Below are 243,793 nucleotides of genomic sequence, written 5' to 3'. Positions count from 1 at the left end.
TGCAACTACAATGGGAAAGGTATAGAGGAGCCACCCTCACTCACTGACAGGAGAAACATAAATTGTCTATTTTAGACCCTGAAATTCTTTGTCTTTTTAGGGCTGCACCCATGGCATATGGAAATTCCCAGGCTAGGGGTCAAATTGGAGCTGTAGCCACCAGCCTACACCACAGCCAAGCAACGCCAGATCCGAGCTTCATCTGCAACCTACACCACAGCTCACAGCAGAGGCAGGGGATGGAGGAAGGCAGTCAAAAGGCATAAACTTCTCATTGTAAGTACTATGGATGTAGTGTACAACATGATAAATATAAGTCACACTGCTGTATTTTACATAGGAAAGTTGTTAAGAGGGTAAATCCTGGAGTTTCCGCTCCCTGGCCTGGCACACTGGGTTAAAAGAACAGATGTTGCCACTGGGAACTCCACATGGCGTGGGGAGGTCAAAAAAAGAAAAAAAAAAGGGAGAGAGAGAGAGAGAGAGTAAATCCTAAGAGTTCTCTGTAAGAAAAAGATCTTTTTCTATTTCTTTAATTTCATATCTATATGAGATGATTTCACTAAACTTAACTGTGATAATCACTTCATAATGTACAGAAACCAAATAATTATGCTGTACTCTTTAAATTTATACAGTGCCATATGTCAATACTATCTCAATAAAACTCAAAGAAAAAGTAAAGTATGCAAGAGGATATGTGTAGGTTAATGCAAACACTATGCCATTTTATATAAGAGACTTCAGCACCTGCATATTTTGGTGCCCAAGGGGTCCCTGAACGAATCCTCCTTGGATACCAAGGGATGATTGTACTGAAACTAATAAAATAACAAAAGTAAAATAAATATGACAAGATATTTTAAAACGATGGCTCTGACAAAACTTTGGCAATTCACCAAAACAAAGTATTTTGTTTTTTTGGGTTTTTTTTTTTTTTTTTGCTTTTTAGGGCTGCACCTGCGGCATATGGACAACAAGGATGTTTTTATCATTCATCAGGAAATCCAACTCAATATTACATGCAGTTTATTTTGGAATAGCTATCTCTACTTGACACTCAATGCTCAAATGGCACCAAATTATTAACTAAAATTTTTTATTAAATGTGTATATATGAAAAAAGTAACATACTGAGCAAATTATAAAGAATAGTCTCAGGCTTATGTAAAATCATGGATGCTTTCAACAATTACTAAACTCTCCTTTCAAAGAAAATCTTCATATTAATGTATGTTTGCCCATTTATATTGACTGAAGATAGCCACAAATTTGGCATTCTCTATATGGAACTACTCAATGTAATGCTGCAATTAACTTATTTCCTTTAAAATTTCACTAAATAATTCTAAGGAGTGCAACAAAATATTAAAAAGCTCTCATTGTTTATCCTAAGAATTACGCAGTCTTCTTTGATTTTTTCTTCTCTGCTTCTTCCTTTTCCTTTTCTATTTCATTTACTTGTAATTCAATTTCTTTGGCACTAAACATCTGAAAAGAGAAAAAACTTTAAAAAGCAAATTTCAATTACAGCAGTAATTTCTGAATACTTATAATATGAAGGGAACTAATTATATCTTATACATTTTAACTTTCTATTTATAACTTTATATTCTATGACTTCAAATATATAATGAAATACTTCAGATGGTTCAAAAGCAACATACTTGTAACAATTATGAACAAAACCAGAACTCTATGATATTTCCATTATGATTGTGCTAAGACAGAAAGCAGGACAATACTGCATCACATATCCTATATATAATACGTATATAATTGAAAAAAATTTTAATGCAAGGATTACTCTATTCATGAGCAAATAACTCATTACTGAGCTCCTACCCCACTCTGACTCTGTGATTCTTTTTTCTTTTTTGTCCTTTTAGGGCCACACCTACCGCATGTGGAGGTTCCCAGGCTAGGGTTGAATCTAAGCTGTAGTTGCCAGCCTACAGCAGAGCCACAGCAATCCCAGATCCGAGCCACATCTGTGACTTACACCACAGCTCACAGCAATGCTGGATCCTTAGCCCAATGAGCAAGGCCAGGGATTGGACCTGCATCCTCATGGATGCTAGTGAGATTCATTTCTGCTAAGCCATGACGGGAACTCCTATTTTGTGATACTTTATAGGGTTTGTCTATTTTAACAGCTCATAGACTAGCTAAAGAGGTAGGAAACAGGAAACAGTCTATTCTGAAATATTATGTAGAAGAATAGTGTAACTTTGCTGCCAGTACACATACCATCCTACCACTCATAAGTCAAAGTATATGTATATATATAAGTGTGTGTGTGTACATCCAGGTGTGTACATATGTATGTGAAGAGGCTGGGGAGGTGACTTTGGACTTACGGTTCTGTGTCCCTGTGGTGCTGGCCATCTGCCCCTGAGCCCTTGGCAGCAGGGGTGACAACCTAACCCAGTTCCTATCTCCATACTCTGTGCTCAGCACCCTGGTTATTTATGTGGAGCTGTGAAGGGGCAGACCCAACCACCGTGTCCTCATGTCTCTTGTTCTTTGAAACTTTGCTCCTGCCCTATTATTGCATCCCCATCCAAAGGTGTCAAGACAATAACAACAAACTGCCAAATAAACACAAAACCCAAAACTCCATTGCTCCCACAGCACTGATTTTACCACTATTTCTCCCTGAAATATTTTCTTTAAAACAAGAGAAAAGGGGAGTTCACATCATGGCTCAGTGGTTAACAAATCTGACTAGGAACCATGAGGTTGTGGGTTCGATCCCTGGCCTCTCTCAGTGGGTTAAGGATCCGGCGTTGCCGTGAGCTGTGGTGTAGGTTGAAGACGGGGCTTGGATCCTGCGTTGCTGTGGCTCTGGCATAGGCTGGCAGCTACAGCTGCGATTGGACCCCTAGCCTAGGAACCTCCATGTGCCACGGGAGTGGTCCAAGAAATGGCAAAAAGACAAAAAAAAAAAAAGAGAGAAAAGGTATGTGTAAAATGATCCTTTTTAGCACACTTATATAGTTTCCCATACAAGTGCTTTTGTATACTTTCAGCTAAAGAAGAGGTAGTTGGCAAACTATACTGTGAAGTTCTACCTAATGAACAAAAATGAACACATTTCAAATGCTCTTTAGCCAGTCAGTCTTCCATCACAATATTTGGAATAATTTATCTCATTGTTCTGGACAACTTTTTTTGTGGTCCAGCAATTTTGACTCACTGTGGCTGAGAAAAGGTGTACAAATAATAATGCAAGACTTGCTATAAAGAAATGTGGAAAGATTATCTCACTAGACATTAAAATGTAAATCTTACCGAAGTGCAGAGTAGAGAAAACAGATTAAAAAAAAAAAAAAACAGTAGGCAATCTAGAAGGGGTGGGTTTTGATGTAATGAAGGAGAACATTACATTGGAAGTCCCGAGGGCCAACAATTATATAAATAGCAGCTGAATGACACTTGCTGGAAGCTACTTGATTTCAGAAGATCTAAAAAGACAGGAAGTGTAACTGTTCTCTACATGGTGCCAAGAATGAATTGTCCACGGGGAATATGCTATACTGACCCTACACAGGACTGTCTCAGTAGGGGTTCCTACTTGTAAGAACATATACTAAATGGGGTAGGCCTATATATGAATATTCCTGCACCTCCAGGTATTCACCAAAGACTAGGGATAGATAACTCCCTGCAATAAGTTATAATTAGTAAATAGTAGCCTACAGAAACAAAACAGAAGTCATCACAGAGTCGATGGATGCTAATGGATGTTTCAGGCTTATAATAAAGATTCACAGATGTCAACAACATATTAACTTTTGTCAAAATACCTATACTACAGATATTCTTTCCTCTTAGGTTAATGACTTACTTTCAAAGGTTGGTTTCTTCTTATTATAGCAAGTTCGATGTTTTTTCCACCAGACTGGACAACCTAATGTAAAATAAGTGCAACTTTAGAATTATGTCAGGAAATTCTGTGTTTTAATGAACAAATGAATGAGGGGAAAAAAACATGCTTTTCTGAATATGCTTTATTATTTACTAGATCACTCACTTCCAGCAATGCTCTTATTGCTAATTTGATAGCTTCATTGTCGTTGGCTATAGCATCTTCTGTGTAATTCTTTTCTAGAAATTCTCGGACAGTTTTAGCACTTCGACCTATTGCATTTGCCTTTAAAAACAGAAGGTAATTATTCATATCACCACAATATGAATTAACTTATGGTTACTAAGTAAAGTTTAGAGGTTTAGAGTTTAATATTTCTTAGCATAGTTACTAAATGAAAATAGTAGGTTCAAAAATTTAGCAAACATTTCAACACCTCATTTGATTACTACATGAATAATGTGTGATAATGGCACAATTTATTTTCAAATATATTAATGCTTTGTCTTGCCCAAAGCTTTCTATTTCTTTAATGGCTTCCAAGTCCTTGGTAGTCAGAAAAGTTTCAAGAGTTGAAACTTGAAAAGATGTGAAGAAAAAAGAAGCTACAACTTTGTAATATGATTCAAAAAGAAGGAATAAGAGGCCATTAATATGACAAAAAGTTTTTTATGTGAATAGGACTGTGCATTATTTTCTTAGAATTTAGAATAAATATGCCAATTATTGATTCATTACATTATCTTGACTATAAGCAAGGGCTTCTTCTGTTCCATTCCTGATTTTTCTTTGTTCTTTGAAAATTTTCATCAGATGAAGGGAGGAGGCAAATATATTTCCCTGGCTGCATGGCTATAGGTGATATATAGTATATTCTTTTTTCTATTTATAATAAATGAAAAAATTTATTCATCTTTGTAAATAACAGGCACTCAAATGTTTGTTAATGATCAATCATTATCCTGGAACAAAAAGAGGCTTGCTTTCAATAATGCAGAAGCAAAAATCCTTCAACTTTTACATGAAAACACAAACTAAAAATTGCTTCAGATAAGAGAAGGGAACCATTTTTCAAGTGGTAGTTTTGGCTTTCTTACAGCCTAGCAAAACACACCCTAGACCATCTCAAAAGAGGAAAAAAGCCCTCACAGCCTTCTGAGAGCTCTAGTTATTTATATGGCACCATCCACGAAGGAACATCTGGGAACATCTCTTCCACCCAAATCCTACCAGTAGACTAAAATTTAATATAGTTAAATACTATAAATGTGGTCGTCCATTTCATTTTGCTTATTATTAGCTTCGAGGTGATATGTCAAAGTGACAAAATACACTATTGTGTAAGAAAGCTTTATTTTGTTTGTTTATTTCTTTCTTTATTTATTTAAGGGCTGCACCCATGGCATAAGGAGATTCCCAGGCTAGAGTTTGAATCAGAGCTATAGCTGCTGACCTACACCACAGCCACAGCAATGCCAGACCCTTAACCACTGAATGAGGCCAGGGATTGAACCTGTGTCCTCATGAATACTAGTCAGATTTGTTTCCACTGAACCGCAATGGGAACTCCCAGAAATATTTATTTTAAAATATACTCCCCCCCCCAAATCTAAGTAGTAACTGCTCAAGTTTTCAAGTTGGTAAAAGTTTTAAAGTTAATATTTAATTATAATCTTTAAATCAATGAGTTCATTTCCTTACATTAAAAATTATACTTGGAGTTCCTGTCGTGGCGCAGTGGTTAACGAATCTGACTAGGAACCATAAGGTTGCGGGTTTGGTCCCTGGCCTTGCTCAGTGGGTTAAGGATCCGGCATTGCTGTGAGCTGTGGTGCAGGTTGCAGACGGCTTGGATCCCACGTTGCTATGGCTCTGGTGTAGGCTGGTGGCTACAGCTCTGATTAGAACCCTAGCCTGGGAACCTCCATATGCCACAGGAGCAGCCCAAGAAATGGCAAAAAGACAAAAAAAAAATTATACTGGAGTTCCCATTGTGGCTCTGTGGTAATGAACCCGGCTAGTATCTATGAGGACATGAGTTTGACACCTGGTCTTGCTCAGTGGGTTAAGGAACTGGCATTGCTGTGAGCTGTGGTGTAGGCTAGCAACTGTAGCTCTGATTTGACCCCTGGTCTGGGAACTTTCACATGCCATGAGTGAGGAGGCATGTTCCTTTTTTTTTTTTTTTGTCTTTTTGCCTTTTCTAGGGCCGCTCCCTCAGCATATGGAGGTTCCCAGGCTAGGGATCGAATTGGAGCTGTAGCCTACGCCACAGCCACAGCAACACGGGATCCATGCCGCATCTGTGACCTACACCACAGTTCACGGCAACGCCGGATCCTTAACCCACTGAGCAAGGCCAGGGACCGAACCCACAACCTCATGGTTCCTAGTCGGATTCGTTAACCACTGAGCCACGATGGGAACTCCGGAGGCATGTTCTTTTAATTCAGCCTAAATATCCAGACTAGTACTAGCGATAATAATGATGATAATAGTAATTTATATTAACAAAGCACTTAATGTGCCAGGGACTCTATTAAGCATTTTACATGGATTATCTAATTTTTTTTTTTCTTCTTCTTAGGGCCAGACCTATGGCATATGGAGGTTCCCAGGCTAGGGGTCTAATCAGAGCTGTTGCTGCCGGCCTATGCCAGAGCCACAGCAACGCCAGATCTGAGCTGCCTCTGCGACCTACACCACAGCTCATGGCAATGTCGAATCCTTAACCCACTGAGTGAGGCCAGGGATCAAACCCTAAACCTCATGGTTCCTGGTCAGACTCATTTCCACCACGCCTGGATTATCTAATTTTAACCATCAAAAAAACAATTAAATAGGTACTATTACTGACTCCGATTCATGGATGAAGAAATGAAGGGTGGGAAGGTAAAAATGAGCCTTCTCAACATAAGCACTATTGACATTTTGGCTGTATAATTCTTCGCTGTTGTGGAGGGCTGTCCCGTGCATTGTAGGATGTCTAGCACCTTCTATCCACTAGATGCCAGTAGCACCCCTACCTCAGTTGTGAAAGCCACACCTGTCTCTAGATACTGCCAAATGTCTCTTGGGAGGAACAAAATCACCCCTATTTGTGAAACACTGGCTTAAGTAATCTTGTCCAAGATCACTTAGAGGGTAAGTAAAAGACCTGAGCTTTGAAACCAAGTAGACTGGATCAAGGATCCAAGCTTTGAACTTTATACATCATGCTGCCACATGCCCCTTTGCTTCGATGTCTCTAAAGAGTGGAAGGAACCTGCAGAAAGGCCCATCCTTTCACTGAAGGATGCTGGCATGAAATGGGGAATGTCTCAGTTCTAACTGGTAGGTATTATGATTACTGAGAAGAGATCTCAGAGGAGATTTTTTTTAGGACGTGAGTATGAAAATACACCCTTTGTACTATGTAAGTATATAGTTCTGATACTTTATAGAACTTTTTTGATACCTTTAAATTTCAGAAGATTAAATAGCTGTGAAATTTTAAATTAGATTTTGTGGACTTGAAATTTCACTAAGATCAAAGATAAAGCTTTCAGCCTGGTACAACTTTGGAGTTTATTAGTTTCTAGTTTGCTTTGAGTAACTAACTGGTTGCTGCTCAGAGAGGAAGTACATAAGGTAGTGGTTTATCTAAAAACCTCAGAGCCTCTAAAAATCACCCTGTAAATTCCTGGTGACTTTCCTGTCCGCTTCTCCCGGTTGCTGATGTCAAAATTCTTTAATTCTTAACCTATGTGACTGGTTTCCTAAAATCTAGCTGCTTCCTGCTACACTCATAGCCCGACCCTTTCTCCAACCCCATAGGCTGCTCCAGCTCATCTCAATAGACTCTGATGGTTTTGCAGTGTTTTTCCTGACTGCCTATCCAGATTAATGATGATTTTCTGTGGCAAAGAATATTAGCTGCCAACCCCAATATCCATTCTTCCTTTGTGACAGAACTCTAGGCAATGTGCCTGCTGAAAGATGTCATATCCTAGCCTTTTTTACCAATAAGAATATACAAGTGGAAGCAACTGGGTGGAACTTCTAGGAATCTTTGCTGCCTGTAATGCAGACACGCTGGCTGGAGGTCTAGTAACCACTGGGAGAGCATGGATAAGACTAAGATAACAAAGAGGCAAATACCAGTAACTGCCTGCTTCAACCTTCTCATTATGTTGGGAAAGTAAGTCTTAATGTATTAAGAATCATCACATCTCTGTTGTTAGGAGCCAAGAACAATACCTTACAAGTACACCTATGAGTGGGTCCCGTGACACTCACTGCCCATCCCACCTTCAGAAATGAAAGCTTGACTGATCCCTACAGCTGTCGAAAGTGCCAGTGGTACATAACCCTCAGCTCTTAACTTTGAGAGATGCCTTTGTTAATCAGAACTGCCTCATCTAATGTCACGTACTGTCCGGGGGGGGGGGGGGGGGGGGGGCAAATCCAACGACTGACTGATAAAGAGCTATTAATGTCCAGTCCTCTCATCCCAACTTGGAAGAGCCACCCCAGTTACAGGGCTTCCCATGGGGTTGATGAGGGCTTTACTGAGATTGCAATGCAGTCCAGCTTTTCCCTTGGACTAACCTTGTTCCCTGCCCCTCAACAAATGCTGATCCCAATAGCACTTCCTGATATATGTCCTAAACATGATGGTTAAACAACCTTTATAGTATTTTCCAAAGAACATCAGAGTGAAGAGAGGATCTAAGATAAAATGATTCCAAATTCAAGTAATCTTGGGGACCACTAATTTAACTGCTTCTAGAATATTTACGACACTTTTTAGAAGATGCAGAACTTGGAGTTCCTTTGTGGTGCAGTGGGTTAATTAAGGATCTGCACTGTCACTGCAGTAGCACAGGTCGGTGTTGTGGCACGGGTTTGATCCCTGGCCTGGGAACTTCTGCATGCTGTGGGTGCAGCCAAAAAACAACAACAACAAAAAAACAACAAAAAAACCAAAAAACGGATATGAAGAACCTAACCAAGTTTAATCAATTTCTTTAGAAAAACATCTCCCAAAATCAATTAGAGAACTTTTTTAACTTACATCTATTAACATCGAAATGTGGCGCAGTTGGCTAAGAATCCAACTGCAGTGACTTGGATTGCTGCAGAGGCATGGTTTGATTCCTGGCCCCATGCAGTGGGTTAAAGAATCTGGTGTTGCTGCAGCTGTGGCTCGGGTCAATTCCTAACCCAGGAAGTTCCACATGCCACAAGTATAGCCATTAAAAAAAAGAAAGAAAAAGAAATACACTTTGGGAGTTCCTGTTGTGGCTCAGAGGTTAATGAACCTGACTAGCATCCATGAGGATGCAAGTTTGATCCCTGGCCTTGATCAGTGGGTTAAGGATCTGGTGTTGCCGTGAGCTTGTGGTGTAGGTCACAGATGTGGCTTGGATCTGGCGTTGCTATGGCTGTGTTGCAGGCCAGTGGCTACAGCCCTGATTGGACCCCTAGCCTGGGAACCTCCATATGATGCAGGTATGGCCCTAAAAGACAAAAAAAAAAGGCAAAAAAAATACACTTTGAGAAACATGGCTCTGAAGTACACAGCATATTAACTGTACACAGCATATTAACTTTGTTCCTTTTCTTTTTCTTTTTTAGGGCCACACCTCCCAAATTAAAATTTGTAATTTATATTAACAAAGCACTTAATGTGCCAGGGATATTAAGCATATTACATGGATTCTAATTTTTTTTTTCTTTTTAGGGCTGCACCTACGGCATATGGAGGTTCCCAGGCTAGAGGTTGAATCGGAGCTGTTGCTGCTGGCCTACGCCAGAGCCACAGCAATGCCAGATCTGAGCTGAATCTGTGACCTACCCCACAGCTCACAGCAACGCTGGATCCTTACCCCACTGAGCGAGGCTGGGAATCAAATCCACAACCTCATGGTTCCTAGTCGGATTCGTTTCTGCTGCACCATGATAGGAACTCCACTGTTAGTTTTGTAATATCTAGCTTTGGTCATTTGAAAACACTGTTTCACTAAAGTATGTAGATCTTTCAAATGTTGAGTCATTTGATTTCTGATACATCAAATAATATGCTCATTAATTTCACCACCAATATCATCAGGTAAGCTTTTAAGTACTAAGAAATTGTCAAGCTCACTGTGGCAAATATAGGTTTTCTAAAATTTTAATTTTGCTTAAAAGCTTGAAATCTTATCACTGGAAACAAATACTGTCAGTTGTTTCCTTAAAGTATTAGACCTGGATCACTCATTTTCTTGAGAAGATGTCCTGACAGATCTTCAAATCTGAATAATCATAGTCATTCTGTCCATCGTTCTATCAAGCAAAAATGAAGTTCCATAAAAATGGGCTTGAATTTCAGCTTGTAACTCAAACAGCTGCTTAACTGTTTTTCCTCAAAGCAACCAATATACCCACAGTCCAAGTGCTTCCATAAAGCATGCTTCCATTTCATCCAGAATATTAAAAGGTGTATGTATGAGTCATATTTTTAAATAATATTCTTTAAAACTGAGATATAGAAGTTCCCTTGCAGCTTAGCAGGTTAACCTGTGGCACAGGTTCAATCCCTGGCTAGAGAACTTCCACATGCCGTGGGCAAGGCTACTTTCTCAGAGAATCACTTCCTCTACACACAATCCAAAGCAGCTCTGTCTTACACTCTAGGACATTACGCAGCAGCTTGGTTTCATCATTGCACTTATCTCTACTGAATGTCAAACTAACAAATAAAATTACAAGTTGTAAAATAATATACATAACATGATACCAATTATATTAAAATTTTAAAATGCAAAATAGTTCCTATTATTTATGGATACTTCCATATGCAGTAAAAGTGTAAAGTTACACACAGAAAAATTAAACATCAAATTTAGGATACTGGTTTCCCAAAGCAGGTAGAAGGAGATGCTGTAGGAGGGGGAGGAGATGAGAAGGATACACAAGAAGCTTCTATGACATTCAAGCTGACTGGTGATTAAATAGGCATTTTTACTATTATTTTCATTAGTCTGAAATATTTTACTTTCAAAGGTGTTTTGAAGCAAATATAATAAAACAACATCTATTTAAACTTAATGAATACATGCATGTATTTATATTGTTTGCATTCTTTTGTATATGTTTGAAATGTTCCATTAAAAACAATTATTTCTTTTAAATATAAAACTTAAAAAAACAGTTCATGCTTCTACCTGACCACTTTCACACTGGGTTCCATGCACTTGTACCTAGTTGTCTTTACTCTTACAAATGGTCCTACTTTACATTGTCAAATTTTCCCTCTCTACTACATCTTTTTCATAAATTTATAAAAATTGCAAAATATTTTAGTCATTTGTACTCCTTCCTTTCACTCCTTAAATCCAATAAAGTCTTATACTATTCCTCATCCTGCAAAATAAATCCAAAATCTAACCACTTTTCACCATTTCCAGCACTACTACCAGGCTAGTATTTACTGGTCCCCTTTCCCCCTCAAAACTTTTTTCATAGCAGGTGGAAGGGTGCTTTTAAAAAGTTACTTCCTGTCTGTTTTGCTAACAAATTTCCAGTGTCCTCTTGTCTTGCTAAGAGGAAAATTCATAACCTTAAAATGGAGCCTAAGGCCCTCCATGATTCCCTCTGTTCCACAGACCCCTCTCATGCCCTACCACTCCCCATCTCACTCATCCTCTTCCTATCCTCTGCCACATAAAGAAGCCACACTTCAGAGTATTTGCATCTAAAGTTCCCTCTGTCCAGAATGTGCTTCCCCAGATACATTCATACTTTGCTCCCTTCACTTCTTTCAGATCTCCATTCAAATACTCTTCTTCTGTGACCACTTTCTATAAAACTGCAACCTTTGCCCTTCCCATCCCCTTTACCTGACTTGATATATCTCTAGAGTAATATTTCTCAAATTTTTAAAGTTCTATGGTGACCTTGTTAAAACAGATTCAGAAGGTCTGGTGGGACCTGATAGTCTGCATGTCTAATAAGCTCCCAGGTAATGCTGATGCTGCTGGTTCTTGACCCACCCCTTGAGTGGCACGTGTTACTCTCACCATCTAACAGAACCATGTACTTAGTTTTCTATCCCCTCTCTCTAGAATGCACATTCTTAGGGTAGAGATTTTGTTTTCGTCTCTCCTATCCCCGGTGTCCAGAAGTAAGCTTATCACACAGTAAAAGCTTAATACTACTGTCGAGTGAATGAATCCTATATAGTATTATTAATCTTAAAGAAAAGTCCTTTTTTGGAGTTCCCACTGTGGTGCAGCGGAAACAAATCCGACTGGCATCCATGAGCACACACGTTCAATCCCTGGCCTCCCTCAGTGGCTTAAAGGATCTGGCATTGCCATGAGCTGTGGTGTAAGTCACAGCCATGGCTCAGATCCTGAGTTCATGTGGCTGTGGTGTAGGCCGGCAGTTGTAGCTCAGATTTGACCCCTGGCCTGGGAACCTCCTTATGCCAAGGGTGTGGCCCTAAAAAAGACCTAAAAAAAAAAAATCCTTTCTTGAACCCATATTCTCCTCTATCTACTATTCCATTTCTCTGCTCCCCTTTATAGCTAAACTTCTTAAGGTAACTAACTTCACTTCCTTCCTATTTCCTCTTTTACTTTCTATTTTGAACATTTTCAAAACTTTGAAAAGCTGAGAGTACAACTGACAGCTTTTTATTGTAACTTAGATTCATGAAATCTTAACATTTTGAGATTTTTTTTTATCTGTCTCCATTTAAACACACACACACACGAAGTTCCTGATGGCTCAGCAGGTTAAGGATCTAGTGTGTCACTGCTGTGGCTCTGGTTACTGCTGTGGCTAAGGTTTGATCCCTGAACCAGGAACTTCTGCACGCAGCCAAAACACACACACACACACACACACACACACACACACACACACACTTTTTTTTTTTTTTTTTTGCTATTTCTTGGGCCGCTCCCGCGGCATATGGAGGTTCCCAGGCTAGGGGTCGAATCGGAGCTGCAGCCACCGGTCTATGCCAGAGCCACAGCAACGCTGGATCCGAGCCTTGTCTGCAACCTACACCACAGCTCACAGCAACGCCGGATCCTTAACCCACTGAGCAAGGGCAGGGACCGAACCCGCAACCTCATGGTTCCTAGTCGAATTCGTTAACCACTGCGCCACGACAGGAACTCCTCACACACTTTTTAATGTTGCAAGTTTCCCCATCCCTAAATACCTCAGCATCTCTCCCCTTACAAGAATGTTCTCTTATCCAAGAAATTTAAAACTGATAAAATACTACTAACATATACCTCACATTTAATAGCTCTGATTGCTCCCAAAATGTCTTTTGTGAGTGCTTTTCCCCCATCCAGGATCCAATCAAAGACTATGCTTGCATGTCTCTTTAGTGTCTCTCATTTTATTTTATTTTTTTTGGCCATGGCATGCAGTGGCTTGATGTGGGAATCTCAGTTCCCAGACCAAGGACTGAGCTCAGGCCCCTGCGGTGAAAGCACCGAATCTTTTAGACCACTAGGGAACTCCTAGTCTCTTTTAAACCAGAAAAAATCTCTCTGCTTTTATTTTGTCATTCAACATCACTACTAATTATTTATTTGTTTTGTCTTTTGTCTTTTTAGGGCGATTCCAATTATAAGTGATGCTAAATTTGATATTTATGGTAGTGACCACCAAATCTCTCCACTGAAAAGATATCTCTTCTCCTTTGTGATTAATAGGTAATATGTGGAACCGGACAAATATCCTTTTCCCTAGCCATGCTTTACCTGATTACTTTAGTGTTCCTAGATGAATTTTTTTTTTAGGGCCACATCCGCAGCACATGGAGGTTCCCAGGCTAGGGGTCTAATCAGAGTTATAGCTGCCGGCCTAAGCCACAGCCACAGCAATGCTACATCTGAGCTGTGTCTGTGACCCACACCACAGCTCACGGCAACACTGGGTCCTTAACCCACTGAATGGGACCAGGGATCGAACCTGCAACCTCATGGTTCCTAGTTGGATTCGTTTCCACTGTGCCATGATAGGAACTCCCCTAGATGATTTTTTTCCCCTGATTTTTAGGGCCACACCTTCGGCATATGGAAGTTCCCAGGCTAGGAGTCAAATCGGAGCTGCAGCTGCTGGCGTATGCCACAGCCACAGCAATGCCAGATTCGAGCCAGATCATGACCTACACCGCAGCTCACAGCAACACCAGATCCTTAATCCACTGATCAGGGCTAGGGGTCGAATCCGTGTCCTCATAGATAGTCAGGTTCATAACCCACTGAGCCACAACGGGAACTCCCTGGATGATTCTTAATCTTTCCTCCCTACCTCTTTTAAATCCACTCCAATCAGGCTCTCATCACCACCACTCCATCCAAGCTGGTTTTATTACCAAGGTCACCAATGACTTGCATGTTGCCAAATTTAATTATTTCATAGTCTTCTTACCTGATCCATCAGTGGAATTGACTTAGCTGATCAACTCTTCTTGGAATATTGTTTTCACTTGGGATACAGGATATTGCTCTTTGGGTTCTCTTCCTTTATAGAATTTATGCTGGGTTCTTCCTCACTTTTTACTGGTCCAGTGCTCCTGATCTAAATCTGGTCTTGCCTGAATTATTGGTCAGAGCCCCCCAACTAGTTTGCCTGCTTCTACCCTTAAAATCTATTCTCAATATAGCAGCCAGAGAGATACTTTTAGAATATAAAGCAGATCATGCTACTCTAATATGCAAAAATCTCTACTACCCATTTCACATGTCCTCTATCTGCATCTTGTAATGTAGAATCTAGCACCTAGCATTGCAAAGTGTTGTCATCACAAGGTACCACAGCTATGTTCTCCGTATCACTGTACCATTTTATTAGGCTATGTGGTATAGTAGGTCAAAATGAAAAAATTAAAGATAGAAATGAACAAAAAAGAAAAAACTTGATCTCATGGTTAAAGTGCTATAGTCCCCCCACACACACACACAATAAAAATAAAACCAGAAGATTTTACTCTACCTTTAAAGACTGTCTATTGGATTTTATGTAACATGTACTTAGAATCATTTGGCTTAAGGGAGGTAGCATGATATAGTGGACAGAACACTGGACTAACAAGCAGAAGACCTTGGGTTCCAACTCCAGGTGTTTTGTTTTGCTTTTTAGGGCCACACTCATAGTATACTGAAGTTCCCAGGCTAGGGGTTGAATCAGTGCTATAGCTGCTGGCCTACACCACAGCCAGAACAATGTGGAATCCGAGCCACATTTACGACCTATACCACGGCTCAGGGAAATGCCAGATCCTTAACCCACTAAGCAAGGCCAGGGATCAAACCTACATTCTCATGGATACTAGTCAGTTTGTTTCTGCTGAGCCACAAAAGGAACTCCCTAATTCCAGTTTTGCTATTAACTAGTCTTGTGAATATGAAAAAAAAAAAAATCACTGAAGTCCTAAGTCTCACCTACCAAATATACTAAATTAAAAAGCTTTCAAACGTTTTTTGTTAGAAATTTTTTTTTTTTTTTGTCTTTTTGGGGCCGCACCTGTGACATATGCAGAGTCCCAGGTTAGGGGTCAAATTGGAGCTGCAGCCGCTGGCCTACACCACAGCCACAGAAACATGAGATCCGAGCTACATCTGTGACCTACACCACAGCTCATGGCAATGCCAAGATCTTTAGCCCACTGAGCAAGGCCAGGGATCTTGATCTCATGGTTAAAGTGCTATAGTCCCCCCCATGTCCACATGGATGCTAGTCAGATTTGTTTTCACTGGGCCACGATGGGAACTCCAGAAATTATTTTTAAAAGCTGCATAATACTTCCTTCAGCCAAAATCTTATGAGAAAGAGTAATGTATAAAATCTGTAAAATGATAATGGGGTGTACATTATCATGCCCAGGGACTGAACCCTGGCCCCAGGCGTGAAAGTGTCAAATCCTCCCCTCCACCACACTGCCTTACAACACCAGAGCAAAGCATAGTTTCAGACCTACATAAGAAGTGATATCCCCAACGATTAAAAAAATTCCTAATTTTCCAAAATAATTGACTTTGAAATACAATAAAAATGCTTTTCTATATAACCCCCAGAGAGCAAACAAATTAAAATGGAAAATTATGTAAACTTGGAAACTGTGTTATGATATTGAAATTGAAGGTTATGATGTAATGATAAATGTAAACAGAAGATGGCAGACTTCAAAATATTTAGAGAAAGATTGAGTGTAATAACTTGTTTTATTTAGGGCATAGATTTGGGAAGCATAAGAAATCTAGTACCTATAAAAGATTTTCAACTGGCAGAAAAAAAGTCTGGTATTTGCCTCGGGTAAATTCATAGCTTCTGGTTATCAAGTAGATTCTTTAGGTAGCTTTTAAAGATGTGCAGCTAAAAACACAATATATTCAGATTTTTGAGGCAAGAACATAATCCACTGTTTTACTGGCCAGGTTAACTGGTATATAAAACAGCATCTTATGAGTACTATCAGCTCAAATCAAATCCTCTAGTTAATATGTGCTTAAAGACCAAAGGAGTAAACTCTTTATAAAATTATTTAAAGCCTGAGCATTTAGTAGTTCCCACTGTGGCACAGTGGGTTAAGAATCACATTGCAGCAGCTCAGGTCACTGCAGAGGCAGGGGTTAAATCCCCAGCCCTGGGCGGGGGTTAAAGGATCGGGCATGGCAGCAGCTGTGGCATGGGGTGCAGCTGTGGCTCGTAATCAATCCCTGGCCCTGGGAACTTCCATATCACACAGGTGTGGCCATAAAAATAAATTTACAAAAGCCTAAGCATTTAAACTTTTAATAAAAACAAAGTCACTTAGATTCGATTTGATTCTATTTGATTCTGTAGTGTACAGTCTAGTCTTATTCTTACATATGAGAATATACAAACATTTACTTCTGGAAACTGCTACTAGTTTCCCTAGGCCCCAGACTTTGTATTAGATTTGAGTGTATCATTAAACAAAGTTAGCACTTGGATACTAAAACAAGAATGACAACTTATTCAGAAAACAAACTATATCCCAGGAATTATGTGGATACAACTGCACTGTACTGAACCTAAGTGTAGATTCATAGTTGGGATGTTTTGACAGTTCTAGAATAGAGGGTGCATTAAAGATTTCAGTATAGGCTTTAAAAGCTCATTTAATTCTTGGAGTTCCCATCCTGGCTCAGTGGTTAATGAATCCAACTAGGAACCATGAGGTTGTGGGTTCGATCCCTGGCCTTGCTCAGTGGGTTAAGGATCTGGCATTGCCTTGAGCTGTGGTGTAGGTTGCAGACAAGGCTTGGATCCTGAGTTGCTGTGGCTTTGGTGTAGGCCAGCGGCTACAGCTTCAATTAAACCCCTAGCCTGGGAACCTCCATGTGCCGCGGAAGCGGCCCAAGAAATAGCAAAAACACACATACACACACACACACAAAAAGCTCATTTAATTCTTTATTAAAAGCAAAAAAGGCTTTCTACTCAAGCAAGCATTCATATGATACAATACTAGTTTGGAAAAATGAATGATGAATAGAAACTGGATATTTATCTCACTTTGCCACTTATATACATTTAGGTTTGTCAAATTTTTCAAAAGTAAGGAAAAGATCTTATGACTAAGAAACCAAAACCAAAGTGTTTCTCTATCCATCAAAACCCACATCATAGTTTCTGACTAGCTAAATGCTTACATAAAGTTTATACTATCTATCTATCTATCTATCTACCTATCTATCTATCTATCTATCTTTTGGCTTTTTAGGGCTGCACCCGTGGCATATGGAGGTTCCCAGGCGAGGGGTCCAATCGGAGCTACAGCTGCCGGCCAACACCACAGCCACAGCAACGCAGAATCCGAGTCACATCTGCTACCTACACCCCAGCTCATGGGAGCGCCGAATCCTTAACCCACTAAGCGAGGCCAGGGAATGAACCCGAATCCTCATGGTTCCTAGTTGGATTTGTCTCCACTGCACCACAACAGGAACTCCAATATTTTAATACAAAATAATTTTGTGTCATGTCCCTGAAAGTAATAAAGCATTTACAGTGAATATGTTTACTCAAATTCTAAAATATATTCAAAAATTCAAGACTCACCTTCCAAGCATGATAAGTACCAGAGGGATCAGTCTGATATAATCTTGGGATACCATCATCATCAAAACCTACAATTAAGGCAGAAATACCAAAAGGTCTTCGTCCATTGCTCTGAGTATATTTCTGAAAAATAAAATGTTTTCATAACTACTTTCTGTATGAGGTCAAAAAATGGACAAAATTATTACTTGTCAAATAAAAAATTCTAGTGGTAAATAAAGTATTCCTAGCAAAATGATTTTATTAATTCCTATTCTGTATAATTTCAAGATTCTCTTCCTGTCCTTTTCTGTACTAACCTCAATCCATAATGAAAATTTTAAGAAGTTAATGTACATAATCTGTAAAATAAAATCTTAGCTTGTTTATGTATAGTCTTAGGTTTGTACTTTTGTTGCCTTATAGGTTCGGTAACATAACTAGATTGTAATATTTTACTATTGTGGAGAACTGTGCATTTGCACCATTTTGGTTCCCAGTAAAGCTGACTTCAATGAGCTGTACTTTAGAAGCATGTCCTTGGTTTATTTTGAGGGACACTTTGTTATTATTATCAAATATTCTTATTTGACACTATTATTATCAAGTATATTCTGTTTACTACATACCAAGTTATCGCTACATAAAAATCCAACTAAGACATTTCTTTCAGTCCCAAGACAAGGAAACCTTTGTTTTTCTTGAAGAAAAAGTATGCTTTCTCCTAACAATGGGGCACTAGAAACCATTTATATTTCTTTTTACTTTAGTGTCAGGAACTCCCTGGATTTGTGCCCTAGGGAGTAGAATTCACACTAATTCTGAGACTGACACCCCTAGAAGTTGTGCAAAGAGGCAGCTCTGGCAGAAAACTCAGGACTGCATTAATAGGCAACTATAGGATGTGTATATATATCTCTGCAGCTTGAGATAGCTTTGTACTAGGTTTCTTCTTGGATTTGTCTACATATCTCTTTTTCCATTATATGTATTTTTACAAGCCACTTTAAATATTGAATGCAAATAGTTGAGTTACAGAATAGAATTTTTCTAAACTCTTACAGAATAGAATTTTTCTTTTTTTTTTTTCTGTATTTCCTAATGTTCCTAGTTCACACCTAGGTAAAAAGTAGATGTTCTGTAAATAAACCTTGGAGGAGAGAAATTTTTACTTTAGTGGCTTAAGCAACCACTTGTTTAATGAAAAAGTAATGTTGTATGCACAGGGTTAAAATCATTTCAAAGAACAAAAGATGCATATGAAGGATAACTCTCTTTTGTCCCAGAGCCCTAGGCCCCTCTTCACTTGATCTTAGCCAAAAGGCCAAGAAGCGATCTTAGGTCCCTCTTCAGTGGTAACCCCACTGTTACAGATTTACAGTGTATATTTCTACAAAGGTTCTATGCCTTCATACTCCTAAAAGAAAACCAAAAAACACAACTAGGAACCTTCTATACACAATATTCTGTACCTTGTTTTTTGGTGGGTAATTTTTTACTGGGAAAATCAAAGCAAATAAAAAAGTAGAATATAAAAACGCTGAACCTCCTTGCAACATAAATTAAATTAAAAAAAAGGACAATTTGTTATAAGTATGTAATCTAAACATTTAATATCCAGAATATATAGCATCTACGAATAAAATCTCTACCTAGGCAAATGGTAAAATCCATTCCAGGAAGTATTCTAAATGCTTTCCATGCACTAAATCATTTAATCTATACTGCAACTCAAAAACACTATTGTAATATTCATTTTATAAATAAGAAAATTGAGTCAAAAGAGGCTAGTTTGCCCAAAGCATTAACTAGAAAATACCAAAGCCAAATTCAAAGCCCAAAATTCTGGCTCCTGGGAGCACATTCTTAATCACTAGAGTGCCTGTCAAAAGGAAAGATGGTTTATACCAGGAGAAATGAAAATAACCAACATGTGGAAAAAAAAAATCGACCTTGCTAATTATAAAATACAAATTAAAACACCTATTACAGTATTATGTTAATTTATTTGCAAAATAAAAGAAAAATGAAAAACCCAATGCTGATGATTCTTCAGGGATATATTTGTGCTTTGCTGGTGGTACAATAAAAATTAATTCAATCTTTTTAGAAAGCAATTTAGCCACATATAACAAGAGTCTTAAAACTAATTACAATATCTAATCTAGTAATCCCACACTGAAAATTAATTTAAAAATATAATTTAAAAAAGAAAAATAAAAGCTGTGACAAAGATAATGCTATTACAGTAGCAAACTGAGAGACAGAGAGAAAAGGAAAAAAAAGAAAATGGTAACAACCTAGATAATTACCAGATAGCAACTAGAAGTAGTAAGATACAGTCAGTAAGAATAGTAAGCATAAGAACTATGTTGACATATATAAAGAACAAAGGAAATGATAATAAATGAAAAAATACCTGTTTGCATCATGATTACACTTAATGTCAAATCATGTATCTACACATGGATTCAGAAGTTGTATCTAAGCCTGATTAGTTCTGTTTAGCTTTGTAGGTGAAAGAATCATAAGGATCATAGGTATTTATATGGAAAACTATGAAAAATGTCTCTCATTACTACATCTCTAGAACTGTAGAAATCTCTTTAAAAGGTCCCTTTTTTTTTTTTTTTGTCTTTTTAGGGCCGCACCCATGGCATATGGAGGTTCCCAGGCTAGGGGTCCAATCAGAGCTATAGCTGCCAGCCTTCGCCAGAACCACAGAAATGCCAGATCCGAGCTGTGTTGCAACCTACACCACAGCTCATGGCAATACGGGATCCTTAACCCACTGAGCAAGTCCAGGGATTGAACCTGCAACCTCATGGTTCCTAGTCAAATTTGTTTCCGCTGCGCTATTCCGAGAACTCCCAAAAGGTTACTTCTTTAAAATTTAACATAATTCCCAGAATTGATACTGATTAAGATTTCTAGTGATCAAATCAATCCACTCCACTGGAATAAGAATGTATGAAGTTAAGAGTTTTCCGTTGCGGCTCAGCAGAAATGAACCTGACTAGGATCCATGAGGATGTGGGTTCAATCCCTGACCTCACTCAGTGGCTTAAGGATCTAGCTTTGCCATGAGCTGTGGTGCAGGTTGCAGATGCAGCTCAGATGCTGCATTGCTGTGGCTGTGGTATAGGCCGGCAGCTGCAGCTCCAATTTGATCCCTAGCCTGGGAACTTCCACATGCCATAGGTATGGCCCTAAAAAAAAAAGTACAAAGTTAAGTGTGAGAGAGAATAAGAATTTTAGTACATATTAATAGACTAAACGGTTAGAGTGATTGTAGTATTCCTACGACAGGACTCATAATGATGGAAAAGGAAAAAATGAAGTAATCTGTTGGAAAACTGTAAATCAACTACATTTCAATTAAAAATAAACAAATAATGGAGGAGTTCCCATCGTGGCACAGTGGTTATCGAATCCAACTAGGAACCATGAGGTTGCGGGTTCGGTCCCTGCCCTTGCTCAGTGGGTTAAGGATCCGGCGTTGCCGTGAGCTGTGGTGTAGGTTGCAGACGCGGCTCGAATCCCGCGTTGCTGTGGCTCTGGCATAGGCCGGTGGCTACAGCTCCGATTCAACCCCTAGCCTGGGAACCTCCACATGCCGCGGGAGCGGCCCAAGAAATAGCAACAACAACAACAACAACAACAACAACAAAAGACAAAAGACAAAAAAAAAATAAATAAATAAACAAATAATAAAAAGATCATGAGAAAAAAAAGAAGTCTGTTGGAATACTGGCTTACCTGCTTTAAGGTTGCTATGAAGCGAGTTATATATTCTACAGTGACTGGGTCCTCAACAGTAAGCTTATGACTCTGGCACTCCACACGGGCCCTATTTATTACTACTCTTGCATCAGCAGTCAGTCCTATAAAAGTAGTCAATATGTTACAAAAAAGAATGACTTTTTTTCCTTGTCAAAAGGGTTTTGGCCACCATTATATTTTTCTTATAAAATCTTCTGTTTATTTTCAATATATGTCCATGATAAAGAATTTGTAAAATAGAGCATCACTCATCATAAATTGACTGACTTCCTTCATTTAATCCATTCTTTCTTACTTTTTAAGGAAACTTGTTTTAGAGAATAATGTTTTTTTAAATTATTATTACTATTTTGCTTTTTAGGGCCACACCCATGGCATATGGAGGTTCCCAGGCCAGGGGTCTAACTGGAACTACAGCTGCCTGCCTACACCACAGCTCACAGCAATGCCAGATCCTTAACCCAGTTGGCAAGGCCAGGGATCTAACTCACCACCTCATGGTTCCTAGTCAGATTCATTTCCGCTGTGCCACAATGGGAAATCCTAGAGAATGTTTAAATACTAATATTAAGTAATCTATCACCCAAAGATCAAAATAGCTTAATTCACTATAGCTGGTTTGATTATTAGGTTTTATTTAATTTTCTAAAAAATCTCTTCAGTCATACTTTTAAAAACTTTTTTTGAGAAGATATCAATGGCAGACTGTTCAAAGGTTGACATTCTATCCTGATTCCAGAATCAATATACTTATTACCTAAACCATGAAGTAAGCTGGATTTCTTATGAAAACAATTAAGTATTACCTCATTACCAAATACTGAATTCAATGTGCATTCCATTTAACCGTGATATGTCACTCAGCTTTTTCTCTAAGATTAAGGGTTTGAAAATCAAGAATGTTAAAACAGAAAAAGCAAAAAACTTCCTCTTATTTTTGTCATACCAAACATAATGTCATTAATTCTCAACACTTCTATAAGGGGACAGAACTTGTTTTTTGCAAATGAAAAACAAACTGACAAAACTTAAATAGACTGCCACAGTTACAAACATTTCTATTAAAGAAACTTCTTCGGCATTTGACCTTTCTATCACTATTTTTTTTTCCCTTTCTCCACTCTCTTAATACCACATTGGCCAAAAAATTCATTTACAAGTCTCTGAAAAAGGGAGTTCCCATCGTGGCACAGTGGTTAACGAATCCGACTAGGAACAATGAGGTTGCGGTTCGATCCCTGGCATTGTCGTGAGCTGTGGTGTAGCCTGCAGATATGGCTCGGATCCTGCATTGCAGTGGCTCTGGTGTAGGCCAGCGGCTACAGCTCTGATTAGACATGGAGCCTGGGGACCTCCATATGCCGTGGAAGCGGCCCTAGAAATGGCAAAAAGACAAAAAGACAAAAAAAAAAGTCTCTGAAACAGCCATTTCTCACATAACCATTAGTCCTTTGCAGTCACAAACTCTTGTTCCCCTTCCACACCATTCCAAAATGTGTTTCTACAAACCTGGAAGAACTGTCAGCTACTGAACACAGTTAACTAACCAACAATGAAGAATTTGTCAGAATATGCCAGTGTTAGGGATCACTCTAACATTTGTGAGTAGGGTGCAAATTATAAACAGCTAATTAAAGGAAGAGGAACTGATTCTCTTTGCAAATGTTATCTGAGAGAAAGAAATGGGAAGTGGTTGATTTAGCCAACCCTATAGACTAAAAGCTTCACTTATTGAAAAATATGATCAGGGAACTCCCTTGTGGTGCAGCAGGTTAAGGATCACTGAAGCAGCTCAGGTAGCTGCTGGGGTGAGAACTGGATCCCTGACTGGGGAACTTCCACATGCTGCAGGTATGGCAAAAAACAAAAAAACAAAAAATCAGAAAATATATTTCTACATACAGTATATCCCCTTTACAATGTAAATATGGTCCAAAATTATAGAAAATAAAAGTATCATACTTACAAAGTAGTAATATAACTACTTCAAGGAAAAATATTACTGATCAACTTGTCAAATCATATGAATAGCATAATAATGTGTTTGTGTCTGTTTTTAACATGAGAAGTATGAATCAATACCAAGTGGTAGGAAAGAGAGAACAAATTGTATTTAAAGATACATTGAAAATTGCAATTTCAATTTATAAATAAGCAATCTATGGAAAAAAAGGAGTTGGTGTACTGCTTTTAAATGTATATAACTTTAACTTAAAAATACTACCACAATGTAAAATTTCTAATATCACAAGTGAAGTTAAAATTATTTTTTGCTTTTTTTTTTTCAGGGCTGCATGTGCAGCACATGGAAGTTCCCAGGGTAGAGGTAGAATTGGAGCTGCAGCTGCCAGCCTATGCCACAGCCACAGCAATGGTGGAACCAAGCTGAATCTGTGACTTACACATCAATGCCAGATCCTTAACTCAGTGAGGGAAATCAGGGATCAAACCCACATCACAGATACCACATCAGGTTCTTAACCTACTGAGCCACAATGGGAACTCCCAGACTGTTCTTTTTCAAGACTGCTTTTGCTATTCAGTGTCCCTTGAGATTCCATATGAATTTTAGAATGGATTTTTCTATTCTTGCAAAACAAGTAATTGGGATTTTTAATGGGATTGCATTAAATCTATAGATTGCTTTGGATAGTACTGATGTCTTGATATTAAATTTTCTAATCCATGGCAGGGGAGGTCTTTCCATTTACCTTTAATTTCTTTCAGCCATGTTTTATAGTTTTCAGGGTACAAGTCTTTCCTGTTCCTTGTTTCCCTTAATTAACTTTTTAGATTGTTCAGTATAAAAACACAACTAATTTTTGTGTTCTGATTTTGTTTTATGCAACTTTAAATTGATTATTACCTCTAACAGTTTTGTATGTGTGAAATCTTTAGGATTTTCTACATACAAGATCATGTTGTCTGTGAACACATATAATTTTACTTCTTTTCTCTCTGTTTTTTCTTTCTGGCCATAACCACAGCATGCAGGAGTCCCAGGGTAAGGAATAACTCCACAGCAGCAACCTGAGCCACCGCAGTGACAATGCCAGATTAATTTACTGAGCCACAAGAGAATTCCTCTTCCTTTTCGATTTGGATACTTTTTTTCTTATTCTTGTCTAATTGTTCTGGCTAGGACTTTCATTACTACCTTAAATAGAAATGGAAAAGCACGGAGCTCCCGTCGTGGCGCAGTGGTTAACGAATCCGACTAGGAACCATGAGGTTGCTCAGTGGGTTAAGGATCTCGCGTTGCTGTGAGCTGTGGTGTAGGTTGCAGATGCGGCTCAGATCCTGCATTGCTGTGGCTCTGGTGTAGGCTGGCAGCTACAGCTCCCGATTCGACCCCTAGCCTGGGAACCTCCATATGCTGTGGGAGCGGCCCGAGAAATGGCAAAAAAAAAAAAAAAAAAGCAATGGGGAGTTCCTGCTGTGGCACAACAGGATTGGCAGCATCTTGGAATGCTGGTATGCAACCTCAATCCCTGGCCCGGGACAGTGGGTTAGGGATCTTGTGTTGCCGCAGTTGTAGCATGAGTTGGCAGCTGTGGCTCAGATCTGATCCCTGGCCCGGGAACTTCATGTAACATGGGGCAGCCAAAAAAGAAAAAAAAAAGGGAAAAGCGATGGACTAATGATACATGCAATAACTTAGATGGACTACAAGGGAGTTATGCCGAACAAGAAAAGCCCATATGAAAAGATCATATACCACGATTCTATTCATACAACAACATTCTCATGCAAAATTACAGAGATGGAGAATAGATTAGTAGAAGGAGAAATAGCATGTTATAGCCCTGTGGTGACAAAAAGCTATATATCTTTTTTTGTTTTTGGCCATGCCTACTCCATGTGAAAGTTCCTGAGCTAGGGACTGAACCTATGCCATGGCAGTAACCGGAGCCACGGCAGATGCTTAACCTGCTGAGCCACCAGGGAACTTCCTGTGTATCTTAATTTTTTTGTGATGGCTACATGAATGTACATATTATAAGTCTACTAAACCTACACACACACACACACACACACATGCATGCATACATGCAAGTGAATGCATGGAGAACTAATGAAATCTAAATAAACTCTTACCAAGGTCAATTTATTAGTTTTAAAGATGTTACTATTGGAGGAAACTGGGTAAAGGGGATGTCCCAGTGTTTTTTTTTTTTTTTAACTTCCTGAATATAATTCTTTCAAAGTAAAAAGTTTAGGAGTTCCTGTCATGTCACAGCAGAAATGAATCTGACTAAAAACCATGAGGTTGCAGGTTTGATCCTTGGCCTCGCTCAGTGAGTTAAGGATCTGGTGTTGCTGTGGGCTGTGGTGTAGTCGCAGACATGGCTTGGATCTGACATTGCTGTGGCTGTGGTGTAGGCTGGCAGCTGTAGCTCCGATTAGACCCCTGGTCTGGCAATCTCCATATGCCGCAGGTGTGGCCCTAAAAAGCAAAAAAACAAGTGAAAAGTTTAAGAAGAAAATAGCTACCCAATGTTACAGTTAAGGTATTAATACCTTTTAACATTTATGTTTTATTAAAGTTCATTATCAGAAATCCTGGTTTACAGAGTTGTGATTTCCCAGAAAATATAAGGCATACTGTTTATGTTTAATAAGAAGTGGAATAGAGCTCTTTATGTTGTATTAATATAGCATAACAGCTATAGTAGGGTCAACTGTGTTACCCTATTACACCAAGGTGCTCTGTATCATTACAGTAAGTCCCTAAGTACCTGCAAAAGCCATGCAGACATGGTCATCAAGGGCACAAATTTTTCTCACAGTTCTTTCATCTTGAAGCTTGGCAACGGATTTTTTTTCAACCCCGAGCACAACTATATCAGTACCTCGAATTGCAACCTGTTGAGTATTTAAAACACATAATGACTTCTAAGTTTTAATATTAAAATCAAAATACTCTAACATATGACTTATATAGGAAAAGACTTTTCCTTAAATGTTCAATAAAAATGAGAACAGTAGCCGTCTAAGAAAATGGGTTCATGGGTACAGGCTTACTGGAAGTCCATTTCCCAAACTGAAAGCAAGGAGGACAAATAGGTGTAAACTAGAAGAATATACCACCAATGCTGAAACTAAATGAGTGTCCTAATCTCATACAATACACCTATAGAAGTACCATCTAAATATTGAACAATTTTAACCAAAATGAAAGAAGATGCTGGGAATACATGTGAATCCCTTAAAGAATGGGCAGTACCAGTACTGGTGATAGCAGAAGTAGTATAGAAAGCCAAGTAGATAAAATCCTGAAAGCTCTCCCATATATCTCACAATTTGGAGGGATAACGACTAGAGGCCATAAACAGCCAAGAGAAAGACCAAATTTCCCCCACACTAGATTAGTGATAAACAAAACCTCAATGCAAACATGAATGGAGCAAGAAGAACCACTCCTGCTCCTCTCTTCCTCCACTCTTTCCCTAGGGAAGGAAGTACACCAAAGTCTAAAGAACAATGTACAAGGGTACTTGTAAGTGAATCAGTACTAACAAAACAATCAAATAGTAAAAATAAAAAGTAAAAAATAAGAACACAGGTGATAAAGTTCAATGTCTATGTCTAAATTAAAAATAACAACACTAGAAAAGCAGGAAGATTATTTGTGAAGACTATTTCTTAACTTGTTAAAAGTATCACAAACCAGCAGCCAGAATCATCTCAAAATATGAATTGCCATCCATTTAAATCTTCAAGCCAAAAACCTGGTTATCATCCTTTAATCACTCCTTTCCCACACTATCCACTTGTAGTCAATTACCAAGTTTCTGTCCATTTCACCTGTAAAAGCTACCCACTTCTTCCTATCATCACTCCAGGAAAAGAAACCATCATTTCTTGCCTGGACTATGCACTACTGCATATCCTTGTAGGTTTTCCAGTTTCTTCCCTTGCTCCCCACCTCTCCACATCCTCCTCCCTACTTCCTCCCCCATTTAAAAACATCAATACTCTCCAGTTGAATATTTCTCCACTGTACTAGCTACTTTTCAAACTCGTTAGTCTTGCCTAGAGGGCTGGGCATGATCTGACCCCTGTATACTTCTCCAATAATACGTCATTGTTAACCAAGCAAAAGCTACACTACTTTCAAGACTTTCTCCAACATAAATATTTCCCTCCTTTCAGCCTTCACATGTGGTGTTACATCCCCTCTGCCTGGAAAACTTCTTTTACTTCAGGTTCTAACTTAAATCTCACCTCAAGGAGTCCTTCTCTATTATTCTCTAAATAATCTGTCTGTTCCTGCAATCAACACATTTATAATTGTTTATTTATTCATACTTATCTATTAAAATTGTTAAATCTATAGGGGCAAAAAAACAGGCAAATCTAGACATGGGGACACTTCTGAACAATAACCCAGTCTCTTCAAGAAGTCCAAGGCATGGAGTTCTCTTGTGGCACAGAGGGTTAAGGGTCTGGTGTTGTCACTGCAGTGGCTCAGGCTCAATCCCTGGCCCAGAATCTTCCACATGTCAAAGCCGCAGCCAAAAAAAAAACCAACCCCCCCCCCCCCAAAAAAACAAACAAACAAAACAAACAAACAAAAACCAAGGCGTGACAATAAGGGGAGGATGCTGTTCAAGAATAAGAGATATCGGAGTTCCCGTCATGGCGCAGTGGTTAACGAATCCGACTAGGAACCATGAGGTTGCGGGTTCGATCCCTGCCCTTGCTCAGTGGGTTAACGATCCGGCGTTGCCGTGAGCTGTGGTGTAGGCTGCAGACGCGGCTCGGATCCCGCGTTGCTGTGGCTCTGGCGTAGGCCGGTGGCTACAGCTCCGATTCAACCCCTAGCCTGGGAACCTCCATATGCCGTGGGAGGGGCCCAAGAAATAGCAACAACAACAACAACAACAAAAAAGACAAAAAGACAAAAAAAAAAGAATAAGAGATATCTAACAGCTTGCTGCGATGCATGGATTTTAGATTCAGACTCCAAACAACTATAAAAAGATATTTTGTAAGCAATGAGGAAGATTTAGAATGTAGATGAATGTAGATTATTACAAACTATTTAGGAGTTTTTGTTCAATAGTAGTAATAATGGTCTTAAGAAACATGTCTTTTTGTTTGTTTTTTTTTTTGCCAGGGGTCAAATTGGAACTGCAGTTGGGGCTTATGCCACAGCTTGTAGCAACACCAGATTCTTAACCCACTGAGCAAGGCCAAGGATCAAGCCTGTTTCGTCACAGAGACAATGTTGGGTCCTTAACCTGCTGAGTCACAATGGGAACTCTGAGAAACATCTTTTAAAATAGAGATGCATACTGAAATATTAATAGATTTAAATACCATAATATCTGGGGTTTATTTTAAAATACTCCATTGAAAAATGAATTTTGATGTAAGCCTCACATCATATAAAAAAATCAACTCAATATGAATCACAGACTTAAATGCAAAGCTATAAACTTTTAGGAAAAAAAAGGAAAATTTTTTGGATCTAGGCAAAGATGGTACCAAATGAAAAGGAAAAAATTGTTTTTTGGACCTCATCAAAATTACAAACTTTTGTTCTATGAAAGTCCAGGTGAAGAGGATAGAAAGACAAGTTACAAAGTTAGAGAAAATATTTGCAAACCATTTATCTGACAAAGTACCAGAATCTAGAATACATAAAGAACTATCAAAGCTCAGTCTATAGATGCTAGAAAATGAACAAAAGACATGAATGACATTTCACCAAAGATAAGCAAAAATAAGCACATGAAAATATGCTCAACATTATTAGCCATTAGTGGCTAATTTAATTAAAACCACAATTATGTATCACTACATACTTACCAGAATGGCTAAAATTAAAAATAGTAACACCAGGGAGTTCCCGTCGTGGCGCAGTGGTTAACAAATCCGACTAGAAACCATGAGGTTGCCAGTTTGACCCCTGCCCTTGCTCAGTGGGTTAACGATCCGACGTTGCCGTGAGCTGTGGTGTAGGTCGCAGACGCGGCTTGGATCCCGCATTGCTGTGGCTCTGGCATAGGCTGGTGGCTACAGCTCCGATTAGACCCCTAGCCTGGGAACCTCCATATGCCGAGGGAGCAGTCCTAGAAATGGCAAAAAGACAAAAAAAAAAAAGTAACACCAAATGCTGGCAAGGATGTCTAGAAACTGCATCACTGGACACTACTAGCATTAATGTAAAATGGTACAGCCATTCTATGAAACAATTTGGTAGCTTCTAATAAAACATGAAATTACATACAATCTAATAATTGCACATTTAGGGATTTATATCAGAGAAATAAAAACTTATGTTCACACAAAACCTGCTATGAATGCAGCTTTATTCATAATAACTCCAAACTGGAAACAGCTCAAATGTTCTCCAACACGTGAATAGTTAAACACTGTGGTACATCCATACTATGGAACACTACTCACAATAAAATGCTGATACATACAGCAACTTGGGATGAATCATAAGAAGAAAGAAAATCTCAAAAGGTTTCATACTGTATGATACCAATGAAACAACATTTGAAATTACAAAATTTTAGAAATTCAGGACAGATGAATATTTCCAGGAACTAGGGCTATGAATAGAAGGATGTAGGGGGTAGGCAAGAAGGTAGGTGTGGTTAAATAAGAGCAACATATGGAATTGTTGTAGAGTTGGAAATGTTCAGTATCTTGACTGGATACACGAATGTGCATAAGCAGTAAAATTTGATGGAATTAAATATACATATAAACAAGTACAAGTAAAACTGGAGAAATCTGGATAAAATAGGTGGCCTAAATCAGTATCAATATCTTGGTTGTGATATCATACTATAGTTTTGCAAAATGTTACTATTGGCAGAAAATGGAGTACATATATGAGGGATCCCTATGTTTTATTTCCTACAACTGCATGTGAATATACAATTATCTCAATAAAAATTTCAATTGAAATTACTCCATTGAAAATAGGAAAAAGTCATGAAAGATTAAACAGACTGATAAAATGTTGATAATTACTACAACTGGGTAATGGGTATACAGAAGTTCATTATGCTATTTCCTTTCTATCTTTGTATGTTTAAAATATTCCATAATAAAACATTTAAAATAAATCAAATAAACCTAAAGACAAATAAACCTCAACTTTCTCTACAGTTTTTCTCACCAACATTTAAACATATGCTCAAGTCTATCTTAAACTCTTAAAAACCACTTCATTTTCATCCTGCTTCTCTCTCTCAACCTCTTTAAGGCCAAATATCATCATCAATCCTCAGCTTACAGCAACTACTTTTCTACTCCACTCCTCCCAGTGTTTAGCCAGAGCAGACTACACATAGGTGGTGAAGGTCCCTTAAGTTGTCTATTCTCTACATAGTCTATAAAGTCTATATTTTGCCTTCTCAAGTGGAAAATAGTACTCAAGAATATTCATTTACTTGACCTTCAAGTAGGTTAGGTTTAAACAAGTGGGAGAAAGGATACACTTCAAAATTATTATCTCCAGCCCAGGTCAATCTCCTGAGTTCCAAACATGTATATATTCAGCTTCCTCATGGTCTCTGTGGGTCACGAATCTTGACATAGTTTAGCTAACTTCTCTGGCTCAGCATCTCTCACAAGGCTGCACTCGTCTCAAGGCTCAGAGGAAAGAATCCATTTATAAGAGAGAGATCTTTAAAAAACAAAACTATAAAGAAAAGTGAAAAGAAAATCTGAATGTGGCAGTTCTCTACTTAAAACTTCTATTAGTAGGGAACATATCTCACTAGGCGAGCCAAGATAACACAGGATTTAGGAACTATAATATTTGCTTCTGCACATTGGCTTTCTGCTCTTAATCAGACAGGCTTTTATCTGTACAGAAAAAAATATGGCCACTGACAACCTTGACCTCAATCAATCCCAACAATTCTCCCAGAGGGAAAAAGCTACTACTATTTGTGGCTAGAAAAGTTCTGAGAGGAGTTCCCGTCGTGGCGCAGTGGTTAACGAATCCGACTAGGAACCATGAGGTTGCAGGTTCGGTCCCTGCCCTTGCTCAGTGGGTTAACGATCCAGCGTTGCCGTGAGCTGTGGTGTAGGTTGCAGATGCGGCTCGGATCCCGCGTTGCTGTGGCTCTAGTGTAGGCCGGTGGCTACAGCTCCGATTAGACCCCTAGCCTGGCAACCTCCATATGCCGTGGGAGCAGCCCAAAGAGATAGCAAAAAAAAAAAGACAAAAAAAGACAAAAAAAAAAGAAAAGTTCTGAGGATGGACTTATTATTGGCTAGATTTGAGTCACATGCTCATTGCTGTGTCCAGGAGGACAGAAACTATGAATGATTCTGCTCAGGTCTCGTGTGTTCCTTTGTGGTGGGTCAAATGCGGTCTGATACTAGAAAGACAGAACAGCAATAGCCACACCAAAACTCTTCAAGGCCCCTTATTCCCTTAAAAGCATTCCATAATCTGGTTCCCGTTTCTAGTTTCATCTCTTCCCATTTTTCCATTGCTTCAGCAATCCTGAATGCCCTCAAGATTTGTAAATCATAGTTGTCCTTGTCTGCATGATCTTTCCACATGCTACTTCCCTTTCTCTAAAATACTCTTCTTTTTAGCATTTCACTTTTTCACCTGGCTATTTTTCATCTTTCAGATGTCTACTTAAATATTACATACTTCCTCATGGGGACCTCCCTAATACCTAAAGTTCCCACAATGCCCCACATTCTTCCATTATAATACTCAGATAAGCCTTGTTAGGACTATTTACTCACTGTCATCTAACGTTCCTGTTAGAAGGAAGCTTTCTAAGGCCAGAGACTGAGTTATTTTGTGTGTGGGCTCTAGGACCCAGCACTAGGTTAGGCAGATGTAAGTGTTTAACAAAAATGTCTTAAAATAACAAATAAAAGTGCTTGAAGAACTACAGACAAAACTGAAGGAAAAAGGGAAAACAAAGGGATAGCAAATAATAGCTACCATGTATTAGGCACTTGCCGTGAACCAGATTTTTGCAAGATGCTGAATGTGTATTGCCTCATTCACATCAACACTAGCAGGCACTATTTTGATGTCTATTTTACTATTTAAAAAACTGAAGCTTAGTTGTTTTGCTGTGGTCAGTGGGTTAAGAACCTGGCATTGTCTCTGCAGTAGCCAGGTTCAATCCCAGGCCCAGTGCAGTGGGTTAAGGATTCATCTTTGCTACAGCTGTGGTGTAGTTCTCAGGTGAGGCTTGGATTAGAGCCCCGGGCTGGGGTTGTCCATATCCTGTGGGTGTGACCAAAAACTCACAAAAACCAAAAACTGAAGCTTTGGAGTTTCCGTCGTGGCTCAGTGCTTAACGAATCCGACTAGGAACCACAAGGTTGCGGGTTCAATCCCTGGCCTCGATCAGTGGGTTAAGGATCCAGCGTTGCCGTGAGCTGTGGTGTAGGTTGCAGACGTGGCTCGAATCCCGAGTTGCTGTGGCTCTGGCGTAGGCCGGCAGCTACAGCTCCGATTCGACCCCTAGCCTGGGAACCTCCATGTGCTGTGGGAGTGGCCCAAGAAATGGCAAAACAAAACAAAACGAAACAAAAAAAACCCTGAAGCTTAGAGAAGTTAATTGCTTTACATGATACATACCTGGCTTCCACATTCATGATGATGACAGATAGTTAACATACAAATATTTATGGAATAAAGTGCATGGTGCAGTGCAAAGAGCGGAGGCTTTGGAACTAAAAAAACTTAAGTGAGAATATGGACTCTATCACTTTCTAGATAGGTGCCTTCACCAAGCTATGAAAGCTTCTGAATCACAGCTTCCACATACATAAAAAAGGAGATTAGGAATTCCTGTCCTGGCTCAGTGATTAGCAAATCCGACTAGGAACCATGAGGTTGCAGGTTCGATCCCTGGCCTCGCTCAGTAGGTTAAGGATCCAGCATTGCCATGAGCTGTGGTGTAGGTTGCAGATGAGGCTCAGATCTGGCGTTGCTGTGGCTATGGCATGTGCTGGCGGCTGCAGCTCCAATTCGACCCCTAGCCTGGGATCCTCCAATGTGCTGTGGATGGGGCCCTAGAAAAGACCAAAAAAAAGGGGGGGGGATTAATTTCCCTTGGCATATGGAAGTTCCCAGGCTAGGGGTCTAATCAGAGCTACAGCTACACCACAGGCACAGCAATGTGGGATCTGATCCACATCTATGACCTACACCACAATTCACAGCAACACCAGATCCTTAACCCACTGAGTGAGGCCAGGGATTAAACCCGCATCCTCATGGATCCTAGGCCGGTATGTTAACCATTGAGCCACGAAAGGAACTCCCTAAATACTGTTCTTAACATTAGAAAACATATATGAAATATGTGGTACAAAATAGGTATTACTGGAAGTCCCAATGTGGCATAGTAAGTTAAGAATCCAACTGCAGCAGCTTGGGTCCCTGAGGAGGCCCAGGTTCCATCCTCAGCCTGGTGCAGTGGGTTAAAGGATCTGGCATTGCTGCAACTGCCATGTAGGCTGCGGCTGTGGCTTAGATTCAATCCCTGGCACCTGGGACTTCTATGTGCTGCAGGTATGGCTGTTAAAAAAAAAAAGTATTACTTAATGATAGTTTATTTCATTCCAAGCTCCTCCACCATATATCCTGCAGAAGTATAAAAGGAATTACATCATCTAGATTCTCAAAGATCTTACTGTCTCAGTTGGAGTGAGAAGACCATTAAGAATACCTAAAGTTAGGAGTTCCCATCGTGGCGCAGTGGTTAACGAATCCGACTAGGAACCATGAGGTTGTGGGTTCGGTCCCTGCCCTTGCTCAGTGGGTTAACGATCTGGCGTTGCCGTGAGCTGTGGTGTAGGTTGCAGACGTGGCTCGAATCCCGCGTTGCTGTGGCTCTGGCGTAGGCCGGCAGCTACAGCTCCAATTTGACCCCTAGCCTGGGAACCTCCATATGCCGCGGGAGCGGCCCAAAGAAATAGCAAAAAGGCAAAAAAATACCTAAAGTTAAAGAGAATATAAGGCCAAATAGTAAATACTATACACTGATACTATACACTGATCTCTGGTACAGATGATAAATTCAGAAGAAGGCATCCATGACTGGGGTGGATCAAAGATGGCTCCAAAAAGGAGAGAAACATGCAGAAACTCTTAGAGGATAAATAAGATGGAGAGTGATAGAAAGTTGTTTCCTCCTCTCTCCACCTACAAGAGCAGAAGCATATATTGGGAAAACCATGAAGCTTCCCTCTTAATTAAACAAGGTGAATGTGGGTCATAGAAGACTTTGATGGCCAGACTGTGGAGCTGAGATATGATAAAGCAGGAAAATGGAGCTAATAACATTTTGGGGTCAGGGAAAGGACAGAAGGAGGAATGGTAATAAATCTTTTCTTTTTCATGGGAATATTGTGAAGGGTTCATTTTTTTCTTCCTTAAAAAGAAAGGTATTACCTCTCCGAAATGTTATTCAAACATATTTTTCATCGATATAAAAGGGAACTAAAACAAAAAGAAAGCAGGCCTCTCGCCTCACTTCATGCTGTAAGATAATCATCAAAAATGAAGCAGAACCCAAAGACTCTAATTGTGGCTCATATAACTTTCTGTATTACTAAATAATATCACATCTACATACTGGTCAAAATTGGCCATCTTTGGCTTATTTATAACTCCTCATATCAACTGTCACTTATAAATAGAATATTTTGTGACATACCTTAATAAACAAGTGCCATTATAAACTTTATCCCACATAAAAGGTCATAGCACCCTCAAGGAAATACAATGAATAACTCCATACAAAAATGCAAATTATAATTTCAGAATCCTGAGACAAAACTGTCTCATCCTTCCAATGTATCTTTAAAAAGGCCCACTATAGGTATTTTTATATCCTTACCCTTTTACGGCTCATTACAAAGGAACTATCAATCAGTTCTATAGCATTCCTAAAACATTTTAAATAGCCAATGTGGTTTCTTATTACACCTCAATCTTCTCCCATTACTCCCTTTATTTTAGGCTCTAAAACTTGGGCATTATTTTCTAGCCATATGCTTCATGCCATGCTGGGGATTATATAACTTTTTGTTTTTATCAAAATGGTACCCTTTTGGTTTAAGCTACATCAGGCTTTTCTTAAATTTACAATTCTAAAAAAATTACTTGCAAAACAGAAGTAAAACTAGAGGGCCCAATTAAATAGAAAAATACTTTTTAAATGATATGATTCTTTCTAGTGTTATTTTTTTTACCACTTCACATTTGATAGATTTATAACAAAAGTGAATTATTTCCTACCATAACTAAGTTGGTATGGAAAGTGGGAGAATATACCGATATTGCTAGACTTAGACATGCACTGGGTATTCTCATAGCTAGTGTCTCAATTTCCAGGATACACAACAAACATGCTCATGCAATTTGAAAGATTTTTAAAAATCAGATTCTCCTGAATTCTAAGGCCAGGATTTGGAAGATGTGAGGTAACAGATCTTTGGTCACTAGGGCACTTTTGTCCTTTTTAATTGTTATAAATCACTAAGATTATTAAATATAATTAAAACTTGGCAGGAGCATTACTGCTACCCTGAGCATTTTAAAGATTTTCAGAAAATTGGATATATCAATTTAAAGGAGGGCATAATCTCTCAAGGAATTCCAGTGTTATTTAAAAACCAAACCAAAAGAAGTGGTAAATGACAAGAGTGGAGATCTGGGGGCTTGAAGTCTCTAGGAGTAGCAAATTTTTGGCAGTTATTTTAAACAGGTGAAAGTGTTTGAGCAGATTGGCATTTTCAACTGTTTTCTCAACAAAGGTTTTATTTTACATCTGTTTAGGCCATATTTCAGACAGCCATGATCAATTTCCGATTTTTAGTGTAGTTGTTATTAAACAGCAGCTCGTGAAGAAACTTTTCCATGTTTCTGCCAAATCCGGAAGAAATGGGCAGTGTGCATTCAGGTAGGCTGTTACAGGTTAAAAGAAATCTTTTCTTTCCTACTGCAAGGCTCAGTGTTAATATCTCTTCTACAGTTAAGGCTATCACATACACACACCCTACACACACAAACCCTAGTTACGCATCTATGGCTACTGCTAAACAAAGTCAGCTGCACAATGGAAACCTATGAAATCTACTGATTTTTTTTAACTCTGCCCCTTCCAGCCCAAATTTCAAAAACAGCATCTCCCTCAATCCGGGAATGAAGCGATTTTCAAGCAGGAGACTCTCCCTGTCCCCCTATTCCAAGGGCTGGGCCAGGACAGCGGGGTAAAGAAGGCCTGACACGGGGCAGGGGTTGGTGGTCAATAAGTTGCTCGCTCACCGCTGTGGACCCTTTCTTCACGGCTTCCTGGGCATATTCCACTTGGAACAGGTGTCCATCAGGGGAGAAGACTGTGATCGCCCGGTCATAGCGAGACGCCATCGCGCTGTAGTACAGAAATCCCTGCGGAGTATCCCACGTTACCTCGCTCGAGGCCGGCAGATAAGCTGTGCCTGTAACCACGTGCTACCTGGAAGCGCATGCGCATGGCAGCCAAGCTCCGCCGGAAGTGCTTGTGCTCAGCTTTCCCTGCGGCTGAGGAGTCCGCTTGTCGGCTCCTGGGTGAGGCTTCCTGCGTCTTCCTGGTGCGTGTGTCGCAGTTTTTCCACCCTGGTGTCGAACCAAGGGTAGGGTTATAAAGATGGCTTTCAAGATTAAGGATTAACAGTGAGAATTTAAAAGACCTGGCGTTTTTGTTTTTGCAAACCTGCTAGAGAACCAGCGGTTAAGTTAATTTTCAATCTCTTCTTTTTGGCTTCAAATTCGAAATTTCTTTCTCCCTCTCCCTCCCTTATGTTATTTTAACCCAAGGAGAGAAATATAATTTCCAAATGTTCATTTTTCCTTCCTATCTTCTATATACATACATAAAACATTATTGTCCATTTCTGCCTTGTGATCAAAATAGAGCAAAGGAGCAACTAGTCCATTGTATAGAGCAAATTGTCCATCAGACTAATGCTAATGATAGAAGTTAAGATGATACTATTTTAACTAAAGAAGTTTTTTAAAAGCCCAACTCTTGCCACTTGGAAGATATTTGCAAATTTAACTATGCTAGAAAGTCTGTAGAACCTGGTACATTACTACCTGTGAAGCAGCTCGTCTTTTTTGTCCTCATCAATAAATGGGAATATTCAAAAATGTGTAGCAAAGTGTTGTTCTGAGGTTTAATGTGTTTATAGGTATAAAGGACTTAAAATGGTGCCTAGTGGATAGTGATAGCCAGATAAGTTTAACTGTTATCATTACTTCACATGTGTTGTTGTTTTCCATTGGGGAGGATATTAAACTTGGTGAAACCAACTTTAACTAAAAAAAGAAAAGAGGGAGTTCCCATAGTGGCTCAGTGGAAATGAATCTGACTAGTATTCATGAGGACGCAGGTTCGACCCCTGGCCTCGCTCAGAGCAGAGAGTTAAGGATCCAGCATTGCCCTAAGCTGTGGTGTAGGACACAGATGTGGCTCAGCTCTGCTGTTGCTGTTGCTGTGACTGTGGCTTAGGCCAGCGGCTATAGCTCTGATTCCACCCCTAGGAACCTGGGAACCTCAGTATTTGGCCAATGCAGCCCTAAAAAGACCAAAAAAAAAAAAAAAAAAAAAAAAAAGAAGAAAGAAAAGAGATCCCTGGTCCTGGGAAACTTCTGCATGCCACAGGTGCAGCCAAAACAAAACTAAAAGAGAGTATCTGCAAAAGAGGAGAACTCTATATACCCTCAACTCCAAATACTTAATTCAGAATTTTAGTTGACTACTAAAAGCAATTTGTATTTAGTTCTCACAGCCCCATCTTTTTTTTTTTTTTTTTAACATTGGAGAACCTTGAAAAGTCTGGTTTTATTGGGGAAAAAAAGTAATTACTAACCAAACTCTTAACTTTTCAGGAGTTTCTAAATTTTACAATGTTATGGTAAACCATCATCTGCAAGCAGCTATTAAGTGTGGGAGTTCCCATTGTGGCGCAGCGGAAAGGAATCTGACTAGGAACCATGAGGTTGCAGGTTCTATCCCTGGCCTTGCTCAGTGGATTAAGGATCTGGCATTGCCATGAGCTGTGGTGTAGGTGGCAGACTTGGCTTGGATTCTGTGTTGCTGTGGCTGTGGCGCAGGCAAGCAGCTGTAGTTCCAATTTGACCCCTAGCCTGGGAGCCTCCATATGCCACAGGTGCAGCCCTAAAAAGCAAAAAAAGAAGTGTCTTGGGGAGTTCTAGTGGCTCAGTGGCCTAAGGATATGGCATTGTCACTACTGTGGCTCTGGTTACTGTGGTAGTTCAGGTTAGATCCCTAGCCTAGGAACTTCTGGATGCCAGAAGTGACATGATATCCTTGTTAAATATTATGGTTTTTTTCTTTATCTTTTAAAATAATTATAGATCGTGGGAAATTTCAAAAGTAGTGCAAAAAGGTCCCCTGTACCCTTTATCCAGCTTCTCTTAATGGTAATATTTTAACAGCGCTATAGTCCAATAACAAAATAAAAAAAAATGACACTGGTACAACTTTATTCAGATATTAGCATTTTTACGTATACTCATTTGTGTATATGTGCATAGTTCTATGCAATTTATCATGTGTAGATTGGTATACCCAATGCCAGAATCAAATATACAACTATTCCATGACCACAGATGTCCCCAGTGCTATCCACTTGCAGTCATACCCATCTCTATTCCCCTCCCCAATCTCTGGAAACCATTCATTTGTTCTCCATCATTATAATTCTATCATTTCAAAAATTTTCCATAGAATCATACAGTATGTAACTTTTTGTGTTTTTTAAAAAGATTAATTATTGATCCACAGAAAGTTATGATGATAATATAGAGTGGTCTCTTGGACCCTTTACTTAATTTACCCAACATGTTACGTCTTATGTAACTATAGTACAATATCAGAACCAGGAAATTGACCTTGGTAGAAAATATGTATATAGGAGTTCCCATCGTGGCTCAGCAGAAATGAATCTGACTAGCATCCATGAGGACGCAGGGTGGATCCCTGGCCTCACTCAGTGGGTTGGGGATCCAGCGTTGCTGTGAGCTGTCGTATAGGTTGCAGACAGGGCTTGAATCCACAGCATTGTTATGGCTCTGGTGTAGGCTGGCGGCTGTAGCTTTGATTCACCTCCTAGCCTGGGAACCTCCATATGCCATGGGTGTGGCCCTAAAAAGACCAAAAAAAGAAAAAGAAAATGAACAACCCAATTAACAAACGAGCCAAAGACTTGAACAGACACATCACCAAAGAAGACATAAAGATGGCAAACAAGGATATGGAAAGATATCTACATCATATGTCACTGGGGAAATGCAAAATAAAAGAACGCACCCATGGAACATTGAGGTTCTCAGGCTAGGAGTCTAATCGGAGCTGTAGCCGCCAGCCTATGCCAGAGCCACAGCAATGCGGGATCTGAGCCATGTCTGCCACCTACGCCACAGCTCATGGCAACGCCGGATCCTTAACCCACTGAGCAAGGCCAGGGTTCGAACCTGAGTCCTCATGGATGCTAGGTTGGGTTTGTTAGCCACTGAGCCATGATGGAAACTCCCCACAGTCTGTTTCAAGATAAGTTTTATGTCTATGTAAGGAAAAGATGAAAGTTCATTTTTAAAAATATGGATAAAACATAGATTGTTGTTCTAAAACAATCTTTTCTCCATTGAATTATCTTGACATTTATATTAGTTTCCTATGGCTGCCATAATAAATTACAACAAACCTGGTGGCTTAAAATAACAGAAATTTATTCTCTCACAATTCTGGAGGCCAGAAGGCTGAAATCATTGTGTCTACATGACTACATTATAATATTATGCTGTAATTTTATTTTATTTTATTTTATCTTTTTTTTCATTTTATTTTATTTTATTTTTTGTCTTTTTGCCTTTTCTAGGGCTACTCCCACAGCACACGGAGGTTCCCAGGCTAGGGGTCTATCGGAGCTGTAGCCACTGGCCTACACCAGAGCCACAGCAACACGGGATCCGAGCCGCGTCTGAGACCTACACCACAGCTCACGGCAACGCCGGATCCATAATCCTCGGAGCAAGGTCAGGGATCGAACCTGCAACCTCATGGTTCTTAGTTGGATTCGTTAACCACTGAGCCACGACGGGAACTCCGATAAGCTATTATTTTTATTTTAAAGAAAATATACCATAAATGTGATTTAACTTAGTATATAATTGAGACAATAGTTTGTAACATTGAATAACATCACTATTTTAGTGCACATTGCATAATCATAAATGTTAGCTGGGGGAAAAACATTATATTTGTTTCCTATCATTGCTTGAACAAATCATCACAAAGTTATAGCTTTAAACAACACAAATTACTTTACAGTTTTAGAGGTCAGATGTCCAAAATGGGCCTCTTTGGGCTACGGTTAAGGTGTTAGCCGGGTTTTGTTCCTCCTGAAGGCCCGAAAGGAGAATCTGCTTCCTTGCCTTTTCTAGCATCTCCAGGCCACCCACAATCCTTGGCTCATGACTTTCTTCTACCTTAAAAGCCAGCAATGGCTGGTCAAGTCTTTCTGAAGATGCAATCTCTCTGATTATGATTCTTCAACTTTCCTTTTCTCCATTTAGGGATATTTTTGATTCCACTGGCCTCACTCATATAATCCAGATTAATCTTTGTATTAATTACAGAGATCATGGCATGGGTACAAAGATTAATCTGGATTATAAAGGAGTTCCTGTTTTGGCACAGTGGAAATGAATCTGACTAGCATCCATGAGAATTCGGGGCTTGATCCCTGGCTTCGCTCAGTGGCTTGGGGATCCAGCATTGCCCTGAGCTGTGGTGTAATCTTTGTATTTTGAGATCAGCTGGTTAACCAGTTTAATTCCATCTGGAACCTTAATTCCATGTTGCCTGTAAGCGATCATATTCACAGATGCTGAGGACTGAGTCATCTTTACTTTGTGAGGATGAAATTATTGTGCCTACCATACCCATTCATAGGGAACTTAATTCATAGGGAGCTTAGTTCTCTATAAATTGTGAAGCAGTTCAAGAACAGTTATTATAGGGAGTTCTTGTTGTGGTGCAGCAGAAATGAATCTGACTAGGAACCATGAGGTTTCGGGTTCAATCCCTGGCCTCGCTCAGTGGGTTAAGGACCTGGAGTTTTCATTAGCTGTGGTGTAGGTCACAGATATGGCTCAGATCCTGCATTGCAGTGGCTGTGGCGTAGGTCGGGAGCTGCAGCTCCAATTCGACCCCTAGCCTAGGAACCTCCATATGCCGTGGGTGCGGCCCTAAGTATAAATAAAAAGAACAGTTATTATATTCTTTTATTAGAGGTAAAATGACTGCACATCATGTACAAGATCAGAAAACATGTTAAACAAGAAAAAAAAAATCATATGATCTCTAAATTATGGCCAGAAAATATACCAAGGGTAGGCTGCACTATCAAGTATGCTGGACCATTTCTAGTCTTGAAGCATGTATTTTTCTCCTTAGTATTAAGTACAAATCATATCCTTGTTAAGTAATTTACAATACCCGAAAGTGTTTTTGCATATTTTACCTGTTCAAATAGACACATTCTTAAAGAATCTAATGTAAGACTATTGCTTAGCACAGTGGCTGTGCATAATAAATGCTAACTAAATAATTAAACATCTTATTATTTCTAATAGCCTTTTAGAAAGGTAAGTGAAATACAGAAATATCCAGTCCAGTATCATGCCATAGGTGGAAGAAATGGGAACTCTGAACTTTTGCATTTTTCACAGTGAGTTAAGATTGCATAGAGCTTCACATAAAAACTAATTTTTAAGCAATATTTTTTTGTAAAATTAACCCCCCAGATATAACTCATTCAGCTCCCCCCCTTTAATTTATTCAATGTTTCATACTGTAAGAAGGGATGGAAATGTGCTAGAGAGGCTAAGTTATAGTCTACTTTGAAATCTTCTGGAGTATTGAAAATAAAGTCTTATGGAGAATTGGGAAAGGTGATTTGTTCTTATCTAGAATAATGATTACATATATTGATGTATACTATTCTCCTTATAGACTTGAAATCTGTGGAAGCCACAACTCAAAATGACTCATCAAATGCCATGGTGACAGTGAGCCGAAATATTTTGAAAGATATTACCTGAGGGGTTTTGCTCTGAGCCCAATTACAAGCAGACAGACTTGGTCTATGCCTTCCCTATGTATTATAAGAATTTATGGCAGCACAGGGGCTTAAAATATCAGGTAATTTGATAGTACAGAGATTCTACTAATTATAAAAAAAATAAGTATTAAAGAAATGCATGTATGAAAGTAATCTCTATTAACTGCAAACACATGTTTTTTGTGGATTAAGATATAATTTTAATGCCATGATTATATAGTATCACTAATTTTTTGCCTTTTTTTTGCTTTTTTAGGACTGCACTCACAGCATATGGAAATTCCCAGGCTGGGGGTCAAAATTGAAGCTACAGCTGCTGGCCTGCGCCACAGCCGCAGCAATGCAGGAGCCCATGCACGTCCGTGACCTACACTACAGCTCATGGCAACACTGGATCCTTAACCAACTGAGCAAGGCCAGGGGTGGAACCCACATCTTCACAGATACTGGCTGGATTTGTTTCCACAGTGCCACAAGGGAAACTCCCTTCATTAAATATTGAGCATATTTCTAGAGCACTTAACTTTATCAGTTTGGAGAAATACATTTAAAGAATCCAAATTCAGGGAATTCCTGTCGTGGTGCAGCAGAAACAAATCCGACTAGGAACCATGAGGTTGAGGGTTCGATCCCTGGCCTTGCTCAGTGAGTTACGGATCCGGCATTGCCGTGAGCTGTGGTGTAGGTTGCAGACTCGGCTCAGATCTGGCATTGCTGTGGCTGTGGTGTAGGCCTGCAGCAACAGCTTTGATTCGACCCCTAGCCTGGGAACCTCCATATGCAGCGGGTGTGGCCCTAAAAAGACAATAAAGAAAGAAAGAAAGAAAATACAAATTCATGTAAAACATAAAAATTGAAACATTTGTAAATCAAGCATGGGCAACTTATTACTATTGTTAAGTGTATCTGCATTCATTAGTGTGAATAGTCAAGACTTGTTCATGCAGATATTTTATTCTGAGCTACTGTGTATTCTAAAAAAAACTTTCACCTCTTCGTTATGTAATCTCAGTTCCTTTTTTAGATGTCTCAATTCAAGAGCAGTTGAAATAATGGGACTGATTTTCTAGTTTGGGAGATGGTTGCCTGGGTAGCTAATTTTTAAGTTTCCAGAATCATTTCTCAAACTTGGGCCAACTGCCTGTATTCATTCTGTTTTCTCTCTCAGTGTTGGAGACTCTATTCTTTTCCTCCCAGCTCTGCTACCACTCAGTCTGAACCTTGAGGTACAGAGCTCCCTGGTGACTCGGCAGGTTAAGGATCCAGCATTGTCACTGTTGTGGCTTAGGTTGCTGCCGAGGTGCAGGTTCGATCCCTGGCTTGGGATCACTTGCTGTGAGCATGGCCAAAAAAAAAAAAAAGTCTGTACCTTGAGATTCTTCTCTTTTAATTAATGGTGAAGTGAGACAGGATTTACTAGATGCACCTATCTTTGTCCTAACTCAGGGCTCTAAGATTTTAAGAAAGTTCCTCCAGGCTACACCCTTCCTTACTATGTTCTGAATTTTTCTATTTTTCCAGGTCAAAGCTGATTGATTGGATTTGCAGTGGGCACTTAAGAGTAAGATAAGGTCCCTTTAAAGTGTGTTCTCTTGGAAAAATCATTTGTATTTTTGGATGGACCTTTACACGAATGCTTCCCAACTGATTTCGTGTGATAGACACATAGAAAATGCTGGGTTTTTTGTTTGTTTGCTTGTTTTTTGTTTTTGTTTGTCTTTTTGCCATTTCTTGGGCCGCTCCCCCGGCTAGGGGTCGAATCAGAGCCATAGCCGCTGGCCTACGCCAGCGCCACAGCAACGCCAGATCCGAGCTGCGTCTGCAACCTACACCACAGCTCACGGCAACGCCGGATCCTTAATCCAATGAGCAAGGCCAGGGATCGAACCCACAACCTCATTGTTCCTAGTTGGATTCTTTAACCACTGAGCCATGAAGGGAACTCCAGAAAATGCTGGTATTTTGATGGCATACGTGGTATCAGAAAAAAGACTGGTTATCCATGTGTAGAAGCTGTAGGTGCCCTAAACCCTCCCCTGCTACTCTATAGGAATAAACACCTTGAGCAAATCTTACCTATTCTCAATTGATTTCCTTTCCTGCTGTTGGGAAACTGTAACTTAGACAAAAAAAGGATACCTATCTCTGGGTACCTGCTTGGAATAGCAGTCCCCTTGGCACATTATTTTATTTTCCCCTGGGATGTAGGAATACAGATAGTGTTTCTACTGGTTCATGTCATTCTTTTAAGATTTCTGTGCTATCTGACCAGCAGATAGAACTGAAGCAGTAAGACCATTTTTTATTTCTCCTACTAAAATATTGTTCTTAACTACTAAGGCCCATTTGTGTAAACATCAAGACACAATGATGGAAGCCAGGCCAAGACTTAGTTTCTGTTGTGAATTCTATAGGTTTTCTAAATTGATGTGATTACATTATGTCCAAATATAGTAGAGTATAGCAGAGTATTCTTTTTCAACACTTAGGATAGTGAAAGACAATTAAATTCCTAAGAACTACTATTTGTAGGAGTACAAATCATCTTCCCTTTATTCTTAGGATGCTTTGAGTCTTTTCATCCTTTAGGTCTCAATTTAAATATAACCAAGAGGACTTCCCACCCTAACCCTCTGTCACTTTCTTTCAGACCCCAGTTTGCTAGTCTTTCTAAGAACTTTACATATGTACAGGTTTGTTTGTTTCTGGTCTTTCAACCCTATAGGAATATAAGCTCTTTGAGAGCAAGCAGCTTGTTCAGTTGTGTCCTAGCTGCTTAGCATAAAGCCTGGGGCATAAAATGCACCCAAATTTGCTTCATTAACGAAACTCATGACCTTTTTGTGAAGAGCATTTATTTGAAATGTGAAATTTTAAATATGCATTTTCCCTTTATTTTCCCAGTTTATACATAAACTGAGGAATTGGCTTTTGAGCCTCACTGATGTTGGGCGACATTTTATAAAAAACTTTTCCTAAAACAAAATTTTTCCTTTGTGTTACATGGATGTCTAAATTTACAGGACAATATTGAACCCCACACCAACATATTATGCCCATGTCCCCTACATAATTTGAAAGCTTTGCCTTTTTTCCTCACACTGACTGGAAGTCTGGTAGCTTGGGCCTAAAATTTACAAGCCACTAAATATGCAACTGCAAAGGAACAAAAAGCGAGGTGCCCTAATTCGAAACTTTTACTCCAAAAATGCAAGTCAGATGAAATTGACCCACATCTCAGCCAAGGCCTTATCCTAAGAGGCAAACTCCTCAACTTGCAAGCTCCAGCCAAGTTGGCTAACTGTCTCTGAGTATGGCACACAGCCTTTATTTCTCGATTTTGGGCCGCGCTTACTTTCCGATTGTTAGGCACGACTGCACGTGAGCACGAGACGGTGGGCTCGGAGGTGCGCACTTGGGGCGTAGCCGAGCCATTCAAACGCGCGAATCCGCGTTCCCCTAGTCCTCCCACTTCTGCCACCTCTCGGCAGATGCTCCACGGGTTTGCACGAACTCCCGCCTCCTGACCTTCCTCCTCCCCTCTGCGGGGTGCCCGGACAGCTCGTGGCTGCCACTGCATCCCAGGAAGAGGTGAGGACGAAGTTGGAAAAACTGAATGCGCTCTAGAGCAGAACGCCGAGACGCGGCCGGAGCAACGCTCCAGCACGCGGAAAGGGAGGTAAGTGGCCCCGCGCGAAAGGGGCGGGCCGGCTCGGGCGCTCGCATTTCCTGTGACAGGGGCTGCCCTAGCCGCTCCCTCTCCCGCGGCGGCGGGACCATTTCCTGAACCGCTGAAGCGAAGGGAGGGCTGGGGCGCGGCCCTACCACGAGCGCAGAGGGCCGGGGGTGGCGGGGAAGGAAAGGCCGAGGGAGGAGAGGGCGGTCAAGAACAGGGAAGTTCTGCTGGGACTGTGGTTCCCAAGGACCGTGCAGACACTGGACCTGTACGAGCCGGAGATCCTCCTCCAAGCCCGGCGGGCCGTCCGTCCGTCGGGGCTGGAGCATCCCCCCTCCCCGCGTTCGCGACGTGGTTCGGCCCGAGAGGCCGGCGTCTATCCCCCAGTTTGCCGTTCACCCGGAGCGCTCGGGACTTGCCGATAGTGCTGACGGCGCCAACATGTCCGTGGCTTTCGCGGCCCCGAGGCAGCGAGGCAAGGGGGAGATCACTCCCGCTGCGATTCAGAAGGTGAAACCGTGTGGGGTCAGGGATGCCAGACCCGGCCCGTGTTTGGGAGGGACCCGGGGGCCGAGCCAGGAGTCGGCCGGGCCGGGGGGGCGGAGGTGGGCCTGCTGGGAGGCCGGCGGGTGTGGGAACCCGAGCCGCGGGCTGCGCCCGAGTGGGTGGCGGAAGAGGACGAAGCGGTTCTGTCGCGGAATCCTTCGCGCGCTCGTGTTCCTTCCAACAGACACAAAAGCCCGAGTAACCGCCGCTGGATTGCTCCAGGGCTGGGGCGGCGTTTGGGCGGCCGGGCGCGTGCGTCCAGCGGCGGCGGCCGCTCGGGGAAAGGCTGTTCTCCGCGGCCGGCGCCCCCCGGGGCCCCGCGCGTCTCTCAGAGTTACTTTGGTATCGCCCCGCCCCGTGTGCCGAGGGGCGGCTCAGGTCGCTGGGGCCACGGGGTAGTGGGAGCTTTGCTAGCTCCTCACGTCGCGCTACAAACTCCGGAGGAGTTGGGGAGCTCTCAGCAGAACTTGGGGGACGCCGCAGGGAACCCTAGTCGAGGCTCAGGACGGGCGAGGAAAAACCCTTTGGACTTCGGGGTCACTCTCAGGGTCCCTTCTTCCTTCCCGATCCACCCCTTACCTATTTGTATACTCTGCGAATATTCATTGGGCGCCTAGAGTACGCGCCGAGGCTGCAGTGCTGAGGTCCCTGCCTTCATGGAGCTTACTGTCGAGTGGTGGACACAATCTTATCCTCGTGACGAATTGCAGAAGTCGTGGTAAACACAGGGAGCTGCGCTGTCCCTGCTGTTACTTCCCAGTTGGGGACACAAAGGTTCTTTATTGTCCTCTACCCCTTGTTGCCTATGAGCAAGGCGGCATTCTCAGTTTTAATCAGACTTTGAAAAGTGACTTGCTAAATTTCGCAGTTTACCTTAAGTTTTTCTGTTTTGTTTCATACATTGGAACTAAGATGAATAAAGAAAAGTCAACTTTTAGTACCACTCAGGACATCATATTATGCCCAGTAGGTGATGCTAATCGGCTTCTGTTGACTCTCAAGTTCTTTGTAATGTGGCATTTGACATTTGCCAACTGTTGCTTTATTTTATGAACAAACCGGCTTGGCAATGCCTGAAAATGCAATGCTTTTCGTATAGCGTTCTGGGCTAAGTCTACAGTCTGGCAAACAGCTCAAGTACAAATAGGCAAAATGTTTCTGGAAGGGTTTACTTTTTTATTTTTGGATTGAGAAAAAAGTTCAGAATTTTTCTTTTTTTCTTTAAAGAGTTTTTGTTACATACATCTTAAACTATTTATCATGGGTGATTAATTCAGAAGGTGCTGATCAATTAAAATTTTCATTCTCAGCTGAGAAGAGAAAATGGATTCCAAATTTAGTGCTTCATTCAGTGGTGTGAGAGATTGATGTTCCATATGAGACATGTATTCCAATAATGAAGTTTGTTAGGTTGAGGAGTCTACTGAGACGATATGTTGTGACATCATTACATTGGAGAGTGTGTTAATGAATTTTATGTAAATTTTGGGGGGCATCTAATTTTGTATAAGAAAAAACTGCACTGTTTAGAAAGGAATGTTCATATTTTTTTCCACCGAATGAAGATTATGATTTATATGCAGAAAAAAGTCACAGTATTAAATGGATCTTCGTGTTCAATAAAAAGAATTATATTAACTGAAGTATTGAGAAAGAGTGGTTATGTTATATTTGGTGCTTTCATTGAATCCTGGAGGGTGGGGCAATTTCAGGAGGAACATTCTTGTTCCCTGATAAATCTGAACCCCTGAAATCTTCAGTGGTTTGCACAGGATTGCAAGGCTGGCACTAAAACTAACTGGCCTTTTAACCGCTACATCAGTGCTCTTTTCTCAGTGCCACTTTACTTAAATGAGTTATTTAACCCTAAAATCAGTTTTGATTTGAATTGTTAAAAGATGATAGTATGATAAATTGATATGCTTCTTGTTTTTAAACTTTTGGGACAACTTAATTATAAGGTAATCTATAATAAATATTATAGTACTTAACATAGAAATTATTATAATTAATGCATAATTTGGAAAATCATAATACTATGCTGAGGCTTATCTCCTTAAGCCTTATAAGCTGAAGTTTTCATGTGTTTATTCTGGGTAAGGACAGAATTTTTTTTCACTAAGACAAAGCATTACAATGATACAAAGCCAACTTGGACTTTTTTTTTTTTTTTTTGGCACTATGGTGGCATGTGGAAGTTCCCGCACCAGGGATTGAACTTGAGCTGCCATTGCTGCCTGAGCCACACAGCTGCAGATACCTTAACCCACTGTGCCACAAGGGAACTTACAGGAATCTTAACTTTCAATCTTAACAGGCTAAAGCTTATATTTCAGATAATAGAAGTAATTAAATATTTGAATAGAAAAGAAACTCCAAATTTTCTGTGCTGGGCTTCAGGTAATAATTCACAGAGAGAATAATTGAAGTAGAGGTATTGAAAAGCATGTTGATTGGAGTTCCCATTGTGGCTCAGCAGTAACAAACCTGACTAGCATCCATGTGGCCTCACTCAGTGGGTTGGGGATCTGGCATTACTGTGGGCTGCAGTGTAGGTCACAGATATGGCTTGGATCTGACGTTGCTGTGGATGTGGTATAGGCCAGCAGCTACAGCTCTGATTCGATCCCTAACCTTGGAACTTCCGTATGCTACAGGTGTGGCTGTATAAACGAAAAAGAAAAGAAAAGAGAAAATGTTGATTAAACATGATTACATTCCAAAGGTATAAGATCTTTTGTGTTGAGCTTATATAGAATGTAAAAAAAGACCTGTGTGGATTTGGGTCCTGTATAGATAAATGTTTCTAGAAATCTGAATTTTTATTAATTTTACTTGAATCACTAGATTTACAATAAACTTTTTCTAATTTTATTTCAGATGTTGGATGAAAATAACCATCTTATTCAGTGTATAATGGACTATCAGAATAAAGGAAAGACTTCAGAGTGTTCTCAGTAAGATTCATATGAAGGTTTTTTTGTGTCTTTTTCTGTGGTTAATTTACATGTCATATAACTCACCTATTTTAAAGTGTACAATTCAAGGGTTTTTAGTACATTCATAGAGTTGTACTACCATTGCTTTAATAAGTTTTAGAACATTTTCCTCATTCCTTCCAAAAAAATCCTATCCCATTAGCAGTCACTTTCCCTTCTCACCTCCTAGTCCTATACCTCCTGATAACCATGGATTTACTTTCGGTCTGTGGACATTTGTTTATTGCAAACGCTGCATATAAATGGATTCATACAGTTATCTTTTTTGACCGACTGCTTTCCCTTAGCTCAATGTTTTCAAGTTTCACCCATGTTGAAGCTTATTCCAGTATTTCCTTCTTTTTTATTGCCAAATGTTTCATGCTTATATACCACATTTTATTTATCCATTAGTGATAGACATTTGCAGTGTTTCCAGTTCTTGGCTTTAATGAATTGTGTTGCTGTGAGCATCTGTATACAATTTTTTGTGTGACTTTTTTTTTTTTTGGTCTTTTGTCTTTTTAGGGCTGCACCCATGGCATATGGAGGTTCCCAGACTAGGGGTCTAATTGGAGCTATAGCTGCTGACCTACACCACAGCCACAGCAACACGAGATCCTAGCTGAGTCTGCGACCTACACCACAGCTCACAGCCAATGCCGGATCCTTAACCCACTGAGTGAGGCCAGGAATCGAACCCTCAACCTCATGGTTCCTAGTCGGATTTGTTTCCACTGTGCCACAGCGGGAACTCCTAATTCTTGATTTTTATAAAAGAAAAAATTTGTTGTTTAAATGGAGCGAATATCATTTTTTTCTTATACTTCTTACCCTGAATTATAAAATAATGACTTCAAATTTGTATAGACTCATTTGTGGAAAAGTTAGATCTTCTGATGTACAGGATAGATATATCTGTGTCCAGTTGACTCTTGAACAACTAAAACAGTTATTACCGTGGTGGTTGCCAGTGGTAACTAAATCCGTCTTTCCTCTGTAGTTTTTTGGAATTCTACCGTAAGGAAGAAATTTCCCAATCCCTGCTCCCATTCGTTCATTCATTGATTTATACCTGTATGGACTTAAGGATTTTTATTCTCTGGGTTATAATTTGTTAGTCTATTATTTATTTTCTTTTTTAAATTGTCCCATGTGCTGGCCACTGGGAGCTGGCTTCTCCATTATTTTTTGAGCATTTTCTTATTTTCTTGCATGACAAAATGTTCCAGGCTCATCTTGTACTTTTTTCCTCAGTCTGGAATCATCCATTTCTCTAAGGCCTAGTTCATTTTTTGGAGAATAATATTTAGAAATTAAGATCTGAATGCTAGGATATCTTTTTTTATAGTCACTTCTACATTTTACATTTTCTGTGACTATTGCCTTTTCTTTTATATATATTTCCTTTGATGAATCTTGTCAGTTTATGTGAAAATATTTAAAAAAAAATTAACTAGTTGATCTACTTCCTTAGCTTAATTGGATAATCATCAGTGGTAAGGAGATCCCACCACCCTACGTCAGCCATACAACTGAGAAGTAGTGACTAGAGTTATTTTTTTACCTGTGGCTTTTTATTTATTTTCTTTTTACTGCCTTCAACTCCATCTCTCCCCACCCCCCTGCCATTGGTAACCACAAATCTGATCTCTTTTTCTGTGACTTTGTTTGTTTGTGTTTGAAGTGTAATTGACCTACAACACTCTGTTAGTTCCTGGTGTACATCATAGTGATTTGATATTTCTATATGTTACAAGATGACCATCACACCTATGGCTTTTTAAAATGCTGGGTAGAGCCAAGGGACATAGGACCGGTTAAATTACCTATAGGCGCTAGCAGTACATGATGTGGAAAGGACACAGTCCAATATAGAACTCATTTTTCTGGGAACTTCTATATGCCACAGCAAAAAAAAAAAAAAAAAAAGATCCCATTTTTCCAACTGTCAGCAAAAGTTTATTTTTTTATTCTTTATATTCTCAGCTTTTTTTTTTTGTATATATGATCTTTTCCCACTTTCTCTGCATACTGGCATAGACTTTATTTGCTTACATATATGTATTTGATATAAATGGGACTTAACTTGAATACGGAGACTCTTAAATTCTGCCCTTTCTGTTGTATTTAATTTCATTGTTAGAGCTCTTCAGATATTCTTTCTTAAGTTGTCAGAATTGGTTTGTGAGTTAAAAGAAAAAATTCTTCCTTTCAACCTTAGTAAGTGTTCTTATTTCTCATAGGAGGAGAAGTGAAAGGAAAATAAAGACATCGATGATAGTCATCTAGGAATTGATAATTCAGTTTTAATTAAACAATTTCTTAAGATAACTGCCTGAAGCAGTGGTTTGTAAAATTGAAAATAACTTTATTTATATGAAAGCAGTATAAACATTGTAGAAAATTAGAAAACACAGATATATAAAATTCAGAGAATGAACACCATAACCTTACCATGCAAAGATTTTTTGCTGGTGTCATCTTTGTATATATTGCTCTATCCTTATCTACACACACACACTCTTATACTCACACACTCACACTCTCGCTCACTCTCACAGTCATTTAAGTCAGTGAGTCACTTGTAGAGCTCATATGCCCAGATCCCCTTCAAATTCTGACCACGTACATGTAAGAATGTATTATTGTTCTCTTGTGGTGTTTGGTTTGAGCATTTTCTAAATCATCCTGTGTATTTGTTTAAATCAGCCCTATTTTTTGTATTTCATGGTGAGTGCAACTATTTCAGAGTGTGCTATAAATAGTTCTAAAGAAAAAAATTTGTATTCATAATATAAAGGGGTTGGTTTTAAATTACTACTTAGGAAGATAACTTTTATAAGTTGTGTTTCTGTTGACCTATAAATACATGCTTCGTAGCTTCTAGGTAATGTTTTCTTTTTTTTCTTTTTCTTTTTGCCATTTCTTGGGCCGTTCCCGCAGCATATGGGAGGTTCCCAGGCTAGGGGTCGAATCGGAGCTGTAGCTGCCAGCCTACGCCAGAGCCACAGCAATGCCAGATCCGAGCCACCTCTGAGACTTACACCACAGCTCACGGCAACGCCAGATCCTTAACCCACTGAGCAAGGCCAGGGATCGAACCCGCAACGTCATGGTTCCTAGTCGGATTCGTTAATCACTGCGCCACGACGGGAACTCCTAGGTAATGGTTTCTTGTTAAAATGAAATCCGACTTGTTGGGATTCATTTTGTAATAATATCGATAAATTTAATAGTGGTTATTTTACTTTATTCAAGGTAATTGATATAGTGACTTGTAGTAGAATCTTTGCATGGAATCTTTGCGAAGTGAACTGCCTCTTATTTAATAGGTTACTAATTAAGGATATTTAGAAACATTTGCCAGTGTTTATTAGGAAATTACATCATCGATACAAATGTTGAATATGTTTTGTATCTGTCCTTCACTTATATACTAGGTTTTATTAATGTGTACTATTTTAGAAGTAATAAGCATTTACATTAAAATTACTTAGTTTGCTTCAGTGACAATAGTATTTATAGAATAAAAAAATAAAAAGATTCTCAGGAAAAATGTTTTTTTAATATTTGTAGAAGAATCTTAGAATGACCTTATTTGATCAATGGTGTAAAAAGAATGCAGTTTTATGAAAAACAAACCTCCTAAAGTTACAGAAGACCGATTAAAAAAATGATCATTTTTACCTTCCCCCTTACATTAGGTAAAAAAAAATTGGGGACTATTTGGACAGTTCTAGAAATTTGAATGAGTTCTGTGAATTAGATGGTAATACATTGTCAGTGTTAATTCCATGTTATGATAGTTGTACTGTGGTTATAGATAGGGGAATGTCCTTGTTTTGGGGAGACTGACACTGAAGTATTAGGAATAATGGGATATTATGTGGTAACTAACTCTCAGATAGTTTTGGGTAAAGGGGTGTGTGTGTGTGTGAGAGAGAGAGAGAGAGAGAGAGAGAGAGAGAGAGAGAGAATGGGTATGTTGAAGTATATGTTTAGAGACAAACATAGGTTGCCGACAGTTGGGAAGTGTGGGAGAAAGATATTTGGGAGTTCTTTATGCTATTCTTAACTGTAAATTTGAGATTATTTCAAGATTAAATGTTAAGGTTTGATAGTTTGGAAAATGTCTTAAAATTAAAGTACTTCATAAAATTTGCTGTATAATTATAGATATTTAGAACGGCAGGGACTTTAGAGACCTCCAACTGCTATTATTTTATAAATGAGGCCTCAAGACTGCAGCAGATTAGATTTAACAGCATTTTTACACTGACTTACTGAGTAGTAATAAGCATAAATAACATTTTTCTTAAAAGGTTAGGAGCCTCCTAGTAGAGTTGGTATTTTTATTTTTATTTTTATTTGTCTTTTTAAGGCCACACCTGCAACATAGGGAGGTTCCCAGGCTAGGGGTCGAATTAGAGCATAGCTACTGGCCCTCACCACAGCCATAGCAACACCAGATCCGAGCCACGTCTGGGACCTACACCACAGCTCACGGCAATGCCGGATCCTTAACCCACTGAGTGAGGCTAGGGATCGAACCTGCATCCTCTTGGATGCTAGTCAGATTTGTCTCCACTGAACCATGATGGGAACTCCAAGGTATTTTTATTTTTGATAGGGCAGTCAGCAAATCTCATACCTGCATACATGTGATAGAACAATAATAATACTCAGGAAAAAAAAGGAAAGCTTGAAGGAGTAACCTTTGAAATAGGTTAATGTTCTACTCAAAAATGGTTGATTGGTTTTTAAAAAATGGCAAGATTATAGAATCCTGTCTTTTAAAGTCCATTCATAATCTCTATGGAGTAATGAAGTAATTCCAGCTATTGGTGCCTACTAGAGCTGTTTGAAGAGTTGCAGCAACATAATTAACCACTATGAATAATTCAGTACAAAATAATAATTCTTGGTCCTTGTTATTACAATATACCATGTATGATTGAGCAACATAGTGTATGGATGTGGAGGATCATTAAGAACATAGACTTATGTCTATACTTCAGTTGTGGCACAGCAGGAAACAAATCCGACTAGTATCCACGAGGATGCAGGTTTGATCCCTGGCCTTGCTTAGTAGGTTAAGGATCTGGCGTTGCCATGAGCTGTGGTGTGGGTTGCAGATGTGGCTTCGGATCTGGTGTTGCTGTGGTGTAGGCCAGCAGCTGCAGCTCCCATTCAGCTCCTAGCCTGGGAACTTCCATATGCTTCGTGTTAGGCCCTAAGAAGCAACCCCCCTCCCCCCAAAAAAACAAACAAAAAAAGAACATAGACTTGGTTTTAAACAACAAAAACCAAAAACAAGGGGAAACAAGGAAACCTTGGGAAGTGCTGGATATGTCAGTTACCTTGATGGTGGTTATGCTTTTGCTGGTTTTTGTGTATGTCCAAACTTGTCAAATTGTACACATTAGATATGTAAAGTTCTTTATATCAGTTATACCTCAATAAATCTGTAAAAACCAAACAAGCAAACTGAAAAACATTATTTTGTTAGTGAAGAAACTTTAATAAGTTCAGTGAAGAATAAAGGATTTTTCCCTAACAATAAGAAAAAAGTAGTGAAACCAATTTTTCTAACACACACAAAAAAATAATGCAGCAAAGAATTTATTAGGATTCCTTTTATGGTGTCTCTTGAGAAATTACTTCATTTGAGATCTGTGTTAGAAAACTTTGCTTGGCCAAATAAAGTTCTTGTGACTTATTTTTATTATTTTACTTTGTATTCATTATTTATTGGTGAATGAAATTCTGAAAGCTGAACAAGTAGATACAAGTTTTAAGTTTGTATTTTGTGGGTACAAACATTAGTGATGATTGGATTACTGCTAATTTTAATCTAGTTTCATCTGAGTTAATTTTTATTTTTTGTTTTTTCATTTTATTTTATTTTTTTGCTTTTTAGAGCCTCACCCATGGCATATGGAAGTTTCCAGGGTAGGGGTCATATCGGAGCCTACACCACAGCCACAGCAACTCGGGATCTGTGCAGCATCTACACCCTACACTATAGCTCATGGCAATGCTGGATCCCTGACCCAAGTGAGGCCAGGGATCAAACCCACATCCTCATGGACAATAGTCTGATTCCATTTCCACTGCACTACAATGGGAATTCCTGAGTTAATTTTTAAAATTATGGAGACAAGCTTAGCAAAATTAAATTATAGGTAAATAAGATCACAATAAACATGTTTAACCACTTTACTCCTATGAGAATTTGCTGTATTTTTTATTTTCCTTTTTTTTTTTTTTTTTAGGGCTGCACCTGTGGCATATGGAGCTTCCCAGGCTAGGGTCTAATCAGAGCTTCAGCTGCTGGCCTGTGCCACAACCACAGCAACGCCAGAACCAAGCCGTGGCTTTGACCTACACCACAGCTCACAGCAATGGAATGCCAGATCCTTAACCCACTTATCAAGGCCAGGGATTGAACCTGCAATCTAATGGATCCTAGTCGGATTCCACTGTGCCATGATGGGAACTCCAACAATTGCTTTATTTTTTAAAGATGATTAGTAATGCTCCTAAGATTTCCTCCATCTCTATGCTTTAGCATATATTTTTACTTCTTTTGTAATTGAAGATACCTATTGTTCTCTTTATATACCAAGTCCTGATAGATGGGCAGCATAGCCACAGCAGCCATAAATTTTTGATCACTGCTGCAAGAATGAGATGGAAAAAAATGTGTGATTTCCACCTTTCTGACATTTTAGCATAGTATGTTGATTGTACTTGGGTTGAGGTTTTTGGCGACATGAAAATGGCAGAGGGAAGGGAATAAATATATTGGTTTTGTTGAATTCCTTTCATTCTAGATCGCTTTCAAAAAAGCAAATGTAGTACCTATGGAGCCGTTACCTTTCTCATTTATTCCGTTTACTAAGGCATACACTCTTACACAATTTGTTTGCCTTTCTAAACCTCAGTCTCTTCATCTGTGAAATAGAGAAAATAAGAACCTTTCCTCATATTGTTGATTTGAGAATTAACTGAGATGTGTAAGTATTTAAAACAGCTATAGCAATATCTAGCACATGGTAAGAGCTGTTTATTTTTGTCTTTGAATGTACTTATTATTTGGAATTATTTTGCAGAGGAACTAGGAAAAAATTGAAGTGCTATTGATGTTCAGGTAACAAATCTTTTATTACCCTTGAGAAATGGAATGCTGTATGTATGTAAACAGGAAGAACATTATTTTTTAATGTGGATATTTGTTTTGTTTTAATAGGTACCAGCAGATGTTGCATACAAACTTGGTCTACCTTGCTACAATAGCAGATTCTAATCAAAATATGCAGTCTCTTTTACCAGCAGTAAGTACCTTTAAAATAGTGTGATTTGGATAATTTTCAGAGTTCTGTTGAGAATAACACATTTTTGTTTAATGATTCTGAATTTTATTTAGTGAATTTTGCCCTTTTCTGAGAACGTGAAGGTATTCTCTGTGACCTAAAAGCTTTATTGTTTTGTCTTTATATTTAATTTGAATTAGTTCACCTAGAATCGATTCCCTCCACAAGAAAGTTATATCCATCCATCAGTTCACTCACCCACTCATCTAGTCACTTATTTATTTAAATTGATAATTACACAAATTTTTAGGAGTAAATTTCATATTTTAAAGCAAATCCTCAAACATCATCTGTGTAATTTAATAAACATCTTTAGCAGATAAGGACTGTTATCCCTCACAATGAAATTAGCCAAAATCTCTTAATGTCTTATGATACCTAGGATGTTTTCAGTTTTCACCAATTTTCAAAAGAAAAAACAACCCTCAAACATCTTAATGGTTGTTTGCCACAGGATCCAAACATGGTCCACCTGTTGCATTGGTTGATATGTGTCTTGACTCTTTTTTAATCTCTATCAGGATGTTTATCTCTTTTATTCCCCATTTATTTGTTGAAGAACCTGGATCATATATTTTGTAGAATTTCTCACATTCTGGATTTGGTGGATTGTATCCTCATGGCCCTTTAACATGTTCCTCCATCTCATCTCTCTTACTTCCTCTAAACTGATAATATATATAGGTAGAGAGGCTCCATTAGAATTAGGTTTAGTTCTGTGTGTTTCATCGGTAGCGCTGTGTATTGCTTATTGTAACTTGTCAGGAGGAACGTATTTGTTTGTCCCATTTTTTAGTGGTGTTATTATTGATCAGTGCACACTGACCACTCTGGTCATTCCATTATCACATGCCCCATCTACCTTTCAATTAAGGGTTTTAGCAGTCATGTGTGCTTGTTGACCAGGTGTTGTTTCATTTTGGGATCTCAGAACCATGGGTTTCTAAATTTTACAGTTCCTCCTGCATTGATTAATTGTACTTGTTTTAAAAAGGAAAATTTCCTTTCATCAAATATTTGGTTATCCTGAAGTAGAAAATCCCTATAGGAAAGTCATGATAAAGGCTTGATTCTATTCCTTTATCAATTATCAGAAGAAGTCGGTCTCTAGCAACCTGCGAAGGATGACCAAGGATTTTAACTTTGTTTTTGTTATCATCTGAACTTACATATATATCTCCTCTTTGGTGGGAACCTCTTCATTTGGCTCCTGTGTCATGATACGATTCCAGGGTTCTTGTGTAGCTTCTTTGTTTCAGAATTTTAGAGAGAGATCAGGCCGATTATGTTTTCTGCCCCAGAACTTATTCTGCTCCAATTATTTTTTCAACTACTCTTTTTTCAAAGGGGATTGATATAGAGAGAACAATTTGGATGTTTGAGGGATTCTTTATTACTGAGTTTCCATTTTTTGAATTTTTAGTGGACAGGGGTAGTAAACACACTTTTTCAAAAAGGAAAGAAAATAGTGAATTAGTGATATTTCCACTTCAGGAAAGGTTTTTGTAACTTAGCTTTGATTTTATGAATTAATATCTCTTCTGTCTTACTCTAAAAATGTTGGTACCTTTATGACATTATTATAGGTGCTTGTTTGCTTTATACTACTGTATATGTAACAGTTTCAGTGTAACAATGCCAGGATTGCCACTAACAGTAATATGCTTGTCTTTAGATATACTTCAGTAGGGCTATGTAATTAATAAGTTCGATTTTGAATCTGAAAGAACGCTGCTGTGATTTTTGCCATGAACCTGATTATCTGCAAATATGAAGAATAGTTTCAATTTTATTTGTTTCCATGTAGATAGTTCTTCCCAGCACTATCAGAAAAACAAAACAAAATATCTTTTTCTCTGTGTTGTCATGTCACCTGTATCATATATCAAGTGTCCATATATGTATGGGTCTGTGTTTAATCTTTCTATTCTGTTCCACTGGCCAGTTTTTATAATTTCCACTATCTTGTCACACTTGTCATAGTCTAACAAGTCTTGATGTTGTATTAGAGAAGGTCTTGACTTACATTTTTTTCAAGAATGTCTTGACTACTGGTCCTTAGCATTTCCATGTACATTTAAACATCAACATGTCCATGATCTGCTTGTGATTTTGGTTTTCATTGAGATGACCTTGATTATAGATCAATACAGGTAGCGAGAAGGGATATCTCTGCAATATTGAGTCTTTCAAATCATGGTCATTGCATGTGTTTTGATTTATTTAGTCCTTTATTATTTGTCAGTGGAGTTTATGATTTTTTTTTCCCACAGAGGGTTTGTAAATCTCTTATTGGACTTATCACTAGGTACCTTGTTTTTTTTTGTTTTTTTTTTTGAGGCAATTTAAAATGGAGTCTTTGTTTTTTAAGTTTTAATTTTGTAACTGAGGTTGCTGTTTACATAGTAATACAGTTAATTTTGAATCTCACAGTCTTGTTCAACTCTTATTTTTAACAGTTTTTCTATAGATACTTTCAGTTTTCTATATTCACATATCTGTCATTTGCGAATAATGAGTTCTGTTCTTTTCCTGCCAATCCTTACACCTTTTGTTTCTTTCTCTTGCCTTACTTCTCTGGCTAGGACCTCCAGTACATTCCTGAATAGAAGTGATGATAGACGACATCTTATCTTGCTCCTGATCACAAAGGGAAAACTTTCACTGTTTGACCATTACGTATGCTATTTGCTGTAGTTTTTTTTTTTTTTTTTGGTAGATGTCTTTTATCCAATTAAGGCAGTTCCCTCCTGTTTCTGTTGTGCGAAGAATTTATATATTGAATGGATGTTAAATTTTATTAAATACTTTTATTACATCTTATGAGAGGATCATAGATTTTTCTTAATCTGTTAATGTGGTGAATTACATTGATTTACTTCTTAATGCTCAGTCTCGCGTTCTTGTAATTAACCTGTTTTTTTCATGACCCACTTAGTCATGGTCTTTTAAAAAATTGCTGTGTTCAGTTTGTTAAAATTTTGATCAAGATTTTTATGTCTTTGTTCAAGAATATAATTGACTTTTAGTTTTCCTTTCTTATAATGTATTTATCTGTTTTTTTTTTTTATTTGAAGTTATGCTGGCTTCATAAAATGAGCTGCAGAATTTTCCCACTTTTCCCTGTCTGAAAGAATTTGCATAACATAGCTATTTCTTAAACGATTGGTATAATTCTTCAGTACAGTCATCTGGATCTGGAATTTTCTTTTTGAGAAGGCTTTTATTTACTTACTCAATTCCTTTATGGTTGTAGGACATTTTATATACATTTTATATTTTATGAGTTGCCCATTTTGGTAAATTGTGCTTTTTAGCATTTTATCTAAATTTTCAAACTTATTGACATAAAGTTTGTGAAATAATCTCTTTTTTCTAATGTCTCTAGGACCTGTAGTGGTATTTTCTTTTTTCCTTGTTTTTTTTTTTTTTTTTGTCTTTTAGGGCTGCACCCACAGCATATGGAAGTTTACACGCTAGGGGTGAAATCAGAGTCGTAGTTGCTGGCCACAGCCACAGCCATAGCAACACCAGATCTAAGGCGTGTCTGCAACCTACACCACAGCTCATGGCAACATCAGATCCTTAACCCATTGAGTGAGGCCAAGGATCAAACTCCCGTCCTCCTGGATACTAGCTGGGTTCAGTGCTGCCTAGCCACAATGGGAACGCCCCCTTTTTTCATTCTTCTTCTTCTTTTTTTTAAGGGCTGCACCCAAGTCATGTGAAGGTTCCCAGGCTAGGGGTCAAATGGAAGCTGTAGTTACTGGCCTATACCACAGCCACAGCAACTTGGTATCCGAGCCACAGCCACAGCAACTTGGTATCCAAGCCACATCTGTGACCTACACCACAATTCACAGCAACATCAGATCCTTAACATGCTGGGTGAGACCAGGGATCGAACCTGCATCCTCATGGATTATAGTCTGATTTTTTCTGCTGAGCCACTATGGGAATTTCTGCTCTTTTTTCATTCTTTTTTGTCTTTTTGCCATTTCTTGGGCCGCTCTCGCGGCATATGGAGGTTCCAAGCTAGGGGTCGAATTGGAGCCATAGCCTCCAGCCTATGCCAGAGCCACAGCAACACCAGTTCTGAGCTGCATCTGCGACCTACACCACAGCTCACCACAATGCCGGATCCTTAACCCACTGAGCAAGGCCAGGGATCAAACCTGCAACCTCATGGTTCCTAGTCGGATTTGTTAACCGCTGAGCCACGATGGTAACTCCTCTTTTTTTCATTCTTAATGTAGTACATATATATACTTTCTTGTTAAAAATTTTTTTTTTGTTTACTATTGCCAAGTGTTCATTATATTTTTTTCTTTTAGTTCTAATTAAGGAATCAATTTTTGGCTTTGATCTTTCTCAACAGCATTTCTCAAACTTTTTGTTCTTAGAACCTCATTACACTTAAACATTAAGTACTCCGGGGAGCTTTATGTGGGTTATATATATGTATTGGTGTATTTATTTATTGTATTTATTACCTTACTTATTATATTAATTATTCATTTAAAGTAAGCAATAATAAACCCATTACATGTTAATATAAATACCGTTCTTTAAAGGAAAAAATAACTATATATTTTTTTTTTTTTTTGCTTTTTAGGGCTGCGTCCATGGCATATGGAGGTTCCCAGGCTAGGGGTCCAATTGGAGCTGCTGGCCTACGCCATGCGTGCCGCATCTTCGACGTACACCACAGCTCATGGCAACGCCAGATCCTTAACCCACAAGCAAGGCCAGGGATCGAACTTGCAACCTCATGGTTCCCAGTTGGATTCATTTCTGGCGCACCACAACGGGAACTCCTGAAAAAATAACTATCTTTGCAGACAAATTTAGTGTTTAATGATTTTGCAAATTTCTTTTAAATGTTTAGCGTAATAGAAACGTGTATTCTCATCTATTTCTGAGTTCACTCTAGCATAATATATTTTGGTTGAAATAGAAGAAAATCCAGTCCCACACAGATAAGGAGTTTTAGAAGGGAAGATATTTTAATAATAGCCTTTTCAGATTGTTAAGGATAATCTTTGATAGTATAGCAGATCTCAACAAGTATACTTTTAAAGGTTAGTTGCCATGTGAAGCCTGAAGTTATATCAGTACATTTTTCTTATTCTGGTACATTAAAGTTCATTGGTCTGTTTTGAAACTAGGGTGGGTCTTTTACTCATGCATAATTTTGTAACATCATGCGGTGGTCATTTGGGAAATAGATGTTCACTTAGTTATGCACAAATATTGATATATTTCATTATATGATACCAAAAACTGTATTTGTTGAAATGGTCACCAATATAATCAGAAAAGTCTCTAAGTATTGGGATGCTGTCAGGCTCAAGACAGTAGAGAGAGAGATAGATATATATATGTTTGCCAAATTCCAGTTCTTCTTGAAAAGTTGAATCTGATCATTGGCAGCCAGTGCTGTCATTTGTTTTCCCAGGCTCACTGTGTTGAGTTTTGAGGAAATGTCTGCCAAATACCTAAGCTTGGATCAGTATAATTTGTCTAGAAATTGTTCTTTCAAGTAAAATTGGTGTGCCATGAAAACAGTGCCTAAAATCAGCAAGTAGCTCAATCACGAAGTGTTTTTTTTTTTTTTACTTTGATTTGCATCGGATATATTTATTTTCTCATTTTGTCACACAGAATGTTTAACTGACATGGAGAATTTAATAAATCAGTAATTTTTATTGCTTCATCAAGGACATTCTTAAGTAAAAATGACTCTTTTTTTAACTGCTAGTCTGTGGCAGTCAGTAATATGATTTATGGTAGAGCTTGATACCTTGATGTATGCCAGAGCTCCATCAATTACATCCACTTTTGATTCGCATGATGATATTGTAAATATCAAAACAACCTGAAAGGCAAATGTAGTATTGTTATGGAAACAGTTTTGACTTTTTGGATTCCCTAAAAGAATCTTGAGAGCTGCACTTTGTGAACCATTGCTCTTTTTTATGTTTTTGTATATGAGTAATTTCTGATCTTAGTTTTATTATTTCATTTTATTTTCTTCCAGTGTATTTTGCTGTTCTTTTTGTGAGTTTTGAGATAAATCGCTGCTTCATCAGTTTTCATTCTTCTGTACTATTATATGCATTTAGGGGCATAAATTTCCATCTGATTAGTTCTGTTACATAGTATATTCATATTTATTCAGTTCCAGATATTTTCTAATTTCTACTGTTATTTCTTCTTTATACATGGGTTGATAAATATATATATATATATATATATTTTTTTTTTTGTCTTTTTTGGGCCGCACCCATGGCATATGGTGGTTCCCAGGCTAGGGGTCGAATCAGAGCTTCAGGTGCTGTGCCCTGCTGGCCTACACCACAGCAACAGCAATGTGGGATCTGAGCTGCATCTGTGACCTACACCACAGCTCATGGCAACGCTAGATCCTTAACCCACTGAGCGAGGCCAGGGATTAAACCCTCATCCTCATGAATATTAGTTAGGTTCATTACTACTGAGCCACAATGGTAACTCCAGATAAATATGTTTCTTAGTTTGTAAATGTAGGGAGATTTTTTTGTTTTCTTTTTCTTAATAATTTGTGACTTCATTATACTGTAGTTAGGTAACACTTTGTATGATTTCAGTTCTTGGGACTTCCTGGAGATTTGATTTATGGTCTAGTATATGATCAGTTTTTATAAATATTCCATGTATTCTTAGCCCCTGAGTACAAGGGCTATCTTATATTCTGTATAGTCTTACTGATTTTTTTTTTTAAATTCTTCGTGTAATCTTAAACTAGGAATAAATGGAGAAAGACCTCAAAGGAGAAAAATATCTTCCAAAGTCAGTAATAGGTATTTACTTCTTAGTTTAGGCCCTGGGTATTCTTTTCTTATTTCAAAGGCACTTTAGGTTGTAACAGAAACTATTCTTAATCGTCTACATGTTTTAAGAGGTTTGCTTTTTCAATTTTAAGCCCATAGCCAAGAGGCAGCAAATCACATAACAGAACTTGGTGAGTGTATTCTTTAGGCCGGCATACTTAGAAACAGCTCAGGTGGCATTGAAAGAGACTGCATATTTTTATACAAAGCTGACATAACTCAAAATGTATACTATTCTGACTCCATTCAGTGTAGGTATATAGGGTCTTATCTAACTTGGTAAATGTTGGAGGCATCATTGCAATATTGGTTTTCTGCATTGGTATTTACTTTCTGAACATCATAAACTATTGACATAATTATTTTCATCATATGAACTAGGAACAATATTACCAGTAGAAAATATAACTACATTATGTGTAACTCCTCTCTGCAAACATACATTGAAGTAATTGCATTTCTCGGTTTTTGACTAATATTAGTTATTATTAATTTATTTTTGTCATCTGCTAGTATTATGAAGAGATATGCCCCCATGGATTTAGGCAAAGAATTATGAGAGAAGAATTTAAATCAATAAAATCTTTTATCGATTGATTTAATTTTTCTTTGGGAAACACTTGGGAAGAAAATAGTCTTTTTATTGTAGTAAATAAAATCATTTCAAAATCCTATAGTCTGGAAATATTTCTATAGAATTAAAAATTTTAGAGCTGGAAGGAACCTGGCTAATTGCAGTCTAGAGTTTCTTTACCTTGGCTGCACATTTTTAAAGTATTTCAAGTAATTCTATTGTGTAACTAGGAATTGAGGATCTTATATTGCCATGCTTTTCAAATGGAATATCCTGTGATTTTTGAGAATATATAAAACTTTGGGAAAATATGATTACTGTTTCTATAGTATTAGCTTCACTTGATGTTGTGTACCATGAACATTTTTTACAAAATGAGAAAGATAATTCATATTTACAATATTATTACAAGGATTAAATGTCCAGTATGTAGGAGGTACTTCGTAAATATTGATGATGGAAGTTGAAAGTTTACACAATTGGACCATATAAAGGGGAAAGAGAAGTGAGGTTTAGGAGTATTTGAAAGGTCAGCGGGATTGAATTACTGAATACAGTTGAAAGAGAAAGAGTTTGGATGCTCCACTGATAGTGATGCCATTCAGTAAGATTGAGTGTCCAAGCATGTCTTAATTTTACTTATTTATTTTTATTTATTGTTGTCTTTTTAGGGGACGCTTCACTGATAGTGATGCCGTTCAGTAAGATTGAGTGTCCAAGCATGTCTTAATTTTACTTATTTTTATTTATTTTTGTCTTTTTAGGGCCGCACCTACAGCACATGGAGGTTCCCAGGCTAGGGGTCCAATCAGAGCTACAGCTGCTGGCCTATACACAGTCACAGCAAGGCCAGATCCTTAACCCACGGAGCGAGGCCAGGGATCAAACCTGTAACCTCATGGTTCCTAATTGGATTCGTTTCCACTGCGCCATGATGGGAACTCCTGGTTTTTCATATTCTTGATTTCAGGTTCCCCCTCTTTACGTTCTTGGCTTGCATGAGTGAATCTAGCCTCCATTAGAAATAACCAGTATGGATATTTCACAGGCCTTTCAACACAGTGTGGGCAAAACTTTTTCTCAGTTCTTTCTCTGTTTCCTGCTGTTAAAGGAAAAAAATAAAGATGCACAGCTTACATTTTCACATCTCCTGTCTCAAGTGAGTATTATAAACACAGAGTTCATTTAGTTAGAAAAGTGGTGATCATCTCGGACCACTCCCCTTTCTCTCCCCTACCACACTGTCTTCTTTCTCTTGTACTGATATAGTGATACACAGTAAAAAACATCTAATTAAGATATTGTGGTATTAAAAACAAGCAAGACTACGTGTGAAGTGGACTTCTGAAATGTATTTATAGGGGATTTAGTGTAAATTAAGGCATCGATATTTATTTAATCTTGAGGCAAGAGTAAAAGCAAAGGAAAACTATAGAGAAGATACTGACTTTAAAAATGTAAAATGAAACCTTTTATTTGCCAAGATGTTCTATTAATGAAATTAAAAGACACCAGATAGTAATTCTGCAGTGTAATTATATGCTGTTTTGGAACTATGTATATTTAATGTACATTTGAAATATGGTAAAAGTGAGTAGTTCAGCTATTGAGAAATAGGGAAGGTTTCACAAAGGAGGTAACCCTATATTTCATAGAGAATTGATTTATGGGGGGGGTATTTCTCATAGATTAATATATTATAGGGAACACTTTGCCAACATTGTTGCCTAGTTGCCTTTTCCGAATCCTAGGAAAAATTGTGTTACCTATTTGCTGGCATATGTAAAATTCAGAAGACTGTCTAATTGAGTCCAAATATGTAAAGATATTGGCTATGTCTTAACTGCCAGAAATGTGTGTGTGTGTGTGTGTGTGTGTGTGTAATTTTTTTGTGTGTGTGTTTGGGACGATATTAGTGAAAGAAGCTTACAAATGTACTTAGGAAACTAAAAGTTGTCCTTATGTTATTGAGAATAAATGTATCTAGCTTACCTCTATTCTCAGAGAGCAGAATTTCTTTGCCATATAGCTAAGGAAGAAAAAGAACCTGAATGTTGGAAATTAAGTATTTTACCCTTATTTGCCTAGAATAATTACAGGAAAGTATTTGTACAAGGCAGTTTAAGCATTATTTTTATTAGCAAAAGTAAAAAATAAAAACAAAACCAGAGGAGTTCCCATCATGGCGCAGTGGTTAACGAATCTGACTGGGAACCATGAGGTTGCAGGTTTGGTCCCTGCCCTTGCTCAGCAGGTTGACGATCCGGTGTTGTCGTGAGCTGTGGTATAGGTCGCAGACGCGGCTCGGATCCCGTGTTGCTGTGGCTCTGGCGTAGGCCGGTGGCTACAGCTCCGATTCAACCCCTAACCTGGGAACCTCCATATGCCGCAAGAGCGGCCCAAAGAAATAGCAAAAAAAGACAAAAAACAAAACAAAACAAAAAAAACAAACAAAACTAGAAAAAAACTATTAGTAATGAGGATGGCAGTTCTATACTTTTAAATGAGATTGAATTGTATACTGATATAGAATAATACCTACAGTGGGATTAATCACATGATAGTGACTAAATGTGAAGTTTTAAAAAGTTTCTGCATGGAGTTCCTGTCGTGGCTCAGTGGTTAGCGAACCTGACTAGTGTTCACGAGGACGCCTTGTTCCCTGGCCTTGCTCTGTGTTGGGGATCTGGCATTGCGGTGGGCTGTGGTGTAGGTCACAGATGCAGCTTGGATCCTGTGCTGCTCTGGCGTAGGCTGGCGGCTTCAGATCTGATTAGATTCCTAGCCTGGGACCCTCCATATGCTGCTGGTGTGGTCTTAGAGACAAAAAAAAAGTTTCTGGAGATATGCAGACCAAGCTTTTATCAGTAATCTTCATCTGTATTGTTTCTATTTTTATAATGACTACATATTACTCTTATAATTTAGCCAGATTGGTGTAGATATAAAAATGATATTAAAAAAATCCAAGGTCAAGAAAATATATCTTTCTTATTATGGGGTGTATTATTACAACTTTGAAAAAGGCTTAAAATCCTATCTCCCAATATTTCAGGAATGGATTAGTTTATTTTCTTTTGGAAGTATATCCTAGAGAATTCTTCTTGTCTGGGAAGAAAAGGGCATTTACTTTTTGTTCTTGAGATTATATGGTTCTGGAGTGACTGTTTAGTAATTAACATCATCAGGGTCTAATGTTGAATTTGTGATGATGGGCATGTTTTCTCTTTCATAAAATGGAGAAAGATTCACTCAATAAAACTGAGGTGAGAATTGTCAGTAGACCAGGTATTCTGGCCTTAACTCTTAGGAAATTTGGAGAATCATGATGCTGTGAAAATAACTGGGAAATATTAGTTATGAAAGTTAAACTGGTCAGATTTTATAAGAGGACTGAATTCTATATTAACTTTTTTGGGGGGCCAAGATGCCATGATGACAATTTCTGAGATTATTAAATTGAAGAAATCAATTGATGAGATTGAAAGCCTGCCTCAGTTCAAGGCTATCTGTGCTGGCATCCTGAAATTTCTTGTGGGCCTGAGTGAGGAATCCAGGACACCTTAACTGTTTACATGTGGAACTCATTTAGGAGACTGATTTAGGACTAAGGAGTAAGGCAAATATGATATTGTTGGGGCTTTAGGATCCAGTCTTTGTTGGCTAATTAAAACTCTTGTGTATGGGAGTCATCTCTTTATCAGTCTTTGAAAGTATTTATGTTTGTGTGTGTGTGTATATATATATGTGTATGTATATATAAATATATATATGTATATATTTATGCACACACAGATGTATACATATACTATTTTGAGTAATAATTTATTTTTAAATCATTAAATTTTTAAATCTTCTGTTTCTGTGAGTCATTTTAGTGCCCCCTTTGGGGAACTATTTTAATGATAGTTACACAGATGAAGGATTATTTTTTTTTCAGATGAAGGATGACTAAAATAAAATTTGTATTTTGCAGTGATAGTTTTATATGCTAAAGAAATAGTTATAATTTTATAGTCAGTTATTTTTAGATTTATAATAAATTATTTAAATTTGATAGTTGAATTTTTTACTAAGTATTAAGTGCCTGTTGTGTCAGGCAATAGTTACTTTTTGAAACATCAGTGAACAAAAACACAGATGTGTTGCTTGGGTTTTATATTCTAGCAAGCAAGCCAGGCGTAATTAATAATTAAATCACATAGCCTATTAGAAGATGGAAAAAGCTAAGGGAAAGGAAAACAAATAGGACAGGGAGAGGTGTACTGGGAATGCTGGAGGCAAGGATGGCATTTGCAATGTGAAATAGAGTGGTCAGGGTAAGCCTCATTGAAAAGGTGACTGACATCTGAGCTAAGACTTGAAGAAGAGTGTTTTAGGCAAAGGAAAGAAGCAGTGGGAGTTCTCGCTGTGGCTCAGTGGAAATGAATCTGACTAGGAACCATGAGGTTTTGGGTTTGATCCCTGGCTTCGCTCAGTGGGTTAAGGATCTGGTGTTGCCGTGAGCTGTGGTGTAGGTCACGGATGCGGCTCGGATCTGGCATTGCTTGTGGCTGTGGCTAGGCCGGTGTCTACAGCTCCGATTTGACCCCTAGCCTGGGAACCTCCCATATGCTGCAGGTACGGCCCTGGAAAAGGCAAAAAGACCAAAAAAAAAAAAAAAAAAAGCAGTGGAAAGGTCCTGAAGTGAAACTATGCCTGGCTTGTTCAAGGAACATTATGAAGGTGCTTGTGGCTAGGACAGGATAAGGTAGCCAAGTTGTATGAACATTGTTAAGTACTTAGTTTTTTTACACTGAAATCGGAAGCTCTTGGAGGAATTTGAGCCGAAGAGTGAATGGATGGATTTTAACAAGCTCATGTGGTTACTGTGTGGAGAATTTATGGTGGAGGAGCATGGTGGATTGAATGTAGCAGGGAGGCTCTTGAAGTAATCATTGTGAGGGAGGTGATGGTGACTTGTACGAGGGTGATAGTGGAGGAGGGAGTGGTAGATGTGGTCAAATTGTGGGTATATTTTAAAGGCAGAGCCCAAAGGATGTGTTGAAAATCGGCTGTAGAGGACAGAGTGTAAGAAGGGAGGTGTCAAGGATCACCCCATAGTTTTCAGCAGAGCAGCTGGAAGGATGGAATCACCATCAGCTGATATTATTGAGTAAAGGGATTTGAGGCCGAGGGATTCAGTGTTGTAGACTTGAAATTTGAGAGGTATGATAGTCTTCTAAATAGAGATGTGGAGGTAGAATGGGCAGTTTTGACAAATGAAAAAGCACTATGAAAGGAGTTTCCTATAGAGGCTTAGTGGGTTAAGGATCCAGCCTTGTCACTGCTGTGGTACACTTTCAGTCTTTGGCCCAAGGAACCTCTGCATGCTGCAAGGCCAACCAAAAAAAAAATTATGAAACTTACCACAAGATATTGGCCCCTAATTTAATTTTGAAATGCTGCCTGTATTTTAAAAACATATTCTCATTTAACAAATATTTATTGAGTACCTCTGTTTGACTCTAGATGACTGGGGGCTCTAGTACTAAGCGATTATAATTATGGACCCCGCCCTCACTGAAATTAACATACAGTATGGTAGGAGTTCCTATTGCAGCTCACCCTACTAGTATCCATGAAGACGCAGGTTTGATCCCTGGCCTCACTTTGGGTTAAGGATCTGGTGTTGATGCAAGCTGTAGGTCACAGATGAAGCTTGGATCTGGCGTTGCCATGGCTGTGGTGTAGGCCTGCAGCGGCAGCTCCAATTCGACCCCTAGCCTGGGGATTGGATCCCTGACCTGGGAACTTTCATGTGACGCAGGTGTAGCTCCATAGGGAAAAAACCAAAAACATATAGTGTGGTAGATTAAATTAATTAAATAATTACACAGACATTTTAAGTGACGGTTGTGAATGCGATGAAGAAAGCATCTGGGATTGTGTGAGCAGATAATGGGGCCTAATGATTCTGTGGTCAGGAAAGGTTTTCCTGAGGAAATGACATTTGAGGTATAATTTTTAAAAATTCATTCATTTTAATTGTATAGATGGATGAATATTGACCAATCCATGTAAGCACCATTACAATCAGGATATAGAACAGTGCTGTTACTCTGAAAAATTTTCTGATGCCTGTGTCCCCCCCCCCACCTTTTTTTAGGCCACACCCAAGCCACATGGAAGTTTCTGGGCCAGGAATCAAATCTATGCTGCAGTTGTGACTTGTACCACAGCTGCAGCAATGCTGGATTCCTTAATCCACTGCACCACAAGGGAGCTCTTATTGGCCCATTTTTTAATTGGGTTGTCTTTTTTTTTTTTAGGGCCATACTTGTGGCATATGGAGTATTGCACATCTCTCGTTAGATTTATTCCCAGCTATTCAGTTTTTTGGAATGCTATTATACATGATATTTTTGAAAATTTAATTTTCTAATTGGAAATATATAGAAGTACAGTTGATTTTTGTATATTGATCTTTTTCTCTAGTTACCTTATTGATTCTAATATTTGTTAAAGATTCTCTTGGGTTTTTAATGCATTCAGTCATGTCATCTATGAATAATTACATGTCTTTTACAGTCTTTCTTTTTTCCCACTATTTTATTTCTATTCTTTTTTAATACTATGGATTTATTATGAATAGACTTGGTGTTAATGGATATTTTTGTCTTGTTCCTGAGTTCTTGTTTTGTATCCTGAAAGTTCAATATCTCATCAGTAAGGTAATACTGAGTATACATGTTTTGTAAATGAGATTTGTTTGATTAAGGATGCTTCTATTCTTACTTTTTAAAGGTCTTTATTATGAGTGGGTGTTAAATTTAATCAGGTAATTTTCCATCATTGAGATGATTATATGTGTTTTGGTAATTTAGTGAATTATAATGATTATTTCCAAAAGTTAAAGCAACCTGTATTCCTGGAATAAATTCCTTTGGTTATATAATGCATTGTCTTTTTTAGTATAGTCTAGATTTTATTTGCTAAAATTTTGGTTAGGATTTTTCTATCTGTTCATGAGAAATACTGGCCTGTAAATTTCCTCTTTGTAATGTCATTGTTGGGTTTTGGTATCAGGATTTGGTGACCTTATAAAGAATTGGGAATTGTCCCCCATTTTTGTGTTCTCTGAAAGATTGCATATGGTTCACTGAGTTCTGTACTTATCTATTTTATTTCTTTCATTATACTACATTGGGTTTAATTGCTGTCTTTTCCTTATTGTTGCAGATGGAAGCTTATGTATTAATTTTTTCAACTTTTTTTAAATAGGCATTTTATTTTTTTTTAATTTTTTAATTAAAAAAATTTTTTTTGGTCTTTTTGTCTTTTCTAGGGCCACGCTTGTGGCCTATGGAGGTTCCCAGGCTAGGGGTCTAATCAGATCTGTAGCCACCAGCCTTTGTCAGAGCCACAGCAACACGGGATCTGAGCCATGTCTGCAACCTACACCACAGCTCATGGCAACACCAGATCCTTAACCCACTGGGCGAGGCCAGGGATTGAACCTGCAACCTCATGGTTCCAAGTCAGATTTGTTAACCACTGCACTATGACGGGAACTCCTAGATAGGCATTTTAAAGCTATAAATTGTCCTTTTAACATAGCTGTAGCTACATGTCACAAAGTTTGATGTTGCATTTTCATTATCATTCAGTTAATCATGTGTTCTAATTTCTATTGTTATTTCTTCATTGACTGACAGTTTATTGGTTTTCTGTTGTTGATTTCTAGTTTAATTCCACTGCTCAGAAACATGCAACGTGTGATTTCAGTCATTTGTTGTTGGCTTGCTCTTTGGCCCAGTATATATGTGGTCTAGTTTGGTCTATGTTCCTTGAGTACTTGAGAAGAATGTATATTATGCATATGTTGTGTATAGTAGTCGATGCATCGAATTCTTAATAGTGATGTCAAATCTTTTATATTCTTGGGTTTTTAAAAAAATTTTTATTTTTTTTGTTACTTTGGTCTCTCTGTTCTTTCAGTTACTGGAAGAAGTGTATTAAAATCTCCAACCATTATTATGGATTATCCTGTTTTTCCTTTCAGTTCTGTCAGCTTTTGCTTTATGGATTTTGAAGCTGTGATATGAAGAAATACGTGTACATTTATGATTCTTATATTCCTGTTGAATTGATCCTTTTATCATAATAAAGTGTCCCTCTAGTATTTCTAGTACTATTTATTAAGTCAGTCATCTGATACAGTGACATCAATATACTTTGATTAGTATTTGCATATTATTCTTTTTCTTTTAACACATATGTGTCTTTAAGTTTAAAGTGGATCTCTTCCTGGAGTTCCCATCATGGCTCAGTGGAAATGAATACGACTAGGAGCCATAAGGTTTTGGGTTCCATCCCTGGCCTCACTCCGTGGGTTAAGGATCCAGTGTTGCCATGAGCTGTGGTGTAGGTCGGAGACACAGCTTGGATCCTTCATTGCTGTGGCTGTGGCGTAGGGCAGCAGCTGTAGCTCCAATTAGACCCCTAGCCTGGGAATCTCCATGTGCTATGGGTGCAGCCCTCAAAAGACAAAAAAACAAGTAAATAAATAAAGTGCATCTCTTTTAAACAGAATATAGTTGGTTTTAAAAATACAGTCTAATAATATTTTTTATTTTACTGATTTGAGGGGTCCATATATATACATTTAACATAGAACATGCTGTCGTAGGATTTGAGTCTGTTATCCTGATACTAGTTTCTTATTTGTCTGTTTCTAGTCCTTCTTTGAATTAATCAAGCATTTGTTCCTCTCAACTAATTTTTTTAGCAATACATTTTTTTATATGTGTATGCATTTTTAAGTAGTTGCCTAAGATATCACAGTGTGCACCCATGAGTTATTAGATTCCAGTCTAAATTTACTTTTTTTTTTTTGCTTTTTAGGGCCACACCCTCAGCATAGGGAAGTTCCCAGGCCAGGGGCTGAATTGGAGCTACAGCTGCTGGCCTATGCCACAGCCACAACAACTCTGGATCTGAGTCACGTCTGTGACCTACATCACAACCCAGACATGGACCCACTGAGCGAGGCCAGGGATCAAACCTGTATCTTCATGGATACTAGTCAGGTTCGTTTCTGATAGGACACAACGGGAACTCCCGCAGCACCAGATCCTTCACCCACTGAGAGGCTAGGGAGTGAACCCTCATTCTCATGGATACTAGTCAGGTTCTTTACCGCTGAGCCACATTGGGAATTCCTAAATTTGAAAAATATAAGAAATTTACAACAATTTAACTTTGTGTATCCTGCTGTCCTTTATGTTAGTCTTGTCATACTTTATACTTCTACATATGTTTAAGCTATACAAATCATTGTTACTGTTATTTTAAATGTTAATATTTTTATTTACCTACATATTTATCTTTCCATTCCTCTCTATTAATTCCATTGGTTCTGTGCTTCCGTCTGGGGTTATTTTAGGTTGATGAATTCTCTTCACTCATAATGCATTATTTCAGCTTTGTTCATATGAAACTATTATTCATCTTTTTTTTTTGGAGGACACTTTCTCCTGGTATAGATAACTAGGTTGGTTCGTTTATTTTCTTATTTTCTTTTTCTGTTTTAGCACTTTAAAGATGTCACTTTTTTTTTTTTGGATTTTTGCCTTTTCTAGGGCCGTTCCCGCGGCATATGGAGGTTCCTTCCCAGGCTAGGGGTTGAATCGGAGCTGTAGCTTCTGGCCTACACCAGAGCCACAACAATGCAGGATCAAAGCCACGTCTGCGACCTACACCACAGCTCAGGGCAATGCCAGATCCTTAACCCACTGAGCAAGGCCAGGGATCGAACCTACAACCTCATGGTGCCTAGTCGGATTTGTTAACCACTGAGCCATGACGGGAACTCCTAAAGATGTCACTTTTTTTGGTCTTTTATTTCTATTGTTTCTGATAAAAAAGGGGGGGTTTTGGTCTAATTGTCATTCCTCTGAAGCAGTCATTTTTCCTGCCTACTTTTAAGATTTTTTACTTCAACTTTTGTTGTTAGGGCTTTGCTGTATCTAGTTGTGGTTTTCTTCATATCCTGCTGAGGTTTGTAGAGCTTTGTACATTTGCTGGAGACTCATGTCTTTTGTTAGGTTTGGAAAATTCCTTTTTTTTTTTTTTTTGTCTTTTTGCTATTTCTTGGGCCGCTCCCGCAGCATATGGAGGTTCCCAGGCTAGGGGTTGAATCGGAGCTGTAGCCACCGGCCTACACCAGAGCCACAGCAATGCGGGATCCGAGCCTTGTCTGCAACCTACACCACAGCTCACGGCAACGCTGGATCGTTAACCCACTGAGCAAGGGCAGGGATCATACCCGCAACCTCATGGTTCCTAGTCGGATTCGTTAACCACTGTGCCACGATGGGAACTCCGGAAAATTCTTGATTAGCATTCTTTTTTTTTTTTTTAAGGGCCACACCTGCAGCATTTGAGCATTGTCAGGCTAGGTTGAATTGGAGCTTCAGCTGCTGGCCACAGCCACAGCAATGTGGGATCTGAGCCGAGTCTGCAACCTACACCACAGCTCACGGCAATGCCGGATCATGGACCCACTGAGCGAAGCCAGGAATCGAACCAGTATCCTCATGGATACTAGTCAAATTCGTTACTGCTGAGCCATGATGGGAACTCCTTGACTAGCATTCTTATTGCTATGTATTCTTTTTTTGGTCTCTTCTTTTAAGGGCCACACCCTCGGCATATGGATGTTCCCAGTCTAGGAGTTGATTCAGATTTAGGTTGATTTTAGTTTTTTTTCTAGTTTTTGGCTATTATGAATAGCACTGCTGTGGGCAGCATGTACAGGTTTTGTGTAAATGAGTGTCTTCAGTTCTTGGGTCTATACCAGGAGTGGAATTGCTATGTAACTCTGTGTTTAACTTTTTGAGAATCAACCAAATTGGTCTCCACAACAGCTGCACCATTTTACAGTCTGATCAGTATGTATGAGAGTTATTTTCTCTGAATTCTTGCTAACATTTATTACTTTTTCTAGTTGGGGTTTGGTTTTTTTTTTTTTTTTTTTTTTGACTTTTGTCCTTTTAGGGCTGCAACCGTGACATATGGAGGTTCCCAGGCTAGAGGTTGAATTGGAGCTATTGCTGCTGGCCTAAGTATGCCACAGCCACAGCCAAGCTGTGTCTGCAACCTACACCACAGCTCACAGCAAAGCTGGGTCCTAAACCCACTGAGTGAGGCCAGGGATCGAACCCACAACTTCATGGTTCTGGTCGGATTCGTTTCTGCTGCTCCATGATGGGAGCTCCCCTTTTTTTTTTTTTTTTTTTTTTTAATTATTATAGCTATCCTAATGGGTGTTGGCCATTTATTCTTATTTCTTAGAATACCTTGTAACTTTTTAGTTGAGGTTTTATAGATTTCTTAGGGCTGATCTATTTCAGTTTTGACCTTAATCCAAGGAGAGATTTTTTTTTGAAGTCTCATCAGAGAACTTGAGTTGTTTATGAAGGCCCTTCTGATTTGATGGGGCCTATACACCAGTTCTTCTCTCCCTTTGAACTGGGTAAAACCTGAAGTCTCTGCTCAGCTCTTTTGCTTCCTAACTGCTGTTTTCTGCTAGTTTTCTTGAATTTCCCCCTCTTTGTAGTTTTCCCTCTCTGGGACTTGGTTTTTTTGTTTCCAGCTCTCTGGTAGCCAAAAGCTCTATCTCTATCTCAAGTCCAGTAGGACTACCACTTTCTACTTAGGCTCCATTTTCCTGTTACACAGCAAAGTCAGGGAAAAGCTAAGGTGATTGTGAAGCTGATTTTTCCATTTTCCTCCTTTCAGGAGTTGTAGCCTGTCCTGTTCCTCTCTGTGTACATTATTTTTCAGTGCCTTCAAATGGTCTCCACATTTGTCTGGATTTTTATAACGAAATTAGTAAGAGGGTTAGTTTGATGCAAACTATTCTATTATGATGGGAACTGTGAATACTGACTTATGAATGCATCTTAAAAAAATGAAAAACTGATACCTATTGAGAGTGATAGTAAAATTTCAGCAGAAAACCTTGGATAAGAATATAGAAGGAATTTTATTTTCAAACAAGAGGATCAAGGTAGCCACATTGAAAAGATGATTAAAAAGTGAGGTATGTGATACTGAATTGATGTTTAGTAATTTTTTTGAAAATGGAACAAAGTCATTAAGCGTTTAAAGACTGCAAATTAGAAAAAGAATTTAAGATAATTAAAGAGAAAATATTTAATAAGAAGCAATTACTGGATTGGATTTAGTAGTGAAAAAATTAAAGTTATGAATTTGAAATGGGCCCTGTTAGAGTAGCATGTGGTTAATTTTATAAGTGTTAGTGGTTATGAGATGGTTGGAGATTGGAGTGTTTACATGTGATGTCTGAAGAACAGTGTATATCCGGTGAGTGTGCCAGGGAGGATTGTGTTTGCAAAATCTGGGTGGTACAGACCCAGTAAATGTGGGAAGAAGGGTATGACAGGTTATAGGAATGGACACTCTGTTTAGAATGTAGCCAAGTGGAGAAAGAAGGCAGTAATTGATTTGTAATGCAGTTTCCTTTGAGGCTCTGTGGGTTGCTAACCCAACTAGTATTCATGAGGTACGGATTCAATCTCTGGCCTATTCAGGGGGTTAAGGATCTGGTGCTGCCGTGAGCTGTTGTACAGGTCAGGTCACATATGTGACTCGGATCCTGTGTTTATGGTGTAGGCCAGCAGCTACAGCTTCAATTCGACCCCTAGCCTGGCAACTTCCATAGCAGCATGGTCCAAAAAAGAAAAAAGAAAATGATTTCTAAAGAACAGTCCTCCCCTATCCTCTTGCACACTTAAAAAATGGAGGTTTGGAAAGAAATAAGCTGTGTGCTCTCTCTACACAAGTATCCCCAAGAAGGGGAGCCAGGTGTTGAAGAGCCCCTTGTATCTGTGTTTTTCCTTTCGCCCTTTTGTGAACTCTCAAGGTTAGTCAGTGATTTTCTTCACACTTTCATTAGGAAATTTGCCAAAGGCATCCTTTTGAGGCAGCTGTCTCTGTACCCTTGGAGGCCATCAGTAATGTTTCCGATCTATAGGAATAGTCGGCACAAAAATGTTTGGCTGAATCTTTGTGGTTTTAAAACATTGCCTTTCCAACCCCCCCATAACAGTGCAAAATAAATCATATTTTGAACCTTCTGGTCCTTTTGTAGGTTTTTGTTACTGTATCTTTTCAGGTGAAATCCGTCATTAATAGTAAATATATCCAAATATATTAATAATGAAAGGAGCCTTAATTTTTTTAAACATAATTTAAATAACAATAGGAGGTACATAAGAAATCCTTATATATAAATAGTTTTTGTATAGAATGTTAAAACTTTTAATTTCCACTGTAAAGTAAAATATACTTTGTGCTGTTCTTTTGGTCTAAGGTGGTCAGATGATATATTCATACTAATGATCCTGTCAAGTTTTTGGAGCATTTTAAACATGATGTTAATAAGGCCATGATTAAAACGCATTGGGATAAGTTGACATGCATATGTGTTTTTGTTCCTGTTCAACAGAATAATATAGGCAACTGTTATACCGTATGCATCTTTAATATATTAGTCTAACTGTTTTTCTTGTTTTCCTAAACTGTCTTCTTTCAGCCACCCACACAGAATATGCCTATGGGTCCTGGAGGGATGAATCAGAGCGGCCCTCCCCCACCCCCACGCTCTCACAACATGCCTTCAGATGGAATGGTAGGTGGGGGTCCTCCTGCACCACACATGCAGAACCAGATGAACGGCCAGATGCCTGGTAAGTTTTTCTCCTCTAAGACATTAACACCAGAGTTGCTTAGCAACTGAAACGACATGGGGGCTCAAGGGATACTAGATTGTTGATGACAAAACTGCTTTGAATGCCCCCGAGTACAAGCTCTCTTAGAGTTTGTTAGCTACAGAGCTACGTGACCTGTATTCAGTGTTTATCAGGCTGCCCTTGGGCTTTGATGTAGCTGACACACAGCATTCCTCTGATGAACAGAACTGGCTAAATTTAGTCTGTCTGAAACTATGCAATACAGCTGACTTTAGAAGCTTTTGGGGGAAAAAAGGCATTGTGCCATGGTTTAAGAATTAAAATCTATTTATAAAAATGTATTATAACATTTCCCTGAGTTTTGTATTTACTTAAAAATTTATTGATCTCAGACGTAGTATTGCTGGAAAAAACACATGGGGGAGGAAACAAAACAGTTCTAAAAGTGCTAATGTATTTAATATTTCCTCGTTGATCTACTGAAACTGAGTATGGATTTTTATGAATACCTATGTTTATAGCATAATATAAACACGGAAATTGATATTGAAGCAAAATTAAAAGCTGAGCTGTATCAGCTTTCTTATATAATGAACCATTTACTATTTATCCTTTTTAAATTTAGAGCCACTTAAAATGTCTTTCAGACCATTGGATGTTTACTTAGTTACCTTTGGCTGGTTTGAATTTTTTAATCTGAAAAGTAGTTAAACTATTTTGTTTTTGTAATGTCAACCACAACCTGTGCTCATAATTTTTGGAGGGGCATTTTCTACATTTGTATAAGAATATTTTTACTTTCTAAAGGCAAAGGTTATTTTCATTAGCAAAAAGAAAGTATTATACAAATAGCGACAGTGTGAGTAAATTAAAGTAACAGATCAATTTCTTTTGAAAATTAGTAATTACCACCCTTAGGGTAGTGTTATCTTTGCTGATTGTGATTGTTGGTAGCATTGTTGTCCAGGGACTATGGGTGTAGAAAATGAAGCAGAAGAGAGCACAGAGTAAAAGAAGCCAAGGTAGCCTGGTATGTAGGAGATTGATGTGTGATTGGTTCTGTAAGAGGGTTGTGGTATTTTGGTGGCAGTCTTCTATTTCCTGCCGGGGTTTCCATAGGTGAAGGCCTATGCGCCCCTCACTCCACGTAGGGGTAGGGATGAAGACATAACTGCTTGTCAGATTGTAGTCAGAAGGAAGCTTCTTGCTCAGTCTACACTGAGCTCATCAGGACACATTATTTTTAAAACTGGTAGGGTAGTGCTAATGCAGGTAGGAAGTTAGGGGAGTCTTGTGACTTTCTGTGGTGGTACCTTTAATTAGGATTTTGACTCATCTTTTCCAGGTAACATTCAAGCCTAAAGCTGAGGAAGGCATTGAGCAGAAATATAATTAATGTTAACATTACGTTTAGGCTTTTGTGTAAGGCCATCTGGAGTGAGTTGTAGTCTTTATGAGCCAGAAATTTTCAACCCATTATGACCTAGAATACTGTACTGGATTCTACAGAATTCTGTTGTCCAGAATACTGTTGAGCATCTAAAACAATTTATAGTTAGAGAGTTTACAATTAGGTGTAGGAGAAGTTGGAAGTCCAGTTACTTATATTGTTTTTTGTTTTTTGTTTTGTCTTTTTGCGATTTCTTGGGTCGCTCCCACGGCATATGGAGGTTCCCAGGCTAGGGGTCCAACTGGAGCTGCAGCTGCCGCCCTACGCCAGAGCCACACACAGCAACTCGGGATCTGAGCTTTGTCTGCAACCTACACCACAGCTCAACGTGGATTGGCAACGCTGGATTGTTAACCCACTGAGCAAGGGCAGGGATCGAACCCACAACCTCATGGTTCCTAGTCGGATTCGTTAACCACTGTGCCACGACGGGAACTCCTAAATTGTTTTTATTTAATAAGTTTCTTGCTATATTTAGCCAACATTTTTATACACACAACTTTGTTGTGAGCCACACGGAAAGCCTGATATACACACAACTTTGTTTCTAGGATTTGATTTCTGATTTTAGTTTTGTTTTTAATATTTTATAACTTAAGCTGTAGTGTTACTTTTGTGCTGTTTGATCTTGGTCAAATATCCTGTCAGTCTCAGGTTCCTTTCAAAAAATTTTTAACTGATTAAAAATTAAATAATATGGTAGCAAAATCAAAAGATATGAAAAGGCATATAGCCCCTACCTACCTAGACTCTTTGTTCTAGATAGTCATTGGTCTCTAGTTATCCTTAAAACATGCATGTATACATTGCTTTTTCTTCTAGTTTTTTTATAAAACAAATGGTAGCATACATTAGGTAGTGTTACATGTCTTTTTTTTTTTTTTAGCCTTTAAAGGTAAAGGATTTATCTTAGAGACCATGAGGATATAAAGATTTATTTTGGAGACCAACCAGTATGCTTCATTCTTTTTGGTTACTGTATTACATTCTTTCTTTCTTTTTTTTTTTTTTTCTCTATATGGCTGCACCTGGAGCACATGGAAGTTCCTGGGCTAGGGGTCAAATCAGAGCTGCAGCTGGGGCCTACACCACAACCATGGCAACACCCGATCGGAGCCACATGTGCAGCCTACGCTGCAATTTGCAGCAATGCCAGATCCTTAAGACACTGAGGGAGGCCAGGTATTGAACCTGCATCCTTACAGAGATGATGTTGGATCCTTAACCCACTGAGCCACAATGGGAACTCCAGCACTCTAATTTATTTGTCCAGATTTCTTATAATGGAAGTATAAGTTATTTCTAGTCTTTTGTTATTAAAAATTATGCTATTTTGAATATGTCTATAAAATATAAATAAGTAAATAAATAAACTTTGCATCCATATACGTATGTACACAAAAATTTATGTATTTATAAGATAAATTCCTGGAACTGAAATTGGCTAGGTTAAAGGTATAAGCATTTTAAAATAATGGTAGTTCTTGTCACATTGGTCTGTCTAGAAATAATACTTATTTATACATTTATATTGTCTCAACAAAGTATAAAAGTGCTTTTTTCTTTATACTATATTTGGAACAAACTTGATTTTTTCAAATCTGAAGGATGAAAAATGGGTCTCATATATATATTTTTTTTTTCTTTTTTTTTTTTGGCTTTTTAGGGCTGCACCCGCAGCATATGGAGGTTCTCAGGCTTGGAGTCTGATTGGAGCTACAGCTGCCAGCCATAGCCACAGCCACAGCCACAGCCATGCCAGATCCGAGCCACATCTGTGACCTACACCACAGCTCATGGCAATGCCAGGTCCTTTAGACACCGAGCAAGGCCAGGAATCGAACCCACAGCCTCATGGTTGCTAGTCGGATTCATTTCCTCTGCGCCACAATGGGAAATCCAGGGTCTCATAGTTTTATTTATTTATTTATTTTTGGCTTTTTAGGGCTGCACTTGGGGCACATGGAGGTTCCCAGGTTAGGGGTCCAGTCAGAGCTGTAGCTGCTGGCCTACACCACAGCAACAAGAAGTTGGGACCCAAGCCATGTCTGCCTCCTACACCACAGCTCACAGCATCACCAGGTCCTTTACCCACTGAGCAAGACCAGGGATCGAACCGGCGTCCTCATGGGTGCCAGTCAGATTTGTTTCCACTGAGCCACGACAGGAACTCCTGTGCCATAGTTTGAGATCTTTTATGGTTCTTGGTTTTTTGGCACACTTAAGAACCCCATTCCATTCAAAGATTATTTTAAAAATTCCCCATTTTGAAGTATTCTTTTATGGTTCTTTGCTTTTTCTTTCTTCTTTTTTTTAAGGTTTAGGTTTTTTATCATGTTTAGGTTTTTTATCATCTGGATTTATTTGTGGTAGAAGGAATGTGGTAGGGATCCACGCTGTATTTTTCTGGATGTCTACTCCATTGTCACAGCATCATTTCTTGAATTATCTTTTACCCACTGATACTTAATATCATTGCCATATCATTTACCAAATTATGCATTTGGGTCAGTTTTCAGACTGTGCTCTGGGATTATTGATCTCTTAATCAACTCATTTTTGTGTTAGTCCTACAATTGTTTAATTAGTCCAGATTTATATGTTTTGGTGTCTTAAAAAGCAAGTCTTCCTTCATTATTCTTTTTTTTTTTCCCAGAATGTTCCTAGCTTTTCACAAGTATCAGTTTCTTAATCTGTAAAACGAGAATAATAATGTCTACCTCACAGTGTTTGCTGTCATTCATATAAAGTATTTACTTTATGTGCTATTGATTAAATACTGAAGTAATTGTTTGGCATTATTACTATATTAATGCGAAAACTATGTAAAAGCTTTTTAAGGTATTTTCGTATAGATCATCTGTTTAACCTTCATGTTTTGCTTCTGATCATTTTTCTTCAAAGGGCCTAACCATATGCCTATGCAGGGACCTGGACCCAATCAACTCAATATGACAAACAGTTCCATGAACATGCCTTCAAGTAGCCATGGATCCATGGGAGGTTACAACCATTCTGTGCCATCATCACAGAGCATGCCAGTACAGAACCAGATGACAATGAGTCAAGGGCAGCCAATGGGAAACTATGGCCCAAGACCAAATATGAATATGCAACCAAACCAAGGTAAGTAAGCTTTATATAATTTTTGACTAGAATTCTATATTAGCCTTTGAAAATCAGACAATTTTTTCAAAATGTTTGCTGATTTACATAAGTTTGAAGTAACAATCATATCCCTAGAAAAGGAACTTTGAGTTTGAAACCAGCTTAACCTTTTTTCAACTTATTTGTTTTTAGGTCTTTTGGACAGTTTATTTGAGATTCTATATATTTTTTATTTATTTCTTTATTATTTTTTATTTTTTATTTTTGTCTTAGGGCCGTACCTGCGGCACATGGAGGTTCTCAGGCTAGGGGTTGAATCAAAGCTGTAGCCTCTGTCCTATACCACAGCCACAGCAACGCCAGATCCGAGCCACGTCTGCAACCTACACCACAGTTCAATGCCGGATCCTTCACCCACTGAGTGAGGCCAGGAACCTCACGGTTCCTAGTTGGATTTGTTTCCACTGCGCCATGATGGGAACTCCTGATTTTGATTTTTTATTTTATTTTATTTATTTTATTGTCTTTTTTGCCTTTTCTGTGGCCACTTCCACAGCATATGGAGGTTCCCAGGCTAGGGGTCCAATTGGAGCCATAGCCGCCGGCCTATGTCACAGCCACAGCAACCCGAGATCCGAGCCGCCTCCCAACCCATACCACAGCTCACGGCAACACCGGATCCCCAACCCACCAAGCAAGGCCAGGGATCGAACCTGAAACCCCATGGCTCCTAGTCGGATTCATTAACCACTGAGCCACAATGGGAACTCCTGATTTTGATTTATTTATTTTTATTTATTTTTTATTTTTTTTTAAAGCTAATCAATGAGTACCCAAACTTTTGGTTAGAACTAGAAAATTGAGAAAATATAATTTTATCTTTGTATGTACACTCCTGATAAAATATCTAGGCTTTGGCTCATTTTGCTTGTGAGGGATATTTTAACTTCTAAGAATTTCCCTTTGTTGTTTTCTGATGCTGTGTCTCAGCATTAATGGTAATTTTAACATAATTTGTTAGGAGAATGTTCAGTGAAGGTGCTGCTATGTTCTTTTATTCTTAGAGTGGTGTGAAGTCTATTAATGTTTATTACCAGTCTCAGAAAATGAAATTGTTATCATGTTTCTCTTTTTAAGTATTCTTGTGAATACTTAAATGATTAATGATTCCATATTTTTACACATTATGGAATGATCAGCATGATAAGTCCAGTTAATAATAACTAAAAACCAGTAAGTGGCGCTCTGTTCTGCTAATTGCCTGTTAAAACATTTGGCCTGTTGCCAGCCTAAAGCTATTTCAGTTACAAAATGTGGTGAGGTTAAGAGTATAAGATAGAATTAAATGTATTTGCAGTTAAATTTTCTAGATTTTTGCTTATGACAAACAAATCACCAAAGTACACCCAAGTAAAGGAAGTTGATATTAATCTGTTGATGGTTATTTTTTATGAAATAATATATTTTAATTTTAAAATATTAATACAGATATTTTCTATAATTTTGATAAAATACACCAGAAGCAAAGAGAGATAACAGAACAAAAGGTCAATGAATATAGTTTCACAAAACTGGCACTTGCTTCATGTTTTCACCCCGAACTTTGTTTAGTGCTGATGATGGAAAAATTTTTTCTTTATTATGTCAATTAAAGGTTCAAAACAACAAAAAAATTCCAGTTAGTGGTAGATTAGAAGGGGGTTCAGATGTTTCTTCATAGTTTGGTTACCAGGAAAGAAAGCAAGAAAATTGATAATGATGCTTACTGCAACTACATTAATGATGGTACACTTCTTAGAAACTGTAGTTAAAGAAAGACAGGATGTGTGCAAAAATGGGTCTTGTCACAGCATGGTTTGATATGACATCATAAGATTTGAAAGAGAAAAAAAATACATGCAGCCAAGTGCATGTAGAAAATAGTTTCTGTTTTTGGAGAAAGGAGTTGAAGTATTTATAGGAATTTTTTGTTCAGAACAGAGGGACCAATTATTCTTTTTATGGTTTTAACTAAAATTTCTTTTGAGTTGTAATTGACATACAATATTAGTTTCAGGTATACAGCATAATGATTCTGTGTTTTTACACATTATGAAGTAATCACCATGATTAGTCCAGTTACTGTTTGTCAGCGAACAAAATTGTTAAATACCATTGACTGTTCACTCTGTGTATATTATATTCCCGTAACTTATTTTATAGCTGGCAAAAGTTTGTACCTCTTAATCTATTTTACCTATTTCATCATCTTCCCCAAACTGCCCCAATTGTTCTTTTTAGAAATATGTTTTGTTAATGTACAGTCTTTCCTTATACTATAGAAGTTATACTACTTTTTGCTTTGTTCTCATAAGAAAATAGTATATAAAAATGACTGTGGAGTTCCCGTCGTGGTGCAGTGGTTAACAAATCCGACTAGGAACCATGAGGTTGCGGGTTTGATCCCTGCCCTTGCTCAGTGGGTTGGGGATTCCGGCGTTGCTGTGGGCTGTGGTGTGGGTCGCAGATGCGGCTTGGATCCCGAGTTGCTGTGGCTGTGGTGTAGGCCGGTGGCTGCAGCTCCGATTGGACCCCTAGCCTGGGAACCTCCGTATGCTGCGGGAGTGACCCTAGAAAAGGCAAAAAGATAAAAAAAAAAAAAAAAAGACTGTGTAGTAATTACCACAGAAAAAATGAGAAATTTATATGAGGTTATAGTAGTACTTGCTTAAGTTTTAATATTCATTTTATTATAAAATATTTCCTTAGGTAGTTTTATAAAAATAATTACATATTTTTAGTTTTTTTCTGTTTTGATAATAGAAAAAAGTTGGAGACTACATTTTAAATAGTTTTTCTTAAAGAAAAGCTTGAAAAATACCAAAATTCTATAAAAAGAAACATTTTTGACTTTTAAAAATTTCTGTTAATGTTTGTTGAGATATTAGAAGTTCTTTGAGTTAATTTAGTTTTCAGGATATTGAAATCTTTTGGCTATCCCCATATTTCTATATACATATATCTGTGTCAAGATATTAGAAAAAAATGTTAATAGTCACTTGTGATTTTTTTAATAATGGAATTTATTAGTCAAGGAAAAGAAATATGTGAGATTTCTTTCTTTTTTTTTAACTTATTTTTTATTGTTATTTCCACCAACAGACTTTTGAGATTTCTTAGATTAAACCTCTGTCAGGAGTTCCCATTGTGGTACAGTGGGTTAAGAATCCAGCTGCAGGACTGCAGCAACTTAGGTCCCTGTGGAGGCCCAGGTTCCATCCCTGGCCCAGTGGCAAAGTGGGTTGAGGATCCAGCATTGCTGTAGCTGCAGTGTAGGTTGCTGCAGCTGTGTGTAGGTCTCAGCTGTGGCTGGGATTCAATCTCTGGTCCAGGAACTTCCATATGCCAGGGTGCAGCTATAAAAAACAAAGCCTCTGTCAACTGACCAAAAACAAGAGGAAAAAAAAAAATCCAGAGAATTTTTGTTTATTTTTAAAATTATTTGTTTGTTTATTTATTTTTTGTCTTTTTGCCTTTTCTAGGGCCAGTCCCACGGCATAGGGAGGTTCCCAGGCTAGGGGTCTAATCCAAACTGTAGCCACCAGCCTACGCCAGAGCCTCAGCAGCACAGGATCCAAGCGGTATCTGCGACCTACACCACAGCTCATGGCAACACTGGATCCTTAACCCACAGAGCAAGGCCAGGGATTGAACCCGCAACCTCATGGTTCCTAGTCAGATTTGTTAACCACTGTGCCACAACGGGAACTCCCAGAGAATTTTTTTTAAATGGAACAATTAAGTGGCAATTATTTAATCATATTGTCACATTAGTAATTATTAATTATTTAACTGACATATTTGGGAATTTGATTTGATGATGTCATAGTAATTTTCTAAACAAAACATTGCAGGTCAAGATTTAGATATTTTATTCTGGCAGTTTTGAAGTGGCTTTGTTTTTTGCCCTCTTCCTTTCTTCTTTCTCTCTCAGCTCTGAGAATGAAATTAAAGGGAAAAGAAGTATCTTGTCTAAAAATCTTGTCATTGTAATTTGAGAGTCTAACTGAAATTAATCTTAAGAATAGATATCTCATACACTTACAATTTATCATTTTGATTATTTAAAAAGGAAGAAGTATGGTGCTAATTTATACTCACAGTTCCAAAATAAAAAGGCATATTGTGTACTAGGGTTATAGTTTAAAAAAATAGAATTGATGCAAAGATTAATATAACAAAAACATGTAGACCTACTACACAAAATATGTCATTTCAGAAAGTTGGCCCCAGGTGCTCCCATTGCAGCTCAGTGGTTAATGAACCCAACCAGCATCCATGAGGATGCAGGTTCGATCCCTGGCCTTGCTCAGTGGGTTAAGGATCCTGTGTTACCGTGAGCTGTGGTGTAGGTCGCAGATGTGGCTCAGATCCCATGTTGCTGTGGCTCTGGTGTAGGCCAGCGGCTACAGCTCCGATGGGACCCCTAGCCTGGGAACCTCCATATGCCGCGGGTGTGGCCCTAAAAAGGCACACACACACTCAAAAAAGGGGGGCTATACAAAAAGTTAGCCCCATTACATTTACCGAATAATATTACTCTGTTTATGGTCATTAAAAAATATTTAAGTTACTATTTTTTTCTTTAAAAAAATGAGCTTATATAACAATGGCTTTGTAATTGGTGCCTACTTTTAGTTGTACATGTTTTATCCCTATCTGTGAATTGAAAAGACAAAAACTAATTTTTTTTTTTTTTTTGCTTTTTAGGGCCACTTCTGAGGCATATGGAAGTTCGCAGACTAGAGGTCAAATCAGAGCTATAGCTGCCAACCTTCGCCACAGCAACTCGGGATCCCAGACTTGTCTATGATCTATACCACAGCTCATGGCAATGCCAGATCTGCGACTAGCTGAGCAAGGTCAGGAATTGAACCTACATCATCATGAATACTAGTCAGATTCATTTCTGCTTTGCCACAAAGGGGAACTCCCCAAAGTGTTTTTTGGGTTTGTTTATTTTTTGTGTTTTTGTCTTTTTAGGGCCTCACCTGTGGCCTATGGAGGTTCCCAGGGTAGGGGTCCAGTCAGAGCTACTACAGCTGCTGGCCTACACCACAGCCACAGCAACACCAGATCTGAGCCGCATCTGCTGCCTATACCACAGCTTACGGCAATGCCGGCTTCTTAACCCACTCAGTGAGGACAGGGATCGAACCCACAACTTCATGGATCCTAGTCAGATTCATTTCCACTGCGCCACGACAGGAACTCCTCTGTTTTCTCTTATGAGGACTACTGCTTTTAGATTAAAGGTTTGACGAGTTTTTAATATTAATTTCTTTCTTAAATTGCTAGCAAAATGTAAACAGTCAACCCAGCAAACTTTCCATTCATTTTCACTATTATCCAGATTAAGTTCATTGATGATCAGTTTGAACTGTAAGACTGTTCAGATTTGTTGCCATCTTATGTGTTGGATCTGCTCATTCATATAGAGAGCATCAACTACACTAGAATTCAAAAAGCTCCAGAAAGGAAGAAGTTGGCCTCTTTTGTTCACACTGTTTTGTTCTGGTGCTTAGAACAAATCCTGAGGGTAGGCATACAAGTCTGTTTCTTCAGTGAATATGATTTGAAAACAAATGTTAAAGGATAACCTGGAAAGATAGAGTTAGTTCTTAAAGATATCGCTTTAAGAGTCAAATTAGAATAGTAAGGCTTAATTGGCACAACACTGTAAATCAACTATAATTAAAAAAAAAAAGAATAGTAAGGCTTTTTGGAGCATAGTAAGGCTTTCTGGAGTAACAGTTAAATTTGATAGAATCAGTATGTTTTTCACTCCCAGGCATTAGTTATTATAGCATTCCTCATTTAACACCATTTTATGTATTATGTGTTTAGATATAAAGATTTTCACAAATTCTTATATTTGTGTTAAAGCATGTATTTCACAAATTCCAGGTATGTTTTATAATTCTTCAGAGCTAGATCCAAGACTTGGCCCCATAGATTATTGTGTGTGGGATCTTTGACTAAATTACTTAATTTGATGCATATAAAAATCCTAATTCAGCGGTTTGCATAGTTTATCAGTTGGGGAATTCCTGTCGTGGCTCAGTGGAAACAAATCTGAGTAGCATCTATGTGGGTGCAGTCTTGATCCCCGGCCTTGCGCAGTGGGTTAAGGGTCTGGCATTGCTGTGAGCCATGGTGTAGGTCACAGACGCAGCTCAGATCCCAGGTTGCTGTGGCTGTGGTGCAGGCCAGCAGCTGTAGCTCTGATTCAACCCCTAGCCTGGGAACCTCCATATGCCGTGGGTATGGCCCTTAAAAAAAAAAAAGACAAAAACCCAGTTGGTCAGAATATATGAGAGTTTTTTGGTAATAACAAAAATTTTGAGATTGGTTTGTTGGCTATTGCTTTTTTCTTTTTTTTTTTTTGTCTTTTTGCCATTTCTTGGGCCGCTCCCGCGGCATATGGAGGTTCCCAGGCTAGGGGTCGAATCGGAGCTGTAGCCACCGGCCTACGCCAGAGCCACAGCAACGTGGGATCCGAGCCGCGTCTGCAACCTACACCACAGCTCACGGCAACGCCGGATCCTTAACCCACTTAGCAAGGGCAGGGACCGAACCCACAACCTCATGGTTCCTAGTCGGATTCGTTAACCACTGTGCCACGACGGGAATTCCGGCTATTGCTTTTTTAACTGCAATATCTAATTTATTTCTGGTCTTATTTTGTTTGACTACTGTTAATAAAATCCTGATTCATTCATCTGATGAGTTGCCGATGATAATAATATGATCTAGAGGCTTGACATTAGCGGGAAATTTTTCTTTTAGTACTTTTTTTTTTTTTTTTTTGCTTTTTAGGGCTGCACCCACGGCATATGGAGGTGCCCAGGCTAGAGGTCCAGTTGGAGCTACAGCTGCCGGCCTATGCCATAGCCACAGCAATGCAGGATCTGAGCCGCGTCTGTGACCTACACCACAGCTCATGGCAGTGCCAGATCTTTAACCTACTGAGCGAAGCCAGGGATGGAACCTGCAACCTCTGGTTCCTAGTTGGATTCGTTTCTGCTGTGGCACGACTGGAATTCCTCTTTTAGTGCTTTTATTACGTAAATAGAAAGGGCAAAGGATATACATTTTTATATCTAGGACTGTTATATTTACTCTTAATGTTATACAGTGGTTTGTTATCTGATCCAAGCTATACCACGCAGATGTGCCTGGGATAAGCCTTGCCTTCAGTTGCACATATGTATTGTAGTAATGTATTTCCTTGTGTCTCTTTGTTATCAGTATGAGATCTCCCTCATTCTTTATGATGCCTGTGTAGGCTACCTCATTTTTAAAATAATAGCATTTATTATATGAATATAGCATAATTTATTTAACAAAACCATATCCCCCTTTGATAGGTGTTTCTTGTCTTTTACTAATGCAAATACTTCTGGAGCAAACATCTTTGTATATATATCTTTGCATATTTGAGCTAAGATTTTGTAGAATCAATTGTAGAAATAAAATTGTTAGGTAAAATATATGAATACTTACATAGCTTTACACAAAAGTTGCATAACATCACATCCTTAAAGGATATGAGAGTTCTTATTTTACTACATACCCAGTGGCAGCTGATCTTCTTCATCTTTGCTAAAGGAAAATTTTGAAGGAAAGATAGGAAAGACGTAATCTTGTCTAAATTTATATATTTTCATTTGTGAGGTTGAGTAACTTCATATGTTTATTTAACGTCTTATCCCTTTGGACTCCTAGACAAAATATAACAGACTGGCTTTTAAATAACAGAAATCTGTTTCTCACAGTGTTGGAGGCTAGAAGTGTGAGGCAGGGTACCTGCATGGTTGGATGAGGGCCCTCTTCCTGGTCTCAGGCTTCTCATGTTCTATGAGGTAGAAGGGGCAAGAGAGTTCTCCTACGCCTCTTTTATGAGGACTTTAACCCCACAGTCACTTCTAAAGACCTTACCTCCTCCCTCATACCTTCACTTTGGGCATTAGGATTTTGTCATATAATTTGGGGGAGACACATTCAGACTGTAGCACTTGCTGTTTGCATTTTGTCTTTGAAGTCCCTCTTTGTGTCCTTTATTCTGGGGTTTGTCTGTTACTAATTTGAAGGAGATCTTTATAGATTGAAGCTATGTACCTTTACTTAGCACACGTGGAAACATTTGGTAAGTTTTACATAGGACTTTAAATTTTTAAAATGGTTTGTTCTCAGAATTTTGAAATGGTAATGTTACTCTTATGAAAGTATAGGTATTTCAAATATAGTTATATCAGGCCTTTGGTCCAACATTTGGTATATTAGGGTCCAGATAGACTTCTGTAATAATTACTCATAAAGTACTTTGGAGGACTCAGCATGTTTCTTACTGGTGTCTTAAAAGGTCTGAGACGTCTTCCCATCCCCTTTCCTTCCCTCCTCTCCCCTTCTCTCATATTACTTTATCAAAAATATGAACTAAGAGTTCCCGTCGTGGCGCAGTGGTTAACGAATCTGACTAGGAACCATGAGGTTGCGGGTTTGGTCCCTGCCCTTGCTCAGTGGGTTAAGGATCCGGCGTTGCTGTGAGCTGTGGTGTAGGTTGCAGACGCGGCTCGGATCCCGCGTTGCTGTGGCTCTGGCGTAGGCCGGTGGCTACAGCTCCGATTCGACCCCTAGCCTGGGAACCTCCATATGCCGCGGGAGCGGCCCAAGAAATAGCAACAACAACAACAACAAAAAAGACAAAAGACAAAAAAAAAAAAAGAACTAATTTTCAGTGAGTGCTCTTTAGTGCCATGTACTGTGATGAAGTGTGCTTTATAGATCTTTTTTAAAAAAATTTTATTATAGTTGATTTACTGTATTATATTAATTTCTGCTATACAGCATAGTGATTCAGGTATACATACATGTATATACATTCTTTATCATCTTCTTTCCCATATGGTTTATCACAGGATATTGAATATAGTTCCCTGTGCTACACAGTAGGACCTTGTTGTTTATCCATTCTGTGTATAACAGTTTACATCCCAAACTCCCCACTCATCCCTCTACATGTCTTTAATTTAATCCCCACAACATTTTTAGTAGCTACTATTATTGTCCTTATTCTGTATATGAGGAAACACATCCTATGGAAATACAGGCAGGCGGGGTATTGCGCAGTTCTAATATGTATGAATGTGTTACAGTTTAGTTAAATAATACCTGTTTTCCAGCAACATGGTTCACAGTTCACGAACTATGGTATATTAACGGTGAGTAGTAGTTCATGTGCTCTGGTATGTTAACTGTGAATACTTGCATAAAGTACAAACTTGGCTGCTGTCTCTTCAGTCCACAAATCACTACATTTATGAGTGTCACCATTGATGACCATTCATGTGACTTTCAGATTCTGTCAGTGGTTGATCCCTGTGAATCCATCAGTTATGCAGATACAACAAAGCATGTAGTTGTGCAGCTTTCTTGGCTCCCAGCAGTACATGTTATTTTACAAAGTTAGCTAATTCAAAGAAGGATGTGGCCAACAAAGATAAAAGTCTACTAGAGAAATGAAAAGTCATACTATTGGAAATAAAATCCAAGAAATGAAACACTAGTTCTCTATATTTCTAATGTTTTATATTATAGCGTACTAAATAAATATTAGTGTTTTTATACTATTTTTTTGTAACATCAGTAGAGTTTTTAAAGTTTTGACGGAGAATTTTATTTATTTACTTATTTTTATTTATTTATTTTTTGTCTTTTTGCCATTTCTTGGGCTGCTCCTGCGGCATACGGAGGTTCCCAGGCTAGGGGTAGAATCAGAGCTGTAGCTGCCGGCCTACGCCAGAGCCACAGCAACTCGGGATCCGAGCCTCGTCTGCAACCTACACCACAGCTCATAGCAACGCCGGATCCTTAACCCACTGAGCAAGGCCAGGGATCGAACCCGCAACGTCATGGTTCCTAAGTCGGATTCGTTAACCACTGAGCCATGACGGGAACTCCATGGTGGAGAATTTTAAAACCATGGAACAATTTTATTTTCCCCATTGATTATTAAGATCATGTTGCATAATTTTGGCTGGCAAGGTCATTTGTATAGCCCATATTGCTATACAAAGTGAGGACTATAAAGTTTTATAGAGTATACTTTGTGAAATGCTATTAAGCTGCTAACTTTATATAAAAATTGTTAGGTGAAGAAGAGCTTCCTATTCTTTGTAAAGACTAATATATAAGATTGAAATGGGACAGATAATGGTAAGTGCTATAAAGATAAATAAGCTAAGTGAAGGGAAGGAGAAAGTTGAGGTTTTATGTGCTATTTTAGGGTGCTATTTTCACTGGTGAGCTGACACTGGGAAGAGCATTGCATAGGCAGAAGGAACAGCAGTCAGGAGGCTGGAGCACACTTGCTGCGTTTGAGGAATAGCAAGGTGCAATAGCTGAGGGTAAGTGAGTGAGTGGAGATAGGGAGAAGATATAAGATAGAGTAGGAAACCAGGCCATCAGAGACCTTGTGTTGTAGTCCATTAGGATTTTAGATTTTATTCTGGGAGAGTGACTATACTGCTGGAAAGTTTTGAGCAATGGAATAAAATGATTTATATGTATGTTTTAAAAAGATACTGTTGGCTACAATGGAAAATAGACTGTAGTTGGACAAATGTGGGAGCAGGAGACTTTTTAAAAAGCTCTTGCTGTATTTGAAGAGTTCACTTTGTGGCTCAGTGGGTGTAAGAAACTGAAATAGTTTCCCTGAGGATGTGGGTTTGATCCCTGGCCTTGATCAGTGGGTTAAGGATCTGGCATTGCTGCAGGCTGCAGCATGGGTCACAGACACAGCTTGGATCTAATGTTGCTGTGGCTGTGGTGTAGGCCAGCAGCTGCAGCTCTGATTCGACCCCTAGCCTAGGAACTTCCATATGCCTCAGGTGCGGCCATAAAAAAAAAAAACCCAAAAACCAGAAAAGGCTTTTGCTGTATTTGAGTAAGAAGTGATGATGATTTTGAGTAGGGTCCTAATGTGGAAGAAATGAGAAAAAATTGGTATTTTCCATGTATTTTGAAGATAGAGTTGCCATGATTTGCTAGGATTTATTAATGGCTGGTATGTGGAGTTCATGAGGACAGAGTAAAGCATAACTTCATGGTCAGTAATTGAGCATTGCCATTCATTAAGATTGAGAGACAGGGAGAATAGCAGATTTAGGGGAATAAAGACTTTAGTTTGGCACATGTTAAATTTGAGTGACCTATTGAGTGGATATAATAGCAGTTGGAGATATTAGTCTAGAGTTGAGGGGAGAGGTTAGGTAATTAAAAGCCATGGGATTAGATGGGATCATTTAAAAAAATGAATAAAAGCAGGGAAGAGAAGAGGTCTGAGGATTCAGTCCCTGAGCACTCCAACATTTTCACATTAGGAAGATGATGGATTCCTTCCAGGACTCAGAACATTGAGCACAAGTAGTCAGTGAGGTGGGAGCAGAGCCAAGAGAGTTAGTATCTCAGAAGCTACGTGAAAAAGTTTAAAGAGGGGGAATCATTAAACATGTCTAATTCTGCTAATAGGTCAAGTAAGATGAGGACTGAAAACTAACCATTGGATTTTATGACTGGTGAGCAATTTTGGTGGAGGAATGGATGGAGGCAAAAGCCTTATTGCATTGCGTTCAAGAGAAAATGGGAAGAGAAGTAACAGTGAGTAAAGACAGGTTTTTTTTTTTTTTTTTCCCAGTACTTTTTGACATAGGAGAGCAAAAATGGATTCAAAGCTGGAAGAAGATGTAATAGGTTAAGGATTTTTTTTTTTTTTAAAGATGAAAAAAAAATAAAGATGGGAAGATTTTAAATCATGTTTGTGTTACTGATAGAAATGATCCATTGGAGAGGGGGTCATTGATGCTGCAAGAGAGGGGAAAGAAAGGGATCATTGCAGGAGTGACGTGTTTGAATGGCTGCTGCGAGGATCTGAGGGCACAGTCCCCAAGACTCCTCTCCTCTGAATCTCACCAACTGCAGAGTTGCCCAGATGGTCCTCAAGATTGGCCTCACATCTGACACCAATAACAAGTTCTAGGTTCCCAGAACCACTCTCAGGCTCAGTGATTTGCTGGAAAACTCATAGAACTCACTGAAAGCTGTTATACTCAGTTATTACCGTGAAGAGAACGTATTAGTATCAGCCAAAGGAAAAATCTACAAGATGTATGAATGTGGTTTCTCTCCCTATGCAGTCAGGATGAGTTGCTTTTTTGGTCCTGATGTGTGACAACACACACAGAGTCTTGCTAACCTGGGGAGTTCACCCTAGCCCCTGGTGTTGAGAGTTTATATTGGGGCTCCATTATGCAGATGTGACTGGTTGATGGATTGCTTACATATCTCAGTCTTCAGTCTCTAGTCCTTCTGGGCATGATCCAAAGCCCCTCCACCCCCATTCCCCCTGGCTTAGGAGCTTCAGGAATCCTCAATTTAGTAAATTTAGTAAACCTTCAATATTAAAAAATACTGTGATATTACACTGAATTTTTCTCCTTTAAAGTATAAATAGAAAAATTTAAAAGAATTATTTCAAGTATTTTATTCCATAGATATGTCATGTTGACCCCTGTAGTGGATTTGAATGAGTAAGAATTATGTATACATTCGTCTCTCTTCACTGTTAAAATTGGTAAATCTATAAAATATTGCTAATATTTCAGGTTTGTTTTTGTTAGGTATATACAGCCATTGCATTGTAGTTTAGACTAGATGTTTTACTTATTCTTGATCATTATTGCTATTTTGGATGAGTTTTTCAAGGTTGTAATTTCTTTCCCAATGATGACATTTTTCTGGTAATAAAAATATTTAATGTGAAAAATATGGGGGGGTAGGGAAGACAAGCATAGAATATAAAATAAAAATCACCTCTAATCTTCCTAAGTTTTAAATTACTTCACAAGACAGGATACAATCCTCTTGTGGGTAGTTAGTAGCCTGTACTTAAGCTCTTCATAGCAGCAGGTGTTTTTTTTTGTTGTTGTTGTTTTTTTTTAGGGCCACACCCACGACATATGGAGGTTCCCAGGCTAGGGGTCAGTTTGAGTAGTTGTAATTAGATAATTATTTGTAAATATCTGTTTAATTATTTTTCCCTAGACTCTTAAGTTCTATGAAGTTAGGAACTGTGTCATGTTTTGCTGTTTTATCCTATTTGTTGACTGATTGATTAGCTAGATTTCCTGCTGCGGAAACGAATTAGAAAACTAGCAGTCTTCTCTGTGGTATTGTTGTCCGTTGCCTGCCATTCAGTCACTGTCAGATAAAACAGATGATTTTCAGTTATACCAAAGCCTTTCAGGTTTGTGAGGTAGAATCCAGATGCATTTCTGTTCAACAGATTATAAACAGTTTCATTAGGACTCATTTTTAAACACTTTTTATTTTGTAGTAATCATAGGTTTACAGAAAGTTGCACAGGTGATATGCAGAGGTCCTGTGTCCTCCCTGCAGCCATCTTTACCCTGGCAACCACTGTTACTCTTTTCTTTTTGTCATTTTCACAATACTACATAAATGGAATCAATATGGTATGCAGACTTTTGAGGTGGGCTTTTTTTATTCAGTATGACTAACATTTATTCAATTTGTTGCATGTATCAGAGATCCATACCTTTTTGTTGCTGTATTCCATGGTATGGATGTACCACAGTTTGTTTAGTTATTCAACTATTGAGGGACATTTTGTTGCTCTGAACAATTGTGTACATGATTGTGTTTTTATTTGAACGTAAGTGTTCATTTCTCTGGGATAAATAACTGATAAGTACCCAGGAGTGCTATTGCTGGGTCATATGATAAGTATATATTCGGTTTTTTAAGAAACTGCCCAAACTGATTGCCAAGATAGCTGTGCCATTTTCCCTTCTCACTAGCAATGCATGAGAGATCTGCTTTCTCCAAATCCTTGCCAACATTTGGTATTGTCAAAGTATTTTTTATCTTAGCTATTCTAAAAATGTGTAGTAATGTCTCATTATGGTCTTAATTTGCATCTCCCTAATAGCAACTGATACTGAACAACTTTTCCTGTGCCTATTTGCCATCTGTATAGCTCTTCACTGAAATGTCTTTTGCTCATTTTCTGGTTGATTTTTTTTTTCTTTACTGTTGAGTTTTGAGAAATCTTTATATATTCTTCTAGGATTAATTTAAAAATGTTCTTCCAATTTTTTAATATAAAATTTCAAACTTACAGAAAACTTGAAGGCATTTGTTACTATATAATTGCCTTTTATATTCTAGTTAATATTTTACTAAATTTATTTATCATCCATCTCTTCTACACATCCATTAATGGCATCTTTTTTTCCAAAATGCATTTCAGAGTAATTCGAAGATATTAGTACACTTTACTCATGAACACTTAGCCTACTTATCATTAGAGCCCACTGTTTGATTTTTTTAATAGTTTTTTCCTTTAGGTAACATTTACATACAATGAAATGCACAAATCTTAAAGTGTATCATCCACTGGGTATTAATGTAACACATATTCCTTAGGATTGATTTTATAGCTAACATCCTAGGTGCCCTTATGGGATGCATTTCTACTCTAGCTTAAACATTTTGTATGAACCATATTCTTTTATGCTGGAAGGGGACAATGGGTATTGGTTACTCTTTCCCTTAGAACTCTATCTCAGTGTGTGAACCTGACTACTAGAATCAGAATCATGTGGGGGTACTTGTTAAAACAAGATTTGTCTGCTCCACCCCATACTGACTAAAGCAGAATTTCTTTTTTTTTTTTTGTCTTTTTGCTATTTCTTGGGCCGCTCCCACGGCATATGGAGGTTCCCAGACTAGGGGTCTAATCGGAGCTGTGGCCACCGGCCTACGCCAGAGCCACAGCAACACGGGATCTGAGCCGCGTCTGCAACCTACACCACAGCTCACGGCAACGCCAGATCGTTAACCCACTGAGCAAGGGCAGGGACCGAACCCGCAACCTCATGGTTCCTAGTCAGATTCGTTAACCACTGCGCCATGACAGGAACTCCTAAAGCAGAATTTCTAGGGGTACGTTTTAGAAATTGTATTTTATAAATATTCCAAGTCATACCTATTTATAGTCCACTCCCTCAGAAGTTTTTCTGGCAGGATAATCTCTTCTGTACTTGATGATTCGTAACTTTTCAGCTCTCATGGTAAGTGACACAAAGCCATGTGTTCTAACATAGCCCATCTCCATGGCTTTCTGCTTGGGCAAGATAGGATCTTAACTCTCACAACAGATTGTCCCTTGTATCCCATAAATCTAGAGCTTTTGGGATTCCTCTAGTAGATGTTCAGTAGTGACTTTGTTTTTATTTAATATTACTTTTTAATGTTATTATATAGTATAGTTGAAACTGTGTAAGAGGGGTTTACTAAGAAATTGCCTAGCTTTTTACTTTGCTGGATTTATTAAGCCACAATATATCCGTTTTCTAATTTTCTCTCACCAGAAAACTGAATACATAATCCCATTCTTAGACTAGTTTGTAGGGATGCCTATGATTTAGAATAATGCCTTTGAGAATCCGGAGTTTCTTAACTCAGCACTACTGACATTATGAATTGACTAACTTCTTGTTGTGGGGGGCCTGTCCTGTGCTGAGATATTCAGCAGTACTTTTATCCTTTATCCACTAGGTGGCAGTAGCAACCCCCCCCCACACCAGTTAGGACCACCAAAAATGTCTCCAAGCTTTACTGAATGCCCCCTAGGGACAAAATCCCCCACAGTTGAAAATCACAGCTTTAAGATATGATTATTGTAAGGAATAATGTGCAAGGATGGCCTGTGTTGCTGAAGAAGCAAATGACAATAAGTTATTGATACTGTTATGTTTTAATACTTTTTAATACCTTTATGATAATTTCTTACTTCATGATGTGAAAAGTATCTCTTAGTTAACTATTCTTTTTAACTAGATAAAATCTACCATGGTTCTTCTATTCCTTCATTGGTTGCTAGTAAACTCAGCTAAGTTTGTACTAGTTACAGTTACTTTACTAAACTTCTGGAACTTCCTTAGTTACTTGGCTCTTGTTCTTTTATCCTTGGTATTATATCTAAAGGTCTTACTATGAAATACTTAAAATTCTTGATGAGGGCAGATGTACATTTTAGCTAAGTAAAGAATTTTTCCTTAAATGGCTATTTATTAAGTAGAGGACTAGTTTATTGAATTTACTGGAAATCAGGGATTTTTTTTTTTTTTGCAAATAAACCATAAGTAATATATTGAAATGCGAGCTATAAATGGTTTAATTTGAGATTGGGTGGTTAAGGAACAAGTAGTAAAACATGGGCAGTAGATGAAATATGAATAAGAAAATAGACTTGGGGGTGGGTATTATCTACTTGGTTTCACAATCAGTCTTACAACAAAGAGATAATAGGTGAGGTGAAGAAACCTCATTTTCTAGGATTTTATTGATAGTGTTACGTAGAAGAGTTTTCCTGGGAGATGTTCCATGGGAGAGGTATGGTTTGACATGCAAGTACACACAATGGTTAAGAGCATAGGTTTAGAGTTCTCACCATTTCCTAACTGAGCAACTTTGGGTGAGACTCTTAATGCTGTATGCCTTAAATGCTCTTATTTGTAAAGTGAGGTTGGTAACAATACTACTAGAGTTTGGGAAGTATAAATAATAGTCACAAAGCTCTTCGCTTAGTGTCTGGCCCATAATAAATGCTCATTAACTGTTAGCTATCATTTTTAACCTTCACTTAAAGTAATTCATAGATTTAATGATAGGATTTATAGTTTTAGTATATTGGTTTGCACCTGAAGATGTGAATATATATATACACATATGTATGTATTTATATGTATATAGTTTTAAAAATTCTACAATTATAAATTCTTCACAGATTATTTAAAACTTATCTTTATAGCTGAGTCTTTAAAAAAATTCTTCTTTTTAAACCATATCATGACATAAAACTAGTATTAACTGTCTTATTGGAGCAAAAAATTCCAATAATGTAAAATATGGTGATTTGGGGATATTCTACATCTGTTTAAGACATCATTTCCATAGGATGTCTGTTAGGGCATAAAACTCAAGATGGAAAGCAATAATGTGGTGAGAGGTACATTTGTTATATGTCCTTTACAAACACAGAAGCATATTCTAGATAAGACATTAGGAGAATATTTATGTATATAAGATCACAATTGGTAGTGCATCTTAGCATCAAGATGATTTATTAAGAGATAAAGTATAACCTTTAAGCATATAGTGTAAAGCGTGATGCCACTCTTGATAGAAAATGGTTATAATAGACTCATTTTGTAATCTTCACTCTGTAGTACAAAATTTTTAGAACTTACTTTGGTGTAAACTTTTGAGATTTAGCTCTCATTTCCATTAGCATCTCAAGGGATAATACACATTTATTTGCCAGTGTAGCATATTTCATTATCATAAGAAAAATAATATGCTTCCTAAACAGTCTGAATTGAAGTCATAATTTTTTTAATGGATAAGGCTTCAAGGAAGAAGATGAAAAGCCCTATGATTTAGCAGTGCTCTCCTCCTCCATTCTCTGCGGTTTTAGGCTTGATCCTGAATGATGTTGAGGATCCTTAGAGGGAGAGAAGTGACAGAGAATAAAAGGAGGGTGGTAATTGAGCTCTTTGGGATTGAAACTGCTGACAGTCCCAAAAGATAAAGCGCAAGTGGCATGGTCTTTTCTGTCTAGGGCTTAAACTAGAATTACTTTTCTCCTTTATAGCAAAGCTTAGAATTTTGTTGTTATTGTATCCTTTTGGATTTTCCCCCTGGCTGTTATGTTTTTCCTTTCTTTCTCCTTTATTTTTAATCTTGGTTCCAGTGCATATTATATGCTTTAGTTTTATAGTTATCTTCTGTTAAAACAAGAGGTTTTTAATCAGTGTTGGAGAAGAAAGACAAGGCAAAACCTTCATTTACTGAAAATGAATTCTATAAATGGCAAGTCATGCTCCCTGTTACATAATGAACACTCATATTCAACACTTTATTATATACAAGATATATTTTAAAAATTATAACCTCAATTAAACTATTGGAACTTTTTTATTGCATAATTTGATCTGAAGTACTAAATTTGCTATGGCTTGAGTAGAGGCCGGGAAGAATAGTGGAATAAATTGCTTTGAAATCAAACTTGGGGAGTTCCCGTCGTGGCGCAGTGGTTAACGAATCCGACTAGGAACCATGAGGTTGCGGGTTCGGTCCCTGCCCTTGCTCAGTGGGTTAACGATCCGGCGTTGCCGTGAGCTGTGGTGTAGGTTGCAGACGCGGCTCGGATCCTGCGTTGCTGTGGCTCTGGCATAGGCCGGTGGCTACAGCTCCGATTCAACCCCTAGCCTGGGAATCTCCATATGCCACGGGAGCGGCCCAAGAAATAGCAAAAAGACAAAAAAAAAATGAAATCAAACTTGGTTTTGTATGATTCCCAGTTAATATCTATGAGCTTCTATAATGTTATCTTTGGATTCCTTGGCTAAAAACTTGAAAATTAGGATCCTTACCTCTGTTAAGTGTTAGTGGTTTACATGAAATAATGGTTTACATGAAATTAATGTGAAAGCATGTGTGGTAAAGTTAGGTGCCTTCTGTGTCAAGTTCTCCCTCCTCTCCCTGCCACCCCTGCTCCACTGAGCCACCTTATTTATCCCTCCTGTTAAGAGTTTATTTCATTGTTGAAAAAGAAGTCCCAGAGTAACCTTTGAAATGATTATATTTATGATAAAGTTAGAAGGAAAAAAATTGGAAAAGAAGAAGGTAAAGAGGAAAAAAGTTAGCTCTGATAACTAAAGCTAACTTTATCTAAAGTAACATCTTTAGATAACTAGTTCTTCAAATTGGGAAAGTGACTTCTTTCTGCTTACATTGCTGCTGCTATTATAGGTCAGTAATATTAAAGAGTTGGGGTGTTTTGTTTTGAATTTTTATATAAATAAATGATGAGCTTTTGGCTCATCAGGGCAGTTTTGCCTGTAAAACTTTTCTAGTTTCTTTGCCTTTTGTACTCTCTTCTTAAATTTTCCCCAAGTCAGTAAAAGTGGGGATGTATAGCTGTTTACGCAGTGAACTGGGAGAGGACTCATACATACTTCTCAGACAGTAATGGTTGTAATGGCAGAAAGAGAAGCTCCCCATACTGTAACTTAGCCCAGCGAACCTCTGAGGAGCTGCTTACTTTGGTAGATGGCAACACAGAACTTTATGGCCATTGTTGATTATATTGTGATATATTTTTCCTGTTGCCAATTGATGTCGTAGTAGTAGTTTGACTGCCTCAATATTGCTTACTTTGGAAGCTTCATGGTTCTGATATCTAAGTCTATGGCTTGTTGTATGTAGTCCTCTGCCTAGGTGTTTATGATTGTGTATGTGCATTAGAGCATATAAGAAGCACTTGTATAGCCCTTTGATTTCAAGAAGACCGTTTTAGTTTATAAATCCTAAAGTTGGAAAAAGGGAGGACCCTTCAATTTTTGTTTTAAAATTAAGTTTATGAAATTTTACTGATATAAATAGTATAATCTACCATGATATAATGAGTGGGCATTGAAAAAGGGGAAAAAAAATAGATATCCAGAAATTAGATTTCTTTCTCTTAGTTTGCTGATCTGCTTTGTGATTTTGTGCTTTACTCTGTTTGGCATATTTTCTTACATAGCATAAAGAGTCTGTTTTTTCCTAGAAAGATTATATAGATAAATATTATATAGTACCAATGAAAACTATATACATTCAGGATATTCATATATTGTATTCATTGTTTTTTTTAGAAATTGCTAGAATATTCCTCCAATAGAATTCAAATCAACTATGATGAATTTGAATTAGTTGTTTTCCCTTGTTTGCAGATTATAGCAGACATGTGAACTGTATTCAAAGATTTGTTTTTATTACTTGAAGTCAGTTTATATTGCAATAAATTACATAGTTTAGGTATTACATGATCATAAAAGATTTCTGTATTTCTCTTCAGATGTTAAAATTATATGCAAAAAGCATGTGCATAATATTTTATCTGTTTTCAGGGCCAATGATGCATCAGCAACCTCCCTCTCAACAGTACAATATGCCACAGGGAGGTGGACAGCATTACCAAGGCCAGCAGCCGCCTATGGGAATGATGGGTCAAGTTAACCAAGGCAATCATATGATGGGTCAGAGACAGATTCCTCCCTATAGACCACCTCAACAGGGTAAGACTACATTTGGAAAAGATTTAAGAGTAGTTGAAAGGCTTTACATTTTAATGAACTTTTAATCAAGGCAAAGCCAGAGCTTTTTGTTTCTGGATATTTAAAGTTATATTTTATCATTTTTCTTAAAAGATAGTGCAGTTAGTGGGTACAGAGGATCACAAAGTGGATATGAACTTCCTGGTTTATAGCTTTCTTTTATTCTTCTCTGGGAAAAGATAACATTGTAAAATTTTAGCAAAAGCTTATAATTTACAGCAGAAAATACACTTTTATTTTTAAGAAGTTTCTAAATATATGATCAGAAACAAACCCTAATTTAGTTCAAGCTGCTCTACTATCAAAATAAAAGGAAAATTAATTTTCTACCATTTTGAATCCATTTTTAAGAAGTTAGTGTTTGGGAGTTCCCTGTTGGCTTAGTGGATTAAGACTCTGGTGTCACTGCTGTGGCTCGGGTTGCTGCTGTGGCACAGGTTTGATTCCTGGTCCAGGAACTGCCATATGTTGCAGGTGTGCCTCCCCCCCCCCCCCAAGAAGCTAGTGTTTGTTTGTTTTTTTTTGAGTTGATATCATTTGATATTGCATGTATGGTCTTACCATTAATTTTTGTGACATGTGGCATGTGTTGTTGCTGTGTATTTGTGTGTGTGTATAAAAGAAGGTCAAAAGTATCTGAAATGCTGAAGCATGGGAAGGGAATTTACAGCTGAAATAAATAATCTCAACATCTGGTTAGAAAGAAAGCCTTTGATGACATAGAGAACAAACTATTTACATCTTGACTGGTTGTGGTTTTTCAGGCCCACCACAGCAGTACTCAGGCCAGGAAGACTATTATGGGGACCAGTACAGTCATGGTGGACAAGGTCCTCCAGAAGGCATGAACCAGCAATATTACCCTGATGGTAATCTCTCCTAATGTTAACTTTCCCATTTTCTATCCCTGCCCAGTATTCCTGTAGATAGCTACTCCAAACATCTTAATGAGAATGAAGAAACTAACAATCCGTTTCTTCCGTATTTAGAAAATCTCAAGCATCAATGGTAGCCTTAGTTTATAATCTATTTTAAAGTATATTTTGTTTAGATATTCCATATTAGTACCATCAGGAATCATGTTCTGTCATTGGAATCCTTTCTTATATTAAAAGAGGATCCTTTTATATTTGGAATTGTTCGTTTGAACCAAAGCAAGTGTTACTGATTTTTTTTTTAATAACAGCTTTATTGAGGTAATTCATATACCATAAAGTTCACCTGTTGGTTTACTTTTATGAATTGTGTAAATACAAAGTATTCTTCCAAGTTTCACTATGTTGGTCATTGTTGCATATGTCTCAAAGAACTGTGGTTAGATATGTTAGCATTTGCATTTGAGAAGGATTTTGGAGGCTAAATTATATCCAAAATACAGCTGTTTGTTTATATGGTTAGTAGAATAGAAAGGCATTTGGAAACCACATTTTAATCTTCGTTATTTAGGTTAATGGTATTTTTATTTTTTAGTTGGAAGGTGGTTTTTGAAAAAGTGCACAAAGTGTACTGTGCTTAGTTTTAATCCAAGCATGCAAGTGGACTTTCACCGTATAGTTTGTTTTCCTGAATGTTCGAAAATGTTATGATATAACGTTAAAGAATATATAAGCCAAACAAATAAAACTGATCAACTAGAGGTTGATCGTATGGTAAAATTATTTATCTCATTTGGAAGGATTTGCCAAAATCTTCATTTATATTAAGCTCCCTTCACATATTTAAGGTAAACTACTTAAACTTGGGGAAAACTAAGAACTTCAAGCTAAAGCATTTAGGACCATTTGACCAGAAGTTAATGTAATCTACAGGAAGGTTTTTTTTTGGTCAGTGGGTAAAGCATAAGTAATATAAGGACATAGGTGTTTTCTGCAGAGATTCTGCTTATACAGGCAGAGCAAACACCTGTAGAATTTTGCACACAAAATGTTCATTAGTGGCAGTGATATATATGGATAATTCTGGTTAGAAAAAAGTGTATTATTAAAATCTGTTTTACTTACCCTGAATTAATTTAGACTGTTGTTTTTTTTTCTTTGTCCTTTCACATGTAGACATTATTTTTTTAGTTTTTTTAATGAAAAACTTCATATGTAGATTATAGCTATTTCAAAGCAATGAAATCTAGTTTGTTAAATGTTATACATTAGGAAGTCTGCTGAAAATAAATGATCGATTTGTTTAATTTTTAATAGATTTTAAGGAATTGAGTTGAATTTAACACTTATTTTGGTCCTAAATATTTCCTGAAGTATGAAATTTGTATTGTTATAAATATGAACTTTCTATTCAAAATAGATCTTATTTTTGTAAATAGCAGAACTTTGAAGTTGCTATAAGTAATTTATTTTATTACATAATGGAATTTTAAAATTTAAATGGTATCATTTTTGCATAGATGTGTATCAATAATATTTGTCTGACATGTACATAGAGTATTCATTTATAACAATTTTCTTAAACAGCATTGGATATTTTCTTATGTTCAGATACTTATGCCAGTAAATATGTAGACGAGGGGATGGCAAACTTTTTCTCTATAACCGGCCAGGGAGTAAATAATTTTAGTCTTTGCAAGTCATATGGTCTTGGTCTCAAGTACTGAACTCCTGTGGTAGCATGAAAACAGCTATAGAAAATATGAATGAATATGACTGTTCCAGTGAAGCAAAACAGGCCACTGGTTGTATTTAGACTGTAGGTCATAGTTTGCCAATCCATAATGTAGACTTTGCTGAGGTGGCTTGGGAACATTGGAATACTGGAGCAATGAATATTACATTTATTCTTAAGTATATTCCTCCTTCCTTAATTAGCTATTCTCCTAAAATTTAGTTCAGGTTTTAGCTAATTGAAAGGATATTTCCTGCAATTTCTTTGGGCACCTTAGTTAAAAGGACTAGAGTATTGATTTCATGAAAGCCCAGTCATCTTGGTGGTATAATTTATCATGCCTTAAAATAAAAGGTGTACTCTAGTACTTAACACAGTGTTAATCTTATGAAGTTTATGATACTCTAGAAATATTTTCTAAAGGCTCCTAAATGGCAGCATTAAGCAATATATTTTTTCATCTGAAAATACTTTGAGATACAAATACTTTAGGCAAGTGAATAGAAAATGTGAAAAAATTGCTTCAGTTTCTTTCAGGGGAAAAAAACTTATGGAGCTCTTCTATATTTTGCATTGTTTTAGCATATGCTGTGGATTGGCGACCAGCAGAACAGGTGTTTGACAAAATATGATAATTGCTTCCTTTGTTCATTCTAATTTAATTCAAGTTATTTACATGTGAAAGGCCTAAATGCTTTCATTCTCTCTCTTTTTTTAATGGAAGATAAAGTTTTTTCCCTCCTTGATTGAGGATTATCAGAGTTAAGACTAAGTGTAATGTTTCTAAAACTGTTTTTTTTGCTTAAAAAAATACTTGCACGTTATCTCATATGAAAACAATCACATTTGGTAAATATTTGGCTAATGCAATTGCAATTAGTTTTTATGTCTTTCCATTTCTTTTTTTTTTTTTTTCAGTTTTATCTGAAAGTTGAAATATATTTAGGGTTTTCACTCAGTGGCCATTAACGTTTCTTCCTGTCTCTTGTCGAATTGATGTAGGTCATAATGATTACGGTTATCAGCAACCGTCGTATCCTGAACAAGGCTACGATAGGCCTTATGAGGATTCCTCACAACATTACTACGAAGGAGGTATCTATATACCTTCACACACATACACATATATATCCCCTTCTACAGGAACCAAAATTCTTGCATAAGACAACTTCTACCCATGCAAAGCTCTTGTAGAATACTAGTTGCTGGCTATCTTAAAAGTTACAGGGAGCCTAGAGCAATCAAAATAATTTCCTTACAAATATTTCAAATGTATAACCATGACTTGCCATTTCTAACAACAATAAAAAGACTAAAACATTTTAAAATAATTTTTTCCTCAGTGGAAACTTTCTATTTGAACATAAATCCATTCAGTCCAATTTTTTTTTTCTTGTGTGTGTTTACATATGTATAATTTTACATATAAGTATAGTGCCTTTAGGAAACAGCTTGCTGATCTTGTGTAGCTAGTGTGTGCTCTTGTAGCTGTCTTTAATTTTGTCTTTTTTATTTTATTTAGCATAGTCATGATCTTATGACTGTGATGTTCCAGTAAATGTAATGCTCGTATGGCAGAGACGCTGAAAATGCTGCAGTTCAACCTTGCAAAATTGGCTTTAACTGCAGTTTGTTTGGCCGAAATCCTTCTGTTTGGTTTGAGTTTTTTCTTTGTTTTGTTAACTTTTAAGAATCAATATGGCATTTCATTTTGTTCTTGTGTCGTTGGCTAAGCATCTTAGAGGAAAAAAGTTAATTAAGCAAACCTCTCAGTTTTTTCTTCCTTTTCTCCAATTATCCTGTAGGAAACTCACAGTACGGCCAACAGCAGGATGCTTACCAAGGACCACCTCCCCAGCAGGGCTATCCACCCCAGCAGCAGCAGTACCCAGGGCAGCAGGGCTACCCAGGACAGCAGCAGGGCTACGGTAATAGCTCACTGCAGTTTATTTCTTTCACCCAAAAATGTGATGAGTACTCTCTTCAGATATGGAAATGGGGAGTCCCCCCCCCCCCATTGCGGCTTAGTGGGTTAAGAACCTGATGTTGTCTCTGTGAGGATGTGGGTTTGATCCCTGGCCTCGCTCAATTGGTTGAGGATCTAGTGTTACGACAGGCTGCAGCATGAGCCACAGATGCAGCTCCAGTCCTATGTTGCTGTGGCTCTGGTGTTAGGCCTGCAGCTGTGGCTCCAATTCGACCCCTAGCCCTGAAACTTCCATACGTCACAGGTGCAGCCATAAAATGAAAGAGAAAAAAATGTAGGAGTTCCTGTTGTGGCTCAGTGGGTTAAGAACCTGACTAGTATCCTTGAGGGTGTGGGTTTGATTCCTGGACCCACTCAGAAGGTTAAGGATCCAGCCTTGCTATGAACTGCCCCTTAGGTCACAGATGTGGCTTGGCTCCTGTGTTTCTGTGGCTGTGGTGTAGGCTGGCAGCTGCAGCTTTGATTTAACCCCTAGCCTAGAAACTTCCATATGCCACAGATGTGGCCCTAAAAAGAAAAAAAATAATATGGAAGTGGGTATTTAATGTTTATTTTTCTAAGAATTAACATTTTTAAAAATTTACAATTTTAGCTTAGTCAATTACTAGAATGTTTATTTAGAATGTTGTTCTTAAACTAGTGATCCATTTAAAAAGAAACAGAAGCTAGAGATGGTTCATTGATCAAAGGTAAGGTATGTAGTCATTTTAAATGAATTCTTTTTTTTTTTTTTTGTCCTTTTAGGGCCGCACCTGCAGCATATGGTGGTTCCCAGGCTAGGGGTTGAATCGGAGCTAGAGCTGCCAGCCTACACCACAGCTCATGGCAATGCCGGATCCTTAACCCACTGAGTGAGGCCAGAGATCAAACATACGTCCTCATGGATGCTTGTCAGATTCATTTCCTCTGAGCCATGATGGGAACTCCTAAAATGAACTCTTAAATGAATTCTTAAACCTGTTTGGGGTTCATGATCAGCCAGTAGCTTTGTATGTGCTACTTGGAAAACTGATGAGTTGAGTGGTTATTAAAGATTTCTACATAATCTACTTGGCAGGTATGTTTTTAAAACTAATGACTATCTCCATGAATAGTAACATTGATCTTTTAGGGTACAAATGAGATCTATTTGGAATGCATAAAGAATATGTTTTTCTCATTCACAATTTAAATAGCAGTATACACATCCACAGGGCTATATTTATTGCAGGTATGTATCTTACAGAGTTTGGAGGAAGTGTAGCCATCTTTTCTTATGACATACTCACTATAATATATACTAATTGGCTATCTGACTGTTAGATAGGGAGTGAGGAATGATAAAGACCTGATATCTCAGTCTTAAATTTCAGGCTTCTATAACTGCTTTAAGTGGAGGAACATATGGTTCCCACAATAGGAGAAGTAGCTGCTTAATCTGACATTATCTTTTGCTGACATGGTCTCTTTTTTTAAGATCAGTAATGTCTTGTTATTTTTATTCACTGGTTTAAGCTGTGCTATTACTATGGGCACCTCTCTCCATCTGTGATAGCAAATCTAAGATCTAGAATCAAGCTGAAATTCTCTTACCCCTTCAACATAAGCATTGAAATTCAGAGTCAGGCATTTTTTTCCCCAAAATGATGAGTCCTGGTTCCCTAGTTCCAGATATAACATTAGAAATATTCCATGGCTTTCTTGTCTTTACAAAGTTACTTTCATGCTCCTTTTAAATGGCATTTCTATTTCACAACTGTTGCCTATTTGAATAGAGTAGTCTGGTTTTATTGTTATTGCATGAAAATGAATATGATCAATTAGGTAAGTGTATTGATGTAAAAAAAATATTATTTTCTGTGGAAAGAGAGTAAAACGAATTTAGTAATTTTCAAAAAAGAAAAAAATTTAATGCTTTTGGGTTTAAGTAGTTAATTCCTTTCTTCCTTCCTTCCTTCCTTTCTTTCTTTTCTTTCTTTTCTTTCTTTCCTTCTTTCTCTTTCTTTCCTGTTATGCCCACGGCATGTGGAAGTTCCTGGGCCAGGGTTCATATCTGTGCCACAGTAGTGGCAACACCAGATGCTTAACTACTAGGCCACCAGGGAACTCCAGTATTTAAATGCTATTTTGTCAGACATTGGGCACCCTAAAGGAGACATCCCTGTTTTGCTTTTCTATAAGGTTTCAGTTGTCACATTTACTTCTAATAGAAAATTTAAGAATTTTAATAATTGGATGTATAATAATTAAATAAATAGTAGATAGATGGAATTTATTTAAGCTTGAAAATTTATTGTTCTCTTTGACACCTTCCTATGAAGTCAGTGTTTTTTATGACAGGTTTTGAATGGCTCTGATAGAAAACATTTAAGCATCAAAGCATCAACTTATGGTTTATAAAGCATTCTTGACAATAGACAATAGTAGAGTTTATTAAATAGACATTTGTTTGGCAAGCCAAATTAGTCCCTTGCCACCTCTGGAATTTGAAATCATTCATTTATATGGGTTAAATATTAAAGGTGATGAGTACACAGAGTACAACTTTTGAATCAGGTTTTTTCACTTTCAGCCTGTGGTTTTTCAAATCTTTTTTAGTTTTCGTTTGAAAATACTGTGGGGTTTTTTTTTGTTTTTTTTTTGTCTTTTGTCTTTTTTGTCTTTTTGTCTGTTGTTGTTGTTGTTGCTATTTCTTGGGCCGCTCCCGTGGCATATGGAGATTCCCAGGCTAGGGGTTGAATCGGAGCTGTAGCCACCGGCCTACGCCAGAGCCACAGCAACGCAGGATCCGAGCCGCGTCTGCAACCTACACCACAGCTCACGGCAACGCCGGATCGCCAACCCACTGAGCAAGGGCAGGGACTGAACCTGCAACCTCATGGTTCCTAGTCGGATTCGTTAACCACTGTGCCACGACGGGAACTCCTGTTTTTTTGTTTTTTGTCAGTGCAAAGCATGAAACATTCTTTTGGTGATTGTGAATATAAATCTAGAATTTACACATAAAATCATTCTTTGTGATTCCTTTAGTGATTACAAGTATAAATCGTAGAGCTATCCAGCTGTAACTATCACAGATTTCTAAACTTTATTCAGAAATTACTTCAGTATGTTAATTTGAGTCTGCTTCTTGCTTTTTCGTTTACCTTTTGCTTATACTGGTTAACTTTCTAATAGAGGTATAGGTGAATTTCCTTAACATCATGGAGTTAATCTGTGTTCCAACTCCTGAGTTTCTTTTTTTTGTCTTTTTGCTATTTCTTGGGCTGCTCCCTCGGCATATGGAGGTTCCCAGGCTAGGGGTCCAATCGGAGCTGTAGCCACCGGCCTACGCCAGAGCCACAGCAACGCAGGATCCGAGCCGCGTCTGCAGCCTACACCACAGCTCACGGCAACGCCGGATCGCCAACCCACTGAGCAAGGGCAGGGACTGAACCCGCAACCTCATGGTTCCTAGTTAGATTCGTTAACCACTGCTCCATGATGGGAACTCCCTGATTTTCTTTGACTCATTTTGACATGTGAAATTTTAATGGCTAACACATAGCACAGTAGTTACACTGAATCAAAGCATCTTGGTACATGGTGGTCTCCTTGCTTTTTTTTTTTTTTACTTACTGTAACTTTTGGATTTTACTTCAAAAGCCATTTGAGGAAAATCAAGTTATAAAACTATTCTTTTTAGTTTAAAAATGAGAGTATAGGAGTTCCCCTCGTGGCTCAGTGATTAACGAACCTGACTAGTATCCATGAGGATGCAGGTTCGATCCCTTGCCTCGATCAGTGGGTTAAGGATCTGGCGTTGCCGTGAGCTGTGGTGTAGGTTGCAGACGAGGCTAGGATCTGGTGTTGCTGTGGTTGTGGCTGTGGTGTAGGCCGGTGGGCTGCAGCTCTGATTGGACTCCTAGCCTGGGAACTTCCATATGTTGTTGTGGGTGTGACCCTAAAGAAAAAAGGAAAAAAAAAAAGAGAGTATAATAACATCTCATGCTGAATCCTTTCTAAGAATTCAAGGGACTTACTATATATTTTTCTGGGCTTTTGTTTGTGTAAATTATTTTGCAGGTCCTTCACAGGGTGGTCCAGGTCCTCAGTATCCTAACTATCCACAGGGACAAGGTCAGCAGTATGGGGGTTACAGACCAACACAGCCTGGACCACCACAGCCACCACAGCAGAGGCCTTACGGATATGACCAGGTATGTTATTTGGCCAGCTGTATGACTTGCCGCATTGTTTGCTCACTCTTGATTAGGTTAAACATTTTTCACTTGAAGACTCATTTTTCCCTCCTCTTATTTGTACTACATGTACTCTTGAGTCTTTTTCAGGGCATGCTGGTACAGTCAATCATAGTTACTATAACATGTTAAACATCTTATTCTTAGGCACCAATGATCATTCATACTCATTCATTCATAGTCTCTTTCTGGTCTTTATCCCCCAGGCATACTCACGTAGCTATTTCAAACGTTATTCCATGTTCTAAAGCCTCTGATTTCCTTCATGTTCATTGCTCAGAACTACCCATGACCCACTGCTGTGTGGAGTCCATCTGAGTCAGTGCTGTCATAGTGCTCATCTTCTGTTCAGCATATTCACCACACTTCCTTCGCACCTATGATATCCCTTCTTTCTAAATTCATATTTACCACCTCTCTCTATTGCCTCCTTCCATCACATTTCCATTATCCCAGATATTAATCATCTTTCTCCTCTGTTAATCTTTCCTTTTACTACCTTCAAGTATGTAGAAGTGTATCTCATCCTAAGATGCCTGTATTCTCTTGAACCAACATCAGTAAATTTCTCAGACTTAATTATCTATGCCATAGTTATTGCTTTATGAATCTTCTTATAATCCTCTCAATTATTATTAGAATGATTTATTATGTTGGCAGGTTTTTTTGGATTGATTTCAGGTTTGTCTGACTTTTCTTCTAGTGAAAGCTAAAGCTTAAGCTACCTAAAATAGGTTTATTTTTTTTTAATAAAGTAGGGTTCAAGGACCAGTGTATATAATCTGGTTTGAAGAACAATTCACATTCAGAGCTGATTAGAATCTGAGGCATGACCAGCAGTTTCATCAGTGATCTCAAGCCTATGAACAACCTCAAGCCTATGAACAACCTCCTTGTACTGACACTTTCCAGTCAAGAGATACAAGAGACTTTAAAAGCGTATGGACAAATGAGTGACAAAATATATATATATATATTTTTTTTAAATACACTAGAACTATATCAAAGGATTAGGCAGAAGTTTTATCTAAACTTTAAAAGTAAAATAAGTGTTGACTAGTGTGTATTTAAGGACAAAACACCTGAGCAGATAAAATTTAGGCTCATTCTGATCCACAAGTGAACTCTTGAAAGGTGGTCTTTTACTCCCTAATTTAACAAATATTGTTGATTTTCTGTGTGTTCTGGACTCCGTGGTAGCACCTGGATAAGTAAAACAGACCTGGTCCTTATGGCTCGTGGAGCAACTGCCTTGATCTTCCTTGACTTCACTTTAGCATTTGACAGTGTTCCTATTTTCATTATGTGGTCCTCTTTAGCTTCTATGTTACCATCCTATTTTGTTCCTCTTGCATTTTCAGTGACTCCTTCTTTATTTTTTACTTATCACTCATGTTTTTTTACCCAAACACCAACCCTTGGCTTAGTGATTTTCTCAGTCTCTGTATTCACCCTGTCTTACATTTTCAGTATCTGTAGCTCCCCTTCTCAACCCAACTTCAGCTCCATTTTTCCAACTGTGTGTAGAACATCTCTCTTTGGGTGTCTTGACATTTTCTTCAGCTTCATCATTTTATCTCTAAATCAACATATTTCTAAATCCCCAGAACTTGGGGGTTCCCATTTTGGCAAAGTGGAAACGAATCTGACTGGTATTCATGAGGACGCAGGTTTGATCCCTGGCCTTGCTCAGTAGAGTAAGGATCCGGTGTTGCCGTGAGCTGTGGTATAGGTCACAGATCCAGCTTGGCATTGCTGTGGCTGTGGTGTAGTCCAGCAGCTACAGCTCCAATCTGACTCCTAGCCTGGGAACCTCCATATGCTGTGCGTACGGCTCAAAAAAGACTAAATAAATAAATAAATCCCCCAAACTTAACATCATTCATTAAACAAATGTTTCTTGAGCAATATTTATATGCCAGGTACCTAAGATGGGGATATATTGGAGAACAGGATTAGCAAGGACTCTGGCTTTGTGCACGTTAGGTGACGTACAGACAAGCAAGCAGACGATGTAATATAGTGTGAGAAATACTTATATAAGGAAAGGTGGAATTTTTTTGACGGAGAACTCCTAACCCAGGTATGTGGAACTGTTCCTTGGGAAGTATTAGACAAGTGCAAGAGCTCAAGAGTAAGTAGTGTATTAGCCAGCTGATTATAAAGGGTAGAAGGGTCTTCGGTCAGAAAGAAGTACATTTACAAAGGACTAGTGTTAAGATGTGTGGCTCAGTCTCCCTAAAACTGAGTTCCTGTGCCGAGGTTATGATTAACATCTCCACCCCAAACATTCCATTTCTTGCCCAATACCTGTTCTCATGATTGAGGAGGGGGGAAAATGTAACCAAGCCAGGTCTTGTGAGCCTCCTGGGCACATGGGCCTTTCTGTGTCCTCCATTTCTTGTTTTTGGGAAATAAGCCTCAACCTCCATGACCCTCCCTGAGTTCCAAAGGGTGGGTTCAAACAGTTGCTAATCAGGGAGGGGAGGGGATGCAGAGACCAGGGAGGAGCAGTCAAGAGGCAACAGTACAGCCTTGGGCAGGGTCCTGGTTCATCCTCAAGGAATATACCTAACAACATCTTTGAGTCTTTCTGTAGAAATAAAACCCCTAACAAATTGAAGAACTACTTGATGAAGCATTCTTCATTCTGAGGAGGAGGAGGACCACCAGAACTGGTCCTGGGACCACTAAACACCAGTTTTGAAAAACAAATGCAAGCCTGCCTTTACCCTGATCCGTATCTGTGGCCCTGTTTTCCACTCCCCAAACTATAAAACCACCTCCTAATCTCTCCACAGGGGGGCACAGTCTTGAAGGCATTAGCTGGCTGTGACCCCCTCTGCCTTGCAAAGCAGTAAAAGTATCTTTTTCTTCTCCACCCCCACCCCCCAAAAGGTGTGGCTCAGTAAAGAAGAGGTGGAGGTGGAGCAGTGAATTGGGGCCAGATTAGGGGGCTCTTCTGAGCCATATTGGGGAACTTGAGCTTTATCCTGATAATGATGTGGAGCCTTTTAAGTGTTTTAAGTTATAAAGTATCTAGCAGTGTCTGGCACTTGATAAACATGATATATGATATAAATGATAGATATATAATATGCATCTTTTTTTTTTCTTTTTTGGGGGGTCTTTTTTATCTTTTGAGGGCCGTACCCACGGCATATGGAAGTTCCCAGGCTAGGGGTCTAATCGGAGCTACAGCTGCCGGCCTACACCAGAGCCACAGCAATGTCAGATCCGAGCTGCATCTGTGACCTACACCACAGCTCATGGCAACACGGGATTCTTAACCCACTGAGTGAGGCCAGGGATCAAACCTGCAATCTTATGGTTCCTAGTTGGATTCATTTCCACTGTGCTGTGACGGGAACTCCCGTATCTTCTTTTATAATTATTCTACCCCTTAAAATTCTCAGGAATTTGGGGGCTGTACTGTAGAAAAGGACCCATGTTGTTGGGTAGTTGCCCACCACATCTTCCTCACTAGAAATGAGGGGACCATTTTAGCTATTCTAGTGTTAGTAGTCTCCCCACATCTATCTCATGTTTTACTTTATTTGTATCTCCCAACCCAAACACCTCTTGTTCTCGTCATTTTAGGAAAAGTAAAATGGAGATAGTTAAGGTAATGGAAAACCAATGCAGAATCTTAATCCCAGTAGAATTCTAGTTATACTGGTGGTTTAGGCAGGTGCCTCTTGTAGCAGTGTGCAGGATGCATTAAAAGAGGGAGCACTGAGAGAGAGCTTTGTGAGGGGTTGCTGCCCCTCTGTCAGTCTTTCCCATCTCGATGAACAGCACCTTGATTCTTCCACTTCCTCAGGCGGAACACCTGGAGTCATCCTTGACTCAGTTCTTTTTAAAATCAAACATCTAGTCAATCAGCAAATCTTATTATCTCTACCTTGAAAATACACACAGTATCTAGCCATGTCTCACAGCCTCCTGCTCTTGCCCAGGTCATACTCGCAATGCTCACTCTTCTGGATCATTGTGCTATCCTCCTTCCTGGTGTCCTGTTTCCATCCTGGCTTCTCTCTAGGATATGTTCCTCATAGGACCAGGAGTGATCTATTAAATATATTAGTCACTTCAGGGGAGTTCCCATCATAGCTCAGCAGTAACGACCCAACTAAGATCCATGAGGATTCAGGTTCGATCCCTGGCCTGGCTTAGTAGGTTAAGGATCCAGTGTGGCTGTAGATCACAGACTCAGCTCAGATCTGGCATTGCTGTGGCTGTGGTGTAGGCCAGCAGTTACAGCTCCTATTCAACCCTTAGCTTGGGAACTTCCCTATGCTGAGTGCAACCCTAAAAGACCTAAAAAATTAGTTTAGGCCACCACTTTGTTCCTAACCCTGTAGTGACTTCACTTCCACTCAGAGTAATATAATGGCCTACAAGACCCTGTATGGCTTGTGTCCCCACCACCCCACTTGTATTTATAGCTTCCCTCATTCACTCTGCTTCAGTCACATTGGCCTGTTTGCTGTTCCTCATACACATCAAGCGTGTTTCTACCTAAGCCTTTGCATTTTTTTTTTCCTTCTTCTGCCTGAAACTCTTCCTGATACCTGAAATGCTTGCTTCCTCACTTTCTTCAGATCTCTGATCTGGCATGTCACTGTGTCATTTCAAGGAGTCTTTCACTGTCTACCTGTCCTTTCGATTTTTAATGTTTTTATTTTTTAACACATTTGTGTTTTGTTTAAATTGTGTTTTATGAAGGCAGCATATACTTAGGACTTGTTTGGTTTTTTGCTTTTTTTTTTTTTTTTTTTTTTTTTTTTACCCAATCTGACAGTCTCTGCCTTTTAATGGAGGGGGTTTGAATGATATGTTTAATATGATTATGGATAATGGTTAAGTCTGTCATCTTTGTATTTTTTTCTGTTTGTGCCTTCTGTTCTTTGTTCCCTTTCCTCATTTTCTGTTTTATTTTTCTGAATTTTTTTTCTATTCTTAAAAAATCATTTTTATTAAGATGTAATTCACATACCATTTAATTTACCATTTTAAGATGTACTATTCAGTGGGTTTGTTTTTTGTTTTTAGTACATTTATTTCCCTCCAAACACCTAGGCCCAGGAAATAGCTGCTTTCTCTGTATGGATTTTCCTAATCTAAATACTTAAATATAGTGTTTTGTGATTGACTACTTTCATTTAATATAACGTATTTAGAGTTCATCCATGTTGTATCATGTATCAGTACCTTTAAATGATATTATAGCACTTCATATAGTATAAGGAACTTTCTTTCTTTTTTTTTTTTTGTCTTTTTGCCTTTTCTAGGCCGCTCCTACTGCATATGGAGGTTTCCAGGCTAGGGGTCTAATCAGAGCTGTAGCCACCGTCCTACACCAGAGCCACAGCAACTCGGGATCAGAGCCGCGTCTGCGACCCACACCACAGCTCACAGCAACACTGGATCCTTAACCCGCTGAGCAAGGCCAGGGATCGAACCTGCAACTTCATAGTTCTTAGTTGGATTCGTTAACCACTGAGCCATGACAGGAACTCCAGGAACTTTCAATAGTTTACTTTCATTTCTTCTCAATCTTTGTGTTGTTATAATTTCTACTTCTACATATGTTATAAACCCCCATAATACATGGAATTAATTTTGTTTAAAATATCAATTATCCTTTAAAGATATTTAAATAATAAGAGTCATATATTTACTCAAGTAGTTAAACTGTTTCTGGTGCTTTTCATTCCTATGGTAGATCCGCATTTACATCTGTTATCATTTTTCCTTTGCCTAAAGGACTTCCTTTTAACATTGTAGTGTAGGGCTTCTGGTGATAAATTCTGTCAGCCATTGTGTGTCTGAAAAAGTGTTAATTTTTCATTTTGAAAAAAAAAATTTTTTTCTGGGTATAAAATTCTAGGTTGATAGTTTCTTTCCTTTCAGCACTTTATAGATGTGTCTCCACTGTCTTCTTGCTTACACTCTTTCCAAGGAGGCATCTGCTGTTACTCTTATATTTCTCCTATGGTAGTCTATCTTATTTTCTGTTTTTAAGGTTTTACCTTTATCAAATTATTTGACTGTTTTCTTATGCTTGGTGTTTGTATAGTTTCTTGAATTTGTGGCTCTATGGTTTTCGTCAGATTTGGAAAAATTCTGACCAAATGTTTTTCCTATCTCTACACCTATACCCCTTTCTCTCTTGCCCAGTCTCCAATTATGTGTATATTTGACTGCTTAGAGTTGTACCATAATTTAATGATCCTCTGTTTTATTTAATTTTTAATTTTTTTCTCTGTTTTATTTTGGGTAGTTTCTATAGCTGTGTTTTAAAGTTTAGTAGTCTTTTCTTGTTCATTGTCTTAGCAGCTTTTAATCCACTCCCAGGTGTGTTTCATTTCAGACATTGTATTTAATCTTTGATTAGATGCCAGAAATTGCACATATTACTTTTATATGTTGAGCGATGGATATATTTGTTTTCCTAGAGATATTCTTGAGCTTGTTTTGGAGGATGAAGTTAAGTAATTTAAAAACAGCTTGATCTTTTGGGGATTGCTTTTAAGATTTGTTAGGCAGAACCAGACAGGGTTAGTCTTGGGCTAAATATACCTACTAGTAAGGTAAGACCCTTTTGAGTACTCCACCCAATTCCCTTGAATTATGAGGTTTTTCACTCTGGCTGGTGGGAATAAACACTATTTCTGTTTCTCTGTGAGCTCAGGTATTGTTTCCTCTAATCCTTTCGATTGTTCTTCCTCAGACTTGAGTATTTTCCTTGCATGCATTTGCATATCAGTACTATGCTGAATACTGCAGAGATTTCCTCTGCAGATCTTTCCTTTCTGATACTATGTCTTATGAACTCTAGCTCCTTTTTTCTCTTCAGACTCTAAGCTTTATCTCCTTAATTCAGACTCAGCCTCACTTCCCCTCCATACTCTTCAGCACAGAAACTCTCAGTGCACTAAGATGTGATTAACTGGGGCACTCACCTCATTTGTTTCCCATATCTCATATGTTACTATTCTTTCTTACCTTCTGCCCTGTGTCCTAAATGTGAATATTTCATAAATTTTGTGTAGTTTTTTTTTTTTCAGGCTGGAATATAAATTCATCTTGACTGGAAACATAATTTCTTTTTAGATAGTATTTTTTTTTCAGCAGTTTTAGGTTCACAGCAAAATTGAGAAGTATAGAGAGTTCCCATTTACTCCCTACCCCCACACATGCACAGCCTACTCCATTATCAACATTTCACACCAAAATGGTACACTGACAGATCATTTTCACACCAGGTCCATAATTTATGTTATGGTTCACTCTTGGTGTTGTACAGTCTATGGGTTTTGATAACTGTATAATGACATGTACCCACCATGATAATACCATCCAAAATATTTCATTGCCTTAAAAATCTTCTGTGTTCCTCTTATTCTCCCCTCTTTCCTCCCTAGCTCCTGGTAACTACTAATCTATACAGGCTGCCCTTTCCAGAATGTCATGTACTTGGAATCATGTAGCATGCTAGCCATTTCAGATTGGCTTTTCACTTAATATGCATTTAAAGTTTTCTCATGGCTTGATATTTGTATTTCTTCTTAGTACTGAATAGTAGCCCATTGTCTGGATATAGCATTCATTAATTGAAAGACATCTTGATTGCTTCCAAGTTTTGGCAGTTATGACTAAAACTGCTATAAACTTCCATGTGTAGGTTTTTCTGTAAGCATAAATTTTCAACTCATTTGGATAAATGCCAAGGAGTGAGCATGATATTGGATTATATGGTAATAATATGTTTAGTTTTGTAAGAAACTGCCAAACTATCTTTCGTAGTTTCTGTACCATTTTGCATTCTCACCAGCAATGAATGAGAGTTCCTGTCACTCCACATCATCATCAACATTTGATGTCAGTGTTGAGAATTTTGGTCATAAGAGTAGGTGTTTGGTGGTATCTTGTTCTTTTATTTTGCATTTCCCCAGTAACATATGATATAGACATCTTTTCATATCCTTGTTTACCATCCTTATGCCTTCTTTGGTAAGGTGTCTGTTCAAGTCTTTGGCTCATTTGTTAATTGGGTTGTTCATTTTCTTTTTCTTTTTTTTTTTGTTTTTTTCATCTGTTTAGGGCCACACCCACAGCATATGGAGGTTCTCAGGCTAGGAGCTGAATCAGAGCTACAGCTGCTGGCCTACACCACAGCCACAGCAACACTGTGGATCCGAGCCTTGTCTGCGACCTACACCACAGCTCACAGCAACACCAGATCCATAACCCACTGAGTGAGGCCAGGGATCAAACCTGAATCCTCATGGATGCTAGTCAGATTCATTTCCACTGAGCCATGACAGGAACTCTGGGTTGTTCATTTTCATATTGTTGAATTTTAAGAATCTTGGTATAGTTAGATAACAATCCTTATCAGGCATGTCTTCATGTCTTTTGCAAACACTGCCTTGTGTTCTTGGTTTGTTTTCTTTCTCAGAGTAGAAAATTTTAATTTTTTTTTTTTTTTTTTTGGCCATACCCATGGCACATGGAAGTTCCCAGGCCAGGGATCAAACCCATGCCACAGCAGCAACCTGAGCCACTGCAGTGACAACACTGAATCCTTAACCTGCTGTGCTACAAGCAAATTCCAAAAATTTAAATTTTAATGAAATCCAGTTTATCAGTTAATCTCATTCATAGATCATGCGTTTGTTGTATCCATAAAGTCATTGCAAAAGCTTATCTACATTTTCTCTTATGTTATCTTCTAGGAGTTTTATAGTTTTGTATTTTATATTTAGGTCAAGATTCTATTTGAGTCAGTTTTCTGAATTAAAAAAAATCTTTATTGTTAAGATTTGTGTCTAGATTCCTTCTTTTGTATATGGACGTCCAGTTGTTCTAGCACCATTTGTTGAACAGGCTGTGTTTTGCACTGCTATGTTACCTTTGCTCCTTTGCCGAAGATTAGTTGACTATATTTATGTGGGTCTATTTCTGAGCTCTCTGTTCTGTTCCATTGATGTGTTTTTCTCTTCTTTTACCAGTTACACTGTCTTGATTGCTGTAGCTTTATAGGAAGTCCTGAAGTTGGATATTGTCAACTTTGTTGTTCTTCTCTAATATTGTATGGCTCTCCTGGTTCTTCTATCTCTCCATATAAATTTTAGAATTATTTTGTTGATATCCCCAAATAATTTGCTGGGATTTTGATTGGGGTTGTGTTGAACCTTTAGTCAAGTTGGGAAGAACTGACTTCTTAACAATATTGATTTTCCTATTCATGAACATAGAACATCTCTACCTTTATATAGTACTTTGGTTTATTCCATTAGTTTTTTACTTTTCCTCATATAGATCTGTATACATTAGATTTATACCTAAATATTTAATTTATAGGATGCTTATGTAGATGGTAGTGCATTTTTAATTTCAAATTCCACTTGTCCATTGCTGGTGTATTAATGAAAATGATTGAATTTTTGTCTGTTAACCTTTTATCCTTGCAACCTCGTTTATTAGTTTCGGGAGGTTTTTTTGTTGATTCTTTGATTTTTTTCTACCTAGATAAAATGTCATCTGTAAAAGTTTTTACTTCTTCATTCCCAATCTATTTAACTCTATTTCCTTTCCTTACTGCATAAACTAGGAATTTCACTATGGTGTTGAAAAAGTTTCTAACCATAGCAGGAAAGTTTAGTTCAATATAATGTTAGATGCTTTTATTTTTCAACATAGCATTTATCTCCATGTGATGGATTAGGTAGTTATTATTTATTATCATACTGTGTTTCCCCCTAGAATGCCAGTTCTTTAAAAACCTCACAGTATCTGTTTTTTATCACCTGGTAGAACACATTAAGTAGTTAGTAAGTATTAGGGAGTGAATATACAAGGCCTTCACTTCCTAAATTTGAACAGTAATCTTAAAAATGGAGAAATAGAAGCTCCTGTTGTGGTGCAGTGGAAACGAATCTGACTAGGAACCATGAGGTTGCAGGTTCGATCCCTGGCCTCAGTTCAGTTAGGTTAAAGATCCGGTGTCACCATGAGCTGTGGTGTAGGTCTCAAACTCGGCTGGTATCCCATGTTGCTGTGGCTTTGGTGTAGGCCGGCAGCTATAGCTCCGATTAGACCCCTAGCCTAGGAACCTCCATGTGCCGCAAGTGCGGCCCTTAAAAAAAAAAAAAAAAAAAGAATAGAGAAATAAATCCCTAAAAGCATTGTGACAGAATAATTTAAAATTTTTATATGATTAGATGAATGAAAGAAAGGAATTTAAAGATGGTATTGCTCAGGTTTCTAGTCTAGGGACTCTTACTGTACTCTCCCTAGACAGTCTTGCTTATGAAATAATTAATGTAACTTAGAGGGGGATATTTAGCCAAAGGAAATAATTAGCTGATTGTGTGCTTCCAGTGAGTGCTGTTTTTGAAAAATAAGTGCTTTTTTTTTTCTTTTTTGCCTTTTCTAGGGCCGCTCCCACGGCATATGGAGGTTCCCAGGCTAGGGGTCCAATCGGAGCTGCAGCCACCGACCTACACCACAGCAATGTGGGATTCTAGCCGCGTCTGCAACCCACACCACAGCTCACGGCAGCACCAGATCCTCAACCCACTGAGCAAGGCCAGGGACCGAACCTACAACCTCATGGTTCCTAGTCGGATTCCTTAACCACTACGCCACAATGGGAACTCCAAAAAATAAGTGTTTTATGAGCATCTATTGTAAACACATTTAAGACATTTTTGTTAAAATATATTTTTTTCTAGTGTCCCTTTTTTTCTCTTGACGAAAAGATGTTCCTTTCTTCTCCAAAAGCTAGCCTTGACAGTTGTATACTGGACATTATTTGCCACCCTTCTAGAATTTTGCTACTTCATTCATTACCTCTTTTATATCTGTACTTTATTTTCTTTCCCTGTCAGCCTGTAGGCCCTTCAAGTCTATCTTATTTAAAGCAGCACAAACAAAACAATCTTTCTTTGATTTTATGTAGCAGCTTGCCTGTCTGAATACTACCTCTGCTGATAACTTCACTGGCCTCAGGGAAAGGCCCAGATACTATATTGTGGGCTAGAAGGTTGTTTTTCCTTTATCTCCCAGATCCCTTTCCATCCTTACTACATATCCCAAATACCCTCGGTGTTTTCACTAGTCATTATGCTAATCTAAACAGTTACAAATTTGTTACGCTGGTGCATAATTTATACACTAATATACACCATGCCAGAGTTTAGAATGAGAACTTCTCATTTATTCTTGATTAATTCAGTTCAACAAACTTCACCAAATATTTAAATTCTCACTCCGTGATAGATGCTGTTCCAGGCTCTAAGACTTTGAAATCTATTTGCTGTTGAATGTAATATTAGAAGAAATTGCAGAGATACTGTGTACCTAAATATATATAACAATATTTGATTGATGTAGATGTAGTTACTTCTGTAGTATGCCATTGTTAAGATTGATTTGTAGTTCTCTGTGCCAAACTATTTGGTCAAATGATGATCTAATTATATTTTGAAATTTATCTTTTAGGGACAGTATGGGAATTACCAGCAGTGAAAAGTACTTACATTCCAATAGCCAGTATCTATTAGCAGCCATATTGTCACCTCAGCACTGTGGACACCTCCCTGTGAAGAGACCCTTCCATTCCATCTAGTTTTTGGAAAAACCTTGTGGATAAGTGGCTGTTTTATCAGTAAGCAGCCTTTTGTGGCTTAGTTATAAAAGGCTTTAGTAGCTCAAAAATACTCTTGATTTCACATTTCTACTCTAGATGGCAACATTGGACAGAAAATACAATGACATAACCGATTTGCAGTGATTTCAGAACTGTGTTTGAAATGGACTGTTACAGACTGGAAGGTGTGAACAGCTTTGTATGTTTATGAAGGTTAAGGGAATTTAATACTTTTCCACAGATTCTTTTGTAAGGGGAAGAGGGAAATGTACACTTTTTACAGCAGCAATATTTTGTATATTATGTTTATTTCATGTGGTGAATATGCAAGGCAGTACACTACGCACTGGACAGAATCAGAAATTCTCCATTCCTGGGGATCGGAGCATGGTGGATGCTTGATTGTGTTGGTCTCAGAATGGTGTTCTCTGCAGACGAAGTGAGGGAGAAGACAAAGCACCATATGTCCACTGTTACGTTCTTTAGAGGAGATTCAGATCCCTTTTATCTGTTAGATAATCAAGGGCACTGTGATACAGTTTTGAGTAAAACATTTTTTTAAAGCTTTCCAGTTTTGTGGATTAAAACCTTTTTATAAATATCATTTATAATACACTTTTAAAATGTGAGGCAATAAGAATTACTTCATGTTGGATCTGAAGAATCTTGGTAACAGTTTCATGTAAATGAAGTGGTAATCCTTTCCTAAAATAGCAATAACTGAAAATGAAAGTGTTAATTTTACTTTGTTTGAATAATCAGGGAACTTAGGAATATCAAAACATTTTATAAATGGTATCCAAGAAGAGTCAACATTGATTCAGTAATTTTACTTTTTAACATTAGAAGGATAATTCGTTTATATGATAATGCAGGAGACTTACAAACGTTTATTTCAACTTTCTCTACTGGAAATAATGCCATTTATAAAGAAACACTTTTAAGTTTTTCCCCTTTTTTGTTTAATATAACAGATGTTTAAGAAAATGCTTATTGATGAGGTTTATTCTGATCTGTATTAAAAGCAGAGAGGTTGCATTTCAGATCACTTTGTTATTAGGTTGGCATATTTAATCATATTTGAGACTGTCCTCTGCCTGATTATTTTAGCTAATTTCAGGGATATTGCATTGGGCAGGAAATCATGCATTGAGAAGTATATAACCACAATTATTTAAGCATAATCTGAAAACATCTAGCCTAAAGGTAAGTTGCTATTTTCATCACAGTTGCCTATGCCCAGGGAATAAGAATATTCTTTATAATTGAATTGTTTTTTCCCCACTTCTAACTGGAAACAAAACAGAAGGGGTTCCATAAATTTGAATAAGCAAAACATACTGTTTTCAACGTACTGTAATCAAAAGGAGAAATGTCAGTGTGTCTTTGTGTGTGTATGAAAGAGAGTGTGTGTGTTTTAAGGTCAGAATAGGGTGTTTTTCAACATGGTCAGTAGAAAATGGACATCGAGTTTGAGCAGATAAAGCATGGACAGCCTTATTGTGATTGAAATGCTTATAGGTTCTGTGCCAACTTTCCACCACTGTGTACTTTGTTGCTATTTAAAACTGTATCAACTCTAACGGAAGAATAAATTATTTGTGATTTTAATTTCTCATTTGTTTCTTTAAATTAGATCGCTTTGACTCTCTTGTTTTGTCTGGAGACCATGCTGTGGGTTTTTTATATAAGTTCGTCTTGTATAAGCAGACTATATTTGTATTCTAGGACTTTATCAAAATTCTCTTGTCATGCCCAAGTTAATTAGAATTAACTGTTCAGTAATCAGCATGTTGTGTGGGCTGTTTGTTACAGAATTCTTTCTCTGAAAATGAAGTCCATGAGGCTATAATCAAGATGACGGAATTAGATAAATGAGTTGAGGAGACAAAATTGTACTGAACCCAACCTGGTGTAGATATGTTATCTCATTTGAAATAAGCTCAACTGACATTAAGAAATAATTTGTCTTGCCAGCCCATCTTCTGTTGTCTTATTCTCCTTTTAATGGAAACTAAAATTGCAATTTTAATAAGCAGAATTTCCTCCAGGACTTTCTTCCTGGAGACTAGTGCATTTGCAAGGTTTAATTGTTTTATAACAGTCCTATTTTGTAAAAGTTTTTAATTGGTGGTGACAAAAATTACCTTACTCCTTTGATACCTAGTAAGAAGAATAACTTTACCAGTAGCTTTCTACCAAGTTTGACATTGCCATATAGATTATATATTCAAAAACTGAAATTTTTATTTTATCAACATACATTTTTATGAAGTATCATACCATCCCATGCAATTCCAGAAGCAAAATATTCTAAAAAGAGAGCAGGGTGATTATTGATGAACATGTTAAAATATTTGGAATTCCCTTGTGGCATAGTGGGTTGACCCCATCTGGTGTTGTCATTGCTACAGCTTGGGTCACTACTATGTTGTGAGTTCGATCCCTGGCCTGGGAACTTCCACATGCCACAGGCATGGCCAAAAAGATAAAAATTAAAATTAAAAAAATAAAAATATTTTACTGTGCTCGTTTAATTGTTTGAGAATATGTTATTATTCCCTGGAGTTATGGTGGCAAATCGTTTTTTGGTTTTGTTTTTAATTTTTTAATGGAATTTTCAAAAATACACCAAAGTGGAGAGAATGTGTAATGATCCCTATGTAGCAGAAACCACTTAGCAACTCACGACCAATCTTGTGTCGTCTGTACACCCACCCACAAATTGAAGCAAACCCTATGTCCTTTCATTGTTTCAATAAGTATCTCTAAATATAAGGACTCTTTTAAATAACACCTTGATGCCAGGACTCTTCCTGCTCTTGAAATTTTGTATTTTCAGTGTTAACAGTGAATTATAAACCAGAATTTGTATCACTAAATTGCTCTCTTTCATTTAAAAAAGTCGTTTTGTTAAATAATTAAAATATTAGCAAAAACAAAAGCAGTTTGGAGTTCTCTAGTGGCTCAGTGGAAACCAATCTGACTAGCATCCATGAGGATGTAGGTTTGATCCCTGGCTTTGCTCTCTGGGTTAAGGATCCACCATTGGTCGTGAGCTGTGGTGTAAGTTGTGGTGTTGTTGTGGCTGTGGCATAGGCCTGCAGCTATAGTTGTGATTCGACCCTCTAGCCTGAGAACCTCCATATGCCACTGGTGAGGCCCTAAAAAGACAAAAGCCAAAAAAAAAAAAAAAGAATATTAGCAAATATAGATTATATAGTAAGTGAACATTCGCCATAATTTTACTGTCAAAAGTAATACTTATTAATACATTTCTTCCAGCTTGATTTTACATACATAAGCCAACATATTATTCTTTTGTCTTTTGAAATGAAATAGAAATCATACTAGCCATATTGTTTTGCAACTTTTTTTAAGTTAAAAAAAACCTTGAATGCTCCTTATTCCTGTATTCTTCCTAATTTTTTAAAACTATTGCAAAACAAATCTTTCATAACATATCTGGCAAGGTTTTTTGTTTTTGTATGATAGTTGGGGTATTTCTATATACCGTAAATGTTTACACAGTAAATTCCTAATACATTAGGTGTAAAGCTATATGCATTTTTGTCTTCCTAAAAGATAATACTTGTTAACACTAGATTATTAGCCTTGTTATTTTTGCAATTCTTGTAGGCTTAAAAAAAAAAAAAAAACACTACCTCAGAATTTAATCTGAATTACATTTGGTTTATTTGTAAGTTTGGACATCTTTTCACATATTTAAAGACTATTATTTTTTGCTGTGAAATACCTTGTAATGTTTGTCGATTTTGCTTTTGGCATGTTTGTTGTGTAAGAGAGAAAGGAAATAATAAAAATACACAAATATATAAAATTATAATGGTTCTTTCTAAATGCAAATGTTAATTCTCTGTCTCTACATATTGTACATCTCTACAGTCTGTTCTTTATTCTTTATCTTTCACTGTATTAAAGTTTTAAGACTTTATATATTTAATTTCATAGCTTCTTATCAATCTCCCTGATTCCCAGATTTATAAAAATATTCCCTATCCTTGTTTTCACCTATTAAAATTTATTGTTCATGGTGTGCTTTAGAGCATTAACTTTTTTTCTATATGGGTAACCACTTGTTTCAACATCATTTATTGAATAAACCAACTGATTTAAGATGTCACCTTATTTTGTTTATATAAAACATTACTTATAATTAAGGCATGTTTGGTTTATGCCATTTCAAAGACTAGTTATGTTTATTTAGGTATAACTTAATTGGCATAAAGATGTTAATTTTCCCCCATCACAAGGGCTTTTTTTTAAATTGGAAAAGAGTTAACTAAAATGGTATAAATAATGAGAGGCTTCTTAATAATAGGAGAATTACTGAAATGTGTTTTTATAGAGAACGAATAGAGACTTAAGAGATTTTTGCTTGCTGATGTTTTCAAGTTCTGGAACTTTTTGTACCCTAATAAATTATCCCCATGTATCTCAGTTTGATTACTACCAAAAAAATTTTAAAATCAGAACCTTTTTTATTGTTTGAAATTCCCAGTCTTAGAAATAGACAATGTGATAGAATTTTCGTCAAGTCAGTAGACCTATAAATAGGGTGATCATTTAATTTATTTTTTAATCTGGGAAACTTCTGATTATGAAAGGGGATATTGTACACACCCATGTACATATGTGTGTGTGTTTAAAATTTTCATATATGTGGACAAATGTGTATATATATTCTTTATCTTTTTCCTGATCTATAAAGAAGTTAGGTATGTGAGTGATACATTTGTGTTTAGGCTATAATCTTTAAATGTGATAACATACTGAGAGGTTTTTCCCGAGACAGTACATTATATTATTTTTTTGATCCTTTGTCTTTTTAGGGCCACACCCATGGCATATAGAGGCTCCTAGGCTAGAGGTGGAATCGGAGCTACAACTGCTGGCCTACACCACAGCCGTAGCAACACAAGATCCAAGCCTTGTCTGTGACCTACACCACAGCTCACGGCAACACCAGATCCTTAACCCACTGAGCGAGGCAAGGGATTGAACCTGCATCCTCGTGGGCTCTAGTCGGGTTCGGTAACTGCTGAGCCACGACAGGAACTCCTTGACCGTATTTTAAAAAGTATGCTCCATTTTCTCTTTTCCATTCCACAAATGCTGGCATTTGAGTATTACTGGGGAGCTTTGGCCTTAAGAAATTAGAGAATACTCTAGAGAATGGCAGTGCAAGTACATAGAATGAAATCTCTGGAGGGCCTCATGAATCCCATTCCTCTGTTGCCTGTCTGCTTGGCTGATGATGACATGAGAGAAGTGACAGCTGAAGTCATAGTTTTTAGGAATGACAAGTTAATAGTATTGCATATGTAGTATACTTCATAGTCATTCAGTTCATATTCTTGACTAATGAGTAGGATAAAATTCATTGTACTTTAGGATCATCCTCTGCTTTCCATCACTTAAGTAAATGCTATTTAATAACAACAGACTTAGTTAATTTTAAAGTATTGATAAAATATGCTTAATATTTATCATCTTTTTTGCATCTTTGTTATAAATTTTATAAATAGCATGTTCTCTTAAGTACTTATTTTGAGAATTATTTTAGGACTTTATAAACTCTCTTAGGTTTTTTACTTTATTTTGGCTTCATTGCTTTAATTTGTTCTTTGGACTTTTTTCTGTAATGCTTTCTTGCTATTTCCTTAGTTTTTTGATTTTCACTATATGAAGTGTGTACTTTGATTCTAGTTTTCCTGCCAACTTTTCTTTTGGAAAAAGAAAAAAGGATGTACTAAAACTATTCTGATTTTACACCTATGGTAGCTCTTATTATTTAGCTTTGGTTGAAAATGTAAAGAATTTAGTATCTACAGGAGGTGTGACTATATTAGCTATGGAAGGATATTTTGAATAATGATCATTTTTCATACACATCACCAGATTTTTTAAAAAACTTTCGGGACTCTTGACATCATGGATCAAAATACTGTTTATAGCTATTAAGGATTTTATCTAATATACCTGACTACACTAGGTAATTATTTCTGTTAATGTTTAGTAAATTAAGAGTAAGGGAAGTGTGGCTGTGGCTCTCCTTGCAGTACTAATATTATTCTATCCATAGAAATCCTATTTCCTATTCATTAATTTCAGTATTCCATTCTTTCCCAAGATCTTGCTTCACAGCAAGCTTTCATACTTCAAGCTCAACATGTTAGTGCTCAGTCCTCATTCCCACATAAACACAACCATTTTGAAAACATGAACTGATATTAATTACCCCCTTGGCACCAAAAAGTCAGGATTTCCTGATGCGGCACGCTAATGTAAAATGCATTAGTGCAAACGCTGGCTCCAAGGGGTAATACTCTCTAAATAAACACAGCAATGTTTTTCTTTATTCACGACTCTCAGGCTATTCTGAAAGTCATTCATCCTCCATACCCCCCCCAAAATAAGCATTTTGAGTTTTAATAAGTTATAACTGGATTTTCATAAGAAGAAATTGAATTCCAAGCTGCAAATCACTGGCACTTAACTCTTTGGTTCTTTGAAATAAAATCTGCCTAAATGTTCCCATGATTAAATGGCTCTGAACCATAATTTACACTAGTCTTTTGGAAGGTAACAGTTTATGTTTAGTCATTGGTATCACTAAAAATGTCAACTGACTTAAAAATTTCTTTCAAAATAGAAAATGAACAAGATTGGTCCCACAAGGCCAGAAATATGTGTATGGGTTGGTTTTTGTTGGGTTGGTTGTTGGTTTTGGTGTGTGTTTGAAAATTCCATGTAGACTTCTGATCAGGTAGGCCTAGTTGGAGTTCCCACTGTGGCTCACCAGGTTAAGAATCCAACTAGTATCCACCGGGATGCGTGTTCGACTCCTGGCCCCACTCAGTGCACTAAGGATCCAATATTGCTGTGAGCTGTGGTGTAGTTGCAGACTTGGCTCAAATCCTGTGTTGCTGTGGTGTAGGCCAGCAGCTGCAGCTCCATTGGACCCCTAGCCTGGGAACTTTCATATGCCACGTGTGTGGCCCTAAATAGCAAATAATAATAATAGGCATAGTTCATGCTTTGATGCACTATCTCTGCACATATAACACATACTTTTACTACTGTTAGATAAAACAACAACAAAAATGAACCAAAACAAAGATAGCCAGTCTCAAACAAACTAAGCATCTCTGTGGAACAAAAATAGAGTTTAAAGAAAAAAAAAAAGGTAAATTGGTGAGTGAGGCTGAAACCATGAGCCACCTAGGTTCTGTGTCTGGAAGTAGGGCGTGCTTAAGAAGTCAGCTCCTATGAAGTAATAGAAACTAACAATATTACACAAGATTGGATGCTGGAGTCAAGTTTACTGTTTGACATCAGAGGCAGCTGGGATGTAACTCTCCCCAACTGTTCTCACAAATAAAAGGAGGGTTTTAAAAAAATTAAAACAACAACAACAACAAAAACTTGCTGCTGCTGACCACTCCCTTGAGCCTTCTTTTGAGGAAGCTGAGTATAGTGATGTAGAAAATACATATTTAGCATCTTAATCTGGAGCAGAGCCAAGGTATTCTGAAGCTTAGTAATCAGGTCTTAAAATACTCTAAAATAATCATTGTATGGAAGGAAGTTCTCAAAGATTTGGTTCGGGACTTCCTGCAGGGGGTCCAGGAGTACAACTGGAAGTACAGAAGGAAGAAGGAAGGGTGAGGAAGAGAGAAAAGTAAAATACGAGTATAACCTACTTTAAATAAGCTCATGAACTAAAATCTCAAAATATGTCAAATCTCTTGGCAGAATGTATTCCTGCCATGTGAAATTAATTTTATAGGACAGTCTGACATTTTAAAATATGAACATTTAAGATGCTCAAGGAAGTATATTCATTCACATCATCAAATGGATTTGAAATTACAAAACAAAAACATGGAGAAATAAAATATACATGTAAAAATGATTTAGAAATCTTACTAGTTAAAAAATAAAATCATTGAAACAAGCTTAACTGGCATAAACTAGGCTAGACACAAGCGAAGAAGACATATATCAATTAGGTTGTAGTGTGAGAAATTGTCACACTACAAACAAAAAAGTTAAAATATATATGAACGAAGAAACACTGAAGAGATATGGAAGTGAATGCAGAGTTTTAATAAGGTAGTTCCAAAAGAAGAAAATAAGAGGGATTGGTGGAAAAGCTATTTATGTATATAAATAAAAGCTGACAGTTTTCCACAATTCAATCTGTTAATACTCAGATTATAACTTTCCCTTAAATCTAATCACGGCAAAGAAAAATGAATCCATATTTAGATAAATTATGATGGTGTTCAGAAAGAAAAATGTAAACTGCCTGAGAGAGAAGACATTACCTATAAAATAAAATTTAGACAAGAGAATTCTCTGCAACAATTAAAAGATAGAAGAAGAGTCCTGTGCTGAGATTAAATAAGTCGGCCTAAATGTTACTTCCAGCTAAACTAGCATTCTTTAATGAGGGCAAAAGAGAAAAAATTTCCGACTTAGAAACACCAAGAGAGTTTATCATCCGTGGAATGTGTATTTCAGCAAAGTAATAATCCAGAAGAAGGTGTAAAATGCAAAAACAAAACAAAAAAACCCCAAAAAAACCATAAAATTTGTCAATTGTAATTATTCATAGGAAACACACCATTTCTTTTTGGGATGGAAAGAAAAGATAAAGCTAAATGAGATTGATTAGTTGCATTTATGATCTCAGTGCTTTATCTCTGAATTCATGCACCTTTGCTATGTGATTTGGTTTCTCTCATTGAAGAGGCAGAGTTAATTTTCCTGCTCCTTGATTCTGAGTTTGGCTATGTGACTTGATTTGGTTAGCAGATGTGACTTGTGTGTAGAGTCTTATAAAAGCACTGGTGCAGTTCTGCTTCCCCTCTGTACCTCTGCCTTTGCCACAGAAATCTGACTGCTAGCCCACTTAAGGAATGTGAGAGATATACGAGGCAAACCCAAATCAACTCAGCCAACACCAGCCAAGATCAGCAGAGCCACTCATCTACCAGCCAGCTGACCAGAGATGCAAGTCTAGCTCAGATCAGCCAGACACTGCAGGATCTTAAGCTAGGTAGAAGTATTTTTTAAATTTATTATTATTATGCTTTTTAAGGCCACACTTGTGGCATATGGAAGTTCCCAGGCTAGGGATTGAACTGGAACTGCAGCTGCTGGTCTGTGCCACAACAACGCAGGATCTGAGCTGCATCTGCAAACTACACCATAGCTCATGGCAACGCCAGATCCCCAAAGCACTGAGAAAGGCCAAGGATCGAACCTGCATACTCATGGATACTAAGACTCATTACCACTGAGCTACAATGGGAACTTCCTGAATTTTGTTGTACCCCACTGATTGTGTGTCTGTTTCTTTGTTATGCAGCATTATTGCAGCAATAGATAGCTGATAGAAAAACAAGGTACATGAAGGTTTTCATGTTTAGAATAGAAAGACTAAAAATCTTTAGACTTTGTTGGAAAATTTTAAGGTAAATTATAAGAATAAATGTTAAGACTAGAAAAGAGGGAGGAAGAGGAAAAAAGGAGAAGTAGAAATATAGGAAATTCTGAGTTAATCTAGTAGAAAGAAGGAATGAAGAGAAAAAGTGGCAAAAAGTCATGAAAGAGTATCAGAATTAGACCAGTCACAATAAGTATGAACAGATTAAGCTTGTTTATTGAAAGACATTAAATTGGGAAACCTAACTATACTATTCTTACTAAGATATTATTAAAACAAAATATAACAAAGGTAGAAAAAAAACAGGTATATTGTTATCAAGGTAGAATTTAAAGCAAAAGCAGCAATAGGGATAAGAGAATCTGAAGTAATTAAGCAGGAAAATCATTTATGATGGAGTTCCCGCTGTTGCACATGGGTTAAGGATCTGACTGAAATGGCTCAGATTGCAGCAGGGGCATGGGTTTGGATGCCTGGCTGGGTGCAGTGGGTTAAGCAACTGACATTGCCACAGCTGTGGCATAGGTTGCAGCTGTGCCTCGGATTTGATTCCTAGTGTGGGAATTTCCATATGCCGCAAGTGTGGCCAAAAAAAAAAAAGTGAAAAAGAAAAACCACTTCGATATAGTAACTTTGGAATATATAAAGCAAAAACCAAGAATTACAAGCAAAAATATAAAACTCCAAAACCATAGTGGAAGGATTTTAATCTAGCAGAAACTTGGCTCAAACAGACAAGGATAGAGAACAATTCTAACAAATGTAATGCCAGCTCCATATGTAATTAACATATTTTTTCCTAGTAGCTATATTTAAAACTATGGTAGAAACAGGCAAAACTTCTAATAATATATTTGATGTAATTCAATGTACCACAAATGCTATTTCAAGATATAAAATTCATGAGCTGATTCACATTCTTTTTTTTCATAGTAAGTCTTAGAAACCTAGCTTGTTATTTCATACTTACATCACCTGTCACATTTCAAGTGCTCAGTAGCCCCATCTGGTTAATGGCTACCATACTGGGTAGCCTTGGTGCAAAAAAATCTAATAGGTAAATATGGAATCCTATACCTGCTGGAGCATAAATTTTTTTCAAGTACATGTAATATTTATAAAAATTGACCTTATGCTAATTTACAAAAGAAGCCTGATCAAATTTTAAAGAATCAATATTATATAAGTCACTGTCTGACAACAGTATGTGTGCTAGGAACTTTGAAAATTTATTAATAATAAATACCTTTAGTTAAAGAGAAAATTACAGTGGCAAATTAAAACATTTAGAATTAAGCTAATAAAAGTTGTCATTATCAAAACTTGTGAGGTGTTAATGCCAGAGTTCTTAGAAGTTAAATGATAGCCTTAAATGCCTTTATGTAAGAACAAAAAAGATGGAAAATAAATTCAACTCAGGAATATAGATGGGGAAGCTAAAACTAAATGCAGATAAAACCACATACTATAAGAATTCTGAAGAGAATGATAAAAGAAGAGATCATAAAATGAAATAAGACCAAAAAAAAAAAAAAAAGGAGGCTTATCAAAAAGAACCAAATCTGTGTTTTTGAAAATAAAGCTAAAAACTGAAAAAAAATATTAAGGCACAAGTAAGCAGTTTTAGAAAAAGAATGACTGCAAGTGTGCTATATATTCCATGTATTTTCTAAAACTATACTAAAGGGCTGTATAACAAGCCTGATTATGAACTTTTTACACTTGGCATTCACATTACAATATATAATAGGTGTGGGAGTTCCTATCATGGCTCAGTGATTAACAAACCTGACTAGCATCCATGAGGATGTGGGTTTGACCCATGGCCTCGCTCAGTGGGTTAATGATCCAGTGTTGCCGTGAGCTGTGGTGTAGGTCGCAGATGTGGCTCGGATGCCTCTTTGCTGTTGTGGTGTAGGCCGGCGGCTACAGCTCTGATTAGACCCCTAGCCTGGGAACTTCCATGTGCTGCAGGTGTGGCCCTAAAAAGCAAAAAAAAAAAAAAAGTGTGTGTGTGATGTAGGATGTGGTCTCTGGCCTCTTTAGGAACTGTGACTAGATTTAGGAATCAAAATGAATTATTTAATCATTTATAACTCATTTATGAATTTTCCTATTGCCCAAAGGGAGTCATTGTCAGCTCCCAGAAGGCAGGAATTTAGTTTTTGTTTACTGCTAGTCACTCAGTTCCTAGAATAATACCTAATATGTAATGGGAGTTCCAAAAATATTAGTTGAAAGAGTATCAGGAGTGTTGGTTATAAATTAGGGTGTATGCAGAAATTTAGGAATCATATATTAGAAATGAATTAATACAACAGATGTGTTAATATAAATGTCAGGTTTTTAACACAGGTCTACAAATGCCCTAATCCTGACCTATCCTGAGGTCACCTGACTGCAAAACCTGGCCTGACCTATGGTGAGATTATTTATAGTCTGTCTTTGATGCAGATTCCCCTTGAGGTGCCATGTAAGATATTTTATATGCATATATCTTGTCCTAGGAGTTTCAGATAAGGGATTGTGAACATGTGTGTCTGTGCTTAAGCTGTGTAATAGAAGGATACATTTCATTTTTAAGTAGTCTAGGGGTAATTGCCTGGTTATACTGGTGATTTATTAATGAATTCTATAGCATTGCAATAATTTTGTAGTTATAAAATGGTAAGCATAGCTAACTTTGTCCTATATCCTCTTGTGAATAAAAATTCTCCTTGGAGTATATTTTCATAGGAAGAATGATGACATTGATGACAACATTCCTGTCTTTACTTTGGTCTCTGTTACTCTCTGTTCTGTGCCCAGAGCTAAACCATCAGGATTCTACAGCTTGCTAGGAAAACATTTGCCATTTTACTCCTTCACCAATATAGCCAACCATACGATACCGGTAATGATCTTACCATCAAGACCTTCCTTCCGCCTCTCTGCTTCACATCTCTTTTGCAGCCTTGGCTGCATGCTCATTTCCCCCTTAACAATGCTCCTTCCACTTCCTAGTCCTTCTCCCTCACACCCTGATATTTCCATCCCCAAACATTCTGTTACATTCCAAGCGGCTTTCCTTACTGCATAATATTCACTCAACCATGTTCAATCAAATTGCCTGTTAAGTCTGTTTCCTTTATTAACATTTTATGGCTTTGAAGCATTTCCGAGTTCCTCTAGTAGACAGCTCCCCTACATGAGGGGAGATGGGCTTCTGACCTGGCGTGTATAGTTATTACTAATAATTTGTCTTCCATGAAAATTAGACAGCAGGAGCTCCTGGGTAAGCACGTATAGGATCCGAACACTCAGATTTGGGCCGACACATCAGTAACAGCGAAAGGACAAGCAGTATTATATCACTTCATTTTGGAAACTCCCATCTAAAATGAGTCTTAGATGAAATATAGTATATTCAGCTCAAAGTAGGAAGTATTTCTGAAGATGATTTCATGAAGGAGTCTCAGGAGTATAAGGAACAATGAACTAAAGACACAAGCTGGTGGAGGCAGTGGGTGGATGAGGAGGATTAGTAAGACTGAGAAATCAGGAGATAGGAGAACTGGGAGAAATTAGGTCACAGAAACTAAGGAATGAAGATTTTATACAAAATGAGTAGCTGTGATCTCTGCATCCAAACATACACCTCCAGGCTTTCTGCAGAGACCGCACAGCCCTCTGGCTGAACCCTCAGCATACTTCCAAAGGCGCTGGGGTTCTTACTGGAGGCGGGACAACAGCCTCCTGCTCTGTGGCTGTGGATCACCACAGCCAGCCTCCGTGAATACGCTTTTTCCTGGAGTGAGTCAGCCTCCAGGCTGCTACATCCCCAAACATCAGGAACCAAACCAGTTCTGACCGGCATCCTGGGCTTTAAGTGAAGAGAGTAAAAGCATATAAGCTAAAACTCTTTAGAGAACTTTTCATTCTTTTACTAACTTTACTTCTACGCCCTTCTGGTGAGTATTGGGGAAAAAAGTCTCAGCTGCCTTCTCAAAACCGTACCGAAACTGTATCTGGGGGGCTGGCCCCTTATTTGGAGTGTGCTTTGGTTCTCAACCTCAAGTAAGCTAACAAGTTCTGCTTTAATGTATGAGATTTCCAAGCACCCCAGCATGCTCAGCAGAAATGAATTCTCAACCAGTGTTGAAAGAACAAATTATCCTGTGAATGAATAGATAATTTTCATTTCTCAGGATCGCTCCTTGGCGTCATTCCACACTGTTGACCCCTCATTCTTTCTTCCATTCCTCCTCTCTCTCGCTGCATCCCCACCGCCCTGTGCTGCCTCCACTTCCGCTCCTTCATTGGCTATTTCTCTTCTCCTCCCCATGCTTTTTAATGCTTGCCTTTAAATGGGTTCCTCCAGGGTTTCATTCTCACTTCCTTCTCTTACCATCTTATTAAATTGACTCGCCCTGAGGGAATTTCATCCATACCCCTGGTTTGCCTACCACCTATACACTTAGTGTCTCAGCCCAGACCTCTCTACTTCACTTTAAGCCAGTGTTGTACTGTAGCCAGCTTGTACCAGCTCACAAGAGCCAGCTGTAATGTTTCAGGGATTTTGCAAGCCAGTTACTAAACCCAGCCATTATTATAAACTTACACTTAAATAAATTATATTAAAAACAAAGGTAATAAATACTTAAAACTCATTACTTCCTAACAGTTCTGCTACATTTTCAAACTGTTAATGATCATGAGGTTTTGCATGCCGTGTGCATTTGCATCTTGAAAGGACTCAATGTTGGTGTATTATTGCATGTTTCCCAACTCACATTCAGCAATGTCATGTTGGTAACTTGGTAAATGATGTCATGTTGATCCACTGCCACAGTGGGAGTATTTATGTCATGGAAATCAGGAAATGCTTCAAATCAGGGCTTAATTTATTGTTTTATTGATTGTCTAGGCTTAGGAAGGTGATTGAGAATGTTAATAATGTAGATTAAATTTAATATTGTGTATCATGTCCATACCTGTAACACTGTAACACCCAAAATTGAGGAAATATTTTCATATTCAAAATTATTGTCCAGTTCAGCAAAGAAACTGCTATTATTGATGAACAAGGGACATTCTGACCCATGTCTTCATTGTTTCACTTTCTCTTACTTCTTTACATAAATACCAACCACATTCACATCACAACTGCACCCATTCATCAACTGCACTTATAGGTTGGCTGTGGATACAAGGAGTTGGCAAAAGTCAACAAAAAACATTTTGTGAGGATTGGTGATATGGAACTTACAATAAAGAGTGTCAAATACTTTATTATTTGTAAATTGGACAGTACCTTTCATATCAGTAAAATGTATACAAACTTATATACATATATATGCATGCATTCCCCCCACCGCCCCCAGAGCTGGTCAGATATTTACCAGCACATCACTTCCTGAAACCTTCAATGTCATTTGCCTACTAGACATTTCAAGTTTAATATGAAAGGCATTTCAGATTTAACATGTCAAAAACAGAATTTTTCTCCTAAAATCTTTTCCTCTTCTGATACTACTATGTAACTTCTCTATAGGCTAGGGAAGAAAGCTAAGCAAGAGTGTGATCTTGACTGGATATTAATGCCAGTCTGATGGTGGAAGGAGGGGTGCATCACAAGGTTATCCACCTTGAGACAGAGGACTGGCCTTTCCCCCTGTTCTGATTACTCATTGGTTAAGGCTTGTCCACCAGGGGAATAGGTCAGAGCCTTCCAGACTAGGTGGGTCCTGTTGGTCCGAGGGCAATTCTCCAGGAAAGGCAGTAGCTGTGAATTTTATTTTATTTTTTTGTCTTCTTAGGGCTGCACCCATGGCATATGGTGGTTCCCAGGCTAGGGGTCGAATTGGAGCTACAGCAGCCAGCCTACACCACAGCTCACAGCAACGCCAGATCCTTAATCCACTGAGCGAGGCCAGGGATCAAACCTTTGTCCTCAAGGATGCTAGTCAGATTCGTTTTTTCTCTGCCACAACAGGAACTCCTGTATCTGTGAATTTTAAATAACAAGCTCTCAGAGCAGTTGAGGGACCAAAGCACCTGCCAGTAAAGGGGATCTAGGAACTAGCAGCATCTTCTGTAGTGTGGATACACACATAGATATATGTTGAGGGGAGGTGGAAAGGGAGCAGAGATTGGGACAGTTGTGAGGAATGGGCTCTCCCACTCTGCCAAAGAGCAATCCAAATTAACTGCTAAGGGTAGGCAGGCTCCTGGTGGGGGCAGAGAGCTTGACCAGGGTGGGAAGCTTTGGAGCAGCTGCCGCATGTAGGCAGTAGGAGAGAGGCTGCCCTGGGCAGTGTCAGGGTCCAGTTACTGTTAGAGACGGTGGTGGGTAAGGACAGCACTTTGCATCGCTATTTAATCATTCTCCAGCAGTCTCTGTGTAGGGGCACAAAGGCAGGTGGTTGGTTTCACACAGTGCTAAGATCTTGCTCGTAAGTGTAGTGCAAGCAGAAAAGGGTGAGGCATGAGGATGATGGTGAGAGTTACTGAAAGCTCTTACTACATTTCGTGAAGGCAGAAATGTACACAGTACATTCCAGGGCAAGACAGTGTGTTCTCAGTGAAATGATGTGAGTACAAAGTAGTGGGTAAGATTAGAGGAAAGAGCAAAGAATTTTCTCAGAATTAAAGATGGATATTTTTATGGCTTCACATAAAGAGGCTGCATTTGAACTGCCTCTTGAAGGGCCAGTGGGGGCAGGAGGGGGGTAGTGGAAATCTCCAAGGGAAAATGAAAAGGGGATGGTGTAGGGAAAGCATGGAGAAGAAAATGTGTGAATGCAGTCTGGTTAGAGATCTGCGATTTAGAAGTATGGGAAAGCCTGCAACAAGATAGTCATAGTAAGTAAAATCAGATCGGGTGGTTGGCATTGGCTCCTGTCCTTACTCAGCCCCAGATTCATAAAGGGGCATAACCTCTTTTACTGGGGCAAGAGGGTGGCAGTGGGTTGGGATGGAGACCTGGCTAGGGGAGTGGCAGGTAACTTCATCTTTGGAAGTGGGGAGGCAAAAAGAATATGCTGCCATTCCCAGTAGTCTCTTAAGACTTATTTCCATGGCTGTGAAATGGATACCACTTAACCAGGAGATAACTGGGGTTGTTGGCACTGCCTTTGAAATCCTAGCCAGACATGAGCCCAGAATTGTAGCTAATGACAGTTAAACAAAGAGTAGACCCTGCCTAGACTAGTAGACAAAACAGACTTCAACCAAACCACATTTAGATCCAGCACCTGACCCAGAACTACTAAGTATGTTAGTTGTACAGGCTCCCTGGACCTTTCACGGACTTTAAAATAACACATTTTACTCAACTGAATATTTTGGTTTCTGCACATGCGGGAATTTGGCAGAGGCCAGATAAAGTTAAATCATTGAAAAGTCATTTTTGAGGCCACTGAAAGTGAAAATAGTTGAAAAGCGTTTTTTGTTGATGTTGAAAAAAGCTATATGGGAGTTCCCATCATGTCTCAGTGGTTAACAAACCTGACTAGTAGTGGATTTGATCCCCGGCCTTGCTCAGGGGGTTAAGGATCCAGCGTTGCTGTCAGCTTGGGTGTAGGTCACAGACTCGGCTTGGATCTGGCGTTGCTGCGGTGTGGTGTAGGCTGGCAGCTGTAGCTCTGATTCAACCCCTAGCCTGGGAACCTCCATATGCGGTGCGTGTGGCCCTAAAAAGCAAAAATAAATAAATAAAGTGTCTTTAGCAGTTAACTTTTTTGAGAGCCTGTTGTAAGTTTTATTGAGTTGATGAAGATGGTATAGAAATTCTAAATGCCAAACAAAAATACCATTTTAAAAGAGGTGTATATATATATTTTTTCTCTTAGAATGTAAGCTCTTCAAGAGCAGGGACAATGTTTTCTGTATGTTCTATTGTGCCTAGTATACTGTAAATGCTCAATAAATACTGATGATGGGGAAAAGAAAAGAAAAGAAAAAAAATTCTAGGGCTGCCACCTCCCACTCCTCACGACTCCAATATGCTTCCAAAATTTGTGGAGATGGAATTCACCTCTATGGTTGAAGACCAGATCTTGGTGTTAAATTGTAACATACACAAATGACACTATCAAAATGTTTCAGTACATGGGGAATACTTCTCAAGAAAAACCTAAGCTCTCTATATTATAGAGTCATAAATCTTTATTTTTTTTATTTTTTTGTCTTTTTAGAGCTGCACCCGCAGCATATGGAAGTTCCCAGGCTAGGGGCTGAATAAAAGCTGCAGCTGTCAGCCTACCCCACAGCCACAGCAATGCAAGATCTGAGCTGCATCTGTGACCTACACCACAGCTCATGGTAACACAGGATCCCTAACCCACCAAGCAAGGCCAGGGATCGAACCCACATCCTCATGGATACTAGTCAGATTCTTTAACCACTGAGCCACGATGGGAACTCCAAGTTCTTTAAATTTAAAAAGAAAAATGTCTGATACTTTTTTTTAATCAGTAAGAAGAGAATAGTTTCATGTCAGCCATTGGAACTCAATGCACAAGTGAAAATGTACACATAGATGGAAAAGAAATTAAAGACATCATTTCATAAATATTTTGTTGAAAGTTGTATTTCTGTTTCTCAGGTCTATCTGTCTCTGGACTATTTGTTTCTAGAGCTTTTTGATATATAACTTTGGAACAAAATTCTATTTGAATTCTTGGGGTCAGTTCTTCACCCTTCCTTGCATTTACATCCTGGATCCTCATGACATGGAGAGGGGGTACTTCTTTGCTTCTTGCGCCTTTGGGCTTGGCAATGTTCTGTGCCTAGGCTGACAGAATAGAGTTGAAGTTTTAGTGTTGAGTCTGGAACCACAAGGTGAACATGCCCTAGCTAGCCTACTGGTTAATGAGGGTGAGATACATGTGGACTAGTCCAGCCTCAGAAGTGAAACAGAACTAGCCCAAGTGATCCAAAGAACCATGAGAACCAGTTATTGTGGTTGTTTGTCATGCAGCACTATTTTGCCAAATAGCGAACTGATACATAACATCTTTTAAAAGTTCTTAGTGTTCTTATAATGTTTTAACTGATTTTTTTTTTTTTTTTTTTTAGGGCCGCATCTGTGGCATATGGAAGTTCCCTGGCTAGGGGTCAAATTGGAGCTGCAGCTGCTGGCCTACACCACAGCCACAGCAGCTCAGGAAGCGAGCCACAGACTCCACCTACAGCTCACAGCAATGCAGGATCCTCAACCCACTGAGCGAGGCCAGGGACTGAACCCTCATCCTCATGGATACTAGTCGGATTCGTTTCCACTGTACCACAATGGGAACTCCTCCACTGATGTTTTAATTTGGCATTCTTGCCTCTAATATGTTTTGTATTTGATGCTTATGGTCTTTATTTCCTACAGGGATTTCTCAAATCATAGTCCAAGAGAAAACTCACCCACCTTTGTTCTCTCATATATACTGGTTAATATAAAAAACATAGCTGAATTTTATTTTCCTCAAATCTGTATTTAGTTGTAAATAAACTTTGTAAATAAACTTTTTCTGTCCTTTAAGAAATCTTTGCTCAGGTCATGACAATGAGAAATGGATATGGAAGATCTTAAAATGTTTCCTTTTTGCATTCAGTTTTCAGAATTCTCTTCCTGTCATGCAGGTCTGAAAGGTTTAAAATAACTGTACGTCCAGAGACTTCTTCTTGGGCTGTATTCTTCTTTGGGAATCTCTAAGCTTTTCCCACCCAAACTGGGTCATCATCCTTGTCTAGTTTAAAAATCTCGCAGATCCAATACTCTACAAAAATCAGTAAGATCTTTCCCACCAGATAATCCCAGCAGCCACATATTATAGTCTCTGGTCTGATTCTGCATGAGTTTGATTTTATATACTCTATTGTAATAATTTATTAACCTGATAAAATCTGCTGACTCCTCATGGAAAATACTCTGTTTATATTTTATATTTCCTGCAGCTTTCTTTCCGTAGCCTTTATTATTGAGTATTTACATGAGAATAGGGCCTTTGTTTTTTAAAAGTTCATCTGAGCCTGCTGTTTATTGTCTCCCCTGAAGTCACAGCCCTCTGTTTGTGACATACATCGTGCTTTTCATATTTAAAGCACTCAATGAACCCTGAGTAATTAATCTTCCCATCATGTCTGTGAGTTATCTGGGTGAGCTGAATTAGCCCCATTTTATAGGCAGGGCAACACAGAGAGAAGAGAAGGAAGGCAGTCCTTGAGGATGTCTGAGTTCAAGTATACAGCCCTGGCATCTCTTGTGCTAGATGAAGCCTGCTCCTTGGTTACAGTTAGTTCTGCTGGGTTACCATCTTGTATATTACATTACGCTTGCTTTTACTCTGCACATTTCTGATGGAATGATATATCCGTGGGAAAAGAAAGAGAAACACCGGGTGATGAAACTTCACAAACTGTCACTTCAAATAATTCTCAAGGGAGCGGTGCTGCATCATCTGTTGGTAAATTTGAGGCAGTGGCTGTATGCACCTATATGTCTGCACGGACTGGGAGTCAAGTTCTGAGCTTTCCTTACATTTTGTCTATTCCTGGACCCCAACTTTGGGGTCAACTGGCAAATAAAGTGCATCATGAAGCAATGATCCAGTATATTTACATTAGTCATTAAATTAGCTTGATTTATTCAGGTTCTTTTGATGTTATGCCCAGAACCCATTAAGAATTTACGTACTCATTTGCTTGGTGATCAACAGAAGCAGATGATTAAAACAGCAAAATTTAAAAATCAGTGGAACAGTTTTAATACTCAATTTCATTTTTCAGGAAAGGATAAATTCATGCAGTTCTCATAGACTAATGTTCTAGCCCATGCACAGTGGGGCAGAAGTATACTATGCTTTCCTGCCCTCTGAGATGTCCCCGCAACTTTGTATTCTTCTCCTTCCCCCAACAAATTCCTTTTTCTTTCTTTTCTTTTCTTTTTTTTTTTTTTTCTGCCTTTTAGGCGGCACTTGCAGCAGCATGTGGAGGTTCCCAGGCTAGGGGTCAAATCAGAGCTACAGCTGCCAGCCTACGCCCCAGCCAGAGCAACGCCAGATCCGAGCTGCATCTGCCACCTACACCACAGCTCACAGCAACAGAGGATCCTTAACCCACTGAGCGAGGCCAGGGATTGAACCCGAAACCTCATGGTTTCTAGTCAGATTCGTTTCCGCTGTGCCATGATGGGAACTCCCCCTTGACATATGCTTGATAAAACCCGTCAAGAACCTTCTCACATGCAACAATCTCTATCTTTCGATGCATATTTTTCATTTGAATCTGTGTTATATTCAATTGAAGCTCTCTTATGTAAGGCTAGTCTCTCATCTTCCTGCTGGATTATAAACTTCTTGGGGGCAGGGACTATAATGATTTCATCTTCATATTCTCTGAAGGCCTAAGATTCCAATGGATATTCTTTTTCTTCCCCCCCTTTGGCCACACCTGGGGCATGCAAAAGTTCCTGGGCCAGAGATTGAACGCACACCACAGCAGTGACCTGAGCCACAGCAGTGACAACATCAGATTCCCTTAACCATTATGCTACCAGGGAACTCCCAGTGGATATTCTTATATTCTTACTATTTGAATAGCATTCAATTTAATGCTAAACTAATGAAATGAAATGCTTAAAAACTTATTCACACACACACACACACACCCTTGTCCCATAGTTGGGTTAGACCTGAATAGAGAATGTAGTCTCAGAGCAAACTCCATGGGAAAAACCAAACTTTAACAAACAGTTTGATATAATAGTTCTGTTATTAGGAGCATATCTAAACCAAACCCAGGATCACAGGTATTTTGTTTTGTTTAACTTTTTTTTTTTTTGGAACTGGTTTTTATAGCAATCATGTAATAGAAACTCCAAAACTTTTTCCTTCAAATTTTTAAAAAGATCAGGTTACCTTGGTAAGAAATCAGGGACTGTGATTGAGGCTCTGATGTGTGTCATCTCTAAGAAAAAAAAACACAATGGGATATAAGCAGGGGGAGAACATGTTCTCATATGTACTCAAGAATTAATTCCACTGCTATTCACCAACCTTTAGGAATCTGGAAATAATATGCCTGTTGGCTATTTTGTTAGAACAGATGTAAAATTAATCGGTCAAGCTAACAGTACCAGATCTGCCTTGGCCAGTGAAAGATTTTAAAACAGTTCTCCCAAAACAGGGAGCATAAAAAAAATCCTCCAAGTCACATCATTAGAGGGCCCAAATATTGTCATTGTGTCATATTTACTCATGTTTCCCCTCATTTTTACCTTCTTCCAGGAAACACAGGGTCATTTCTCTCCATACCTCACCCTTCCTGGAAGGCAGTTTTCTTGCCCATCGCATCAGTGCCTTCTTGGAAGGCGTGTTGAAAACAACACAGTTGACCTTGACAGCTAGCCCTTCAGCTGCTCCTTAGAACTAGACTAGGCAGTAAGGGATGGCCCTGTTGAATTTCACAGAATACAAGGTGCCCCTGTTAGCCATGGTATTTGAAGCTCTATACCCCTTAATTCTCTTCTTCTTCCTCTACCTTTTGCTGCTAACACGAGCATGGAGATAAATTACTTTAGTAAATATTCTTGATTCCTCATCATCTTTCAAGATTGAGCTACCCAAGGAAGTTATTAATTAAGCTGTTAGATGAGAATGACATCTACAATCCATAAAATGGATTAAGGAAACCAAGAGCTCTATGTCGTAAAAAACAATGTTCATAGCATTTGATTTTGAGGAAGAAGACCTCAACTTGAGTCCTAGTCTCAACGTTTGCAGATCAAGCCCACTCAACGGCCAGTAAATATAAATCTTGGATATGTGAACAGCTCTGTTGTTCTGTGACAATTATCCAGGGCCCCTCCTTACTTGGTTTACATGTCCATGTGCTTTCAAACATTCTATTTTGCTACCTTCCCCTCATCCCAAACTCCAAGCATTCTTTAGAAGCTAGATTCAAACTCACTTTAATCTTAGCCTTTTAAAACTAAGTTATCTAGTCCTAGCACCCACCCTTGGTGACTTAGTTCCTTAGTTCCTTGGTGACTCTAGCTTACCCAAGACTCTGATGGGAGTTACACATAACTTCTCAGAGCCTAAAGTTTCCTCCTGGAGAATGGAGCTGATCATCTATCTTACCTGGTTTTGTGACATTAAAGTACCCTGAGAACTCCATTTTATTCACCAAACTTAGCACTTCTCCTGGCAGTAGGTTCCACAGATGAATAAATGACAGATTTCTGGTAAAGACAAACAGAAGTCAAGGCTTGTGGAGAATAGAGAGGAAATTATAGGAGAAGGGGGATTGCTCAGTGGAGTATCTGTTTATCAGCTTGGGTAGGAAAGAAAGTAGGTGCCTCTATAAAGGCTTCCAAGGGAGTCACATGTGAGCTGAATTTCTAAGTACTTCCTGAAGTTAAGCTGAAAAAACAGGGTAAGAACCTTTTAGGAAAGGGAGTAAAGTGGTGTTAAGAAGCATTGGTCAGACTCAAGAGACCTGGTCTGTGATCTTTTCCAAGTGGCTTACCATCTGTGCCAAAATCATTAAAAAAAAAAAAAAAAAAAGAGGTGTGGCATTATGATCCTTGGGTTGTCATTGGGGGTTAATTTCTTAGTTATTGTGCTCCCTTTCTCGTTATAACTGTATGCTACTTTTGCTTTGGAGAAAACACCTATCTTTTATCCTTGACTCATGAGGCAGAGTTCACTCCCAGAGGCATGTGTTGTGGGCCTGGGCTACTTGGTGCCTGGTGTTCTCCCATTGGCATTGGCTCAGGAATGGGCACCTGAGGGCCAGCAAGACTCAATCTTGAGATTTCTGTTCGAGTTCACTCTTTTTTCTGAGGAGGCTTAAACCCAGAATTATATTGGGCTAGAACTTTTTTTTTTTTAATGGCTGCACCTGCGGTATATGGACGCTCCCAGGCTAGGGGTTGAATTGGAGCCGCATCTGTCAGCCTAAGCTACAGCACAGCTATACCAGATCTGAGGCGCATCTGCAACCTATGCCACAGCTCATGGCAACACTGGGTCCTTAACCCACTGAGTGAGGCCAGGGATGGAACCCGCATCCTCATGGATACTATGTCAGGTCTTTAACCCACTGAGCCATGGTTGGAACTCCAGGGCTAAAACCTCTATAGCCATCTGACTCCTACAGAAATGTCAATATAAGGAAAACAGCCTAGAAGTGAGTAAAGGAAAACTGGGTGTCAAGGTTCTTGCTGTCACCCCCAGTGAGGCCAAGACTGATACCTGTTTTACTTCTGCACTCTACTATTATGAATCAAATCTCCCTTATGCATGGGCCAGTTTCTGTGAGGGTTTTTGTTCCTTACCCTAAAACAAAAGTTTCTAAGATAGACTGTTTTGAGGACTGTATGAGATAGTACATGAAAAGCACCTGATAGCATGTTTGACTCGTAATAGGCTTGAGAAATGGCTACAAAAATGTCAGATTCTGTTATAAGCAAAGAAGCAGGGAGCTGTGAGCATGCAGTGCAATGCGGGGGGGCTGGGGGGATTTTTGGTGATTTGCCAGGGAGGGGATGAATTTCACGCACAAAGTGGCAGACATGAGAAGTTAAAGCCACATGTTATACCTTAAGCAGTTTCAGGGGTAGTGAGAACCAGAATGAAGAAATGCAAGCACTATGCAAACCTCTGACCTGGGCACTCAACCCAGTCAGTAGGACGAGGAAAAGCTTTCTTAAGCACGTGACATTTCAGTTCAGACCTGAAGGATGAGTAAAGAGCTGGGAATATCCTTCTGACATTATTATTGTGGAAAATAGTGAGGTAAGACCCACTAGCATGTAACCTCCATGATGGAGGCCACTTAGTCTCCACGAGAGAGAGAGACACACACACACAAAAGTGAAAACCTGTCCACTTGGACTTAATGATCACGTGGGAAGAATTTCAGGGTTTTGTGGTGGGGACACAATTCAGCATTTGGGAGTTGAAGAGGGAGTCTGGGAAGAAATAGAGGCATAGACTAGTCATTTAAGAAGCTACAGACTAATCATTTAAGAAGCTCAACTAATTACTTCCAGTAAAGTGCAGCGTTTAGGAAATGCATTTTCTCTCACTTCAAAACTTTCTATAGAGATGAAAGTAGGTTAAAAGGAATATCAGGTACAGACTTATTCCTAATAAGACAAAGTCTAGGGGAAAAGTGAATATTGTAATGTGGACTTTATACAGATAATGCGATCAAGAGTGTGTGCATATGTGTGTTATCTATGGGCTTATATTCTTTTGTTTATTGGACAAATATTTATTGAGTGTTTCTCCTATGCTAGGCACTATTCTAGGAACTGGGGATACAGGAGTGACCAAAAAAACCCAAATTCCTTTCCTCATGGCACCTAAATCCTAGTAATATTTGTGTGTGTGTATCTGTCTGTCTGTCTGTCTGTCTGTCTCTGTGTGCATGTGTCTGTGAGCACAGTGGCTCTGGAGAAAAATCACAGAGAAGTTAAGGGTTTGGGGGTAGAGGGGTTGCAATGCAAAATAGGTGGTCAGGGAAGTCCTCCTTAAGAAGGTGGCAATCAAGTGACCTGAGAGAGGTGAGAGAGTGAGCCATGGTGTCAATGCTTGAAGAGGATTTTAGGCAGAGGGGACATAATCATATGAATAGCCCAAAAATTACTTTTACATTTCTTCCTGAGTCACTCTGTGGAACCAATGCACCCTGGTGAGTATGAAGCACTCTAAAAAGAAATAGTTTTACTGAGAGGAACTTGTCACTGGGGCTGCTTAGTCATTGCTTCCTCTAGTCAAGTATAGGACCCTGTGGGATTCTGAGCATGAGAGTGACCAAACAAGAGAGGCCTAGTCACCCTGAGGAGGTTCGGAGAGCAACTGTAGAGATGGTGAGATTCAAAATATCAATCTTCCCAGCAACTTTTATGTGTAAATTTACAATTATGTTCCATCAAGTATAAATGAGTTCATTTTGCCTTTGCCCAGAACCAGTTTGTGAGAGAAATGTTACAAATCATCCTTTTGTATTTGCTAAATCTGGACCTAATTCCATTTTTCAAGAAATCATGTTTGCAGAAATAAGGCCACATGGAAATGAACAAATAATGAAAAATGGAATATAACAAATCCCTGAAGTCCTAGAGAATTAAAACTATGCCAGAATTATTTATAAAATGTGCACCAGTATCCAAAAGTATTTACAGTCTGCTCTCTGGCTTATAAAATCTGGTGCCATCTAAACATACTTGGTAGTTCCGGGAGACCCAAAACATGTTTCTGAAATCCTGTGACGAAGTCCAGTGCAAAGCAAAGAGCCCCATATGGTGGGATCATCATCCTGACATGAAAATTCTTGATAACTAGAGACATTTAGTGTCATTCAGAAAAGAAGCTGAATTCCGTATATAATTCTGGGTTACTGTCTAGTAAGTCTATAAATGTAGCTGGATATCCATTTTCCTTGACTCAGTGAAGCTGGAGCAAGATAGTCAAGAATTCTGAAAATGTTGTTGGTGGGGTGGGGGGTGAAGAGGTTGGAGTGCACAAAAATCAACATGGAGAAGAGTGAATAAAGATCATAAGGCCCTTTAAATATAAACGGGTGTCTCAACACTAAGTAGTCAAGTGATTTATTAATGTTTGAGCCATGCAGAATCAGAGCAAGCTTTAAAAGTTCCCCAGTATACAGCAATGTTGGGAGGGACCCTGCACCAAGGGGTTTCAATCCAGTCCTCCATCACACATCCCTTGCTCCCAAGACCCATTTAGATGGTGGAAACACAATGCCATCCATCTGTACCTCTTTGAAACAAGAATCTCACACTCAAGCGTCCCTTTTAAATGGTGGAATCAAGAGCCAACTCTTGCTGCTAGCACAAGGTCTCACAAGGCTGTTAATCATCAAGTACTGATAGCTACTGTTCCGCGTTGGATGAATACCAATTAGAGAGATGGGGCGACCTGAGGACTGGAGAGGAGAGAGCAGCAGGGGACCGGCTTTGTTGTTTTGGGGAGGGGTTGCCAAAAAAATATTACCTGGGGCGCCAGAGCTCTTCTCACCAACCCTGAGGGGCAACTGATGAGAATGGCAGACTAATTTACAAAGTATAAAGTAGGGAATGTATCAGAAGCATCATATTATTATTCATAGGGTTTGTTTTTCTAGGTAGTGATGGCTGACTCTTATTTGTTTTTAGTTTTAGAATCAGGAAGCATTTGCTTCAACTTTATAATTCTGTTTGCCTTTTCTCTTATGGTATCTCCTAAAAGAGGTTGTGCGAAGCTCCAGGGAAGCTGAGAAGGAAAGGCCTTGGATACAAAAAAACTTACTGTATGTGAAAGAGAAGGATTTACCAGGGAATGTTTAGGAAAATAGAATGAAGAGTTCTCCCAGGTTAAAGAACATCTCAACTAGAAAACAGTCCAAATTGGAGCAGGTAGCTGAAACCAGCAGGGCTTTCAACCAAATGAGATTTTATTTGTTCATGTACCTCTCCTCTATCAATGATGTACAAATCCAGCATCCAGTGTGGAGACTTGCTCTCCCGAGTTTCCCCTCCCTGGCCTTGTGCAAGCCCCCATCTGCTGTCAGAAGTCTCTTAGCACCTTTGGATGCATCCCAGGGGCAGTGATTCTCAATATGATCATACGGTTTTATGCGTGGCGACTGCATCAGAAGCAAAGTTGTTGAGAGCCAACTGCATACTTGGAAATAGGCAAAGAAAAACATATTTCCCCCAGTTTAATTCGGAGTTGTCTTCCATTGTCCCAGAGTGCTGAGAGCACAGCATGCAGCTGCTTAGAAAACCTGATTAGGTCCCACAGTGCTAAGCACATAGAGTTTCAAGAGGCTGGGAAATTGTTACCATTGGAAGTAGTATGAAAAATGGTGCATGTGGGGGGAGGACAAAAATTAAACTGAGATGACTAAGAAACATATTAACTAAAATTATGTTTGATTTGCCATCAAGAGCTCTCTCTTCTCGATGCTTGGGAAAGTGCCTCCATGGGGAGTTGAAAAGTGTTCAAGGCCTCTTCTGAATTGATAGTGCTCCCGGGGTTGATGTGAACAGTTTAGGAGTAGGGAGAACCACGGAGACCTTTCAATTAGCTAGGAGGCCCTTTTGATGTATTTGAGAAGAACAGGCATGAAGAAATAAGAAAAAAAAAAAATCTCTTAGCTGTAAGAGTTGTTCCTTTGTTCTTTTGTTTCTTGCATCTAGTAGGCACTGAATAGATATTGACTGGATAAAAGAATGTTTATTCTAACATATTAAAATAGTGTGCACTTTGAAACGAAGTTGTGGATCTGGCCAGATGTTGTTTCTCAGATTATTATCCCATGACAAGAAACACTTCACTTTGTGTGAAAAGAGAGTTAAAAGACAGCTTTGTAGACATTTCCTTTGGATTTGCGTGTATTGGCTTGTTATTTGCTCAAGTGATTCATGATTTTGAGATTGAAGTCATAGCAAAACTGAAATTGCCAAGTAAATATAAAAGCAAGCCCTATGTAGCAAAATCTTGGATTGAACATAGTCATGGAGGCAGCTAACAAGCCAGTACATTTTGAGGAGGAGGAGAATCTACAGAGGCTGCCTAAAGTACAAAGCAGACCTGGTCTTTTGGTTGATATATTAGTTACCATAGTGATTGACTGAACTTTGCCATAGTTAAATCTTTTTGTACCTGTATGAACATCATGCATGGACCTCATATAGCTAGGTTTGTATTTTTGTTTCCTTTTTCTTAAAGTTCATTAGAGAGTATAAATCCTCAAGTATTGATATCATTGCTGTTTTCCAAAAAAAAAAAAAAAAAATCACAGAATGGAATACTGCTCCACCTCTGTTGATAGGGTAAGTGAAAAAGTGGGAGCCTGAGAAGGTCATGGAAGAAGGGCTTTGAAATCATTCTAGGGCAGACACATTCCTGACTGGCCATGTCTATAAAGGAAAAATGTCACTCTTATGAAGAGTTTCCTTTTGTATAAAGTCTATCAGATCAAAACCAGACAAATGAAGAAGAAAAGCAGGGTAATATCTATCGAAGGAAAACTGGAAGAAGAATGGAAAACTTGATAAACTTAGGCTGCCAAGTTGCAACAGATTGTTAGATCAGGGGAGGCATATGTCAGGTATGGGGAGAAAAGCAATCTATCCTAACAACAGTTCAGGTGCAAGAAGATCAGTCTGAGGACTAAATTGAAAATGTATAGCATCAATATCTTGTCAGCATTTCTGTGAGGAGCTCAGTAAAAGCAGCTCTACTGAAAAGAAGAGGGGAGGTCCAATCCTCTAGAAGGATGGTATTTGTACAGTATTCTTGGACTTTTGGGAGATCAGCCATATAGTGAGTCAGGGAAGTGACTGACAAGGGGAAAGTAGAAAAAGGATGCACCTGTCCTGTGACTAAAAGGCTTTGTGAATTTGGGCTGACCTGGGTGCCTGAAAACAGGTAGGAAGCCAAGGGTATACATCAATGCTTCTCTAACTTAAATATGTGACTGAATCATCTGGGATCTTGTTAAAATGTAGATTCAGATTTAGCAGGACTTGGATGGGGCTAAGATTCTGCATTTCCAACAAGCTCCTAGACTGTACTCATATATTGTTTCATAGACCATACCCTGAGTAGCAAGAGGCTATTTCCAAAAACCATACTTTGAGTAGCAAGGGGCTGGACCTTTATTCTTAGTCAACTTAAATTGCTGTCCAAGAGGAATTTAGTGTGGTGCCATGTTCAAATTTATCTAGTTTAACTTTACTAGATAATTATTACCACGTTTTAAGTGTTAATATTCTACATTTATCAAATTATAGGTTGTTCAGGCTGCCTTTGGTGACAATTGTATCAATGTTCTCTTCACTTTTCTGACAATTTGTATTTTAGCTTGTTGGGATTTGATCGTCTCTTTCCAGATGGTATTATGTAGGGAAAACTCCAAGAATGACATTACCTTTATCTAATTCTAACTGCAATAGGATGTATTAGGATTCCTTTCTTTCCCGTTCTTTCTCTTGATTTCTTTCTCTCTTTTTTTAAAACCACCACTGTGTTCATGGATCTCAGCCAAAGCCCTGGAAATAATCCAGACCTACACATTTCTCTTGCCCATTACAACGGAAACAGTCGTAGCAAAATAGAAATAGCTCTATTTACAAAAACATTTCCCCCCTACAATTTAAGATTACAACTGGCATGCCAAATCAATATTAGGGACATGTTTAATACACTTAGGTATTTTGGAGGTGGGGAATAGAAATCACACCTTTTATTTCAGAATCAATTTGAAGGGAGCTGACTTCAGACACTGAATAGAGATCTCAGCCCATAATCTTGGGTTCCTGAGCACACAGCACCAGTTTAGTTTCTAATTTACTCTCGGGTGACTTAATGGTATTGCTTAATTATAACAGTTGCAAATTCCATCCTCCAAAATATATCACAGGCAGCCAAACATCTGCAGGGTTTTGTTGTAGGGAGGATGCCAAAATGAAATGCTCATTTTTTGTCTTATTTTGCTTTTATTAGTTTTTAATACATATATGTAATAAACAAGATGAGCAAGACAACGTTTAAATATGCACCGATGGTAATCAAATGTAAGATATTAAGTTGCAAAAATGCCCATTCGATGGAAAGGAATATGCTCCTCTGGAGAATCTAGGCTGTGACTGGGGACATTTTAAAATAACATGAACTTTTCAGTGATAGAAAAGAAGTAGGAAGACTCCTCTACATGGGAAGTGCAGAGGAGAACTAGGAAAACAACCCTGCAGAATGTACTGAATACCAGCAAAAACAAAACAAAACAAAAAACAAACAAAAACACATTTTTCTGGGATGAGGAGGGCCAACTTAACGAAACTCCTCCAGTACTCAACACTGAGTCTTCAAGATGGGTTCTGCAAAGGCAAAGTGGTGTCAACAACTCAGAAAGTTAGAAATGAGATTAGCTCTGGTTTTTCTCAAGCTTGCGACTGACAAAGAATAAAGTAATCTGAGTTCTTTTTTTCAATAGAAGAAAAGATGTTTTCAAGATAAGCACAAAATACATAACTATCATTTCTAGAAATAAAAACTACATCTTATTTGGCAAAGTAATGAATGATGCAATTTTACATATAGCATAGTTTGGGAAGTCATTTTAGAGCTGGTTTTTCTTAATTTTGTTAGACAAGGATATTCCCCACCATTAAAAAAATGTATATATATTTCCAAATTGTATGCGTCTTAAAAAGAGAAGAATATTCTTTATCATAATGCCTTAAAAAGATCCTAACAAAACTTCAAACTTCTCCCATGACTCATCTCCCTTGTGCAATAGTATTTGCTTAAATTTTAAAAAAAGAAAGAAAAGTACAAAATATAAAAAAAATAGCCAATTAAAAAAATTGCTTCTGTGTATGCTCAGCAGGGAACTGGTAAAAATTAAGCTGGGGCTAATGAAACTCCAAGCCCCTGCATAACGCCACAGAGGGAGGAAGATTGGATATTGCCTGCTACGAGGCAAACTGCTTAAGGAGCTTTGTGAAAGTCTCACTGAAACCAGCTTAGCGAACGCTCCTGTCCCCCAGCCTTTATGAAGATCATCTCCAATCAGATAATATTGCCACCGTGGCAGAGCTGGGTGTAACTCCAGTGCATGCTTACCGCTTAGTCACCTCAGTGAGGTGTTACCATGAAAGTCAAGGGAGCCAGGGAAGTGGGTCTTATTAAACAATCCAGGACTCCAGGCTCTGGTGGATGCCCAGGCGGGTGCTAAGCATAGAGATGGCTCATTAGAAGGCTCACCCATTCCCTGGGCTGAACCCAGCTTTTATTTCTTTTTCAAACCAGGCAGCTTCCAGCAAAAGTCTTTTGTGCCCTGCTTTTTCTGTGCCTCATGACCACATACAGGCCCTTCTTAAAGGATGTTTAGAATTCCCCACACTAGGAGCCCCCAAAGCCTGGTGTTTCTGAATCTGAAACTCATGAGGAAGCTCTACTTCCAGATTTATGCCTGTGCTCTATTCCTTCTAAGTCTTTTCTGAAGAGTGTGCTAATTTCAGATAGACCTCTCAAAGCATGGTGCTTGCATCAGCAGCATCTAGACACCTGAGAGCTTGTTTGAGATGTAGAAGCTCAGGGATCACCCCAAGAGGACTGAATCAGAAGCTGTTTTGTAAAGAGAGTCCAAGATAAAGGCTATGAACAGACAATTTTCTGAATCACTGTTCTAATTCATTTTGATAATGACTGAATGAATTACTCTATCCAGGAGCATTTATATTAGAAAAAGGGACTTCTGGTGATGCAAAATTTTGTACTGAAAGAATGAGAGTCAGTGGTAAACAGGAAGCTCTTAAAAAAAGACTTGGAAATTGGGTCTTCTTGGGTGTGACCATAACCACTCCTCTCTTACGTTGCACCACCTAGGGCACCCTCTGTCCCATCTCAGTTCAAAGCTAAGTCTTGGGAAAAGCCATGACAAACCATGACTCTGCTGATGGAGTGGAATATCTTTTCCTGGAACTGTGCATCTATTTTTCCATGCAGCAGATTAGTGCAATTATTCAGCAAGTATTTATTACACATACGACCCTAAGAACTATAAGCAATGTGACAATGGCAGGCATAGCTCTGGGCTGGGAATCTGGAGATGTTGGTTTCAGTCCTCACTTAGCACTGAGCAGCTGTGTTGTCTTGGGCAAGTGACTTAATTCCAACATTTACTGATCAAGACGGTGAGGGCAGTAAGACGGTGAAGGCCATTTAGTGGTTTTTGTAAATAAGCATACCGCTTTTGAGCAGGGTTTTGTTTCCCAGATACAAAACATTTTGTGGAAGCCTAATCATGAAATGTTAAATTTAACCTGTTCTGTTTAAAGCTGAAGTGGAAAGTCCTGAAGTGAAAAGTGAAAGTTCTGATTGGGAACTGGAGGCATTTCTTTGGAATTCCATATTTCCAAAGTTTGAAAAGAATTGAACTTGATATTTATAGTCACCTCTGACTCTGCCAACTTTAACATTCCCCACCTGTCTACGTGTCTGGCCACTGAAACTGAGTCTCCCAAAAACCAAGTTTCCCTGCTGACTTGATATGAACCTCTCCATCCAAAACTTTATTCCCTCTCCTGGCCTGCCCCTGTTCCCCTCAGGATTGAGGAGTATCAAAGTAAAGTGGGGGACTGAAACTGAGCAGCACCCTGGGGCGCCTTCCTGGGTCTAAGAGCCTTCCTTGTCCACCATTTCTTGTTTGTCGGAAAAAGGCTTTAGGAGTTCCCATTGTGGTGCAGCAAAAACGAACCCGACTACTATCCACGATGATGCGGGTTTAATCCCTGGCCTTGCTCAGTGGGTTAAGGACCCAGCACTGCTGTGAGCTGCAACAGGGGTTGCAGACGCGGCTTGGATCTGGCCTTGCTGTGGCTGAAGCTCCGATTCGGCCCCTAAGAACTTCCACATGCTGTAGGTGCGGCCCTAAAAAAAGCAAAAAAAAAAAAAAAAAAAGCTGTAGTCTCCTAAGCCTTTCCTGACATCCGAAGAACAAGCACAGGCACTTACTAGTCAGGGAAGTGAGGGAATGCAGAAAGAAAGGAAACGCTGTTAAGAAACATATTCAGTGGATAAAACAGAGACCTAGTTCCACCTCTGGGGATGTACAGAAGAACAGGACACATACCTTTGAGTGGTTCTGCAGGAACCAAGATCCCCACCTTGTAGAGGATGGTGACTGCGGCTGAGCACAAGTGAGAAGACCTTGGACAGGTTGGAACCAGAAGGCTGATGATTAAAATTATCCAGCTTTTGACAAGATAAAGTTCTGTAGGATAACATCTCCTGGCAGGAGGTAGCATTCGATTCAGAAGCAAAAGAAAAAAACCTCATTCTTTAATCAAAGAATGGAGACATGCAAACTCTGCTGGGGCGCAGACTCTCTTAGGCACCGGTGGGGCTGCTTTATAGGGATCTCGTGGTGGGGGGAGGGGCGCGGCTGTGCAGCTCCTGGCTCCAGACTGCAGGGCGGGGAGCAGCGCGTCAGCACGCAGGCCCTGCCGCCATCTTGGCGTGAGGTGTCGCGTGCGTGCGCAGTCTCTGCACGCTGCCCGCTGGCCTAAGGAGGCAGCACTGCCCTTTCCCTGAGGAGACTCGGCCAGGTGCCAGCCTCTGCACGTGGCACCCTGTGAGCGGGTGAAACTAGATTGAGCGCAAAGAGGGAAAAATAAGGTTAGACTTTATTTTATTGTCCAGGTTCTATTTCTCTTCCCCAGGATTTGCTGGGGGCAAATCCCTCCTCTGCCTTTTGTCCTGCTCCTGGTTCTTGAGAGGGGTTGAGGGGCGTGGGTGCGGCTTCCTGCTGATGTTGGGCGTGGTCAGAATGGGGGTGGGGAGTGGGGAAGAGCAGAACTTCACCCCTTCAGATGTGTTTGGTGGTCACCAGGTCTCCGCCCTGACTTGTCTCCCTGAGCAGCCACCATTTGTCCAAACTTTTGGAGACAAAGGACACCAGACAATTAAGGCTGAATGGCCCAAATGTTAGCAAGAGAATAATGGTCATGTGTCAAATTTTTCCTGAAAATGAAAGTATCAAAGTCTTTTGCTTGAAGGCAAGTGTGTTCTGATAAGAGGCCTCACCGCCAGGGCCTGATTATCCCTGGTGTTGTTAGAAGAGAAGCTTCAGGTAAATCTAAATCGGATACCAGGTCCTGGTGGCCAGTAGGTGGGGACGGCTGGATGTACATCCTTGGGGGCTTCACTAACTGCCCTAAGGTCCTGTGCCATCTGGTACCCCTCATTTGGGCTTCTTTACAGGGAGAATTGGGGGATTACTGGCTGATCGGCCTGGTCTAATAAGGCCCTGGTCAATGAGACCTGCATGGCAGGGGCAGTGCCCAGCAAGGCTGCTGAAAAAGGGGGTACCGGTCTCTGTTGGGCCATGTATGTTTTAGGTGGACTATCACCAGACTGGATCCTGCACCTTGTCCTGTCCACCGGGGCCCAGACCTTGGGGTTCATTCCAGGGAGATGGATTTGCTCTGCCCAGGGAGGTTTGCCCTCAGCCATTAACATTATCATCTTGTGCCCTTTGTCTAAGGGGATGTCACCCTCCAATTTGTACATCCAGGAAGGAAAGACATTCTACTAGCTCTATGAATGCCTATTCCTAGGCCTTCACTGATACACTCATAATTTTCCAACCCTTGTGACTGAATTTGCCTGATTTGGTGTTAAGAACTGAGTAAGTGGTACCAGTTTTGACTAAGAACTTGACAGCCTTTCCCCTTGCCCAGTGTCAGTGGGGGCTCCTTGGGGGTCATTTGGAGTGCCAGCTTAGGAGCTCCTATCCCCGTCATTCTTCATCTATCTGGACCATCTGGATTCAAGGGTAGTGGCTTGATCTGTCATTTCCACCTCCCTTTGGGCATGGCAAGGGCATTCTCTTTCCCAGTGTCCTTCTTCCTTCTTGTTTATACATGATGCACTGATTGGGTTGGGTCCTAGTTTTGTTGGCTTTCTATCCCTTGGTGGGGCTAGGGGAGATTGCTCACCAGAGATGAGAATCTCTGGGTCGTTGGTCCAGATTCTCATGCTGACTGGTTGATGCTGGAGGGCAGCAGCCAGTAGATGGGCTTGCTTCTGGGCTTTTTTATCCTTCTCTGTATCTCGTTATTAAACAGCTGGTAGGCAGCCTTGACCAGGTGAGAGGTAGGAAGTTTATGCCTAATGTCAGGGGCACTTTGGGAAATGAAATATGACCTCAGAATTGCAGTCCCTTACGATGACTCAGGGTCAGTGTTAGGCATTCCCTCAGGTGCTGTGGGAATGCCGAAGGATTTTCTGTTGGCTCATGATTGATTTCATTTATCTAGTTCCAGTTGACAGTTTCTTTCCTGCTGCCTAGATTCCCTTTGAGAATCATATTTTTATAATGGGTCAGCTTCTGTCTTCTACCCCCTTCTCCATTGTCTCAGTGGTCCCAGTTGCATTCATTACCTGAGACCACTTGATACCTTGGTCTGAAAATAGCAGGATGCTCTGGATGTATTGTCCCTCATCCCTTCCTATGACTTTCTCAGCAGCACAAACCTGGATAAGCCCTCCTTCTCCACTTAGAACATCAAAGGGAGTACTTCTCCTGACAAGTTATTGGATCTTGGCTGGTAATTAGTAGCTCCATTGACAGGCCAAGTTTCCCCATCTTCCAGCCGATATTGGGGCCTTGCTATGTTACATAGGAAGATGAAATGTTTTGGGGTCAGGAAATGATACCTGAAAAACTTCCAGTTGTGCAGGATGCTCCCTATGGGCTGTCCTTCAGTAGAGTGGACGTTTGGTGCTCTGTACTTTAGATGTTCTGTTTTGCATTTGTTTCCAGCTACGGGGAGGGTGCTTGGAATGATTTGTTGGCAGGCAAATACCACAAGGTTTGACTCAAATAAGATTTCCCATTTGTGAAAATTGGCACCATCACCAAACTGTTAATGGCTTCCTCAGGAGAACCAAATGGATGTGGGCTCTGATAGAGCTGGGAATTTCCCTTGAATTTATAAAGGCCTGTACTTCCTCAGTCAGGATGTCCCACAGGAGGGTAGATGGGACCACCTCTGGCTTGAGCAGCTTAGACAAGTTAGTTCTCAACTAACTTGGTCTGTTAAGGGGTGGCACAGCTGTTCAAGGAAGGGGCCTTCTCTTTTCACCTTTTGGCAAAAAAGGAGGCATTTTCAGACTTCTGCCAGGCAAGAGCTAAACGCCTGAAGGATTCTTCAGAGTACTCACCAGATCTCTGGGGAAGCTGGTATTCTGTGCTGATTCCAGGAAGAGAGCCTGTGGAATCTTGGTTGATAAAGAGGTACCCTTGTTTCACCCCCCAAGCAGAGGAGGGAGAAGAGGTGGGGTGATGAGTGTTTCCTGTTCTTGCCTGCAGCTCATGTGCCTTCTTGATAATGGGGTTCCTGGGATTGCAAGGGGCTCACAGGACTTCCCAGCCCATCTCAGAGAAACTAGTGCTGACCAAAAGAGGTTAAGTCACTAGTCATGTCCCTAAATTTGGACCCTTTCATTCTTGGGGATCCTCTGGTGCCTTTTGTTGAACTTGGATTGAGTGTCCTCATTCTGTTTTGTCAGGCAGCCCTCATTACCTGGGCTTATCCCTTGGCTCACGAGGCTGGTCACTTTCCTTTACCAAACCCAAAGTGACAATGGAGAATGCTACTGCTGACCCCTGAAGTTTGGCAAGGAAGGCCAGCTGTGCCACTGCTACTGATGCCACTGCTACTGCCTTCTACAGGGGTCAAGAAGACGGCATTACCACTGAGACAGTGGGCAGGTCTGCATGGCTCCCTCTCCTCCACAGATCCTGCCATCCCTGGGTGTCAGTACCTGGAGAAGGCCAGCTGGAGGCAGTGGGAAGATGTGCATATTTCGGTCTCTGATCCCCAACAATGCCACAATGTAATCCCCTCCAGCGGGTGCATCCAGATTACACTGGGGACTACACTGTGTGTGTTCCACACTTGAGTATCAGGTTGTTGGTAGAATACTACATGGTGATGGTGATTAAAAATGAGGTAAGGAGTGTCCGTTGTGGCTCAGTGGGTTACAAACCAAATAGTATCCATGAGGATGTGAATTCAGTCCCTGGCCTCACTCAGTGGGTTAAGGATCTGGCATTGCTGTGAGCTGTGACTTGGATCCTGTATTGCTGTGGCTGCAGCTCTGATTAGACCCCTAGCCTGGGAACCTCCATATGCTGCAGGTGCAGCCCTAAAAAACAACAAAAGAGGCAATGTATTAGGCTGAATGAATATCCCCCAAAGATATCAAGTCCTCATCCTCATCATTGAGAGTGGAAATTGTAAATATTACCTAAAATGGAAAAAGGGTCTTGATAGATTTGATTACATTAAGGGTTTTGAGATGGAGAGTTTGTCCTTGATTATCCCAAGTATAATCCTTATACATGTGTCCTTTTAAGGGAAAGGCAGAGGGGGATTTTGCACAGGAGAGGGAGAGGCTCTCTAACCATGGAGACAGGTATTAGAGTGCTGTGGCTACAAGGTAAGCAATGCTGGCATCCACCAGAAGCTGAAATTGGCAAGGAACAGATTCTCCTAGAACCTGGGAGGGAGTACAGACCTGCCAGCACCTAGATTTTGGTCCAGTGATACTGATTTTGGCCTCCAGAAGTGTGAGAGAAAAAAATTTCTTTTGTTTCAAGCCTTGGAGTTTGTGGTAATTTGTTACTGCAACCATAGGAAAGCATGGTTGTGCATGTAGTTTGGAATGAATTACTCCCAAAGTGTGTTTTGTGTTAAAAGTGATTGGAGTTCCCATTGTGGCTTATTGGGTTAAGAACCCTACTAGTATCCATGAGGATGTTGGTTCGATCCCTGGCCTCACTCAGTGACTTAAAGATCCAGTGTTGCTATAAGCTGCAGTGTAGTTTGCAGATGCAGCTTGGATCCTGCATTGCTGTGGCTGTAGTGTAGGCTAGCAGCCACAGCTCTGATTCGACCCCTAGCCTGGGAACTTCCATATGCTGCAGGTGTGGCTGTAAAAAGAAAAAAAAAATTTAAAAATAGAAGTGTAAGAATCATACAGTTTACTTTTGAAGTGGAGAGACATTAAGGGATGAATAGGAGTAGTTTGGCTACTCTTATTGTATGTTCTTTCTTTGAAAGTAGAAATGAAAGAGATTAAATATTACAAATCCAAAATTATCTATGGAAGGGAACAAATAGCATTATATTAACTTATGTTAGAACCAAATTGTGCTTTGTTATTAAGATTAATTTTATAGCCAACTTTTTGTAGGTACTTGTAGACCACATTTAGCTATGTCTTGACAAATTGGAGAAGGGTGAGAATAAACATAAAGAGAGTGGTTTTCAGAATATACTTTGGAGTTCTGTGCTAATTCCCTGAATCTTTGGTGACAAGGAAATTCTTTATTTGGTACCATGTTGGGGCCTGTGAATTCTTATGAAGTGGTCTTATGGAGTTATGTGGAGGAGCATGAATGCATTTGGTCCTGGGATATTTGTAGGTGGAAGTCATACACCTCGATGTGCCATTTTAACAGTTTCACCAGAATTTTGTGTTATGATAGGAACTTGCAGGTACATTATTGGTGTACAAATGTAACATGTATGCTCCCCTCCTTTTAGATTTACTTGAATGTGTAATATTGGATCTAAAAATATTGTTTTAAAACAGTATAAATTGAATGCTTACAACCAAATTTTCCAGTCCTGGCTTTTTTACATTCTAATGTGTTTTAATTATCTCAGCAGGTATTGAGAAAGTATTATGAACACGATGTTAAAAAATGTGATCAGTTCTGGCTCAGGTCCTAAGACAGTGGGTACCAACCAAATTCCAGACCACCAAGGTGGGAATTGTAAAGAGGTTGTCTGAGAACTGATGTGGTAACCTCAGCTGATCACCCATGTTGAACCTGTATGAGTTGTTGAAGAGACTAAGAAGAGAGTTGTAAATAAAAAAGGAAATTTAGGAAAACTTAGGAAATATTCTTCAGTTACAAGGGGGAGAAGAAGGCATCTCATGCCTAGGGAATGGTACTGCCTTAGGGCTGATGCTGGTTGCTTGGTTTGGCAGAAGAGGAGATACTGGTTACTGGGTAGGGGACAGGCTGCATACTCAGGATTTATGGAGAAACAAATGGCAATGGTTTCTCTAAAACCAGTGTGGGATTCAAAAGAGAGATAACTGATATAGGAGTGTCCAAGATCTGCCCCAAAGGCCCAGCTGGAGGGGTGAGGAGACCTTAGCAGGAAGATTCTGGAGGAGTATAGACAGAGGGCAGTTGAGGGAGGAGGTATAAGCTCCCAACCTTAGATGATACCTTTTCAGGATGTGGGGGTTGCAGGTAAGAGGTCCTCTACTGCCCATGAACCCACTGAAGAGCCCAGAAGGGGAAGTGAGCCATACAAGTCTTTCAGAAGACAGTGCCACACCATGTTGTTGCTCTTACCCCTGCTCCTCTCCCACTCCCGTCCATCCCTGAGAGGTCTGAGGGCCCAGGTAGAGCTAAGTTGGGGATGATGAGCAGGAAAAGAGTAATACTGGTCCAGTAAGTAAATAAACCAATCATGCTCATCTTTGTCACTGTCAGTGTCCAGCCTGAATCAAGCCCAGCTGTAGAAGAGAAGAACACATAACTTTAAGCATGGTTGAAAAATTTATTGAACACTTTATTAATGAGCTGAGATTCTTTGGGAGACCAGAGTTACCAGGGGAATTTTCTTACCAAAAAGTAACCAGAAAAGCTCTTGAACCTGCCCTAATTTTCATCCAAAGAAGTAGGAGAAACTAGCTTCAGACAGGGCTGATTTGAAGGACAATGGCAGACAAATATAGTTGCTTGATGCCTATCAGTCCTATATGTTCAAGTGAACAGTTTCACTTAAAACATTAATTTATCAATCCATTAATAACCCCCCTTTTACATCTAAAAAAAGTATTACAAAAGCAAGTAAAAATAATTGTGTTAAATTCTTAAACCTTGTGAGTTTAAGACTTTGTAAGTTGAATAAATGGTTGTATATGTTACTACAACACATGTAATCAAGGCAATTGGAGAACTTGTTTGGCTGCCCCCAAATAAGCCACAAATGGCATTGATTATTTTGAATTAAAGTCACCTAAGAAATAGCCAATGCAAGAGGGACACTCTGATCCTTCTCTCTGTCTCCCTGAAATTAGGAAATAAATCTCTCATGAGAAAAGTTTACTCCCTGCATCTGGAGGTAGAAGGACACCCTTTTTTTTTGTTGTTTGTTTTTAACCAGATACAGAGAGTTTGGGCTGAGAAGCCTAAATAAACAGACCTTATTACTGTAATTCACTACCCCAAGCCCAGACTTTGTTTAGATTCTTTACTAATTGAGCACTCAAAGCCAAAGTTTCTTTGTCCTGTTATTTCCTCACAAATTTATTGTTTCTTTAAATACAATTAATATTATATATTTAATAATAATATAACATTCTTTATTTTATACTAAAAAGTATAAAAGATGCCTGCTTTGGCCACTTCTTAAATCCAATTTCTGTGAGCACTCTATGCACATGAATTAAAATTTGTTCCTTTTTCTCCTGTCATCTGTCTTGTGTCAGTTTTATTATCAGTCTAGTCACAAGAGCTCAACAGGAGTAGAAGGGGAAATTTCCCCCTCCCTGACACATGCTACTGAAAAATCTCATTTTGGGTTATGGATTACATTTTCTTAGGATAAAACTTTCCAAACCAACAAGTATGTGAGTCTTTTTAAAGCTTCCACTGGGTCACTTTAGCCATATTTGAGTCATGTGAGGGTGAAAAACACACTTTCTTCTCTAAAAAAGTGCTCTGACCTTTTGGGGCTTATATAACTCAAAGAGCTGAAGCTATAAACTTCAAACTGAATGTGAGTAGCGTTCTCATTGAGCAAAGAAAATGAAGTCATATTAGAAGAGAGATGGTTCATATTTCTTTAGAAGGGAATATTACATATTTAAACCTGTGTCCAGACATGTAGATAATTTGCGATAATTCACATGACTTCTTAGAGATACTCAGGTAAGGCTAAAACAAAACACTATTCACATTAACTTTTAACTTTGTTTTCTGCTTAGGAGGTTTTTTTTATTTGCTTGTTTGATTTGGTTTGTTTTTGCGTTTCAGGGCTGCATCTGTGGCATATAGACGTTTCCCTGGCTAGGGGTCGAACTGGAGCTACAGTTGCCAGCCTACACCACAGCCACAGCAACACCGGATCTGAGATCCAGCTGTGACCTATGTTGCAGCTCATGGCAACACCACCTCCTTAACCCACTGAGCGAGGCCAGGGATTGAACCCTCATCCTCGTGGATATGCTAGTTGGGCTTGTTTGCTAAGTGAGCCACAACGCGAACTTCCCTGCTCAGTAGTTTTCACATTCATAAAATTAATTGCAAGTATATATTAATGTTTAGATTGGAATATGAAATACTTTGGTTTGAAATTTTACTGAAATTAAAAAAAATAATTAGTAGTGCAGCCAAATTATTCATATTTTAAGATGAATTCCTCTTATTTTAGCCTTTAGAACTTTTTCTAAAGGGTTTAGGAGAGCTGTACATTCTCCTAGACATTAATCTAAAATCTAGGGACATTTGAAAAAGTCATTAAGTTTCTGACCAAACTGCTAATATTGAGTATATTAAACATAATGCAGGAGGTATATATACTCGTCTTGGTTTTGCCACTGGATTTTGCAGACTACCTAGGGCCATTGCTTGACTTCTTTGTTCCAGCTATATTTCATGTGCACTGATATTTTTCTCTGCATCGGATGAAATAAAAGAGAGAGTGAATCTCATCCTTGAGAAAGAGGTATATGTACTATTGATTGGTGTAAAGGAGGTTGAAGAACTCTGACATGATCATAGAAAACCATTTGTTAAGGCAATCACCAAGTGAACTCAAGCCTAGAATCCAGGTTAGGGTGTTTTGTGTGGGAACTTTTATCAGTGGTAGCTATTACTACTTCTGATTCCATCAATTTCCTCTCCCTAAACTTCTAATACATTTATCATAGTGGGGAGTGGGGAGAAATCTTGCTCTTTTAAAAGGTACTGATCTTTGGGGGGGATAATTATTTCCTTTGGGAAAAAAATATATTTTCTGTTTCTGAAATAAGTAAGCCTCTGCTTTTATTTTGCTTTATTTTTGAAAAATTTTTGGCTGCCCTGTGACATACGGAGTTCCTGGACCGGGGATCAGATCCGGGCCACAGTTGAGATTTAAGCCACAGTTGTGGCAACACTGGATTCTTTAACCAGGGGATCAAACCTGTGTCCTGGTGCTGCAGAGACACTGAGGGTCCCACTGCACCACAGTGAGAACTCCAAGCCTCAGCTTTTAAAATATACTTCTTGTTAACCTATAAGAAAACTGTCTTCATTCTAAAGTCTCCTTCCAGAGATATAAGGCTGTGAATGTAATGATCCCTTTTTGTTTTTTAACTTACTGTTAGATATTTCCCTCTTGAAATAGTGATCTCTAATACATATTTTTTAGGATAAAACATGCTAGTAGGAGTCTAGACCCCTTAATGTGTTTCTCGTTTAAAATACTGGTCAAGGTTATTTAAGAGTGCATGTAGTAAAAAATTTAACCTTATAAATTTTTACTTAAAAATACTTTTATTTGCTCTTCATTTTGACACAGTTTCAGTAGTTTCAGATTTCCGGAGACCTTGCAAGCATAGTACAAAGAATTCTTATATATCCTTTAGTCTCCAGATTTTTATACTACACTGCATTTGCTTTATTTATACTGCCCCTATTCTGTGTGTATAATGTGTATATACACACATATATGCATTTATTAGGTTTTTCTGAGCTGTATTTTGAAGAGTAGGTTGTAGACATGATATACCCCTACTCTTAAATACTTGTATACTTCCTAAAGTAAGGACATTCTCTTATAGAATTAGCATTGATAAAATACCATTGCCTAATCTACCTTATTCAAATTGCTGGTTTTCCCAATAATTTCCTTTAAGCAAAAGAAAACCCCAGAAGATGCATTGCATTCAACTGTCAAGTCTCTTTAGTCTCCTTCAATTTGAAACAGTTTCCAGTTTATCTTTGTCATGACCTTGACATTTTTGAAGAGTACAAATCAGTTATTTTGTAGAATGTCTCTCAGTTTGAGTTTGCTTATATATTTTTAAAAGTATGAAATATTCACTGTGAAGGAGTTGGAGAATTCTTGTTGCTCTAGAAACCCATAGCTTCAAAGTTTATTGACTTATGTGAGCTCAGTGTGAAACACTAATGGGATTTAATCTCTGAATTTACACATATTGTTCCTGAGCCATTTGCACATGTGTGTACATTCTTCAGACTCTATGTACTTTGTTCTTAAATAAAAATAGTAAATAGCCAAAGTCCAGATTTGAAAAATTTATAAATCATTTTTAAGGAAAAAACTTCTAAGCTTTGAATTTCAATAAGCATTACTATAGTTTTTTTTTTTAATTTTTTTAATTTTTTTTAGCTATCTGTCTCACTTTATCTTAAGTAACAGAGAGGAGCGAAAAAGTTGCTAGTGAAAGGTTCAGGAGAGGTTTAGAAGATATCGAACTAGTTTACAGAAGAAATCCAAAAATCTGTGCCATTAACTGAAGGCTTTTTTGAGAGACAACTTAGCTCATCGCTATCCAGGGATTCTTTGTCTCTTTATTCTCAGACTTCACTTCTCCAGTTTTGTCTTTGTTTTGGTGACTGTATGAATTCAGACCTGTTAGATAAACATGGCTTTCCACATACAACATTGTAGGATTTTTAAACGAAGCCTGTTGTTGATGGAGTATAATCTTAGTGGTATGTTTTTGTGATACTATTTTTCACCAGATAAAGCATGACTATAGGAAATATAATTAATAGCTATAGTAGGATCCACAAAGATTTTGGAACTGAGATCTAAGAAATGTAGGATTTTTAAAAAAATTGTTGTTTCACCAATACTGTTTTTTTTTTTTTTTCCCTACTGTACAGCATGGTGACCCAGTTACACATACATGTATACATTTTTTTTCTCACATTATCATGCTCCATCATAAGTGACTAGACATAGTTCCCAGTGCTACACAGCAGGATCTCATTGCTAATCCATTCCAAAGGCAATAGTTTGCATCTATTAACCCCAAGCTCCCAGTCCACCCTACTCCCTCCCCCTCCCCTTTGGCGACCACAAGTCTATTCTCCAAGTCCATGATTTTCTTTTCTGTGGAAAGGTTCATTTGTGCCATATATTAGATTCAAGATTTAAGTGATATATGGTGTTTGTCTTTCTCTTTCTGACTTACTTCACTCAGTATGAGAGTCTCTAGTTCCATCCATGTTGCTGCAAATGGCATTATTTTGTTCTTTTTTATGGCCGAGTAGTATTCCATTGTGTATATATACTACACCTTCCTAATCCAATCATCTGTTGATGGACATTTGGGTTGTTTCCATGTCTTGGCTATTGTGAATAGAGCTGCAATGAACATCTGGGTGCATATGTCTTTTTTGAGGAAAGTTTTGTCTGGATATATGCCCAAGAGTAGGATTGCTGGGTCTTATGGTAGTTCTATGTATAGATTTCCAAGGTATCTGCATACTGATCTCTGTAGTGATTGTATCAGCTTACATTCCCACCAACAGTGCAGGAGGGTTCCCTTTCTCCACACCCTTGCCAGCATTTGTTATTTGTGGACTTATTAATGATGGCCATTCTGACTGGTGTGAGGTAATATCTCATGGTAGTTTTGATTTGCATTTCTCTAATAATCAGGGATGTTAAGCATTTTTTCATGTGCTTATGGGCCATCTCTACATCTTCCTTGGAAAAATGTCTGTTCAGATCTTTTGCCTATTTTTCCATTGGATTGTTGGCTTTTTTGCTGTTCAGTTGTATAAGTTGTTTGTATAGTTTAAGAGAGTCAGCCCTTGTCCGTTGCATCATTTGAAACTGCTTTCTCCCATTCTGTAAGTTGTCTTTTTGTTTTCTTTTGGGTTTCCTTTGCTGTGCAAAAGCTTGTCAGTTTGATTAGGTCCCATTGGTTTATTTTTGTTTTTATTTCTGTTGCTTTGGGAGACTGACCTGAGAAAACATTTGTAAGGCTGATGTCAGAGAATGTTTTACCTGTGTTCTCTTCCAGGAGTTTTGATGGTGTCTTGTCTTATATTTAGGTCTTTCAGCCATTTTGAGTTTATTTGTGTGCATGGTGTGAGGGTGTGTTCTAGTTTCATTGATTTGCATGTAGCTGCAGAGGTTTCCCAGCAATGCTTGCTGAATAGACTGTCTTTTTCCCATTTTATGTTCATGCCTCCTTTGTCAAAGATTAATTGACCATAGGTGTTGGGGTTTATTTCTGCATTCTCTCTTCTGTTCCATTGGTCTGTCTGTCTGTTTTGGTACCAGTATCACACTGTCTTGATGACTGTGGCTTTGTAATATTGCTTGAGGTCTGGGAGAGTTATGCCTCCTGCTTGGTTTTTGTTCCTCAGGATTGCTTTGGCAATTCTGGGTCTTTTGTGGTTCCATATAAATGTTTGGATTGTTTGTTCTAGTTCTGTGAAAAATGTCCTGGGTAATTTGATAGGGATTGCATTGAATTTGTAGATTGCTTTGGGTAGTATGGCCATTTTTACAATATTAATTTTTCCAACCCAGAAGCATGGAATATCTTTCTGTGATGCCACCATCGCCGTAATTCCAAAACCAGATAAAGCTACCACCAAAAAAGAAAACTATAGGCCAATATCTTTGATGAATATAGACTCAAAAATTCTCAACAAAATTTTAGCCAGCCGAATCCTGTAACATATAAAAAAGATCATACACCATGACCAGGTGGGATTCATCCCAGGCTCACAAGGATTGTTCAACATACACAGAGCAATCAACATCATACACCACATTAACCAAAGAAAAGTCAAAAACCACACGATCATCTCAATAGATGCAGAGAAAGCATTTGACAAGTCCAATATCCATTCATGATCAAAACTCTTACCAAAGTGGGTATAGAGGGAACATACCTTAACATAATAAAAGCCATTTAAGACAAAGCCACCGCAAATGTACTCAGTGGAGAAAAGCTGAAAGCCTTCCCTCTGAAATCTGGAACAAGACTAGTATTTCCACTCTCACCACTGTTATTCAGCGTAGTACTGGGAGTCCTAGCCACAGCAATCAGACAAACAAAAGAAATAAAAGGTATCCAAATAGGAAGAGAAGAGGTAAACTGTGACTGTATGCAGATGACATAATACTATATATAGAAAACCCTAAGGACTCAACCCCAAAACTACTTGAATTTATCATCAAATTCAGCAAAGTAGCAGGATAGAAGATTAACATTCAGAAATCATTCGCATTTCTGTATACTAACAATGAAATATTAGAAAAGGAATAAAAAAATACAATACCCTTTAAAATTGTACTCCAAAAAATCAAATACCTGAATTTTTTTTTTTAATCATCAAATGAAGTTTTGGAATCTCGAGACCCCCTCAGAAGTGCAATGAAAGCTTGAGGGATCAACATTCATTCGCCTTCAGTGCAATAAATTAAACTGAAGCATGACGACTATCTCAGGAATCATGTCTCTCCTTGAACAATAGATTTTTGTTGTAGAGATGAGGAGGCTGCTGGGGTAACACAAATGTTGTTATTGTTAAGAAAAAATGAGCATAAAGCTCTTTTCCCCTGAGGTTGAAATTTATCTCCCAGGATACAAAAAGTCGATTTTTTTTGTTCCTGTTTTTTTTGAATTTTTTTTTCAGAAAGGCAAAAAGGAATGACAAATAAATTTTAGAAACATAAATCGCAAATTATATTCAAGCCCCTGATGGCTGTTGACTTTGATAGAATTGTCAACTGGACGTAAGGAGCATTTTATGTTGGAACTTCTGCAGGTCTTGTGTCTCTATGGCCATCAATTCCCTCTCTCAAAAGATTTTCTCTGTAACAGCAAACAGTATAAGAATTATTGAATAAATGTCTTGGAAAAACAATTGTAGCTGTCTTTGCCATTAAAAAAATGTGATTGGACTCTTAGAATGCTGTACTTCTGATTAAAAAAAACAATAACCTATTGTATACACCTTTCCTGTGGATTTATTCTTTACAAGTGAAGTGATTAATATTAGAATTCTTTTAATTGAGCTCAAACATTGCAGTGTTTCTCTCCAGAAAAATCAATGCAAAACAACAACAACAACAACGCCAAAAACCAAGCAACAACAACCAAAAAACCCCCAGCACCCTTTGTTCTCCTATTAATTGCTACCTTCTCAAGGCACTTGAACTATTTTTTTCAGTGATCTTCATACCTGGTTTTGAGCAACAGTAGTTCAGCTTGGCTCTTACTTTTTGCCTCCTAATATCATCCCAAATTTTCTTGCTCAATCAACCTTTTGAGCTCTCAACTTTCTTTTCAATCGTCTCACCTCTCTTGCTGATCTGTCAGGCCTAGGGATTCAGCTTTGTTGCACCAACGCATGCTTCAAAGATGTTTCAGAATTAGCACTTCAAAATTAAAATATACATTTTCTTTTCAGTGACTGAGCCATGAAACACAATCACATGGGATAAGGAAGTGGTAGAGTAGAACAGAAAAAAAAAAAAACTGAAAAACTATAACACAGAAGCAAGCACTTCCTGGGGAATTCACTTTCTCAAACATGTGTTTCCCAGAGCTCAGAAAACACTAATTTCTGTGTTGTTGGTATTGTTTCTTTGTTCTACTCTGCCACTTCCTTATCCCACATGATTCCATTTCACGCCTCAGTCACCAAGTAAGAAAATATATATTTTAGGTTCAATTTTAACTTTAAGCACATTTTTGAAGTGAGACCCCAGTACTAAGAATGTTAGCACTTGGGGTATTAATTGGAAACTGGATGATAGGACCTGAAAGACTCCTCAAAATCCAAAACACATAGGTGAGTATGGCGTCTGGAGACAGAAATGATTGCTCCCTCCTCAAGCCATAGATCATTTCACTAGAGTCCTGTAGGAACCAAAGGGATCTCAACCCCTGAGTTGCCTGATGTTGAATGGGGGAAGGTTCTGTATTTCAGAACTTTGCACAGTTATAAGGCTAAAGCAATAGATGGGCATTTTGTAACCATTAAGAGATTACAACAGACATTATCATGCTGTAGGTTATTGCATGGGCTCTATGGGACTCTCTTCTAAATGTTAGACTGAGGCCAAGGGACTCTGGGTGGTATTTGCATTCTTCTTCCTTGAATGGCAAACAGAAACTTGTCTTTGGGACTTTCCTCTCGAAAATAAATTTTCATCTGGTTATTTGTTTCTAGTTTTCTATTTATACAAAACTATCTTCTCCTCTGGAAGCAATTGTCTTTGAGGACAGGGGCTGTTTCTCAGTCATGCCCCCCACTCCCACCCCTGCACTGCTTTGGCACCAGCTCAGGTTTGAGCACAAAACAAACATAAAATCAAAGTTGACTCTGTGAATGAATGAATGGATGACTGTCTTTGATAAGACAGCACATTCATTGGAGGAAGATCTTACCCCTGACGTTTCTTTTTTGCCTTAGAAAAGATGCACTGCACACAGAGAACACAATGGACAGTGACTGACGAAAACAGAGGATACACCTGAGTCAGTGAGCAAAGCATCATTTTATGAGGTTGGCAAGTAGATTTAGTTGCGGCTGTCACTATCACTACCAATCAGGTAGCTGCTCAGGCAGATCCTGGCTAGGAGGGAAGAGCCAAAGCATGCAGTGATGGAAGAATCAGAAAGATGTGGTGGAGGATTTCCTGTCAGATGACAGAAATAAGGGAGCTGAAGATGATGCCAAAATTATGAGCAGTTTTGTGGGAGGGTAGTAAGGCTATACCTGGAGACTGTGGAAGATGACAGGAAGAAAATTTGGGGAGACAAGTAAAATCATATGTGGATGGTTGTGCAGAGGTTGTCAGAAGTCCAGTTTCCTTAAGCTTTCCTAGGTGTGGCCCTTGTTTGTGTGGTCCCACATGGCTGCCGGTGTTCTGCCTGTCATGGTGGAGTCAGACATGAGAGTGGAGTAAGGGCCAGAAGGGGTATGACAAAGACCATGGGTGAAGGCTAGATTTAAAAGTTTTCTTAAATTAACTCTACTACAACTGAATATATGAACTCTAAATTGTGGAAGCAGAATAGGGGGCTGGGAGATGCCCAAGGCTTTATAGTCAATGCCCTGGCTCAACCACGTAGTTATCTTGGACATACCATATAATTTCATTGAATCCCTGTCTCTAAGTTGGTAAAATAATTTTTTGGACAAAATTACCTCTGAATTTCTATCAGCTAAAATAGTTTAAGATTTAAAAAGTTATGGTAAGCGGTCCCCTTGTGGCTCAGCCGTACCAAACCTGACTAGTACCCATGAGGACGCAGGTTCAATCCCTGGCCTCACTCAGTGGATTAAGGATCCAGCATTGCCCTGGGCTGTGGTGTAGGTTGCAGACTTGGCTTAGATCCTGTGTTGCTGTGGCTGTGGTGGAGGCTGGCAGCTGCAGTTCCAATTCATCTCCTAGCCTGGGAACTTCCATATGCCACAGGTTTGGCCGTAAAAAGACCAAAAAAAAAAGGTTATGGTAGTTAAGAGTGAGTGAATGATTGGACACATCAAAGGAATCTATGTAGTTATTTCTTGGACAGTCATTCTTGTTTGAGATTTATAATGGAGCCTCATGATTAGGCTGGATTACAAACACCTTTTCTCAGAGATGATTTGCCCAAATAAAGTCTAAAGTGGTGCCTACTCAACAATTATGTTTCCCTTGTCAACAGGATCCCAATTTTATTTGAATATTGGTCAGAAATCCTGTGTGATATGTCAAAGATGATATAAAAAATGGCTGGCATGAATTCTCCCTTCCCTATGCATGAATGCCTCTCCCCCATTGAGAATTGAAGTCTCTAGAATCTGGGCTGGCCTGGCTTGTCCCATAGAATTTGGCAGAAAAATATGATGTAATAGAATGCAGCCAGTTCCAGACTTAGCATTAAAAAGGGCTGGCAGTTTCTGCTTCCTGTCTTTTATGGCTGCCATGGAAGAAGTTTAGGCTATTCTGCTAGAGAGAGGTCATGTGGAAGAGTCCTGAAGGACCAGATGTATGAGCAAGGAAGTGGTCTTGGAGAACATCCAGCCTAGTTGTGCCTTCAGAAGACTCCAGCCCCAATCATTATCTGACTGCAGCCACCTGAGAGCCCACAGAAATGTCCAGCTCATTCCAGTCAACTCATAAAACCATGAGAGATGAATTATTTTAAGCCAGTAAGTTTTTGGATGGTTTATCCTATAATAATAGATAACTCTTAGAACAAACGTGCTCAGAAAATGGCCCTTCTCAGTCCCAGGAGGTGAATCGTGATTGGTTTAAGCCAATTTTGGTAATTCATTTCTTTTGCCACAGTATTTTAGGGGGATACATTTGACTAGTTCTGGTCAATGAAATGCTGGATGGCATTTCCTTCCAGATAAAAGAGACTTATGGGAGGAAATGTATGCATTTTTCAGTTTGACATTAATCACGTATGCATTTGACTTCTGGAACTATATTGTGACTATGAGGAGCGAGCTCTAAAGACCAAGCTGGTCAACTGGGGAGGACAGAGCAAACAAGAGATGAGGTTGTGTCCTTGAAATCAATTCCCAATCCTTCCAAACCCTAGAATCTTGTTACATGATATCATAGACCCCTTTGGTTTAAATCAGTTTGAGTTGGGTTTTCTATTACTTATATCAGAAATCATCCTAATTGATCCAGTGGGAAAAGGAATCTCTATATGACTCCCTTCCACTGACGGGGAAAGAAAGACTTGAAATTACAAACTTTCTTCTTCTTTTATGCAACTGTGGATCCCTGAGTAGATGGTCTTTCTAGAGTCTTGGATTTGCAAAGCTAGCAACTGGGGTGTGGGTGAGACCTAAGTTGCTTTGCATAATGAAATGAAAGGAATTCTGTTTTGAGAGAGGTGGCCTGGGTATAGAGAATCAGCGGGGAGGGGTGGGGAAGAAGGAGAGTCTTGAGCCTGGATGTGAGCACATATGTGTTTGTTTCTGTGTGTAAATGGGGGCATGAGAAATAGAAGGGGGAGCTGGATTTCAGGAAGAGTAGCATGAAGCCTTTCACTGAGGTGAGGATGAGGTAGGCCCTAATCATGGGCTCCAGGTTCAGTCTTGAGGGGAGCAGAGGAGATGCAGTGCAAATGAAGTGGAGAGTTAGAGAAAGTCAGAGCCACGGGCAGCTTGAGGGAAAGTGAAACTTAAGAATTCATAGGGATCGAGGAGATAGAGGACAAGATGGCAGAGGAGTAGGGGGACATGCTCGCCCTCTCCCACAAACACAACAAAAAAAGCACATCTATAGAATAAATGACTCGCACAGAACAGCAACCAATCGCTGGCAGAAGAACCTAAACTCCAATAACGGCAAGAACTTCGTGACATTACTGGGCAGAAAGGGAGAAAAGAGGAGAGTGAGAGAAGGTGAATCTGAGTGGGACGGGCGCTCCTGAAAGGGAACTGCGGAGGAGAAAGGGATCCCGCACCCTGGAAAGTCACCTACACGGGGGAAAGATCAAACGAACCGGAGGAATCTCCAGATGCAGAGAAGAGTGTAGCAGTAAGTTGGAGTACGGAAAAGCCGATCAAGAACCGAACGGACCATCTGAACTAGGGGCACAGTCACCAAAAAATTGAGACGCCTGGGTGGGGGCTGGGCACTGAATCCTCGGCTCCAGAGGTTAGTCCCCGAGAAAGGGACGGGGGACGCCTGGATGGGGGCTGGGCACCGAGACCTCGGCTCCAGAGGTTAGTCCCCGGGAAAGGGACGGGGGACGCCTGGATGGGGGCTGGGCACCGAGACCTCGGCTCCAGAGGTTAGACCCCGAGAATGGGCTGGGGGGGCGGGGCGGAGCGGAAACTGCTTGGGAGGTCTAGAAACCATTTGATGGGGCAGAGACTGCCTGGGAGACTAGAAAACAAAGCTGTCGCAGAGGAAGGGAGCAATACTCTAGGGGCGGGGAAGTGGAAAGCCGCATCAGAGGGAACCTGGGAGAAGAGCCTGGTCTGCGCCCGTGCTGGGGAGGGGAGAGGAGAAGGGGTGGGTCCCTGTAGAATACCCCCCACGCCACAGCAAGCTTACAGGCCCACTAGCTGGCTGAAAGCTGTGCTTCCCAGTGCATCCCCTCCCCCACCCCCGCCACCCCCGCCACCCCCTACGCTCTCGCCAAACCTGGGGCTGCCTGCCATCCGGGAGGGCTGGCCTCAACAATTGCCTGAAGCCTACCCCCTCAGGGGCAGTCCCTGCACAGGCCTGCTTGCCCTTTGTAGGGGCTACACTTCCGCAGAGCAGCACCAAACACCACCAGCCCCCGAGAAAAGGCCTGCAGCCCAGAAAAGCTAGAACAAGCCTAGCCAGGCCGTGAATAGATCTGCCTAATTCTCGGATGGTTTTTCTGAGTCGGGCTGCCCCAGGGAGGAGCCTCTTGGATTTCCAATGGCCCTGCTACCCGCCCAAGCCCCCAGGGGGTGCCCTAGTGGATCAGCTGCATAGGACTGCCAGCTCCAGGCAGAACCCCCTGCAGCCCAGAAAAGCTGCAACAAGCCTGGCCGAATCGGGAAAAGATCTCAGACGGTTTTTCTGAGTCAGGCTGCCCCGGGGAGGAGCCTCTTGGGTCTCCAACGGCCCTGCTACCTGCCCAAGCCCCCAGGGGGTGCCGAGACCTAGTGGACCAGCTGCATAGGACTGCCAGCTCCAGGCAGGACCCCCTGCAGCCCAGAAAAGCTGCAACAAGCTTGGCCAGACTGTGAAAAGATCCGCCTACATTCTCAGGCCGTCCTTCTGAGTTGGGCTGCCCTAGGGAAGAGCCTCTTAGGTTCTCAGTGACCCAGATAGCTGCTTCATCCCCTAGGGGGTGCTGCACTCCTGAAGAACAGCTGCCCAACACCGCCAACCCCCTGCAAGAACCCCACAGCCTAAAAACACCAGAGCAAGCTCTGCATGACCAAGTGAAATCTGCTACCATCGTGGTGTGGACCTCCCAGTCCTGTCTGCCCTCAGGAAGCCCTCCTTTGCTTCAAAGAAACACTGTTAGCCCCATCAACACTCCAGAAAAGCCACACTGCCTCAAAAAAGATTGACCAACAATGCCAGCCCTCAGGGAATATTCCACGGTAGTGATAAGGCAAACACTGCCCGATAACGGAGAGTACAACTCCCTCAGGAGAAAGAAAACAACAAGCAAGATGAAGAAGCTGAGAAACCACCCCCAGTCAAACCAACAGGAGAACTCAGCTAAAACAGTCAACAATGAAACAGATCCCTGCAGTCAGACAGACCTGGAGTTCAAAAGAGAAATAGTGAAAATACTGAAGGAATTAAAAGAAGATATGAACAGTAATGCAGATACCCTCAGAAAGGAACTAGAAAATATAAGGAGGAGCCAAGAAAAACTAGAACATTCATTTGCAGAGATGCAAACTGAACTAAGGGCAGTAAAAACCAGAATGAATAATGCAGAAGAACGAATCAGTGATATGGAAGATAGAATAATGGAAATCACTCAATCTGGTCAACAGACAGATAACCGAGTCAAAAAACTGGAAAGCAATATAAGAGACCTATGGGATAATATAAAGTGGCCAATCTATGCATAATAGGAATTCCAGAAGGAGTAGAAAAAGATAAGGGGATGGAAAATATATTTGAAGAAATTATCACTGGAAACTTCCCAAATCTAAAGGATACTGGGTTCAAGATACAAGAAGCACAGAGGGCCCCAAACAAACTGAACCCAAACAGACCCACACCAAGTCACATCATAATAAAAATGGCAAAAGTTAGTGATAAAGAGAGGATCCTAAAGGCAGCAAGAGAAAAACAGAATGTTACCTACGAGGGAACCCCCATAAGAATATCAGCTGACTTCTCTACAGAAACACTACAGGCCAGGAGGGAATGGCAAGAGATATTTAAAGTGCTAAAAGGAAAAAATATGCAACCTAGAATACTCTATCTAGCAAGAATATCATTTAAAATAGAAGGGGAAATAAAAATTTTTTCCAACAAACAAAAACTTAAAGAATACTGCAATACAAAACCCAGGTTAAAGGAAATATTGAAAGAGCATCTCTAAACCAAAAAGAAAGGAAGGAAAGGGGAGAAAAAAGAAAAAAAAAAGAAGAAGAAGAGGAAGAACTAGGACTGAAGAAACCGCAATCAGAGAGCAGTCACTCAAATAAGCCAGCATACAGATTTAATCATGAACAGGCCTCAAACAAAATAAAATTAAAAAGAAAAAAATAAAAAAGAGTCATCAAAACCATAAAATGTGGGCAAGGGATGTTAGGAAGTAAATAACCCTTTTTGTTTGTATGTTTCTCTTCTCAGTTTTAATATAGTAATGAAGTGTTTGAACTTACAGGACCATCAGGCTAAAACACACAATTATGGGAAGGGGTTAGCATACTTAAAAAACAGGGCAACCACAAGCCAAAACCAAATATTGCATTTGCAAAAAATGGGGAAAAAAAATACACTCAAGCAGATAATAACAGGAGACCATCCAACCAAAAAAAAAAAAAAAGAAAGGAAGAATGGAGAACCATAGAATCAACTGGAACACGAGGTTCAAATGGCAATAAATAATCATCTATCAATTATCACCTTAAATGTCAATGGACTGAACGCCCCAATCAAAAGACACAGAGTGGCTGAGTGGATAAAAAGGCAAAAACCTTCAATATGCTGCCTACAAGAAACTCACCTTAGGACAAAAGATACATATAGATTGAAAGTGAAAGGGTGGGGAAAAATATTTCACGCCAATAGACATGACAGAAAAGCAGGAGTCACGACACTCATATCAGACAAAATAGACTTTAAAACAAAAGACATAAAAAAAGACAAAGAAGGACACTACTTAATGATTAAGGGATCCATCCAAGGAGAGGATGTTACTATCGTCAACATATATGCCCCAAATATAGGAGCACCCAGATACATACAACAAATATTAACAGACTTAAAGGGAGATATCGATGAGAATACAATCATAGTAGGAGACCTTAATACCCCCTTCACATCAATGGACAGATCCTCTAGACAGAAAACCAATAAAGCAACAGAGATCCTAAAGGAAACAATAGAAAAGGTAGACTTCATTGATATCTTCAGGACACTACATCCAAAAAAAGCAGAATACACATTCTTCTCAAATGCTCATGGAACATTCTCAGGAATCGACCACATATTGGGACACAAAGCTAATCTCAATAAATTTAGGAGCATAGAAATTATCTCAAGTATCTTCTCTGACCACAACGCCATGAAATTAGAAACCAACCATGGGAAAAGGAAAGAGAAAAAACCTACTACATGGAGACTAAACAACATGCTACTAAAAAACCATTGGGTCAATGAGGAAATCAAGAAGGGAATTAAAAACTACCTTGAAACAAATGATAATGAAGACACAACCTCTCAAAATCTATGGGATGCTGCGAAAGCAGTGCTCAGAGGGAAATTTATAGCAATACAGGCCTTTCTCAAAAAAGAAGAAAGATCCCAAATGGACAACTTAACCCTCCACCTAAATGAATTAGAACAAGAAGAACAAAAAAGTCCTAAAGTCAGCAGAAGGAAGGAAATTATAAAGATCAAAGGAGAAATCAATAAAATAGAGACTCAAAAAACAATAGAGAAAATTAATAAAACCAAGAGCTGGTTCTTTGAAAAGGTGAACAAAATTGACAAACCCCTGGCCAGACTCACTAAAAAGAGGAGAGAAAGAACCCAAATAACCAAAATTATAAATGAAAAAGGAGAAATCACAACGGATACAGCAGAAATACAAAAAACCATAAGAGAATACTATGAACAACTATATGGCAACAAGTTTGACAATCTGGAAGAAATGGACAATTTTCTAGAATCTTACAGCCTGCCAAAACTGAATCAAGTAGAAACAGACCAACTGAACAGACCGATCACTAGAAATGAAATTGAAGAGGTCATAAAATCACTCCCTACAAATAAAAGTCCAGGACCAGATGGCTTCACAGGCGAATTTTATCAAATATATAAAGAGGAATTGGTGCCCATCCTCCTGAAACTCTTTCAAAAGGTTGAAGAAGAAGGAATACTCCCAAAGACATTCTATGATGCCACCATCACCCTCATTCCAAAACCAGACAGAGATACCACCAAAAAAGAAAACTACCGGCCAATATCATTGATGAATATAGATGCAAAAATTCTCAACAAAATCTTAGCCAACCGAATCCAACAACATACCAAAAAAATTATACACCATGACCAGGTTGGGTTCATCCCAGGTTCACAAGGATGGTTCAACATACGCAAATCAATCAGCATCATACACCACATTAACAAAAAAAAGTCCAAAATCATATGATCATCTCAATAGATGCAGAAAAAGCATTTGACAAAGTCCAACATCCATTCATGATCAAGACCCTCGCCAAAGTGGGTGTAGAGGGAACATTCCTGAATAGAATCAAAGCCATTTATGATAAACCCACAGCAAATATAATCCTCAATGGGGAAAAACTGAACGCCTTCTCCCTCCAATCTGGAACAAGACAGGGATGCCCACTCTCACCACTGCTCTTCAACATCGTTTTGGAAGTCCTAGACAAACAAAAGAAATAAAAGGCATCCAAATAGGAAGAGAAGAGATCAAACTGTCACTGTATGCAGAGGACATGATACTATACATAGAAAACCCTAAGGACTCAACCCCAAAACTCCTTGAACTGATTCATAAATTCAGCAAAGTAGCAGGATATAAGATTAACATTCAGAAGTCAGTTGCATTTCTGTATACCAGCAATGAAATCTTAGAAAAGGAATACAAAAATATGATACCTTTTAAAATTGCACCTCACAAAATCAAATACCTCGGAATACACCTGACCAAGGAGGTAAAGGACCTATATGCCGAGAACTATAAAACTTTAATCAAGGAAATCAAAGAAGATGGAAAGAAATGGAAAGATATTCCATGTTCCTGGATTGGGAAAATCAATATTGGAAAAATGGCCATACTACCCAAAGCAATCTACAGATTCAATGCAATCCCTATCAAATTACCCAGGACATTTTTCACAGAAGTAGAACAAACAATCCAAACATTTCTATGGAACCACAAAAGACCCAGAATCGCCAAAGCAATCCTGAGAAACAAAAACCAAGCAGGAGGCATAACTCTCCCAGACTTCAAGAAATACTACAAAGCCACAGTCATCCAAACAGTGTGGTACTGGTACCAAAACAGACAGACAGACCAATGGAACAGAATAGAGAACCCGGAAATAAACCCTGACACCTATGGTCAATTAATCTTTGACAAGGGAGGCAAGAACATAAAATGGGAAAAAGAAAGTCTATTCAGCAAGCATTGCTGGGAAACCTGGACAGCTGCATGCAAAGCAATGAAACTAGAACACACCCTCACACCATGCACAACAATAAACTCAAAATGGCTGAAAGACTTAAATATACGACAGGACACCATCAAACTCCTAGAAGAAAACATAGGCAAAACACTCTCTGACATCAACATCATGAATATTTTCTCAGGTCAGTCTCCCAAAGCAATAGAAATTAGAGCAAAAATAAACCCATGGGACCTCATCAAACTGAAAAGCTTTTGCACAGCAAAGGAAACCCAAAAGACAACTTACAGAATGGGAGAAAATAGTTTCAAATGATGCAACCGACAAGGGCTTAATCTCTAGAATATATAAACAACTTATACAACCCAACAGCAAAAAAGCCAATCAATCAATGGAAAAATGGGCAAAAGACCTGAATAGACATTTCTCCAAAGAAGATATACAGATGGCCAACAAACACATGAAAAAATGCTCAACATTGCCGATTATAAGAGAAATGCAAATGAAAACTACCATGAGATATTACCTCACACCAGTCAGAATGGCCATCATTAATAAATCCACAAATAACAAGTGCTAGAGGGGGTGTGGAGAAAAGGGAACCCTCCTCCACTGTTGGTGGGAATGTAAACTGGTACAGCCACTATGGAGAACAGTTTGGAGATACCTTAGAAATCGATACATAGAACTTCCATATGACCCCGCAATCCCACTCTTGGGCATCTATCCGGACAAAACTCTACTTAAAAGAGACACATGCACCCGCATGTTCATTGGAGCACTATTCACAATAGCCAGGAGATGGAAACAACCCAAATGTCCATTGACAGATGATTGGATTCGGAAGAGGTGGTATATATACACAATGGAATACTACTCAGCCATAAAAAAGAATGAGTTCATGCCATTTGCAGCAACATGGATGGAACTAGAGAACCTCATACTGAGTGAAATGAGCCAGAAAGACAAAGACAAATACCATATGATATCACTTATAACTGGAATCTAATATCCAGCACAAATGAACATCTCCTCAGAAAAGAAAATCATGGACTTGGAGAAGAGACTTGTGGCTGCCTGATGGGAGGGGGAGGGAGTGGGAGGGATGGGAGCTTGGGCTTATCAGACACAACTTAGAATAGATTTACAAGGAGATCCTGCTGAGTAGCATTGAGAACTTTGTCTAGATACTCATGTTGCAACAGAAGAAAGGGTGGGGGAAAAAATGTAATTGTAATGTATACATGTAAGGATAACCTGACCCCCTTGCTGTATAGTTGGAAAAAAAAAATTCATAGGGATCTTGGGCATGGGGAGTAGGAAATGGACAGTTCAGTTTTTAAAAAATCTTTACTTCTGGAGGTGCAAAATGACCCCTTCTGACATATTGATTGCAGACTAGCTTCTTAGAGAACAGTTATGGGCCGTAAAAACATATTTTTTACCCAAGTTTCAAGTATTCAAATTCAGCATGAAGTTTTCTTTAGGTCCTTGTTGCTGTAGTTCTTTGGCCATATCAGGACTTACTACTAAGATATGCTAGGGTAGCCTCTAATGATAGCAAATGATCTGAGTCACTGGAATCAGGGTGATTCAGTGGACAGAGAGCTGAGCTTTGCCACGAGGACTGATTAGTTCTCAGTGACTTTTTGAGTGACCTGAGCTAGGTGCTCAGTGATTCTGAGCCTCAATCTCCTTATCTGTAAAATAAGTAGATAACCTAGATCTTTTTTTTTTTTTCTTTTTTCTTTTCCGGCTGTGCCCATGGCATGCAGAAGTTCCCAGACTAGGGACTAAACCCCCACCAAAACAGTTACCCAAGCCACAACAGTGACAATGCCAGATCCATAACCTGCTATGCCACCAGGGAACTCTAAGATGTTTCTTTGAAATCATCATTTAGAGAAGTTCCTGGAGCTCCCATTGTGACTCATCCATAATGAACCTGACTAGTATCCATGAGGACTTGGGTTCGATCCCTGGCCTTGCTCAGTGAGTTAAGGACCCAGCATTGCCATGAGCTGTGGTGTAGGTCACAGATGTGTCTTAGATCCTGTATTGCTGTGGCTGTGGTGTAGAATGGCAGATGCAGCTCTGCTTCAACCCCTAGCCTGGGAACTTCCACATGCTGCACGTGTGGAAAAAAAAAAAAAAAGGAGTTCCTATTTTGGTCTAGTGGGTTAAGAATCAGACTCCAGCGGCTTAGGTTTCTGCAGAGGTGGGGTTTGATCCTTGGCCCAGTGCAGTGGGTTGGAAGATCAAGTGTTGCCATAGCTGTGGCTTGGATTAAATTCCTCGCCCAGGAACTTTCATATACTACATATATATATATATCAGTTAAGAATGATCAAGGTCAGCCATCATTGTTTTTACAAAAACATTCAAGTGACATACTGGCAGACTTGCCTCTAATATTTGCAGATCTTCCAGGAAAACAGAGGTCCACATGGTATACATCTAAATATCTAAAGGTTATGTATAAATTAAGGTAACAAACCATTAAGTAAAAATGTTCAGTCTGTAAGGATAAATAAAAATAAGGGGCTTAATTCTTCCTTAATGAGAAGTTTCCCAGCCCTCCTATCTTTTAGAGCATTTACATCAGAAAACTGACATTCTTTCGCAGTCTCTTTGAAATATATGTAAATCTTTTTGGGGTCTCTTGTTAGTCTCTTTATGACCAGGAATGTCTTCTTCAAGAACCTAGGAGCCATCTCTTTGAAATGTAACTACTAATTTATATTTAAACCTGAAACCTCTCCCCTCCTTCAGTTAGGACCTGCTATAGGTAGGAAGCCTGTCCTGGGAAAGGTGGATTGAGTTCAAGTTCTTTCTCTATCCTATCCTTCCATTCCTTTCTGGCATCTTCTATGGCCCCTGACACTTCCAGGGTTGAAACAGGGAGAAGGAGAGCAGAAAGGGGGCAGGAAAGTTACTGGGATGATTTTGTGCTTTCTGAATCTGGCAGTTTTTAACAATGGACTCTTTCTCCTATGGATGTTTGTATGGGTTCTTGTGGGATGTCCCCAGCCCCTGGAGAGTTCCCACATGTATTTCCCTTGACAAGAATGATGAACTGCTTTCCCACTGTGCAGTCCCTAGAAACACACTGCTCCTTCAGCTTCTCTCTGCCGAAGCCTGTCCACCCTCTCAGCTGGCCCAATTAGACAGTTCCCAAGAAGACATCAGGCTGGTTGTTTCTGCCCTACCACCTACATCTGGCTCATGGGAATCACTCAAGTCCCTTTGCTTTCATCAACTCTAGCGGTGCAGGCCACTCCCAGCACAGCCAGGCCTCCTTCAGCTCATCCATCAGTAGCTAGACAGCTTGCTTTCTTTTTCTATTTTTCAGGTGGAATCAGACACCACTTCACTCTCCCTGCTCCCTAACTTCATGGGATGTTTATTTCTTTCCCTAAGTAGTCTCTCTGGAGTTCTTCTCTCTTTACTTGAGATATACAGTGAACACCTCAAACCCTTCCCTCTTGGTGCTTCTCATTGTACATCTGTGGCTTTAGCAAAGTGCTATTTTCAGAGAAATATTTCTCAGGTCCTCTCAATTTCCCATAAATTGATCTTTTTGTATCTTTGAATAGGGAGAGATATTTAAGATTTTGTAACAGGTTTTTGGATTATTTGCATTGAAAATTAGACTGGTATATGACTCTGGTAAGCTATATTTGCTGCATTTTGGTGCCTAGGTTAAAACTCCCAATTTAACATTCTGTTCTATTAGCTCTTTTTTTTTTGTCTTTTTTTCCCCTTTTTCTAGGGCCTCACCCACGGCATATGGAGGTTCCTGGGTTGGGGGTTGAATCGGAGTCATAGCTGCTGGCCTACGCCAGAGCCACAGCAACGCAGGATCAGAGCCGAGTCTGCAGCCTACGCCACAGCTCACTGCAACACCGGATCCTTAACCCACTGAGCAAGGCCAGGGACCGAACCTGCAACCTCATGGTTCCTAGTTGGATTTGTTAACCACTGAGCCACAACGGGAACTCCTGTTCTATCAGCTCTTACTGTTATTTGTTTTTGTTGTTATCAACCATTAAAAATGATTTCAGTGTTCTATAGTATGGATGTTATAGTTTATTTAAATATTCTACTGATAGTCATTGAGGTTATTTTCTTTTTTTGTCTTTTTTTTTTGGTGGGGTCTTTTCTAGGGCTGCACTCGTGGCATATGGAGGTTCCCAGGCTAGGGGTCTAATTGGAGCTGTGGCCGTTGGCCTACGCCAGAGCCACAGCAACGCAGGATCTGAGCCATGTCTGCGACTTACACCACAGCTCATGGCAACGCCGGATCATTGAGATTATTTTCGATTTCTCTTTATTAAAAATAATGCACAAAGGTATATTATGCACATGTCTGTGATTTTTGTGGAATAGATTCCTAAAAGTAATATTTTGGGTCAAAGGGAAAACACAGTTTAAAATTAGAATTGGTGATGACCATTAGCCTCATGAAAAGATGCGCAACATCACTAATTATTAGAGAAATGCTAATCAAAACTGCAGTGGGGTACCTCATACCAGTCAGAATGGCCATCATTAAAAAGTCTGCAGATAACAAATGCTGGAGAGGATATGGATAAAAGAGAACCCTTCTATGCTGTTGGTGGGAATGTAAACAGCTGCAGCCACTTTGGAAAACAGTATGGAGATTGCTTAAAAAACTAAAAATAGAGTTGCTATATGATACAGTAATACCACTCCTGGCCATATATCTGGAGAAAACCATAATATGAAAAGATACATGCACCCCAGTGTTCACTGGAGCACTATTTACAATAGCCAAGACTTGGAAGCAAAGCAAATGTCCACTGACAGATGAATGGATAAAGAAGATGTGGTATATATGTATAATGGAATTCTACTCAGCCATAAAAAGAATGAAATAATGCCATTTGCAACAACATGAATGGAGCTAGAGATTGACATACTAAATGAAGTAAGTCAGAAAGACAAATAGTATATATCATTTATATATGGAATCTAAAGTATGACATAAATGAATTTATTTACGAAACAGACTCACAGATGTAGAAAACAAATTTATGATTACCAGGAGTTCCCGTTCTGGCTCAGTGGTTAACAAATCCGACTAGGAACCATGGGGTTGCCGGTTGGATCCCTGGCCTCGCTCAGTGCGTCAAGGATCTGGTGTTGCCATGAGCTGTGGTGTAGGTCGCAGACACAGCTTGGATCCTGAGTTGCTGTGGCTGTGGCATAGGCCAGCGGCTACAGCACCAATTCGACCCCTAGCTTGGGAACCTCCATATGCCGTGGGTATTGCCCTAGAAAAGGCAAAAAGACAAAAACAAAACCAACCAAACAAACAAAAAAACAAATTTATGATTACCAAAGGGAAGAGGGGGAGAGAGAGGGATCAATTAAGAATTTAAGATTAGTGGGTACAAATTACTATATATAAAACAAACAACAGGGTCCTACCGTATAGCACAGGGAACTACATTCAGTGTCTTTTAATAAATCATGATGAAAAAGAATATATATATGTATAAATCAATATATATAATATATTTATATAACTGAATCAGTTTGCTGTTTGGCAGAAATTAGTACAACATTGTATAATGACTATAATTCAATAAAATAAAAAAAGGAGAAGGAAATGGGGCTATAGATTGGGGATGGGCGAGCAGGATGTAGGATAATAAATAATGCAAGTAAGTTTAAATTTTCTTGGAGTGCCATTGTGATTAATGACCAAGAAATCAGATGAGCAAATCTAGAGAGATTTTCATTCACGCTCATATATATATAGTGTGTGTGTGTGTATAGATATAAATTATAGTGAATGACCGTTCCTTTCTATTTTCTTCTCACCTTCCTCTTCCTTTCCCCTTTTTCCACTTTCTTTTTTTCTTCTTTTGGCCGCCCTGTGGCATATGGAGTTCCCAGGGCCAGGGATCAAATCCAAGCCACATCTGCGGCAACGTGGGATCTTTCACCCACTGTGTTGGGCTGGGGATCAAATCTCTTGCTGCAGAGACACTGTCCATCCCATTGCACCATAGTGAGAATTCTCTTTTCCACCTTTTTAAGGTGAAAGCAATCCTTTACTTGGGTTACTTGCAAATTAAAATTATATTTAAAAAGGTGGAATATACCTAAATTGACAGTCTTCTAAATAGCAACAACATAGAAATAAGAAATAAGATTTTGAATCAGAAATAAGATTTTTGAAAAAAATTCCAATAGCAGAAAGAATCACTTGACTTGAATTCAACCAAGACAGTTGATCCAGAATTTATACAGTCATCGAAAGACTTCAAAAGTGAACATGCTGAAGGTTATTACATGGGCTTTGTTGAGCTCTCTTCAAAATGAATAGACAAAGCCCAAGAGAATCAGGTGGTTTTCACATAGTTCTTACCTGGGTAGAGAACCTGAATTTAGCTTTAGAGTTTTACTGCTGGAAATATGTTTTCTGTGCAGGGTTGGACTGTCTCCTAGTGTGCTTCCATCTTTCTCTTACCTTTCATTATCAAATATTTAAAACAGAATAGCCTGTCCTCTGTGTTGTCTCATCATCATCCACACCTCACCTTCTTGTATTATAGCCATAGTTATTGTCTCTCTAAAAGATGTTCTTGACATTCACAGGTAGCTCCCTGATCACTAATCCACTGGCTTTGGCTCAAGTGTTCTCAACCTGGTGTTTCCTGTAGTATCTGGTATCATTGTTCTCTTTTCTCCAAACTCACTTGAAAGCCTTTGTTTTACAGATAATGCTCTGTATTCCTCCTCCTATGTCTCTCACCCCTTTTTCCATTCTTTCACTGACCTTAGACAAAGACCAAAGCACATTTCCTTTATTTAAAGTAAAATATAATAATTGTATTCCCAAGATACCTGTTCTGTCTTCTTTTCCCTTCCTTTTTACGGAGGTGAGTCTCATATTTCTATACCCAGATCTGGTCAGGCTTTAATTCAGCATTTATTGTTTGCTTGATAGGCCCATCTGGTATACTCTGTTTCTGTTAACAGTACCCCATATCTCCAAGTTACCCAGAGCTCAGTATCATATTTGACTTTTCCCTTTCTCTTGACTTCTTGAATCTGGTAAATCACTGAGCCTTTTTTGCTTTTTTTTCTTCACATTTCTCTCTCATCTTTCTTCCTTCACCTTCCTATGGTATAGAGTAACCCTTCACCCCAGTGTTCTTAGGACAGTTTGGATTTATACCCACCTAGCCTCCCATTCCGTTACCACCCTCTTTAACTCACAGAAGTGTCCTGGTTAGGACCAGAAATGAGACAGTTACCCTGCAACTTATACAACACTAGATCAGATGTTCAGTTCCTCTTGCAACACCTCTTAACTGGCCTCTTACCTCTAGATTCTCCTTGAATGTATGCTACTGGAAAATACTGATCCTTTGCTTTAAAACCTTCACCAACCCATCACTGCCTTTTAAATAAAGTAAATGTGCTTTGGTCTTTGTCTAAGGTCCTCTACAGTGTCGCCCCAAACTGTGGACGAATTTGGCTTTCTCCTGAGAATTTTGGATACCTTCTCTTGCTGCTGTGCATGATTTTTTTCATGTTCTGAGTGGGCTTTTGTGCATAGTAGGAATTAGTTATAATAATTGGGTTTTAAATTAATAATTTATTAAAAAATTAAAAAATTAATTTTATTAAGCTTTTAAAGATAGAAATCTTTTAAAATAAGAACAAATAGGTCTCTTTTCTCTTAGATTATTTAATTAACTCAAGTTGAAAAGACCAGAAGTCTTTAAACAACTAGTTCTATTTACAAATCTAGTTTAATTAAATCCTTAAGCATTTAAAATCCACCAATTATTTAATGGATTTTACTTTATTTTATACAAATGTGAATGCTGACAGGGCAAATTATTAACTCTGACAAGGGAAACTTCCCAAGCACTTAAGCTCTCATAGGAGGTCCCTGGTGGCTCAACAGGTTGAGGGTCTGGCATTGTCATTGGCTTGGGTTAGATTCCTGGCCCCTCCTACCATGGGCATAGCCAAAAAAAAAAAGAAAAAAAGAAAAAATAAAACAAACAAAAACAACAAACTCTTGGAAACAGGAGTATGAAACAAATGATAAGCATGAAAAAATTCTCTGAAACATTTCAATATTATTTAACATGTTTTATAAATTTCTCTTAATCCTTTCAAAACAATTCTAAATGTAATTTTACATTTTTATGTTGGACTCACAAAGTTTAATAACCTGTCAGATCCTTCATATACTAAATTCTCTTAAAAGCTGATTGTCCTAATGGTAAAAATTTTTCCTGAATATAACATAGAATTGTTAATACTATGAGTTTGATTATTTTATTTTATTTATATTTCATTCTAGCCTTTCCCAATATGGAAAATATACTTACCCATTAGAAGATTTCCCCTAGTGGGTGAGCAGAGGTTGGTTATTGCATTGGCAGTTCAGCCAGGATGTGGTCAGAGGTGGGAGATGGGGTATGGAGCTTGAGGGCTACTTGCATTTATGAGGATTCTCTGTCACCAGTCCAAGGATTAGCTAATCTTCCAAGTTTCTATGTCAAGGGGAAAACTTCATATCTACACTTTGACCCAAACCTGATATTTTATGTGAATCTTCAGCCTGTCTAGATTGCGATTAACTTCATTCAGTTAATTCATTTACTGCTTAGTTTAAATCAGCATCCTTTTCATCCAGACTTTGAAAGTTTTTAGGGCAACACTATCCCATAGAAATATGATATGAGCTGCAAATGTGAGCCATACATTAAATTTTGAAAACAACATTAAAATATAAAAAAGACAAATGAAATTTATGTTAATAATATATTTAATTTCACTGAATATATCCAAAATATTACCATTTTACCATGTAATTAATATAAAAATTATTTTTGTTCTAAGTACTTTTATTCTACTACTGAAGTCAAGAGAAATGAAATTAGAATCAAGGTAGGAGCAGGTGACTGTAAATAGTGTTTTTGGATGTATTCTAATAGAAAAATCTGGAGATTACTGCTAGGATCTGTGTGGCTAGTCATTTATTCTCTCATCTAGAAGACTAAGCATCCTGAAGGTAGGAACCATTTTCTTGCTGCCACTCAACATCTTCTTTAGCTAATAAACTCTAAGTAAATATGTTTTGAATGAATGAATGAAAGAAAGTAAGAGATAGAATGGCTTTACTGCTTTGGAGTGAATCTCATCAGACCTGAAAGCAAGGTTGCCCAAGGACAGGAAACTTTCCACGTCACTAGCAGATTTTGGACCTGGGACAGCTCTCTTTACTAGAGTCGGAGATTCAAATTCTAAGTCTTAAGGAAATCCTGGCAAAGAGTTCTCCTTTAGCCCACTGACATCTCAAAATAGTACATTTTGCCTCACTGAAGAAGAGTCTTTAAAGACTATAGGAACCACTCAGATAATAGTTACGTAATGGCTAATTCATTCTTGGGGCTAGTGCATGATGAGAATGTAGACTGTTAACCATAATTTATTGTCACTGAATGTGATAAGTAAAGAATAGTCAGTGTGTTTGTCCTTTGACCTAGTAAATTCATTTCTGGGAAAGTAGCATAAGGAAATATAGAAAAAGTCTGTATTAAATATATTTGGTGTATAACAAACCACTCCAAGAGAAAATGGTTTGAAATAATAAACATTTATTTGACTCTTGATTCTGTGTGTCACTGGCATTTCTTCTTGTCTGGGCCAGCTCTGCTGATTTCAGCAGTTTGCTCAAATCTCTGTGTTCAGTTGGAGAGTTGGCTGGTGGCTGGGTGATCTAGGATGGCTTTACTTACGTGTCTGATGGTTGGCAAGTCTGCAGAAGGGATGGGAGCAACTGGGCCATGTGTCTCATTATCCAGCAAGCCAGCTCAGTTATATATTGGCAGAATTCACAGATGAGCAAGGGAGCAAGCTCCAATGTGAAAAGACTCGCATGCGTCATGATTGCTAACATCCTATTTGCCAAGCAAGTCACATGGCTGAACTCAGAGTTAGAGTGGGAGGGGACTTGCAGTTACATGGCAGGAGGGAATGGAGGAGTTCCTGTTGTAGCTCAGAGGGTTAAGAACCTGACTCGTGTCCATGAGGATGAGGTTTTTATCCCTGGCCTGGCTTAGTGAGTTAAGGATCTGGTATTGCTGGAAGCTGTGGTGTAGGTTACAGATGCAGCTTGGATCCTGTGTTGCTGTGACTGTGGTGCAGACTGGCAGCTGCAGCTCAGATTTGACCCCCAGCCTGGGAACTTCCATATGCCACAGGTGCAGCTCCCCCCCCTCCACCAAAAAAAGAGGGCATGGAAACTGGAAGGGGAAGAACTGCTATCATTTTTGCAATCAACTCACACTGGCTATCAAAACATTATGCATTAAGATGTTCATCACAGTGGTTTTTATAGCATAGCAATTCATAATGTAATTCAAATGTACAACAAAAACCATAAGAAATTATGATACACTGGCAGGACTCTCTGACAACTCCCATTTGGTAACATTAAAAAGCTTCTGGGAGTTCCCATTGTGGCTTAGCGGGTTAACAGCCCAACATAGTGTATGTGAGGATGCAGATTTGAGTCCTGGCCTCGCTCATTGGGTTAAGGATCTGGCATTGCTGCAAGCTGCGGTGTAGGTCGCAGATGTGGTTTGGATCCATTGTTGCCATGGCTGTGGGGTAAGCCTGCAGTTGTAGCTCAGGTTCAACTCCTGGCCTGGGAACTTCCATATGCCTCAGGTATGGTGGTTAAAAAAAATGCTTCTGATATTGATGTACTTTTAAGTGAAAAAGGATACCCAGTTTTATGAACCCTTTGGTAACTAAGTAATAAACAATAATGCTAATTAAAAATGTTGGAAAGGCATATACAAAAAAAATTTAGTAATTATATTGAGAGAGGCATCATGAGTCATTCTATTCTTCCTTAATCAATGCATCTCAAAAACTATACCACATATATATTATAAAACCTATCTAAATTTTATTCCAAATCAATTTCCCATATTCATTTTTTTAATTTATTTTTCTTAAGGCTGCACTTGCAGCATATGGAAGTTCCCAGGCTAAGGGCTGAATCTGAGCTGCAGCTGCAGGCCTACCCCCCAGCCACGGTAACACCAGAGCTGAGCTACATCTGCGACCTGAGCCACAGCTTATGGCAACACTAGATCCTTAGCCTACTCAGCAAGGCCAGGGATCGAACCCATATCCCCATGGACACTATGTTGGGCTCTCAACACACTGAGCCACAATGGGAACACTGGTTTGCATGTTTATTAAAAAGAAATAATTTTGTGCATCTCTCAATTATTAATCTGTCACATTATAGACACCCAGAAAATACGTTTCAACAACATTTTCTCTTGGCATAAAGGAAAATTTTACAGTTTCTTCTTATGAAAGAGTAATATAAGATTGCAAGAGCAAAAAGTAATTTAAATATGTTTGGGGACCATTTTCATCTTCAGAATTAAGGATTATTTTAATTTTACATCATTGCCTTTTCTCTTTTACTTTCCTTTTTAGTTTTATGATTTTAGGATTCCCTATTTTTAATTTTCATACAGAGATTTCTTTAAGTGATCATTATAATTAAGCATAAAGTCATAAGTTACAAAGTCATATTTTGCTGGATCCTAGAGTTCTAAATTATTCATTCCACTTATTTGTTCATGTGAAAACTTCCAGTTTATTGCTGTTTTTTTTTACTTTGTACAAATAAGGCAGGAAAAAGGAAGGACATAATAAAATACATCTTCAAGTTTGTTGATCTTAAAGTTTATATTGTTGGATGCTCTTGTGTCCTTCCCAGACATCAATTTTCTCCCAGAAGGCCTTGATTTTATTTTTTTTAAACCTTGTTGCACTCAATGTATTCCAGCAAACCCTTACCGTTTCTTCTTGGACCTTAACTTCTTAACTAAAGCCATTTATTGATATACTACTTTTTTTCAGTGAGGTAGCAGATCAATAAATTAAAGATTAGTTCAGTGTGTCAGCTTTTCCTAAGCATTCTGGGACTCATTTACTACTCCGGTGGACTCAGAGGCCAGGTGGCAGCCTCACACAGAAATAATGGGTTTCTCTGTCGAACATTTCTACAAGTTACCTTTCATACTAATTGTTGAACTCCAAACTGTTTTAGACAAGAAATTGGCTGTAGATCATAACTTCATATGTACTACTATTATTAGTTAGAAGAAATTATTTTCAATATATCCCATTTTGTATTACCCTACCAGGCTCAGATCCAGTTCTAGGAGGATTCTTTGGGGAGATAGTTTTTTCATTACATAAAACAAGCCCACTGCCTTGGCCTGACACAGCCTGTATTTTTCTTTCTTTCTTTCTTTTTTTTCCAGGGCACAACATTTCCATAAGCTCTCTTCCACAATCCTATTTATATAACGATGTGGGTGGGATATATTAACGCTGCACTGGATTTCATCAATCTTATCTCTTGGAATCGGTACAGTCTATTTACTCTGATATTGTTGTGTTCACTCCTGCTAGCTTTTACCCAGCTTTCATTCCTCAGAGGTCCGTTCAGGGATCTGAGCTGTTTACTTTTTAGATCTTCCTGTTAGTATCACAGTCATTGCCGAGAACTCTGCCCTCAGCTGAGAGTTTTACAATTCAAAACCTCATTACATTTTATAGAACCATATTTGGAATCTCTATCCCCAACTGTTTGAAATTGCCTTTATTTTTACTTAAGAGCCTTTAGATATTTGATCAGAAGCATTTTGTGTGGATGAAAAAGAACAGATCAGCCATAGAAAGTGAGGGTCTGGGAGGCACGTTAGAACCGCGTTCAGTGATCATATTTAATATGTTGATGGCCAGTTTTACCTGAGAGGTCTAATGCCATTCATTTACTGGTTTGGAGATGATGGTCAGAATAAGTTCTATTTCAAAAAGACAGAATGTCAAAATAATGGGAAGCCTAGTGCTGAAAAATTAGGGAATTGCACTTTGATATACCACTGGTAGGAATGTAAATTGGTATAATCTTTCTGAAAAGCAATTTTACAACGTATAGAAAGATTTAATAATTGCCTAATCCCACTGACTCAGCAATTCAATTTACAAGATTTTACCCTAAGGAAATAGTTCTGGATTTAAGCAAGGATAAAAGGATGTTCAACATCATTTGGCTAATGATAACAAAATATTGACAACAACTTAACTATCCAACAATAGGGGATGGCTGAATAACTTTAGGTATATGCATTGTATGTGATATCATACATCCTTTGAAAATTATGCTTTGAAGAGTATTTAGTGATATAGAAAAATGTGTTACATATTAAGGGTTCAAAACCTATTTATAAAATAGTATACATAGTATAATACTATTTTGGAGGAAAAAAGTATTTATGCCTAGAAAACAAAATTAGAAGTATATGCACTAAAATAAGAGTGTTTATTGTTCAAAAACCTGTATCTCATGCATAGATATACACCAACTACAAGAATTCCCATTGACAAAGAGACATTAGCATTTACAAAGAAGCTTATGCAGGCTGCTATAATGTGATGTGTGTATGTATGTGCAAAACCAGTGGTCTGAAAACTCAATGATCTTTATGCAAAAAGGCATAAACAGAATTAGCAATCCATATAATTTTCTCTTTCCATAGACAGATTGACTTAAAGATTTTTTTAGAAGCAGAATTTGGGGGTTGTTGAAATAAACACTACAATGCAGTGTGAAACTTTGGACCTCCCAAATTATTACACTCACGTTCTTCCTGCTTGGCCCCTGGTCGAGAAGTGCTGTCAGGGTTCTGGGTGTGTCCCTGTGTATGTGTGGTCTGTGGGGTCAGAGAGTGGCCTCAGGGACATGGGCTGGGAGAGATTTGGAGGTGATGCTGCCCCTGTGTTTGTGCCCCTCCACTATGTCCTCGTAGTGGAAATTGAGCAGGAGAACCTGACAAATATTGACCTACTATAATACATAAAATAATGATGAATAAAATGATTGCAAAAGTAATTGGAAACATTTTTTTTTTTCTATTTTAGTCCCATAACAAGGGGCCACCAACTCAGATGGGGAGGTGGGGAGAGGGACATGTCCACGTTTTTCCTCCTTCCTGCTTTGCTACCCCCAGGACACCCTGGATGACTTTCCTAAGAGGTCAAATAGGGTAAAATTCTCTCCTCTATCCCCAATTTAGCCTTTATTTCACTCGGTAAACCTATTATCATTGAACGGTGCACTGAACATACCACTTGCCTGGCTGCTTTGTGAGCCGTGGCGTTGGGGCCGCTTCTGTTCTTAAACACCTATTTTTAAATCTGGTTCATTTACAGGAATTAGGATTAACCTTCTAAAAGGCAAAACCAAGAGGCCCTGGGATAATTAGGAGAGCCTATAGTCTCTCCTCTGCCTGAGACTTTTACAATATAACCTTGCTCATTGGTCAATGGGGAGATGCCCTTTGGAAAGTGGGAACTGGAGATTTTGTTGGGATCTGTTTGTTCCTCCAAGGGTTTACCCTAGAAATTCAACAGTCCATTTTTTGCATCTCTCTGTGAAATATTTGGGGTTGCTTTTTGAGGAACTTAAAGTTTTTTATGTAATGTGCTAGATTTTACTTGGTCCTTCTAATTCTCCTCTATTTAATTAATTAACATGCCATCAAGAATTATACCACTTTGTCCAAGACAGCCTACCTTTTATTGCTTTTTTGGTATAAAGGCACCCTTCCTCATTCTTCCTGTCACTTCCACAGAAACGCCTGAATCCATCAAACCCACAGCTAGGGAATCCCTCGTGCCCTTTTCAATGGGTGCCTGCAAGCACTAGTCTTTGAAAACAGGGCCCAATATCCTTCTCAGAACTCATTTGTTGGCCAGAACATCTGCAATGCTTCAGCAGTAGAGGCAACAGATGTGTACAAAGATGTCATTCTGGAATGTTCTTCAGGTCCCCTGGGGTGAGGACTGTCATCATTACATGCTGGGCAACTGTGTTTCATTTCTTATATTCCTGGCCCTGATTGGAGTTTCCTACTTTTTTATCTTTGTCCTTTTTTTCTCAACATGTTGATTCTGTGCCTGACTCTATGGTGGTGGGTTTTAGGGGTCCTGGAAAAGCCATGGCATTTGTTGTCTACACATTGCTTCTTATAAAGTACTTCCTAGTTTACACATCCTTACTACATCAGTTGATTCATTTTTTCCCCCACTGTATTTTTAATTTTACGCTTTCTCTGGCTCCTTCCCTAAAATATATACATGCTCTCAGATCTCCCCTACCTTAAATAATTCTTTCCTTGGCAAAGATACTGCTGTTCCTCATTAGAGCCCATTATGGCCCTATTTCTTGAAAGAGTTTTCTGCCAGCCTATTGTCCCTTCCTCCCTTTCTCTCACTCTTCAGAATTCACACTATTCTGGCTTCTGTTCCCAGAAAACTACGAAACTGCTCATGTTTGGTTTATCAAGTGCTCCTAACTGCTCACTTCCTGTTTCTGTCCTAGGTGACCTTTCTAGGTGCCTGAGACATCATTTCCCCCCAGTTCTCATTCGTCTGACTACTGTCAACTCCTTCAATTTCCTATTTTCGAGTATCATCTTTTTGATCTTATTCTGTTGTCACTCTAGCCTACATAGCTGTCCTTCAGATAATCTCTTGCAAATTAGGGGCTTTAAACACCATCTATGCATGACCTCCAAATCAATAACACTAATTCTGACATGTCTTCATGTCCAGAAACATTTCCAGCAGGCTTTGCCTTCTTGCCTCGGCTCCTTTCTATTTACCCAAGTGAAACCTGAGTGCTATTCCTCTCCTAGCTATAAACCTAATCAGGAGTGAGGTTATCTAATTATCATTATCTAGTGGCTTCATGTTGCCCAGAAGCGAAGCCCAGACTCCTCAGGCTCACATTCAAGGCTCTTCAAGAGCTGTCCAAATCCAGTCAGTACCTTGAGAACAGTATCTCTCACATAGCCTTAATTTAGCGAGTCTGCTGGCTATGCCAACAATCTTGAGTGTATCTGCCTCTTCAGCTTCACCCATGATATTTTTCAGCACAGGTTATGGCTCAAGGAATATACATTAAATAAATGAGTAGACAGAGTTGCCATTGTGGCTCAGTGGGTTAAGAACTCAACACAGTCTCTGTGAGGATGTAGGTTTGATCCCTGGCCTCAGTGGGTTAAGGATGTTGCCACAAGCTGTGGTGTAGGCTGCAGATGTGGCTTGGATCCAGTGTTGACATGGCTCTAATGTAAGCCCCAGTTGCAGCTCTTATTCAATCCCTAGCCTAGGAACTTTCATATGTGGCAAGTGCGGCCATTAAGAAAAAAAAATTAGGGAAATATCTGTTCAGTTACTGAACAGAAGTCTTTTCACTCTTCTCAACCTAGTTCTTGTTCTACCATCTCCATGAAATCTTTTCTGATCCTTCCCCTGGAAGCCATCTCTCCTCCTTTGAGCTCCTGTGGCATTGTTTTGTTATATTAGTCCCATGTATATATTTTTGTAGTCTTTATATATTGTAGTCTCTCCAATGTCCATCATAGTACCTTATACCTACTAGGTGCTTGTTAAATGGAGAATAGACTTAATGCAGTCTTTTTAAAACTAAGCAACATAAAGCCCTTGGGATATTAACTTTGTGGGCCCCCAAAGCTAACAAACCCACTTAGTAAATAATTTAATATTTAATAAACTAAATTTAAAAAGTAGGCCTATTTCAATTTTTTTTTTTAACATTGTAGAAATGTTCCTAGAACCTACCCAGAGCAGATCATTATATGGATCTGAAAAGGAATGGTAGGGTATCAAAGTAAAACCAAATAAAGTTAAGAGATGGCGGTAGTTTTCCATATGTTAGCAGTTGGTAATTTTCAACATAAGCTGCCATTTTGACAATGTTTGTCATAATTTCATATCTAATTCAACAACAGTTTGTTCTAATATGTTAGGCTAGTGGGGCCCTAATATATTTAAAGATGTCATGGCTAGATTAAGTATTAAAAATCATATTTGATCATATTTGACAACTATGTAATATGCATGATCATTAAAAGATGTTACCAATTTTAGGATCTCTGTTTCTGTATCAATGTGTATGTAGTCATGGCTTATGTTGACCTTGTTTACCTCTGTCACATGAGCCCGGCAACTATTGAATAGAATTCTTTGTTACTTAGCATTGGGTTGGCTAATTCTATTTTCAACAGGTAGGGGCTCTGCATTTCAGACATTGACTTGGCATGAAGCCACAGGTGAGCTGCCATGCACCTATGCAAAGTAAGGTCACCTGTCCACGCTTGTAGACCTGGAGTGGACACAGGATAATTTGGGGAATGCACAGTTTTGGAGGAACTGGGAAGATATTTCTTAATCTTGGACTTTAGCTGGATTTCTGATGGTCACTAACACAGAAAAACCTGCTAATGAGTAGGCCACTTCCGTAATTTTTTTTTTTTTTTGTACTTAAAGTAAAATGTAAAATGTCAGGCAGCTATCCATGATTCACTCCAGGGAAAGGGAGCAGTTAATGATTAGTCTTCTGTTTACAATTAAAGTCTGATTTCTTTTCCTAATTTTAGTTGACTTGCTCTTGGTCCTCTGGACTCCTAATAGGCCTTGTGGATTCTAAATAGATTCTGCTTTGACTCCCAATTACCATGCAATTAAAGGACCTCCAAATGCTGCCCTTTAGTTTTGTTTATGTTCATTTTCTCTAGGCTTTTGTTCTGTAATCTATTTTTAGTTGCCATATCAGTTCTTTATAATATTATATTTGTTTTTTAGTGATACACTACCCTCATTTTCCAATATAGCCCTCCTTTATTTAAAAAAAAAAAACAACAATTTAAGAAAATCCCCAAAATGGCTTCATAAACTTTGGTGGAAATAAGTAGTATGAGAAAGGGCTAAATCTGGAGGGGATTGGCTTAAGAATATAGGTTTGGTAACTAAATCCAGCCCTGGAATGAGGAGGTGGCCTTGATCATTTTGTGCTTCCTAGGTTTAATTGAAGAGACAGACATTTTGTTTCTTTTCTAAAGTGAGGCCCTGTTTTGCACATTGCCCTGGGGTTTGTGCATGAAATTAATAGTTAGATGGCTGAATAATGGATAGTCACCCCCTTTCCTTGCACTGTTCAGGGTACAGTTCTGAGGTTCATTACGTAATGTCTCCCTTGCAGGGCAAGTTTCTCTGGACCTTCCTAAGTGATGGCTGGTTAAGCTGATAATGGAAGAAAATTAGGGCAGACTCTCCATGGCAGGCAGGCCACAAATATGTGTTCTAAGAGTGAACTTTAAGGGCCTGCTCCAAACCCCCAAAGAATCACTTGAGAGTGACTAATTAGGACTTCTTCTGAAAGCAGCCTAAAAAGCAACTTCAATATTGGGGATTTCAGGAGGATAGAACACCTGGTATCTGGTGGGGCCTCTCAAAGCACACTTGGTCTCCTGGAGCTCCATGAAGTGGTGGCCCTACACCTAAAGACCTTCAAAGATCTGAAGGCTATAGTAATAAGCCCAGGTCTGAGTCCTTAATGAAGATCAGTTCAGCACAGTAAGCAGTAATCACCATTAGGCCTTGCAAAAAAGTGCTGAGTTACTTTTCCTTCTGCTTTCTGTTGATGTTTCAGGAGGATAGAGGGGAAAAGGAACAGATATGGGTTACCCCAACCCATAAATAATTGAAAGAATATGGAATGAAAATTCATATTCGTTTCTTTTCATAATAATCCCACTTAAACAGCTCATTCAACTGTGTATGCTAGTAAATGGAGTGGAATTGGAATTGACAGGAAGGGTTTCTCTTGACTATGCTTGAATATACCAACTGAGATGCAGAAATGCTTTCTGGTGCAAAACAAAAGAATCAGCAAATGAAGGCAGTCATTTTGAGCTACCTCACTTCTTTCTTCCCTTCCTGATAAAGCACCTAATGAAATGTGAAGTGGTCCAGGAGTTGTAGGCAGAAGAATGCCTTAATGGAATAATGGAGAGAGAGGTATTTGCTATAAACATGGATCCAGGCTTCGTGGTGAAAGTGTAAAACATACTTCCAGGCTGGGGATGAGCAAAGAGCAAGGCTCATGATCTGAGAACAGCAAAATAGCCTATAGGGAAGACATTTTTCAATTAGTAACATCTCCTAAGGTTTAAGAACAAGACAGTTCCAAATCAGGTAAAAGCAGATGCAAATGTGGTGGCATTTAAAAATATTAGCGGATGTTTTTCTCTTTCTTTTCCCCCTTCTATTATTCTTCCCTTTCTCTCTCCTGCCCCACTTGATTAGGTAAGTCCTCTAGAGTCATCACCCCAAGGAAGGGAAATGACAAGGTGTAAAAGAGAAAGAGGAAGTAGCTTTGGTTTCTAAAATCTAAGCCCTGGGAAGAACCCAGAAGATTTGGGGTACAGGTAGAATTTGGTAGACTAGGGTTTGAGGAAAGAGGGCTTTTCTTGGAATAAAGTAAGATTCCCTTAGGCCAGGGAGTGGGGGGTCTGCCTGGGGAAAGGATGAGAGCAGGCATGTTGATGGGTGCTGGAGGGGGGTTCTGTGCCCTGCTATTTAGACAATGTCAGGGGAAGGTGGTGAGACAGCCAGTCCTCATAGACTGTGCACAGCTTTGCAGAAATTTCTGAGTCAAGTGACACCCAAAGAACAAAGGGTTCCTGTGCCCCAGGAAGTGCCGAGGCAGCTGGGATGAGAGCCAGTGCATCCGAAGAGGCACAGAGGAATAAAGAACAGTCACCGCATGGCTTCCTGTGAGGACTAAACATGTGTATCACTGTCTGTGGCCTCCTTAGAATTTAAACACAACCCTGGGGAAAGCGGGTGGATTTTAAAATGAGTGAGACTGAATTTCTACCACTCTGGTAGGATGTAGTATCAATAGAGAAGTTAATATAAAAATGAAAAGTTATAAGCCATGATTTGTACCATGAGTGGGGCCAGATCCAGTATTTCTTAGCCTCTTGAAGGAGACTGATTATTATTCCCTTAAACTGGAGGATAAACATTTTGAGACAAAGGCCATGACCTAGGCATGGAATTGATGAGCAGAGATGAGGTGGACTCTTGAAATTAACCATGGAGTTTGAGTTGCATTGCAAAGAAACTTTTAAGGGTATCACGTAATAGTTTAACCCCGAGGGAAGAAGAATAGGGGTTGAGATGGGTAGAAAGCAGAAAAAGGGTGACTCAGCAGGATCCTAGAAGAGATTAAATTATTTGATTCTCAGGAAAATCCTCTAGAAAAGGAAGGAGATGTGAACTTCATGCCTCCAGCATAGTTCCTGACAGGGCTGGTGGGGACAACAGATAAGTCCCAAGGCACACTTCTCAGACTTTTGGGGAAGGCAGATAAGAATTCCTCTTCCCCAGAACCAGCCCAACACATAACATACAAATGCACCTTGCTGCAGGAGCGTGGGGCCCGTGAGCTGGGGGAGACTGCCTTGTCTTCAGAATGCTGCCCAGCCTCAGAAGGGCAATGGTTTGAAGACAGTTCCAAGAATTTGGGAAACAAAAGTTTCCCTCTCTTTCCGTTTCTTGTAGAAAAAATTAGTGAAAACTTTTCATGGTAAATGATAGAGAACCACAGGTGGTAGTGACATAACTAAGGTAGGATTTGAGGGGATTTGGGGAAAGGAGAGAGAGATTCTGATCTTGTCTCTTGACTCTTGGCCTTTTGACTTATGAGACATATGAGATTCAAGAATCATGTGAGAATTGCTCCACCTTTTGGCACCAGGCATCCTCCCAGCCTCAACTGAGGAGGAAGGAAGCAGGCTGATCTGAGGAAGCTGCCAGCCACAGGACCAAGTCTTGAAGACAAACACTAACTTGGAACAGTCTTAACCTGTGATTCTACTCTCTCTGGTGGATGGGCTGTAAATGGAGAAGGGAGAAGCTGAGTGTCTCCTAGATTAAGTGACCCCCAGTTAAGTGAGGCAAGAAATTTACCCTGAAAAAGGGCTCACCAACTAGTACCCACACTTCCATGGGATATTTTGCTCCAGAGAATTACTATTCTGAAAAACTAGTTTTGGACAGAGATGTAGTTTGCTGGGGGTACTTGGAAGAAGAGTAATTTTTTTTCCTTTGCAAGATTTACTAGAACAACAAATGTGAGAAAGTAATTTTGCATCAATGTTTTGTTTCTCTTTCCACCTTTCTTACCCTGGCAGAGCCTCCCCATGTGCTATAGACACTGATCTCTGGTTTTCGTGTTTCCGAAGTCTAAATCTGTTCTAAACCTTCAGTAACAAATTTCTCATGATGGAAGCAATGCTGCTGATTCAGATGAGAGAGAATTTTCTCTAAGAGGTTCAGCAAAGGTCTTCCCTGGGCTGGTAGCAAGGAAGAAAGGGAAGTAAAAGAGGGAAAGCCTAGTTTTGGAGGACGGTGTTTCTTGTGAGACCTGAAGGAGAAGAATGAATTGTTGCCCTAAATGTTTTACACATTCTCCTGAATGTGAGAAGTGACACTGGCAGCAGGGGCAACTTTGAGTGCAATTTTCAGAGTTTGAAATAAACCCAACCTGGCAAGGCCAGTGTCTCTGTGCTCTTTCTGGTCTTGGGATGTGTGGGCTCTGAGTTGATGTTCTGAATGATGATCCCATTGTTTTTGGCTTTATTTTATATGGTACTCGTTGTGCTTCCTGAATTTGAGTGAGTGCTTACTTTCCCATGTTAGGGAAGTTTTTGGCTACTATCTCTTCATTTTTTTTCCTGTCACTTTCTCTCTCTCTCTTCTTCTGGCACCCCTATAGTATGGATATTGTGCTTTTAACATTGTCACAGAGTTCTCTGAGACTCTCTTCATTTGTTTTCAATCTTTTTTCTCTTTTCTGTTTTGTATCAGTGATTTCCACTAGTCTGTCCTCCACCTCGCTTATTCATTCTTCTGCTTCATGTATTCTGCTGTTGGTTACTTTTAATGAATTTTTTATTTCAGTTATCATATTTTTCCATCTCTCCTTGCTTCATTTTTAAATCTTGTATTTATTTGCTCAATATTTGCTGTAAATTACCAATTTTTGCCTCCAGTTTATTTTCAATGCCTTGCATCATCTTCAGCATCATTAGTCTGAGGTCTTTTTCTTGGAGGCAGATAATCTCCAGATCACTTAGCTCTGTTTTTCTGTTTTTTTTTTTCTTGCTCCCTTATCTGAGTTATAGTTCTCTGCCTTTTCATTTTTATAGGTTTTTTGGAGTGGTCTCTTTTTTGCAGACAATAGAGTTATAGCCTCTCTTACTTCTGATGTCTGCCTCCCTTGTGGCTGAAGTTGGTGCAGGGGCTTGTTGTAGGCTTCCTGGATGGGAGGGACTGGTGCCTGCCCACTGATGGGTGGGGCTTTGTCTCTGGGTGAGATTAGATTTGGCTGTGTGCCTGGGGGGGGTCTTTAGGCAGCCTGTTTACTAATGGGTGGGCCTGTGGTCCTACATGGATTATTGTTTGGCCTGGTGCTTCTCAGCACTGCTGGGTGGGGCCAGGTTTTTCCAAAATGGCCACCTCTAGAGGAACATACACTGATGAATATTCCTGAGAGCTTTGCCTCCAATGTCCTTCTCCCACAATGAGCCACAGTCACCCCCTGTTTTCCTAGGAGATTCTGACCCAGATTCCTATGGAGCCTTTGCTTTGCCCTGGGACCCAGTGCACATGAAAGTCTGTGTATGTCTTTCAAGAATGGGGTCTCTGTTTCCCCCAGTCCTGTGGAGCTCCTGCGCATAAGCCCCACTGGCCTTCAATGCCAGATGCTCTGGGGGGTCTTTCTCCCAGTGCCAGATCCCCAGGCCTGGGGACCTGACGTGGGGCTCAGAATTCTCACTCCTGTAGGTGAGTCCTTGTGACACAGTCACTTTCCAGTCTGTGGGCTGCCCACTCAGCAGGTAAGGGGTTGCTTATATTGTGTAATGGCCCTTTCTACCTCTTGATGTGGCTTCCTATTTGTCTTCTGGAGTAGGATCTCTTTTTGAAAGTTTGAAGGTTGCTCAGCATTTGGTTGTAATTTTGTTGTTTTTATGAGAGAAGGTGAGCTGCAATTCTTCTATTCTGCCGTCTTAATCCTGTCTGCTCATGATTATCTGTGCAAAGCAGGCCACCAGGGGACTTGCTCAATGTAGCACTCAGAGACCCAAGATAACAGGGGTCTACCATCCAATGATACTGACATCCAAAGCAAGTCTCCAGAGATGATCAGTTCTGGAGGATGGGGAAGTCCGAGATCAAAGGTGCTGGCAGATTGAATGTCCCATGGTAGCCCAACTCCCAGATCCTTGTTGGCTGTCTTCTCCCAGCCATCAGACTTGGTGGAAAGGCCTGCTTTTGGCTTTAGAATTTCCTAATTCCCTTATTATTACATGGAATGGTTCCATTTTGTTTTGTCCCACTTGCAAGGATCAAAACAGCAGGGATGATGAAATGTGCATGGGCTCCCCTAACCCTTTCCACTTTCTTAAGAGGGTGTCTAACTCTTTCCACTTTCTTAGGAGGGTGTCTCTAGTATTCAGCCATCCATAGAGCAGTTATTGAAGGCCTCCATGTGTACCTGGCACTTGTTTGGTGTTAATAATCAGATGGAAGACCTCTCAATGCTTCAGAAAGACAGTCCTGAAAAGTGAGAATCACAGACCAGTGTGACAAGAGCTACGATAGAAGTGTGCACTGGGGGCTAAAAGGGGGTATGTTTCAGCCTTCAGGGGTCAGCAAGTGCATCCCAGCTGGAGAAGTGTCCCAGTGGTTTTCAATTTTTTTTTAAGAGGTGATTTTTGCAAAAGAATTGTAGATACTGATTTGCAAGTCGACATTAGTGAGAGGCTGAATTCCTAGAATTTTCTGCCACAGACTTTGAAAGTACTTAAACTATTTCTTAGACAATGTTAAATTTTCTGTAGCTTTCAGCCATGAGCAGTTCTGACTGATACAGTGCTCTTTGTCAATTTTCGTATTAAAGCATGTTGAGGAAAAAGTTGAAATTCTGCCTTGTTTTGACTTTTTTTTTTAATTATTCTTTTTTAATTTGCATTGCAATTTATGCAGGGATAAAAAAAGCTGGTTTTCTAGCTCTAGGGAAATTGAAACAGACATTCCTTCTTTTCTCTTTCTTTTTCTCCTCTCTCCTTCTCTCCCTCCCTCACTCTTTTTCCCTTCTTCCTCTCTTCTCTCTCCTTCCCGCTCTCCTTATTTCCTATTTGATTTGGAATAATGCTAGTAAAGATCAGTGGGTTAAATATTACATTGATGAATTAATCTAAATTCGTTTTTTATAACAAACGAACAATGAATAAAGTTTCCTATAACAAACATAAATACTTATTAATCTCAAGATTAAAGGTTATATAATAATAAAATATTATTTATAAACTTGAACTTTTCAGGAGAGCTTCTTGCAAATAACCTATCCAGGGTTCAGTTTTATAATGAAAAGACACTGATTAAGTAGAAAGATGATAAGAAAAAAATTCACTTTAGACCCAGATAGTATTTTTATTCTTAATTTCTTTGAGTTTTAAATATCCTGCAGTTTCTTCCTTATCTTTATCTGAGTTTTAAATATAAGTACCTGAGTTTTAAATATAAGTATTTGAGTTTTAAATTTCCTGCAGTTTCTTCCTTATCTTTTAATAAAATGTTAAAGCCTTGCTCAGTGATTTGTTTTCTTAATATTCTCTCAATATTCCTGCTCTGAAAAGCTTGTGACCTCTGATTTTAACTTTAATTAAATCTATTTAAGAAATTGGGGCTTCAGATTTTGGGGTCTGCTGGTAGTCATCTTTTTTCTCACTGATTTGAAAGGGGGCTTTAATGCATAAAGATGTTAGCTGTTTATCATATATGTTGTGTTTTCCTCTGTGCATTGTGTGTATTTTAACCTTGCTGTGATTTTTGCTTTAGAAAATTTTTCCCATTGTCAGGTGTATAATTTTTTGATTGTAAATAAGTTCTTTTGCTTTTATCATGTCTGGTTTTTATATAAGTTTAAAGAGGCTTCCTTCAAATCAGGACTGTAAAAATAGTTATCTATATTTTCTCTTATTATTTTCATGGCTTCATGAATAACTTTTAAATCTTTGATTCATCTAGAATTTATTCTGGTATAAAAATAAGTTAGGAATACAGGCGTATTTATTTGTGAAATGGCAAATCTGTTTCTTTAATAAAATTTACTGAGTTTATTTTCTCTACTGCTTTGAAATGCCACCTTAACTCTACACTAAATTTCATACTTCCTTGATTATATTTGTGAAATTTGTAATCAGTTTCACTCATCCATTTGTCTATATACTTATGCCACTCTCTCATTTTAATAATGACTATGGGAGTTTTTGCTGTGGCACAGTGGATAAAGAATCCTTCTGCAGCAGCTTGAGTCACTGCAGATGTGTGGGTTTGATCCCTGGCCCAGTGCTGTGGGTTAAAGGATCCAGTGTTGCTGCAGCTGTGGCATAGGTTGCACCTGTGGCTCAGATTCAGTTCCTAGCCTGGGAACTTACATATGCTGTGGGTACAGCCATAAAAAAAATGATTATGACTTTAAGGACATTATAATATTTGGTAATACAAGTTCTCGCAAATTATTTTACTTTTTAAGAAATGTCTTGGCTCTTCTTGCGTTTTGATTCCTTCAGACTGATTTTTTAAGATACTATTTTTGGTTTTTTTTTTCTGTATTGATTTTTCAGGAAAACAAACTACAAAAGTAACATATCCTTGCTATAACAAAGTCAAACCATACAGACAGGTGCAGGATATGCCTTGACAACCTCCCTCTCTTCCTCTAACAACACATCCCAGAGGTAACTCCTGTTTCCCTTTGTTGAATGTCTATCCTTTCACACCTTCTCCAATTCTTATGTACAAACTCATTCCATGAAGAAGTACCCTCAGAATATCAGTGCTGTTTTTTTATTTTATTTTATTTTATTTTTTTAATTTTTTTGGTCTTTTTGCTATTTCTTGGGCCGCTCCTGCGGCATATGGAGGTTCTGAGGCTAGGGGTCCAATCGGAGCTGTAGCCACCGGCCTACGCCAGAGCCACAGCAACGCGGGATCCGAGCCTTGTCTGCAACCTACACCACAGCTCACGGCAACGCCGGATCGTTAACCCACTGAGCAAGGGCAGGGATCGAACCCGCAACCTCATGGTTCCTAGTTGGATTCGTTAACCACTGCGCCACGACGGGAACTCCATCAGTGCTGTTTTGATTAGGACTGCCCAATAAGCATTTGTAAAGACTCCCCCCTCCTCACATTTCTGGCTTTAAAATCATGTATTGGAATGTTTCAGCACTCAGGTTTTTTTAATTTAATTTTTATTTTTTTTGCTCTTTAGAGCCGCACCTGTGGCATATGAAAGTTCCCAGGTTAGGGGTTGAATCTGAGCTGCAGTGGCTGGCCTGCTCCAGAGCCACAGCAACACAGGAGCTGAGCTGTGTCTGCGAACTACACCACAGATCACGGCAACGCCATATTGTTAGCCCACTGAGCAAGGCTGGGGATTGAACCTGCAACCTCATGGATTCTAGTTGGTTTTTTCATAACCCACTGAGCCACAATGGGAACTCCCTCAGTTTTTTTTTTTTTTTAGTATGTGCAGTATTCATCTGTATCACAAACATTGCATGGGACAGTTCATGATGATATAACACATTTTGAATACATCTTATTGTTGTATTTCTCAAAGTTTGTTCTAGAAGACAGATCTGTAAGAAACTCTGCAGGGAAAATAAAATCTCCTTGGGCAAATGAATTTGGGAAACACTAGGTGGTATATTTTCCTTTTGAATATTTGTAATGTAAGACAACATTTTAGAAACTCTTAAGTCTTACAGTAATGGTTTAACTTTGATGTAGTGTTTTCCAAACTTATTTGATCAGGGAAACTATTTTGCCTGTTGACAGGGTATTCATAGAACACAGTTTCGGAAATGCTTAGATGGCTTGACCTAGCTATATAAGCTGGGGGTTGCGTAGTGAAGGACTTAGAATAACTCCCAGGTCTCTGGCTTTGATAAATGGATGGCTGGTGTTGTCACTGAATGAGATAAAGAATAGAAGTGGAGGATCAGTTTGGACATGGTGAGTTTTGGTGCCTCTACAGGGTTCACATGGAGTTGTTTAGTAAGCTAAGAATATACAGGTCTGGAATTCAGGTGAGAGGTCAGAGCTGGAGAACGGTGGGTTTGGAAGTTTGCTTCAGATTAAAGTGTGTTGTCTAAAAAGGTCCATTTTAAAATGCACATATATTACCTAAGAAGGGTAAGCATTAAATTATTAATACATATTATATTATCATATTAGCTTACTATCATTTTAAAGCAGAGATCAGGCCCCTGAAGGAATGGAAATCAGAACTGGTGAATTTTGAGTGGAAGGTCTGCAAAGAAACAGTCTGAAGTGATTTCTAACCCTTTAGAGTCTGGGACCTCTTTTTAAGGCTAATTTTTTTTTCAAACTTCCCCACTGCCCCCCATGTTCCACTTTTAATATTCTTTGATTGAGAAAATGTGTCCTGACTGAAACGAGTATGAACTAACTTTGGGAAGCATCAGTAGAAATTTGGTAAGAGGTTTATTCAGTTTCCCAACCTAGAACAGTGCATCTGATTCCTCATCTTCCTGTTTCTCCTGCATTTCCAGGCTAAGATGAATTTAAGGACCCTGACTTTTGGTTTTGGGGAAATTCTATGTTCTCCCACTTATCGAGGCTCATGTCAGTTTCAGATGAGAAGGTGAGGGGAAGGAAGATGCTAGTATAATTTTAGGTCAGTCATCTGATATCGTTTAGGCCTGGGCCCATCCCCATTGCTAACTAGGGGGCCTGAGAGAAACCTCACTGCCTTCTTTGCCTTAACTATCAAAACCGGATAATAGCAATAGCTTTTCTTGCCTCCCAGGGCCCTTGTGCAGAAGTCAGTAAGATAAATAGTTGTGAAAGTGAGTGGGAAGGTTAAAAGTGCTCTAAATGTGAGGTATTTTCATGGCTGCATTTTAATATGGGTCACCCCTAGGTATCCTGAAGGTAGCAATTCCCTGGGAGGGGGTTTAATCATCCAGGCTCACCATAGGGTGGACTCCATTTAACCTGTGTGTTCTTGTTGATTAGGTTATTGTGTGTAGATTGCAGGAGTTTCAAGCTCTACTCCATCTTTTTCTTTTTGATATAATTTTAATGAGATTTTTCCCCATTCTTTTATTGCATGGCAGGCTACTGCTAGAATAAATATAAAGAAGTTTTAAAAAATGCAGAAAACAGGAGGGCTGGGGAGATGGAAAAATGCAGGGGGTAAGTCAGGGGATGAGGGTAGAAGGCTGTTCTCAGATCTGCATGGGTCTCCTGATGACTTTAGAATTCCTGGGGGCACTTCCTTGTGTGCCAGGCTCTCTGAAAGATAAGAGAGGAAACCTAACTACGGCCACTGAGAGAAATGTCTTTTTTAATTGTTTAAAGAGAGACACATTCTTTCCAAGAAGCTTCATCACCCGGCTCGGAAATCCAGTGCTTTTTTTTTTTTTTGTATTGTAAAAGCAAAATCTGCATAGTCCAGAATCTTGCCCACAATGGCCTCTACTGTGTTTTTCTGACTGGCCAGTTGTGTGTGCTACATCAGAACATTTAAAAAGACATGGGTGCATTGAAAGAGCATATTTTTCAGTAAACAAATCCAAGTAACATGTAAAAACCATTTATCCTGAGTTAAGGTAGTTATTTTTTTTTTATTAATTGGGTCCTGTTTATTGAATACTAGTAACTGTCACTGACCAGTATATAACTATCAAGTCATTTCATCCCTGAGGCTTCATTCATTTTCTTCTCCTGAAGTGTGTGTGTGTGTGTGTGTGTGTGTGTGTGTGTGTGTGTGTCTTTGTCTGTGTCTGTGTGTTGAGGTGGGGAGCGAGAGCAGAGCAAGTGTCTGATATGTGCCAGGCACACTTTGAGTTGCAGTAATGAGGTCAGTTAATCCAGTAACCCGATAGGCATCAGTTCTCTCATTTCACAGATAAGACACAGAGAGATGGAGTAACGTCTTAAGATTAACACTTTAGAGCAGTTAGTCCATAATTTGAACCCAGGTCTGATTCTTGGACAGGCTCTTCTGACTGTGCTAAGTTGTCTTTGATTTGATACAGAGGTAAAGAAGTTTCTACTCAATTTTTGACTCTGGAGTGGCTGCCTGGAGGGGGTTCCTTAGGAAAGAGCACTGTGAATCAGTCTCTTTTATTTGGAGCAATAAAGGACTGGGGAGTGGGTCCATAAACCATGTATCTCCCTTCCCTTGTGTAGAAGATCTCCACCAAGCTTTCCAGTTTTACTGACCTATGATTCTTTTGGGGTGCGTCATGGGTATCTGAAAGAAGGAAGGGAAGCAACGAAAAATATTTATGGAACACAGAGAGGAATCCCTCCAAGCACGAACAGTTAGGATTTGAAGGAGCAATCACAAATGACCTAGAGAATCCCAACATTTCATAAATTCTCTCATTCCTGAATTTTTTCAATGACTTATTTTTATGCAGTAGTATTTTTTTTTTTTTCCTTTTGACCAGAAAATTCTGGGAACTAAGCAGAGTCCCTTTTGTTCAAGTGTGACAGCCTGTTCCTGGGATAAGGTACTACATTTTCTGGCATTTGGGAACTAAAGCCTCTATAAAGAGAGCCTCTGATTGATCTGTGCCAAGAATAGCATGTCATAGAGTGTGGCCAAAGGAGTGGGCAAAGTCTGCCACTGTATATGTCGTCATAACACAAGGGGATGGGATTAACCCCAAATCAGTTAGGGCCAATAGTGGGGGTGTGTATGTGTGTGGAAACTATGTTTATAGTGTCACTATCTGTTTTTCTTACTACTTAGGGACAAATTTAGTGACTTCTTTCAGGACAGAAATTTACTTACTGTAATTTGACTTACTTTGCTCTGCCATTTTTACTCACTATTTACTTAGACCATTTTATAGCTGCCAACACTGGAATTCCATCATCAGCTCACATCCTCTTGAGGAGTTTGGGGATAAAGAATCCCATTCTCCTGGCTCCAGGCTCTAGATCAGTGGTTCTCAATCCTGACTGTACATTAGAATCCTCTGAGGGGTTATTAAAAATACTGATGGCTGGGCCCCATCCTAAGAGTGTCTGACTTAATTGGTGTAGGTGGGACCCTCACATTGATATTTTTTCAACAGCTCCCCAAGTGAGCCTAATGAGCAACCAAAATTGGGAACTGCTGCTCTGGATGGTTGACTCATCCTACATAACCCATCAGCTGGAGTCTGTAGCTCCTGGAGCTGTATAAGTACATTGTTGCCTTTGTGTGAATTAGAAAAAGATGTTTCTCTGCCTGCACATGTTAGAAAAATGTGCTACTTGTGAATCGACAAGCTCCATGGCACATGGCTTGGTGAGCAGAGTACTCAGTCTTTATGACTCTGTAGGTTAGTCCCAGGGGCTTCAGACCTTAGTTTCCTTTTCAATTCTCCTGGTTTGGCAGAGGATTGCTCTTCTAAGGGTCCCTCCCGGGTCTTGGTCTTAGGTAAATCTCATCTGTTAAGGAAATTGAGAAGGAGCACTTCTTTTTTTTTTATTTTATAGTGATTTTTATTTTTTCCATTATAGCTGGTTTACAGTGTTCTGTCAGTTTTCTACTGTACAGCAAGGTGACCCAGTCACACATACATGCATATATTCTTTTTCCTCACATTATCCGCTCCATCGTAAGTGACTAGATACAGTTCCCAGTGCTACACAGCAGGAGCCCATTGCTTCTCCATTGAGAAGGAGCACTTCTAAAATGGCAGTTTGAGGAGCTCCACAGATCTTCTCCTTAGCTACGCAACTCTAACCCAAGAAAAATTGAAGAAACAATCATTTTAAGTTTTTGGAAATTATCCTAAGAGCACACAGCACATGGGAAAAAAAACATTTACTTGAGAAAATCAACTAGATTGCCATGAGAAAAAGGAGTCTGTGGTATGTGAGCCACAGGCCATCCCTCCCCTCCTAGTTCTGTGTGATGGAAAGTCCTATTCCAGGTGGGAGTAGCCTTGAAGGGCTTCCATGTATGCCAGATTTCAGTCTAAGCCTACAGTTTCTTCCTTGGAGAAGAAAGCGGCCAGTTTCTAATTCCCTATTCCTGGCTTCAGGTTGCAGAATTTCTATCTCAGGCAGGTTGAGAATCCTGGGGTTTTCACCCCAGCTCATTCATAGGTTCAAGTTTCTACATCAGGAGAAGCAAGCTAAGAAGGCCAGGGCTACAGTTCTCTCCCAAAGCCCCAGTCACAAAGAAAAATATCATTCTAGGAGAAATAGATGCCTGTCTCTCTCCCAGCTTCAGAGCAGTGGCACAGATGTTTTGCCAGAGATATGCAGGCTATAATAACAGAGAGCTCCATAGTTCCCCCTCCATAGATCTCTGTAAGGGCAATGATTTTATTTAGAGTAGAGTGTGGTAAAATTCAAACCTAAGGGACTTATCAAAAACAGTGGGGATTTTAGTAGTAAATATGAGGAAGTTGGTAACTCCATGATAGCAACAAGTTAAAATGTAGAACAGATGGAAGTCTAAGAAAGAATTATAAAAAGAGACAGCTAAGATGAGACCTCCTGGGATTGGAAGAAGCTTCAAAGTCTGGGCTCAGAGACTGCCCTTGCAAAGAGGTCTGAATTTTATGTGGATTGGACTATGGAATAATTTGTGACATAGGGAATTGCTGAAAGTAATAGAGAAATCAGCTGGCAGTTTGTGGAGGCTGAGAGCCAGGTGTGATACCAACAGAAGCATATGAACAGGAAGCTAAAAAAGAGATTCAGGAAGGAGACAATTAAAGAGAGTCTTGGTAAAACCACTGTCGCTTCAGAGTGACAGTAGGTGCGTCTAATACTGCAGCCTCTGAGGAGTGACCTCAGAAGCTGCACACTGTGGGGAAATAGACTTCACAGAAATAGTTTAGTCAAGTCACCAAACAAATAAACAACAGTGAAAACAAGACCCAGAGAGGTGGTGTTGGAGAATTAGTATGCAGTATTGCTACAATCTATTGTCTGAAATGTCTGGTTTTCAGTGAAAAATGATGAAACATGCAACGAAACAGGAAAGTGTGATTCATTATGCAGGAAAAAAGAGCATGCAAGAGAAATAGCCTTTGAGAGGACCCAGATGTTGGACTTAGCAAAGACTTTGAAGAAGCTATTATAAATACGTTTAAAGAACTAGAAAACAATACTTAAAGAAGTAGTGGAAGTATGATGACAAGGCTTTATCAAATAGGAAATTTCAAAAAATATGAATTATATAAAAAGAACTACATGGAAATTCTGGAGTTGAAAAGTACAGTAACCAAAATGAAATATTCACCTGGGGCAGGGTGTGTATGTGTGTGTGTGTGTGTGTGTGTGTGTGTGTGTGTACACACTCAGAAATAGATTTGAGCTAACATAAGAAAGGATCAGTGAACTGGAAGAAATTGATAGAGATTACACAATCTGAAGAACAGAAGAAAGAACAAACAATAACAAACTAAGCTTCAGAGAAATGTAGACACCATTAAGCACACTAGCATATGCAAAATGGGAAATGCCAGAATGAGAGGCAAAGAGAAAGAGACAGAAAATACATTCAAAAGAGTAATGACTTTTAACTTCCCAAATATAATGAGAACGATCAACCTACACATCTAAGAAGCTCAGTGAATGCCAAGAAGGATAAATAGCGGGATATACCCCCACACATATTATAGTAAAAATGTTGAAAGCCAAAGACAAAGAGAAAATTCTGAAAGCAACAAGAGGAAAAATGACATGTAATGTACAAGGGAACCGCAATAAGATTTACAGTTGCTTTTTCATCAGAAACAGTGGAATCCAAAAGGTAGTGAGATGGCATACTCAATGCAATGAAAGCAAAGCAGTTAAACAAAAATAGGTTCAGAGAAATTGTCTTTCCAAAATGGAGAGGAATTAAAGATAACTTTCCCTTTGCCACATAGGATAATATCACATCATCATGGGAGTGATGTGTCTCTCATTCACAGATTCCTCTATCCTCAAAAGGAAGGTGATTATATAAGGGTGAAGGTCATTGGGGGGTAATTCTTAGAAATCTGCCTATCACAGAAGAAACTCTACCTGTGCATGACAGCTGATGTTCCATCCTGCTTATGATCGTCTCTTCTCACTTGTAGTTGACGAGATCTTCCTCCTGTGCCCATGAATTTGAGCCTACCCATGATCTTCCCTTTGTGACCGTCTGTGCTATGGATTTGAAGCTTGCTTATCCAGCCCCCACATTTGTATAAGCCAGTTACTTGTAAAAAATATGTTAATAACTATATTTCCTATTGGTTATATTTCTTGGTTGAACGCTTGCTGACACACTGCCGTTTTCTAGTATAGTTCTACGTATTAACTCAAAGTTAATATGTAGAAATATATTAAAAAAAAGTCCCTGACTCATGAGGCTCCTACTAAGTTCCATGTAAGTTTTAGTTGATATTATTATTATTATTATCCCTCATGTACACTTTTAAAATTCATCTGTTTTGTCGTATGTACTTCTAGACTGTGGCTTCCATTTGCTGCATGGTATCCCAGAACATGTATTCTCCACGATGTTATCTTTTCTTTTAGTGAGGGGTACTTAGATTGCCTCCATGGTCCCATTACTCCCTGTATTCTTGTACACATCCCCTGGGCTTGCAGTTTTTGCTGGGCTCTGGTGTTTGCCCGGGATGTGTGTGCATTAACAGTCAGCCAGATATGGATGCAGACTTCATCTCTGCTCTCCTCCTTCCTAAGCGTCTCTCACTTCTAATAGTGTTTTGTTCTAGCTGGTTTGCTGCCCAGTCTGAACCCAGACCACCACCTCTGGGAGCGTGGAACACCCCTAGGCAAGAAAGCCAAAGAGTCATTGAACTTAGCCAGTGCAGTGGCAGTTTTCATATGTAAACCCTTCTCAAGTTTTTGTCTATTTGTAGTCATTTTTCCAGTGACTTGAAATGATTGTTTTTGATAAGATTGTCCAGTTTTATACTTCTCTCTGTGGAAGTGACTCTTTTGATCTCACCTTGCCATTATTGGAAGGTGAGGCTTTGGACATTTGCTTCTGGAACCCAGTCACTATGCCTTTAGGAACCATAGGGAGGAATTCCCTGGTGGTGCAGTGGGTTAAGGATCCAGTGTTGTCACTGTTGTGGTGTGGGTTCTTTCCTTGGCCTTAGAACTTCCACATGCCACAGGTGCACCACCAAAAAAAAAAAAAAAGAAGAAGAAGAAGAAAAAGAAAGAGTGGCAGCATAGGGACCATATGGAAGTGGTACGTGTGGGTGCTCTGTAGCACCCACCTCCAGATGTGAGAGTGAGTGTTCTCTATCCAGTTCCTGCCCCTGATGCTGGGTCACCGACAGCATTGAGTCTTCCCAGTTGGATTCCCAGACACTGTGGAGCAAAGACAACATACCTCTGTTGTACCCTTTCCAAACCCCTGACCTACTGAATTGGGGATATAATAAAATGGCCTGTTTTTCCCACTAAATCAGAGGTGATTGTTATGCAGTGGTAGGTAATTTGAGTAGTTTAGTATGGAAATTGGAATATTTTTCATAAAATAGTCGGCATCTGAAGATAGAACTGCAGCCTCCTTTTCTAACATCATTTAATAAGGAAATCAGATTCCGTTTGCATGTTTCACTGATAGCATTGTATTCAATATAGAATCTGCCTGTTTGCTTTGTGGAGTTGTATTTCTACTCTGAATGTTTGATTTGTAACACAAGTCCTAATTATTCTCAGTACTACTGAAAAATCCAAAGGAAGAAAACATGTTTTTAATTATTTGTAAAATATTTCTATTTCACTGAAAAGAATTACTCCAAAATTCAAGTCTGATTTTTGCTCCAGAAGACATTGTAGTAAAGAAAGGACTGGGCTGGGAAACCAGAAACATGGACTGGAGTCTGGTTGTATGACTCTGGACCAGTCACACCAATTCCTGAAGCCTATTGTACTGAAAAACATAGGTTTTTGACTGGACAATTTTAAGAATCCTTCCAGTGCCAACATTTAGAATTAATTCCAAAGACTTGGTAACTTCTTAAATATTTCTGCCTTTTGGACAAAATTTGGCACTATCTTCCAAAATTTAATATTAGCACATCCTTCAGCCAAGGAGTTTCGCTTTTAGATATCTAGTCATCAGAAATACTTGCATGTGTTCACAGGTGTTCATTATAGGTGTTTATATGTAATAGGAAAATGTTTAGAAACAAACTTAAATTGATAGGGTTGCTAGGGAAATGGCCCAAGAAATGGTGATACATACAGTTGTTCAATACTGTGTAACAATAAAAATGAACGCATGATAGGGAGTTCCTGTTGTGTTTCAGTGGTAAGGAACCAGACTTAACCAGCATCCGTGAGGATTTTGGCTTGATCCCTAGCCTTGCTCAGTGGGTTAAGGATCTGATATTGCCATGAGCTGTGGTGTAGGTTGCAGACAAGCTTCAGATCTGGTGTTGCTGTGGCTGTGGTGTAGGCCAGCAGCTGCAGCTCTGATTTGACCCCTAGCCTGGGAATTTCCGTATGCCATGGATGAGGCCCTAAAAAGAAAAAAAACAAAAGCTGATAAGAGGTCTAGAGGTACCAAGGTAGAACTCCTATTAGTACATAATGTTAAGCAAAAAGATAATTAGAGAAGAACATAGTTAGGAGGGTCCCTTTTTTTGTAAAGTGGAATAAACCTGAACTGTTTATGTGTATAATGAAGGATTGGAAGGAAACAACAAATGTTGTGAGTTGCTTTTTGTCTTTGGTCATTTCCTGGTGATCAGAAATGGTTATTCTGAATACATTTGTCTGGTTTTATATTTAATTTTATAGATGGGATGCCCCGACCTCTTCATGCTTTGGGGAGGAGGAAGAGATAGGAGGGGAGTTGTGGTATGAAAGCATTTTCACAGTTTAAATGTTTCTGTATTTAAATTCTTATGGCAGGGTGTGCATGTATTTCTTGTGTCATTAAATATATATGTACAAGTTTATCATCAGTTGTGAATTTCCTTGCTATTTTCTGAAACCAAAGTTTTGGTTCAGAAAAAAGAATTTCTAAATGTCCATGAAGTTTCTATTTGCCTTGGAGGAAAAAGCAAAACAGGAGCAGCTGCCAGGTTTGAGAGCATGTTGCCAGTTGAGTAAAACAGCAGGGGGACCTGCTGGTGACCAGATTTGCCCTCCCTGGTGCAGGTGCCACTGCCATTAATAAGAATTACTATTTACTTTTTCAGAAAAAGAAAGTTGGGTAATGGGGGGCTAATACACATTTCTGTCAGTAATAATAAGGAAATAAACACAACCCAGTAATTGAAATGAAACAGAGTTCACTTTTCCTTTGACTACCACTTTTGTTGCTAGACTTCAAGGTATGAGACCTAAACACTGCTGGGTAGAAAGGAGTGGTCCCAGTGAAGCTTCTGTCTGGTGTTTAATTAAACTGTAATATGTGGTGAAATAAATTAAACATTGGTGAAATTACAAGTAACATTGAGTGCGAATTGGGATGTTTTAAAATGATGGATTCATGAGAGTATTTTATCTAGACAAACTGAAAATGTCCCAACCTCACCATTTTTAATCCTTTCTTGAAAGCACTCCTGTGCAAGTTATCTTTGTTGCAGAAATGTTGGAGATTGAGAGATTTTAATTAAGAGTTGTAGAAGCCAAAGGTTGTAAGTGAAAGAAAATATTAAAAAAAAACCCACTTTAGAATTGGTTACTAGATATTATATATATATTTATAATATTTATTATATATATATGTATAGGTTTTTTTTTTTGGTCTTTTTCTAGGGCCGCACCCGAGTCATATGGAGGTTCCCAGGCTAGGGGTCTAATCGGAACTACAGCTGCTGGCCTACACCAGAGCCACAGCAACGTGGGATCCGAGCCGTGTCTGCAACCTACACCACAGCTCACGGCAACGCCAGATCCTTAACCCACTGACTGAGGCCAGGGATCGAACCCACACCCTCATGGTTCCTAGTCAGATTCGTTAGCCACTGAGCCACAATGGGAACTCCGTGGATATTATATTTTAATATATTACTATATCAATATTTTAAAAATAAAATTATATTTAATATTGTGTTACCTTTGCCTTGTTTACTATTTCATCATCAACAAAAATATGGACACTATAAATTAATATAACTATTATTGCCACATCTTCATTTATTTTCTATCCACTTATTAAAAATAAACCACTGCATTGTACAGGTATTAATTTGTAGACACTTACTGCTAGTGCCCACTAGGGGTCAGGCTACCTACACCGTGGAAGTACCGATTGTAGGGCGGATATTGTTGCTCTGAGAGAATGCAGAAAGCATCCCTTTATTTTCAATCACACAACTCTATAGAAGGAGAAGGTGGCACTGTTTTTCCTCATCTGGCACGTAATCAGTTGTTCAAAAAATGGAACCTGCTGTTATTACCAAATATATTTATTTTCTAATTTCGAAATAGCCTTTTTCCAATAAAGATTCCTTATTATTTTTATCTTTGTTCTCAGGATGAACAGTTAGAAAGAGATGTTATCTTTAAATTTTTCTTTTGAAAAAATTTCCCCCTGAAAGATTATGTATTAATTAAACATATATATATAGGCCTGCATTTTAGGGCTGCACCCACAGCATATGGAGGTTCCTAGGCTAGGTCGAATTGGACCTGCAACTGCCAACCTACACCACAGCCACAGCAACACGGGATCCTAGCCGTGTCTGCGACCTATAGCACGGCTCATGGCAACACCGGATCCTTAACCTACTAAGCAAGGCCAGGGATCGAACCCATATCCTCATGGATCCTAGTCAGGTTCGTTAACCACTAAGCCACGAGGGGAACTCCCATAAACAAATACTTGAGCAAAAAATTTACTGAGTGGGTCAGGGGGACAGAAGTGAAATAGACAAGCTTCTTCTCTAAACAGCAGCAATAATGATAAAAACAATAACAACACAACCTTCTTATTCAGTGAGAGAGAAGAAATATTTGCCAAGAACTGGATTCAGGGCAGTATGTGATCAATATTCTAAAAGCCATATAAATATGAGTTGTTTGGTGGAAAACTTGTACTTTTAACTCTGACAGGCAAAGGTTTCATTCAAAGAAGTTCTTTGAAGACAGAACTCTTGTGCACTGTTGGTGGGAATGTAAATTGATGCAGTCACTATAGAAAACAGTCTGGACGTTCCTCAAAAAATTAAAAATAGAACTACCACATGATCCAGAAATTCCACTTCTGGGGAGATGGTTGAAGGAATTGAAATCACTGTCTCACAGAGGTGTCTGCACGCAAATGTTCACCCCTCGCTGTTCACAATAGCCAAGATGTGGAAACACCTCAGGTGTCAGTGGATAGGTGAATGGATAAAGAAGATGCGGGGCGTGCACGTGCACACACACACACACACACCCACCCAGAAATATTAATTAGCCCTAAAAAATAAAATCCTGCCATTTGTGACAACCTGGGTGATGCTGGAAGACATTATGCTAAGTGAAATAACCCTGACACAGAAAAACCAATACTATATGATCTCACTTATATGTGGAATTTAAAGAATTGAACTCATAGAACTAGAGAGCAGGATGGTGGTTACCATGGGCTGGGAGGTGGGGGAAATGGAGAGATGTTAGTCAAAGGGTACAAATTTTCAGTTATAAGATGAATAAGTTCTCAAGACCTAATGTACAACATGGATGGTGACTCTGGTCATTAATAATGTTGAAACTTTCTACAAAAGTAGGTATAAAGTATTTTCACCACACACCCAAAAGATATAGAAGGTGATGAATATGTTAATTAGCTTGATTGTGGTAATCATTACACAGTGTATTCATATATAGAAATAATCACATTGTGCGCCTTAAATATATACCATTTGTGTGGCAACCACACCTTAAGAAAGTGGGGAAAAACACTAGGCCTCAATTTTGTTATCTGTTAAGTGAGGATAGTAATATGGGACTTGTAAGACTGCATGAGAATTAAATGAGATTGTTGAGGCAGCTAACAGTGCTATAGTTTGTTGCCTTTCTTCCTCTGAATATCAAGGCTTGTTTTTCTCTGGCCTTCTGCAAAAAAGAAGGAAATATATTTGAGAAAAGATGCTGTTTCCCTTACTTTGGGAGTTGAGAAGGAAAACTCCTATGAAGGGAATTGGAGAATGCTTCACCAATTAGGTATATATGAATGGCACCTTAAAGTTTTTGTAGGATTTTAACAGGGAGAGCTAGAAGGGAGGGTTTGATAGGGGTGAATATGACTTGTGTAAAGACTTGGAAACATTTTGGTTTCCTTCAAAGCCCTGAATAGTTCAGCTTGACCAGAATCGTGATACATATAGGGAAAGAGTTGGATACAATTGGATTGAGATTTAGAGACACATTATGGAAAGCCTTGAATGTCAGACTAAGGAGTTTGGCCTCTTGGTGAGGAAGGGAAGGGAGAGTAGTTGTACATCAACTCTAGAAAAGAGCGATTTGGGATTTTGAAAGAATATCTTTCCCCTTGCAGTTGGGATTAGATTGGGAATAAAATACTCCTGTGTAATATATTTAAATTTCATGTATATAACTACATATATAGTTATATAATTATATATAGTTATATATTTTCCCCTTTTTGTTGGAGAGAACATTTTTCACCTGAATCCAACATGGGCTAATTCCAGGCAACCAGACTCTACTTCTACATGTGGCTCATATGCCAGCATGTTGCCTTCTTAGAGTCAAGATGCTAGATTTTAGGGAATCAGAAGTGTGAGAGTTGATACTAATAAAAACAGTCAGCTGTTCTGCCTTCACATGCATGTTTAAACTGGAAACTAATCAGCTACTCTGTCCCTGGCAGGTCTAACCACAGTGACATAGATCCTGACTGTGACACGCTGTTCCTTATACTAACAGACCATAAATAACTATTCCTTTTCATCATTATCAGATGATATCAAGTTAAAATGACATTCGAAGTGAGAGAGAAAACATACACGTGCCCCTTAAGTTGCTCTCAGATAAAAGACTCTGGGCTTACCAAAGGAAAGAGGAGTTGTTCTCATCATGTAATTTGATGATGAATTTCGAAATCCCATTTGCACATTTTCTCTGCACTGCATTTTATTCATTTAGAAGACAAAGGAGAATGAAATTCTTGGAAAAAACTTTTAAAAATCCCACTGTAGGTAACTGGTGGGTCACAGTGCTAGAAATACCAACCAAAGTAATATGTCGATTCATAATGATTTATTCTCTGCAGTTTTGGGGATCTATTCTATTATCTCAAACCCCAAGAAAGGAACAGAAGAAGTTAGTTATAAGATGAGGAATTCCCATACTCATTACTTCTGACCACTGCTTTCAGCTGAATTTATTAGGACAACTTTGCTAGGTAGTATTGTGCAATCAAATAGGAACACAGCTTTGGAAGCAATTAAATCAAGAGACTAGCTAAAAATAGAGATTAAAAATAACACATCAGATGTTGAGTACCCACTTTCAAATTACCAGGGTTTTCTTTTTGAAAATAAATAAGTATGCACTTGTGTATCTATAGTTATGTGTGCTTATTCTTTAAGGTAAATGAGTATCACAGCAGACGGGTACATTATTACTTTATAACTACTAGTGAATATTACCCAGGCAGGCTATATTCAACTGATATAGATATGAACAAAGTATTGTGGTTTGGGTTGATGTACAGAAAGGTAAATCCAGTTGATGAACTTGTAAGGTGCCTTAATGTGGGAAAACTTTTATTGGAAGTTGGATAGCATTTGGAATGGAGGATATTGAGAAAGAGGATTAATAATAACAATGTCAATACTATTTAAGTATTGTTACAGTTTACAAAGTAACTTTCGCATGTATTATCTTAGCTGGACCCTCCATTGTAGCACACAGAGGCAGGAAAAAGAGATGTTAAGGCACCTTGCAAAGATCCTTACTCATCTGATGGCCCACTTGAGGTCCCAGACCAATCTTTTAACAATAACTGAAGGAGTTCTCTAACTGTGAAAACCAGTAGAAGAATTTGTTCAAACTGACCGAATCCATTTTCTGGGGTGCACCATTTATAGTTGCCCAAATAGTTAATTTAAAATTAAATACATATACCATAAATGACAATAATGATCAAGTAACTATGGGGTCAACTCCAATATTTCTTCACCAGGGAGCTGGCAAAATTCTTAACTGCATGGAACTCTGGCCAGATTCTCTTCTGATTGAGATTTGATTGTGCATCTTTTGCTGATCCTTTGGGCCCACCATTGTGCTCTGCCCCAGTCAGTCATCTATTTGGATGAGGGGAGATACAAAGAAGAAATATCAAGATTTCAGATTTTCTTTTTTCGTTTTTAATTTTTATTGTTATTTCCCCAACACAGTTTTTTTCCCCACTGTACAGCATGGGGACCCAGTTACATATAAATGTATACATACTTTTTTCTCCCATTATCATGCTCCATCATAAGTATCTAGACATAGTTCTCAGTGCTACGCAGCAGGATCTCATTGTTAATCCATTCCAAAAGCAATAGTTTGCATCCATTAACCCCAAGCTCCCAATCCATCCCACTTCCCCCACCTCCCCCTGGGCAACCACAAGTCTGTTCTCTAAGTCCATGATTTTCTTTTCTGTGGAAAGGTTCATTTGTGCCGTATATTAAATTCCAGATATAAATGATATCATATAGTATTTTCTTTCTCCTTCTGACTTACTTCACTCAGTATGAGAGTCTCTAGTTCCACCCATGTTGCTGCACATGGCATTATTTTGTTCTTTTTTATGGCTGAGTAGTATTCCATTGTGTGTATATACCTCATCTTCCTAATCCAGTTGTCTGTCAATGGACATTTGAGTTGTTTCCATGTCTTGGCTATTGTGAATAGAACTGCAATGAACATGTGGTGCATGCGTCTTTTTTAAGGAAAGTTTTGTCTGGATATATGCCCAAGAGTGGGATTGCTGGGTCATATGGTAGTTCTGTGTATCAATTTCTAAGGTACCTCCATACTGTTCTCCATAGTGGTTGTACCAGCTTCCATTCCCACCAACAGTGCAGAAGGGTTCCCTTTTCTCCACACCCCCTCCAAGCAGGAGGCATAACTCTCCCAGACCTCAAGCAATATTACAAAGCCACAGTCATCAAGACAGTGTGATACTGGTACCAAAACAGACAGACAGACCAATGGAACAGAAGAGAGAATGCAGAAATAAACCCCAACACCTATGGTCAATTAATCTTTGACAAAGGAGGCATGAACATAAAATGGGAAAAAGACAGTCTATTCAGCAAGCATTGCTGGGAAACCTCTACAGCTACATGCAAATCAATGAAACTAGAACACACCCTCACACCATGCACACAAATAAACTCAAAATGGCTGAAAGACCTAAATATAAGACAAGACACCATCAAAACTCCTGGAAGAGAACATAGGCAAAACATTCTCTGACATCAGCCTTACAAATGTTTTCTCAGGTCAGTCTCCCAAAGCAACAGAAATAAAAACAAAAATAAACCAAACTGACAAGCTTTTGCACAGCAAAGGAAACCCAAAAGAAAACAAAAAGACAACTTACAGAATGGGAGAAAACAGTTTCAAATGATGCAACGGACAAGGGCTGACTCTCTTAAACTATACAAACAACTTATACAACTGAACAGCAAAAAAGCCAACAACCCAATGGAAAAATAGGCAAAAGATCTGAACAGACATTTTTCCAAGGAAGATGTAGAGATGGCCCATAAGCACATGAAAAAATGCTTAACATCCCTGATTATTAGAGAAATGCAAATCAAAACTACCATGAGATACCACCTCACACCAGTCAGAATGGCCATCATCAATAAGTCAGATTTTCTTTCTTTTTTTTTTTTTTTAAGGGCCATACCTGTGGCATATGGAAGCTCCCAGGCTAGGAGTTGAATTGGAGCGTCAACTGCTGGCCTGCACCACAGCCACAGCCATGCCAGATCCAAGCCTCATATGAGACCTATACCAAAACTCGTGGCAATGCTGGATGCTTAACCCACTGAGCAAGCCCAGGGATTGAACCTTCATCCTTATGGATACTAGTTGAGTTTGTTACCACTGAGCTGCAATGAGAACTCCGAAGATCTCAGATTTTCTGATAGTAATATTCAAAGTTCAGAATAAGTTCAGATTTTCCATAAGGATAACATGATGGGTCTAGTGCTTGCTACTTTTAATTGGCTAGAATATTGGTTCATGCAACACTACAGGTAAATGTGTAGACTCTCATAATGAGGGATCTGGCAATTAAGGTTTCACAGTCTCTCTCCCACACATTTAATTGACACGGCTTTCTACCTGGCCACTTCTGTACTCCAAATCACCAAAAGCTGGTATGGTATATTTTTCAGGAATATTAAGAAGGTAGTCTAAAGTCATGGCATTCTACAACATCATTTCTACGAGCTTAATGCTAAATTTCCAGATAATACAATAATCCTATTTTGTTTCCCTACAAAGATAGCCACTATATACTGGGCACCTGGACCACAGTAGGAAGTAACCAGATTCTGTGGTGTGTTAATTTAAAAGTACTGTGCCCATTACTGTCTACAATGAAGTTTTGTTTAAACCAAGGAAGACTCGGCCTAGTCTGGCACTTTATATTTAACAAGAATATTAACAATTATCTTGAGCTTTATGATTTTAGGAAACTTGCTTTAAAAATTTGATTTTTAGCGATCATCTAGTCTTAGTGTTTTTTTGTTTGTTTGTTTGTTTTGGCTTTTTAGGGCTCCACTTGCGGCATATGGAGGTTCCCAGGCTAGGGGTCTAATTGGAGCTACACCTACGCCACAGCCACAGCAATGCAGGATTTGAGTCCTCTCTCCAGACCTCCACCACAGGTCATGGCAACGCAATGCTGGATCTTTAACCCACTGAGCGAGGCCAGAGATCAAACCCGAAACCTCATGGTTCCTAGCTGGATTTGTTTCCCCTGAGCCACGATGGGAACTCTGTAGCTTTTTTTTCTTTTTTTTTTTTTTTTAAGTTAAGGTGCAGAGTCAAATCTTATTTGGTTTTGAGAATTAAATGCATTATTGAGAACAAGAATGCTTCTGGATGCCAGTGGCTTTGCTTTCCTTCTTGGGCAATAGACTAATCCCTCAACTCCACTAACTATTTGCTATAGAAAAACTAATTTAACTTCTGCCAATAAAGTTCTTGGACAAGTTTGATTTTCTCTTGATGAAAATTAATATTCTCTCTGTTTGCCCCTGCTCTTCTCTTTGCTAAGATACAGTAGAGGCTTATATTCTTTTACCCAGCTCATCATCAGGCCAATTTGTCCATAGAGAAGCTGGAAACTCCAGGTGGGCTGACCTTTCCATGATATTATACCACCAATGGGTTTAAACCATGTATTTTGAATCTATTATATTTAGTAGGTGAGATGTTTTGATGATGGATTTTTATAGACATGTAAAGATGCATTGAACATCACAATATCACCATTCGCTTCATTCCCCCCCCCCCGTAGTCTTTGCATTAAATCCCCCACCCCCAGGCATATGGAAAATTTATTTTAACAGAATTCTTAGAAGAAATACCAAAGCCTCATAAGACTGAGGTTTACACTGTGTTCACAATTTTTTTTTTCTTTTTTTACAGAAATTGAAAAGATCTTGCTTGTACTTTGTGGAGTTTGGGGCTCCAGAACTTTCAGCAGATAGTTATTCTGCTTCATTTATGGTCTGGGGTTTTTGTTTTTGTTTTTGAAAGTTATCACAATTGCAGAAGCTTTGAATTCATGCACAAGCAAAAACCAATTGTGCTGAAAAATTACCAGGAAATAGATTTTACAAATTGACTCACTGTAGGGTAACAAATGTTTACCAAAGGTTTATCTATTAGAGTATTTGGAGGTAGTTGGCAGGGTAACCCTGGGTAGAATTGTCAGGTAGGATGCAATTTCTAGGGCAGCAGTCCTACACAGGGAAGAGCAGGGCTTAGGAGATTGGCAGACCCTGGGTTCTGTCCTAGCTCAGGCTCCTGCTGGCTCTATGATCTCGACATATTTTTTTAAATTGCCTCTCACTTGCTATTGTTTTACTCTGCTTTATGTTTCTTCTTAGCACTTATACTATACATTCATTTAAAAATATGTGTTATCTGTGTCCCCCAAATTCCCTGGATTAGCTCCATGAAAGTAGGGACTTTTCCTGTTTTGATTTTTACAGTATTTCTGGGAAGCATAAGAGTGGCAGGCATTTATAGTTCATGCTCAATAATTATTTGTTGAATGAATAATTGTCACTTTGGAATGATAACCCTGCTTTGCTGGGGTGGTAGGGTTAAATACTGTCTATCTACAACAACTAGCTAAGTGTTACAACACAGAAATATTCATTAAATATTTGCTCCCCTTATCATTCTCTCAAGTCTCAGGCCTCCCTTTCTCTGTTCCCCCAGTTTTGAAAATCCCTAACTTAAAAGTTAGGCATCCAGCATTCAGATAGCCCTTTCGAAAAACGTTTTCCCAGGAAAAAGTATCTGATAAAAGATTTGAACATATCGAGTAAATTTAAACCGAGAAATTTCCTCTTCCAGTTATACATACTTTTTAAGCCTTATTTCTTTTTTTTCTCCTTCGTTCGTCTTTTTTTAGGGCCGCACCCACGGCATATAGAGGTTCCCAGCCTAGGGGTTGAATCAGAGCTGTTGCTGCTGGCCTATGCCAGAGCCACAGCAATGCCAGATTTGAGCTGCATCTGCGACCTAGACCACAGCTCATGGCAACGCTGGATCCTTAACCCACTGAGCAAGGCCAGGGATTGAACTTACAACCTCACGGTTCCTAATTGGATTCGTTTCTGCTGTGCCATGACAGGAACTCCTAAGCCTTATTTCTTTCTTTTTTTTTTTTGTCTTTTGTCTTTTTTTTTTTGTTGTTGTTGCTATTTCTTGGGCCACTCCCGCGGTATATGGAGGTTCCCAGGCTAGGGGTTGAATCGGAGCTGTAGCCACCGGCCTATGCCAGAGCCACAGCAACGCGGGATCTGAGCCACGTCTGCAACCTACACCACAGCTCACTGCAACGCCGGATCTTTAACCCACTGAGCAAGGGCAGGGACCGAACCCGCAACCTCATGGTTCCTAGTCGGATTCGTTAACCACTGCGCCACGACGGGAACTCCTAAGCCTTATTTCTAATGTGGAATAAAAATACTTGATTCTTTTAAAAAGAATTTCAGGTGTTAGCTAAACAAATGAAAGAGGGGCACAAGATGCTATGTGTCGCTGAGGTTATATGATATTGCTGGTCCCCTAATCTACCTGTGAGCATGGTTAGCTCAGAGTCATTCTCAGAATTTTTGGCTGGTCTCAGTGTCCATGATGAGGTCAGATGAAGATGCCTGCTGCAGAGATGGACTCAGTGCCCAGAGGAAAAAGCTCTTGAATGTAAATCAGGAGACTTGAGTTCCAGTCTTAAGTCCTCTATTAATTAGCCTGGAAACACTCACCATATTTCATTTGACAAAACATGTGTCTGTAAATAAAATGGCCATGATAATCTTCAAGACCTTCAGCTGAAACATGGCAGCACAATAATGCCCTTTATCTATTTCCATTGGGTTATATAGTTTAATTATCACTCATCCCAAGTCTAGACTGTGGTTTGCCAGAGGTAAATTGATTGTTCTTGAACAACTTTTTGGTTTTATGATGATAGACATATTTATTAGAGGAAATGCCGAATAAAAGAAAGGCATAAGGAAAATAATAAAAATTTCTTCTAAACTGCCATTAAGATATAACCATTATGAACATGTCATTGTACTTCGTTCTACTCTTTTTTCCTCTATCTTGAATCTATGTCTATCTCTATACCTACTACCTGTATAGATCATCTTGTATAAACAGTAATGTGTTCCTTTTTTCACTTAACATATTATGAATATTTTTCTATATAATAACCATTCTTGAAAATAATATTTTCATAGGAGGCATAATATGTGTTCATATATACCATAATTTAGTTAATCATCTCAACTGCTATATATTTAGTTTCTTTCTAATTTTTAATGATATAAATAATGATAATATGGAATTCTTGATTTACTGCCAAACGTGTTCCCTCTTTGGGCTTCCTCATCTTAGCAGATGGCATCATCATGTATTCAGCCTCTCAAATCAAAAAAAAAAACAAAGACAAATACCATATGATATCACTTATAACTGGAATCTAATATCCAGCACAAATGAACATCTCCTCAGAAAAGAAAATCATGGACTTACTTGGAGAAGAGACTTGTGGCTGCCTGATGGGAGGGGGAGGGAGTGGGAGGGATCGGGAGCTTGGGCTTATCAGACACAACTTAGAATAGATTTACAAGGAGATCCTGCTGAGTAGCATTGAGAACTTTGTCTAGATACTCATGTTGCAACAGAAGAAAGGGTGGGGGAAAAAATGTAATTGTAATGTATACATGTAAGGATAACCTGACCCCCTTGCTGTACAGTGGGAAAATAAAAAAATATATATAATAAAAAAAAATTTGGAAGTCATCCTTCCACTTGTTTAAACCCCACTTCCTGCTCATCACCAGTTATCGCTATTTCTAGCTCCAAAGTGAACCTTCAGCCTGTCCCTCCTCCTCATCCCTGCAGCCCTGGCCAGACCTGGGCATGCACCTGTTCTGCAGCAATTGCTTAATAGCTCTCTTACTCCTCTCTGTGTCTCCTCCTGTCTGTTTTCCATGTGAAGTTTTTGAGCACATGAATTAGGTCATGTCAGTCCCCTGCTTTGGAATCTTCAGTGGTTTCTTACTGCACTTATACAAAAGTCACATTCCTCCAAACCCTCCAGCCTCAACATAACCTGGCTCCTGGCTGCCTTTCCAGTTGGATTGCATTCCATCCTTTTTTACTGTCTCCCAGCCACACCAGCCTTTGGCCATTTCCTGGGCACTCTGTGGGCTGCTCTTCGTTCTTCAAGGATGAGCACCTGTTGCTCTTCTCCCTGGAAGGACTATAGCCTTGCTCTTTCTGTAACTGGCTCCTTCCTACCTGTCATAGCTTGGCTTCACTGTTATTTCCTCAACTGGGAGTCTCCTGACTCACACTCTCTACAGGTAGTACACTTTGTCACAATGCAGTGCTTCTTTTTCCTTTACTGACCTTTCTGCAATTGGTATTTATTTATTTCTCACCATCTGTGTTGTCATGAGAATTAATAAGCTACACAGGGATAGGGAGCATATCTGTTTTATATACGCCTATGATGCCACGATACAGCATAATGTGTGGGGAGTATAGGCTCTCAGTCAAGTACTTACAAAGGCAAAAACCTCAATAGTAAGTCCCCAAATGGAAATAAAACAATTCTTTTGGCTAAAATATTGGAACACTTAATGATGGGCACTCCCCCTGTTGGGAAGGGTATAGAGATATGTACATTTTAATAAGCTGTTGAGAGGTGAAAAATTTGCAACATTTCTGGAGGGTAATTTTGCAACATGTACCAAAATTTTAAAAATTCACAATTGCATGTATGAGGATATTTATTATAATATTATTTATGGGCGTGAAGAAAAGGAAATGACTGAAAGCTCCAAAAAAAAAAAAAAAAAGCTTAAGTCACATCAATTATGGTAGACCTGTATAAGATAACCCTATACGGTGCTTCAAAATAATGATGTGATCTAGCCTTGTAAGATCTCCCCACTTTGTTAAGGGAAAAGTATCAAAAATAGGAGACTAAATAGGAGTTAGTCCATTTAGGCACCAGGTGAGTATGTATTATATCAGGCACAGTGAGTGTTCTGTAAGATTTTCACCTAAACACAAACAGTGGGCATTATATGGCCGATGAACTTTCCAGCAATTGTGATTTTTTTCTCTAAACTTTTCCTCTTCATTTTAAACTATGAGAATGTATGTTAATAAGGCATATATGTAGTAAGAGAAAGACAAAGTTATTTTTATTTGGAGGGAAAAAGAAAAAAATCTTTACTGCACTGAGGATGCAGAGACAAGAAAGACACTGTCCTAGCCCTTTATGAGTTGTCTCAGTGAGGAGACAGTCGAGAAATAGGAATCATCCAGTGGACCAGGTGAAATGATGTAGGGTTTCATGGTTGCTGGAGGAAACTGCTTTCTCAGGCCTGTCCCGGTGCCCCCGCCCCCCTTACAGCTGCTCAACTTTGGTTACCACATCTTCTTTTGGTTGAGAAATGAGAAGATTAGACCTCGAAGTGTCTTCAGGCATTAAAATTCTTCCATCATTTTAAGGTCTTTGGGTATAAAGCAGTTACGAATTTCCAAAGCAGTTACAAAGTTCTGCCCCTTCCAGCAAGCTTCTAGGCCACACTTAATCCATTGGTCTGTTCCCTGGAAACTAAAACTGAAGACACCACCTCTTAACCTGCCATCCTCCTTGTGCAATGAGAGAGGGAGCTGTGGTAAAATAAAATCTGTCTGACAACAAGGAAAAATTCTAGGAAGAATTGACCACTTACTTTCCCTTCCTGCTTAGGAGCACATTTCAAGCAGCTCTATGAAGGATAGGTGTGTGATTTCAGTGGTTGGGACCAGACTGGAGAGGTGAAGTTTTTATTAACAAGGTTTTATTAAATCTTTGAGATAATTGCAAGACCCAGGATGTTTTGAACCTAATGGGACGTCAGTGCAATTGAACTCCCAAACAGCTGTCATTCATTTTGGGGTAAAACTTGTGAATTAATCCCTTGATGTCTTTTTTTTCACATGGTTTCCTTTTGGACTGTGGAAAGTATGCCTCAGCTAAAGGTTAAACTTTTAAAACTGTTCAGGAGGCAAATCCTTTCAAAGCTTTTTGTGGAAAATGTTTTTTTAATTCAAATTTGGTGAGAGTTGCCAGGATAGCAAGTTAAAGATTTATTGTCTGGGAATTTTTGGATCACAACCTAACATAGATCTGGTTGTTTTATTCTATAATGTTTGGGGGTTTTCCAGCTACAGAGCTTTCTACTTGGGCCAGGTATTGGAAGTGTAGCCAAAGCATTGATTGATTAATCAAAGCAATGCATGTCATGAATTCTGTTTCTGTAGTGATATTCATAAAAAGAAGATGTAGCTGTAGCTGTTTAATAACTTTTTTTTTTAACCAGATCATTGCAACTTAGCAATAGTTTCATATCACAATGACCAGACAAGGATTTATTCTGGTTAGGCAGATAAAATCTGGGAATATCAATACAGTTTTTGCAAGAGTATGAACTCATCAAGCAATGGCACAATCAAGATCACAAACAAAAACAAAAATACATTGCTGGGTGACTGTGCCATGTAGCTGCTGAACCCAGATCAAATGCAATAAGGTGAAAAGGTATTTTAAACTTCAGAAACTTCAGGATAAATGAAATGTTACTGATCTGAACTCCCCCAAGGCACCCAAATGGATGCACTTTTACTCTGTTTTGAAATTAATTCCAAGTCCAGGGAGCGGAATACATAATGTCTGTAATAATTTCAGAGTGAATCCCAGGGAAAGTAAACATTAAATCTGGCTGAGATTTCACATTATAGGAATTATCAAATGTGTGCCATTAGCAAACATCATTCAGGAACTTACTGTATCTGAAGCTGCGAGGTTTAAACAAATACTCTAGTGTAACATTTCACTTATTAGGAGGCGTGACCAAACAATCAAATTACCAAGAATAAAACAGGAGTTCTAAACAGCCTGGTGGTGTAAATAAAACCACTCTCAGCTCTGCACTAGGTATTGCTCTCTCTTTTGGGGAATTTTGAATCCAGAAGTCAAGGGGAAAGGGTATAAAATAAGTTTAACGCCTTCTTTGAGTAGTAATAAAGATCTTTAAAAAAAACCTATGTTTTCCTCCTTTTTTCCCATTGCCACTTGCTATTCCATTCTGCTTCAGCTGCCTCTAGGGCTTTCTCTCGTTTCTCTCTCTCTTTTCCCTTTTTTTTTTTCCTTTCTCTCTCCCTCACTCATTCTCATTCTCTCTTATCCTCTCTCTCTCAGTCTCTCCTTGCAAGTAGTTTATATTCCTGAAAACCTTATTACAGAATAGAAAACTTGTAGCTTGAGATGGATTTTTACTTGTTCATTGGCCTTAGGAACTCTGATGACAGACTGATCGCTTGTTCTTTGTTTAAACACTGAATTCATCTCTCTTAGCTCCCTCATTTTAACACCAGTGTGTCTCCACATAGTGGCCAAGAATCTGCTCTGTGCATGTGGTTCCCTTGTCTGTGACATATCTGACTAAACTCCCTGGTTGGCCTCCTGAAGTCCACCCTGAGCATTTGCTTTTACCAGTCATGGGGGAAGAGACCAACAGTCTATTGGGAGGGAGTGAGTGGTTTCCAGCTTTCACAGTGCTTCTGGGGATGGGTGTTCCCTCTTGTCTTCAACAGAGCTTCTTCCCCCCAGGAGCTAAGTGGATGGCTAGTGTTAGGCCTAGAATAATAAAACCCAGACTTGGGCAGCATCTGGTCAAGTCCCCAGACATGATGCTGTGTCTAAGTGGAGCCATTTATTCTGGTGGGGGGCACATCGTGGGCCTTAGGGCTTAGGGCTTAGAGCCAGGGTCCAGCAGCACCAGCTTCTGTTGGCATTGTGGGGAACCAGGGCCTTGAATGGTGATGGACCCTGAAAGCCTATCATGGCTTCTGAAAAAACTACCAAGCCACTCAAAGCTTATGGCTGCCTAGTGCCTAAAGATGGGAGCGTGTTTTCTGAAGGAACCCCAAATCTGTCCATGCCATCATACAAAAACTTCTTTTCATTGTGTTTCTAATAAATGGCTTTTTTTTTCTTTTGGTCTTTTTGTCTTTTTAGGGCTGCACCTGCAGCATATGGAGGTACCCAGTCTAGGGGACCAATCGGAGCTGTAGCCGCTTTCCTACACTACAGCCACAGCAACTCGGTGTCCGAGCCATGTCTGTGACCTACACCACAGCTCACGCCAATGCCAGATCCTTAACCCACTGAGCGAGGCCAGGGATCAAACCCATGTCCTCATGGATGCTAGTTGGTTTGCTAACCGCTGAGCCACAACGGGAACTCCTAATAAATGGCCTTTATTGAAAGGAATGTAGTGACAGGCAATTGGAGCTGTTGCTGAAACCTGGGCCATGTGGTTGATGCAAGTAAGAAGGCGGCTGTTGTTTCCAGATCTTCCCTCTAGGGCTGTAGCTCTCTTTGTAGGACGTGTGAAGGGATCCTTCCCCTTTTTAAAGCCCCTGAGTCTTTAATGCACACAGGCATATTGTAACTTGCAGCCTGACAGCAAAATAAAAGTCACGATGTACGGTGTACTGCCTCAGTATATTTTTTCCATGTATGACAATGTGGAGATGGAAACCCTTTTAAACTAAGCAGAGAGCACCCAGGAGCTAAATCCGAAGCACATAAAACAAAAATCCCAATTTAACAAGTGGAAGGAAATATCACATTCCAGCTGCACTATACATAGCATTAAGAATTTTATTTTCTGCTTTTCCAAGAAAATGTCCCTGAACTTTAACCCCCTGTGACTCGCAGAACCAAGAAAAAGGCCTTGGCCTCCAACCCCAATCCCCCTGTCCCTGACACAGACTGAGCCATGTTCCTCCTGTGACGACCTGCCAGCCTCACCCTCTCAGTAATCACTGGCCCTTCTTTCCCCTTCCCAAGGACTGGAATGTTTTCTCAGCTGCTGTCATTCCTCTCCGGGTTCTAGTAAAAGGAGGGCGTGTGCGACATTGGGAAAAGGGCTTCAGGAAAACAAACTATCTGGGTTGCCTGAAGGAGTAAGTTCGTTGGAAATAATGACACCACTTGGAGATAAAATTCAACAGCATCTTTTCCTTTTCATTTAACACATCGCTGGGTTACCTAGAGTCTGACTTCACTGCATTGCAGATTAATCTCTTTCCCCTGTTGTACTTCACCTTTAAGGAAGTGTCCACATCTGGACGCACTCACTGCTTTGCTGACACTCCTCCAGGGCAGAGCTCTTGATGCACAGAACAGCCTAATCAGCAGAAGGGGTGAGGGGCAGGACTTCCAAGATGCTCTCCAGGAGCGTTTAGCCAGATGGAAAGGATCAGTGTTTGCTTAAATGTAAACATCCCTTATACATCATTGCACTTTCCCTAGGAGAGTGGCTCCCTCAGAAACTCCCTGTGACCTTTCTTTGGGGACATAAAAAGTTTAAATGGCTAACATTTTGTATTTGCCTCTCCCAACACTACAATGAGACTTATTTCAGTTCACCATGCTCTTTTCAAGTTTGGTTAATATTCATCCAATTTTTCCATAAAAAGGATTAAGAGCCAAAGCTTTTCAGGATCCTTCCACCTTACATCCTGATCAGAATATTCCCCTTAAGGGCAAGTGAAGGCAAAGGCTTTGTTTGGACTCAAAGCAAAGTGCAAGCTTTGGCCATTCTTCCTGCTACTCTGTTTCTGGCCTAGCCTAGTCCAAGTCCCTAGAGCTATAATTAACTTGGCCCCTTGCCATTTATATATTTAATTGGGCCAAGTGACATTAGGGCCTGAGTAGCTCTTTTGTGGAAATGTGTAAAAGCAAGTATCTTTTCTTTATAGCAACCCTGAACCAATAAGTAATGATCCCTTTTTTATTTGCAGGATACATTCATAGCAAGGGCTTCCAAGTTCAGGTATAGAACAATGTAAAACATATAACTTTAACTATAGAAGTTATTGCAGGGTTCTAAAGAGCAGCCAACAGAAATTGGTAAAGGTACATTTGGACATTTGACCATTTTCTGAATCACTATTGAGACTACCAGTTTCCAAATGAATCTGGTCCTCAAGGCATTTTGTGTATGGAGGAATAGAAATTAGAAAACCCCAGAGTCCACATATTCCCTGCCCCAAAGTGACCCTGCCAAAAATTAAGCCTCATGGGAATTAATGAGGAAACCAGGATTGATTTATGTTAGATACTGTAGTGTAGCTGGTTTATCAAAATAATATTTATGTCCCTCCTTTGATAATGTGGAGTTAGTCACTAGGAGACACTGTCCATCCTCTCTTGCATCCACAAGTGAGACCACATGACTGGTGCTTGCCAGTAAAACGTTAGTAAAGGGGATATACAATTACTGTCAGCAGCCATTCAAGTTGAAAGAGTTTTCTCTACTCCTTTTTTTCTTCCTCCTCTGTCTAGAAGCAGAGGCCTCAGGGATGGTGGCACTAGCGATAGAAGGACTTGGATTCCTAAGTTGCCATGTGTAGGAAAACAACCCAAAGACCAACAAAACCCCTCATTGGACTGTTATATAAATGAGAAATAAATAAATTCTGTTTTGTCTAGTCACTAAAATGTTGGAGCTTATTTGTTGCAATAGCCAACGTGACCCTAATACATCAATAAGATGATGTCTGATTTTTCTATTTTAAATGAATGAATATATGAGAAAAGAATGTGTGTATGTATATATATATATACATATATATGATTGGGTCACTTTGCTCTACAGCAGAAAATGGCACAACATTGTAAATCAACTATAATAAATATTTTAAAAAATTAAAAATTAAAAAATGAACATATAATTCATTCAGGAAAAAAGCGTATTTTGTTAGTGTGAAGATTCATAGTACAAGATGGTGGAGATCATTCTAGAAAGCCATTGAGACCACGAGACCCAATCCAAGAAACAATGGTCAGTCATTTTCATTTCCATACTGTCACCCTTGCTCTTGTGCATTATCTTCGACTTGCCCTAAAAATGGCAGATAAAAACTGGCAAATGGATACCTTCTTGGGATAAGATCTATATATATATATTTTAATTTTTTAAAGTGTTTTATGTATGCTATTTTATTTTATTTTATTTTTTTATCTTATTCTATTTTGTCTTTTTTTTTTTTGCCATTTCTTGGGCCACTCCCATGGCATATGGAGGTTCCCAGGCTAGGGGTGGAATTGGAGCTGCAGCCACCGGCCTACGCCAGAGCCACAGCAATGCGGGATCCGAGCCGCGTCTGCAACCTACACCACAGCTCACGGCAACGCCGGATCGTTAACCCACTGAGCAAGGGCAGGGACCAAACCCGCAACCTCATGGTTCCTAGTCGGATTCGTTAACCACTGCACCACGATGGGAACTCCAGATCTATATTTTAAAATCTGAGAGCATCTGCACATTTTCTCTGATGTCTGTGGTGTAACCCAGTAGATGTTGTGAGTCTATGTGTAAAATGTCCACATGGAATAAGTGTAGTGCGAGTCCAAACTTGACAAATTGAGGCATTTGCTTTTGTCTTATGAAGGAATGCTACACATTATAGTTTGTGTGGATCTTTTCTGCTTTTCCAGATTTGGCTGGTGCCTAGGCAAATACTACTTAGAGGGCTGATATCAAGAGAGTTTGCTTTGGGGAGGAAAATCTAGACCTAGGTAAAAGAAAATAAAAAATAATAGTTCAGTAAGTCACATGGTTTATTAATAGAAACCCATGCATGGTCACTAATGTGGGTTTCAACAATAACTCTTATTTTCAGAGGCACAGATGTTAAACTGCTCTGCCTCTCCAGATGTGCTCTAACAGGGGTCTGTCAAAATGGAGCAATGCATAGTTTAAAACACACTGTCCCTTGGAGAACAGAGAGGTGCTTACTTATTCCAGTGGTCCAACATCTTTGTTTTTCTTCCAACGAAGATCAAAACAGAGCTCTTAATATGTGTTTGGCTTAAATTTAGTGGCATAAGTATTTATTCCCATCAGCACTTCCTCTCACCTGTGGAGATAAACTGTGTTATTCTCTACCAACCCATATGGTTTCCATCTCTGTCTTGCCTGCCTTGGTGTAATATCTGTTTACTGTGGAATGGTCACCACGTCCTGTGAACACTTCATGCAGAGTGGTAATAGACTGAATTTTATATTTGCTCTTTTTCTGTTCAGCTTGTGTTATCCCCATCTTAAAACAGACACAAATTCATTGAGGAATATTTCTGATCAGACTGAACTTTAAATATTATCTAACTGAGACAGGAACGTTTCAAGAAATTAAGTAATTGCTTGGAGTATCCGTCCCCTCCACACTATTGTGGTTGTCTTTTTTTTTTATGCAGCATAAACTTTAACACAAAATATATATTTTTTCAGGAATCCATTCAGTTTTCTGACTTTTATGCAAAATATTTTGAGTGTTCTCCTGTTTTTGGTTTATGAGGCGTAATAATTCCTGTGATGGAGATTTCTGTGACATGATGGGCTTAGATTCCCTTTTATAAAAGAAAAGAAAGAGGTACCAACATTCATTAATCAATTCAGTTCAGTTAGTAAATGCTTACAGGGCACATCAAAAGTGAGGAACATGATGTGAGGAGGCCCTGTCCCTCCAGGAGTAGATAAAACAGACATAGCAGTGCTATAAAAAGGCTTAACAAGTAGTAAGAACAAAAATTTTAATTGTGATGAATGTCATAAAAAGATTCATGACTCCACAGGCTCCTAGGGTGTCAGTTGCTTCATTTGGAAATGTCTTCCTCAGATTGAGAGAACCCAGGAATATTACAGAATCAACATGCTATTAGAGTATTTTTAAAGTGCACTGAGTTATAAATGAGATATAATATTTAGACTAAGTTGGCTCTTAGCATTAAAGAATCTCAAATTTGAATAAACATTGATTCCCTTTTTGACTTAGTAGATTATGGTTAAACGAGTGCAAAAGTGGTACCACAACACAATTAAAAATAAAACGGTAATGTTCTATGAGAAAGGGCTTGATAAGGCTTAGTGCATTTTGTTCTTTAACCAAGTGTCCTTCCCGCCCTTCCTTTCTCCTTCCTTCTTTTTATCCTTCCCTCCCTCTTTCGTATAAAGGAATGGTACTTGGAAATGAAGTACTGAGTTTAATTTTGCTCCCACCAATGAGAACAAAACAGAAGAAACAAAAGAAAAAAAATTCAGGGGAAAACAACTTGCACTTGTTTTCTATGATCATTTTAAACTGGACAACACAGATGGTGATTATTTGAGTGCGAAAATTAGGTTGTAAAATGAGTATCTTCAAAAATGTCAAGAGTAAATGCCCTTTTGCAGGCAAACATGGTACTGAATGAATTCCAGCAGCCCGCTGCCCAAGGCTCTTTATTCCATGTAAACTGAGCTTAAAGGAAAATTTGTCTCTATGAGACAGTTTTTGCTAGTGCTAAGGTACACTTGAGAGGGACAAGAAGATGGTGTGTTCTTGAGTATTTTATGGGTTATGGTTGAAAAATAGGTATCCAGTTCTGGTTTTTAAGGTGTAAAGAATATGTGTACCTACTTTGTAGGGAAAATGCACAAAATACAGTTGATAGGATCAGACAATTCAGTAGCCAAGCTGATCTCATCCATCTTCTCTTTCTGAATGAGACTGGGAAAGACTAGAAAACGGGGTAATAAAAGTGGATTTATCCTTAACAACTCAACTATCCTCTTTTAAAATAAATATGCAATCTGATTACAAGATAAAAAGTTTCAAGAATAAATCAGTGAAAGGTATACATCTCCTTTACATGCATGAGTGATGGAAGGAAATGCGAACAAAGCAGTTTTATATTAAATATAATGCAGATTTCAGTTCAAGCCCCTACCTTCTTGTGTTTGCTGTTGAGATAGATAAATAGACAGATAGATTAGATAAATACAGAGTTCTGTACAGAAATAGATGCAAATAAGCATATGATTAGAAAGGACTGTCTAATCATATAAAGTTTCAATAAAAATCTGCAAGAGAAAAGATAAGTTTCTTCCTTATCCAAATGGCCTTTTCCCCTTGGTAAGTGACAGAGAAAATTAAGATAAAGAAGCAAGGGGTAAATAATATTCTTCTCTCTTTGACATTCTGGAGGTGGTTCACTTCTGTTAGATATTCCTTATGATTCTTAGGGTTTCTGAAAAGATTTCTCCCCCTTAAATGGTATAAAATTTACACCTCTCACCCATGTGGGAGTGGTTAAGTCTGAACTGCTAGAGCCAGTGCGCAGAAGAGGCCAGGGGAAATTTGCATGTGTCCAATCCCAATTTTCCTCCCAGGGAATGGCTCACTGTCCAAGATACTGGATCCCAATGGGTGGGATACACTTAAATCCTTAGTAAGAACACATTAAAATCCAAGGTGGGAGAGAAGGGTTTGATGGAAAAAGAAAGACTTCTGAGAGACTGCCCCTCTTACCATCTGATGGGAGCACCTCTAGGTCATCCCAGAAGGAGGAGAGATTATTTGTGAGTAAGAAGATGGGGAACAGCTTCAGGCTGCAAGAACCCAGGGATAAGCTGGACTTCAGCCTGTCATGTGCAATGAAGGGTAGGTTCTAGTTCCTCCCTGGGACCTAGAGGGAAAACTGGACAACAGAAATCAGGGCAAAAGGGCGAGTTAGAAAATACACAGAGGGGGTAAGTAGAAGAAACTTCACCAGAGGTTCCCAGAAGTGCCTGGTTGCCTAAATCTATCTTCAAGGCAGATGAGCCCAGAGCTACCAACTATGTCCGCATTTCATTTGTTGATGGGGAAGTCCCTAAATATACCATCGGAATTAGTTCTCTGCTCATGCAGGAGGCAAGGGGAATTCTCTCTACAGGTGCCATTGCCCTTGAGTGAGAGAGAGAGAGGGAGAGAGGGGAGAGAGAGAGAGAGAGAGAGAGAGTGAGAGAGAGAGAGAGAGAGAGAGAGAGAGTGTGTGTGTGTGTGTGTGTGTGTGTGCGTGTGTGCTGGAGGGTAGATGTTAGAATTCTGGGCAGACTGTGAATTCATAACTTCTTAAGAACCATTTGAATTTCAAAGCCATGCTATCTGAAACTCTACCATCGATCATTCCATTGGAGAAAGGCTATGAGACCCATTTTATAGGTGGAGAAAATAAGGGGAAAAAATTAGAAGCGGTTACTTAAGTTGTAGTGAAAATTGTTTTCAAACTTGGTATCCTAAGTTTGCTTTTCTTTATGACCTTTATTATGCATCAAAATGTTTTATTTACTTTAGTCATACTTCTGCAAATCTTTTGAGTCTATTATTGTCAAAAATACTTTAAAAGCTTCCTGTGAAATGCTTTGGTATATATTCTTTACCAGAATTGCCCATTAGTAGCTCGGCACCAGATTAATGCTTCATACAGCTTGATTAGTTGATTAATTGCCAATTATTCATTCATTTCTGCTAGGCCTATGGAAGGATTGTGAAAAGAGATAGGTTATAAAGGTTAACTCTTATGTTGCATTCGATATTACTTCCCCTCCTGTTTGTTCAGCCCATTAGAGTTTATTTCTGAGAGTTCTGTAGAAAACAAACAAAATAGTAATACAGGGGGAAAAAAAAAACCAAACCCAAAAAACAAGCAAAGAAGGCAAAGGCTCAGGGAGATAAAGACAGCCTCACTAATGAGTCCCCAACTGATTAAAAGTAAATACATTTCTAGTCCTAGAAAAGTGTAAGTAACATGTATTGCCACAAACTGTTTAACTTCAGCAAAAATAAAGAATTGCCCTCAAATTTGTTATGGGAGGACAGCAATACTGGAGCTAATTATTTCCCAGGTGCCTCTAGTCTGAATTTAGAAATAAGCCACTACTGGCAACATGTCGAATGGGCCCAGTTTTGCGTCCAGCTTGACAGATAACTCATTGTTCTGATTATCTTTAAGGGGACACTGTATCACCGTTGAACATTAACTTTACCCAGTGGTGCTGATTAGGTTCTTGGGAGTTTCGCAGTATAACATGGGGTTAAATACTTGGGCTATAGAGTCAAGACCATCTATGTTTGAATCTTTGTCCTGCCTGTGTGACTTTGGGCAAAGTACTCTGCATAGGTTAGCTTGGGTTGTGGAACAGACTATCTCCAAATGTATCTCCAGATTTGCTCATAATTTGGTGAGTTGACAGTTCAGCTGGGTTCTGCTGCAACAGCTTATCTGTGTTTCTTGTAATATTGGCTGGGTTCACTCACATGTCTGGGGCCTTTCTCCATAAAAATCTCTCTTCATCTAACAGACTTGCCTGAGTTTCCTAACACAGTAGCTGAAAGTTCCCAGCAACAAGTGAGGGTAAGTTCCAAGCAGCAAGCAACTTTCAAACCTCAACTTGTATCATACTCGCTCTTGTCACATTGACTAAAGCAAGTCAAGTGACCAAACCCCGATTTAAGGCTTAGCAAAATAAACTCTAGTTCTTAACCAGACATGAATACAGGAAGCATATTTGGGACCAGAATAGCAACAGTCTGCTGCAACTTCTTCAAGTGTCCAGATTCTCATGGGTGACATGTGGATATCATAGTACCTACTTGCAGGGTTCTTGTAAAAATGAAATGAAATAGTTCATGTCAAATGCTCAGCATAGGGTTAGCTGTAATTATATTACTACTAATTAAGAAAGGAAGAGAGAAGCAGAAATTAGGTAGAAGGAATAGAAGGGAGGAAAAGGACTGGGAATAAATCTTGGAGGCTGAGAAGAGAAGGGTCTGTGGAGAGTAGTTGATACCATGAGGGGTTGATACTTAGCTGAGTACTGGTTCCCTGTTAGCACTGGCCTTTGAGGTTCTTATTGGATTTTTAAGGATTTAGAAAATGTTACTTCCATATCAGAAAAACATTCTTTCTTTGTTTTCCTTTTCCTTTTTTTTTTTTTTTTTTGTCTTCTGTCTTTTTAGGGCCCCACCCATGGCATATGGAGGTTTCCAGGCTAGGGGTTGAATCTGAGCTATAGCTACCGGCCTACACCACAGCCACAGCAATGCAGGATCTGAGCCACGTCTGCGACCTACACCACAGCTCACAGCAGTGCTGGATCCTTAACCCACTGAGCAAGGCCAGGGATCGAACCTGCAACCTCATGGTTCCCAGTTGGATTCGTTAACCACTGAGCCACGACGGGAACTCCCGAGAAACATTCTTTCTAATTTTAAATTTCTAGAGTTTTCTTTTTAAATTTTATTTATTTATATATCTATTTATTTTCCTTTTAGGGGTGCACCTATGGCATATGAAGGTTTCTAGTCTAGGGGTTGAATCAGAGCTGCAGCTGCCAGCCTGCACCACAGCCACAGCCACTTCAGATCCGAGCCACATCTGCAGCCTAGGCTGAAGCTTGTGGCAATGCCGGATCCTTAACCCACTGAGGGAGGCCAGGGATTGAACCCACATCCTCATGGGGAACCCACATCCACTCATCCCAGAATTCTGAACAGTTTTGCATTTGTTTGTAAACTTGACAATTTTTAAAATTTCCTTTGTTATCTTTGAAGTATCAGTTGGTCTTCTCACTGTACCCTGAAAATTCCCTTGATGTGTGCACGCTATCCACCCATCTGTTTTTTTGAGAGATTAGAACTTCCTATTCCAAAATGCCTCATGGTTACATTTTTTGGAACAAGCATTTGTTCATGCAATAGTACAAGTTAAAACTCCACTTAGCTTTCTGGTCGGATCGAAGTGGAGTTCCATAAATTAAAAATTATCTTTATAGGTATGGAGTTGAAGAATTAGTAGTATAAATTTGAAGGTTAAATAAGCAACCACACACATTCCAGGCTAAATTAATTAAGCCTGGAAGTTTAAATTTATCCTTCCACCTCCTGCCAAATTTGTTAGAAAGTGCAAAAAAATCACAGCTGCAGTTGAGAGATTTAGAACAGATTTTTATTTGGTGAACTTTCTAAGAGCACCAGAGCTTATGCCTTCATGCATCTGAAAAGCCAGATCATTCTCCATTTTTTGAAGTGCGGTCTGTGGGGTAGTTTGTGTGAAATCATCAGAGGGGCTTTTCATAGGTTAGGCTGCCTTTTTGGGGCCCTGCACCTGTCCTGAGATTCAGTCCTGGGGCTTTTCGTCACCAGAACACCATCCATGCTCTCCCGGCAGAGGTCCCTCTGTTGTCACTCCTGAAGCCCCTGTTCCTCCTCAGTTCATGATTACATAGATGCCCCCTCTTGTTCTTCTACTTCAGTGTGGCCTAATTATGTATCTAGACCAGTGGTCTGAAAATGCTTTCTGTAAAGAAACAGAGAGTAAATATTTTAGGCCTTGAGGGCTAATGTGTCTCTGTCACATCTCCTCAACACTGCTGTTATAGCTGGCAAGTAGCCGTGAATGGTGTGCAGTGAGTGGGTGTGGCTATGAGCCAGTAAGACTTCACTTACAAAAATGGGCATCTGGCCAGATTTGGTCAATCCCTGATCTAGACAGACTCTGGTCTGGAATCCTTTAGTCTTTCCCATATTCAAATCTAGGACAAGTTAAAAATAAACAAAAACAACAACCCTGTTAAGCTCAGTTCCTCAGAGGACATAGATTTATGCAAAATGAGGTCTAGATACATCTTGGCAACTCCAGAACCTTTGCAGAAGAAAGAGAGATGTTCAGAATAGGTTGTTCTGACCATC

At 39.0% G+C, this 243,793-nt stretch overlaps 2 protein-coding genes across 7 annotated transcripts; one reads left to right on the top strand and one right to left on the bottom strand.

Moving 5' to 3' along the window:
* Nucleotides 1-1,008: 1,008 nt before the first annotated feature.
* On the bottom strand, nucleotides 1,009-37,246 carry PSMA8 (proteasome 20S subunit alpha 8). 3 transcript variants are annotated; one of them, XM_047792354.1, is made up of 7 exons: nucleotides 37,008-37,246; nucleotides 26,455-26,581; nucleotides 21,692-21,816; nucleotides 17,954-18,076; nucleotides 4,037-4,156; nucleotides 3,851-3,913; nucleotides 1,009-1,491 (listed from the first exon to the last, which is right to left on the bottom strand). In XM_047792354.1, the coding sequence occupies exons 1-7, from the start codon at nucleotides 37,107-37,109 to the stop codon at nucleotides 1,399-1,401; spliced, it is 753 nt and encodes a 250-aa protein (XP_047648310.1). In that variant the 5' UTR covers nucleotides 37,110-37,246; the 3' UTR covers nucleotides 1,009-1,398. The 3 variants fall into 3 exon arrangements, with proteins under 3 accessions (XP_047648310.1, XP_047648309.1, XP_047648311.1); XM_047792353.1 differs by having other exon boundaries at nucleotides 1,362-1,491; nucleotides 21,692-21,852; XM_047792355.1 differs by having other exon boundaries at nucleotides 1,362-1,491; nucleotides 26,569-26,581.
* Nucleotides 37,247-46,395: 9,149 nt separating this feature from the next.
* On the top strand, nucleotides 46,396-125,592 carry SS18 (SS18 subunit of BAF chromatin remodeling complex). 4 transcript variants are annotated; one of them, XM_047794006.1, is made up of 11 exons: nucleotides 46,396-46,550; nucleotides 49,974-50,050; nucleotides 57,327-57,411; nucleotides 78,500-78,653; nucleotides 83,011-83,232; nucleotides 103,296-103,463; nucleotides 104,267-104,371; nucleotides 107,115-107,207; nucleotides 107,918-108,040; nucleotides 112,144-112,277; nucleotides 123,834-125,592. In XM_047794006.1, the coding sequence occupies exons 1-11, from the start codon at nucleotides 46,488-46,490 to the stop codon at nucleotides 123,858-123,860; spliced, it is 1,251 nt and encodes a 416-aa protein (XP_047649962.1). In that variant the 5' UTR covers nucleotides 46,396-46,487; the 3' UTR covers nucleotides 123,861-125,592. The 4 variants fall into 4 exon arrangements, with proteins under 4 accessions (XP_047649962.1, XP_047649961.1, XP_047649963.1 ...); XM_047794005.1 differs by lacking the exon at nucleotides 46,396-46,550 and adding an exon at nucleotides 46,785-47,057; XM_047794008.1 differs by lacking the exon at nucleotides 46,396-46,550 and adding an exon at nucleotides 57,190-57,227.
* Nucleotides 125,593-243,793: the final 118,201 nt, after the last annotated feature.

Source organism: Phacochoerus africanus, chromosome 8 (genome assembly GCF_016906955.1).
Source record: "Phacochoerus africanus isolate WHEZ1 chromosome 8, ROS_Pafr_v1, whole genome shotgun sequence".
Classification (NCBI taxonomy): Eukaryota; Metazoa; Chordata; class Mammalia; order Artiodactyla; family Suidae; genus Phacochoerus; species Phacochoerus africanus.
This window is presented reverse-complemented; position numbering and strand designations above follow the sequence as displayed.

Excerpts from the sequence above, each read along its gene's own strand:
- PSMA8 (XM_047792353.1), bottom strand. The coding sequence starts at position 37,109 with ATGGCGTCTCGCTATGACCGGGCGATCACAGTCTTCTCCCCTGATGGA. Across the intron at positions 26,582-37,007 it reads TGAAGAAAGGGTCCACAGCG|GTTGCAATTCGAGGTACTGA; the intron begins GTGAGCGAGCAA and ends AATACTCAACAG. Across the intron at positions 3,914-4,036 it reads CAATAAGAGCATTGCTGGAA|GTTGTCCAGTCTGGTGGAAA; the intron begins GTGAGTGATCTA and ends ATTTTACATTAG.
- SS18 (XM_047794005.1), top strand. The coding sequence starts at position 46,989 with ATGTCCGTGGCTTTCGCGGCCCCGAGGCAGCGAGGCAAGGGGGAGATC. Across the intron at positions 103,464-104,266 it reads CTATAGACCACCTCAACAGG|GCCCACCACAGCAGTACTCA; the intron begins GTAAGACTACAT and ends GTGGTTTTTCAG. Across the intron at positions 107,208-107,917 it reads ACAACATTACTACGAAGGAG|GAAACTCACAGTACGGCCAA; the intron begins GTATCTATATAC and ends ATTATCCTGTAG.